The following is a 261,757-nucleotide window of genomic DNA, read 5'->3' as shown; positions in this document are numbered from 1 at the left end:
AGGATTGTTACCCCATAAACAGATGGCAATTAAGGCAGCCATTTACTGAATCATCTGAGGCTGGAAGGGATTCATCTTCTCTTTCTATCCTTTTTTTAAATAAAGGTAAAGTATGTTTAGCAGTAAAATTAAAGTAGTACAATGAGAATAAAGCAAAAAGTAGAAGTCTGCCTCCTTCCTCCTGTTAGTCCCATTTCCAGAGGTAACCACTGTTTACAGTTTCTTTGGATACCCTTCCAGAAACTGTCAATGCACACAGAAGCAAACGGTGTTTGAGATTATAGGTGGCTTCTAATCCTTGCAGCAAAATCCTTGCAAAGAAGCTCTGGTTCTCCTCTTTTACAGATGAAAAAACTCTTAAGGATGGGGGCAGCTCTCCAAGGTCACTCAGGTATGAAGTGGGGGAAGTTTGGTTGCTAATTCAGGTCTATCTGACCTGGAACCTGTGTTCTCCACCCCGTCTGTCCCCAGGCCAGTGGCCTCCTCCATCACACCCTGGCACCATGATGTCCCAAATGGGATGAGAGGCTCCATCACCCCACGAGCAGGCCAGGCCCCCGCTGCTCCATGGTCTTAGGGCAGAGTGAGGGGCTGTGCTGGAGAACAGCAACTCAGTCTCCAGGAGAGAATTTGCTGGGCTAAGCCCTGCTGAGGGCAGAGCAGGGAGAAGGCCTGGAAACATGATTGCAAGGTCCACATCACCAGAGGGATTTGTCCCAGGTGCCCCTCCAGAGTCCATATCAGGTTTCACTGAGACCTTGAGGGTTAGGGAGGGCTGCAAGCAAACAGTGCCTCCTAGGCAGGGACACAGGATTGGCGGGAGTGGGGTGGGGGGAGCAGGGTGAGTCAGGGATTCCCAAGGAGAAGAGGTACCTTTAGATGAGAACACCTGGAGTTCCTATTGTGGCTCAGCAGTAATTAACCCAACTAGTATCCATGAGGATGTGGGTTCCATCCCTGGCCCCACTCAGTGGATTAAGGATCCAGCGAGGCCTTGAGCTGTGGTGCAGGTCACAGAGTGGCTCATATCTGGTGTGGCTGTTGCTGTGGCATAGGCTGGCAGCTATAGCTCCGATTCAACCCCTAGCCTGGGAACTTCCATATGCCATGGGTGTGTCGCTAAAAAGCAAAAAGGAAAAAAAAAAAAACTCCAGCCTTCCACCTCTGACTCTGGGAGGGGCTCACCAGGGACAAGTCCTGTACTATTCCTACTCCTGTGTGCAAGGGGTGGCTCTGGAAGCCCCCTGTCCTACAGGTAAGCTTTCAGAAGGACCCCCAGACCCGTCCTCAACTCCTTTTTCATGCAGAGCCTGCAGGGGTGAGACCTGGGGAGATGTGAGCTGCCAAGGTTTGGCTACATCCCAGCTGCTGAGGCTTCTGAGACTTTCCCAAATGGCTGGGCACCTTGGGCACATTGACCCCGGGGGCCTGGGCTGTCCCTGCTGGGTCCTGCGTGTCTCAGGCCTGCAACCTGGTTCCCACATTTCCTACTTGTATACAGAATCTGAAAAATGGGCCAGGGCAGGCTGGGACCTATCCTACCCTAGTCCTCAGGGGACACTGGAACAAAATCCTCAGTGAGGTACTCCCCTTCCTATCTGAACGAGAGGGAGGGAAAGCCAAAGTGCAGTTTGAGAGGGCCAGAGGAGGAAGTGAGGCTTTACCTATTTCTCAACAATTTCTGGGCAAAGCTGACTCCATGGAACAGGGCAGGCTGCCCCAAGAGCTCCCCCTCTCCCTCCTTTGCACATGGCCAAGCCTTTCCCTGTCACTTCCAGGACCATGTCCACACGCTTTACTGTGGACTTACCACTGGTTTTGTTTTTGTTTTTGTTTTTGTTTTTGGCCACATCCACGATATACAGAAGTTCCCAGGCTAGGGATCGAACCTGTGCCACAGCAGTGACCTGAGCCACAGCAGTGGCCAAGCTGTATCTCTTAACCCCTAGGACACCAGAGAACTCCTGGACTTACTACTTTTGAAGCCCCACAGTTTCGTTGAGTTCAGGGTGGCCATTTGTGGGATACCCCATTTCTAATTGTGGTAACATTTGCACTGGACTGGGAGTCCGAGGACATGGGTCTCTTCCCAGTTTGGCTTTTAATCAGCTGAAGGATCTTGAACAGGTCACTTCCCCACTCTGTGTCTCAGTTTGCCCATGGGTAAAGCATAAGTGTTGGACTGAAGCTGGAAGCATGGGAATCTGGGAATGAGCCGGGGAGAGAGGGGTTGGCAATGGGTTCTGCTTGTTGAATTGAGCAGGATCTCCCTCCAGAGGGCTGGGGAATACTGTGGAAGGTAAGGACCCCTGAGAAGAATATTATTGGTTAAGAAGAAAGGATGCATGTGCATTTGTTATGAGTGTTTTAATGAGTGTATATGTGATATGTACACATGTACGTGGGGGCATGGATACATGTGTAGATGTGTGTGTGTGTGTATGTGTATACAGTAGCTAATTGATCCCTCCCTCCCAGCAGGGGTGGGGGAAGGGGCCGAGAAGGCAGTCACTCATTAGGAGGTAGCTAATGGGCCCAAATGGCCATGTCAGCAAAGGCTGAGCTCAGATGAGCTTCCTCCCTGAGGGGGGAGGGAGAGGCATGTGAACTAGGAAGAGGAGGGGAGAAGAGAGGGGGAGGAGGAGAGGGAAAGAATGACGCCTTCTGAGGAGAAACTCTAAGACTGGCTATGTCTTGACACTGTCCCTGTTACTAAGCCCTCCCACCCTCGAGCAGAAATGTTCCTTGACCAAGGAAGTGGAGGTGGAGAAACAGTGGGGCAGCCAAGGGAGACTCACGTGTGCTCCTGCCACAGACACAGGTGGAGCAGCCTGCACTCACAGGCCATAGAGATGCCAAGACACAATCTGCGTGTCACCCGCTCTCCACATGTATCCAAGCATATGGGAGCCATGTGCTTGCCCGAGGACATGGCCCTAGGGCACCTGTGCACAGGAGGATGTGCGTGTGCATTCATCCAAGGATGCCTGCTCTCCCTCAGGAGCAAGAGAGAGAAAAATGCAGAGTCCCTGCCCCCAGGGGAGGCTGACATTTTAACATTTTAGTGGGACTGTGCTAAGGAAACACACACACACACACCCACCCACCCATGGATGTGCCTATCAGGATCACTTAAGAATCACCTGCAGACCTGCCTGGAGCCATGCTCACACTGAGGAGGGGGAAAGGGAAGGGAGAGCCAAGGGCAGCATCCTATACTTATCTTCACTCAGCTGAGCCCTGTGAGGGGACCATTAACACACCGCCCACCTTCCTACCCTTCCTTCTCCACACCAGATAACTGCCATTGCTTACAAAGTCCTTCACTTCCAAACTGTGAAAACACTAGCAGGCAAGGCTTGATACTAGCAAATCAGATTCGTTATCCAGGCACCTAGTTATGGGGGGGGGGGTCTCCAAACTCTCCAAGTGCTTACGTATTTCTATCTTGTACCACTCACAAAGCCGATTCTAGAGGCAATAAATGACTCTACAATGTTAGAAGGCAAGTTAAAATTAAATAATTTCGGACTAAAGAAGGCTGTTTAAACTAAGACACAAACTGTAAAAGTCATAAAGAGAAGCAGTGACAAATATGCTACATCTAAATTTAAAATTGCTGTGTCGAAAGGTCAAAAATAACATAGAAAGACATGCAACCAAAGCATAACGAATACTAACACCCAGAATAAAGAGTTCTAACTCACCAAGAAAGATATTTAAAAACACATTAGGGAAATGGGCAAATTCTCAGCACAAGCAACTTATAAAGAGAAATACAAAATGTCCAACAAACAGGAAAATATGCTCAATGTTACAGGAATGCAATCCTAGTTACAGAAAGGTAAATTAAAATAAACATAGGATTCATTTTTGCTTGATCAAATAGATTAGCGAAAATTCAGAAAACTGATATGACCCAACATTGGAGAGAGCATATGTAAGTGGGTTATCTCATTAGTACTTGGAAGCGCCATAAATTGATCAAGTCTTCCTGGAGGGTAGTTTGGCAGTTTCTATTAAAATTAACAATGTCCGTCTTTGTCTTTGCAACTCTATTTCTAGATATCCATTATCCTAACAAAATATTCATGTCTATCCATAGAAACACATACAGGAGAGTTCTTTGAGCATTGTTTATAATAATGAAAAATTAGGAGTTCCCTTGTGGTGCAGGAAGTTAAGGATTCAGGGTTGTTACTGCAGTGGGTTGGGTCCCTGATGTAGCCTGGATTTGATCTCTTGCTCAGAAAACTCCACTTGCCCCAGTTGCAACCAAAAAATTTTTAAAAAGGAAAAATAGAAGCAACCTAATAGTCCTTTGGTGGGGGGTTGCTAAATAGTGATACCACATGTTATGGAATGTTTAATATGTTTTAAAATAATGAGTAGGAGCTCCTGTCGTGGCTCAGTGGTTAACAAATCCGACTAGGAACCATGAGGTTGCGGGTTCGGTCCCTGCCCTTTAACGATCCGGCGTTGCCGTGAGCTGTGGTGTAGGTTGCAGACGCGGCTCGGATCCTGAGTTGCTGTGGCTCTGGCGTAGGCCAGTGGCTACAGCTCCGATTCGACCCCTAGCCTGGGAACCTCTATGTGCCTTGGGAGCGGCCCTAGAAAAAGCAAGAAGACAAAAAAAAAAAAAAAAAAAAGAAAGAAAGAAAAGTATACTGCAGGAAAATAAAAATACTTATATGCAAAGATAAAAACACACCCCCCAAAAGGTCTGTTTCTTTATTTATAATATATACATATAGACAAATGCATAGGAAATAATCTGGAAGGATACTCAGTAAAGTGCCCACAACAGTGACATCTGGGGAGGATTCTATAATTAGAAAGAATGCTTAGGAGGTACCCATCGTGGCTCAGTGGCTGATGAACCCGACTAGCATCCATGAGGACTTGGGCTTGATCCCTCGCCTTGCTCAGTGGGTTAAGGATGTGGCGTTGCCGTCAGCTGTGGTGTAGGTTGCAGACACAGCTCAGATCCCAAGTTGCTGTGGCTGTGGTGTAGGCCAGCAGCTGCAGCTCCGATTCGACCCCTAGCCTGGGAACCTCCATATGCTGCAGGGGTGGCCCTAAAAAGACAAAAAACAAAACCAAAAAAACCAGAATCCTTCATTCCTGCTGTATAGCACTGGGAATTATATTTCATCACATATGATGGAGCATGATAATGTGAGAAAAAAAGAATGTGTATATGCATGTGTGACTGAGTCATCTTGCTGTACAGTAGAAAATTGACAGAACACTGTAAACCAGCTATAATGGAAAAAATAAAAATCATTTAAAAAAATAAATAAGGAGTTCCCGTCGTGGCACAATGGTTAACGAATCCGACTCGGAACCATGAGGTTGCGGGTTCGGTCCCTGCCCTTGCTCAGTGGGTTAACAATCCAGCGTTGCCGTGAGCTGTGGTGTAGGTTGCAGACGCGGCTCGGATCCCGTTTTGCTGTGGCTCTGGCGTAGGCTGGTGGCTACAGCTCCGATTCAACCCCTAGCCTGGGAACCTCCATATGCCGCGGGAGCGGCCCAAGAAATAGCAACAACAACAACAACAAAAAGACAAAAGACAAAAAAAAAAAAAAATAAATAAAGAAGAAGAAAAATAAATAAATAAAAAAGAAAGAATGCTTCATCTGTATTTCCTACAGCAAGAATTCATGGCTTACTTTTGAAATTTAAAATAAATTTTAATAAAGGTGCACTGAATGAATTGACAATGGGATCAGTAATGAAACTTGATATATATACACACACACATGAAGCACCAAAGTTTAAGCCATTGACTACAGAGAGGGGCCCATCTTTGGCAACAGTTCTGCTTTGGCAAATGTCGCAAAGACTTGCCTTCCTTTCTACCCCTGGAAAGTTAAAATTGGGGAGCTCTCAGACTGACTGGCTAGGGACTTCATTTTATGGAGGTAAAGAAAAGGCCATAGCTTGAGACATAGCTGCAAAAAGATGACAAAAGTAATGGAAGATGGAGAGTGACAAGTTGACCGGACCCTTGTTTGACCTGTAATTTGTCGTCTTAGAGACAGGCCCAGGCCCCAGGGGCTCCTGGCTGTACCCACAGCCCTTGAATTTTGCTCCAGCAATTCATGGCAGATATTGAGTGGCTAAGAGTCATTTCATCAGGCTGCCCTCTCAATTGACATGGTCCTGCCTTGTATATTTTCTCACTTGTTCCACATTAAAACTCTGAGTGGTAGGTTCTGCTGCTACCCTTGTGTCACTGAAGAGGAGACTGAGGCTCAGAGAGGTTAAAGACTTGACCAAATCCACTTAGATATCAAGAGATAGAGCAAGACTCAACCTCAGTCCTTTTGAATCCTGATCCCCAACTTATGCTGAAGCAAAATCCCTTCTGGGGTTACCATCTATTCCCTGCCTCAGTTTTTCTGGGCCCAATTCTCTGGGAAGAATCCAGTGCTGAGGCTGATCCCAGGTAAAGGACTTAACTAAGGCCTTGGGATGGTGATGAAGACCACAAGAGGCAGTAACCTCGCAGTGGTTAAAAGCAGACACTTCCAGGGCCTCTAGTCTCAATTTCTAGTCTAGTGACCTTGGGCAAGTTTCTTAACATCTCTGCCTGTTTCTTCATCCATAAAATAGGAATGATATGAGAGTCTCTCTTGGGGATGTGATGAGCATACCTTGAGATAACACATGTAAAGACTTTAGTGTTCAGCCTATTTTTAGCATCGCCAGTCTACTGAAGATGCTGATGGCAAATATTTATGGTAGAATGGCGCTCCCAACCTGCTCAGCATGACTTGAATCTCAGTTTTAATGCACACTTGTACCACAGAAGGAGCTATATCAGAGAAAGTTGTGACAGAGCAACCTGGATGCAGAGGAACATCTGGATCTAGGGGATGCTGATGGGGAGCTGCAAATAGGGAGCAATGAGTCCCCAAACAGGAAAACAGGTCCTTGGAGCAGATGGGCCAAGAGGCAGTCTGAACTTACTATGAGGCGATAGGGAAGGGCTACAGTCAAAAGGCAGAATGGGCCAGTGTGCCAAACAGAGATGCCAGGAGGAATGGTCTAGAGAGATCTTGGGGTAATTAGGGTCCACAGTGAGAGGCTGCCAGATACAAACCATGAGCCAGGGTGCTTCTTGGACCCGAATTTCTCTTGCTCTGGACTTCTGTTCCTAGAAGGAATCCGGAGAGGGATAAAGTAGAGGGCCAAGGTATTCAGAGGACTTCATCTCCAAAGCAGCCTCCAAGTCTTGGCAACTGCTGATAGAGAAGGCCCAGAGTTTCCCAAGGTCAAGGAGAGGGTCCCTCTGGGACATCGGTTCCCCAACATATTCCAGGATGCTTCCTGTTGCCTCTTCTCAACCCTAGTCCCACAGGAACCTAAGGCCAAACAGGTGCCAGATCATGGGGGCAGCTGGTGTGGAAGGAAGCATCCTAACTCAGCTGAGGCATGGGGTGCTCCTCTTCACCAGTTGCCACGTCGGCAGCAGACCCAGGGACAACCCTTAAGCTCTTTTACTCCCTCCCTCCCCCTACATCCAGCTAGTCACTAGGCCCTCCCCAGGATTACTAACTTCTCTCCTAGCTCCCTACCTCCTAAGCCCGGGCCAACACCTTTCACCTGGTCCAAGGTAACAGCCTCCTGGCTGGAGTCCTATTCTCTAACCCAAGCCCTCATTGGCCATAAGAATAAAACCTTTTTTTAAGTTATGTATCTGAATAAGCTGCCCCTCTGTTAAAAAAAAAAACCTCATTGGTTCCTTATTGCCTTGGCAGTTAAGTTCAAGTTCTTTGTCAGGGTTTGCAAGGTCCCCGCTCTCTTCTCTGGTCTCACCTCTTATCATTCACAATCTCATAATTTATGCTCTGGCTGGACAGAACGGCTTAAAGTTCCTCAGGCTCTCGCCTGAGAACTACTGAACCAGAATCTGCATTTTACCAAGGTCCCTGGATGAGTCTTATGCACATTAAGATTTGAGAAGCACAGCTCTAGGCTAGTTCTCCAAAATACCCTGATAATTAGAATTGCCTGGGATATTTATTAAAAATGCTAGTTTCTGGGCCCCAACCTAGCACCACTAAATGGGAGAGTTGGGGAGGGAGGTGGAAGATGGAGAGAACTCACTGGCTTTCCCAAGAATCTACAGTTGACAGATTACCAAATGCTCTCTGCCCCACAGCTGCATGCGGTCCTGACGGTTACCCTGTGAGGGATTTTCTCCACATGTGCAGGTATGGAAACTTAGAGAAGTAGCATGTCTAAGCCACAGAGCTGCTTGATAGCAGAGCAAAAATTGGACTCTGGATCTCCTGGGAATTTTCCTCTAAGATGCAGGAACTTCCTTTCCCACTCATGTTCATGCTCTCACACCCCTGCACAATCATTTTCACTCAGAAGCACCCATACCCCACATGGTTACACAGTACACATGCCTAGTTGCAGTCACTCTTTCACAGACCCGCACATTCACACTCACACTGGTGAACACACAGCCTCGCAGGCACACACCTACACGTGGTCTCAGACACACATACTCTCAGTGTCCTGCATATGTACTCCTCACACAGGCACAACACTGTGTGTTGAGGGTTGATGAGTCCAGGCCTCTGAGGAGAGTGGGAAGCAGATGTCTGGCCGGACAGCCCACCTCTCATCCTTCCACCTGCCTCATTGTGGCTCTAGCCCAAGGGCAGAGGCTGCCTATGTTTGGGTAGAAGCCAGTGTTGAATGAGCAAGAGAAGCTAGAACAGAGATCAGGAAGAGAAACCCACTGTCATCTGGGCCCTCCTCTGGCCATCCTAAGCCTGGTGCAAAAACTTTGGGCTCAGAAGTCAGACTTAATTGGGTTTGAACACAGTTCTCCCACTTCCCAGCGATGTGGCTTTGGACAAATTACTTAATCTCTCTAAGTCTCAGCTTCCTCGTCTGTAAAGCCGGGCTGCTCTATCTGCCTGCCTGGCAGAACTGACATGAAAATCAAATTGCAAAACATCGGACATAACACGTGCAAAGCGTTCAATAAATAAGGGCTGGTTTTGTTACCCTTGCTATTATCACTGTTATTAAAAATGTTCCCAGGTGTTGCAGGGATTGGCCCATGGGCAGATGGGCCGAGGTGGCCTTTCCTGGGCAGAGCAGAGGACAAAGGTGGGGGTAAAAGCAGGCTTTGGGGTGAGAAGCCGGAAAGCGCAGCAGTAATGCAGGGCTCCTCCCAGCTGGAGGCAGGCATAGCTGGATGGTGGTACTGAACATGGCCTCTGGCCTCTGCCCATCACAAAGGCAGAGGGGAGTTAGGGGTCCTTCCCTAATCTCGGCTTTCTGGCATCTCATCCCTCTGAAGCTCTAGACAGAAATCAGGAACCAGCTATCAGCAGTGCCTGCCATTTTCCTCCTTCTCTCTGCCCCCGTGCACCAGCAGGCATCACAAGGATGGTAGTGGCTCCCCAAGAATGGGGGCACCATTGCTCCCCAAGAAGCTTCACTGCATTCTCCAGGCATCCCAGGAAGGCTTGGGGTGTCAGGAATTTTCTCCCTCATGGAGAGTCCGACTGGGAAGCATTTTCTGCTAATTGATCCTGAAATGGGAAAATGAGGCACGAAGCCTCATTTTAAGTCAGAGAAGGAATCCAGCAAAGCTGGAGCTGGAATCCCTGACTGTCACTTCCATCCCCAGACACTGAGCACCAGTGAGAGGGCCGGCCTAGGTTACAGTGTCAAGATCTGCATCTTTTGGAGATGAGGCCAGATTTAGCCAGTGGCTGGAAAGAGACAAATCTTTCCCAAGGCATTCCCAGGCCTCTGTTAGATGAGAATAAAGGGAAGCTGGAGAAGGGAGGGCAGGGCACTGACACCAAGATGGCCCGCTCTGTGGCCTGGACCTAGTGGAGGAAGCCAATTACCCACGAACCCCTATTCCCCAGGGCCCCATCACTAGGAGCCGCTCTCATCATCTCCAAGCCCAAGCGGATCCCCCTTTATCAGCCCCCCTGGCACCAGCCTGTCTGAGCCTCTCCCACCTCTGTCGCCCAGGACGTTTGTTTTGGTATCTGTGGTGGCTGTGGTCAGTGCATAATTGGGGTTGAAACACCCACTTGGACCTCCTGAAGGATAAACAAGCTGGGTTGGAGCAGCCCTGGAACCAATGTGAAGACAGACATGAAGACAGCAGGTCCAGGAACAAGCTGGGTGTGTCCAGATGGCTGGGGAGGGAGGGGGACAGCAGGGAGACCAACGGGGCTTCGAGGGCAGCAGCAGCAGGGAAGTTAGCACTGACGCCAGCTAGGAAGTCCTCCCCACCCACCTGCCCTGGTCTGCAGCTGCCTTCAGAAAGCTTCTCTTCTAATAGGGCTTTCCCTGTTCCAAGGGAACTCTCTTGTGCAGACTTAGGAAGTTTGGGGACAGTTCCATCCCCCAGAACCCATCCCCACAGCCTGCTCAATAGGCCCAGGAGTCAGACATGGAGAACATGTCTTCATTGGTGGGGATGTCTTGACCTTGCCTTCAGGGAGCCTAGGAGCAGGGGACAGGGCCCTGCCCAGGGCTGAGAGCTCCCATCAGGACACAAAGGCCCTGGCAGGAGTCAGGAGGAGCACTCTGAGATCCCAGTTAACACCTGCCGAGAGCTGAAAGGAGGAGTTTACAGCAAGGACACCTAGACAAGGACTGCCAAGGAGACGGAGGTTCCAGTTGTTTTCCTAGGACTCCAGCTGAGGCTTCTGGGGCTAAAGGAGACCTGGCTGTCTTTCAGAGCCTGGTTCTGCCAGCCCCACCCTTGTGGCTCAGGACATTTAAAGGGCCAGACCCCATCATCTCCAGTTTTTGTTGGCTAGGTGGCCACGCAGTATCACACATTCTGTGTACACCATCGTGCCACAGTGTACCATGCCATTCGCTCGGCCTCAGCGATGACATAAGACTGGACCCTCAAGGTGCTTGTTGGGGCTAAAGGACTTGGAGAAGAGTCAGACTGGGGGGTTTCTGGAAAATCCAATTTTGAAGCCACAAGTCTCCTGAATCTTAAGACCCATTTGTGTCTCTGGGCAGCTCACCATTCTACTTAGAGGAGGGAGGAAGGAGTGGGTCTGTCAGGGCCAGGGGTGGACAGGGTCCAAGAAACTCACAGATCTGTGTGTTTAAATGATCGATTTGCAGGATCAGTGGGTGCCCCAGAAGCTGAGAACTAGGCTTTGCTGGGCCCTCACTGACCATCTTATGCCAGTAGCTCCTGTCTTGGTTGCTTCCAAGAGTCTCCCACCCAAGCTGAGAGAGAGAGAGTAGGAAGCAGTGGACCTGAGCCTGGGAAGGAGGGCCTTGACAAGCTGGCTGTATTTCAAGGGAGTTGGGCCAGGGCCAGTGAGGTCAGCACTTATTGAATCCTCCCTCTTGGGGGTCCCACTGTTCCCACACAATTCCTGGGCCCCCAGCTCTTTCTCCTGAGATGATTTCATTTGAGGACAGCATCATCTGTGATTTTTATGTGTGAGATGGGTCCTGTCTTTTGGTCCCACTGAAGCTAAGGGCTCTTTCCCTCACCAAAACTCTCCCTTCTCCACCTTTTCCCCATCACTGTCCTCAGGCAGGCAGAACCCACCTCTGCAAAGGCACTTCCTCACCCAAGTGCTGTTTCCCGCCTGCCGTCTGAGCTTTAGGTCTGCCATCTGGTGGACATTGCCATAACTACTGCCACCACTTCTGAGGCCTTGGCCAGAGAGAGCAGCACCCACCCCAGGGTAGCACTTGGGGGAGGCAGGTCTCCAAGCCCCATGGACACGCCCACATCCTGCTTCCTGGGACCCGGAACTCCCTGGCGCTCGGTTTGACTGGCAGCGGAGACTCAGGTGTTGAGCAGGAAACCTCCAAGTAAAATCTCACTCTGCTCCACCCAGACTAGTCTTAGGAAGCACAGAGGCCGCCAACAGGGCCCATTCTACCCCGTTACTCCTGTTCAAAACTGCAGAGGTGCCCAAGGGCTTAGCATTGTTTCCTGGAGCTGAAAAGTTCCTGTATGTGCTCTTGGGTGGGAGAGATACTAGGGAATAGGGAGCCCTCTCCCTACCATCCCCCTCAATCTCCTCGCCTGGGGCTCATGTCTGGGCCAGACCAGTGAATGGCAGGGTTGCCATGTGGACCCAGAGGTCTGAGGATCCACCTCGGAAAAGGAAGGATGGAAACCTTCATTATAGGATTCCTCCACGTGGCCTGGCAATGGTGAATAATTTATGTACAAGGCGGAGAAGACAATAAATCAGCTGCAATGATTAACATGAGCTATTTTACGTGTGAGAAAGATCTATGGCAGGAGGCTGCCAGGTTGCTGGTGATTAATGCTGCTGTTTGCACTGGCTTATGGGCCTTTATATTCAATTATGGCTCAGGAGTATGTGGGGGGTCCTGGGGATGGCATGGGGCAGACAGGGAGCCCGGGAGGGAATGGCTGATGCCTAAGACTAAGGTGAGGTGACAACAGGTGGCAGCCTAGCCCCGTGGGCACCTTTACTGATGAGAAAGTTTAGTGGGATGGCATAGTGGCTATTTCTATATTGGAAGCCACTTTGCCTCTGGGGTACCTCTAAATACTAGTCAAGGGGGTGACCTGGGAAAGGGGCACAGATGGAAGGGAGCTTCCTTAGGAAAATATGACTTGTCTAGTGTCAAATGTTGGGTTTCTGAGCCCCCTACCTGGCCCCCTTTCCTCATGCTGCCACCACCACCAACTCTAGGAGTGGAGTAAAATCAGCCACCAGCCTGGGGTGGGAGACTGGGGTAGTTACTGCTGGAAAATGTTCTCTGTCAACAACAGAGCCAGGGAGCCAGGTCATGTCTCGGCATCCCACGCAGGGACGGTGGCAGCTGAGCAGGCTGGGGAAGAAAGCTCTGGGTGCCCTCCTCCCTGCTGACCCAGGAAGCCCAGGGACGCCTCCTCCTCAGATTCCCACACTTGGGCCTCTCGTCTTCAGCCAGCTCCAGCTGGCCCCCATCAGGGCCGGGGGTTCCAAAGACCAGTGGCGGCTTTGGGGTTAAGTGATTTCCCCCTGCCCTGCCCCTCCCAGTCCTGGCTCCTATCAGCTCCTCCCTCCTCCTCCTCTTCCGTGACCTCTGTGCAGTGTGGACATGCCTCCCCTCAGAACCCAAGGGTTAGTCATGAGGCACGAGGGGGGCAGTTTCTTCTGGGAGTAGAGCAGACAGCTGGGTGCAGGGACCCTTTCGGGGACTGGAGGCTATGGAGGAAGAACTCCCCTCCCTCCCGCTGCCTGGCTGGGAGCCTGCTCTCAGTCATTCTACCCACGGGCCAACACTTCAGAATTCCAGTCCTGGGGCGGGAAGAGGTGCTGAAAGACAGGAGAAGGGAACATCATCACCCTGGTGGGGGTGGGATGGGCATCAGGGGAGGCTGGCAGGCGCAGGCCAGGCTTTCTGGCTGGAGAGAGTCTCTGGTTCATCTCCCCCAAACCCCCACCCTTGCACGGCCCGCAGCTTCATGGGAAGTGGTTCTGAGTCCCAATGGCCTGTGTCTCTGTGTGAGCCTGTGTGGGTATGAGGTCTGGGTGTCTGCCTCCACGAGTCTCTGGCGTGTATCTGGCTCCCAGGCTGTGTGTGTCTGTGTCTCTGAGCGTCTGTGTGGTGAATGCACACACGCACTTGAAGCTGACCCCCACCTCGGGCCCCGCTCCCAGCTCTGAAGAACCCATCATTCCCCGACAACAGTCTTCCTTGGCCCCTAATCCCCTGTTTGCCTGGCTCATCCCCTGGACTCCTTGGGACTCCATTAATGAGCCCCGGACGCCCGAGGACAAGCCCCAAATTAACCCCGCTGCTGACCCCGACATGGACACCTGTAATTAGGCCCGGAGTGGCTGGGGCAGAGAAGGCCCTGGGGCTCAGTGGGGTGAGGGCAAGGCTGGGCTGGGACAGGGAGCCTAATGCCCAGGAATGCTCTAAAAGCTGTGCCTGGCTCCAGGGCCCGCCGCCTGGCTCACCTCTAATACCTCACAAAGCCTCCCAGACGGGGCTCCAGGGGGATTACCCTGTGGAGGGGCCCCGGAGTCGGGCAGGGCTGCTGAGCAGGCCCACCCTGCCGGCTCTGGGCTGGGGAGGCCCTACAGAAGGGGAGCACTGCCCTGTGGCCTCAGAGCCCAGCAGATGGCCACAAGGTCCTTAGCGGCCCAGAACCCATGCCCATGACAGTGGCTGCCCAGGAAGAGCTGAGTCCAGGCTGGCTGGTGCCCCCGACCTCCTAGGCCCAGCCCCTCCCTCGTCCCAACTTGTTTTGTTTGCTCTGTGCAGTGTGTCCGGTAGCTCCATCAGCATTAACCCCTGACCCCGACTGTAACTCTTCCTCCTCTCTGACAACCATGTTTACCCAGTGACTTTCTTGGGTGCAGAAGCGGGGGGCTTGTGCCTTTCCTCTCCTGCCCACCTCTCCCGGGGAAAGCCCCACTCTCCTTGGGTCTCCCTGATCCCGGGAGTTGCCAGAGGAACCTGTCATCCATCAGCATGCTTGAGTGCAACTGCTGTGGCTGCAGCTAAGGGCCTGAGAGGCACCCTTCCCCAGTTTGGGAGAGGGGCTGGATTGGTACAACCATCTAGAGGTACAATCTGGCAATATCTGTAAAAAAAAAAAACAAAAACACCTCACTGGACATCTCACTTAACCCAGCAATTCTACTTCTAGAAATTTGTCTATACATGTCCTCACTTGTGCTCAGAGAAATGTATCAAGAGCATTTATTGTAGCATTGTAAGAGCCACAGACTAGGAACATTCTAAGTATCCACCTAGGAGGACTAGACAAATAATGAAGCCATAGCCTTGCAGTGGAATGCTATGCAGCCATTCAAAAGAACAGTCTGCATGTTCCCATTGCGCATGATCTTCAAGGTATAAAGATAGTGGGGGGGGGGGGATAAAAAGACATACAGAGAGCAAGGTGAGGAACAGCGTGTAGAAGATGCCACCACTGGGGGGAGACAGGGAAGAAGAGAACTACACAAAGAAAAGTTCACATATCTTTGAAAGTATCTTTGAAAAAATCTTCAAGCCACAGTGGTAGCTGTGGGAAGGGAATTGAGGGCAGGAGTGAGGGGGAGACAATTTTTACTGTTATACTTTTTTGTACCATATGATTTTTTTTAACTTTGTGCATATTTTACCTATCAAAAATAAATGTATTACACATAGAAATAAAAATAAAATGCATATATCCTGGGGACCAATTAATCAATTTCTAGAAATCTAGCATACGCAAATACGTGAGTACACAAAGATTATACAGGGATGGTCTATTGTTTAAATGTCATATACTGGAAACAACTTAAATGCCCATTAATAGGTAATTGTTTAAATAAATGATAGTATATCCCAACTATAGAATATTGAGTAGTCATGCAAAAATGAAGTCAGTCTAGTAGTTCCCGTCGTGGCGCAGTGGTTAATGAATCTGACTAGGAACCGTGAGGTTGCTGGTTTGATGCCTGGCCTTGCTCAGTGGGTTAAGGATCCGGCGTTGCCGTGGGCTGTGGTGTAAGTTGCAGACTCAGCTTGGATCCTGTGTTACTGTGGCACTGGCGTAGGCCGGCGGCTACAGCTCCGATTGGACCCCTAGCCTGGGAACCTCCATATGCCACAGGAGTGGCCCTAGAAAAGGCAAAAAGACCAAAAAAAAAAAATTCTTATATAATTACAAAATAAAATAAAAGCTTGTCAAAAGAAAAATGGCACCATAGTCACTCTCCTAATTTCCTCCCACCACACAGCCATGTTTCTGGAACGCTCATGGCCATGCAATTATTATTTTCATGCTACAAAGGGGCAACTGAAGCTCGGAGAGGTTATACAACTTTCCCAAAGTCACGCAGCAGACGCAAGCCACAGTCAGGCCCCAAAGCTCCTAGCTTATCCAGACTACCACTCCTCAGAGACATATTTCTTCCATACTCTGAGTGCCTTCAAGGGTGTGGACTTGGAGCCTGGATTAATAATGTCCTCTAGACTCCCACATACTACAAATAGAGAACCCCTCTCGTTCTGTGTGCCTCACCTCGTCCAGCCCCCAGAGGACTTGCTAGCGAGCCCAGCCAGGGATGGGCTCCAGATGCTGGTGCAGCTCCCTGCCTTGGCATGGCTGCCAGCTTCCTCGTCACCTGCTCCTGTTCTGGCTCCTTCTATCAGGGAGAGTTCAGTACCCATTCCTCGCCAATAACACCCCCCCCACAGAGCACCCCCTTAATTACACTTAATGGCAAAAACTATAAGAGCTTTATTAACTTTATTACGGACCCAATTAGCAGCTAATGCCCCATGACTACTGTCCCCCCCAATAATCCCATTAAACATAATGAAGCAGCCATCCTCCCTCCCCTGCTGGGTGGGGGCCGAGGGGACAGGGAAATCCATCTTCCTGGGCCTGATTCTGCCCCCTCAGGCCCATTGGACACCAGCTCAGACCCAGAGCTTCCCAGGGACCAGGGCTGGGTGTGGGAAGACAGAGATTAATCAGCAAGTATTTTGATGCCAGCCATTGAGCCTACACGCACACATACACACATACTCACATGTATACATAGCCTGGCTGATGTCCAAATAACTCCTCTCTCAAAACTGGGATGTGAAAGCACACACAGCCCTTAAGCACAAGAAACGTTCTCCCAGCCTTGTCCAAAAGCTCTTCAGAGCGGAATGTCCAAGTCGAGGGCCTCTGCCTGGGCTTGTCACAGAGTGAGGGATGGGAGAGCTGGAAAGTGAGGGAGACCAGAGCAAGGACGGAGAGTCCCCCCACCCCCACCCCGAAGCCGCACCTTCACCACACCCGGGCCCTTCCCCAGCTTTGGCTGATGGTTTCAGATATGTACTCGGCACCCACAACATGGCAGGCCCAGTCCAAGGCCCTCTCTGCCATCTCTCTTCAGCATCACTCCAACCAAGGAAGGAGGCATTAATTCTCCCACTTTACAGGTGAAGAAATTGAGGCCCAGAAAGACGACCAGGTTTTGAAACAGGTGTTCTACATGATTTACCTTAAAAGATCTCTCCTCTCTTCTTCCTCAATAACTCACCTTTCCCCATCCTAAGGCAGAAGTAGACATCATGGAGATAATTCTTTTGCCTTCAGGTGGAGACCTATGGCATAGAGAAGGTGCGAGGAACCATCTGGTGATCACAACAAGACAGCCCTTGGGGATCTGATTCCATGTCATCCTTGTTGGGGGTGAGAAAATTAGAAATCAGAAAACATCCTTTATGCCTACTGCCACAAGAAGTCCCTGGATTACTAGATTTCGGGCCTCCGATCCAGGATCTGGTATGAATGCGGAGGCTGGTGGGGTGGGGGTGGTGGGCAGTAGGGGTATTTGAAAGCAACCACAGCAGGTTAAATCCCCAACTAGCCCAGTAATCAAAACCTTAAGACTTGAGATTCCATTCCCTGAGGGTCTGTGCTAAGGCTCTCCATCCATCCCCACACCAAGCGCAAGAACCGCCTCAAGATGGGGTTGCAGTGGCACGGAAAGTCTCTGGGGCCTTAGGTCCCTCCACTGGGCCTTGGCCCCGGAAAAAGAGTAAGGAGTAAATGCCGACAAGACTGACAGGGTGGAATCAACGGCTGCCCCAAGCAAGGGGGTGGGGGCTCAGGAAGGGAGACCCTTGAACCTTTGCTTGGAAACAGGCTCACTGTTCCCGTTCCCCCTCCCCCCGGGCTGGCCTAGCCTGGAAGCAGCCACTTGAAATTGGTTCCACGGAGCCTGGGAGAGGGGCTGGCCTGACTCCAGCCTCCAACTCCTGACGCCCGAGCCAGGCCCCCTTCCCCAGCCCACCCTCGGGCCCAGCCCCAGTGGGGTCAGGAGGTGAGAGGGAGAGCTTTCTATCTAGACCGATTTGAACCAGGACCTCCTCCACCCACCACACACCCAGCATGGCATCTCTCCAATTGTTCCATCCCTGGGGAGGGTGTGTGATGCAGGCAAGTCAGCACCCTCTCCTTTCCCAAGAGGCCATGGGAACTGGGGAGGGGGCAAGTCCTCCTCCCTGGGGTTACTCCAGGGCAGGGCACTGCAGAGCCTCCCAGGGTGGGGCTCCTATTCTTCTTTTGCCCTGGATGAGTGTTCTGACACCAAGGCCCTACCCCTACCCTCTGAACAAACGGTAGCATGGCTGTCCCCACCCTCCTCACACCCAAAAGGATCTGATACCCAGGGAGCCTCAGCTGAAGACATCCAGAATCAGCCAACAGGGACACTAGGAAGCCTTGATGGAAGTAAGTGAAATTTGGGGAACTTGGGGGAAAGTTGGCATGTGCTGAGGCTCTGGGTAGGGCCAGGTCCAGGGTACTGGCTTTACAGTTTCCTGGCTGTTGAGATTTAGCAAGTCTCCCAACCTCTCTGAACCTTAATTTTCCATAAATTGAAAATGGGGCTGAAAATAGAGCCTACCTCTAAGGATCTGGCATCGTCATTGTTGTGGCTCGGGTCGCTGCTGTGGCCTGATTCAATCCCTGGCACCAGGAACTACTGCATGCCACAGGTGCAGTCAAAAAAAAAAATAATAATAATCTACTTCATACTGCTTTTTTGTGAGCATCAAAGTTGTAACATATATAAAATGTTTAGCTACTTCGAACACAGTAAATGAGAGTTGTTGTATTGCTGTGGTCAGGGATGAGGTGACACCTAGGTTGGTAATAATAATAATAGCTTTTGTTTGAGCATTACAGGGACCACAACCACCTCCACTCACCCTGTGCCTGATTCTTACAGAGAAAGGAGGAGTTGGCTCGTGTCTTTTCATCTTGGCCTCCAAGGTCTCCACTATCCATAGACCACACTGACATGACAACTTCAGAGAGCTGAGCTGGTCCTGGCTCAACTCCAGTAAGCCCTCAAGGTGCCCCCACCATCACATCTTCTTACACACACATACCCATGCGCACACGTGCGCGCGCGCGCACACACACACACACATACACACTGTTTCTTCCTTTCCCTGGAGCAAGGAGGAAGAAAGAGATATGAAGGTTTGAAGGATGAAAATTAGCTGGAGCTGAGAGAGGTGTCAACTTCAAGGCAGAGCCCCCACCCCCACCCCTTCTCTGCCCAAGGGATGGTGTTTCCACAAGTCTCTGCAGGGAGACCCCAACCCCACCCCCAGTGTCAGGTGTGGACTGACACTGTCAGGCAGGAGAGTGAGCAGGAGAGGAGGTGGCTTCCAGAGGAGCAGCTGCCCAGCTCAGGGGCCTGTGCCAGGGATGAGGCCCCCACGCATATCCCCCAGGACCCAGATTCATGACCAGGGCCAGCAGAGGCCAGGAGATAGGTCAGTCTGACCTTCCAGATCCCAGCTTCCTTGGCCAGAGCTGAAAGTGCCAGGGGCTGAGCCAGCTGCTTGGGGACAGCTCTTTTCTCAAAAGGCAAAAAGGGATCTAGGACATTGTCCTTCACCTCACAGGACCTTCCCAGCCCCAACTCTGGCCTGTCTGAAGGTCTAGTTGGAGTCCCCGCCTCTATTTCCCTACCTTTTGAAGAAGACCAAGAGCTGTTACTTCCTCTGCTTTCTGGGAGTGTTCAAACCCAGGGATGGGACATCTGGGGGAGGAGGCCCCGGCAGAGGAGCTGTCCGCTCATCCTGTCTCTGTCATCGTTAACAGCTGCAATTATTATTATTTGGAGAGACGGGCCAGAGGTGGTCAGGGACATGGCTGGGGTGAATGAAATGAAAAAGTCCTCGGTATGTGCCGTCTAGCCAGGTTAATACTCCTGCCTGTCGGCCTGACAGCTGCAAGATTGATTACCCAGGCCTCCCGCTCTTTATAACTCGATCAGTTGAATTAATCTCTGGCTGTCGGCCCATCTGATGCCTGAATCACAAATTTAATTTGGAGGTGTACAGCTCCTCCCCCATCCCCATCCGGTCTCCTCCTTCCTTCCAGCCTCCCCTTTCTCCTCTTTCTCCCACTACTCTTGCTCCGCTGTTTCCTGTTCTCCTGCTTCTGCTTCCCTCTCAAGCCCCTCGAGGGTGTGGTGGTGGAGGAGGGAGTCGGGAGTGGGTGGCCCTGAGTCAGCAGCCCCTCTGCCCAGGCCAGGGGAGGGGTCATGTTCACCCACCCACTGGGCAAGGCGCCCACCGCACCATGCTCCACCCCAAATGGAGAAAGAGGCTTAGCTGACACTAAGTAAGACATATTAATGTACTAAAGACTTAATGAAGTTGGGGGGGGTGAGGGGTGGAAAGTGCTTGCTTTATTAGTTTATGGCCGATTAATGGGGACGCCATTACTGTGATGGAGATGGATTGCTGCTGTCAGCAGCCTGGGCTGCGGGCCGGCCGGCCGCTCCTTCCTCGGGTGGTGGGTGCCCTGAACAGAGTCAGAGAGACTTCATTAGACGTGCCTATGGGGTCCCACCTGGGGAGGCCTTGAGGCCAGATTGGAGGGGTGGAGGCAGGGGCTCAGCTCTAGGCTTGGGAAGGAATTCCAAGGGGTCAGGAGCTGGGAGCTCATGTCATTTGGGAACTCCACAGGCCACAGGGCAGGGAGGTGGCCTGGCTCTGGATCTGCACACAGTAGGGGCTCCATAACATTACCTGGAGGAAAGGGAGGGGAAGAAGCTAATAAGACAGAATAACCAGGACCTACTTGATCTGCCTGAGATCCTTCCCAAGATGAAGGGGGTGAAGAGCAAGGAAAGCAAACCCTGTTCTTTCCATCCTCCCTCAGAGTGGGATGGTGCCCAGAGACCCCCCCCGCCCCCGCGATCCACCAGCCCAGAGGACTGGGTCACCCACATCACACTGCGGGCTGTCCTAATGCTAGAATGCCTAGTGTCGGAGCCAGACACCTCACCCCACACTCTGCAGACAGTGGAGGAGAAAGCCTCAACCCCCTGGCAGCTGCCAACCTCCCAGGCAACCAGTGGGGAGCAGTGGGGTGGACTTAAGGGAAAGCAGTGGGGGATGGGAGGCCGACATTCCCCAACCTCGAGGTTTCTCAGGCCAGGGAGACAGGGGGTCCTAGTCACTGGACACGTTGCCCAGGCATACCCTCAGTGGCTCCTCCTCCCCTTAGCAACTTCTCACCTCCATGACCCCAGCCCCACCTTGCTTTCTTTGAAGAGGGAGAAGTAGAGGCTAGATCTAACACAGCTCTGCTCCAAGGGGCCACTTTCTAGCAGCGTATCCCTCAGGAGTATACGACATTTTGACATGACCATTTTGATGCAGGAACATTAAATTTTCACATTTAGTTTTAATGATTATCAAGTGATATTCAAAATGGGAGTTTCACAGCCCTCCATAGCCCCCGCTTTGTCCTGAGCCTCTCCCAACTGCAACCCCAACTCCATCCTTGAGAAGAAATTGGGTGAAGAGATTCCAGGATGGGCTCAGAATCACAGTCTGTTGGCCAAATACATAGCACTAAAAAAATATTAGGACTTTGATGCAAGTTAGGCCAAACAATTATGGCAAAATGAGCCCCATATGTCCTATTTGGTCTCTTTGCCCTTCTTTTTGCCATGTGAGTGATTCTCTGTGGCTGAGCATGCCTAGCTCCATGGGCTACTGCAGGTCTGAGTGCCAGCCCTGGGTCTGAATGTGCCATGTGTCCAAGTGGTCTTTGAAGGCCTGCATCTGTGAGTGTTGGGTATCTGTCAGCCTCGCAGTGTGGACACTCCCTCCTGGGGCACTGAGCTTACAACTCACGTCTGCTCAGGCCAAGGGCCAACCATTAGTTCAGGGGTCACCACCCAGACACACTCCCCAAGGTAGAAGATACCTGCTCAGCCTAACTGGGAAATAAATACCCTGTTTCTGAGAGTAATTTAATTATTGGCTCCTGTGGACTAGTGGGTAATTAAATTCCGTAGCTCCCAAAGTAATTAATTGCTATGCAAATAGTAATGCCCTCTGCTTTGGAGAGGAGGATCTCGGCCTGGGTTTGCCCTGCAATTAGAAGCTAATAATTACCCTGTCAGTTCCTCGCTTCTGCCGGGTAATTACCTGCTGCAGCCCCACTGGTCACTGAGGATGTTCCCATCATCTGCTGCTGTGGCTCTGGCTCTGGTGGCCCCCACACCTAGGGCAGGGCATCCTGGAGTGCTGGTGATCTTGAGGTCCTCCTCATCCTGCACCACTTCCACTAACCCCAGAGCCCCAAAGAGATGCCCTTCCTTCTGACCAAAGATACCTAAGGATGGAACCTCTTTAGTCTGTCTCCCTTTGCTAAGGGAAAAGGAGCTCCATCTCCCCAGTATGTGAATTCCTGTTAGGTGGGTTTGACCAACCTACATAGAGAGACTCCTCCTAGCAGTTGGGAACTTTTCCAAAGAGTACCTAACAGTTAATCTTTATAAAAATAATTTTCATCATGTGATGGGTTTTTGATGTCTCAACTAGGATAAGTTGTGAGAATGGAAGACAGAGCAGCAGCCACCTTGTACCAAACACACACCTTCCCCCAGTTATTCGATCAAAGACTAATCTAGGTCCTACTGAAAAGGGATTTTGAAGGTGTAGTTAAGGCCCCTAATCAGTTGACATTAAACCAGAGAGATTATCCTTTGTGGACCTGACCTAATCAAGTGAGCCTTTACAAGGGACTGAGCTCTTCTTGATGAAGGAGACTGCAAACAGCAGCTGGGTCTACAATTGTACAATTGCTAGATCTCCCTTGCCTTGCTCTCTGTGGATAAAATCCATGCCAATGCCCAGGGGGGTCCAGCTTGCTCCCAATCTTTCCTTCCTGATTACCTGACCTACAGATTTGGGGCTTGCCCTCTCAGGCCCACTTCCTTAGGAAGGTGACCTAGTTTACCAACACCCACAATCACTTTGGCCAGTTCATTGTAATAAATCTCTGTCCTGGGTCCTTGGCCTGATTGACACACCTCTTTTCAGATTTTTGGGAACTGGAATCAGATAAAAAAACAGTGGCTGACCAAAGATTCAATAGCTGCCAAGTGGGGAAACAAGGTTTGGAACTAGGCCTGCAATTATGTTACCACTTCTCATTTGGCTGGACCTGGCTCCAGGTCCCAAGTGTCAGGTAGTTTGTACCCAAGTGGCAAGGTATTTATGGATCCCCACACTTCACAATTCTCATGTATCATTGTGGTTCAGGTGATTTTTCATTTCTTATCTGGACCTTATCCTCACCATCAGACTCCAAGTTCTCAGTCCTCATTTCTTTTTTTTCTTTTTTCTTTTTTTTTTTTTTTTTTTTTTTTGTCTTTTTGCTATTTCTTTGGGGCCGCTCCCGAGGCATATGGAGGTTCCCAGGCTAGGGGTCTAATCGGAGCTGTAGCCACCGGCCTACGCCAGAGCCACAGCAACGCGGGATCCGAGCCGCGTCTGTGACCTACACCACAGCTCACGGCAACGCCGGATCGTTAACCCACTAAGCAAGGGCAGGGACCGAACCTGCAACCTCATGGTTCCTAGTCGGATTCGTTAACCACTGCGCCACGACGGGAACTCCCAGTCCTCATTTCTTGATGCTCTCTCTGAGTTCTTCCTGAGCATGTGGGTCTGAGAGTGGCAGCACCCAGGTGGCTTCTAGGCTCTGGTTATTTCCCTTGAAGAATATCCAGACTTCACCCCCGGGTCCTCCTCCTCCAGGTCTGAAGTCTTTCAACTGAATCCATGGGGGATGGTGTCCTGCTGTGGTCCCAGAGTTGGGAGATCCTCGAGGAAACTGGATGTTAGGTAGAGTGTAGGTAGAGGAGGATGGATTTGGAGACGGGACTGAAGGGCACCAAGCCAAGAATGGGTCCCAGGAGTCTGGGAAGGAAGAGGTGTAAGGAGAAGAAGGGGCCAAGAGGGTTGAGAATCATTGCCCTCTCCACATCTGGGTGCCTCCTACTTCCCTTCAGGTCTCAGCTTCAGTGTACTTCCTCCCTCCATGAAGTTCTTCCTTACCTCTAGAGGAGGGTAGACCTTGTGTTCCATGTTCCTTCTCTCCCATATTTCTATCTTGGGCCAGGGAAGAAGGGCAGAGGACCTAGGCAGAAAAAAGAGGGCTTTTCAGGGGACCAAGTTTTTCAGTGCCCAGGAACATGTCTAGAACTGAAGGATAGGAAGCACTACAAGCTTTGAGACCAAAGTCTAACACTGTAAATGCCTTGCCCTTGGGTCAGAAACACCCTGGTATGAGTGTGTGCAACATAAGGCAAGACCCCCACCCCTAATACCAAGGAGGACAAGAGAAAAATGGCAGGCAGAGGGTGGCATCAGGAAAGCCAGAGGTGGTAAACCAACATGTTTCGCAAACTTCACATGGGCATGTGGGCAGGAACAACAGAGACGTGTTCGAGATTCACAATATGAGGAGGTAAAGGTCCCTTGACATCAGTGAGGGTCTCATCTATTTGGGAGAAGCTAATCTTGGAAAGGTCCCTTATCCCCTCTGCCTGGCTTTGCTTGGCCCAACCCCTCATGGCAGAAAGCAAGTAATGGTATCCCTTGGTTTGGAGTCTGTACCCTCCCTTCTGTTTCCAATTTCTGCTTCTGATTTGACATAGGAACTGGTAGGAGTTGTGTTCCTACCCATGCCTTTATGAGGAGGCAATTTCTTGCCTCTTGCTAGAGATTCTAGAACAAAGATGTATGATCACTTACATGTTAGCACTCTTCAGAGAGCTCAGAAGGCAGTCTAGAGGGTGAGAGCCATATCTCTCCCATAAGACTTGAAAGGCAGGAGTCCATGTATCTCCCCTCTAAACTGGGACTCCCAAGGGCAGTTGACATTTCTATCTTCCCCCTCAGCGCCTGGTCCCCAAGGTCTAGAAAGAGTGATTCTCTTGGTTTTTTTTGTTTGTTTGTTTTTTTGTGGGTTTTTTTTTTGTTGTTGTTGTTTTGAGGTACCTATGAAGTAGCTTGGTAGAACCAAGAGTCTCAGAACATGGCCAGGAGCTGCCAAGGACTCTCCATACAACCTGGTCTCCTGTCTCAGCTGGCACAGTTACTGCTCCACTGACAGCTCTTTAGAATCCATTCAGAGTCCTGGCCCTGCTGTAATCTCTGGGTGATGAATATTTCCCCTAATGAACTGTTGGGAATTGGATTAGGCCAGAATGCCTGTGTGCTTAGACTCTAGCTGATTAAACCCCCAGCTGTACAAGGCCTGCCTATGAACAGCTCGTTACACATAATTTTTTGAAGGAGGGAAAAAATGGTCTTGGTATTCAAGCTCTGCAAAGGAGCAGGAAAGAAAATGAAAGAAAAATATCTGTTCAGACTTTTGGCATGGTCTAGTTGCTTTTAATCTGACCAGGACAGCATTCCCTCCCCCCAGGGCACTTTCACTTACCCCCACTTAAGCCAAGGGTCCCCCAGGGCTCAAGTGCCTGCACTCTTACCCAGGGTCTCTGCCCAGGGTTCTCTGAGCCCCATCTATCTGTCCCCTGCAAGGAGCATTGACTGCACAGGGAGATGCTATGGGAAAAGGCAGAAGAAGGAGAGGGGACCAAAGGGGGAGAAATCAGACCTGTGGATTTGCTTCTCACCAGATTAGGCTCAAGTTCTTTGTTTTTACTCCACAATTATCTAGTCACCTTCAAAAGAAATTGCAGGGAGTTTGAAGCCCCATCCACGACAGGGACTCTGGGCGAGTCCTGGGCCCTTTGCCAGTCAGGACCAAGGATAGCACCTCAGCCACTTCAAGGCTCTCCAAACTTCCGGGTCCCTCCACTTACTCCACTTTATCCCTCTTTATTCTCTGCCAAGTATATTTCTCCATTTTAAAAAAATTTTTATTTATTTATTTATTTATTTTTGGTCTTTTAGTGCCACACCTGAAACATATGGAAGTTCTTGGGCCAGAGGTCAAATCGGAATCAGAACTGCAGCTGCCGGCCTATGCCACAGCCACAGCAATGCCAGATCTGTGCTGCAACCACAACCTACACTGCAGCTTGTGGCAGCACAGGATCCTTAACCCACTGAGTGAAGCCAGCAATTGAACCCACATCCTTATGGATATTAGTTGGGTTCTTAACCCGCTGAACTAACAACTTGAACTCCTGTTTCTCCATTCTTTAACATTCTCTTTCCTTTTCCTTCTCCTCCTCTTCCTCTTATCCCTTCTTCTCTTCTTCTTCCTCCTCCCCTCACTCCTTCTCCTTATTCCTCCAAGGGACAGAGCCTGGATTCTGGTTCTCACCTCAGAAGTCCCCCAAGAAGTTATTTAGGAGTTCCCGTCATGGTGCAGTGGTTAACAAATCCGACTAGGAACCATGAGGTTGCAGGTTCGGTCCCTGCCCTTGCTCAGTGGGTTAACGATCCGGCGTTGCCGTGAGCTGTGGTGTAGGTTACAGACGCGGCTCGGATCCCACGTTGCTGTGGCTCTGGCGTAGGCCGGCGGCTACAGCTCTGATTAGACCCCTAGCTGGGAACCTCCGTATGCCGCAGAAATAGCAAAAAGACAAAAAAAAAAAAAAAAAAAAAAGAGTTATTTAAGCACCTCAAGAAGCCCATTCTACTTAATATCTGTTAAAGACCTTATCCCCATGATTGATTCTCACCTACACCATCCAAGAACACACACACACATATGAGTACACACACATGCTGAAATCTAGTGTCTAGCAGAAAAGATCAGAGTGATGGTGTTCAAGAGACTGGTCAACTCTCCCCCTGCCTCTAGTGGTGCCAGAGATCAGCCCACATGACTAAGTACTCTAACTCCACAGTTCTCCCCTCCCCTCCCTTCTCTTCCACCCTTTCCCTCCCCCTCTCTTCCCCTTTGCTCCTCTCCTCTGTGTCTCTATGAAAAGTGGCAGCAGCTGCTGAAGGCATACCCTTCAATGAACATCACCAATTGTTGTGACTGAGTGTCCCAGCCTTCTTTCCCAGTTAATCTAACTTGGGAAGAGCTGAGGTGTGCTCTGGCTCCACTGCCCATGAAAGGCAGAGAATAAAAAACAAGCCAGAGGCATAAACAGATGTGCAGATATATGTAGCTGGCACTTTCCTGCCAAATTACCATGGACAGAATGCTGGCAGAGGGCCAGAATGCCTCCTCCTCTGCTTGGAGTTTAGCCACCAGGACCCATCCAAGCTCACCATCCATTTGGCAACATTTGAGTGAGGGGAGGGGATGCCAGGAAAGGGAGTGGAGAGGCTGCAGGTGCCCTTAAGTTTGGTGAAGCACTCCTGAGGTTTATCCCAAAGACTCAAGTGGGTGGAGGTTAACATGGTCCTGGAGGAAGAGGGTGTCCTGACCAGGCTCACCCAGAAGGTTCCCAAGAGTTTTTCCCCAGGGTGGCTTAAAGTGGTCTGAAGGTCAGTCCACAGCATGTGAAAGTTCCTGGGCCAGGGATCAAAGCTGTGCCACAGAAGTAACCGGAGCTGCAGCAGTGACAACACTGGATACTCTACCCACTGAGCTACCAGGGAACTCGGTGACAGCCAACTCAAACAACATCATAAATACACATCGTAAGCTTTATGTTGCCACCCTCCCTCTCACTCAAGGCCTGGAAGTTCCTTTGATCTTTGATCATATATGACACTGCTCAGAGTAGGCATGAAGTGCAGTGGACAGGCAGCAGCTGGATAAGAGCCAATGAGAAACTGCCGAACGTGAAAAGATATCTCCGCAGATTCCAGCTCTAGAACAAGAGATGGCAGGAGGAGTTCTCCTGTCGCTCAGTGGTTAAGGATCCAGCGTTGTCACTGCAGCAGCTTGGGTCACCAATGTGGCATGGGTTTGATCCCTGGCCCAGGAACTTCTGCATGCTGCAGATATAGCCAAAAAATTTTTTTCTAAAAAGAGAAATGGAGGGAAAATTGGTTGGAATTTTTGTGGCACCAGAGGACAAAGCAAATGATCAGGAAGAGAAAGTGTGCCTAAGGGGCCTCTCTCTTTGGACAACCCCAGATCTGAACTCAGAGAGACACCAACCACATCCTAGGTTTCATTCACATGACAAGGAGTCTTTTCTCTTCATCGGTTTGGAGGACATGGAACAGTTTTTCCAGTGCCCGACTGCTACACCTTCTCCAATTAAGATGATACAGATTCCTGGCCTCTGGGGATGGGAGATACATGTTCTGGTGTAATATGGCATTATGATGGATCTTGAGAGGACCCAGTCTTGTAGGCAAAGTGAAGTAAGAGAGCTCTGTGATAAAAGAAGGGGCCTAAAGAGACAAGATGGGCAGTGGAGTGGAAGGATGAGTTGAAGGGAGGAGAGATGCAGAGTGGGGAGGCTAGTTAGGAGCCTGTTTTCATTCAAGCCTGATGTTGGGATCCAGAGCTACACAATGGGAAAGGGACAGAAGGAAGAATGAAGAAAGAGTTGGTGGGACTTGGTGATGGATTGAACTGGAATCAGAGAGGAAGAGGAATAAAATGGCCATACAATTTATTGTCCAGTCTAGAACAGTTTTGAGTACAAAAGAAGTACTATCAATCATTTTGCCAGGACAGAAGATATACACTGGACAATCCCTGGCAAATGTTTATACACAGACACCTTAGTAAAAATGACTCAGGGTGTGGTGCTTAGGCTACAGCATATACAAGGCGATGCTGACCAAAGCAAGAAGGCTGGGAGGCAGAGTGATGGGATAGAAGAGGAGGGGAGCTTTGTATTAGACTTTTAGCATTTGAAGCATTTGGAGACATTCGCCTGGAAATAACCAGCAGGCCACCTCTTCCAAGGGTCTTTAGGATCTTTCTGGGAAATGTGGGTTTCAAGCTTGAAAGAGAAGTCAAAGATATATGCACTACATATCTTTTAACACAGTAATGCCACTTTACTGTGAATCTCAGAAATCCTCATTCTTGTAAAATCTGAATCTCAGAAATCCTCATTCTTGAAAAAAGGGCATATATTTAAGGAGGTTCACTGTGGCATTTTTTGTAAGAGTAAGAACTTGGAAACAACATGCCCACCACTAAGGAACTGGTTAAAATCTATTATGGAGTGCCATGTGGAATGTATCTATACATATTGAGGTATATCCTTATGTGTTGACCTGGCATATATCTCTGTGAAAGAAGCAAATAATAAAATTGTAGTGGGACATGAGGAATCTATACAATAATTGTTTTAGAATCTAATTTGTGTGTATGTAGTGAGTACATAAAAGACCTGGAAGAATACATACCATATTGTTAACTCCAGTGACTTATAGAGAAGAGAGTAGGATTAGAGAGAAAAAGGAAAGAAGGGCTCTTCTTGCTCTACACGTTTCTGGATTGGTTGAAACTGTTTGAAATTTTTATAAGCATATATTCATGTACTTTTTTTTTTTAGGGTCACACCTGCAGCATATGGAAGTTCCCAGGGCAGGGGTTGAATTGGAGCTGCAGCTGCCAGCCAACACCTCAGCCACAGCAACACCAGATCCAAGCTGCATCTGCGACCTACACCACTGCTCACGGCAAAGGCGGACTGTTAACCCACTTCGTGAGGCCAGGGATTGAACCCACATCCTCATGGATACTAGTGGGGTTCATAACGGGCTGAGCCATGATGGCAACTCCTATACATGGGCTTTTTTAAAAAAGAAATTTATTGGAGTATAACTGACTTAAAATGTTGTATAAGTTTCAAGTGTACTACTATATTTTAAAAGTAAAGAACAGGAGTTCCCATCGTGGCGCAGTGGTTAACAAATCCAACTAGGAACAATGAGGTTGCGGGTTTGGTCCCTGCCCTTGCTCAGTGGGTTAACGATCCGGCGTTGCCGTGAGCTGTGGTGTAGGTTGCAGACACGGCTCACATCCCACATTGCTGTGGCTGTAGTGTAGGCCGGCAGCTGCAGCTCCGATACGACCCCTAGCCTGGGAACCTCCATATGCCGCAGGAGCGGCCCAAAGAAATAGCAAAAAGACCAAAAAAAAAAAAAAAAGTAAAGAACAATAAAAAGGATTCTTGAAAGACAGACCAAAGAATTGTGAGGGTCATGAGCGGGGCCCTGGAAGTGGAGGAAAGTGAGGATTGGGGCTGGAACTTGAGAACTATTCCCACAGAAGGGGATCTGGAAGAAGGCAGGGCCAGAAGAGAAACCCCAGAATAATCCCAAAGAGATTGGAACTCATTTCTGACCAGCAAGGCTGAGAGATAGACTCTCCATTCTATAATACTGCCTGAACCATTCTCTCCAAACTCCAAGCCTCCCCTTCACCAGGGCTTTGTCCCAGGGGCCTCTGAGGGGTCCTAGGTGACCCACTGCTGCTCCAGACTCCATGTTGTTAGAGAAAACCCCCCTTCTTTCTTAAGTGTCATGCTTTCCTAGAAAACCAGCTCAATCCTAGGCACCACTCGGCTCTGGGTGAGGCAAAGCTACCTTAGGTGGCCCCAGCCCAGGCAGTCTGACTGCTTCCTGCTTCTCTCCTCTCCCCTGATACAGCCAAAACACACAGCCTTTCTCCAGGAGAAAATAATGGCCAGAAATGAATTCTTCCTTCTAGAGCAGGGCTGTGTGTTTACAGGGGAGGGGAGCGGAATCAAGAGGACAGACAGCAGCGTGACTCACAGGGGCTCCTCCCCTGGGGAGATGGAGCTGACAGACTAGGGTGTGGGACGCTTTGAGGTGATTTCCTGACAAGGCTGTCAGCGTTTCACTCCTCACTCTCAGCGTGAGTCCCCTGCAGCTGAACTGAGGCTTCTCTTTCCTCTCTCCACACCTCTCCAGGGCTCTCTCCCATCTCCCAATGCCCTCTCTCCCCATTTGCAAGCCCTTTCTCTGCTCCACTCTCCAGCTCTGATAGGCATTTTCCTCCTTCTTTTAACAGAAATGCATAGTGTCAGCTTTTCTGTTGGGGTGCCCTGGCCCCGGGCTTCTTCCCAACCACAGCAAATTTCATAGATGATTGGGAGTCCAGGGATGCACAGTACATGGGGCAAGGAGGCTGTGGGGGGGTGGGGGAGAGACAGAGACAGAGAGAGGGAGGGAGGTTGTGCACCTTTGGGGCTGTGTATGTGCTGCTCAGAGGTGGGAGGGGTTCAGGGCATGTGTGAGAGGCAGTGGGGAGGTGGGAGGCAACTGAGCCTGCTAAGGTTCCTCAGATCTTAGAAGATTATAGCACATGAGCATTGACAGTGTCTTAGTTTGTCTCACCAATGTCCCCCAACCCCGACCCCACCCCTGCCACTTTGTAAGTGAAAAAGCTGAGGTACAGAGAGGTTAAATGACTTATCTTCCGTCACACAGCTAGCTAGGGTGAGAACCAGGGATCCTGACTCGTGGACAATGCTGCGTGCACAACTCAATCAGTGACCTTAGAGAAAAGGTCCAATTTCTCAGACACTATGGGTGACAGACAGATTTGACTAACAACTTCTCAAAGAGATGGGAAATCTCTTGGCCTTCAGACTGCCCAGAAAATAGGCAGGGCCCTTTCCCTCTGCACTCAGCAGCCTCAGCAGTGACAGCAATACCTCCCCTTACCGTCCTGGCTGCTTCTCTCCTCTCCCCAGCAAACCCCAGTTCATAGCAGACTGGCTGGGAATACTCTGTATGCATGTATCCTTGGCTGCAGGTGATTCTTGCCTGGCCCTGAGTCCCATCTGCCTCTTCCAAGGACCTAGCCCCAGACAAATTTGTCTTTTTCCTATGCAAGCTCTGAGGCCACCACTGCCCCCCCCTCGCCCCCCACCAAGCCTTAGTTTACTTTTTAGAAGCATCATCTGCCTCCCACCCGGATCTGGAGTCCTTTTCATCTATAGCCCCTTGGTCCTGAGCTCCTCCTTGCCTTCTCCGGGAATAACACCAGACCCCTCCTCCTTCACTGATTGGGAGAATCATTAATCCTTAACACAAGCTTTAGTCATTTGCCATAAATGGGAAGCACCAGTGTGGTGTCCCCCCCAACACACACACCACCCAGCACACCCTCTTAGTTCTACATGTCCCTGTGCAAAGCTAGTATATGAAGGAATCTCCCTCACACCGCTGTTCTCCCAAATCAGCCCTTAGGCCTTCAAGAGGGCCCTGAACTCCTGAGACAGGAGGGGAAGTGGTGAGTCTGAATGCACTTGGCTTTTCCCCCTCCCATCCTCGCCATTCCCCAGGAAGAGAATGGAAAGAAGGGTGCAGAAAAGAGGTTGGCAGGGCAATAAAAACGTCAGGGCCTTTCCTCTCTGCTCCCTTCTCTGTTTCTCCTTTCACCCCTCTCCCTCACTCTATCTCCTCTCCTCCCTCCTTTCTTCTCTCGAAGACCCTGCAGTCTGCAGTCACCGAGGCCGGCCGAGGCAGCTGCATTTGAGGTATGAGGCGGGGAGAGGTTAATTATTGCTCTTCCCCCCCACCACAAGATGTATCTGACTGTCAGAAGCAGTGACAAATGAAGACAAAGTACAGGTAGGCTCCTGCGAACCGGCCCTCGACGTACCAGCCAGGGGTGGGAGTGGAGGGGGGCGCGCTCCCGCTCTGAAGCTTTAACCCCTCTGACGCTGGCCACACAGCAGGGGACGTGGGGAAGCCGAGCCCAGGAGACCTGTTAGCCTTTCCCCCCCGCTGCCTCACCGACCAGGGTGGGGAACCGGTGGGAGGCAGGAAAGACTCTCTCTCAGAGGCTGCGGAATCAAGGTCACAAATGATCTTTCCAAGAATGTTACAGGTAAAGAGAAAGAGGCTCATGGAACAGCACAAGGTAGGGTAGACTTGGAACCCCAGTGAGAGAGAGAGCTTATCTCTGGTGATGATATATCTGGACAGACTTGAAAAGGTCTAAATATGTTGCGAGAGAGTGTGTGTGTATGTGTGCCACATGCAAATGTGTGTGCATGCACACCCCCAATGCTTGGAAGGGTACCTGTGAGGGTACCTGTACTGTGGAGAGCACAATGTGATGCCGCTGTCACTGTGGTAAAGGAATGTATCTTCAGGAGGGTGTGGATGCTCTGATCTTGTAAGTACTGAGGTGTCTACATTTGGGAGCATGTGGACAAGGTGTGTCTTTCTATGGGTCCACAGTGTGTGCCGGTGTGAGGAGCTCCGTGTGTGTGAGCGTGAATGTGTATGCCTGTCTGCGTGTGCACACAGGCGTGTGCCGGTCAAAGCTGCCAACCTCTTCCTCTCACTGGTATCCCTCCCTTTCCCAACTCTCCTCTCACCGTAAGCAAACGAGGTGAAATAATTACTTTTCCATTTAAATATCCCATGTTCAAGCCAGAATGAAAACAAAGTGATTTAATAAAATTGTCTTTAAAAGGGAAAAGAGGAAAACAAATGTCTGCTCTGCTCCTCTCCCTGGCGTTCAGGGAGGCCCCAGGCCCTTCAAAGTTAATTAAAACAGGAACTAAAACCGAAGAATCACGTACTAACCTTTCTCCCATCTTTGCCTTAAAGGTTGGGTAGCCCCCAGAAGCCCTGCCTCTGTCCTAGGCCTTGAGGTCTCCCTATTCTCAGGCTCAATGTTTCCCTGGGACTAGCCCTCATCCTTGGCAGGCACCCTGGCTTTCCTGTAGCCACATCTAGGGGAGGGCGCTCTGCCCCTTCCTTCATCCCGAGGAGTCATTAAAGGCCTCCTCTGGCCATTTGAAGTCCCCATTAGAAGCTTCTGGCCCCTTCCTCCTCCCAGGAGATAGCCCACCCTCAGTCCCTGCTGCCCCTCCCGATGGGCCTCCTGAGTCCCCAGCTGCTCTGAGCTTTATCTGTCTTCACTGACCTCCTGGCCTGGTCCTCAGCTCCAGCTCAGCACAGTTCCGGCTGCTTCCGCCTGGTCTGTATCTGTTCCCCATCAGAGGCCCCATTGGAGCTCCAGCCCTTCAGCAGCCCAGATAAAGAGAGATGGATGGAGGTGAGTTTAGAGGGCGCCCCTCCCTCCAAGCCCAGAACTAGAGCCCTGGGTTCTGACAGGGGCTCCCTGAGGAGGGCTGGGGGTGAGAGTGAAGACTCCAGGCTCTCTGGAAGCCCAATCCCTACCCATCCCCACCTTGCCCTAGCCCTTCCCCTCCTCCTAAGACCCAGTGCCTAAGGCCTCCTCGAGCAGGCACGAGACTGTACTTACCCCATCCTACAACACACACACTTTGGCAGGAAGCTCTGTGCTAGGTACCCTGCCTCATCGCTGTACAACTCACCCACCCAGAAATAGCCCTGGCAAAATAGACCATCTGTTGAATACCTACTGTGTTTCAGACACATTACTTATAAGATCTCTAATCTTATCACAACCCTTACAGAAGAAGTCTCATTACTGGTTTACAAAGGAGGACCTGGAAGGGAAGCTTAGAAATTTGTCCAAGGCATACACTTAAAAAGTACCACAAAACCTCATGTCCCCTTGCCAGCCTGTCCTTGACCTCAGAGCCCTCGCTCTGCTCCCAAAGACCAGTCATTACCCTTCAGAGACCACTTCCCCTAGAGATCCTCACTACTGTCCCCAGAATTTAACCCCTTCTGATACACACAGTGGGGGAGGGGCATGGGAAGCAGGGAAGCCAGTTAGAACCTGGGTCCCTGTGACGGCCAGCTGAATCAAAGAATCTGTGGGGCCTTCTCCAGCCCTTCTCCAGTGATCTGGGGTTGGCAGAGGGGCGGGGGAGGGAGGCAGGAAGTAATTGTTCCTGGAGGCCTCAACTCTCACGCCAGAAGAGCCCATCACTTCTCATAGATACCCTGTCCTTTCTCTCAGAAGACTCTAGACCCCATTTCCGTACCCTCAAGTCTATCCTGCCTCCCATGGTGCTGCCCACCAAAGGGACAGGGTAAAACTTGTTTGTGGGGTAACATGTGTCCCCAAAACTGATTTATACAACTGTTCACCGTGTTCAGAGAGGCTTCAGTTGCCCAAATGGCAGAGAAAATATCAAAAATAAAGCCAGGGAGTTCCCTGGTGGCTCAGGAGGTTAAGAAACAACATTGTTACTGCTGTGGCCCAGATTGCTGCAGGTTTGATCCCTGGCCCAGGAACGTATACATACTGTAGGAGTGGCAAAAAAAAAAAAAAAAAAATTTAAAAACAAAGCCAGGCCAGGAACCTGTTTGTGTCTTCAGCCCCTCCCCTACACCCCTAACCAGTAGGGTCATAGCCCAGGGACCTAAGATCTCAATCGTGGGAACAAAAGAGGGACTGAAGGAAGGGAGGAGAGGCAGCGAAGGGATAGAATTGGGTTTTAGGTTTTAGGATGAAGTAGTTCAGCACAACAGGTTGAGAAGGAAGGGGACAGGATGAGGTGTTACCACAGACCCAGAGTGAGGACAGCACCTGAAGACTTCTGGCCTTGACTGTGTCTGGAGAACATCTTGCAAAAGGAAGAAAGGAAGGAAGGATTCAGAAGCACCTTTCCCAATTCAGTCCCAGGAATGTGTGTGTGGTGAGGGGAGCAGATGTTCTGTGACCTTTTCCAGGTCACCATTGTTTGCACCCCTGGGCTTAGCTAAAACTTGAGGCTGGGAATGGCTGGTGGGCAGGCTATGATCCAGGTGGCTGGGACTATGCTTCATGGGACAGTGGTGCTCTAAACTCTGCCTGACCTCGCCCACCAGTGAGTCACCTAAGCCAGGCCAAGACCTGGAGGCTAAGCATTCCTCCTCTGCCACCAGCATATTGGGCCCCAGCTTGAGGAGAGAGCACTAGAAAAGAACATTAGGGGCCTCAGCATAGAGACGGGAGGGACGGGAGAAAGGGAGAGATGATTCCATCGAGCTGGCCTCCAAACTCCATCCCAAGACTGGTTATCCCTGCCACCAGAGCCTTTACCTCCATGCCCCCCAACTCCATCCCTGATCCTATATCATACTTCCCTCAGGCTCCATTTCTATCCACCAGCTCATTCCTCCCCCAAGACTTCTCAAACTACCCCCATTATCTGCAGCGAGTCCTAGAGCTCCCATCACTACCTCCCAGACTGCATCCCTCCCAGTCTCTAAATGCTGTCATTACTGCCCTGCAAGAACCTGTTCCTACCCTGACCCTCCCAGGCGCCATTCCCACACATCCCCAACCCATCCCCAACCACCATCCTTCCTCCTCAGGTGATTTGCTTTGAGCAGAGAGGTGAGACTTGATCTTCATTAATATTCCATCACTTTAAGTGGACTTACATAGCTATTCCCTGTTTATTTTTATTTTTGGCCACCCCACAGCATATGGAGTTCCTGGGTCAGGGATCAGATCCAAGCCACAGCTGCAACCTAAGTTGCAGCTGTGGCAACAACAAATCCGTAACCCACTGTGCCAGGCCAGGGATCAAACTTGCATCCAGAGATGCCACTCCAGAGATGCCACTGATCCTGCTGTGCCACAGCAAGAACTCCTGTTCCCTGTTTAAAAGAACCTAGTCATTCAGAGGGCTGAGGAAATAACCAAAACATACCTAGGAGGTAATCAGCCTCTGTCTCCAGCCTCTTGCCCTCTTGCTCTCAGCTGCCTACATACTTAGAATAGAGTCCTAGGCTAAACTCTACAAAAAGATACATGCACCCCTATGTTCATAACAGCACAATTTACAATAGCCAAGACATGGAAAAACCTAAATGTCCATCAACAGATGAATGGATTAAGAAGATGTGGTACATATACACAATGGAATACTACTCAGCCATAAAAAAGAACAAAATAATGCCATTCACAGCAACATGGATGCAACTAGAGATTATCATACTAAATGAAGAAAGCCAGAAAGAAATGGACAAATACCAGATGATATTACTCATATGTTGAATATCAAATATGGCACAAATGAACTTACCTACAAAACAGAAACAGACTCATGGACATACAGAACAGACTTGTGGTTGCCGAAGGGGAGTGGGGAGGGAGTGGGAGTTTGGGGTTAATATACACAACCTACTACATTTAGAATGGAGCAACAACAAGGTCCTACTGTATAGCACAGGGAAGTATATCCAGTCTCCTGGGATAGACCATGATGAAAAATAATATTTAAAAAAGGAATGTCTGTGTGTGTGTATGCATGTCTGAGTCACTTTGCAGTACAGCAGAAATTGGCACAATATTGCAAAGTAACTATAATTTTTTTTTAAAAAGGTGACAGGACACAAGATTTTAAGCAAAAAAAGAGGGAATCTTCAGGCCCACCTGAGTATTTAAACCTGTCTATGCCTCACCCATACACACATAAACAGAATTACACTACATGCACATTGCATACACAGTCCTATAAACATACAAGTATATAATTATTAACTCACACGCACATCATAGAATAGATTGACAACTCCATGAGGGCAAGGACAATATGTTTTTCTGTGATGTATCTCCAGCCCCTACAAGTGTTTGTGTATAAAAAATATTTGTTTTAAGAAAAAAGGGAGGAGTTCTTGTCATGGCTCAGCAGTTAATGAACCCGACTAGCATCCATGAGGACACGGGTTCAATCCCTGGCCTCACTCAGTGGATTAAGGATCTGGCATTGCCGTGAGCTATGGCGTAGATCGATGATGCAGGTTGGATCCCACATTGCTGTGGCTGTGGTGTAGGCCAGCGGCTACAGTTCCAAATGGACCCCTAGCCTGGGAACCTCCATATGCCATGGGTGTGGCCCTAAAAAGACCAAAAAAAAAAAAAAAAAGCAGGGGAGTAGTTCCTGCTATGGTGCAGTGGGCTAAGACTCCGATTGTAGCAGGTCTGGTTGTTGTGGAGGCACAACTTCAGTCATCACAGAACTTCCATATTCTGCAGGTGTGGCCTAAATAAACACACAAATCAAAAAAAAAATTTTTTAAATAGAGGAGTTCCTTGGTGGCCTGACATTTAAGGATTTGTCACTGCTGTGGCTTGCATTCCATCCCTAGCCCGGGAACTTCCACATGCCACAGGACAGCCAAAAAAAAAAAAAAAAAAAACTTGTTGAAAGAATGGTACATAATGGAACACATATAACAAAATATCCAGGAGTTCCCGTCATGGCTCAGCGGAAACGAATCTGACTAGTATCCGTGAGGACACAGGTTCAATCCCTGGCCTTCCTCAGTGGGTTAAGGATCCAGTGTTGCTGTGGCTGTGGTGTAGGCTAGCAGCTATAGCTGCAATTTGACCCCTAGCCTGGGAACTTCCGTATGCCACAAATGCAGCCCTAAATACACACACACACACACACACACACACACACACGCAAATCCAAGCACCTCTTTACTCAAATTTTCCAGTCAATTTAACTGCACTTGGCCCAGGTATGGCTGCCACAACCATAAATATCCACCAGATGGCACTCCTTTGCCACTTCCTGCACTCCCAAGTGTTGCCAGAGATGTTGCCAGAGATGTTTCTTTCTATCAAGGCACAAAACTTGCAGAGCAGGTGAACCCCAAGGCGCTTCCCCCTCCCTTTTCTATCTACCAGCACTGTGAGTGTGTTCTTGGTCCCCAAGGTCTGCAAGTCTCGGCCCTTTCTGAAACCAGGTTCATCCTCTCCGGCCTCCCAGCTTCTGTAGGAGAAGCAGACTCCCTCTTGAGGCTCCAGTCCTGCTCACGCTTCAAACCACTCCCTGATCACCACAGAGCCAGGACTGGGCTCTCCCTCAGTTCAGACCAGCATGGTTCAAGGACCCTTTCTTGGAGCCTTCATACTAATGAGCAACCAGGTTCAGTGGCCCCATTCCCCATGACAATTCGAGGAGCGAGTCCGGATCATTTGAATTCATGCAGCATTTACACACCTGTATAAACAGCCCTCTTCAGCGTACTCCCCATATCCTGCCTGGGACGCCCAGCCTGGGTCAGCCAAAAGCTGGAAGGAGAGTGGCCAGGCCTTGGGACTTAGTGCCCTCAGCATGGGAAGGGCTAGTCCCAGTTAACCCTTCCTGCCCCGGTCCACTCTTGCCTGTGGACCTCTGGTTCACAGCGGGAAGGAAGTGCATTCGTCCATCTTAGGCAAATTACTTAAAATCGCAGAGATGGGGGAAGTAGGATGAGACAGAGCCTCTTCTGCCTCCAGACCTAGACCACTGCGAGTCATTTCTCCTGGAACTTCCCACGTGGGGTGTGAGCAACCTAGGACGAAAAAAGCGAGGAAGCCTTGGAAACCCGTTGGGAGGCGAAGCCGGGAGTTCTGGCAGCAGCTCGGCTTCTCTCTCCACCTCCCCTCTCCTCCCTCGGGAGCGACGGGAAATTATTTATTAAAACGCCGCCCGTGCTCTCATTTATTTGCGGTGAATAATCCTCGGCATTGCAGCGCGTTTATTAAACCTTTCCCGTCCCCGCATTACTTTAATAATAAATCGCGTGTCACTTTCCAGCGACGTTATTAAAGCCTGTCCGCTGGAGGAGAGGCGGGGTGGGGTGGATGGGAGGTGGGGGAAGGCGCAGCAGGGGTTCCTCCTGTTCCAGGCTGTGGGGCCTGAACCAGCAGCGCCGTGGAGGGGAAAACCGGGGCTATAAGGCAGCTGCAACTGAACATCCTATAAAGTCTGCAAAAGCGTTCGAGGAGTACGGGTTCTCGCAGACGTATGTGAGCCTCTAGGACCCCGTGGAGCCCCTGCTCTGCTTGTGGGCTCTGCAGGATCGATGCACCCGCCAGGGGGCGCCTTCGAGCCCAGCTGGCCAGGAGTCACCGGCGAAAAACCAGTCCCAGCAGTCTCAGCCTGCTGCGCGACCAGACTCCCATCTCCCCTTTCAGCGCGGAGCTGACCTTCTGGTTCGGATGCTGAACTGCGTGACTCCCCTAACCACGCCACACTGCTCACATCCCTATTCCTACTTTCGCGGTCGACTTAGAATTTGCCCCAAGTATCCAACGTGCTCCAGCTATTGAGCACAGCTCCTGGAAACGCCAGAGGCCAGCCAGGACTCAGCAGTGAGAGCTGTCCCAGACTCTGGAGGAGCCCCGAGGTTCTGCAGTAGGGGTGGCCAAACCCTTAGGCTGGGGTTCTGGACCACGCCCCTCCCAAGAGGCCAGCTCCCTGTGTTGGGCCCCAGAGGACATGCTCAGACACCGAGCCTACTGCAGTTTGTCCTGCTGTGGCGCCAGGCTCTGGGTGGAGCCCAGGCGCGTAGGAGGCTGTTGACATCCACCCACAGGGTCTTGGCCTCACAAACTTAAGCTTTCATTTTCTCCTTCAATCAGTCAATAAACACTGCGGCTCACCAGCGTCCCTGGGCTAGGTAAGGAGACTGTGGAGAGAGATTTAGGGAGTGAAAGAGTACGGCTCTGGGCAGGACCTCCAGCCAGATAGGACTTGTCACAGTTGGGGCAAATAAGAAAACAAGCTTGCCATGACTTTGTCCAGGTTCAGATGGGAAATGGGTGGATTCGCAGGGGAATCCTAGGGTGCAGCCCATTCATGTGACCAGACTTCTCTCCTCCTCTATCCAGTTTATTATTATACTTTCATACTGGGTCCTAGCCACAGAGACCTGGTTCCCCACTCTGCCTGGGGGAGGGACAGAGATGCAAGCAATCTATCTCTAGACCAGCCCCAGTGGAGTGCAGACTGGGAGGATAACCTCCTTCCAACCAGATGGCTCCAGCCTTCCTCCCTAAAGGGGGAGGGGGAGAGGTAGGCCCCAGCTCAAGCTTCCGGTACATCTGGCAGGCATGTGCTTAGAGAGCAGGACCTACAGCTTCTGGAAGCCAGAGTTCTACTACCCTGGGAGGCCTTCCAGAGAAATGCGGGCTTTCTGTGCAAATCTGTGCAAACCATCTGTGTCTCAGTTTGTCCATAAATCTTTATTGCGTGCCTACTGTGCCTAGTCCTGTGCTAGGCATTGTCCAATACAAAGTATAAGATATGGTGCTGCCCTCACAGAGTTTCCAGGACAGGAGAAATTAGACATGACTAAATGCTCATCTTACTGCACTGAACTAAACCATGCTCCATTGTGCTCCCCTGGACAGCAGAGGGCAAACAGCAAAAAGGACTGCAGTTAGTAAGTGTAATCGGGACTTAGGAGAGAGGGGACCTTTCTAGAAGGTGAGTTTTGAAGAAGGATAAACTGGGATTAGGCAAAAATTGGGGACTAGGGGGAATTCCCTTATGGTGCAGTGGGTCAAGAATCTGGCATTGTCACTGCAGTGGCTTGGGTGGCTGGGGAACTTCCACATGCCACAGGTATAGTCCAAAAAAAAAAAACAAAAACAAAAAAAAAAAATTGGGGATTTGGGAAATAACTAACAGCAGGAGCCATGCAGGAGGGCAGTCAGAAGACTGGCTAAGTAGGGCTGGAGGGAGGGCTGCAGGAAAGAAGTGGAGGATCCTGGTGACTGCACTCCTTTGTGTAGCTCTGCTCCTCCCCACCCACCACCCACTCTGCCTGGGGGAGGCAGAGACCAGGCAGGTAACTGTTGCCTTCCGCCTGGTTGGTCCACACAGGAGACTGTCCTGGCCAGAGCATCTCCTGCAAGGGCTCCTCCGCGTCCCACCTTCTCTAGTCTCTGCCTCTCTCCTTACCCACCTTCAAATTTTGTCCCTCCCAACACTGCAACATCTCCTCTACTAAGAGCATTAAAGCAATCTATGCAGGGGCCGTGCTCCCCCTTTCCAGATCTTTTTGAGAGAAGGGATGAAAACTATGCCCACTCACCCACCCCCCATGGGCCAGGCCTCTGGACCTAGTAGTAATCCTCGCCCTCTTCACTCTCAGCCTCTTCCTCAGGAAGCAGGTGCAGGGATGACAGCTGGGGGATGCCTGTGGAGTTCAGCTGGTCTGCAAACACATGTTGGCAAAGGAGAGAAAATAGGAAAGAGGGGCCGTCAGTGTCTATGTATCCCAGTCTGTGAGAAAGCCATGCCTGTGTGTGTACCCACCTGCACATACACACACAGACACACATTCAAGGGCCCCAATCCAACCCCACCCCTCAGCCCCCAGAGCTCAGGGCTCCCCCTTACCTGGTGTGAGCACTGTCAGGCTAGCTGGGGCCTCAACCTGGCCTAGGGCATTGCGGGCCAGGCAGCGGTAGGTGCCCTCATCGCTGGGACGCACAGCCTGGATCTGCAGCCAGCCTGTCACCTCAAACCTCTGGGGTCCGCCCCTAAACTGGAGCCAGGAGGAGTCAGCAGTATCCTTCTGAGGGAGCCCTGGGCTGCCCCAAGGAGGCCTCTGCTCTCTGCCCCTACCTGCACAGAGATGTGGGGGTCATCCCCCGGCAGCTGAATGTCCAAGCCGTCTTTTCTCCACTCAATGGAGGCCATGGGGTAGGCAAACACCTCACAGCCAAAGATCACATCCTGCCCAGTCACATTCCAAATGTCATATGGGCGCGACACAATCTGGGGCCCTGGGGGTGGAGGAGGGAGGCCTGAGAACAGAATAGCCCATCCAGACCAGCAAGGACCTCATATACAAACCACTTTGAACATGTTGGTGTGAAGGAATACAATGTATGCTGAGGTACACACACATTCATAAAAACAACATGGCATGTACACACAGGTATGTACAAATGTAGCTTCAGGTACACACAAGGGGAGGAACACAGACATTAAAATGTTCCTACAGACAAGATGCACAAAGCACAATGACCCCCAGCTCAGCTTGGCAGCCACACTCTGTCCCTGATTGCTCCCCTGTCCTCATTCCACCCTCTAGGCCCCTATCCTGCTGTACTTGTAACTGACACCTCCCACATCCACCCTTCCCTAAGGAGGTCCTATTGCCCCAGGTCCAAAGAGCAGCCCGTCCCCATCCCACCCGTAGGAGAGGAGGTCTATGTGGCAAAGGCAGAGACCCTGAAACCAATCTGGGCAGCAGGCAGACAGCCCGGAATTGTAGGAAAAGCAGTGGGACATCCCCCTCACTCCTGCAGGACATTTGTTTGCTCAGCAGCACCAGCCAAGCCAGACCCCCTCCAAGGAAGAGGAGGTTACTGAAGCCGCCAAAGAAAACTTGAGGCTGGAATGGCCTTAAGCCCCCTGGGATGGGAGAATGGGAGCTAGCAAAGCCCCTCCTTCACTAATCCCTAAATGCAGAGGAAGGGGGAGCATGGAAAGAAGCCAGGAGACTGGGTTAACTAAGTACTCCCTGGATGAAGCTGGCCAAATGAAACCTGATTGCATTTCACAGAAACCCAAGCCTCCCTGCCTGGATTCTAGCATCTGGGCAAAGACTGAGAGTCTCTTCACTGTCTCAATTTTGAGGCTAAGCGTTGGCTATGTGCCTGTTCCCTCAGAGGGTTGGTCTCTGCCAGCCGGGTCTGAAGCTTTTATGCACCTCAGCGCACATATCTTATCGACAAAGCGCAGGACCAGCACCTTCAGGCGGTGGTCTCTGGGGACCAGCCCAGAGAGCAGCCTCTTACAATGGACTTGAGGGCTCTCTGGCCTCCTCTTTTCGCTCTACTGGCCAGAGACCAATACCTCGAGGAACTCCCAGTGCCGGGGGTCTGGGCCCGGGGCCGTGCATACCCGATTCACAGGGCCCTGGGTGCGCCACGGTGAGGTTGGCTTCCGGCCGAGCGCGGGCCGCCTCCTGCAGGCGGCAGATCTGCGCGTAGGTGCGGCCGTCGGAACCACAGAGCGGGCGCTGCGAGCGGCAGGCACACAGCGGCTCGGGCATCTCTCCGCGGCTCAGGTCGCCGCCTGTGTCCAACCGGCACTCAAGCTGCTCACCGCAGCTTCCGTAGAAGTGGGCGCTGGGGTCCAGGTCGCAGAGCTGGCCCTCGAGGTTGGCACATTCCCAACAGCAGCCGCATGCGTCGTGCACCTGGCCGGCCAGGCAGCCCCGCGGCGTGGCGCACTCTTCTGGCCGGCAGGGAACGCAGCCCTCACCCTCCGCCAGCAGGCGCAGCCACCCGCGCCTCAGATAATCGGGGCCCGGGGACGGCCGCGCGCCAGTCTGTGGGGGCGGCCGCACCACCACCACCAGCAGCAGCAGCAGCAGGGGCAGAGCCAAGGCAGCTGCGGGCGACTGTGGCATGATTAGTGGAAGGCCTGCGAGCACTCGGGGCATCAGCGCGTGCGTGGCACCCTGCCAGGGAGGGAAGCCAGGTCAGAAGGTCAGAAGCAACCTCACTGTTCCTCGTACCATGCTGGACCCTAGCACTGATCCCTCCCCTGCTACCTCGAAGTCAAGTAGATCCCGGACACAGAGGCACAGTGACCCTTACAATGACCCACCAGTTCTGCTGAGTGGTTACTGACTGGGCTGTTCTTGGGGGTTGGGGAGAGGTGCGAGGAGGGAGTGATAAAGTCCAGGCGCGCGCGCGCACACACACACACACACACACACACACGCACCACCACCACCACCACTAACCATCTAACTCTGAAGCTTCCTGCCCTAGAGGTGGATGGCCTCAGGATCAATTAGTCCTTAATAAAGGCAGAACGTCAGGAAGGGTGCATTGTTGGGGGGAGTGTGGGGGAGTAATGCCCTAGGGCCCAGAGCGCTCACCTAGTGTCCCGGACTAAGCCCTTCAGAGCAGCTGTGAGTCCCGTCCGAAAACGCAGGCAATAGGAAGGAATCGGTGGGCCCGCCAGCCACCTCTGCTCTGACTTGAGGATCTCTGACAGAGCCCACGGACTTGCACTCAGAAAGCAGCTCCTCCGCCCCCTCTCCCCGCCCTTCAACGTCGCACACCCCACCCTCTCCCCTAGTTCTGAAGCTGCCAATTTTATGCAGCCGCACGGGACCCTCTTGGGCCACATCCTCCTAGCCTGGGCCAAAGTCACAGTAAGAACAGAGAAGTAACCGGACACCCAAGCTGGGAAACGCTAGAGACGGGGTGGAGTGAAGGTTGGTAGTGGGGGGGGGGGGTAGCTGGGAAGCTAGAGTTGGCTGAAAAGCTAGGTCCTGTCCCATCTGACTTTAGTCTCATTCTCTAGAGCAGCTGCATAATAGGGAGGCGGTAGGAACGAGAATGCCAAGTCGGGCGCTCCTGGATGGCAGGGCCAAACAACGTCGTCTCCTGGCAGCCCAGGGCCGGCTTCCCAGGGGTGACTGCAGGTTTGTCCATCCCACTTCTCCACCAAGTCGCCGACCAGAGACTCAGCGCTTACTTCTCCCTGCCCACATCCGGCAGGTGCTTCAATCCTTCAACCCACGGAGGAGCCGGGTGATTAGAGGTCCGAGCCGACTAGCGGCCGCAGAGAGAGGTGGGCGGGGCGCCTCCCCAGTGGGCAGCGCTCTGGGTCGGAATTACAGGTTATGTTTGCGAGACTGGCCGAACCAGAGGTATTCGGTCTCCCGGCCGCCACCAGCGCCACCGTGGCGCTTTGAGCTAGGGGCGGGGAGGAGAGCATTCCTGAAAGCCCGCCCGCCTTACCGGGGGTCTGTCAGACCAAGCCCCGCCCAGGCCTGCCCGAAGCGGCTTACTGAAGCCGCGCTGCAGTCCAGTTTGTAGGGGGCGGAAACTGAGATATGCAGCCAGGGAGGGGACGGTATTCAGTCAGGTTCGGTCCAGAGAGACCTGGCCCCAAGAGGAGCTGCTTGGGTATGGACCTCTTCACCAGTCCCAAAGTTGGGGGCTGGGCCTCGGCCTCTGGGACGCCCAGGCTCCGCATGCGCACCGGGTGCCCGGGTAGTCGAACTCTCAGAACCGGTCCTTTACTCTCCCTCCGCACCTGAACGCAACCAAGCCCTTTCATTTAGGGGAGCCATAATCGCGAACACTCCACTCCTAACCAGAGGGCCTCTGCTGAGAAGGGTGCGTAGGCAGATATGAAACCACCCACGTCTCTAAAACGCTGCAGAAGTTCAAGAAGCAAACTTCACGCGAGGTCTGGTAACCATCGCGAGAATCAGAACAGGAAGTCTAGGAATTCAGAACAGGAAAAGCCCGCGAGTTTTAAACCGGAAAAAGAATGGGCGGAGCCAGGTGTGACTGGTAGTTGTAATTCTTTGGCTCTGTGGGCCACTGAAGTGTTGACCCAGGGCAGAAGAGAAGTGTAACAGAACTGCGAGAAACCCTGAAAAAAAAAGTGTGCATGTGTGTGCGTGTGGGCGGGGAGTACTTGAGATCGCAGAGCTGGGAGATCCCATAGTGGCCCAGCGGAAAGTAATCTGACTAGCATCCATGAGGACGCAGGTTCGATCCCTGGCCTCGGTCAGTGGGTTAAGGATACTGGCTTTGCTGTGAGCTGTGGTGTAGGTCTCAGACGCAGCTCGGACCTGGCGGTGCTGTTGCTGTGGCGTAGGCCGGCGGCTACAGCTCGGATTCGACCCCTAGCCTGGGAACCTCCGTATGCCGCACCGGAAGGAAGGGGGAAGGAAAGGAAGGAAGGAAATAAAAGAAATTGCAGAGCTGACTAATGGAGCCACCCAAGGACAAGTCTGGCTCTGACTTACAAATTCCGGGAGGGAGATCAATGTCCGGTATCTCTTAATGAATAGTTACCAGCTTCTAAAACCAGCAGCCAATATTTAAGTAGCAAACTCTGCAGAGCTAGAAACTATTCACTTACCCCACTTTATTGTAGCCAGTTGTTTACTTTTCAGTCTTTGCTATGCTCTTAGCGTCTGTTATTAGGAATCGCGCCCAACTCACTACTCTGTTCTGTGAACCTTGGTAAATATTTGTGGATTAAGTGAAAGATTTCCTGAGTGTGAAAGTCAAGTTTAACCTGGATTTCCTAAATCGTGGACGAAGGTTGCATGGACAGGGAACGAGCGCCCTCTGGTGGTCATGCGATTGGTCACAAGAACGTGACCATACATGCAGTAGTAAGCACCAAAGATGTTGACTACAAAAGAGATTTGCTCCAAGAAAACTCCACATATTGTAAAAACACTTTTGGGGGAAATTTTTTGCATATGACATAATTTGAAAGTCTAGATACTTTCCCAGATCCTCATCATCTAACTTAATCCATTAAGGCTCCAAAACACATTCAGTAGCCTCTATTTTTATCATAAGTAGTAAAGAACTAGGAAAATATTTTGCATATTCATACTTTGAAAAAGTTGACTTAGTTTGACAGGATCATGCAAAACTGTTGGGCCCCAGATAAAGGATTCTCTTAATTCAGATGATGTGAATACTGCAAGGAGAGAAGCCAGATGGCAGCATTCTTTTAATGGACATGAGGGAGACTAGACTCAGATAAGGAGGGTGAAGTTAAAATTTGTCAAAGAACAGATAATCCTGCCTCTTTCCCTTCTCAGTCTTTCCTATAGATGCTTGTACTGAAGAAGGAATAAGATACAGAATATAATTTGCTTTCCACTGTGAATCATAGGCTGGAATTCACAGGTTACCATACCTTCACCTTCTTTCAGCCCCTGACCCATGAGATAATTGTTAAATATAATGCTAGAATGAAATGGGTCTTAGACACATGAACAACATAAGATGAAACAAGATATAAAGGATCAATGTGTAACCTGGTAAGAAATTACTTGGGAGGATCTGCACTTTGCAACCTATCACTTCTTGAACCTTATTTTGACACAACTGGTGAAAATAATAGGGCTGCAACTTTGAGGAAAAAGCAGAAATGAAATAAATGGTCTAGATTGACCCATTAGAAATGGATACAGAGAAACTGTGCCTCCTGTGAACATTATAATCAGTTAAGTCAAAAAAGCTCAAAAGATAATTAAGACAGAATACCTTGTAGCTACCTAGTATGACAAATAGGTGAACTCAGTCAAAATGAAAAATATGCATAGGAAAATAAGGTTACGTGTAAAGGAGAAGTATATGGATACTGATCACAGCTGTGTTAAGTATTTATCATATATATCATCAGTAAACATCCTAAGAGAATTTGGAATAAGGCAAATGGTTGAGTATAATGCTCACTATTCCTTTATTTTGTAAAATTATTTTTCATAATAAAAAAGTAGAAGCTATTTTCATAGGAAGCTATTTTTAAATTAGGATGTTGAGATAAATGTAGAAAGTTGGAAGAGCCAGATGGGAAGATAATTCAGCTACAAGAAATGTTATCAAATGAAAGCTGGAATGCCCAGCTGACTAGCTCTCTAGAATACTGAGGCATTAAGGCAAGTTGAATACGCTTTAAGACATGCAGAAAGAAATCAGGTGAAAATTTTCCTCAGCTTACTTTTCTTATATCACAGGAGGCAATTCCTCCTAGGGCCCCAGTTTCCCATTCACCTTTGAGATGGAAACCATAGCTCCATCTGACCTGACAACTTGGCCACATTTTGTATTGATAAACTTAGAAAAGATGTGTAAATATTTACACTATTTCTACATTTCTCTTCTCTCTCACTTGTGTTTTTTTGTTGTTGTTGTTGTTTGTTTTTTGTTTTTTGGGTTTGTTTGCTTGCTTTTTAGTACTGTACCTGAGGCATATGGAAGTTCTCAGGTGAGGGGTCAAATCAGAGCTGTAGCTGCTGGCCACAGCCACAGCAACACCAGATCCACGGAGCAAAGCCAGAGATTGAACCCAAATCCTCTTAGATACTAGTCAGGTTTGTTATCACTGAGTCACAACGGAACTCTTTGTTTTTAACTTTTTTTTTTCATTTTGAAGTATAACAGATAAGCAGAAAAGTGCACAAAATAGAGAATTTGATTAATTATTACAAAATGAACACCTCATGTGGTCATCATCCAGGTCAAGAAATACAACAGTGTTGACACACCCAGAAGCCCCCATCATGATTCCTCCCTTTTCCCCCTAGATGAACCACTTCTAAATATATGTACATATATTTAATTTGTTTGGCCCTGGCATGCAGAAGCTTGATGTGGGATCTCAGTTCCCAGATCAGGGATTGAACCTGAGCCACAGCAGTGAAAGTGCCTAATCTTAACCACTGGCTCACCAGGGAACTCCCTAACTATATTTTAATTTTAGCTGGTTTTGACTTTTATATAAGAGACACCTAGGAATGGAATTGCTGCTTCACATGATAGGCATGCATTCAACAGTAGTTACTACCAAACCATTTCTCCAAAGCAACTGCATCAATTTATAGTCATCAGCACTTCAATAGAGTTCCCATTGTGCCACATCCTTGCCAACATTAGATATAGTCAGTCTTTTTAGTTTTATCCATTACATAAATGCTTTAGCGTCTAAGATTCTAAGATGACCAGTTCTGCAAGGATTTCCTCCCCTGAATTATTTAAAAAAAACTATTTTGAAATAACATTTAGATGCATAGAAGTTGCAAAAATAGCACAGAAAATTCCCATGTACCCTTCACTCACCCTGTTCCAATGATAATATTTTATATAACCATAGTATAATTATCAAAACAAGGACATTGACATTGCTACAATACTATTAACTAATTGATGGACCTTAATTCAGATTTCACCTGCTTTTACATATATTCGTTGTGTCTATAATTGAAAATTTATCACGTGTATACATTTGTGTAACCATGAGGTGAGTAGAAAGCTGAAGCTCATGCCAAGAGAAAAGCTAGTTGAATCTACAACTCTAGATAAAATGTCATTTAACATATAAGTTGCTTTTTTCAATTATTATCCAGAGTCATTCTAGGGAAAGGAGGCTAGTTGTCAAGAAAGGAAAATCTAGTTGTTATTTTCACACTCCATCTACCCACTGGAGCAGCTGTGGGCATGGGGAGAGTCCCAGGTTCACTGGTTAAAGTCCACTTTTTATTATGGCACACTTAGAAGGAAAGATTTGGTGATGGCAAGTGATGCTCTCCAAAGCAGAAGGCTCTTCAGTATTGCCTGACTTTTTACCTGACAATTTTCCTGTGAGGCCAATAAGATAACTTCCTGCTGCCACCGCTACAGTGATTCCTCATTCCTTCCACCATTATTTTATATAATGTCCAGATGATTCCCAAACCTCTCTGGTGCAGAGATTCCCAGAATCTCTGGTGCAGACCTTTATCTTGAACATCATACCAATATATCCAAACTGATGTTTTCTTCCAGTAGAAGGGAAAAAGGCCATATGCAGCTCCAGCCTACACTGTACTTATGGCTCCCAGAAAAAAGCATCAGTACCTCACATTGCAGAAAAATTTGTTATTGACTCTGCTTTGGTAATGTGCTCAAGGGGCATCCATCACATGGCCAAGGCCTGGTCAGCCTGGAGCACGAGTCTCCCCAGAGGCAGGTGCAGTGGATGCACTGCCTCTTTACCACTGACCACCCCACTGACCACCCCAAAGGTTACCTGCAGACAGTTCCTGTATAATCTCACAAGTCTCTCTACCTGAGGGAGTCCTTTAGCCCCGAGTGTGAGCTCCGCTAGCATGGCAGGCTAAAAATGCCACAGAGTTAACACAGGAGCACGTCACATCCAATGGGAGCCAAGCGTTGAAGGATAAATACCCCTGCTTCCTTCCCTTCGCTGGGAGAGTTCTCAGCTGAATTCTGCCCAGACTTGCAGAAGGGCTTTAGCAGGATTGAGCCCAGTTGCTCAGTGGAAACCCCCTCACTGATGCACCCTTTATTTGCTTTCCTCCTTTCACTTCCCCTCTCCCTCACTGTGTTTTCTGGGATAACGTTCCAAACAATCTTTGTCCCAGATTCTGCTTTCTGGGGAATCAAAATTAAGATAACCCCTGTAGGGAGTTCCCGTTGTGGCTCAGTGGTAACAAATCCAACTAGTATCCATGAGGACTGGAGTTCAATCCCTGGCCTCGCTCAGTGGGTTAAGGATAGGCCGTTGCCATGAGTTGTGGTGTAGGTCTCAGACACAGCTCAGATCCTGCACTGCTGTGCTGTGGTGTAGGCCAGTGGCTGCAGCTCCGATTTGACCCCTAGCCCGGGAATTTCCATATGCTTTGAGTGCAGCTCTACAAAGCAAAATAAATAAAAATAAAAAATAACCCCTGTAAAGGAAGGTCATCACTCTGAAAGTCCCATTAGATCATATGGACCAGGAGTTCCCCTTGTGGATCAGTAGTAATGAATCCGACTAGCATCTGTGAGGACAGGGGTTCGATCCCTGGCCCCACTTAGTGGGTTAGGGATCTGGTGTTGCTCTGAGCTGTGAAGGAGGTGGAAGACATGGCTCAGATCCCATGCTGCTCTGGCAGCTGAAGCTCTGATTCAACCCCTAGTCTGGGAACTTCCATATGCCATGAGTGCAGCCCTAAAAAGACAAGGAAAAAAAAAAAGAGAGAGACCATATGGACCAGAAAAAGTTCTTGGACCTCAAACCACAATTGCTGGTGACAATATCCTTGCTTATATCCCACTTTGTTTTTTTTCCTTTATATGACCATATCTGTGGCATATGGCAGTTCCCCACCTAGGGGTCGAATCAGCTGCACCTGAGGCCTATGCCCCAGCCACAGCAACACCAGATCCTTAACCCACTGAGCGAGGCTGGGGATCAAACCTGCATTCTCACAGAGACTATGCCGGATTCTTAATTCTCTGAGCCACAACAGGAACTCTGCTTATATTCCACTTTCAACCTTTGCCCTTAAGACATAACAGCATAGTGTTGGCTTCCATGGAGAGTTGGGCAATAGATTAGTGTCTAAGACTTCTGAGCTGTTTCCCTGAAACCAAGGAAGAATCCAGGAAATGTATGCTAGTACTCCAAAGAAGAAATGCTGGGATGCCTTCTCAAGGGCTGATGAGAAATAGGACAGGAACTACTTGGCTTTTAGGCAACCAAACCACAGCCAGGGACTACTTGGCTTTTAAGCAACCAAACCACACAGAGAATCCTGGGTCCCAGGAGCGCATGAGAATATGGTGAGTATGATGCTGAGCAGAGAACAACTGCCATCTGTGTTGTGTGGGCAATTTGGTACTAACAGAACAAACCTGTTAGAAAGAACATGGGCTGGAAAGAAGAAACATGAAGCTCAGCATAAACCCCTGAGCATGTTCAAGAGTCCATAAACCTTAAAAAGCCCATAAAACCTTACAGCCTCACCCCCCCCAAAAAAAATTCTTTCGTGTAGTTTCCAGGGGTAAGATACAGGAAGAGAGGTACCAAGAGATGAAAATCAAGAGAACCATACCTGGCAAACCTCCTGCTGGCTCTTTCTTCTGATGGGGGGTGGGTACATCCCAGTGGGGAATTTGTTGAGTAGATTCACACTCAAGTTGACCTCAAGCAATGTGTAGAGGAGTTCCTGGGGTGGTGTGATGGGGTTGGCGGCTGCATGGGAGCACTGGGATGCAGGTTCAATCCCCAACCCGGCAGTGGGTTAAGGATTCAGCACAGCTATGGCTTAGGTCACGGCTGTGGCTCAGATCTGAACCTTGGCCCAGGAACTCCATATGCTGCAGGGCAGCCAAAATTGAAAAAAAAAAAAGTGTAGAAATATGGTGCTTTAAATTAAGGGACTGATATTTTTGGGGTCCTGGGACTTGGTTTGCTGTCACACTGCACTCTACATTTTTTTTTTTTTTTGTCTTTTTAGAACCACACCTGCAGCATATGGAGGTTCCCAGGCTAGGGGTCCAATCGGAGCTGTAGCCGCCGGCCTACACCACAGCCGCAACAACTCAGGATCAGAGCCGTGTCTGCAACCTACACCACAGCTCACGGCAACGCCAGATCCTTAACCCACTGAGCAAGGCCAGGCATCGAACCTGTGTCCTCATGGATGCTAGTCGGGTTTGTTAACCACTGAGCCACGATAGGAACTCCCTGCACTCTACATTTTTAAAGAATTTGGATTTATCACGAGAGAAGGCTAAAAAACAAACAAAAACCAAGAGAGAAGGCTGCTGAGTATGGGTCTTGTGCTTTGGGGACTGTCAAGTGCTAACACTGACCCAGCTGCTGCGTTCTCTCTGCAAAGCAGGCAGTACCTGCAGTGAGAGGCAGTTTATAAGGCCTCACAGTCTAGGGAGGGCCTCTGAGAAGTTCTTACTTTAACATAGAATCTGGGCTTCTAGTTAGCTTTGCCAGCAGCTGTGACCCATCTGAACCTCAATTTCTTCTGAGAAATGCAGGTGAATTCAGGCTTCAGACATGTTGTGCTTGGCACAGTGGGTTCTTTTTTATTTGCCAATATTTAAATAATGAGAAATTTTATATAAATATCCAGGATTAAAGGGGCAGAGTCATCAGGCCAGGATGCTCAGAGAGGCCTAAGAGAGAGCCCCCCAGCTGCTCCTAGTGCTGAGGTAGCAAAGTGAGAAAAGTTAGAGTTAATATCTAAGCTGCAAGCGCTGCCAGATTTTTTGGAGAAAGAGGGAAAGGAATAGGGAGAGAGGGAGAGGGAGAGATAGAGGGAACGAGGGAAAAAAACAAAACAAAACCCACGGAGTCTGGTCCACCCCACAACCATTGAAGATTAGCAGAGGCTGCTGCTGTTTTAGGCAGGGCTGGCCCTCTCCAGCTCACCACTGTCCTGACCAGACTCAGTTCCCTCACTTAAGATTCCTGCTGGCCCATGTGGCCTTTGAATTTATGATCCTTGAACGAGATGGTTCCTTGAGCTCTAACACGCTATAACAACAGCTACCACTTATCAAATAGTTCCAGTGTGCCAGGGACTATGACAAACAATTTATATACATGAGCTTGTTTCAGACTTACATAGGAGAGTTCTCATCGTGGCTCAGTAGAAACAAATCTGACTAATATCCATGAGGATGCAGGTTCAATTCGTACCCTAGCTCAGTGGGTTAAGGATCTGGCATTGGTGTGAGCTGTGGTGTAGGTCACAGACCTGGCTCAGATTCCACGTTGCTGTGGCTGTGGTGTTGGCCAGCAGCTACAGCTCTAATTCGACCCCTAGCCTGGAACTTCCATGTGCCACAGGTGCGGCTCTAAAAAGACACACACACAAAACACATAGGATTATTAACCTTATTTTTTATTTTTATTTATTTTAACCCTATTTCTTAAATGAGAAAACCTATAGGCAAATTTGCCCACTGTCGCACTGACCAACTGAGTGACAGAGCCAAAACTTGAACCTGTTGCCGTCCAAGGCTTGATTCTAACCATCACATTATCCTGACAGTATCACTGTATCTTTGTCAGCCTAACTCCAGTGCAGCTGGAGCCAGAACTGCAGCTGGTGTTTTATAAATTTAAGTATCTCATATTCAGGAGCCAAGCTATAGAAATGCAGGTGAGTGTACGCTCAAATGGCAGAAGATCAGGAGGGGGGAGGTGATGGGGAACCTCACTGGTCACAGCATCTGGGCACCTGAGGCCATAGTGCTTCAGGGCTGGCATCAAGAGAAAAGCGTGGAGTTTCTTAGTGGCTCGGTGGGCTAAGAATCCATGTTGTCACTGCTGCAGCTCTGGTTGCTGCTGTGGCACAAGTTCCATCCCTGGCCCCAGAGCTTCCACGCGCCTCATGGCATGACCAAAGACAAACAAACAGAACAGAAACAAAAAAAGAGAAAGAGAAGACAAAGAGATGAGCTGGGGCTTGGGAGTGGGAGGCCGTAGAGGGAAGGCAGGTCAGGGTCCTGTGAGAGGTCTTGGGAAGAACCCCAACTGCTCCTAGTGCTGAGACAGGCAGGTGGGAGGTGAGAGCAATTATGACTGATACCTGAGCTGCTGTTATTGGCAGGAACCTTCCTACCTATAGGTGGTGGGGGTGGAGGGGGTGGTGGGTGGAAATGGGATGGCTCTGGGGTGCAGAGCAGTGCGATCCCCTGGGCCGTGGGGCTTCGGGCTCCCACCTCAGCCCTCCTTGCTTGGGTGGTCGGTCTGTGGTGATCAGCCATACTTCTTTGCAGGAGGCAGCCCTGTTACCTTACCGGAAAAAATATCATCGGAGCCCTCCTTAGATGCAGAAACCACGATTTACCTCAGGCCTCGGGACCACGGCCACGTGCAGTGCATGGAAATGGCAGAGAAAGAAGGAAAGGTCCCATCCCGAAGCGCTTCAGCTCGGCCTGGGGGCGGACCCGGCGGGGAGCAGGAGGAGGAGGCGCCGTCAGGCGGCTAGGGCTTCGCGAGGTTCCGCAGCCCAGTCAGGTGGGTGGCCTGGAGCCCTGAACCCGGCGGCTTGGCGGGGGTCCCGCATCCGCGGCCCGGAGCGCCCCCCTGCGGGGGCAGAGAAGGCCGCAGGCACATGGACGAGCCCGGCGCCTAGGCGGGCGGTGGGAGCTCCAGCCTCGCGGCGGAGCTTGGTGCGCCCCCAACCCACCTGCGCGAGGGCACCTCGCCCGGGGAGGAGGGGCGGGAGTCCGAGGCGGGTCGGATTCCCAGCCAGCTCTCTCCTCACAGGAGGCGGCCCATTATCCGGCGTCGTTAAAGAGCAATTAGATGGAAATTAAGCCGAGAACAAGTATTGATTATCTCATTAAGGCCGGGGGAGCCCTCTCGGTCGGAGAGAGTTTACCGCCGCTCACCCCATTATCTGCAAGGTGAAAGCCTGCGGTCATCAGAACCTAGTGAAGTATCGATCTGGCCCCCCACCTCCAAACCCAGTCCTGCCCCTCCCCCATAGAGTAAGTGGGTTCTGGAGAGGTGACTCGAGGGCTATGATGAGGTAGAGAAAGAACACAGGCCCCCACTCTTTCTGTCAGCACTTCCCCTGTAGTTCCCTTCATTTTCTGCTCCCAAGTCCTTTCCCCTCCACCACCCCGCCCCCCTGCTGGGGTGTGGGTGGGTGGGGGATGGGAGAGGAAAATCAGAGTCAGTTCACATCCCTCCAGGCTCAGAGACATGGGCCTCCCTAGTTTTACACCTGAGGAAGAGAAACTAGAATTGGGACTTAATGGAAAGAATTTGTCCGTATTGACCCAGAGTATGGGGGGGGGGGCTGGACCCCAAGCCCTTGGAGGGAGGAGGAAGGCTTAGTTTTGGGTGACCAGCATCGCCAGAAGAAACACCTGGGACTATCCCGCAGATACCCCGAGGCTTAGAAACTCAGAATTCAGAAGGGGCTTCCTCAGAGTCTCAGATGAAGTGACCTTTGGAGAAAAATCAGTGTGTTGGAGAGAATTTTCAACCTGGCTTTGCTTCTAGCTGGTTGTGTGATCTTGAGCAAGTCATTTCCGTGCCTCTCCAGGTCACAAAATCCTCAGAAGAATGGGTTTGGAAGAGCTCTAAGGCTCTTGAGTCCTCAGGCACCAAGATCCGACCCACGAACTGCTGAGCTCCAGGATGGCGGGCACGGGGTAGGCAGCTGTGCACACAGCCTCTGCCTGCCCTCCAGGAGAAAAGACATTGAACTGGCAATCGCGGAAATAAGTAGTAAGTTACAGCTATAATGTGAATTAGAAGAAAGAGTGAAGGTGCTATGAGTGTGTTTAAGAAGAGGGGAGGGTGTTCCCTCACAGCTCAGTGGTTAGGGATCCGGCATTGTCACTGCTTTGTCTCTAGTTACACTTGTGGCTAGGGTTTGATCCCTGGCCTGGGAACTTCCCCATGCTGCAGGCTCAGCCAAAATAAAGGGGGTGGGTGGTGGTGGGGGGAGACTTTACACAGGAAACAGATGTTTCTATAAAAACACGGGGAACAAGCCTGATGCTCACTCATTCCTTCATTCACAATTACTGAAGGTGCTCCAGAGTCCATGATGAGCAAAGCGTTAGTCCCTTCCCCCCTGGAGCCCACAGTCCAGTGGGGGAGACAGACAATGATGTAACCACACTAATAAAGGTAAAAATTACACATACGATACATAAATACTGAAAAATATGAACGGGGGCAATAAACGAGAATAAGAAGAGGAAATGATTTGGGAGAGAGGGGGGGGTCAAGGACGCCTCTCCGAGAAAGCAAAGTTTTGTGTGTCATTTAAGATCATAAGTCCTTCCTTGGAACCCTTGGGGATGGTGGAGGAGACCTCACCATCCTCCCCTACTCGCGTGGCCTCAGAGCAAGCCCTGTTCGGGGACGGATCAGGGAATAGGATTCCGGTCTCTGACTCTTCCGACCCCATTGTGGGGTTCAGCTGACTGCCTTAGGGATGCCCAGGGGCGGGAACTGGAGGCGGAGGGAGGGATGGTGGCCGCGGGTGGTGCGTCCGGCCCGCACCAGGTTGGCCCGCGCGGGGCGGAGCAGCGCTGCAGCGGTAGCTGGGCTCATCTCCCTGCCCCGGAGCCGGGCAACTATTAATCTTGGTTGACGGTTTCTAATGTCCTAATTGGGAGGTGGGGAGAGCGGCCCAGTCCGCCCTAAAGGTAGAACCGGCTAATGGGCCTCTTCATCACCGCCAGGAGCGGGTCCCCGGCGGAGCTCGAGGGACGCCGCAGCAGGTGAGACGCCGAGGAGGAGGCGGCGGTTAATGAAGCTGCCCTGGCTGCGGCGGACCGAGAGGCGAGCTCGGGGAGGAAGACGGTTCCAGGGATGAGAGGACGGTTCTCCCATCCCTGCCCGACAGTCCCGCTCCAGGGCTCACCTGGGGGCGCAGTGCCGGGGGAAGGTGCTGGGTTAGACCAGGGTAGAATTGGATCTTTTCAGAGGTGACGAGAGCTGGGCGGGATACAGGGGGAGGCGGAGTTTCTGAAAGCCCTAGTCGCCCTGCAGTAAGCAAGGGCTGGGGACAAAGTGGGCGTCCCGAGGTTTGTTGACCTACGAGGCCTCTGCCCGTCGTGTGCAGGGGGTTAGGGATGTTAGAAGCAAGTGCGGATTCGCCGGCCTCTGGGACACCGTGACCCCAGAGCTCCTTGTCTTTTCAGAGCCGCGCCCTTTCTGGGTCTGTGACTCACTTTCCCTTGCGGGGGGGGTGTGTGTGTGTGTCGGTGAGCTCTCAGTCCTCCCACTCTCGAGCCGGTCCCTTCCTCCAGTATGCGCTAGCCGGACATGTCCCTAACCCAGTCGTCCCAGGGCAGTCCCCCACACCCCTGCCCCCATCCAGGCCCAAACTGCCCGAGGAAGCGGGATTGGGGCGGGGGGCTCCCACCCAGCCGGGTCGGCCTCGCTCCTCCGCCCTCCCCTGGGACCCGCCGCGTCGTGGAGCCTCGGTTTCTCTGCAGGATTCGGGTCTCTCGCTTGCTGTCAGCCTATTTCCCGCCCCCTCCTCCCCTCCAGCTGCATCAGAAATATTGTATTCTCACCTAATCCTGTTCAATTACAGCATAATAAAACACATAATAAAAACCTAATTCATTTTTCTCCAGCGCCCCCCATCTCCAGACATCTTCTTGCTCAGGATTAAAAATTTGTCTTCATGTTTGTGGCATCGCAGTCCCGGCGCCTCCTCATCTTTAATGTATGAGCGGGGAGCTAGGGACCCACCGGTTCTGCAGTCTTCTCGCCGGAAAGGCGCCCACCAGTCACCTGAAGGTGTGAGGGGGAATGAGAGAAATGCAGACCCGCGTGGGGCCTAGCGGCACCCATCCCCGTTTCCCCGTAGGGGGAGCGGGTCAAAGGCCCCAGATTTCCGGTGTCCGAGAGATTGCGCATCCATTCCGTCCAATATACACAGTGTGGCCTCCAGTCCAGGGGGCGCAGAGTGGAGCTGGTCTTCGGGGATTTTACCCAGGAGGCTGGGTTAGCTGATGCACCCCCGCAGGGCAGAGTCAGGCAAGGAGGGGCCCTACAGTCAGCCTCCATTCTCTCCTTTGCTTCTGATCTTCTGAATTAACCCGGTCAACGCAGCTCTGGCTTCCAGATTACCATCGCCATCCCCAGACCTGAGGGACGCTCCACCACCCTCTGATCACATTGCGAACAACCTGAATCACTGAAATAAGGTTAGAACTCCCCAGAAGGAATTATTAAGAACTCAGTAAGAGGAGTTCCCGTCGTGGTGCATCGGAAACGAATCCGACTAGGAACCATGAGGTTGCAGGTTCGATCCCTGGCCTTGCTCAATGGATTAAGGATCCGGTATTGCCATGAGCTGTGCCATAGGTCGCAGACTCGGCTTGGATCCAGCGTGGCTGTGGCTGTAGCATAGGCCTGCAGCTATAGCTCTGATTTGACACCTAGCCTGGAAACGTTCATATGCCTTGAGTGCAGCCCTAAAAAGCAACAACAACAACAACAAAAAAGGAACTGAGTAAGACAAAATTTCCTACAAAGGCACAGTGATGGGTACCCGGTGAGCTTACAGAGGGTAGGTCTGAGACCCAGATGCAACCCAGTGATATTCCCTTATTCCTTCATTTCTTCATTCATTCATTTAGGGAAGGGGTTCCCAAACTTTCTATTCATGGAGCCCTTGGTTTTTCAGTAATTTTTTCTAGGCCAAAAGAAATGTCTTGGAGTTCCCATTGTGGCTCAGTGGAAATGAATCAGACTAGCATCCATGAGGACACAAGTTCCATTCCTGGCCTCGCTCAGTGGGTTAAGGATCCGGCATTGCTGTGAGCTGTGGTACAGACCAGAGGCTACAGCTTGATGGGACCCCGACCCTGGGAACCTCCATATGCCACAGATGTGGCCCTAAAAAGAAAAAGAAATATCTAACAATTCCTTTTACTTAGATCCAGGAGTTCCCACTGTGGCTCAGCAGGTTAAGGACTTGATGATTGTTTCTGTGAGGATGCACATTCCATCTCTGGTCTCACTTAGTGGGTTAAGGATCCAGCGTTGTTGGGAGTTCCTGTTGTGGCACAGTGGTTAAGGAATCTGACTAGGAACCATGAGGTTGTGGGTTCGATCCCTGGCCTTGCTCAGTGGGTTAGGGATCCGGCATTGCCTTGAGCTGTGGTGTAGGTTGCAGACATGGCTCGGATCCTGCCTTGCTGTGGCTCTGGTGTAGGCCAGCAGCTACAGCTCCGTTTAGACCCCTAGCCTGGGAACCTCCATATGCCACGGGAGCAGCCCTAAAAAATGCAAAAAGACAAAAAAAAAAAAAAAAGGATCCAGCGTTGCTGTAAGCTACATAGTACACCACAGATGTGGCTGGATCCAGTGTTGTCTGTGGCTGTAGCTAAGCCCCAGCTGCAGCTCCAGTTAGACCCCTGGCTAGAGAACTTCCATATGCTGCAGGTGCAGCCGAGGAAAAAACAAAACAAAACAGGTCCAAACAGCTTAATTCCTAACTCCTTTGTTGCTGTTTGAAAAACTAACACACTTAAGTTGTAAAAAAAATAATAATAATAATTTTTTTTTTTTTTGGTCTTTTAGGGCCACACCTGCAGCATAATGGAGGTTCCCAAGCTAGGGGTTCAACTGGAGCTGTAGCTGCCGGCTTACACCAGAGCCACAGCAACTCAGGATCTGAGCCGCGTCTGCAACCTACACCACAGCTCACAGCAACACCGGATCCTTAACCCATTGAGCAACGGCAGGGATTGAACCCACAACTTCATGGTTCCTAGTCGGATTTGTTAACCACTGAGCCATGACAAGAACTCCAGGAACTCCAATATTTTTAAATTATTCATTTTTTCCCCTTTTGCTGAGGCACCCAAGGCTTATGGAAGTTCCCAGGCTAGGAATGGAACCCCAACCACAGCTGCAATCTATGCCACAGCTGCAGCAACTGTGGATTCTTAACCTGCTGCACCACATTGGGAACTCCTTTTTACATTATTCTTAACCTCGATGACTTACTAATGGAAAATGTGTGCCTTTTGGGCTCTGCCTAACTTCTCAAAACTTGGAATCAGCTTGGACACTACCATTATTTCCTCGTTCCTCACTGACTTTTGGGTAGTTCTTGCTTCCTGTCGCAGCAACCATCAAAAGCCCAGTTTTGCAAAGACATCATTGGAAGTAATATTCAGTTTTGAAACTGTGCACTACCTCCTAGTTCTCTGTGCAGTTCCAACAAATGTTGTATATTGCTGGGTTCCCCTCAAAAACTTAAAATGTTTGGCAGTCCTGTGTGTTCACTGTGGCACTCTGGGGAACCTCAGTACACACTTTGGAAACCACAGACTTTGGGAGCCTACCTGTTTTTTTAAGCAACAAGCCTCCTTAGTGGTCTTGGAAAGTTTGGTCAGATGAACAGAGGCGATCTGATTTGGCCAAAAGAAAAGAATTTGCATCCTAGCCACAACTCAGTGGTCAGATATTAGCAGGGGGTCTGACAGCCTGCATGTTCAGGTGTTGGAAGCCAGCTTGCAGAAAGAGGCTCCGAAAGAAAATCAGTAGCAGTGACAAGCGAATCGAGCATGATGAACCAAACTCAGAAGTCTTGAGTATCATAAAAAGCAATGCTTCCAGATGTGTTGTGTGGGAATGCTTAGTCTTACACCACTGCTACCCAGGACTGCCCCTCACCTCACTGTGCCTTGCTGCTCTGGAAAGGTCATGACAATAAAGTTATATCACCAGAGATCACTAAACTCTGCAGTGGGACCACTCTATAGGAATTGGACAAGAATGAGGTGAAGGAGTCTCCTTTCCACCGGACCTTACATAAGGGCAGCTGGGTGCTAGCCCCAAGAAACAGCAGACGTGGAGGGCAGCTCAGCCCCACAGGGACCTATCTGCCAAAAGAAAAAGGCACGGGTAAGTGCAAGGAAGCAGACAGACCGCAGAGCTGGAGACAGTGGTTCTGATTACATGTTAGACACGCTCTCTCTCACCTCCCTGCATTTAGGACTTCTAGAGAGACACGGAAGAGGGAGGGCTCAGCGCCTTCTCAAGCTGGCTGCCACATGTAGGGACCTATCTATGGACAAGATTCACTTTGCCTAGGTAAGTTTTCAAGCTACAGTGCCTCTGTTCCCAAGATTTGATAGGCCTCTTTGGGGGGACACGTTCTCCATCCCCCAGGCTGAAAATCACTAAAGCTGTGAGCCATTGTTTCTGTCGTGAACATGTTACCTATTCGAGGTTTGTTTACAAGTAAAACAGATTGAGAATCACTGTGTTTGTAAACTAACCTAGGACCAACATACTGGTGTGGTTTAGGGCAATTGTGGATTCCATATTCATTTATTCAGGAATCATGTATTGTGTAGCCACTGTGGATCAGGCATATTATAGGTGCTGTGGGCATATAAAAGTGAAGATATGAGTAGATGTTTATTTATTTATTTATTTATTTTTGTCTTTTTGCCATTTGTTGGGCCGCTCCTGCGGCATGTGGAGGTTCCCAGGCTAGGGGTCTAATCGGAGCTCTAGCCACCGGCCTACGCCAGAGCCACACGGGATCCGAGCTGCATCTTCGATCTACACCACAGCTCACGGCAATGCCGGATCCTTAACCCACTGAGCAAGGCCAGGGATTGAACCCACAAGCTCATGGACCCTAGTCGGATTCATTAACCACTGTGCCATGACAGGAACTCCAAGTTGTTTAATGGTACAGGATTTCAGACATGCAAGATGAAAACGTTTTGAAGAATTAATCTACAACACTACACTAACTCACACTCCAACAATGTGAATATACTTAATACCACTGAATTGTAACATTTAAACAGGGTTAAGATGGTAAGTTTTATGTTATGCGTTTTTTATCACATTGTTGTTGTTACTCCCCCCCCCCCCCCAGGGCCGAATATATGGCATATGAAAGTTCCCAGGCTGGGGTTCAAATTGGAACTGCAGCTGCCGGCCTATGCCATGGCCAGAGCAATCCCAGATTCAAGCCGTGTCTTGTGACCTATACCTGCAGCTTGCAGCAACTCTGTATCCTTAACCCACTGAGCAAGGCCAGGGATCAAACTTGCATCCTCATGGATACTAGTCAGGTCTTTAACCTGCTGAGCCACATTGGGAACTCCCTCCATCTCTCATTCTGAGAGCTAGGGCAGAATCCTTCCAATACATCCCTCTCTTTACGGACGCTAGTCACCATCATTCTCTGTTGCTTTCCACAAATAGCTTCAATTACTACCCGAACCAGTAATACTCCTTCTGGGAAATAAAAGTTGTCAAATGAGGATTTGCTCATGATAGGGGAGCGGAGGTCTTCAGTCAGAAAATAGCATAGGTGAGAGTTACCATTGTGGCACAGTGAAAGCAAATCTGACTAGGAACCATGAGGTTGCAGGTTCGATCCCTGGCCTCGCTCAGTGGGTTAAGGATCCGCCTCTGTGGTGAGCTGTGGTGTAGGTTGCAGACACGGCTCAGATCTGATGTGGCTGTGGCCATGGTGTAGGCTGGCAGCTGCAGCTCTGATTCTCCCCCTAGCCTGGGAACCTCTATATGCCGTGGATGCTGCCCTAAAAAGCAAAAAAAGAAAAAAGGAAATAGCATAAGTGGTTAACTGGTTAATTTATAGACGAACATAGCAAATTCTCATTCCATAAGCAAATTCTTTGCCCTGTGTGAACTGGAGATTGGCACTTGCCACTTGCCTCTATGAGGACTGAATCATGAGCCACCACAGCTGCAGACCCTCAACACCCCCTGAAAGGAACTCAGGAGTGAGGCATCTGTGTTCTGGGAAAACTGGCAGAACAGGTCTTCAGATAGTTAGATACTTTCAGAAGTAGATTATATGAGTCCAATTCTTTCATTTCCTCACATCTAGAAAAGCACTAAAATCCTTCATGGTGACATTTGCTGCCTGTGACCAACAGTAACCTTCACGGAACTAGCAGCAACCTTCTGTAAAATGTGTGCTTGGTTGCATGTAAAACCAAACCCCCCCCCCCAAAAAAAAAAGCATCCCTCCTTCACCAAAATCACATACATACTGACATTCCCCCCTACCATTTTCCAGAGCTATCTGAAGTGCTGCCTCCTGGGCTATAGCCCCCATTTTGCCCCAAATAAAATTTAATTCTCAACTTTTAAATTGTGCATTTTAAAAATTATTATTATTTTTTTTGTCTTTTTGCCATTTTCTTGGGCTGCTCCCGCGGCATACGGAGGTTCCCAGGCTAGGGGTCCAATCAGAGCTGTAGCCACCAGCCTATGCCAGAGCCACAGCAACCTGGGATCTGAGCCGCGTCAGCAACCTACACCACAACTCATGGCAACACCGAATCCTTAACCCACTGAGCAAGGGCAGGGATCGAACCCGCAACTCGTGGTTTCTAGTCGGATTCGTTAACCACTGAAGCTCAGGGAGGGGAAGAGGGCCACGACGGGAACTCCTGTGCGTATTTTTTTTAAGTTGAGGCCTGAAAGAGCTGTGTGTTTCTTGCTACAGGCACATTATTTTCCTACTGGATATATGCGGGTGGAGGACAGAGTTGCAGGAGCAGCCTAATTATGCAGAGTTCCTCCCTCATTCTCCCGGTGGTTATTCAGTTGCAAAATGTTGCTGGTCTGAGAAGACAGGAAGGGGGAGCCTGAGGAGGCCGTGGCCTTAAGCTAAGGCTACTGTTGTCCTTCTGTCAGCCTGTGGTGTGACTGGCAGTGAGGAAAAAAAAATGTGTACAGGAGAGAAGGGAGCGGCCCGAAAGCTCTGTTTTGGAGAATGATCCAACTGGGTCGAGGTTCCTCCGCCACAATTCCTAGCAAAGTTTTCCCGGTATCTGGACCCAAAATCACGGCAACGCGTAGGGAGAATCGAAGGCGGGACTGGGAGAGGTGCCTCCGATGCCTGCCCAGGACGGGCTGTGTCCCTGCAGATGGGAAGACACTCTTCACCCAACAGCCCATTTCTATCCAGCGCCTGGCACAGAAATACACTTAGTAGAGTTCACTGCATTGTGGGATGCAAGGGCAGAGAGGTGGAAAGACAGCGGAAGAAGCAAGAGGCAGGGCCAAGAGCCTCCGAGGTCACTGAAGAAAGTCTGGGCTTGGGATCCAGGAGGGCCCTCGCGTGACTCCTCGAAAACCTCGTAGATTTGTGGGCAGAAAGTCAAAGAGAAGACCCTGGGGCGCTCGTGGATTTCAAACTGAAAAATAGCGAAGGGATTTGGCAGATTTAACGGTTCAAGAGCGAGATCGTCAGGGAAGCGGATCTACGGCGTACGTGCCAGACTAAAGGAAGGGAGGTGAACTGTATTCCCCTCCGGCAGCTAAAGACGTTGCCCGGGGAAACGGGAAGGAGGCGGGCCAGCCGAACTTTGACAGGGGCCACAGCAGGGGCGGGACTCTGCTTCTGACTGGCTATATACCCCAAGAGGGGTGTGGCTCACCTATGACTGACAGGCCTCTGGGGCGGGGCTGGCTTGAGACAGACAAGCTTAACTGGAAGGAAAGGGGGCTTGGTTTTGACTCGCAGGGCACAGGTCAGGGCGGGACTCTAGGCCAGTCTGACTGACAGGAGTCCGCAGGGCCTCAGCTAAAGCTGGAGCAAACCATCTGTCCTTAAGATGCCGGCTTCATTAGCCCCAGTGACCCAGAAAAAGAGCAGGATATACCCTCCCTATGACCGGGGTAAGCCAGGGCTCCAGACCCAAGCCATTTTTTTCCTTAGAACTGGGCCAGGAGAGAGGGAGGATTGTAGTCTTATAATGGGCGGGGTGAGGGCTCTGGAACAAATGAAGCTCAGGGAGGGGAAGAGGGCTAGGGAAGGTCAGGGATGCCAGGGCAGTTTCCCAGAGAAAGTTCCTGGAGTCTGAGAAAGAGAGGAGGCCCAGAAAGGGGCAGATTTCTTTCCAATGAGAAAAATGCTACCTCTGCCCAAATTCTGACTTCTGAGGAAAATTCCAAGCATATGGAGGCAGTTTGGAAAATGTACCTGGCTAGCATTTCCCCTAGAGAACTTGTGAAGTTAGCCTAAAACTAACTTTTTTGCTTCAAGAAGCTGGGGTGGAAATAGGAAGGAAATATGACAGGAAATCCTTCCTTCTAGCTGGCGCTGCTGGTGCCCTGGCCAGTCTTATCTCTGACATGGTTTAGTATTATCTGCAGAGCACAGATAATTGTTATAAAATGTTCTTGGAATTCCCGTCGTGGCTCAGTGGTTAAGGAGTCCAACTAGGAACCATGAGGTTGTGGGTTAATCCCTGCCCTTGCTCAGTGGGTTAACGATCCGGCGTTGCTGTGAGCTGTGGTGTAGGTCGCAGATTCGGCTCGGATCCTGAGTTGCTGTGGCTCTGGCGTAGGCCGGTGGCTACAGCTCCGATTAGACCCCTAGCCTGGGAACCTCCATATGCCGTGGGAGCAGCCCAAGAAATGGCAAGAAAAAAAAAAAAAAGTTCTTAATGATTTCCTATTACAAAGATTACTGCACCTCTCTTCCCAAGTGGGTTTCTTTTACCTAGATTTTCCAATAAAAGTGCAAGGCCTCTTTTCAAGGGGATTTCCAAAGGCCAAAGTGGTAACTGCAAAAAGAGGTTTCAAGATTTGATCCAGGGCTCCAGTTGGACTTGGTGAGGGGAAATGGTCCCTACTGGCAGAACTGGATGGAACTGAAATTGGTTATCTAAATGTTCCATATTTAAACAAGAGTGGGAATCTTTTTGTTGTTGTTTAAATGAGAAGATAATTGCAACATTTATTTCAGGTTCTCTCTTTTTTTTGGTTCATTTGATTGGTTTTTGTGTTCTTTTTACTTTTTTGCCAGGAATCAAACCTACGCCACACAGCAGCAACCAGAGCCACGGTGGTGAGAATGCGGGAGCCTCAACCCACTAGGCCATCAGAGAACTCCCAAGAGTGGTAATCTTAAAAAAAAAAAGAAAAAAAAAATGGGAATCTTCACGTATACTCCTTCAGCTATAAAACCCTCAAGATTGGAAAGTCCTCAGTGCTTTAGTAAAAGGCCTGTGTACACTTGTGGGCCTGTAAGTGTTACTGTCCTATAAGCAAACTGGGCTCAGGGAGGAGATGCCCTGGAATGTCAAAGGGCACTAGGAAAGTGACCTCAGTTTTGGCTTGTAGCTGGCATGTGAGGAAGAAGCATAGCACAGGCTTCAGAGTCATACAAGTTGGCCTGAATCCTGGCTCCACCACCACATAGTTGTGTAGCTGTGGGCAACTTTCTTAGTAAGCCTGTGTCCTTGCTATGAATGGATATAACATGTCCAGAGAGGTGGTTGTGGGGATCAAAAGAGATTATGAACTTAAATCACTTAGCTTCATCCTGCCTGCATGACACAGAAGGACTCAATGAGCAGTAGCTGGTATCACCCCCCACTGCCCATCAAGTAAACTTTTACTTCCCAAGAGGATTGAGTGAGCCTAGGCCAGGCCATGGTAACAGATCACTTCAGCCCTAAAGATTTCTCTTGACCACCTAGTGTGAGAGCTGTGGACTGAAAAAAAAAAAGGGAGGGGGATGAGAGTTATTTTCTGCCAGGAATAGGGAATGGATTTTATTATAGATTCATTTGTATTCTTCAGAATCTTCCAATGCCAAGACTTAGGGTAATAGAGGCAACTATACACTGTTTAACAGTAGCTCTCACCATCTTCCATAGGCATGAACTTTTGGCCTTATTCCCCCCCATACACACAAAAAAAGCGAGCTGGTTTACAGCAAGGAGAAAAGAGAGGGCCCTGGGATGGTGGGAAAGGGTATTAACTAGCAAATGGTCCGTATCAGGCTTGTTTCCACGTTGCATCAGTGAGGTGTGGAGGGGTGCAGAGGTGTCAGGGCACCCTAGCAACTCTGATGGAGCCATGCAGTCCTTGTCCTCTAGCCTTCCTCTCCCAGAGGCTACCACCCCATGTCAAATGCCTGAAGGAAACCAAGAAGCCCAGAGCCTGAGTTGGTTTTTAGGTGTGTGATCAGCTCCCCTAGAAAATAAGAAAATGAAGGACTCCATCATTCCCTGCTGAGGGAATAGAAGATGGAGGGAGGCATGTGCCCACATCCCTCCTACTTTAGTACTCAGGATGCAGATGGAGGACTGATTTTCTATCTCAGAGCGCCCTCTGCTGGGGACTGAGGCTCCCTACAGAAGGGGAGGGAAGAGACTAACACCTGGACCTTGTAGGGAGAGAAGAGAAGGCAGAAGGCGGGAAGTTCTTCCCCCTCAACTCAGGACATGGAATCAAGTAAAGATCAAGAAGTAGACATGTTTTGGAGTAACCATCGTGGCGCAGTGATTAACGAATCCGACTAGGAACCATGAGGTTGCGGGTTCAATCCCTGGCCTTGCTCAGTGGGTTAAGGATCTGGAGTTGCCGTGAGTTGAGGTGTAGGCCAAGACGCAGCTTGGATCCCGCGTTGCTGTGGCTCTGGCGTAGGCCAGCGGCTACAGCTCCGATTGGACCCCTAGCCTGGGAACCTCCATATGCCACTGGAAGCGGCCCTAGAAAAGGCAAAAAAAAAGTAGACAGGTTTTCACTTTGTTGAGTAACAGTGGCACCATTGCTTTTATTACTTGTGGTCGGCTGGGGGAGCAGAAAAGTACTCTTAGAGGATCCCTGTGGGGCCTTCACCCCAATTCAGCCAGAGGTCATGGGAGTTGGAGTCAAGGCCCATCTCCGCACTCTGTGAGTTCACCAGCACAGACTCCATCCCCCAGCCCACCTCCTGTGTGGACCAACCACTGCTGCCTGGGCCCTTCATCCTCTTAGAGGTGGGAATGTTAGCAGGGCCAAGCCTCAGGAAAGAGAAGGAGCTAAAGTCAGGATTCTGCTGAATGTCTAACAAGGTCAATGGAACACAAAATTCCCTGTCTTAAGACTGTTCACTCAGGGCCTAGTGGCCCTTGAGGGTGTCCTACTTACACTCATTCAGATACCTGTGGAGTTTAAGCACCATTTCCACAGCTGTGTCCCTTTGTAAGAGGGTGCAGTGGGGGGGCTCTTAAAGGGGAATTCTTGTTCTGCTTTCATGGCTTTTTGGTTGAGGGAGGGGGTTGGGATTTTAGGTTTAGATTTGAGGTTATGATGTCAGAGCAGACCAAGAATTCCTAGGATTGTGCCCAAAGATGCCCATAGGGCAGCATGGGGAAGATGGGAAGATGGCAAGAGCAGTATAGGATAGGGACACTCCTTTGTTCTAGCAGAGGAGAGGAGAGGTGCTGACCCATTCCAGGATATGGGGGATCGGATGAGCCCCCTGCCTCCCTTATCCCGACATGTCTTCCTCCGCCGCCGGCCCAGTTCCTGAGTCAGCTTTGAGAGCCAGGAAGCAGAAGTCTGAAGGATTCAGCCCATTTTGGCCTGCTAATGTCCCTCAGTCTCTGTCCAGAAGGGGCAAGGTCCCATCAGAAATGACCTGGCTGGTGGAACAGGTTAGGCAAGAAACCTGTAGCGTGGCTGGTTGGCAGGTGGCAGGAGGTTAAAAAGGGAAGCCAGATATGAGGACATCTGGTAGAGCATGTACACGCACACGGACCGCGTATGTACATATGTAGACACGTTAGCACAGGAGAAAGGGATTATGCGACCCTGCTTTTTGAAATCAGAGGAGGGAGTTCCCATTGTGGCGCAGTGGTTAACGAATCCGACTAGGAACCATGAGGTTGCGGGTTCGGTCCCTGCCCTTGCTCAGTGGGTTAACGATCCGGCGTTGCCATGAGCTGTGGTGTAGGTTGCAGACACGGCTCGGATGCCGCGTTGCTGTGGCTCTGGCGTAGGCCAGTGGCTACAGCTCCGATTCGACCCCTAGCCCGGGAACCTCCATATGCCGCAGGAGCGGCCCAAGAAATGGCAAAAAGACAAAAAAAAAAAAAAAAAAAAAAAAAAAAAAGAAGAAATCAGAGGAGAGAAAAAGGCTTATGGGGGCACCTCTCCCAGCCTAATGGATTGCTGGTCCCAACAGCTGCTCTTCCACCAAGCCCCCTGCCCAGGACCAGGCAGATGGGAAGGTGGCAGCAATGGAAAGGTTCTGCTACAGCAGCAGCCCAAGGAGGTGGGGGCATGGGTGGGGGCTGACCCTCCCTCAAAGCCCCTTGTTGTAGTAAACCACTTTGATGCTGGGGTTTTGCTCGTGGATCTGAGCTCTCAGCTCCGGCTCCAGCCTGCTCACGTGTATGGAGCTGCAATAGAACAGCACAGGCAGGCTGAGTGTCCGGTGAAAGCACCCCACTCAGACTAAGGGATCACCACACCTCCTCCCCACCAGGCTGCTGAATCTTCTCCTTTGGAGGCCAGAAGGCCTAGATCATTGTCATCCCCTCAGCCCCCAGAATAAGCTGAGTGCCTGCCAGGCCTCCTCTGAACACACTGAAGGAACCCAAGATTGGCTGCTTCCAGAGATGTGGAGACCTGTCCAGAGCCCCCAGCCCAGCCCAGCAGCAGCACTTACCTTCTCTGGGGGAACAGGGCACAGCACAGGGGGGTGGCAAACACCAGGCTGGGGAAGAAGAGTGTTGGAAAGGCTTGTGAAGCCTTGATCTGAGGGTGTTCCTTCCCTGCACCCCACCCCATCTCTGGAGACAGCCCCTAGGGATGGAGATTGATTAAAGCCAACAGCGACATTAGGTTCTGGCTGAGGAAAAGGCCTCCAGAGCAGCGACCCAGAGCACCACAGCCAGAAACAGAATCAGGAATTAAACGTTCAAGAAGCTCTGCGATGGTACCAAAAGGTATATTTCCATGGTTTCCATGGTGGCTGAAGATTAGAACCTCTTCGCTAGACTCTCGACCTTAAAGGACAGAGATCACCCCCAACACACAGTATGCCTCACAGGTGCCCAAGGCCCCGACCAGCCGAATGTATGAATGGTGCACATAAATATTCTAAAAGCAATAACACCCACCCACATCCACCACTGAAAGGACACTCCCACACACTCTGGCTAATTCCCTGCACACTTACCAGAAGCCCACCAGCCCCACCTGCAGGGGTGCCCCTAGCCAGGGGCGGCGCTGTGGGAAGAGAGATAATATAAGGAAGGGCCTGTGTCCCCTGCCCGCCCCCGATCCCAATCCATCCACCCACCCACCTATCTGTATCCCATCAGCCCTGCCCACGAGGCTCCGATACCTGGCCCCTTTCTTTCTCCCAATCCCATAACAGGTTGGGACCTCAAGATCACCACCCTCCACTCCAACCAGGGCTGGAGGTTTGCCAATGCCCTCCCCAACATCCCACCACCCAATCTCACCTCACACTCCCTCCAGAAGCTGCTTTCTTCAGGAAGCCTCCTCTAACCCTCTACTCCCTCCCTCCCATCCCAGTGCACGAATCTGTCCCTTTCCAAACACATCTCCTGCTCTGCTCACTCTTCTCTATTTGCTCCAACCATGGAGGCCACCATTCTGTTCCTTCAATGTGCATGGTTGGTACCCGATAAATATTTGAGGATAAACGATTCAACGGATGAGCCAGAGCTTATATTCCTGTGGCTTGCTGATCTGCCCTGTTTGTGCATGTGTGAGTCTCTGTGTGTGTGTGTGTGTGTGTCAATGTTGTTTGTAGGTGAGCACATGAGCATGATGTTAAGCGTGACAGTGACAGTCCCTCCCTAGGTGTGTCAGAGGCCTCTGGAGTAACACCAGCTTCCTTCGGACAGAATCTGTCCTTCCCTTCCCTTCTCCTCCTGCGCCCTCTGTGTTCCTTTATTCCAGTCCAGTTCACTCATGCTGAATGAGTGAATGGAGGTGCAAGGGGCGGAACAGGGGTGGGGCAAACAGGTGGCAAGTCTTAGACACAGGACAGGCTGGAGAGGAGGTTGGGGACTCGTCACTTCTGCTCCTAGCCACCACTACTTCCAGAATGGGAGAGGTGAGAGTGACCTACCTTCAGGAAGTCTTTCTTCTCCAGACTGTCCATGATCACGGGGGGAATGGCTGAGGGCAAAGCAGGGCAGGGAGGGAGTTAGTGGAGTGAAAGTCAGGACCCTAAGGAAGCGGGGAATCCCCCTTCACAGCTCTTCCCTCTTCCCCTGAATCTTACAGCTCCCGTAAACCTCAAAACCCCTGGATAATGGCACCCCTGTCTCTCTGAGCCTCCCGTGCCCCACCGAGCCACCCCTGCCTCACCCATGGCAGGAATCGCCATGCAGATTCTTGATATCACCACCTGGAAAATTCCTTGTTTGGCTGCAGCCACTGAGTGGCCAAGCCTCTGACCTTCTTCATTGGTCACGGGGATGCCTACTTGCAGCTCCCTGAGAAAGGAAGGGGGTGAGAGTTAGATCACAGGCCCCACACCCGAACTGCAAGGCCCTCATGGGCAGCTAGTCCCTGGAGCCCCTCGGATGGCCTACTTTTTTTTTTTTTTTTTGCCTTTTTTGTGTGTCTTTTCTAGGGCTGCACCCGCAGCATATGGAGGTTCCCAGGCTAGGGGTCTAATCGGAGCTGCAGCCGCCAGCCTACACCACAGCCACAGCAACGCCAGATCCGAGCAGTGTCTGTGACCTACACCACGGCTCACAGCAATGCCGGATCCTTAACCCACTGAGTGAGGCCAGGGATGGAACCTGCAACCCCATGGTTCCTAGTCGGACTCATTAACCACTGGAGCCATGACGGGAATTCCGGATGGCCTAGATTTAAAGGCTGGTTCTCTGCCCCTTCCCCAGGATCCCAGCATCAGACTGAGACTGGGCCTGGCAGCTCAAGCGGCTGGCTGGTGTGCCTACATGCCCTCTGGCCATGCATGTGCCAGCAGCTGGGACCACTCACCTCTGCCTCATCAGGGGGATGTTGATGCAGTTGGCAGCTGCCACAGCTGCAAAGGGCACAAATCTGCCGACCAGCGGGGGTAGATGCTGGGGGAGGGAGGAGATGTCACTTAGCGGCCCCAAGGGCCGTGGGGTGGAGAGGAACTCTGAGGGTGGGGTGGAGGAGTGAACGGGAAGGAGGCAGGTAAAGCACGAACCAGGGAGGCAGTGCAATGGGGGAGGGCATTTACCTTGGTGAGGGATTTGAGTCCCAGGGCCGTGGCCACAGCCCCAGTGGTGGCACTCACATAGGCTGTTCCCAGCTGCCTGTGGGTGGAAGAGCCAGGGCACAAGGCAGGAGGTGAACAATGCAAATGTGGCTCTTTGCTTTAAGGATGTGCCAAATCTTCAATACATGGAGCGTGGGAGGGTGGCCTTATTGTGGAGAAACGTCTCCCCTGCTCCCGTATAGACTTGTCCGGAAGCCCCGGTCACTCCCCTTGAAGAGAACTGGGTCCCCCAAAGCATACATGAGAAGACCCCATGCCCTCAGTCAAGCCAGGACAGTGGCGGGTGGGGGCAGGCTGAGAGGAGGGCACTGAGCCACCGGCTACATGGGCCCTCAGGGAACATGAGAGAGCAACGGAGGGCGGGGAGAAGAGCCCCTGGGGATGAGCTCTCACCCCACGGTGATGGGAGCGTCTCCACTGCGGTTGGAGTAGTTAACAATGGCATTGAAGGATTGATTCACCCACTGCCAGAACACCACGGTTGGGGTCTTCCTGGGGGAACAAAAAGGCTTACTTCGACAGTGTCCCTCCTTCTTGGACCCCAATCATAAAACCCCAAAGCTTAGCCCCAAACCCTCAGGGGAGGCCCTGTTGATGACCCTAGAACCTGCTCCAGTGACCCCTGCATGGTCGTCCTTACACAAACACACCCATGGTCTCTGGGGTGGGAGGACCCCTGGACCGAGTTCAGAGGAAGGGAAGGGATTCTAACACAAGCTCTCACCCATCTACTATTTTCTGCCCAAATTGGCCCAGACCGGAAGTGCCTAGTCATCAAGTTATGCTCTAGCTTGGACAGAGCACCCAGGGAGGAGACACACAGGATAGAACCTGCCTGTAGAAGGTGAGCATGCAGCCGGTGATGGTCATGTTCATGGGCACCTGGGCTGACATGCGGCCAATCAGGACCACCTTCTCCCCTGTGTCCGGATGGAAGGCAGAGTCGTACACATACTTGGCCCGCCACAGCTGGTCCTCGGTGAGCCCTGGAGTCACCACGCCGGCCCTGCAGGGGTTGGCAAGGAGCAGACAAGCAATTCTAGGGGCAGATCCCCCCACCCAAGCCCTGCCCACGCAGCTCAGGAGAAGTCTGGGCATAGGATCAGGTACTTTGGCCCTCAACCTCGTAATAAAGAAGCTCCTTACTTCTGGGGAAGAATTAAATTGTCGCGGAAGGAAGGCTCCTATTGCTATTTCCCTTCTTAGCCACACATAGAAGGGTGCCCTTCTGACTCTGCCCAAATGCTGGGTCATGAGTAATGGTGGTTTCCAACGGGTCACAAATGGCTGGGGTGTTGCAAGAGTTTTTCCTCCTGCCCTCCTACCTCCTTGGGACCCAAATTTGAGCCCCTCTATCCTTGTATAGGGTGGCCCAGCAGTGGAACAGGTCCTTGTAAAGTATGAAGCATAGAGCAGCCCCCTGACCATAAATATTAATACTACCTTCTCAAGCCAAACACCCTGAAATTTTTTGGGTTAACGTTCTGTGCCCTACTTGTCTGTGATTCCAACAGATAGGGCTAGGGAGTAGGGGTTGGGGTGGAGGAGTGGAACAGGGGAGACAGGTGCAAAGGGTACTTTATTAATGGCAGGGAAGGAGACCCTGGGTCAGTTGGGGTTGGGAGTCACCTGTAGTTCTGCACGATGTTCCGGGAAGCTTCCAGCTGTGCCCCAGACAGCAGCAGATTTCGAGGGTCGGTCACAGTGAAGAAGTGCCGGGCTCTACCCAGGAAAGTGCTTTGGTCCCAGCGAGGTTCCTGGATATTGATATCTAAGGGCAACTCACCCATTTTCTGCAGGGGAGGGACCAGAGTCAGAGGACTCCAAGGAGAGGACCCAAGGACTCCACATGGGGCCAACTTTGGTAGCCCTACCCTGGTCCCTGGGCTTACTGCCAATCCCTTCTAGAGCTCAAGGTGATTCTGGATACGTAAGCAAGGATGTGGGGGAGGGGAGCTGTTTTCTAGGCAGTGTCCTAGCTCAGGGACCTGCAGACACAGGAGAAGGGGACAGGGGAGAACAGAGCCAGGAAAACAGATGTCCTTGTGCTCTGGCCTGGCACAGATTTCCATGAGTGAGGATTTACATGTGTGTGGTTGATGCAGCAGCAGCAACAAATCCTCTACAGCTATTCATGTGCTCTGTATGCACAAACATGCAGATTATATGCATCACACATCCATGTTCATTCAGCTTTAGGCCCTGGCTGCCCTGAGCCTACATACAAACCCCTAAGGCTGTTTGGAAGACGGTATAAGCCATCCCACACCCCAAGCCCAGACTGGAGGAGAGCAATGGCTCATTGGCAACTCTAAGGCTTATCTATTCCAGATCTCTAAAAGGTGACTCTGAAGCCTGCCAGCTAGGTATGCCCACAGGCATGCACGCACAAGTTCCCCCCTCCAGAGCCACCTTCCTCATCCCACACAGAAGGGCCCAAGGATCTCCTTGTTTCCCACCTGGGCAGGGCTGACATAGACACCCATCCCACCTCTCCCTGAGCCACTGGCCTCAAAAGAAGCAGGGTTCAGTAAGTGACCCCTCCATTCAGCCCAGAAAGGCAAGCCTGAAGCCGCCATCTGGCTGTGTTGGGCAAAATCCTACAGAATGACTAATCCTCTCCAACCACACTTCCTCCCTCGCAGGCAGACACACCCTCCGCTGCCTTGCACACTCATATTCACATACCCACACACAAAGACAGCAGCATACATGCCCTACCCAGACTTACAAATGGAGTGGACACGCCCTGCATACAAAGACCGTTACTTGCACGCACACACACACACACACAGCCCATATCTATCAGTTGCAGACACTTTATTGTGTGATCCATAGAGCCCCACCCCGACATTCCTTCCCCAACTAACCTCCCCTCCGGCCCCATGGACCTCCCTTGAGCCGAAGATACTGAATCTCACACTGCCTGGAAGTGTGCTGAAGAGAGAGCACTTCAAGGCAGCTTTCCTCTCTGACTCCCAGCCCTCAACCCGCTATTTTCCTGACCCCCGGACCCCGCCCGGCACAGCGAGCACTCACGCTCTCCTGGGCTCCCCGGCTCCCGGCCTCTGCAGCTCTTAGGCCCGCCTTCCTCTGCGCCCGTCGCCCCCGCCCTCACACCCATCAAGCACACGTCACGTGTGACGCTCACTAGCCTGAGAGGCTGGGGCTCCCTCGGCGCATTCGCCTGGCGTGGCCAGGGATTGGCAGAGCCTGGGGGCGTTGGGTATCATTAGGGGCGACGCCCCCAGCCCGGTCCACCGAGACCGGCCCTACGGTGCCTCCCAGAGCCAATCCCGACTCCAGGATCAGTTCTGGCCCTGTCCCCAGCCCGAGAGAGGAGGGGAAGAGCGGCGGGCGCTGCCCCATTTGCTCACAGTGCCTTGGTTGGCCTCGGGAGGCACCGGGTTTCTTCAGCAAGGGGTCTGGGTGCCCAGGGTGAAGGCGCGCGACGTGGAGGGGCATCCACTGATGGTGCGCTCGGAGGGACTCGGGTTACCGCCGGCTTGTTTACTCGATGGCTGCCTTGGCAGTGGCCTCTGCCTACTTGCCCCCCTGGGCGCCTCTCCTGGTTCCCACAAGCTCCTCTCGCAGCACCTCAGCACTCGCACCAGTGTGGTTCTTCTCGTGCCTGTGCCCCTTCTATGTCCCCAGTCCTTTCCTCCTTCCTAGTCCCCTCCTTACTCCCTTCTGTAACCTCTAACTCTGCTAGGGTGCCCAGTTTCTTTATGCCCGCAATTTCTACCCCTGCTTCGCAGACCCTGGCCCCAGTCCCTGCTCTGGGTGTGAAGGGGCGGAAATCTCAAGATCCCTCTGTCCTATCAAGGAAGTGGATCAAAAAGATTCTTCCTCCTAGTGTCCTGTTATCAGCTGCCTCCCCCCCCCCCCGCATACATTCCAGAACTGGGTGGCCAGAGAGACACTTTCTGATATAGAAGGAGGATGCATGTGAAGGCAGCGCTCAGACACACACACACACACACACACACACACACACACACGCACCCTCACCCAATCATCATTCAGAGCATGCGTGCCACACACCCATGCTCCTGCCCACCGCAGGCTCACACCCCGCTGTTGGGTGACATCCTCACTGAGGCCTCAGGGATCACTGCAGAGGGGTGGCAATTCCACGAGTCCTGGCAGCTGGCTTGGCCTGGAGAAGACAGGGTTCTGGGCTCCCCTGAGCTGTACAGGTAGCGGGAGCAGAGCAAGCCAAGGCCCCAGCCCTAAGTTCGTGGTACAGAGTGGGGCATCCGAACTCAATTGGAGTGTGTAGAACCCAGCGACCCCAGCCCAGGTTGCGAACTGCGTTCAGGGGCACCCAAGGGAGGCGGAGGGAGGAATGACTGGCGTCGCTCCCAGCCAATGGGAGCCCGGGGCTGCACTAGCCTGCCCCATTCCTGCCGCCTCCGCGGGGCGTGGGCGGGGATTCCGCGGCTGCTGCGGTATTGCGCGCGCCCGCGGGCGGGCGAGGCCGGCTGCGGCCGCACAAGCAAGCAGGTGAGAGGGGCCGGGAGGACCGAGCCGGGGGTGGGGTGCTGCGTTCTGGGTCCCGGAGTTTCTTTGGGGAACTTGGTTCCAGGTTTTGCGCGGTATGTTGAAGGGCTCTCGACAGCAAGTCCTTACCCCAAGCCTGGATGGGGGGTGGGGGGGTAGGGGTGGAGGGGACTGCAGCCTGGGACCTGGGGATCTCTAGGGGCCGAGGAATCTCTGGGGCCTTTGGCTGCAGCTGTGCCACGTCCTGGAGCCCCTCGAGGGCCAAGCCCTTGGGGCTAGTCCTCTACCCACATACACTTGAGAGGCGGCGCAGTGAACTATTCTGGCCCCGGTTTCTCTCACACTGCTTGAAGCCCTAGGGCTGACGATAATTCTGTCTCCTCTCTTTCCGCCTCTACTGAGGACGGGGGACTTGTGGAGGAGATGACTCAGCTGAGAGCAGGAACTAGGGGTGAAAGAGGGGTTCCCATCCACCTTGTTGTATAAATAGTTCCAAAAGCCCATGATGGTGCCGGAACTGGGCATTTCTCTGGTCATGGGTGGGAGAGGTGAGGGTCTTACGGCATGTCAGGGAGGACGCACAAACCAGGGGGAGGGAGGGAGGTTTTGGGGGCTGCAGGGGCGGCATTCTCGCCCGTTCCCCAATCCTGGCTCTCCCTGCGCAGGCCTGGAGCAGATACTCCTGGGACGCAGTGGGGTCTCCCAGTCTCTGAAGCCACAGTCTGCACAGAAGGCTCACAGAGCCAGGGCGAATGGGGCCTTCCTCTCGAGGGCTAGCAGGTTCCTTCTGAACCTGTAGGGTCCCCGCACAGTCTGGCCACCATGGCACGTGGTTTCGCAGTGGGCTTCGACCCACTGGGCCTCAGAGACCTAAGCTCCGGCTCTCTGAGCTCCCTCTCCTCCCGAGGCCACCTGGGCAGCGAGTCGGGCTCGGCAACGCGATACCTGCTGAGGAAGCAACAGCGGCTGCTGAATGGGCCCCCCCGCGGAATCCGAGCCTCATCGCCCATGGGCCGCGTCATCCTCATCAACTCCCCCATTGAAGGTGGGGGCAGGGCCCAGCCATGGGCCGGGGCACTGCTGGTGGGGGTAAGGGGCAGCGGGCGCTAAGCAGGAGGAGGCAGAGCCAATATGGGTGGGGGAACTCAACAGATAGAAGCCGTAGGGATGTGCCTCTGGTGACCTATTGACTCTTCCTCATTTACTCTTTTCTCACCTTCAGGTCAATCCTTTAGGTTTCCAGGATTGTGGAGAGATTGGAAGTGGGAGGTATGAAGGCAGGGAAGGGTGTGTGGTATGCTAGCCCCCAAGTGAGCAAGGCAAGGTATTGAATTGGCCCTTCCCTCCTGTGGACTCTGCCTTTCTCCAAACCCATTTGTGTATGACTTTGGTGTGTCGGGCAGGATCGCGAAGGACGTTCTTCATCAGCCAGCCTGTTGTGTGCCCTGCTCTGTGCTGGGCTGTGAGGGGTCAGTGCCCAGCTGGGCAGAGAGAATCAAAGGTTTCAGGTGCAGAAGGACAGAAATAGAGGTAGAGCAGCAAATGTTCTGAAGGGGGTTGGGGGGAAGAGGTGGGTCGAAGGTCTGGAGGGAGCCCCAGGCCTGGGCCCTGGAGGAAGGGGGCACTTAATCTTATGCAGTTGCTTAATGCCGTTTCATTGCACACCTATGCCAGCCATAGTTAGGTCCTGTGGGGGACCTACAGAGAAATAAGGCTCAATCTTCACCTTCCAGAAATTCACCATGTGGCAGGGCTGAGAGACAGAACAATGAGAGCAGCTGGTGCTGGAGTGGAGCTATCAGGAAGATTGCAGTGAGAAGTCTGGAGCATGGTGGGTGGGCTCTTAGGAGACAGCCTGGCTGCAGTGACAGATGTGGGGCGACAAAGAGCAGGTGGGCAAGGTGAGACCTTGAATGCCATCAGGAGAGTAGGGGCCCCCTGGGCCTAGGTTTTCTGTGGGCAGGACCAGATAAATATCTCCAGCTCCCCCCTGTCTCTCAGCCAGCGGAGTTCCCCTGGCTGGATCCCACACTGGACTTTTCAGACTCTGTTCCTCCCCTCTGACCTGTCTGAGCACTTCTTTCCCCTACCTGGTCCACCAGGGCAGGGATAGAGCATGTTGCTCAGGAGGCATAGTTTCACTGCACCTCACCCCCATCATCCGCCACACTCGGCCTCACACTCAGGTGAGCAGCAGAGCACTGCTGAGGGTCACTGCTGTCATTCTGTTATGGAGCAGAAGTTCCTAGGAGAGCCAGGAGACACAGAGGGGGAGGGGAGGCACTGCAGCATTGCCCTTGCAAGTCCCACTCATTAAAAGAACTACGCTATGGAGTTCCCTTCGTGGCTCAGTGGTCAACGAATCCGACTAGGAACCATGAGGTTGAGGGTTCGATCCCTGGCCTTGCTCAGTGGGTTAAGGATCCAGCGTTGCCATGAGCTGAGGTGTAGGTCACAGATGCGGCTCAGATCCTGCGTTGCTGTGGCTCTGGTGTAGGCCGGTGGCTACAGCTCCGATTAGACCCCTAGCCTGGGAACCTCCATATGCCGAGGGAGCGGCCCTAGAAATGGCAAAATGACTAAATAAATAAATAAATAAATAAAAGAACTACGCTATGCCTCCCCCCACACACCCGCATACACCCTACCCAGCTATGCAAGGGCTATGCCCACTGTCCCTCTAAAGATCCCCCTCCAGAAGTTCTATGATTGTTCTCTCCCTCTGTCTCACCCTTGTGCCCCAGTACAGCCAGGAAAGCAGCATCCCTTAGCAATGGAAGGATGGGGCATCGCTCCAACCAGCTGGACCCCTAGCCTGTCTGGGCTGGGAGTCTGCAGCCTGTGTCCCCTCTACCTGAGCAAAAACGTCTCCCAATTCCCCACAGCCCAGAGCCCCTCCCCTATGTTATTATTTAGATCATTCCAGAGGCCTAAAGTAGCTGATAAGGGGGACACTGTGGGAAGGAGAACATGGCCACCACATCACCCCCAAGAGTTCCCACCAGCACCTCAAACTCAGTGGGTCCCAGAGAAATGGCATTGTCTTTAATCCCAACCAGCCCTTTCTCCTCACTGCCTTAGCTCATTCATTTATTCATTGTTCTGCTTATTATTTCACTCAGTTAAAAAAACGCTTAGGGGAGTTCCTGTCATGGCTCAGTGGTTAGTGAACCCGAATATCATCCATGAGGACGAGGGTTCCATCCCTGGACACACTCAGTGGGTTAAGGATCCAGCATTGCCATGAGCTGTGGTGTAGGTCACAGAAGCAGCTCGAATCCCACATTGCTGTGGCTCTGGCATAGGCCGGCAGCTGTAGCTCTGATTGGACCCCAGCCTGGGAACCTCCGTATGCCACCAGTGCAGCCCTAAAAAGCCAAAAAAAAAAAAAAGAATTCCTAAGCCCCTACCAAGCTTGAGCTTACAGTCTAGCGCAAGAGTCTAGTGGAAGGAGAGATAATAAACAATACACAAATAAGCAAATGAATGGAGTTCTCTTGTGGCATAGCAGGTTAAGGATCTGGCATTGTCACTGCAGTGGTTGGGTTCAATCACTGGCCAGGAACTTCCATATGCTGCAGGTGCAGCCAAAACAAAATTAAAAAAAAAAAAAAAAAGCAAATAATGGGAAAGGATGGTAAGAATCTTGAAGGGACTAATTTGTATGGTAGAGTGGTGGTTCTCAAACTTTAGAACATATCAGAATTGTCTGTCGAAAAGTGCTGGGCTCTACACCCAGAACATCCGATTCAGTGGGTCTGCAGTAAAACCCCACTTTAATCAGTTTTCTGGTGCTGCTGGTCCGGAGAGCTCGCTTTGAGAACCCTTCTAACGAAACTATCTGGGAGATAGCAGGGACTCTCTTAGGTAGGGTTGTGCAGGAAGGTTTCTCTGAGAAAGTGGTGTCTGAGCCAAGAGGAACTGGAACAGGAGCTGGTTTTATGAAGGTCTGGGCAAGAGCATCACAGGCAGAGGGCACACTGAAAGGACTGGCCTGTGAGCGGAGCAGGAAGGAGGTCAGTGTGGCCAAAGATCATGAGGCTGGGAAGGGTGGCCAGGTGCGAGGGCAGAGAGTTGGCAAGAGGGAAGCCCAGGGAGGGCATTACTGGGCCTGGGAGGAATGTGAAGTTCCTCCTAGAAGCAGGGGCAGGCATTGAAGTTTTTAATCAGGTGAAAGGCATGACCTCGTATGAAAGCCGGCCCTGGCCACTGTGCAGGGAATGGATTAAAGGAGGCAGAATCGGAGTTCCCATCGTGGCTTAGTGGCAGCGAATCTGACTAGTAACCATGAGGTTGCAGGTTCGATCCCTGGCCTCGCTCAGTGGGTTACATGAGGTTGCAGGTTCGATCCCTGGCCTCGCTCAGTGGGTTAAGGATCCGGCGTTGCTGTGAACTATAGTGTAGGTTGTAGATGCGGCTTGGATCTGATGTTGCTGTTGCTGTTGCTGTGGCTGTGGTGTTGGCCAGCGGCTACAGCTCAGATTTGACCCCTAGCCTGGGAACATCATATGCCATGGGTGCAGCCCTAAAAAGCAAAAAATAAAAAAAATAAAATAAAAAAAAATAAAGGTGGCAGAAGCGGAATCGAGGAAGTGGTGAGGGAGTTCCCAGTGATGAAGGGATGCCTGGAAGCCTGGCTAGGGTGGTGGAGGTAGAGAAGCTTCCAGCCTCAGAGGCCTCAAACTCCTAGGCTCAAAACCCCAGATTTGATATCCCCCTGGCTCAAGGCCCTAGAGAAGCCCCCTGGGAGGGACTGAGGAGAAAGAGGGTGGAGGCAAAAGAGCAAAATGCTCCTTGTCTGGGTGAAGAAGGTCCTGGGACCTGTGCAGATAGAATCAGCTAGGAAGCCCCGGCATCTCCCAGGCCTCTGTCCTGCACCATCCCTGCCTACAGGCTACCCCTGGGGATTTCTCCCCGGCTGCCCTGCTCCTGCATTGTAATCTGATTTCTCTTAGATTGAATAGAACTGTGGGGTCAGGGGGAGAGGGGGACTTCCCTTCTCAAGCACCTCTGAATAAGCCTTGCCCAAGAAGACCTCTCACCTTCTCACCTGGGACCCAGCTTATCCCTCCCACCCCCTCCCTTTTCTCTAACCAAAAAAGCCCCCTCAAGGACCCACCTCTGAGCCTTTGCTCACTCCATCCCTTCATCTGTGCCTTCCCCGTCCTCTCCATCCATCCAGATCCTACCCATCTTCATCCTCCAAGAAACCTTCCCTGACAGATCCAATCCCTAAGGACCCTTCTGACTTTCCGCATCACTTATGGAGAGGGCCACTCTGGGCTTTGGGTACATACTGGAGCATGGTGGCATTTGGGGTTTCTCTCCTCATGTGGTCAGGTATCTCCTAGAGCCCTCACCTCCAGAATCACAGAGTCTACAAGATAGAAGGGGACTCAGGGATCCTTCTACAGCATCCTAGACAGGGATTTCCTAAGTATCAGCTCGTATGCCTCCAAAGATGGGGAACTCACTATCTTTCATGGAACATTCATTCCAGTGTCTGCCAGCTGGAGGTTTTAGAATGTTTTCCTTTATTAAATCTGCCTTCATATAACTCCACTCTGTGGGCTTGTTCCTGCCCTGCGGGTTACACAGACAAAAACCTCTAATGCCTTTCACAAAATAGCTCTTCAACTATTTGAAGATAGAGCCACCATGCTCGTCTCTGCTGCAAGCCGAAGAGCCCAGACTCCCTTGACTCTGCCCCATAGAATGGAACCTTGAAACTCTTTTCCATCCATTTGACTCTCAGAGTGGCAGGATTTTTTAGGAATTTGGCCTATCCTAGGCCCATAGGCATGTGACACTTAGTAAGGATTAGATACACACACACACACACACACACCTATATAATGAGGGAAAGAGAACAATGTCTTCTAGCATGGAACCCTGTCCTACCTGCTCTCACACCCTCCCTGGCTCCTGGTCTCAAAATCACCCAGAGAGGACTCTGAAATTAGCTGCCTATCCCCTCACTAAGGGCCCTGGGTGCCTGTGCCCAGCAACCCAGCCTTTGCAGGCCCCAAGTTGGGGAACCCAGAGTGGGCAGGGGGGATTCATGCCTATGTCCCCACCCCAACAGCGAACAGCGATGAAAGTGACATCATCCATGCAGTCCGAGTGGAGAAGAGTCCAGCTGGGAGACTGGGTTTCAGTGTTCGGGGTGGCTCTGAGCACGGCCTGGGCATCTTTGTCAGCAAAGTGGAGGAGGGGAGCAGTGCAGGTGAGCGGGGCCTCCAGGGGTGAGGTCCTGGGAGGAAAGGAACTTCAGCCTTGGAGGGACTGATCCAGTGGGGAGATGGAAGGGGCTAATGACGGGTCTGATGGGGGATACTCAGACCTTACCTGAGGATCCCAATCTCATCAAAGAAGTTTTACCCCAGAATTCTCTGGTGGCCTCACAGTTAATGATCCAGTGCTGTCACTGCTGAGGCTTAGGTCATTGCTCTGGTGCTATATTGATCCCTGGTCCAGGAACTTCTGCATGCCATGGGCATGGCCAAAAAAAGAAAGAAAAGAAGTTTTACCCCAGGAAACCCAGTCTGATGGGGGAGGGAGGCTCAGCCTCAGGCTAGGAGACTTCTCCCAAGTGGCCCAAGCCACCTTCCCTCCTGCAGAGCGGGCTGGCCTGTGCGTGGGGGACAAGATCACGGAGGTGAATGGGCTGAGCCTGGAGAGCACCACAATGGGCAGTGCCGTGAAGGTGCTGACGGGCAGCAGCCGCCTGCACATGATGGTGAGGCGCATGGGCCGCGTGCCGGGCATCAAGTTCTCCAAAGAGAAGACTACATGGTAAGCGGGTCTGGCCCCACCCCACCTGCCCCAGCACCACCACCCAGAGCTAGAGCTGGAGAGGCCAAGGGCACAGGGCTCAGCCTGGGGCCTGGCTAATATCCTCCCAGCCCCCGATGGCCCGACCTTGAAATGAGGAAAGGCCAGGTCTTTCCCCCAGCCCTCCTCCCAGCACTCTGCCACCCCAGACCCCAGTGGCTCTGGCCCCACCCATGCCGCTGCTGCTGTGAGCCAGCCTGGGGACAGTAACAGTGTCTATCTGTCTGGGACCTGGGGAGGATTGGAAGCAGGGCCTGGCAGCTGGAGCTGCTCAACAAAAAGCGATTCCTCTGGTTTCCTCGATTGGATGAAATCTACATCCCAGTGAAGGTCTCAGGTCTGGGAGTTCCCCCGAAGGCAGCCCTGCCTTTCCCACACAGTTGCCATGGCTGCTGGGAGGGGAAGAGTGGGTGGAGGTGGCTGGGGACCCAGGCTGAGGGCCCCGTGCTGTTGTTCAGGGTGGATGTGGTCAATCGGCGGCTGGTGGTGGAAAAGTGCAGCTCGACACCGTCCGACAGCAGCTCAGAGGACGGCGCACGGCGCATCGTCCACCTCTACACGACCTCTGATGACTTCTGCCTGGGCTTCAACATCCGAGGCGGCAAGGAGTTTGGTCTGGGCATCTACGTGTCCAAGTGAGGGCGGGGGCAGGGCATAAAACGCGGTCGGGCGGGAACCGGGGGATGGGTCAGCAGAGAGTCCTGGCCAATGACATGTCAACATGACCTACTGGGGGCGGGATCTGGAGACAGGGGCAGGGCTCACCAGGAGGAGGGTCAGGAACTAGGGCAACCCTGTACCCAAGGGAAGAGTCTGGAATCAATCAGGTGAGGGAGGGCAGCCAGGTGGCCTATCAGAATGCTCCTATCTGACCCCAGAGTGGACCACGGTGGCCTGGCAGAGGAGAATGGCATCAAGGTAGGGGACCAGGTCCTGGCGGCCAACGGTGTCAGGTTCGACGACATCAGCCACAGCCAGGCGGTGGAGGTGCTGAAGGGCCAAACGCACATCATGTTGACCATCAAGGTGGGTAGGACTGTGGGAGGGGGAGAGGGCAGACTCTAGCAAGGACGTCCCAGACCCCTCTGGCACCTAACACCGCCCATCGCCCTGCAGTTTATGACTTTCCACTGCCATGTGAGAGGTAGGGCAGGCATTATCCTCCTTCCTCTTTCACAGAAGAAGAAACTGAGGCTCAAAGAGGCAACCTAGCTCAGGAATCACAGTCAGTTACTCCGTTGATCAGTAGCAGGGCCTGGTTCCAGTCCTGCCCGCTTCCCCCCCCCCCCATGCCTCGGGCAGTGCCCTTTCACATGAGTGGTGAAGGTCCACGGTTGAAAGGAGAAAATGTCCCACCCAGAAGGAGGGGGTGGTAGCTGTGCCTGGGCAGCGCCTGGGTGGTGGGCATCCTCAGGGCACTGGGCAGGGAGGGCTGGGCTGGAGCCAGAGGTTGGATTTCAGGGGAGGCGCCTGGATTCATTATTCATGCGGGTCTCACACTTGCCTGAGGATCAGGTCCTTCTCACCCTGGCTCTCAGGGCAGGTGATGTCTCATTCTCCCCTAGCGCCCAACCCTGGCCTCTGCCCTGCTCCTCTCCCTTCTCAGCCCTCACCCATCTCACCATTCTGTGCCTCCTCTGCCACCTCCCACGTCCCATTTCTCCCTTTCCTTCCTCTCAAATTATCCCAAACATTCCTCTTCTCCCCCATCTGCCCCCATTTACTCCATCAATATTTTTGAAAGCCACTATTTTTGAGGGCCACCATGCCAGGTACGGGGGCTGTACCCTGAACAAGACAGACAAGGGCTCTACTACTAAAGGCAAACAGACTCGGAGTTCCCGTCGTCGTGGCGCAGTGGTTGACGAATCCGACTAGGAACCATGAGGCTGTGGGTTCGATCCCTGGCCTTGCTCAGTGGATTAAGGATCCGGCATTGCCATGAACTCTGGTATAGGTCACAGACGCAGCTCAGATCCCACGTGGCTGTGGCTCTGGCACAGGCCAGAGCTCTGATTAGACCCCTAGCCTGGAACCTCCATATGCCATGGGAGCTGCCCTAGAAAATACAAAAAAAAAAAAAGTTTAGACGCATGCGGAGTGTAACAACTGCCTTAAGGAAATTATCAGATAGGTGGGCTGGGGTAATTTGGGAAGGCCCTTTAATCAGGGAGGCCAGGACCTTTTAGCTCTGAGGAAGTGACACCTGTAGAGCTGGCCGTAAGCAGAAGGAAGAGAAGCCAGGCAGGAACAGCAAGTGCAAAGGCCGGGAAGTACAGAGGAACTCAGCACATTCAGAAATAAAGTGGCAAGTGTGGCTAGAGCATGATGAGCTCAGAGGAGAGTAATTGGGTTGAAAAATTGACTCCTGTCCTCTCACTCCCCCATTCTGACCCTCTCTTCTCACCCACTTCCCTGTGCCCTCTTGTGTCTACCATGCCCCCCTCAGGAGACTGGCCGGTACCCTGCCTACAAGGAGATGGTTTCTGAGTACTGTTGGCTGGACCGACGTAAGTGACCCGGCCCCCAAGTTGGGAGGGAAAGGGCTGAGGCCCAAAGATGGGGACAGAACCTCTGAAGAATAAATGGGCAGGAGCACCACGATCTCAGGACTTTCACATGCCCAGAGCCATTTCTGGGCTCCCCTCTGAGAAGGTGCAGGTTCTGTTCCAGCTCCCCTGAGGTCTGGAGTCCCAGGGGGTGGATGGAGGAGAGGTGACTTGCTTACGGTCTCTCAACTAGTCAGTGGAATGACTGCTGAGCAGCTAGACCCTGTGCTTCCAGCCTTGCTGCTGCCCAGTGTTCTCCCAGGCCCACAGGTGTTCTGCAGCCTGGCAGGGTCCCAAAGCCACCTGGTGACACCCCTGAGACGCCCCTGCCCTCCCCACTGCCTGCAGTGAGCAACGGGGTGTTGCAGCAGCTGTCGCCTGCCTCGGAGAGCAGCTCCAGCGTCTCCTCCTTCGCCTCCAGTGCCCCTTACAGCTCGGTCGAGGGCTCGGGCTCCCTGCCCTCTGAATGCATGGATGTCTGCCTGGGGCCTGAGGAGCTGGGCAGCCGGGACCCTGGCTGGGGGCGGGCGGACACGGCCATGCAGACAGAGCCCGACGTGGGGGGCCGTGTGGAGACCTGGTGCAGCGTGCGGCCCACAGTCATCCTCAGGGATACAGCCATCCGCTCTGATGGCCCCCCACCCACACGCCGCCTTGACTCCGCGCTCTCTGAGTCCCCCAAGACTGCCCTGCTGCTGGCCCTCAGCCGACCCCGGCCTCCCATCACACGCTCCCAGAGCCACCTGACTTTGTGGGGTACGTGGGGGATGGGTGGCTGCTGCTCTCCCCAAAGCCCCCCAGTCCAAAACCTATCTTGCCCCCTGTCCTGGGCCCCAAACCTTTCTTTGCCCCAGGTTTTGCCCCAGCTTCAGCCCCAGAATACACTCAGACCCAGCACTGGGCTCCATTTTAAACTAGTCCTGGGGGAGTTCCCATAGTGGTGCATGGGTAACGAACCCCACTAGGATCCATGAGGACACGGGGTCGATCCCTGGCCTCGATCAGCAGGTTAAGGGTACTATGCTGCTGTGAGCTGTAGCGTAGGTCACGGACGCGGCTCAGATCCTGTGTTGCTGTAGCTGTGATGTAGGCTGGCAGCTGAAGATCCAATTTGACCCCTAGTCTGGGAAGCTTCATGTGCCACAGGTGCGGCCCTAGTTATGGGCCCCAAACCTACCCTTAGTCCCAGCCCAGGTCAGGTCTGAGCTTCGAGCCAGCCCCTCCACCCTGGAGTTCCCAGGTCTGTCTACACACACACACACACCTCTCTGATATAGCTGCAGCTGTGGGTGGGGGAGGGGTGGAAAGTTGGAAGAGGAACCCCCAACCCTCCACCCCCATCCTCATCCCCTGTCCCCCGTAGCTGCAGATCCTGTCTGCCCTCGACTCTTCCTTCTCTCTGCCCCTCCCCACACCCCTGCCCCTCGTCCTTCCCTTCTCCCCACCCCTCCAGCCCTCCGGGTGCTTCCTCGTGTCTGCAGAGGAGAAGAAGCAGCGGAGGAAGGAGAAGTCGGGGTTCTCTGGGGAGAAGGGGGCCCTGCAGCGCTCCAAGACCCTGATGAACCTCTTCTTCAAGGGAGGGCGGCAGGGGCGGCTGGCAGGGGATGGGCACAGAGAGGCCTGGACGCTGGACAGCAGGAGCCCAGCCAAGCCCCGCCCCCGCCTGGACCTGGAGAAAGGTAAGTGCCAGGGGGTCAGGCAGGGAGGACAGAAGGGAAGTCCACTTCGGCATCCAGCAGCTCTGAGCTTAAGTCCTACACTGTCTCTTACTAGCTGTGAACCACCGCTTCACTCTGTGAGCCTCAGCTTCCTCATGAGTTAAATGGGAGTAATGATACCCACTTCCTTAGGAATAATGAGGCATGAAAGAATAGTGTATGTTGGAGTTCCCATCATGGCTCAGTAGAAACGAATCTGACTGGTATCCGTGTGGACCACAGGTTCAATCCCTGGCCTCCCTCAGTGGGTTAAAAGATCCGGCGTTGCCACGGGCTGGGGTGTAGGTCGCAGACGTGGCTCAGATCCAGCATTGCTGTGGCTGTGGTGTAGGCCAGAGGCTACAGCCCCAATTGGAGCCCTAGCCTGGGAACCTCCATATGCCATAAAAGAATTAGTGTATGTTAATCACTTAGTGCATTGTCTGACACACACAAGGTGCTCAGAAAATATAGTAGTGTCCTAGAGTATTATACTGCCTCATTGTCCCATTTTACAGAAGGGAAAACTGCTAAGAGTCACAGCATAGAAGATCTTGTGTCATCAGATACTTGCGCCCTTGGTGCTGAGGGGAGGCTGTTCACTCCTTTCCTGGAGCATTTAGCTTTACCTCTCCTGGCCAGCGCTCCACAGGCTCTCCCCAGTTCTAGAACCATCTTGAGAAAGGCCGTTTCTAGATCAGGGTCCAGGCAGAAGGGCCTATGCCGACTTCACTCACATCAAGGGCTTCCCAAGGACCCTGACGGAGGGCCTCTCATCTCTGGTGAGGCTCAGAGACTGCACCAAAAGTAGATGAGTTGAGACTCTTGAGGTTGCCTGTGACAGAAACTTAACTCAAACTAGCTTTAAAAGGCTATTGATTTAATTTGGGTCTAAAGATTTAAACAGTCTCCTCAGACATCCGGCCCCTTCATCTTTTTTTTTTTTTTTTTGTCGCCTTTTTCTAGGGCTGCACCCGAGGCATATGAAGGTTCCCAAGGCTAGAGGTCTAATTGGAGCTGCTGCCTCCAGCCTATGCCACAGCCACAGCCATGCCAGATCCAAGCCACATCTGTGACCTACACCACAGCTCGTGGCGATACCAGATCCTTAACCCACTGAGCAAGGCCAGGGATCGAACCCGCAACCTCGTGGTTCCTACTCAGATTCATTAACCACTGGGCCACGATGGAACTCCAGGGCCCCTTCATCTTTTGGTTCCTCTTTTCCCCGGGTTGGCTTCATTATCTTGCTGGCTTTGCCCACTTGGAGGTAAGAGGGCCGCTGTTGCTTAGCAACCCAGGGGAAAGAGCTTCTCCTTAAATAGGTGCAGCTGAAGTCCTAGGCTCTCATTGGCCCAGCTGGGATCAGGTACCCAATACATCATTTGTGATGTGGGAGAGAGAGAGGGTGCTTTTGGAGGTGGCTAGCCTAGGTCATGTGTCCACCCTGGAGTACAGGGACTGAAAATGGTGGTGGTGGTAGGGTCCCCAGGTGAAATCAGGGTGCTGTTTCCAAAAGGGAGGGTGGATGTCGGGTGGGCGTAAACAACCAGAGGAAGGGGAGCTGGCCCCTGCCTCTCCTCAGGGTCTCAAGCTAACAGACCCTTGGAGAGATGATCCCTTCAAATCAGGGCAGGCCAGCCCCCTTCCCAAACCTGTCTTTCTTTCCACAGCCCCCAGGGCCCAGCCCTCTCCTGGTTCTCCTCTCATCTCTCTGGCCACTCCTTTCTCTCCTTCAAAAGCTCTTCTTTATCTCTTTGTCCTCTGAAGGTAGGTGCTCCCCCAGGATTTACCCCTGGGCTTCTTTGCTCCATTCGTTTCCTTCTAAGTGAACCTCCACGAGCAGAGTGCAGACTGCACCCTCTCTTGATCCAAAGCCTTCACTGCCGGTGAATGCACTCCCCAGCCTGAACATGGCCTTCAAGACCCTCCTTAATCTCCTGGCCTCTTGCTTCCTGGGCCCACCCACTTCCAGCCTTGAACACTCCATTCCAGCCAGTGATCCAGCCAGTCCTGAACCCCCAAACCCAGATTTTCATACTGAGGAATGGGGCCTGCCACTGAGCCTATTTCTTCTTCACAGCAGGTGGAGTGGGGCCCGTGCAGAAGTTTGTCACCTGGAGACTGAGAAGAGGTAATGTATGCATCCCTCTACCAAGCCTGGTTTATAGTAGAGCTGTAGAAGGTGTGCATGTTGGGGGTAGAAGCTAAGGGTCTTTGTGCTAAACTCAGGGTCAAGCATGAGGGATCAGATAGATGGGGAGGTGCATATTAGGGGCAGCTAAAAGAATTGGGCTAAGGGAGTTCCCATTGCAGTTCAGCGGTAATGAACCCAACTAGTATCCATGAGGATACGGGTTGGATCACTGGCCCTGCTCTGTGGGTTAAGGATCTCTCGTTGCTGCAAGCTGCAGTGTAGGTTGCAGATGCAGCTAGGATCTGGCATTGCTGTGGCCGTGGCATAAGCTGGCAGCTGCAGCTCCAATTTGAACATCCATATGCCACGGGTGCAGCCCTAAAAAAAAAAAGACTGAGCTGTGGCACAGTGGGTTAAGGATCTGGCATTGCAGCAGCTGTGGCATTAGCTAAAGCTGAGTCCCTGATTCAATCCCTGGCCCCTGAATCTCCATATGCTGTGGGTGTGGCTGAAAAAGAAAAAAAAAAAGATAAGGTTGCGGACAGATATCTGGGTTCATCTTTGAGGATTGGGAGCTTGAGTTGGGACTTCCAAAGACAGATTTTTGGGGAGATGAGGGAGGCAGCCTTTCTAGAACCCCAATAGGGAAGAGACTAGTATGACAGGTGCATGTTAAGGGCACCCAGGGGGCACTGGGCTGGAATTCCACTAAGGAATAGACTGGGGCGGGGTCTGTGTTGGCAGGCTGAGGGGCCGGATCAGGCAGATTGCTGTGGGAGACCATGGCGGGGAGCATCTGGACAAGGCTGAGGCTCATCAGAGGCACCTGGGCCTCTCAGCGGGCCTGTTCTGGGGTCTGACCCCATTGAGGGGAGCCTCTGCCTCTGCCGGCTCTTGGCTCCGTCATCGTTTCCCCTTGGCTTCTGCCCTGCAGACCGGGAGAGGGGCCGGGCCCTGCTCTCTGCCAGGTCCGGAAGCCCCTCAAGCCAGCTGCCCAGTGTGGATGAGCAGGTGCAGGCCTGGGAGAGCCGACGGCCTCTGATTCAAGACCTGGCCAAGCGGCTGCTGACTGACGACGAGGTGCTGGCTGTCACCCGCCACTGCTCCCGGGTAAGCCTCCAGCCTGGCCCCAGCCCAGCACCTGGTCTCTCCGTCACCCAGAACCTCATTCATTCAGGCCACTGTCTGTTGACCAGTTATCTGGGCTCAACACTGTGAGGCTAGTGATCAGTAAAAGCAGAAGTCACCCCTGTCACCTAGGTATGTACACACACACACACACACACACACACACACACACGCTGAGCTCATAGCCAGGAATGGAGGATAGACTGTAACTAGAATCTAAGCACTCGTAGTGACAAATCATATGAAGTGCTAGGAAGAAAAAGAATATGAGAAAACCACCAAAGAGGCACAGAATTAGATGGTGTGATCTGGGAGGGCCTCCCTGAGGAGGTGACATTTAAGCTGAGGAGAAAAGAAGCCAGATAGGCAATGAGACCCTGCAGTTACCTGTTCCATTCTCTGATCTCTTTTAAACTCCAACCCTCCACACCCCCCATGCCTCTGTCCACTCCTGGGTCAGTCAACAGGCCTGGTCTCATGCCAGGCCCCCTCCTTTGTTCCCCCCATTTACCCCACCCCCCAACATCTACATTGTTGTTCTCTGTTCCTTTCTACTTCAGGCAGAAGTAGAGGGCCCCAGTGTCGGGTAGGGGGTATATTTGAGGGATCTCTGTAGCCTGAATGTTGGGGAGGCTGTGGGGGGCACAGTCACCTCCTCTAGGAGGATTGGAAGGCCCTGTCCTCTTTCTGTGTCTCAAGAACCCCTGAGTTTCCTGTGATGGGTTCCCTGTGATGCATCTGCATCAGTGCATGTGTGAGCCTGTGTACCATGGCAAGCTGGGGAGTTCCCTCCAATTCCCTCTCCTTGGTCAGGGTGGGACTGTGTTGAATGTCTCTGTGGCTGGTGCATGTCATGTCTCTGGCTGGGTTTGTGTTGACCGAACTGTGTGATTATATCTGTGTGTGTGTGTGTGTGTGTGTGTGTGTGTGTGTGTGTGTGTGTCTAAAACATGTGTGCTGCCTGGAAACCAAATTAAAATAATTAATGAGGGGAGCTCCTGTTGTGGCTCAGTGGTTAACGAATCCGACTAGGAATCATGAGGTTGTGGGTTCGGTCCCTGGCCTTGCTCAGTGGGTTAAGGATCCGGCGTTGCCGTGAGCTGTGGTGTAGGTTGCAGATGCAGCTCAGATCCCTCATTGCTGTGGCTCTGGCTTTGGCCGGTGGCTACAGCTCCAATTGGACCCCTGGCCTGGAAACTTCCATATGCCGCAGGAGCGCCCAAGAAATGGCAAAAAGACCAAAAAAAAAAAAAAAAAGAATTCTTTACCAAGTCCTTGTTTACAGCAAACCTGCATATCAGGGTGCACGTTGGGGGGGGCAACAAGGGCCATTGGGCTAAACTCTGTCGAGTGGCTCAGCTCTGAGTGCTAAGTGTGGCCGTGTGTACCAGCCTCCAACAGCCTGCGACTTTGAGCTATGGCCACTAGGTGGAGCTCTGCACATGTGTTTTTAGCCATCCCCCTTTTCCTCATCTCTGCTCTTCCCAAGCCAGGAGGCCTCTCCCGGTGCCCCATAGCTCCTCAGGAACAAAGCATACCACCCAAATCTGACTGAAGCCCCTCCCACTCCGAGAGATCAGTGGAGGGTGGAGCCTTTGCCACAATGATTAGTAAAGCTCCCCTAGTGATTTGGATGTGGGGCCCTGAACTCCAGGCCTCTCTGCTCTCTCTCCTGCCTTTTTTGTTTTTTGTCTTTTTAGGGCCGCACCCTTGTCACATGGAAGTTCCCAGGTTAGGGGTTGAATCGGAGCTGTAGCTATTGGCCTATGCCACAGCCATAACACACACAGGATCCAAGCCACGTCTATAACCTAGACCAGAGCTCATGGCAACGCCAGATCCTTAACCCAATGATCGAGGCCAGGGATTGAACCCGCATCCTCATGGACACTAGTTGGGTTCGTTATCACTGAGCTACAACGGGAACTCCACTGTCCCCACCTTAGCAATTTCCTCACTGCTGCCAATCCAGGCATTATAAACCACCTCTTTGATCAGTTTACACTCCCCAACCCCCTTGCAACCTCTTATCTTCAGCAGAATAGAGTACAAGTTCCTTATCCTCACATTCAAGGAAGACACGTCCTGATTGGATTCCCCAACCCACTGACCTCCACTTTCGGGTGGGCACCACCTCACAGCATCATCTTCCTCTGGTGTAAAGTGTTAAGATTTGATTTACACAGGTTATGAATTGCACAATTCTAGGGGCACTGCTCTCACTGTAGTCACAACCTGCACAGCCTATATGAGACCTTCGTGTACCCACCCATGGTCAAGTTAAACTTCTCTCTATCCATTTCTCCATATCACCCTTGAAACACGTTCTTCCCAATATTCATGCTGTTCCCTGTATTTCTCCTTAAGAATCCGTATAAATGCTACTGCCTCCATGAAGCCTACTCTGCTCTTCCCACCCTCCTCTGAGACTCTCTCTGTCCCATCACCAGTGGTTTGTAATTTACTGGGGCACATGGCTCTTTCCTGTTATACCTCTACTGCCCAGAACAAGATCTGGCGCATAGTGGATGCTGGACACAGTTTTGTGGACTTGAAGTGTGTGTACATATGTGATTGGTTCTATGCAATTTCATGTTCTCTCTCTCCAGACAAAATGTGGTGTATTGTCGAATGACGAGTCCTTATAATTTTGCGTGTAGTTCAGGGCCACATAGCTTTTATTTCCAGATATTCATGAATGTCTCACTCTGGCCACCAGGGTGTGCTATTTCCCTGTGTCCATGCCCACCTGGAGTGCTGTGTGTGTGTGTGTGTGTGTGTGTGTGTGTGTGTGTGTCCGTCCCAAAAATCAGTGCTTGTCTCCCTCAGGCACCAGGGGGCAGTGTGCTGTCCAAGGAACGTGGCTCCCAGTGTTCAGTTTGCCAGTCTGTCTGCGTTGGCGGGGTGTGGCTGGTGGCATCCGGGCAGTGCCAGGCAGCAAGGCCTCCACCACCCTGGATATTGACTAGAGAGGCTTTCTACAGGGCCACCCCTTCCCCAAAGTCCCCATTCCAGCCTTGAACAAAGCCTAATTTGTAGGTCTGAGTGCAGACACAAGCTGGGACAGCCAGGCACTCGGCCTAGCCTTTGGCTCAAATTCCTTCCTTCTGCCTGGGAGGTGGGGGTGGGGAGGAGAGTCCACTCCCTACGTATCCTTTTCCGGTACCAGAACAGGCAAGAGCCAGATTTCTCAGGTTCCAGTCCCTCTTCACACTTCCTCATCTGTGTGGCCTGGGCAAAGCCCTTCTCTCTGAGCCTCAATTCCCTCATCTATAAAATGGGCATAACTGATGTCGGCTCTCAGGGTAGTTGCCAAATGAGAGACCATGTGTAAAAGGCCTAGAAAAAGGGCCAAAGTTGTTACTGCTGTAGTTGCTGTTACAGCGCTGACATTCTTTTATTGTAGGCTTCCACCTGGTCACCAAGAGAAGTGTATCCTGTGGACAGCCTGGCAGTGGGGAGACCCGGCCCTAAACGTGGGGGGCCCTGCATGCCCAGGTCTTCCCCACAGCCGGCTCTGGAAAACCCACCACCTTCTGACCTGTGGTGTCTCTCTCTACAGTACGTGCATGAAGGTGGAGTGGAGGACCTGGTGAGGCCCCTGCTGGCCATTCTGGACAAGCCTGCGAAGCTCCTGCTGCTGAGGGACATCAGGTGGGGAGGGACAGCACGTGGGGAGAGCCTGGAGGCAGGAAAGGGACCCCGAGCTTGGACTCCCCCAACCTCCCCAGGGCTGAAGGCCCTTCAGGCACGTCCAGAACGGAGCCCTGCCTGCCCCTCATCTCTTACCTTCCCCAGGAGTGTGGTGGCCCCCACGGACTTGGGCCGCTTTGACAGCATGGTGATGCCTGTGGAGCTGGAGGCTTTTGAGGCCCTCAAGAGCCGGGCAGGTCAGCAGCCAGGGGGCGGGGCTGTGGCTCCGAGCCCCAGGTGGGGGTGGAGTGGGGCCTCCCGGCAGGGGTTGGGGGGGGACAGAGGTGGGGGGTGGGGGGAGCTGGGGGAGGCAGAGATTGCCTGAGCCCCTGCAGCTGTGTCCATCGGAGAGCCTTGTTCCTGACCTGGTCTCCTCTCTAACCAGTACGGCCTCCTGCCTTGCGACCGGCCCGGCAGGACACACCGCCCAAGCGTCACCTCATCACCCCTGTGCCTGGTCAGTCAAAGTCCCAGAGCCCGGGGAGGGGGCGCACCCCAGGAGGACTGGGGGAGGGAGAATGGGCCTTCCACCCCTGGCCCCACATGGGGTGTCATGGCTCAGACGTATGTGTGGTTCCCTGAAGGAAAGCCCTGGTCGACCAGAATGGTTTTTCTCACATCCACTCACCATCTGTACTATTGTTTACTTAATATTGGTTTTAAACCCACTCACTTTTGAAATCTAGTCTCATTCTGCGAAATAATCTCTGAGATATTACCAGTTTGGTGTGGGAGTCATTTTTTTTTTAGACATGTTAAAATAAAACTGTAACTGTCACAATAGATAGCATTAAATAGGAGTTGCCATTGTGGCTCAGGGTAAATAAACCGGACTAAAATCCATGAGGACGAGGGTTTGATCCCTGGCCTTGCTCAGTGGGTTAAGGATCTGGTGTTGCCATGAGCCATAGTGTAGGTGGCAGACATGGCTCAGATCCCGTGTTGCTGTAGCTGAGGTGTAGGCCGGTGGCTGTAGCTCCAATTCGACCCCAGCCTGGGAACTTCCATATACTGCAGGTGTGGCCCTAAAAAAAATATTAAAATGCTATTGCAGAAGTGGGGCAGTGTCCCTCACTGTGGGGAATGCTGCCATAAGGCCGGAGCAAACCCAGGCCTGGGTCTCCCTACACCAACAAAGGCAAAGACTGGGGTCTGGCAAGGTGGTCTGGGCTGGTGAGGAGAGGGTGGCCTGACCTTGGCCCTTTTCCCCAGATAGTCGTGGAGGTTTCTACCTGCTTCCTGTGAATGGCTTCTCAGAGGAGGAAGGTGATGGGGAGTTGAGGGAGCAACTTGGAGGCCTCCAGGTCTCCCTGGCTGGCTCTGCCCCCTGCCACCCTCATAAAGGGATCCCCCCTCTCCAAGATGTGCCAGTAGATGCCTTCGTCCCATGCCGAAGCACCTGCACACCCCCACCACAACCACCCCCTGTTGCTCCCCGGCCCCCAAGGCCTAACTGGCTGCTGACGGAACCCCTGACCCCAGAGGACCCTCAGCAAAGCCGGAGCCGTGCCCCGGCCCAGAGCCGCAGCCGCAGCCGCAGCCGGGGCAGAGGCAAGTCCCCTGGACGCAGGCGGTCCCCATCCCCGGCCCCTGTCCCCACTTCTGGCATGGCCAACGGTCGCTACCACAAGCCACGGAAGGCCAGGCCCCCTCTGCCACGACCTGTGGATGGGCAGGCAGCCGAGGCTGGGGGCAGTCAAGGGCCCTCTGAGAATGGACATAGGGGGACAGCTGAAGAGGCAGCCACGAAGATCCCTGGTGGGGAGCTGAGAACCGTCACAGTGTCCAAGCTGAAACAGTCCTTGGGTGAGTCCAGGCGAGACTGGGCCTGGTTGGGGGTGGGCGGCTCCTGGGTGTGGGTAAAGTGCATGGGGCTTGGTTTCGGGGTATAGCAAGGGGACCTGGGACTAGGAAAAGAATCTGGGTATTGGGGTAGAGTTGGGAGGGTCTAGATTTGGGAAATTTAGGGTCAAGAAGTGAGTTGAGGATCACGTAATAACAGAATCTGGGGGTTTGGGAGAAGTTGGAGGACCTCTCTTTGGAGATGGGTCCGGGGTTCTCCTGAGAGCTCCAGGTTATAGGGGTGCGGCTGTCCTCTCACCCAGTGTTTCTCTCTCTCACTAGGCATCAGCATTTCCGGGGGCATCGAGTCCAAGGTGCAGCCCATGGTGAAGATAGAAAAGATCTTCCCCGGGGGCGCCGCCTCCCTCAGTGGGGCCCTTCAGGTGGGTGAAGGGCACCCAGGCCCACTCCCTAGGCCCAGAGCTGAACTCTGGCAGGCGGCAGGGCTGGCACAGGCTCATCTTCCAGCCAGACGTGTTTAGACCAGGTCGTGGGAGGAAGATTGGCAACAGGGGGTCAGGCCTGCAGGATAAGCAGGCCTAGGGAAAAATCTGGCCCCCATGTCAGCCTGGGCCCGAGGGCGGACCATCCTGTTCCACCCTAGCCCCAAGGGACAAAGGGCCATTGTCTGTGCCCCACCCTGCCCCCAACGACTGCAGGCACAAAAGTCCCATTGTCCATCTCCTCTGCCCAGATGGGGAGAAGTGTCCTAGCTGGTGGAGGTGAGAGGTTGGGTGGTGGGGTGGGGTTGACCTAAGGAGGGAGGGCTGTGATTTTCCCACCCCCATCCCAGGCTGGCTTTGAGCTTGTAGCTGTGGATGGAGAGAGCCTGGAGCAGGTGACCCATCAGCGGGCAGTAGACACCATCCGCCGGGCTTATCGGAACAAGGCTCGGGAGCCCATGGAGCTCGTGGTCAGGGTCCCCAGGCCCGACCCACTACCCTTATTCGCAGACTCATCAGCCCTCATTGATCAGGGGCCTCCCGGTGACCGTTCCCCTGCCCGCTGACCCCCCCCTCCCCCTGCCTCACGGTATTCCAGGACCTCCCATTAATGCCCTTCCCACCCATACCCAGACCCCTCCCACTGATGCCAGGCTTCTCCAGCTGACCCTCAGCCCAGTCCCCTCTCCAGGCCTCCAGCCTCCGGATACTAGTTCCAGACTCTCCCCAGCTATCCTAGAACTCTTCCTACTGACTCCAGAGAATCCTGCCATCCCTCCACCTCACCTACCATTCTCAAGATTCAGGAACCTTCCACTCCCGCTTGCCTTGTCTACTCCCGAAGCTTCACAGTGGTGGTTCAAGATTCCCCCACTTTCTCCCTCCCCAGTTGTCACTAAAGCTCTACCCATTCCAGATAAACTTGGTGTCAAGGACAAGGTGCTACTGGGCAGCCTGTGTCACTCGCATTCCCCCAACCTTCCAAGACAGGAAGTGGGTGGAGAATCCCAAGGTCTGGAGCTTGGGATTGGTGTGCACTTTCTCGTGATCTCCCCCAAAAGTGAGGGACACAGACTCTCAGCTAGGGCCCTCAAAGGGTCCCTGCACCCAGCCCCCAGTAATGTTCTGTGCAAGGGACAAGATAGGAGGCTTTCCTATTTTCTCAAACCCTGAGGGACTGTTTCATGTTGTGGTCCACGAGAATCTCACACTTTCCGCTGGATCTGTCCTCTTCCATCGCCCTTTCTCCCTCAAGTCCTCTGAGGGGTAGGAGAACAGCCTGCAAATAAAGAGGGTGTGGGGGCCAAACAAGTTCCCATAATCTTTATCCAGCACACTCATCATTTTTTAAAAACAAAAAAAATTTTTTTTAATTTTTTCTTTGGGTTTGTACAAGAAATTTACAATGTGAAAAATATACAAGTGAAAATGACGCCATAAACCTGGGTGTGGGGCCACTTGGTCACAAACACAAATAAACAAGACATTTGTGAGTTCTTCCTTTGGTCTGACTACAGCCCCCTCACCCCAGGAGGCTGCAGAGCTAGAGTCTGGGGATCAGACCCCAGTCCCAGCCCTGTTCCCCTAACATGGGCGCGGGGGGGCAGGCACATCTGGAGCAGCTGGCGCTGTCTGGCTCTCTCTGGCTTTGCGGTGGGGGAGAATTTGGAGATGAGGGAGCCCCTTGCTCTCCCGAGCCCCCTGGCTGGGTGGGCTGGTGAGTGCCTGGGGTGAACAGGGTTGGCAGAGTGGCAATGGCAGCAGCTGGGAGTGAAACAGGTCAAGTGAGTGGGAGCCTGCGGGTGACAGTGAACACAAGGATCCTCAAGGAGTCTGATCTTGCTCATCTAACTCATAGCACAGCCCCGAGTCCTTGGCAGAGGCCCAGAGGCATGGATCCCAGGGACTGAGTGGCTCTGGGGCCCTCAGACCTGAGGCTACTGCCCCTATTCAGTAGAGCCCCCGCAGAGCTGGATGCCAAGGCCCTAGATTTCGGTGGCGGTGATCTCCTCCAGGCAGATGCAGGGAGCTGGCTCCGCCAGGCCCAGGTCGGCGAGTTCCCGGGCCTCCAGCTCCAGGCTGAGCTGCTGTAGCTCCTGCTCCAGCTGCCTGTTGCGTCGGTACATCTGGATGTAGTTGTGCTGCAGCTGCTTCTGGTAGCGGATCACCTGCTCCTTCTCCGCCTGCCAGGCCAGCCGCTCCCCCTCAAAGCTGTCCCGCTGCTCCTCGCCACGCCGCCGCTCCCGCTGCAGCTCTGCCCGGAGACGCTCCACCTGGGCCCGCAGGCTGCCCCCAACCCCAGCAGCTGCCCGCTGTGCCTTGGCTTCATCGCTCTCTGCCAGGAGGAATGGGTCGGCAGTGGCAGGTGGCACAAGGGGTTCCCGGAGTCCAGCCGCCTCGGTGTCCAACTGTCCCGCTTTCTCTCGCAGCCGCTCAGCCTCCTGGCGATGCCGCTGCAGCTCTTGGGAACAGGCCTCCAGCTCCAGCTCGCGTGTTCGGGCGGCCTCCTGGAGGCCCCGCGCCCGGCCCTCACTGACCCGCAGCGCTGCCCGGGCCTCCCGCAGCGCCACTCGCAGGGCTACCAGCTCGCTGCCCTTCTGCACCAGCTCTGCCTGAGACTCCTTCAGTTGCTGCTTCAGCAGGGAGATCTCACCTGACTTCTGGCACACCTGGGGGTGGGAGACAGGAAGGATGACGAGAAGCCTTCTCCTAGGGGGTTAGGTCCTGACACCCTGCTGGGCATTTGGGGAGAGGAGGTTTGATCATGATACCCACTTTTACAATGGAGACACGAAGACAGCTATTAAGTGGCTAAAGTGGAATCCAGACCCAGATCTTTTTCCTTCAAAGCTGGGGTCTTTAAACCATCATGAAGTACCCCAGCCCAGGGGACTGGGTGGTGGCAGGTTTAGCAGGGGTGAGAGCAACTGAGGGCTGGGCCTACAGTTCCAGTTCAGAGGCACTAGCACCTTGGTGAAAAGCAGCGACAGTGGAGCCAGACTGCCTGGGATCAGATCTCAGCTTGGCCACTGAGTAGGTGTGATGTGCGGCTCCCACCTCTCTGGCTCTCACTTTGCTCATCTATAAAATAAGGATTTAACAGCACCCATCTCCCCAGGTTGTTACGAGGATTAAGCTGATACATCTATGTGACACGCTTAGAGCAGGGCCCATCAGGAGTGAGCACTACATTCTCATTCTTATTATCGGTGGGAAGGCAGTGGACGGGAACGTCACTGGCTACGTGAGCAGAGACCAAACCAATGAAGCCACCTAACGTGGAGGCCTGAGGAGCCCCACACCCAGAAAGGGAGGTCAGAGGGGAGCCTCGTCTCACAAAGGGGAGGAAGTGGGGAGCCTTGGGGTGGCAGGCTGAGGGGGTGTGGCTGGGCCCTTCTGTCCAGGTTTGCCCCAAAGGTCTCCCTGCCCCCTTGGTCCTCCCTACCTCCCACTTGGTCTCCTCGAGCCGTGGTCCAAGCTCTCGCTGCTCCCGCTCGAAGGTAGCGCAGCGTCGCTCCAGCTGCTCGCGTTCCTGCAGCAGCTGTGCAAAGTCATCCTGCAACTGCCGCTTCTCCTGCTGCAGCTGGAATACCTGAAGCTGCAGGAGCTGCTGGGCCCGCTGTGCCCGCTGCGCCTGGGCCTGGGTGGCACCATCCTCTCGCAGGGCCTCACGCTCGCGCTGCCAGTGCCGCTGCCGTTCCTCATATGCCTGCGGGCGAGAGGGCAGGCCTGGGTCCTGGTGGCTCCCCAAGACTGAGAGCCCTGGCCACTTCGGCTACCCAGGCCCCACTGTCCTGGGCTCAGGGAGGGTGGATTCCATTCAACAGTGATGATAATTGTGATAACAATTGTAGCAACTACTTTTATGAAAAGAGAAACAACAATAGTAAGAACTTACGTGGCACTTCCTGGGTGCCAGGCATTAGTCTAAGTGCTTTACACCCTTTGCCCTATTTAATCCTCATGATAACCCCAAGGCCAGAAATGTTCCCATTTATAGATGAGGAAACTGAGGCTCAGAATGACTAAGTCACTTGCTCAAGTCCAAAGGACAGTAAATGGTGCTGGGTCAACCACCCTACAGGTCAAGCCAGGGAGCTGCGGTGCGGATGGAGTCACGGTGCAACTGCCCAACACCTGCCCCTCAGCACAGACAGAAGCGTTCCTTGTACTCCCAGGACATGCCAGGTGGATGTCTTGCCACACCACCCCCATCACTGCCACTGACCACACCTGGCACATGGTCACCTCACTCTCGTCCAGACTGTCTCGCAGCTGCTGCAGCTCTGCCTCCCGGTCACGGAGCTTTCCTTCCAGGACACAGTGCAGCAGGGCCTCGTCCGAAGGGGGCGGAGGGGGTGGGGGCGGTGGTGGGGAGCGTTCCCCACAGGAGCTGCTGTCGGGGGAGGCCCGGGGACCGCTACCCAAGAGCCCCCCAGCCACACGGCCCCCCAGGGAGGCTGTGCTCTTGCTGGAGGAAGATCGGCCACTGTCTGAGTGGGAGGGCCCGGCAGGGGCCCCTCGGGCTGGCCCAGGCAGTGCCCCCCGCCCAGGGCCATGGGAGGGCAGATGCCCGCCTGGGGAGTTGGTGGCCGGCTCGGCACCCCCGGTGCTGTAAGTGGGCAGGCTGGACAGTGAGTTTCGGCCAGAGTCGGACAGCGTCCCCGATGGGCAGCCGCTGGCCCAGCCACTCAGTGTCAGGGGTTTGTCGGCAGCTGAGGATGAGGAGGAAGAGGAGGAGGAGGCAGGGCCCCCGAACAGCTGTGTTAGGCTGCCTTGGCTCCCCGACAGTCCGGCGGCCCGAGGACCCAGGAAGCTAGGTAGGGATGGCGCCCCTCGAGGTTTGGGCAGCACTGGCTTGAAGGCTGTTGGGCGGATCAGGATTTTCTCCATGTTCTGAAATGAGGTGCCATGTGACACTGGGGATGAGCCACCCAATCTTTCAAAGCCCTTATTACACTCCCTGCCCTCCCATCTGCGGTCCCCAATCCCCACATAATAATAACAATTGCTACCACTGGCTGAGGGCCTCCTGAGTGTCGGGCTTTATCTCACACAATTTAAAAGGTTCCTCTCTAGTCATTACAACAGCCATATATATAAGCAAAATATTATCACTCTTCCCATACTACAGATGAGGAAATGGAGGCTCAGCAGAATTATGGGCAGTGCTCAAACAAACAGCTGTCGTGTCATAAAGTATTTCTGAGCAGCTATTGAGTACATATTAAGTGCCAGGCAGTAGGCTAAACAGTTTACACATGTTATTTAATTCTCGCAACAATCCTATGAGTTGACTTATTACCTCCATTTTACAGATGTGAAAACTGGGGGTCAGAAAGGTTAAGCGACTTTCCAGAGGTCATACAACCAAAATGAGGCAGAGCTGACACGAGAACCCAGATCTGGTGAATCTGGAGCCCACGCTCCTTCCTCTAAATAGGCCTCCAAACCTCAGCTTTTCCAAGAGACCCCTGATTCCACCCAGGCCCCAAAGGACGGGCTGGTCCTCACCTTCTCCAGCTTTCCAGAGACAGGGATGAGCTTTGGTGGGGGGCCACGGAGATGGGCATTTCGTGCCCGCTGCTCTCGGGCATCTTCAATGTCACTGCTTGGGCTGGGGGGTGACTCTGTCCGGAAGTCCTCATTGATGTAGGTAAAGTTGGTGCCAGGGACAGCCTTCCTGGGGGGCACAGCTGGGCACAGTGGTTCCTGGGCCTCATAGCCACCCCTCAGCAGCCCATCCTGCTGGCGGAAGAAGGTGGGTCCAGGGGGACCATGGTGGCGGGGAGGAGCCGGCCCCCCGGGGCAGGGCCGGCCTGAGATGAGGCTGCTCACGCTGCCCATGGCTGGAGCTTGTGGGGCAGTGGCGGCCTCAGGAGCGGGCTCCAGTGGCACCGGCAACGTCTGCACAATGGCCATGGCGGCAGAGGCTCAGGCCTGGCCAAGGGCCTCCAGGGAAACCTGTGAGCAGGGCAGTGGTATCAGAGTCTCTCCAGTTTGAGCTCCTCCCTAAATAAGGCCGAGTCCCTCCTGGTCCTTCGGAGGTCAAACAGCCCGCTGGCACCGGTAAGCAAGCACTGAAACCCCCCAGGGCTACTCCTCTGATCAAGGGATGGAACCTCAATTCTCCCTGGGCCCCAGACCACTGCCCAGCCCTGGTCTGAACAGAGCTGAGGCCTGAATAGACGGAGCAGGGATGAGGAGGGGATGGGAGGCCTGGTGGTTACACAGGGCCCTTGGTAGCAGAGGCCCAGGCCCCAGCCCCAAACAGCATCCCCCACAGAGGTCAGGACTCAAGTGAGGGAGGGCGCCCTCTCTACCAGCTCCTAGCACAGGCCCCTGGTCTCTTGGGGCAGGTGGCCTCATTAGAGGTGGACAACCTCTCAGGGGTACAGTCAGCAACTCAGACGGTAATTAGGGTACAAAAAGCCAAGGCCAGGCAGTGCCCAGCCTCCCCCAGCTAGGCCTCAGCTTCTCCCAGACAGAGAGGCGGGAAGGGTGGAGCTGGCCAAACGAGAACCCAGAGCTCTTAGGGAGCCCACAGGTGCCCTCTGGGGTCTCCTGCCTCCCAGAGGTGGATGCAGGTTCATGCTTGTTTCCATGACAACTCCCAGCCTTGCCACACCCAATCAGTGGGGCCTACAGAAGCCCACGCAGGCCCATTGCCAACCTCTATGAAACCTTCCAGCTTTAGACATTCCCCGGGTAACCCTGAGGAGATAAGAGAGAAGCCCTACCATCACCTCTGGCAGCTGCTCCAAGTTCTCACTTCCCTGGAGCCCAGGGAAGAGGGCTCCACCTCCCCAGCCCCTGCTCCTTCCTGGAAGAGGACAGCAAGTCTCCGCCCGGAACTCCCTCCCTAGTCCGGAGGCTGAACACCAGGACTCAGGCATCTGCTGAAGTCATCATGCAGAGCAGGGGCCAAGATGTGGACAGAGAATTGCGTAGGAGTAGGAGTGTGTGCATTTACTTATTTGTGCGTGTGAAACTGTGCACGAGAGCATGAAAATGAGCACTGTGTGTGAAAACATGAGTGAGTGTGTGTGAGTACACATATATGTTTGGACAGATGCAACGGTACGTTCAGGCACACGTGAGTATCTATGTGCACTCATACGTGCAGATCTTAAAAGAATGTTTGCAAAATAATGTATCTCTCTCAGAAAGTACATGAAAGTTACAAATGCATACATAATAAGTGAATTTGTGGTACATGAGTGTGACTATGAGAGATGTTTGGAGAGATGTCCATTCATATATACATGAGTATGTGTACCTGAGGGTGCACAAGTGTGTACAGAGTGTGCATACAGAGCAATGTGTGTGCATGGGAGCATGAGAGAGAGAGAGAGCGCACGCCTGGGTGGCATGCAGGGCCAAATGGGTGAGTGGGAGCCTGGTTTTTGTCACTTGCTGGAGTGTAGGGAGAGGAGAGACGTTATCCTTTGCTTGATCTGCTCTCCTTCATTCCCGCTTGTGTTCCATTAAGGTCCCCCCCCTCCCGCCCCGCAACCTCCCCACTAAAGTCAAAAGCCCTAGAGAACTGGGGAGGTGTCCCGACTGAGGAGGAGCGGAACTGGGGTCGGGGTGACTGGTGTCCAGGGAGCAGGGGTAGGGGCTGAGTCCACCCCACAAGTGCCAGCCCTGAGCAAAGTCGGTGGAACACGCCCTCTGCGCTCTCCCAGGCCACTCCAGAGCATGGAGACAACAGCGGGGAAGGGGCTTTTTAGGGGGCTAGGGGGACTGGCACCTCTGCGTTTTCCTACTTTTCAGTGAGCACAGAAAAAGTGGAAACTGAGGGGAGGAGACAGAGACTCCGAAGACGGGAGACAAAGACTGAAAGCGGCCCCAGGGTCAGGCGGATCCAGTGAGCCAGGGGCCCCTCAACCAGAAGAGACATCAGTCTGGGCCCTGAGATCCAGACACCCAGCGAGCCAGCGCCAGGCGTCTGGAAAGCCAGGCCCAGCCAGCCAGGCTCCCGCTCTTGGAGCCCGAGAGAGAAGGAGGGGCAAGTGGAGGCTCCATTTTGAGAAATGCGTTTGTGGCTGTGGGAAGAAAACCCCTCGCTCTCCGCAACATCCTTGAAAAACCCGGACAGCACACGCTCCCCCGCTCAGTGGGCTGGGGGCGGCTGAGGGCTGGGTCCAGCTGGGGCCCGAGGGAGGTCTGGCCAAGGTCCGAGATCCCACGGACCTGTTTTGGGGGCAGAAGAGTTGGGGAAAGTCTCCCCCTCACCAAACTCCAAGGACCATCCAGCGGGATCAAGTCTGGGATCACGAGTTCCCATTCCGAGAGACAGGAAGCCGGGAGCCCCCCCACCCATCCCCCGGAGTCCACCCCCCCACCATCCCCCGCCGCTTCCATAAAGTGGGGGCAGCTGTGGAATGCCGCCTCCCCACGGGACCTCCGCCGAGGAGAAGTTGGGGGCGCCCCCAGGCCGCCTCCCAGCCCCGGCGCCCCCTCACCTCCGCCGCGCTGCTCCATGCTCAGCCCCGGGCCGCCCCCAGCGCTCCACAGGCGCGCCGCCTGGCTTCAGCCCGCGCGCCCCACTCGGAGCGGCCCGGCCCGGCCCGGCCCGGCCCCGCCTCCGCAGCGCCCCCGGCCCGGCCCGGCCCGGCCTGGCCCGGCCCCCGCCCGGCTCGAGTGGGCGGCGCAACGCTGGGGAGGGTCTGGGGGCGACCCCGCCCCCGGGGCGCGGACACGCGCAGGCACCCCGCGTCACGCGTGTCCGGCGGGCAACACGCAGGAGCTGCGCGGCGGGACTCAGGCTCCCTCCTTCCGAGGGCCAGTGTCTGGGGTCTCGGTCGGCTCAGGATTAGGCGGCGGCGGCGGCAGGTCACCCTCTACCCCTACCCGGGCCCCGGGGCCAGCGGCAGCTGGTCATTGTTCGAGCACAAAGGGCCAGGCGCCGAGGCGGCCGCCCTTCCCCCTTCTCTCGTCTCGTCGATGCCTCTTCCCCCAGACACACTCTCCAGCTTCGGAGTCCAGAGGGGGCGGCGGAGGGTCAGTTGCCCCCGATTCGGGGCCCTGCGCCCCAGCACAAGTCGGGGGCCAAGGCTTGGTGGGTGTCTGCCCCACCCGCAGCCGGTTGGAGGAGGCACGCTTGGATTTGTGGAGGTGGCGCCACCTGGCGGCCCATTCGGAGAACACACTCGGTCACCGCCAACCTTGGGGTACCTTACCCTAGAAAGCCTAGGCCTTTCCCCAGCGCGGCTCAGTGCTCCCCAGCCTTCCCTCAGAGTCATTTCCTAAGAGAGAGGCCACTGATCCGAGAGAAGCAGCCCCTGGGCCCAACAGTCACTGAGGTGAGCCCATCCAAGCCTACAGGCCAAACCTACACAGCCGCGTAGCACACAACATCCCACTGTCTTCTCAGGGTCACGGATATTCTCAGCTCGGCAAACAAAACAGTCTTAACACCCACACGACCTTTCCCACAGTCTCACACAGCCACAATCATACAGTCTTTTTCATCACGAGGTTCCATGTCTCTTCTTCCCATAATCTTTCAGGCCAACACACAAAGACATTCGTTTCACATGCCTAGTTGTACACAGGCTTTCACAGCTCGAAGTCCTTCGCACCCAGTCACAATCTTAAATACACTTAGTCTCCTAAGCATTTTTCACACACTGACAGTCTTATTCACAGTCAAAAAACGTCTTCTTACATGTACACAACGTATTTCACAAACATTTTATCACACAGACTTTCCCGTAGGGTCTCTGTGACCCAGTCAGGTCAGCTGATGCCCACACGGCTGTACAAGGACAGCCTCCAGGCCCCTAACTCCGCCCCATCCAGGGCCAAGGCCTGCCACAGCTCCTCTACCCCAGGAAGGAGCATCTCCCCCCCTTCCAGGCCACAGCCCTGGCAGGCTCTCAGCTCTATTTTTAGCTCTATGGAAAGGATTGTTTTTCTTTCTTTTTCCCTGGAAAGGGAAACAGCTCAGCCACCCGCAGGCTCACCCTAGACCCTCTGCTCACAAGAACAGACTGAGTCCCACTCCGGTAGAGACCCCCCCCCCCTCTTCTGGCCTTGCCCTGATCCCAGCCTCCTGGGGCACTAGGAGCCGCCTCCCCTTTCTGGCAGCCAGCCCAGAAGCTCAGGCAGCAGCTGGGCTCAGCGTGCGTGTAGGGGTGGGGGGTGGGGTGAGGAAGGAGGCCGAGGGCCGATGCCCACTTTCATGCCCTGGGGGGAGGGGGCTGTCTTCCCTTCTACGGGAGGGAGACAGGCCCTCTCTGGTGTTGAGATGTGCACGCTCCTGCATTCTCTGGGGAAGGGGGACTCCCACTCTTGCATGCGTGGGCTTTCTGTTCCTACATTGCAAGGAGGAGCTCCTAGCTCTGCAGGGAGGGGTGGTAGTAGGAAGGGCACCCACAGGCGCTGCCGTAGCTGCTCCCTTGGCTGCTATACGCTGCCATCCAGAATATCGCCCCCACGCCCCCAATATCTTCAGGGATGGGGCACCATGTTGGGGAGAAGGAAGGGCGAAGAGCCCAGGTAACCCCAGGCCAGACCAACAGCCTCCTGTTCTCCTTCGCTAACCCGTCTCCAGGGGGCGTTGTGTTCTCCTTCCGGGGGAGGTGGAGAATGGACTACAGCCCGGCCAGGTACCTTGCAAGCCCGTCCTGCACCGGGGCGGGCGGTTCCCGCCCTGAGGCCCGGGTGGGGGGAGCACAGCCCACAGGTCTGCGCTACGATCACGTGCTCGGCTCCTGTTTACGTCTTAGTCTTCACCTGCGGGCTGCCGGAAAGCAGGAACCTCTGGAGTTGTCCCACCCGGCCCGCCCCCGTCGGCGGTCCCTGGGTCTTTCCTCCCACCCCTGTCAAGTACGCGGCAGCAGCGCGCCTTGCCCGCTGGGGGTCCCGCGGGCCAGTGGCGTTGTTCCAGGGACGGCAGGCACAGCTCACTGGGCGCGTCCTCTTTAGGGTGCACGTGTGTTCGTCTGTCTCAGGTGCGCGCGTGGGTCTGTGTGTACGCGTGTTTGGACCCGTGAGTGTGAGGTTCCGTGTAGGTTCCCTGTTCACACTCTTCGCTTGTGCCTCCTGCACTGGGGACTCCCCTCCTCACTCCAACCCCCAACCTTCCAAGACCGGTAAAGTTCGCTCCGGCGCGGGGCTGTGCAGGAGCTAGAGTTCCGACACCTCCGCGGCCCCACCACGCACTCACCTAGGGCCACCTGCGCCGCCGCTCCAGCTCCCCTCCCGGCTCCTGCTCCAGCGCCAGCACCTCCTCGCCGCAGATCGGCCGGCTCCCAAGCCCGCTCCGGGCTGCGGACTCCCAGCGCCCGTCCGGCCGGGCCTGGAGGAGCGGGGCGGGGCGGCTGAGGCCGCGCCCCCGACCCCGACAGGGGAGTGGTCTGCGCAGCACCCCCTCAACAACCGACCCAGTGCCCAGCCCAGATGTGGCTCGATGGTGGCCCAGGACTGCTCCTCTGGCCTCTGACTTCACACCTTACAGCATTTGTCTTTCAGCTCGGGGAAGGGGCCAGTGGCACGTGACAGCTAAGCTGGCTGGCTGTCCTAACCAAGTCGGCTGTAGGGCTTTACAGCCACCTTCCTCAGCGCTTTAGGGAGCCCATCCTGGTCCATGCTCAGCCCAGTCCCCAGATGGGGAAAACCCCTGGGAAGCAGACAAAGAAGGCTCGGGTTTCACCAAAACAGACCCCGCCTTCCTCACACACACACACCTCGGCGTTGGGGCTGCCCTTGAGGACCAGCACCTCCCCCTCCCCGAGTAGGTGTCGGCCCAGGTGAGCCGGCCTGCCGGTTTGGGCCCCCACAGAGTATGGCCACGCTTCTCCTAGACTCGTAAAAGTTCCACCCACAGGCACAAACAGGAAGTTGACCTGTACTGCAGGGAGGAACCAAGGGCTCCCTCCCTCCATGGCACCCAAAGTGGCCTTTGTGAGGGCAGACTGTGCTGTCTACAGGTATCTGGGCTGTATTTGCAGCCTGAGCCCTGGGTAGCCGGAGTCTTGTGAGTTTAGTCCCTTCTCAAATGCAAGATGGAGAACCAAAGCTGCCCCCACACAGCTAAGGGTGACAATGAGTCTGAAGACAGCAGACAGCGCTGCAGATCCAGGGACCCTGTTCTGTCAGGCTCTTCCTCAGCTCTCAGGAAGGTTCTAAATGTCCAACTGGGCACATGGAATGCTGGTTCTAGCCCAGGTGATTTGCCTCAATCCACTTTGGCTGAGTACAGGGACAGGGAGTCCCAGGGACCTTACCCAGGAACTAGGGATTACCTGCCACTTTCTAGGCTGCAGTTACTCCGGAACATACTTCTGGCTAATTCTGATGCTAGGAGCTTAAGACAGGTGTGGAATGGAATGTGCTTGTGTACGGGGTGGGGCTGGGGGAGAATTAGCTTCCCCTCCCCCGAGCTGGTTTGTGCTGTGTGGTGGTGTCTGCTAGGAGGGTGGGGCAAGCCGGGCAAGTGTGTATCTATTCCTCTATCGCCAGTTCACACAGACACCTCGCAAAAGTTCCCTAATGGAAACTCCTAAAGTATTTCCTGAGAACACACCAGGCATTCTAGGGAGACCAGACCAACACCTTTCTAGGTAGCATTGATCTGGTGGGGTGCATCTGGAAGGCATGGCTGATGTTCAGTGTTGTAGCCCCTGGATGAGGCCTAGACCAGCCAGCGGCTGGGAATGATTACTGTGGGATTAGGAGAGCTGGCTCCAGCCAGTCTGGGAGAGACCCCCAAGAAGGGAGGCCCTGGAGGATCTCCCCCCTCCCCCCCAGGGAATGGCTTTGCTCCAGGGTCTGTTTCAGAAGACAACTGCAGTCACAGTTCTCACACACCACAGACCAGAGACCCCAGACCATCCATCCCACAGGGGTCCAGAGCCTCCTCTCAGGTTACAGGGAGACCTTGATAAGGCAGCCCTGCTTCCAGGGAGCAGGAAACCTCCCCCAACCCCCTCTACAAAAGGCTTCTCCCCAGCCCCTTTAAAACAGCTTGCATTCTCACCACTTCTGCAGGCAAATCTAAAAGGAAACGGGCACTTCGGGATATCAGAGGAAATGAAATGGAAAAGTGTCATTATTTAGGAATATTTGTCAGGGTCTCTGGATAAATTATCGTCTAATTTCTTTCAGGACTTCTTACAAATGAGGAGTCCTGTACATCTCCTGAAACCTCCAGAATTAGAAATGCCTGTGCGTGTGAGGAATGGGGAGACAGCAGGGCCTAGGTTCTGCATTTTTAAACAGGAGCCCCAGTCCTGACACACATTAACATAAACGCTGAGAGGATGCAAGAAGAGGAAAATGGGGGGTAGGGGGGATAAGAATATGCTGAGCCAGAGTTCACAATGAGAGAGGCCAATGAGTGGCTCATGTCATAGAGCGCCAGCTGGTCCAGCAAGGCCTAGGCATGGGGCCCAGTGACCCACACCTCTGCCAGGGATCACACAGAGATCCTCACAGACGATAGGGATAAAGAGGCACCATCCTGTCTTCCCCAGGCCATGAAGAGGTGTAAGGGGGTGTATGCATGAAGACCCTTTAATGCCCCTGCTTTCTTGGGAGCCCATAGCTCAGATGGGGTGGGGTAGGGGACCCATCCAGTTCAAAGTGAGAAAATCCAGTTAAAAACTGGGGAGACATCTGGTGGACAAACAAAAAAATGCACAGCAACAAAGGCAATTTTTTTTTTTTTTTTTTCAATAAAACTGGAAAAGGCTCTACAAAAAGTCATGATTGCATCCACTCCAGCAATCTGAGGCAGATACCATAGACTGAGCATCAGGGTGGCAGGCACTCTGGGCTCACAGCTTCCTTCCATGGCTCTCTAGCCAAGACTTCCCTCTTTGTGGCCCTGGTAGCATAACTGCCAAGCACCTAGATCCAGTGGCAGTAAGCACCACCTCGTGGTAGGCTCCAGTCTGATACCCACCATGCAGCCCTTTGCCTCTACAAGCCCGGGCTAGAGGCTTTTTGCAGAAGTCCACTATTCCCCTGCAAGTTCAGGGGGCTGACCCCACTGTTTTTGTTTTTTTTTTCTTTTTCTTTTTAGGTTGCTTATGGAAGTTCCTGAGGTTAAATCTGAGCTACAGCTGCTGGCCTATGCCACAGCCACAGCCATGGCAACGCCAGATCCTTAACCCACTCCAGTGAGATCAGGGATTGAACCTGCATCCTCACAGACACTGTGTTAGTTTTTTGGGTTTTTTTTTTTTTTTTTGGTCTCTTTAGGGCTGCACCCATGGCATATGGAGTTTCCCAGGCTAGGGGTCCAACTGGAGCTGCAGCCGCCCTCCTACACCACAGCCACAGCAATGCCAGATCCTTAGCCCACTGAGCAAGGCCAGGGATTAAACCTTCATTCTCATGGATAACAGTCAGGTTCATTAACCACTGTGCCATAACAGGAACTCCTACATCAGGTTCTTAACCCACTGAGTCACAATGGGGACTCCCTGACCCCACTGCTTTGAACTCAACTAGCTCATTCCCACTTTAGGGTCTTTGTATTTGCTTTTCCCTCTGCTAGGATTCCTCTTTCTCCAGATGTTCATATGGCTCAATCCTAGTTCTTCATAGTCCCCAGCTACAACATCCTATGCTCAGAGAGATTTTAGATCTTAATCTAAACCAGCCTATAAGCACTATCACATTACTGTATTTTTTCCTTTAAAACATTTTTCACTATCTAAGATTATGTTTCAGATATATTTGTTCACTGCTTGTCTTGTCTCTTCTACCACACTACAGGTCCCACAGAAGCAGGGACCTCCTATGTCTTATCAGTGCTATAGTCCCAGGACCTAGAATAAAGCCCAGCACGAAGTAGGTTCTCAAAATTTGCTAAACTGAATTCTCTTGCCATGGAACCTTGCCCGAGGCTATACCCCTCAGACTGAGAAGGGCCTATAGTTCTGACTCTAGGACAGAGGCAGCCTTAGCAGAGGACCAAGAGTCTCTACTCAAGCCCGTCCTGCCAGACTTGTTTCAGTGTCCAGCTCTGCAATGCCTTCACCTTGAAGGCTTGGTGAGGTCTGGCTGGTAGGGTTTGGGAGCCTGGTCTGAGCAAGTCTCAGAGATCTGGGGCATAGCCCCCTTTTTGCCAGAAGAGGGCTTTTTTGCCGCTAAACCATTGTCATCCTTGATCTTCTTGAGCCGAGCCTTGCTCTTTGGTGGTATGGAGAAGGTAAGAGAGCTTTTGTTGAATTCAAGTGGGAAAACGCCTACATCTCCATCAAAGCGGTTCTTGGATACCTGCAGATACCGTTTCCCTGGTCCAGTTACCAGCTTTCTGTCTTGCAGGATCAGAACGTTATCTGCTTCCTGGCTTGCCTGTTGGATAAGAGGCAGAGGGGGGAAGGAGCAGTGAGAAGACATATGAGAGAAGCACAAAGGAAGGTTGAGGGAGCAGGGAGGAACAGCAAGAATGGGGGAAGGGGGAGTTCCCATTGTGGCTCAGTGGAAATGAATCTGACTAGCATCCATGGGGATGCAGGCTCAATCCCTCGCTCAGTGGGTTAAGGATCCAGCGTTGCCATCCGTTGGGTTGTGGTGCAGGTTGCAGATGGAGCTTGGATCTGGTGTCACTGTGTCTGTGGTGTAGGCTGGTGGCTACAGCTCCGATTCAAACCTGTAGCCTAGGAACCTCCATATGCTGTGGGTATGGCCCTAAAAAGACAAAAAAAAAAAAAAAAAAAAAAAGAAAAAAAAGAATGGGGGAAGGGAAAACTACTTCCCCCATCACCAAAGCTCTCTGAACTACTGACCGCAATGCCGGGGCCACTGGAGTATTTTGGTTCCTTGACAACTCTGCTGCTGTCCCGGATATTATACATGCTTTTCCCTCTGCTGCTAATACTTCTGGCTCCACAGCTCACCACCTTACTCAATCCAAGTTTCTTATCATTTGGGTGCTGGTCTAAATGTCATACGTCATCAGAGAGACCATTCTTGAGCCTTGTAAATAAAGAAGGCACTGCCACCCTTCCACTTTTGTGCTATTCTCTTCCCCTGTTCCATCATGGCACATAGTTTGTGCTCCGTGCCCTGTACTCCCTGTGCCCAGCCCAGGCCTGGCATGTGATAGGCACCCAGTGTACCACTGGAAGCTCCAGGATCAGGGTGATCCTGCTGCTCAGAAGGCCTCCCGTTTATTTGCTTATTTAACACCTACTGTCTGCCAAAACCCAACCCAATTTTTGTTGACAGCTCCTCTAAAGTCTCTCCAGATGTTTCTGGGTGACTCAGATGCCTTCTCTCTTTTCTCCCTAGAACACCTGTGCTGCCTATCATAGCCCTTATCAGACTGAGTTGTAATCACTGTCTCATTCTTTTTCCTGATAGAGGATGTGAATTCTTGGAGGGCAAGGAAGGCAAAGGACCAACTATCATCAGCCTTTGTATTCCTAGTACATGTATTCCTCCTGTCATGAGCCGAGGCTGCTGCTTCCGGCCATTCCAGATGGACAGTCAAGATAATTTAAGACCAATGAGGGCTGTCCCTGGTCACACATGCCCCCTCTACTCGTCATAGCTTGAGCTTCTCCAAAGGAGACTTACTTTGGCTGAGCCAAAAATGGATGCTGTCTGTAGCTCCTTATCATCATCCTCCTTCCGGGGGTGAATGACCAGCGTCACATGGCAGCTACTGTCTGTTGCAAACTTCCGAAAGGCCCCGACAATATAGTCTTGAGCTGCAATCCTGCCCGACCCCAACAAAGCAAAGAGGTTACCAGTCACAGAAAGACAAGAAGAATAAATACCTACTCCTGGTTCGTTCACATCTCCCCACAAACCACTGCAGCCTCACTCTACTTCCCTCTACCCAAAGACTCACACTTAAATCCCTGTCCACACTGCCCACTGCCATACGCCACCCCTCTATAGAGACAGAAATACACACGGGTGGTATGTGCCTCCACATGTGCGAGGAAATAAGAATACAGTGTGTACGCCTAGAGGCCAGCTGCCTGAGAAGACATGTGTGTTCAAGTGGGTTACAGCCGGACAAGAGGAGGTTACCTGTCTGTTGACAGCTGCTCATGACCCATCATGAACTGCAGGTTGTCGATGACCACATGGCAGATATCATAAACGTAGACGGCGTGTTGCATTGTGTCTATTACAGTTCTGGGAAGAGGACGAGGCAATGAATTCAAGAGTCAGTTACGAGGAGTCTCCAAACTACTCTAGTCAGAAAACTCTGTTAGGAGCTTGTTCTCTCATGTTCCCATTCTTTGAAAACCCCCAGCCTGGGAAACTCACCTGATGCTCTGTTGCCCATGGAAGGTCATGAAATAGAGGGGCAGGTCCTCAAATCGGTCAGCCCACTCATCGTATTTGTCCAGTTGCTCTTCCAGCCGTCCCACAGCGAACTGTGTCAGCATGACCCGGGCCAGTCTCACGTTGCTGATCTCAAAGCTACCCCATAGTGTGTTCACCCCCTGGGTACACAAATCCAGGGCATACTCACTGATGAAGGTTGTCTTTCCACTGCCTGTTGGCCCTGCAGGGGGTGTTGAACAGACCTGGGTGAGGGAAGAAGCTCTACACTTGAAATGAAGACATGCACAGAGCTTCACAGCTGGGAGGGGAAGACCCCTCTCCAGCATTTACTGTGGCCCAAACACGCAAGCTTTAGTCATCTGATCCTCTGTCCCCAACCCTATCCAAGCAGTGATTTCCCAAAGAATCACCTGTGAAGACCGTCAGCTCTCCCTTCCGATGTCCCTTCAAGAGACGATTGAGATCTGGGAAGCGGCTCCAGCGAACTCCAGCTGCCTGCTCGACATTTGACAGTTCTCCTAGCACCTCCTCCCGAAGCTGCCGAAAAGACACAATAGACTTGTGCCAGGCAGGCAGGGCAGTACGCAGAATACGAGAAAGATTTAAGCCTTGGTTCAGAGCCTCCAGGGGAGAAGGCTGCTGGTCCCCAGGCCGCACCAAGGAGCATCGCTTGGGGTTCAGTTTTCGGGCAAACAACTTGGCAGCTTCCCAGGACCGAAGATCATCCCCCAGCCAGAGAACAACGCGTCGGAACTGTTCCAGGTAAGGAAGCAAGGCAGGGGGTAAGCAGGCTGTTCCTCGGGGCAGGGCAAGGGTGGGCAACCCTGTGGACTGGTTCAAGGCCAGGCTGTCCAGCTCACGACTCGTCAGTACCAACTCAACATCTCGACGACTGATCAGTGGTAACCCAAACAGGTTGTGGTAGGCACCAGGCCGGGGAATGGTGGTCTCCACATAATGTACTCCATCACCCTGGCCTTCAGCCCCCAGCAGCTTCAGGCCTCGTAATCCCAAACCTCCAGGGGAGAACCAAGGGAAGACGAGGCTGCGAGCAGCCCGCAGATAGCGCACACTGAAACGCTTGAGTGTGTCGTCTGTCACTTTGGTGAGGCCAAACATCACACGAACCAGCTGGGCCTCCTCCGGTTCAGGCAGCTCCCAGAGAGGTATGGCTCGGTCCCAGATCCTCCGGACCTCCTCAGTGTCCTCAGCGTCTGAGGCCTCACCAAGCAGGACTCCTTCTCTGGCCCCATCCCCTCGCCCCTCCACGCTGGCCTGGAAGTCTTCCCAGCTCCCCTCTGCTAGGCTGGTCATGCAGAGAAAGCGGCCTGTGGTCTTATCAATGAAGAGGCTGAAGGAAGTGGCAGCACCACTCTGGTCCTTGAGTTTTGAGGCCCCCACAAAGGGGCTGGGTGCCCGCAGACAGCTGTGCCCATCCTGGAAGGGGATTCCACGTGCCCGCAAATATTGGCGGATTTCAGCTGCAGTTACAGGCAACACTGGTACCTCCAAGGCAGGGAGAGCCTCCTTCCTGTACCGTCTTCGAGGAGGGCCTGGGGCCAAGCTTCGGGGCAGGCCCCTCCGACCCATCCACGCCCCACGCAGGGGCAGCAGGATACGGAGCGGGTACCCACTTCGGAGGAGGACCCACATTCCTAGTCAAACGTAGATAGTAACTGAAATGCCTCAGGTGCCCTCACTAGGTCAGATTCTAGGTATTCTCCACTCAGTTCTCTTTTCCCTCTAAATTCTCTTCAGTTCCTCTACATTGCCACTTCACATCTATCCTCGAGCACGCGACCCTTTCACGTCCGTGTCGCTCTGGTCGGCTCCCTACCTTTTCGGTCCGCCACAGTTTCTCCCCGCCCCCGTCGCCTCACCTCCGAAACTCTCCGCGCGGGCCCTCGCCAAGACGGTTTCTCTAGATCACCTCCTCGCCACTACCACCCCTCTGCGGCCTCTCCTCCTCGTCCTCATCTCTGCGGCCACCTGTGTCCCTTCTGTAGTCCCTCTGCTCTGGGCCCCCTACGAGCCTATGGTAAAGGCTCCTTTCCTCAAGGGGACTCCAGGCGACCTGAGCACCACTCCACCGCTCTCGCCGAGCTCCGCGCGCAGAGGGACGCCCGCCTCGCTTCCGCCGGGTGGGTTTCCCCAGCTCCACTGCTAGGAGATCCACCACTCCGGACGCCGGTTCCGCGTCACCATTCTCTTCTAGCCCCTATCGCCCTCAACGTGGGTCGGTCGTGCGCGCCACTCGCTATGACCTCGGAAGCAAAACTGCCGTGGCACACGTGTTCCCGGAAGCGGAAGCCTCGTGTTAGTCCCGCCCCCACTCCGCGATAGCCCGGCCGGCTGCCCGGGAGCTACGGCCATGACGGCGCGAGGGACCGCGAGCCGCTTCTTGACCAGTGTCCTGCACAACGGGCTGGGTCGTTACGTGCAGCAGCTGCAGCGTCTCAGCTTTAGCCTTAGCCGTGACGCGCCCTCTTCCCGCGGTGCCAGGTGAGCCAGGAAGGGCGCGGGGGTGCGACTCCCGGCAGAGGTCGTCCCGGGTCGGGGGTTACCTTGCTCACCCTTTTCGGGTTCCCCAGGGAGTTTGTGGAACGGGAGGTGACCGACTTCGCCCGCCGGAACCCGGGGGTCGTAATATACGTGAATCCGCGGCCGTGCTGTGTGCCCAGAGTAGTGGCCGAGTACCGTGAGTGGGGCCGGGCTAGGGTTGGAGGGCGGTATCGGGGGGTTCGGCCCGCTCGCATGCAGTTCGTCTCACCCCTGACCCGCTTCCTCTTACCCCACCTCCCTTCGGCCAGTTAACGGGGCTGTGCGCGAGGAGAGCATCCATTGCAAGTCGGTCGAGGAGATCGCCGCACTGGTGCAGAAACTGGCGGACCAGTCGGGATTGGACGTGATCCGCATCCGCAAGCCCTTCCACACGGACAGCCCTAGCATCCAGGGCCAGTGGCACCCCTTCACCAACAAACCGACAACGTTGGGCGGCCTGCGCCCTCGAGAGGTTCAGGATCCTGCTCCAGCCCAGGTGCAAGCACAATGAAGAGTTGCCCCATTAACTCCAGTTCCAGTCTTGATTCTCATCTCAGTAGAGGTGGTTCTTCCTCCTCGTTTGGTTCACAGGAGACACATGGAGCCCACCAAAAGGGAAGCTGAGCCAAAACTTCTGCTTGGGATACAGAAGAGTTGCCTGTTTCTTTTTTTGGTGTTCACTGTGCGGGGCAGTGGCTGTGAGCCTTCTAGTTTTTATCTGGTTGACATCTCTAAAATCTGAGAGTGTTAAAGGATTTTACTGGGTCCTTATTTCTCAAATCCATAATAGTGATCTGAAATCACATTGAGAGGTTTCAAGGCTGGCATCTGAAGAATCTCTTATGTCCTGTTTCTGCATTCGTTGACCTAGAGAGAAGTAGCACCTTATATTCTGCTGTGTATACACTGGGCAAGGCCTTTTATATGTGTATGAATGTTTTGTGTACAGATTAGAAAACTGAAGTTAATAAACTTGCCAAGATCACACTGTAAGTCTACTATAAACTATGTGCATATTTAACCTATAACACCATTTTTTATTATTCTAAAACCACAGAGGAGGATGGTGTAGTATTGAAGGCCAAGATTAATCTAGGCTTGACCCTTGGAAAGAGTGGTTCTCAGGTCAGCATTGAAAAAAAAGGAGGAAAAAAAAAGGCAGCATCTTCTAGGCTTCACTAAAAATGGGGTGGGGGGTGGGGGAAGGATGGTGAGGAAAAGAGCCAGGAGGTAAAAAACCTAGAAACTTTTTGAACTGTTGTAATTTTGTCATGTTCATATCACCATGATCAATAAATAGTGAGAGCCTGTAAAAAGGCCTTTTTGGAGTTCCTGTTGTGGCTCAGTGGTTAATGAATCTGACTAGGAACCACGAGGTTTCGGGTTTGATCCCTGGCCTCGCTCAGTGGGTTAAGGATCCTGCGTTGCTGTGAGCTGTGGTGTAGGATGCAGATTCAGCTCAGATCACGCATTGCTGTGGTTCTGGCACAGGCTGGTGGCTACAGCTCCGATTAGACCCCTAGCCTGGGAACCTCCATATGCCGCGGGAGCGGCTCTAGAAAAGACAGAAAATAAATAAATAAAAAGGCCTTTTTTTTTGGCAGTCAGGATGGAAGCTGAGGATCCCATTTTCCTCTGCAAATGGTTTTATAGGAAGCAAAGCCAGCCCTGCAGCACCTTTACCATAGGCTGAGAAACCTATCCCTTGATGATCAGGAGAAGCCGGTCTAGACCAAGCAGACCACTCATAGCTGTGGGGAAAGAGGGTATTTATTAACCAACAGTGGGAGAAGGAGCTGAGCCCAGGCTCCCCACTCTGTCACATGCCCGTCCCGCCTGCCTGGGTGGTGAGCAGGGGCATTCTTAAAGAAGTGCAGCCGCCTCACAATAAATACATTCATTGTGGGGTGGAAGGGGGAGAGGTTGAAGGGCAGTAAAAATCCGTGGGATTCCACGTTCTCAGCTACAAAAATAACAGTCGTCCTCACCCAAGGGGAATGGGGGAGCTCAGTCAGATTTTGATTGTCCCATATGCGCCTGGAGACCTCAGAGGCTCCTGGACCCTGAAAGTGTCCCGGTGAGGTAGGACAGGGGTGGGAGCCAAGCATCCAAACTCCCAGCCTCTGCCCTTTGCATAGTTCCAAGAACGGGCTTCATGTGCCAGGTGCAGATCCCATCAGATCTCTCCTCCCCCTGCTCTGGTCTAGGGGTAGCAAATGCTTGGTCCCCAAAAGGGAGGCTGGCTCATTGAGTGCAGTGTCGGTCACCCGTCCTAAGGAAGTGTCTGCGAAGACAGCTAAGTGGGAGAAAGCTCTCCCCTGAAATGTTCATGGACCAAACCTGACAGACACATGTCCGAGGCTGCAAGGGGAGGCTCAGAATGTGCATGTGACTAGAAATGTGAGCACATATGCCTGAGGAAGGGACATGCCTGGAACTGCCACTTTTGAAAGTGACCAAGGGGGTGGGGAGGCTGACTCAACAAGGGCTACACAGTAAGGGAGAAAAGGGAATGATGCAGTAGTCTTACCTCCCCAGGCTGGCCTGTTCCCAAGCTCTTGCCAAAGAGGTCATCACACAGGGCTGGGACTACAGGAGAGGACTAAATAGGGTGGGATGTGGCAGTTGGGAGGGTACCCAAAGTCCAGAAGAAGGGATGAAACACAAGAATGCACCAGAAAGGGGGGGGGCCTGCAGCCCAGCTGATCGACATTCTTCCACGCGCGCGTGTGAATACACGCAGGGCTCGGGTGGCTCTGGTGGCTGGCAGAGGTCTTGTCTGTTTTCAGGACCATCCAGCACATAGGGCCTTGCAGAGTGGTGACATTGAGGCCATCTGGACCTGCAGAGCCCTGCCTGGAAGAAAGAGGAAGGGTTTAAGCAGACAGGAGGGGCAGGCGTGTTGTGTCCTCTCCTGCCAAGTGCTTGGATTAAAAGGAGATAGGACTTGGCTGGGTCTGTGGAGCCTGAGGGAGCACCTACCTCTGAGAAGCACCGGTTGGCTTGGGCTGCTCACAGATGGGTCTATGGAGGCTGAGAATGGGGCTTTGGCTGGGCTTGTCTTGTCCCCTTGATTATAGGAACATCAAAAAGTTGGGAGAAGGGCCTGGAGTTGGAATGGGGGGTAAGGTAGGGTGTCTGTGTTGGGGAGGCAGCGACCCAGCCTGGGGCAGACAGGCTGGCTTGGAAGAGCATCTTTCCTGGGAGGCTGGGCTCAGACAGAGCTCTCGTCCAGGTGCTCGACGAGCTGCGTGTGCTTCCGCTTCTCCAGGATGCGGCTGAGCTCCTCTGCAAAGGAGCAGGGCCCTGCTGGCATTCCATTGTTGCTCTGCCTCAGGAGCACGTAGCTGTTACCATTCATCCTGCGCAGTCGGCTGGGCAGTGCCACTAGCCCATTGGTCAGCTCAGCCGGGGGTGGTGGAGGTGGCGGGGGTGGTGGGGCTGGGGCTCCCTCCCCAGGGATGATCTGGAGGCAGCCCCCCTCCAGGCCTCCAGCCCCCTCCCCATCATCACCCTCATCTTCCTCTCCAGGACATTGGCCTGAAACTGTCTGCAGCTGCACAGCGGAGCCCCCTGCCCGGCCGGCCCGACCCAGTGAGTATTTCCGTCGGTGTCCTCTTCCACCTCCCCGAAAACAGGCCACATAGAAGAGAGAGGAAGCCAGGATGAGGCAGAGGCCACCAAGGGCAGCAATGGCTAATACATAGAGCAGCCTTACATCAGGTGCCAGTTGTGCCCCAGGCATTGCAGGGGCTTGTGGGGCAGGGGCAGGAGTAGCTGGCCGCACCGTGAGGCTGTAGGAGGCCAGCAGGGTTCGGAGGCCGTTCTCTTCAGCATAGCAGCTGTAGTTGCCACTGTGGTCAGGCTGGGTGTCTGTTACCAGTAGCCCATCCACGCCCACGCGGTAGCCCTCCTGCCCATCGCTCAGGCCTGTGCTCCCGTTGAGCAGCCACAAGGCCCGGGCAAGGTTGGATGGCTGGTCACAGGGCAGTAGGACATCATCACCGCGGAGCACAGAACGGGTCTTCAGTGGTGGTGGTGGCCCTGGAAGGAGCGGGGGATAGGAGAATGGTCAGTACCTACCTGTCCTGGGAGGTTCCCTGTTATGTCCCCAGCACCAAGCATGGAATCTGAAATTAGGGTGGCAACTGACTAAGCTCTCTGCTCACGTGGGCCTTCTCAGTGGCCATCTGCCAATGATTCCTCATCCCTGCCTCAGCACAGAGTTCTCTACCAAGCGTCAGACCTCAGTATCTTCCACATACTAGGCATCTCTATGTGAGGGCTCTTGAACATGCCACAGGAAGGAAGGCCAAGGTCTCCCTCCCAGACTACACCAGGTCTTTTTCTTGAATCGTCATCACCATATGCAGTACCACCAGCCATGTCCCCGAAACCTGAGTTTCCCTTGCCTCTCTCTCCTCCCATCACCTTTGTATCTAACCCTCAGTAACATTATGCCTCAGAATTTATCTCAGACCTGTTCACATCACGTCTCTTCTTCCCCAGCGACAATGCCTGGCCCCCATCTAATCCATTCTCCATACAGAAATGGGGTGATCTTTTAAAAACACTAAGCTGATCATGCCACTCCCAGCCTCAGCACAGTCCATGCCCACTACTCCAGCTTCTTCTGTTCTTTTTTTTTCTTTTTCTTTTTTCTTTTTATGGCCGCACCCATGGCATACGGAGGTTCCCAGAGTAGGGGTTGAAATGGAGCTACAGCTGCTGGCCTACACCACAGCCACAGCAACACCAGATCCTTAATCCACTGAGCAAGGCCAGGGATCGAACCTGCAACCTCACAGTTCCTAGTTGGATTCGTTTCCGCTGCACCAGGATGGGAACTCCTCCAGCCTCTTCTCTTGTTGCCCCAACACCAAGCATGGTCTGCCTGCTCTTCCCTCTGCTTGGGTGTCACCCCCCCACCCCATACTCTGTACTTGTACAGTTAATCTGTGGGAGAGAGCGTATAGTGATCAAAAGTATAGGCTCCAGTCAGCCTGCTTGGGGTCAGGTTCAAATTCTGATCCTACTACTTGACGGTTGACTTTGGGCAGTTTACTTATTCTCCCTGTCCCTCAGAGAGACTGCCCCTCATGGAGATGGTAATAATGGCCCCTTTCTCATAGGAATGCTGTGAGAATAAATGAGACCCTGCATGTGAGTGAGTGGTCAGTGCTTGGCTCATGGTAAGTACTCACTACATATTAGCTCTGATGAGTAACTTTTGCTCTTGCTTCAGATATCAGGAGAAGTATCTATTTTTGTTTTTCTTTCTTTTAAAAATTTTTTTTTTTTTTTTTTGCTTTTTAGGGCCGCCCCTGTGGCATATGGAGGTTCCCAGGCTAGGGTCAAATCGGAGCTGCAGTTGCTGGCCTACACCACTGCTGGCAGCAACACAGGATCTTTAACCCACTGAGTGAGGCCAGGATCCGAGCCGTGTCTGTGACCTACACCACAGCTCATAGCAACGCCGGATCTTTAACCTGCTGAGCGAGGCCCGGGATCAAACCTGAGTCCTCATGGATGCTAGTCAGATTCCTTTCTGCTGAGCCACGATGGGAACTCCCCTATAATCTTTCAAACCCTTGTCATAGTTGTAACAAAAACCAATGAAAATAATTATAATTAACTGTTTGTGTGATCATTTGATTGCCTGCCCACATAGTTGGCTGTAAGTTCCAGAGGTGACAAGAAACTTCACATCTTGAGCCTGTATCCTTATTTATAATTTTTTTGGTAAACAAATGTTTATTGAGCACTTACTCTGTGCTGGGTCATTTTCACTCAAAGCACAGATAGAGTGATTCAGATGCGTACATGCACATACAAATGACAACAAATGGTAAAGAGGACAGGCTGTGCAGCCAGACCCACACACATCCATGATGTCACTTACCTATGTCCCCGTTGCCCTCACAGCCTCGGTTTCCTTTCTCTATGTCTTGTATAAGCACTGTCCTGGAGACAGAAGATCAGGATTCATGAACAAGGGGAACTGGGCTTCAGTTTCCCTAGTGGAAGGGTCAATGAGACTGCTACAAATGACTAGCCCCCACTCCTTGCAGCTGGCAGGCCTTCCTCCCCTCTCAGCCTTGATACCCTCGGTAACTGGGACCCTCACACCCCACCCTTTCCTCCCACCTGCCACCCTGGGACCTGTTGGCTATGGTGGTGGTCATCATGCAGGCATGGGTGCTGGGATCCCAGCCACAGTAGGGGTCCCGGGCCAGGATGCAGTCGTAGCAGGAACGGTAGCGTGAGCAGCTGGACAGTGGTAGCTGGATGACGCCACTAGGGGCTCCCACATAGAGGCTATGCTAGGAGCCAGAGAGGACAGCTGGTTGGCAACACCCCAACTTACAGACACGCACAGCCACTGCCCAACCTCCCCACTCCCTCCATCTATGCTGGCAAGGCCAGAATATTGAGGGGATGAATCAGGTTCTACCTGCATCGGAGAGATGACCAGATTTTCCACAGACTGGGGCTCCTTGAACACCTGTGTCTCTTCAATAATGTGCATCCCAGAACCCAGGACCACAGCCTTGTGGATCCAGCCATCAGCTGGTATGGGAAGGGCAGAGGGTCAGACTCTAACAGTGGAATCTGTTCTTAGCCCCCTGCAATAGCCTAATAAGAGCAGCTCAGAGTCATGAGGGCAGGGACGAGGATTTAGCCAGCAGCAGTGGGCCTTCAGGACATTGGGAATTCCAAGCTAGTCATAGCAAGAATGGATTCAGAAGCATTAGTGACCAGGGTTAAATGTCATAGTGGTTGGTGACAGACGTCAGCGGTCACCAAGAGCTAGTGGTCATTGGGGGCCAGTAGTGAGTGTTCATTGAAGAATCCACATCAGTGGTCACCGGGCTTTGTGATCAAGGGTCATCCAGGGGCTAGAGGTCAACCGGGATCAAAGACTCAGGCCAGCAGTCACCAAAGGGCTCAGGCCAGGGGTCAGAAGCACCTGTGCCCAGAAAGAGCAGATCATAGGTGGGTCCAGCGGGCGTGGTGACAGGTGTCCCTGTGAGGTGTGTGTATCGCACACTGCGCTTGAGCAGCAGGGGCCGTCCTCGTGTGGGCACCACAGGCCGAGCCATGAGTGGGTGCAACTTCACAAAGTCCAGGACCAGGGATGGCAGGTCCTGGGATGAATTGTAGCCTTGGCTGCGCAGCAAATCTGTAATGCACTGTGGTGGGGGACAGGGTGGTGAACCTCAGAACTCTACCTCTTACCTCTCCTCCCCGCAAGGCTAGACTCGCCTGCCCCTCTCAGGGGTCCTCTCCATTTAGTACTGACCCCAGGCCTGGGCACTCACCGAGCCAGGCCGGGGCTCTGGCACCCCTCCCTCGTAGCGGCCCCAGCGCCGGACACCATCCTGGTATTCCATGTAGGGGCCTGCAAAGACAGCCTGCACCTCGGCCAGGTCATAGCGGCAGATGGCCGAGGCCCCAAGGGTCTTCCTAGGGATGGGACATAGGGGAGGGGCTGAGTCACACTGAGAGGAGCCTGCCCACCTGCCTGGCCTGGAGCCCACTGTTACCCTAACCGACCCCAGGTCCAGGCCCACATGTCTCCTGAGGGTCAGCAGGCGCTGGATGTGCCTGAAGTTCTGTGCAGCCAGCCTCCCCGCAGTAGGTCCCATCTTATCCTCGCTGACCTCTGCTCCAGCCCCTGTGCTGTCCCCATTCCTTGCCTCCCACCAGCCCGCACTGACCACTGTGTGGTCAGCGTGAAGGCTGTATAGAAGTGCGTGCGGGCTGAGGTATCGGTTTCCAGGCTGCAGACACCACGTAGTGTCTCATATTGTGGGATGTGGCAGATGAGACGCGCCTTTAAGAAGGATGTCCACTTCTTCTGCAGGATCTTCTTCCCTCCCAGGTCCCCCTGGGGAAGTAGGCGAGTAGGGTCAGGGGCCAGGGTCAGAGGTTCAGCCTCTACCCCTTGCCCTGACCTCCGTCCTACTCACCTTGCACACACGGGCCACACGGGCCACACGGTGGCTGCTGCGGCTCTGAGCAAAGCTGCCAGAGCCCTCCTCAGCGGCACGCTCCGTGAAGAAGTAGTAAACCTTGTCATCGTCACCCACTGCACTGGCTTTGCTCTCTCGCACCAGGACGGAGAACACAAACTCAGCATCTGTGGGTCAGGCAGTTCAGGCGTCTTCTGGGATAGTTTGGGGATCGTCCCCCACCCCCCTCACTCAACAATGCACAGGACTATATGGGAGCCCCTGAGGGCTGGGAGATGGGATGGTCAACTGCCCAAGGGAGTAAAGATGAAGAAAGGGTCCCCTGCTCCCCATCCTCCTGCGCCTCATCCTCCTAACCATTGAGCCAGTGCATCGGTGCCTCCTCAGTCCTCAGGGAGTGTGGGTGGCGGCTCCGGCGGATGTCAGGAATGCTCCGGAATTCATACCGCGTGGCTGTGTAGAGGCCTCCATCTGAGGCAGGGACATGCCAGACATGAGAGACATGTCACTTATAACAAGACACATAACACATGTGGGAAGCAAGTCCTAGCAACGAGATCCACGCCCACAAACAGCATGCTTGTGGAGGAGGGGAGGAGGGCGTGCTCACCAATGATGAGGCCTGTGAAGCCTCGGGCTGGGTCATAAGGACACTTCTCCTTCCCCTCCTCAAAGCTGCTTGGCAAAGTGAAGGCCTCGGCATCCTGGGGGAATGAAGAGCCAGAAGTCAGTGATCGTGGGGATAGGCAGGCAGGGGTTGTCGCCAAGGCCAGACCAGTCTGGGGTCAGGGACTAGCAGTCAGGCCGGGGGCAGGCATTCTCACAATGGCTGCGCAGAGGGGCTGGAAGGCGTGGGTCCCGCACGCGTAGAGGTGGGTGGCGTTGAGCCGCTGCAGGAGCCGCACGTGGTTGAAGCACTCGGTCTGTGGGGGAGGTGGGGAGGGCTGTGAGCGCTGGGCCTTCTTAGAGACCTCTTCCATTAGTCCAGCTTTCCAGTGGGGCTCTTGCCCCACCCACCGGACAAACAACTTGGCAGCTTCCCTGGGGGGCCCTTCTCACTGCCCAGAACACAGAGTGTTCCCTGGAACTCACTCTGCTTTGGTCTCCCAGGCACATGACCCCTCTTTTCTCTGCTATCTCTCTGCTTCTTGACACACTTAGCCAGCTTCTCCTGCATCTTCTACAGTCCTCTGCACCCCCAGTTCAGAGGCTCCAAGGGATCGCACCACCCTAAGATGCTTCTCTCTTGCATCTCCTTCTCAGCAATGTCCCCCAGTCACCCTTTTGCAGTGGTACCACCAAATCTACCCCAGGTTCCAGCCATCTGTCCACCTGATATCCCAGAACATCAAACTCATGCTGTCAGAAACCAAACTCATCCCCTCCTCCCTCACCTGCATCTTCCCTTTGAAACCTGTTCATCCAGTCTTTCCCACCTCACTTCATCCATCCATCAGTCCAGAAACTGGGTGTCATCTGTGCTTCTTCCTATTCCCTCACTCCCACATTCAGCTTCTCTCCATGATGAAGTCTTTGTCCTGCATGTCTCATGACTTGGTCAACTTCCCCTCCATTGCCACCACCCTAGTCCAAATTACCATCCTCACCTCTTCCCTAGACAAGTACAGCGAATACCTGACAGCCCTCCCAACCCCCTGCCACTCTTTACAAAAACTATTTGATGAATGAGGGATACATGCACATACTGTAAAATTCAAAAGGTACAAAGGGATATGTTGTAAATAGTCTTTTTATCCTTATTGCCTTCAAAGGAGACTGCTGTTACCATTGTTTGGAGTTTCCTTCCCCAGAGAGTCTACCAGTCAGCACCCTCTTGCAACCCACTTTCCAAGGTATATTTTAAAAATGTAAACCAGATCATGTCACTGCAGTATTTAAAAACCCTTCAGTGACTCACCACAGTTCTGAACATAGGGTCTCATATGCTTCTAGCCCTGCATGATAGAGCCCTGCCCCTTCCCCTGGCCTCATTCACTCTGCTTCAGCCACACTGGCCTTCTCTGCCCATTAAATGCCCTAGGCTGCCAGCCTCTTGACATCCTTGCCTTGTTAATGATTCCTCCTGCCTGTTCCCCAGGGTTTGAGTCCATGCAGCCTTCTTTGTCTCACCCCACTCCCTCAGCAGGTGCGGTGTTTTGGCATCCATCTCTCCTCTCCCCCAGCCCACTCAGGCCTCCCTCCTCTGACCCGCACACGATGCCTCCAACCTCCCTACTACCTTTCTTGCCTCCAGATTCGCTCTGTTTTAATCCATCTAGTGCCTAGGAGCAGATGGATATTCTTATGATACTGTCCCCCGTATGTTTACATTTAAAAGGGGGGAAGCTGGCACAACATTGTCAATCAACTACACTTTTTTTTTTTTTTTTTTTTTTTTTGGTCTTCGTAGAGCGGCACCTGCAGCATATGGAAATTCCCAGCCAGGCTAGGGGTCAAATCAGAGCTGTAGCTGCCAGCCTACACCACAGCCACAGCAATGCTAGATCTAAGCTGCGTCTGTGACCTACATACACCACAGCTCATGGCAACACTGGATCCTTAGCCCACTAAGCAAGGCCAGGGATTGAACCCACATCCTCATGGATCCTGGTCAGTTTAGTTACCGCTGAGCCATGACAGGAACTCCTAACTACACTTTATTAAACAAACAACCCCCCAAACCTCACAACATTGTAAATTAACTATACTTTAATTAAAAAGCAGACAAAAAATTGGGGGAAGCTAGGAGAGGGAATTCTGTGGTCAAATAAGGAGGAAACCACAGGTAAAACCGACCTTTACTGGGGACTTCCAAAGCCTTAAGAGCATTTGGGACTGAGCCTGCAGAATTTCCCAAACTTATCTGTTAAAAATCTCTTTTGAAAATTAATGCCCCTCAGAACGTGCTTTAAGGACATGTTCTCCTAAGGCCTTGCTACCCAAAGAGTGGCTCAGGACCAGCATTATCAAGCTTCGTCTGGGAGCTTGTTAAAACTACAGAATCTCATGCCCTTCCCCAGACCTACTGCATTAGCATCTGCATTTATAATATATCCAGGTGGAATTCCTATTGTGGTGCAGTGGAAACAAATCTGACTAGGAACCATGTGGGTTTGATCCCTGGCCTTGCTCAGTGGGTTAAGGATCCCACATTGCCGTGAGCTGTGGTGTAGGTCGCAGACTCGGCTCAGATCTGGTGTTGCTGTGGCTGTGGTGTAGACCAGCAGCTATAGCTCTGATTCGACCCCTAGCCTGGGAACCTCCATATGCCACAGGTGCGGTTCTAAAAAAAAAAAAAATACACACACACACACAACACACACACACACACCCAGGTGATTGATGTGCACATTACAGTTTGAGAGTCTCTTAAAAAAATGAAATGGTGAGGGTGCCCCATGATCATAGAATAAAATCCAAAGTCCCAGCTGGGAATTTACAGCCCTTCATGAACTGGGCTCCATTTGCCTCGCCAGCCTCATTTTTTACCCACATTGCGCTAAGAGGAACCCTTTGATGGAATCTCTTGGAGACACTTTATTTTTATTGTTTCACTTTTTTTTTTTTTTTTTTTTTTAAGGCTGCACCCATGGGATATAGAAGTGCCCAGGCTAGGAGTTGAACTGGAGCTGCAGCTGCCAGCCTACACCACAGCCATGGCAATGAGGGATCCTTAACTCACTGAGTGAGACCAGGGATTGAACTCTGGTCACCAAATGTTTTGATTTAAAGTATATTCCCAGGGCAGAGTTCCCATCGTGGCTCAGTGGAAATGATTCTGCCTAGTATCCATGAGGACACTGGTTCAACCCCTGGCCTCGCTAAGTGGGTTAAAGATCCAGCGTCACCCTGAGCTGTAGTTTAGGTTGAACACTCAGCTTGGATCTGGCTTTGCTATGGCTGTGGGGTAGGCCAGTAGCTATAGCTCGGATTGGACCCCAAGCCTGGGAACTTCGTATGCCGTGGGTGTGGCCCTAAAAAGACCAAAAAAAAAAAAAAAAGTCTACTCCCAGGGCCTGCTACTTTGGTGGCACTTACAATGCAACTTACTGGCTGATTTGTACTCCTCCATCTATGTCCTCACCAACTCTGATATATCCCCAACTAAGGAGGAAGAGGTAAGGAGCTGGGGACAGGGCAGACCACATACCTGGTTGTTTTTCCCTTTTTGATGACATTTGCTTTGCATCTCTGGGGAGGCCTCCCAGCGAATCTGGTGGGGCAGGAAAGGGAATGCGCTGAGCCACTGACCCCAGAACCTTTGCCTTTCCCCATTACCCGTGGGACAAGGTGATAGGACTCAGGGTCGGGGTGAGTTTCAGGAGGAGCACTGAAAGGGAGACCTGGGCCAGGAAGGGCAGTGCTGTCTGACAAGGGGGCTATGGAAGACTGTCAGGGTTTCCAGGAACCTGAGGTCCCAAGGAGGTGGATGAATCTGGACACCCTCTGGGTGGTCCTGGTTCCAGGGGCTGACCTCTTTGTGGGTGCCGTCTCCTATGTTGTAGGCGTTGAGAGAGAACAGGGCGCCTCGGGCTCCCACCAGCAGCCTTGCTGAGGCCTCCTCCAGCAGCAGCGTTGAGTAGTTCTGGGCTCGGCCCTTGAAGTGCCGGGTCCCAGTGAGCTCTGGGGGGGAGCAGGAGCTGTGAGCCCAGCTCTGGGGCTGCCTCCCCACTCCCAGCCCTGGCTCTCCTGTTGCCTTTTTAGGCTGGGGACATCTAACCTTCATAAAGGATCGTCATCCGCGGGGTGGCATCTAGTTCTCTGGATGGTCTCCGCAGCGAGGGTCCAGGAACGGCGGTTACTGTGAGGAAGCTCAGGAGAAGGGGCCAGAGCCTCCCCCACATCTTCCTGGGGAGGCCCAGACCAACAAGACCCCCAAGGGGAGCCAGGGCCAGAGTTAAGGGGATGATGGGAAGAACAGTCACAGGGGTCAAGGTCTAGGTAGGTCACTTAGAAGGTCAGGAGTCGTGGGGCCAGGGAGGGTCTTGGAATTGGGGAGACATGGAATCACAGAGTTGTGTGGCCATGGAGTCCCAGTAAGAGTCCGGAGAGGGGATGGATGACACGCTGCCTGTCAGCATCAGATACAAACTCCATAGTGAGAAGGAGTTGTGCGGTCACAGAGGGGTTGTAGGTCACTGAAGGAGTCACCCTGCCCCGACAGCAGGGCTAGTCCTGGTTTTCTGAGGTCCGTTTTCTGAAGAAAAAAAAAACAGAAAAAAAAAAAAAAACCCTTTTGTCTGTGTGTGGGTGGAAGGTAGAGAGTGTTGTCCCCAGATTTCAGGTAGTACCGTGGCATCTGCAGAACTCCCATGAGAGGATGGCTTCACAGTCATTCTGACCACCTTGCTGCTCTGATGCAGGAAGTTGGGGAGAACTCGTCTACTTTACAAGACCCCAAACTCCCTTCACGCCAAAGCCAAGGTAACAGCCCTCCTCTGACCCAGTCAGAAGCTTAGCTTGGCCCCCATCTGGGTGGAGCTCGAGTTCTCAGGGAGAATGCCTCCTCCTGCAGCAGCTGCCCTGCCGCCTGGCCTGCGGGGGTGCCTTATGCAGGAAGGCCTGGGCACAGATGCTTAATGGGCCTTTGTTTATTTTGTCCTCTTTTCCCTTTGTTTTTTCTTTTCCCTGGCCTGAGAGCTCCCTCTGGAATTTCTCTTTAATTAGATACTTCTCCTCCTCAGCATTCCTCTCCAAGGGGGTGCACATCTCTGCCCTGCCCATGCGAGTCTGTACTGCACCCTCTGGCCTGGCATCCACGCGTGCCCCTACCTGCAAGCAGACACTCACATGCACTGGGGATGGGGTAGGGTGGTGCAGGGGTAACATCTCTATAGGAGGCTCTAGTGCGCAAGGTCACTTGACTGAGACATGAGCGAGGTGGAAAGGTGAATGACAGGATCCCTGAGCACATCTTGGAGACTAGTCTCACACCTGGACCCTCCCTCAAGCCAAGCAGCGGGGGATGGGGTCAGGATAGGTGGCAGACCACTATAATAGGCCTGATCTCTGAAGTTTCCTGGAGAAAGCCTGACCCACCCAATCTCATAAAATGCCCAGAGACAAGGCTAGAGAGGCCACTGGCCTCTCCTCTTCCTTGCAGGTCAAATATTAACTATGTGGCCTTGAAGCGAGAGGAGGGGCCAGGAGTTGGCCAGAGGGAGAGTTTGGAGTGTTTCTTCAAGAGGTAAAAGGTCACCACTGAGTGGGCAGAGCCCAGAGGGAGTATGGGTAGACTTAAGAGGGTCCCTAGACCACAGAAGGGGCATCAGCTCCTGGTTTGGGGGCTGGGGCAGCAAGAGGCTGCAGGCAAACAGCCTGTGCCCCACCTCTCACGAGGGCGGCACACCTGTTTACCTTTGGGGCCTCGTATTTGCTTAGTGCAAAAATGGGGGGAACCCTATGGCTGGGAGAGATCAATCTCCAGGATTGGGCAAGAGGAACACGCCCCAGGTCAGAGGAACCACACTTACACAGGTTTACACAAGAGACACAAATGTGCATGCACATTACAGGTACACACATGTACATATTCATAGGAGGGCTGTGAGGACATGTCCTCACCAGAGAGTAATGCACACACGTGTTCACCTAAAGAGCTTGCCACACGTGTTTTTACATATTCACATGTAGGGTTGTATTCACACTGCCATTTATTTAGGTCACTCAGCCTCAGGGGTTAACAAGGAGAGTTATAAACCCACACTTGTGCCTATGAGGGACTGTGCACCTATTCACAAGAGGGTCCTGCACAAACACACGTATGTGTAGAGACATGCACACAAATGCACTGACAGAGTGAGTGGGTCAGGCACTGTCATGTTCACAAAAGAATCAAGTACATGTGTATGCACACAGTCCTCAAACACACACTTACATCTGCTCAGAGACAAGCATAGGTACATACAAGGGTCCAGTTCTCACTGCAGACCTGAAAGCTGCCAGTGTCCACTGGGGGTGAGATGCAGAGCAGAACCTTACCTCCTTTCATGAAAGTCCTGATTCTAAGGCCAGAATCCGAGTGTGTGTGTGGGGGGGGGAAATGGGGGAAGCTGCTGATTCACAAAAGGGTTGAGTGCATGGGTCAAGGCCACTCTGCAAGGCAGGGAGGGGCTACTTAACCCAAGCAGGAGGAGTGCCCTGATTCTGGCAAAGGAAAAATAGACTGGAACGTGTAATTTAGCCCTCCTCCACTCCCATGCCCACTGCAGTTCTAGATAATGGGAGTTGGGTGAGGAGCCCTCAGCTCCCTTTTAACCTGTTGGGAGGGGGCGGGGCTAAATGGGGGCGGAGCTGCTACCCCTCTCTCCCCCAGTGCCAACGAAGCTTCAAGGTCTCCGGTCCATATCCCACACTCCACCCCCAGTTCCACAGCTAGGGTTCTTCCCCCCGGCCAGCCCCGTGAACTCTGACCATCTTCCCACTATGAGATCTTAGGGCAGAGGGAACTGAGGAGGGTAGCCACCTCCCAAAGAGGATCAATGTAGGATGGGCAGGCTCTCGACCTTCATCCCAGATGTCCACTTGCCTAGTGTAGGCAGTATCGCCCTCCGCCCGGTAGGATGGCGGTCCCTCCTGGCCTGAGAGCCCCTCCCCCGCTACCCCTTCCTCCTCCATCCTGGACACTCCGCGGTTCTCTCCTCTCCTCAGGTCTAACCTCAGTTTCTACTGCTGCAGCTCGAGGACAAGCTCTCCTCCGATCCCGCCAGACACCGAGAGACGTGACCCAGATCCCAAGAAACACTGTTCGCCACGCGGGCCCCCGCCCCACGCCAGTTGCCGACTCTGCGGTGGCGGGTCTGCGCCCAGCGCAGCCCGAGGCCTAGCCCGCGCCCCTTTACAACCTTTATGCGGGACCAGGGGACTTGGCAGTGAGAAAGGCCTGGCCCAGCTGGGAGGGTGGAACAGACACGGGGAAGGCCTGGCCTGGCCCCCGCCCCCCGGCCCAGGCCCTGCCGCCGCCCGCACTCCACGGCTCTCTCACCTTTGCGCTCAGATCCCAGGCCATAGAGACTGCGATGCGCGGCTCCGCGGCCCCACAGCACCACAGCACCAGCTGCGGGAGGAAGGGGCCGCGGCCGGAGGCGGAGCCGGGGGTGGGGCGGGGGCCTGGAAGGCGGGACCAGGGAGGCGGGGCCAACAGGATCTGGTGCCGGTAAGGGCGCTGTTTGCTTTCGTGCCCCTACCCTACACACTACAGGTCAAGGCTGACACACTGCCCGAGGGCATCTGACGTGCCCCGCCCCCAAGGGCCGCCGCCCTAGTATCGCCCCCTGGTGGTGGCTTCACCACCCCGTGCGCCCTGGAACGGTTTATCTCGCCTTCCCTCCTCTCGGCCCTGGGACTCCTCGGACTTGCCCCTTCCTGGGGATGTGCACACCTGTCCTCTGGGAATTTAACTCTCCGAAGGCCCTCTGGCCAGTCCTCTATCGTGGACCTCACTTCCTGCGCTCCTGCCACCTCCTTCTGCTCTCTGCCTAGGGCAGAGGGCCAGCGTAGGTGGAGACCAAGCGTTGGCGCAGCTCTCAACAGGGAACAGGGTCTTGATTCCTAGCTCAAGGGACTCCAGCCACTTGGTCTTTCAGCTTGAGGTCTGAGGGGGTTGAGGGAGTCAGGCTTGGAGGAAAGAAGTAACAGCCTGACCAGAAGTGTATACAGGAAATGCTGTTTTTCTGATTAAATAAGCCACAATCATTTGCACCTGTCCACTCAACCAAACCTTAACTGGGGTTCACTTCCTCAGGGACTGGGTCACTTGGATACCTGCCTCCACTTCCAGTTCATCTTGAACATAATTCGTAGGCCAGATCTTACAGTGAGCTCCTCCTGGGCTATCAAATATCCTGCCCTTCCTAGGTTTAATCACCTTGCCCAGCAGCAATCTAGGAAGCATCTCAGAATCAACTCCCCCAACTCCTGAGAACTCAACTAGTGTGATCCTCCTATGTGATCTGGCCTTGCAATGTCCCCTCAACTCAGTTCATACTTCCTTCCTACCACCTATTAAATTCTCCTCTAGGGTTTGAATCAAACCTGAACTCTCATGACTGGGACTGATCCTCCTCCTCTCATTTGTGACAATATTGACATGGGCCCATGAATAAGACCAAAACGATGAGGGCCACAGGGTCACTGGTGACTGAGTTTCACATGCGCCTAGGGGTCTGAGCTCTGGAGCAGCAGGGGGTGGGGGAACAGGCAGATGAGCATTGGCCTGAGAGGTGGTGAACAGGATTACAGTAGCCATCATTATTTAACTGAAGGAACCCTAGGAAAGACATGTCATCCCTCTTCTGAGTTCCACGAAGCTCAGTTTGGCACTTCCTCACAGACAGTCTCGTAGTTAGGGCTGCTGTGTGTGACTGTAGACTGCTAGACTGCAGGGCCCACGCCACACTTCTGCCACCCCCAGCACTCTAAATAGGATGTGTGTGTATGTGGAGGGGGAGGTAGCTGGGGAGGAATGCTTCAAGTGTACACTCACTTTTACAAAGAGTGTCCAAATTCATTTTTTCTTTGTACCTTTATTCCATCCTGAGGAATTAATAGCCCTATCTTATAGATGGGGAAACAGGCTCTAAGAGGTTAAGTGACTTGCCTTGAAATCAAGACTGGAAAAGCCTAAGAGGGAAGGAGCAGGGTAAACCTGAAAGGGAGTTGTCAGAGCAAAGGCAGAAATGTGCATGTCTGTGCACAGATGAGTGTTAGGGGTAGTAGGCAGAGGGGAAGGGGCAAGGATGAGGAGAGCCGAGTTTGATTCGATGGGAATAGAATAGAAAGTAGGAAACAGAAAGGAAAAGTCAACAAGTATGTCGGAGAAGACCACAGAAAAAATCCTGAAAGCGCTGATGGGCTGAGTGAGGAAGTCCAAGCTGGGAAGGCCAGGAGAGACACGACTATGTACAGTAAATCTGCAGTCCTCGTGGGAACGTGGGCTGGGGGTGACAGGGGAGGGAAGGCAGTAAGACTGCGAGACTTATAGTACCAGACAGGAGAGAAAGTAAACCGCAGAGGCCCAGCAGGCTAAGGGACACAGGAACTCAGTGCCGACTTCAGATACCTCAGGAGGCAGCAAGTAGGCCAAAGTGATTTATCAGTTCACCTACACTCTCTGAAGCAAGTCTTGCTCCTCTAAGGTGCTCTGCTGGCAGACTCAGAATCTCACACATTTTCAAATGAACAGAATGTGTAAATGACAATACTGAGTTCCAGCATAGCACTTGCCCAACTGTAGTTAGGGAGTTACTTCACTACCTCTGATAACATATTCAGACCACAGTCCATTTCTCTCGGCTGTCCTCCCACTTCAATCTCTGAACTTAATGAAAATATCAGATGTGACTGCAATTAATAGAACTTTTCTATAGGAAGCCTCTTTGGTTGACAGCACTCCTCTCTGAAAATCAGGCTGATAAAATATGAATGAGAGGAATAGTGCCAGTGGAAGAGACTCAAAATCAAAGCTAGAAATTAATCCTAACCTAGCCATAAGTTTGTATCCTGGGACACAGGAAGGTCATTCTTTGAGTGGGCTGCTTCTTAAAGTTGCTACCCTGATGGCTTCACAGGATGGCTATGAGAGGATCCCATCTGAAAACCTTCCCAAACACAGAACACAAATATGGGTTTTGTTTTTGCTAGGCTATTCTCAACTCCACTCCAGGGAAATGGCAGAGGGCAGTGCTGGTTGTCCTTAGCCACCTACATATGGGCATTTGGCTCCAGGTTTTGCACAGAGCAGTTACTCACTGTAGCAGGGATCCTAGGTGAAGGGGGTAGGTGAACGTGAGCAGAGGTTCCCTGAGGCAAGAGAACGTTGGCTTGGTCAGGTTGTCCTGCTTTCTGTTCACTTGCGGCAGCATCTCTGTTCCTGCTTTCCCACCTCCCCTTCTGGTTTGCCCAGCACTCCCTTTAGGTGTAGTGACCTTTATTTTGGCCATACATACAGCTGAGGTGCTTCTTCAGTAGGGACTGCCACCAGTGCAACAATGCCGTAGTCTCACTGTTCCACTGTGCCTCAGAAGCCTGTTCTGCCTGTAAAGTTTTCCTCCCAGCCAGTCGTCTTGGAGTCAGACCCAAAGCCGGGCCTTCTGGTTTGCCCTCTCTTGACTCCAGCCTGGGGAATAGTTAGCAAGGAAAAGGGAGTGTCAGGACATGTCCATAAATGATTGAAAATCACCACCCACCACCCCTTTCTCAGCTTTAGCATGCTGAAGTAAAAAAAGAAAAAAAAAAATCACAAATTTTTTTGCCAGTAGAGATAGAGCTGGAAAGAAAAACTTCTGGAGCTCCCTGTATCAGAAGGAATAGAGCATACATACATACACTCTTAATTTTGAGACGTGGTTTGCTCATGTTAGTGAATTGCAAACTGCCAAGATGAATTTTATTTTATTTTAGGGCCATACCCGCTGCGTATGGAAGTTCCCCGGCTAAGGGGTGAATTGGAGCTGCAGCCGCTGGCCTACACCACAGCCACAGCAACGCCAGATCCGAGCGAGCCATGTCTGTGACCTACACCACAGCCCCCAGCAACGCTGGAATCTGAGCCCACTGAGTGAGGCCAGGGATTGAACACACCTCCTCATGGATCCTAATCAGGTTCGTTTCCCCTGCGCCACAACAGGAACTCTCCAAGATCAATTTTAACTGTCATCTGAGAAGAGCCTCAAATTAGAGCTCACAGCATTTATTGTTCTTGTTATATGCCAGGCACTTTGCTAAGCACTTTTTAACTATTAGCTTATTTAGTCCTTACTAATCTTGAGGCAGACACTGTTATTATTCCTTTTAACAGATGAAGAAACTAAGGCTCAGAGAAGCCAAGTAACTTGTCAAAGAACAAATGGCTGGTATGGCAAATCTGGGATCTGAGGTCAGGCCTAAGGAAAAGGGCAAGGCTCTTAACTTGTACAAAGCTGTGCTGCCTGCCTCCCAGTAGGTACTTAAGGCCACGTCTCTGTTTTTGCCCAGGCTGTCACTCTCTACTCCTCTATCCCACAGTTGCAGAAAAGGGCTCACAGGCAGGCAGTCTCCTCCTAGCCAGCCAGTCAGAAGGGAGAAATACTGGCATGGTTCTGGAACCCGAGGCCTCTGGCAACCATTCCTACCCCTTCTATGAGCTCATGAGAACAGTATCTCCTGTGAGGAGGTATCAACCTATGTCTCCTCTCAGCTGGCGGATCCAGAGCCATTATCTTCTGCTTGGCAGGCTGGAGGTGGTCCTGAGTTCTGCCTTGTTTTCCCTTTCTTTGTCCAGAGCTCTGCCTCTGCATGGTTTCCCCTTTCTTTGTCCTGAGCTCTAGAATAATGGAGCCAGGCCAAAGGTATTCTTTCCAGTCCTCTTTGCCTAATAACAGAAAATATTTTCACCTGGATTTCAGAAGGTCCGATTCGTGAGGGTTGTGTGTGATGTTCACCACTGAATCCTAGAGTGTTTAGCATACAGTTGCTGAATGGACATAGTGAATGAGGTAATGTGAGAATGAGATTACTTGAATTTCTGACTGCAAAGTATAGAGCAAATTATGAATTGGGTTCTATAAAAGTGAACTGTGTACACCTACGGCTTCATGTGTTCCAGAAAAAGGAAACATCAAGCTAAAAAAACTATTGGAGAATCCAATGCAAGAGGAAGAAAGGAAGGTATCAGTATAAAAACTAGGTGAGGCAGGGGAAGAAACAGGATGTTCCAGATACTTAAACAATGCTACTCCCAAACAAATATTCAAACACATGTTCAAACTGAGAAAAAGCCGTTTTAATAACAGGCACATACATTCATAGGACTTTAAACAAGATGTAGTATAAAATCTTAAAAAAAAAAAAAGGAAAGAAAAAGAAAATCTGCATTTACTTGTAAACTTCCTAAAAGCTGGTGGATTAACTGGCTGACATGACTGCCCAGAGAAAACAAATGCACAGGTAAGGAGGTGCCGCAGCACTGTTAATGAGTAAGAACTAATCTCGGCTCATGCTCTACATGCCCAGTCGCCTGCAGCCTAAGCTTGCTTTCTTAAGACAAACCAAGACAGTCTTCCCCTAATTCTCCAACTAGGTCATTTGTTAATGGGTCGTCTCTTCAGTTTTACTTTTTTTTAAAAAAATTTCACAATTACTCTTGTTTAAAGACTCCACACATTATTACTGGCCAATCCCCACCAACCTACACATGTTTTGACAAAGAGGAAAATGCAAATGCTCCAACTAAACCTGGATGACAACACGCCATTTTCTATCTTTTACATCTGGGGAGATTTCTGTGAAGTCAAAAGCAAGATAGTACTTGTCCTTCAAAACAAAACCAAAATGTCAACCTTCCAAAAGGTGACAAAGGCACCACTGCCATCGGGAGACAGACAGAAAATGTACAAATGCTGTTGCCTTACTGCTACATAGACGTGTTTTGTGCACGGAGAGCCTCTTCACTTAACATGATATAACCAACAGAATTATATTTTAGGATAACAAGAAGAACAGTTTAGAAAAGGCAAACAGTTACACAAAAGCATAAACACAAGTACCTTAATTTTCAGCTTGCTATAAGGGTAATAAGTTTGACATACATATCCAGAAAATTAGACAAAGTGATTTTTGGCACAGAAATACTGCCAAACACACCACCACTCAAGGCAAGCTTTGTTTGCCAAGTCCAAAAAGTGGCCTGACATTCTCTGTGCAATGAACATATTCTCCCGCACTACCATCCCATTTCCTGGGCAACAGCAGCAAGAGGGAGAGAAAGCATGGGGACTCAAGAGGGAGAAGGAGAATACTTGATTTGGGAGAAAAATCATGACTATTTGTGCTAAGGAGAATCACAAAATTTTATGAGAACCCCAATGCAAATACTGGCTGGAATATGACCTGGAGACTAAAGACATCTACCACAGTCATAAATAAAAAGGGTCCAAACTGATGTTTGGCCATTTATTTTAAAGGGACAGATGAAGTATTTTCCTATAATGGAGAAAGACAATTAAAAATAGACTTTTCTTATTGGAACTGCTAAATAAAAATGTATCAAAGTGGTTTTAAATTTGATGGGCAGTTATCTGTTGAAACTGCAATACAAAAGGGTCACTTAAAAAAAAAAACCTGAATATCCCACTTGTCCCCCCGTCAATGTACACGATTAGAAAATATTTACACACTGTAATTACAAGCAATATAAGCAGTATTTTATACTTTGAGATATTGTACACTTTACACAATGCAAAATGAGAAAAATATGAACACTTATAAAATTACACACAAATAATGTATCTACAAAGTATTAAATTACAGCGAGTGAAAGCCCCCATTGTTGGGCAGATAGATGCCAGAGTTTCAAGCTTCTGTCAAATATAACTATTTGTATCTATCTCGTTAACCATAAGTGGCATTTTCTAATAATACCCTTGAGAGGTAGTATCAAGATAATATTCTTACCAGTAAACACAGAATAAAACTTTTGTTGGTCTGACTCTTGAAGCCTCATTCAGCTGGTGTTCTTGGGAACTGGATTAACTTAGTCTTCCCTATAAAATCTCTAACTGCTCAATGCCTGACATGGGCTCGAAAATTACTGATACTATTTTAAATGATAAATTTAGGATACAATGCTTTTTACTCCTAAGCCTCAGTTTAGAGGTAGAAAACTACTTTTCAAAATTAATTTCCTCCCCTCTCATACCATAAAGTCCAATTCCCTTCCCCTCCATCATCTTTCCTCCCACCACTGGAGGCAGTAGAGTGCTCAGGAGAGCAGTGTCATCTAAGTCAATGTCGAAAGAAAGAAAAACAAAGCTGGCCTTATCCTTCAAGAAACAAATCCTCCTAAAAGGGACACTCAGTCAACAAAAGAATTTTTCAGTTACCTAGTAAACATCTATTATTCCCAAAGGCTTCAGAGGGCCCTGGGCCTAAGACCAGCATGTGCGCTTCTACTAACCCTCTACTATATAAACCAAAGGATGGCTTTCCAGTGTTTAGGAATTTAGAGCAGCTGTGGTTTTCAAGTGCAACAAATTTAAAAAACAAGCACACACCCGCACACACACACACACATACACACGCGTGCGTAGTGTAGCAAAGAATAAACACCATTCGGGTCTCTGCCAAGGTTATATACTCATGAAAGTACGATTTTTGGAAACTTGTCCAGATCTTTAAGCTTTTACAATATAGACTTCTGTAATATGGCTACCAAGGGCCAGAGTTCTAAGATTTAGCCAGTATTTCAAAAATATATATACATATATGCACTTAAATCCAAAACAAACTGCATATATATGTTTTGGAATAAAAACAGAGCCACCATTTTAGAGCTTAACCTCTTCCCCTTAAGGTGATCTGACAATACACCAAATTTCTGTTTTGCAACTGTTTGTTTAAACGTATTTTTAAAACCTAATATATTTCTAAACCTTGAATATCGAAAAAAACTGCATGGACTGAAACCTCCCAGTGGTTTATAGGACTTATAGAAGAGATTTACCCTTTCTGCTACTAAACTTGGTTTTAAGCTTTCCCTTTGAGTCATAAAATAACGAACAGGAAAATTAAACCAAACTGACACTTGATCTTGGTTTCCATGTCCAGCTTCTCAAGTTGGTTCAAACCCTTTCTTACATATTTCCTGTGATTATCCAAGTGCTGCGAATACCCCCCGCCCCCCCCAAAAAAAAGATAACTGGCCTACGATTTAATGAGAGTTAAAAGGGGAAGGTTAGACATGCAGCTATTAGATGATTCTATCCTCCCCTCTTAGGGATTCTGCTCTTTTAAAAGGCCAGTTGTCTTAATTAAGCAGATCACATCTCATATCTGCTTCAGAAATGACAATTTCTTCATTACCAGCTTCATACTATACATTCAAGTAGCACATTTTCTTAGCCTTCCACTAGATGTTGCAGTAATCTTTTCTACTCCTTTAGGAAAGGCTCTTATTGAATTTCTCTTGGTTCATAATTTTGCTGCTGCAACTCCTGTTAAGAATCTGGTTCCCAGAAGTCATGGAGCTGCCCCTAGAAAAAGGAAGGGGGAAAAAAACAGGATATAGGAAAATCAGACTATGAATTAATCCTTATAAAACCAGTGATCATCAATAGGCTTTGATAATGAAAGTAATCTTGATATTGTACATTTCTCTGAAAATTTATGGTAATCAAAGAGTCAAGTTTCACATTTTATAACAATTTTTAAAAAGTACTTATGTTTTCCTCACCAACACACACAGGTAGAGGGATATATTCAAAAAGATTAAGTAAAATGTTAAGCTGATCAATATATAAAGTTTTAGTATTAAATTGTTTTAATGTTCACATCAGCAAAGATGGCCAGCCTAAAAAAAAGGTCTATAGAGGTTAGAAACTAAAATAAGAACAACGAAACACCAGCTTAAGATTTCTCAAAGCCTTCTCTAAAAGGGCATGAGTAACTTTTTTTTGGCTGCATCCACAGCATGCACAAATTCCCTGGCCAGGGATCAAACCCGCACTATGGCAGCAACTCAAGCTGATGCAGTGACAACGTGGAATCCTTAACCTGCACTGAGGCACAAGAGAACGCCAGGGCATGAATATCTTATGAAGAACACCAAGAGCAAAAGAGTCAACATGTTATAAAACAGTGAGACTATTTTTCCTAACTAATCTTCAGTGTTCCTATTACTTTGATATAAAATCAAACAACTTTTAGTCCCTATCTAATCAAAATGTGGTCCCTGAGCCAGTAGCACTGGCATCAATCGGAGAACCTGTTAGAAATGTAGAATATCCAGATCTAAGAAACCAAAACCTGCATTTCGACAAGTTCCTAGTTGAAGCCTATGTATGTTAAAATTGAGAAGCGTTGTTTTTTTTTTTTTTTTTTTTTTCGTTTTGGCTACATCCACAGCATGCAGACGTTCCTAGGCCAGGGATCAAACATATACCACAGCAGCGACCTGAGCCACAGCAGTGACAGTGCTGGATCTTTTAACCCACTGAACCACCAGGGAAATCTGGAGAAGCATTTTAGACAATCTATGGTAGTTGATCTGTAAATAAGCAAGATGGCAAATTTAATTAACAAGTGTTTAAATAATTCCCGTTAGATATAGCACCAAAACCCTAAGTGACAAAAGAACAAAAAAATAGATAAAGCTGGACTTCGTCACAATGAAAAATTCTGTTCTATGAATAATATCATCAAAACAATGAAAAGACAACACACTGAATGGGAGGAAGTATTTGCAAATTATATACCTAATGAGAGACATATTTAGAACATAAGGAAAATTCTTATAATTCCTAAAAGGAAAAAAAAAAATTTAAGATGGGCAAGAGGAGTTCCCACTGTGGCTAAGATGTAACGAACCCGACAAGTACCCATGAAGAAGCACGTTTAATCTGTAACACTTTAAGGATCCAGTGTTGCTGTGACCTGTGGTGTAGGTCAGTTGCGCCTCGGATCTGCTGTTGCTATGGCTGTGGCGCAGGCCAGCAGCTACAGCTCTGATTCCACCCCTGGCCTGGGAACTTCCATATGCCGTGAGTGTAACCCTTAAAAAAAAAAAAGAAAGACTCTTAACATCATTAGTCATTAGGGAAATGCACATTAAAATCACAATGACAGACAATGGCATTTGTGGCAACATGGATAGACCTAGAAATTATTATGCTAAGTGAAGTCAGTCAGACAATGAGACACCAACATCAAATGCTATCACTTATATGTGGAATCTGAAAAAAGGACACAATGAACTTCTTTGCAGAACAGATACTGACTCATAGACTTTGAAAAACTTACGGTTTCCAAAGGAGAGAGGCTGGGGGGTGGGGGAATGTTGGGGGTTTGGGATGGAAATGTTATAAAATTGGGTTGTGATGATCATTGTACAACTATAAATGTAATACATTCATTGAGTACTAAAAAAAAAAATCACAATGACAGGAGTTGCCCTTGTGGCTCAGTGGTTAACCAATCTGACTAGCATCCATGAGGACGGAGGTTCAATCCCTGGCCTTGCTCAGTGGGTTAAGAATCTGGTGTTGCCATGAGCTGTGGTGTAGGTTGGAGACTTGGCTCAGATCCCACGTTGCTGTGGCTGTGGTGTAGGCCAGCAGCTGCAGCTCTAATCTAACCCCTAGCCTGGAACCTCCATATGCTGAAAGGGCGATCCTAAAAAGCAAAATCACAATGACATTCCATATCTAACCCCCTACCTATGGCTGTATTTGAAAAGACAGATAATAAGTGTTGGCAAGACTATGGAGCAACTTGGAGTGCCCGTCGTGGCTCAGATCCCTGGCCTTGCGGGGATCCGGCGTTTCCGTGAACTGTGGTATGGGTTGCAGACCCAGCTTGGATCTGGCGTTGCTGTGGTTCTGGTGTAGGCCGGTGGTTACAGCTCCGATTAGACCCCCTAGCCTGGGAACCTCCATATGCCAAGGGAACAGACCTAGAAAAGGCAGAAAGACAAAAAAAGAATATGGAGCAATTAAAAACTTCAAACATTCTGGTGGTGAGAATATAAAACAGTGCAGCCACTCTGGAAAATAGTCTGGCAGTTCCTTAAAACATTTAAAACTGAATTACCATATGACCCAACAATCCTCCTCCCAGATATATGCCCAAAATGTTTTCATCTGAAAACATATTCATACCAAAACCTGTACATAAATGTTCATATAAGCATTATTCATAACAGCCAGGGAGTGGAAACAACACAAATGTCCATCTAATAAATAGATATATAAAATGTGATATATCCATACAATGGAATATTATTTGGCAAGAGAAAGGACATACAACATGCTATAACACAGATTAACTTTATAATATGTAAAAGAAGCCAATCATAAAAGACTATATCATATATAATTCCATTTGTATGAAATATCCAGAAGAGGCAAATCTATACAGAAAGAAAGTGGATTAGTGGTTGCCTAGGGCTTGAGGGGAGTGGGGATAGGATTGCAGGTAGTTGGGGAATGAGGACTCACTGCTAACAGGTATAGGATTTCTTTGTGGAGTGACAAACTGTTCTAAAGTTAAGACTGGTGATGATGGCACAACTGTGCCTATACTAAAAACTACCGTACACTTTAGGTGAAATGTATGTGAATTTTATCTGAATAAAGATATTAGAAAAATGCTTTGCATGAAATAACCTCCATTTGATGCAATGTAACATTTTAAAATGGAATCAACCACATTTGGAAATAAATTAGTGAGTGTAATAGCAAACAAAAATTTAAAAACATAAAGTATTATACTGGAATTTCCAGTTTATATTAAGATACCTAGAAACAAGTGCTGTCATGCTTTTTTCAAAGAGTATGAAGAGTTCTCACGGTGGCTCAGTGGTTAACAAATCCGACTAGGAACCATGAGGTTGCGGGTTTGATCCCTGGCCTTGCTCAGTGGGTTAACGATCCGGCATTGCTGTGAGCTGTGTAGTAGGTCGCAGACTCAGCTTGGATCCTGAGTTGCTGTGGCTCTGGCGTAGGCTGGTGGCTACAGCTCTGATTAGACCCCTAGCCTGGAAACCTCCATATGCTGCAGGTGCGGCTCTAGAAAACACACAAAGACAAAAACAAAACAAAACAAAACAAGCCAAAGAGTATGAAGAAATAACATTTAGCAAAACTATTAAGAATAAATAAAACTGTTTAATAAAATGACACCTGTGTAGGCCGGCAATTCTGGATTATTTCCTGCCATTTTCCATGTATTCTGGCAACCAAGTCTTTTACCTTAAAAATATCAAGAAGGGGAAAAGGGATCAGATCAAACCATTCTCAAATAAAATCAATTTAATGCTTGATACAAAAGACCTGATAGCTGTGACAAACCCACACCTAACAACTCATTTTAATTTTTGTCAAGAAAAAGAAACTATTCAACTTCTGGAGGGGCCTTCAAGTCATAGTGATTACTAAGACCTTTCTTCATCACCAGATCTAAATACTGAATGCTTAGGACCTCCACTTTCCCATTAGTTACTGAAAATCATCCTGAAAAACATATTCCCTGTCTTGAAGACATTTATACATCCAAAATTCACTGTTAAATTTCCCTAGGTTTTTGAAAGTACAGCTGACTTTCTTTTTTTTTTTTTTTTTTTTGTCTTTTTGCCATTTGTTGGGCCGCTCCGGCAGCATATGGAGATTCCCAGGCTAGGGGTCGAATCGGAGCTATAGCCACCGGCCTACACCAGAACCACAGCAACACGGGATCCGAGCCGAATCTGCAACCTACACTACAGCTCACGGCAACGCCGGATCCTTAACCAGCTGAGCAAGGCCAGGGATCAAACCCGCAACCTCACGGTTCTTATATTCGTTAACTACTGCGCCACGACGGGTAACTCCTTTTTTTTTTTGAAGTACAGCTGACTCTTGAACAATGTGGTGGTTAGTGGTGCCAAGCCCCCTGCACAGTAGAAAATCCTCACATTGCTCTATCTGCCTCAAAAACAAAGGAAGTGATACATGACTCACTTAAGGACAGGAAGCTGAAGCAGTCTGGATATAATCAGAACTCGAAATTGTGTTGTTCAGGAGCTCCTGCTGTGGCACAATGGGATGAGTGGTGTCTTGGGAGCACTGGGACGCAGGTTTGATCCCAGGGCCACAACGGTGGGTTAAGGTGGATTAAGGAACTGGTGGTTTTTTTTTTTTTTTTTTTTTTGGTCTTTTGTCTTTTTAGGGCCACACCCGCGGCATATGGAGGTTCCCAGGCTAGGGGTCTAATTGGAGCTACAGCTGCTGGCCTACACCGCAGCCACAGCAACGAGGGATCTGAGCCGCGTCTGCAACCTGCACCACAGCTCAAGGCAACGCCGGATCCTTAACCCAATGAGCAAGGCCAGGGATCGAACCCGCAACCTCATGGTTCCTAGTCTCTGCTGTGCCACGATGGGAACTCCAAGGGTCTGGTGTTTCTGTGGCTGTGGCTTAGGTCAAGATTGCTGCTCGGATCTGATCCCTAGACTGGGAATTCCTATGTCGTGGGGTGGCCAAAAAAGGGGGGAAAGAGAAAGAAAAAAACATAGTGTTGTTCAAAGGTGGACTGTATTATCAATCCTCTTTATTTTTTTATTTTAATTTTTTTACCTTTCTGTCTTTTCTAGGGCCGCACCCGTGGCATATGGAGGTTCCCAGGCCAGGGGTCTAATCGGAGCTGCAGCTGCCAGCCTACACCACAGCCACAGCAACTCAAGATCTGAGCCACGTCTGTGACCTACACCACAGCTCACGGCAACGCCGGATCCCCAACCCACCGAGCAAGGCCAGGGTTTGAACCTGCACCCTCACAGTTCCTAATCAGATTCGCCAACCACTGAGCTACGATGGGAACGCCAATCCTCTTTAAACACCTGATCTATTCCTCCATTTGGAGGGTTAGCTAGTCTTTATGTGAAAGTCAACTTACTACCACCCTAGAGAGTTTCAGTTGGTTCTTAGACATAACTTATTGACAAAATGTTTTAAATGAGTCAGCAATTACATAGCTGCTTTAAGTTTATAAAATAAACTGAAAGGTCAGTTTTCTCCATTTAGAGTTCAGCAGACTCAGTTTCTTCAAAACAATCATCATCTTTTCTCCTAGAGGCTTGTGGAGAGGCACACGATTTATTTATTTCAGCAGGACCATCCTCTGAAGCAATTTCCATAGACCTCTGTGTCATTCTCCACTTTAAGTAAGGGGAGCCTTGGCACCAGTCTACGCCTGTTCCTTGGCTTTAAGAAACAAAAACCTTGGGTGGTCCTTCTGAACATGTCTGTCAGCAGTAGCCACTACTACCAAGTTCTACGGGCCAGTAACTCTAGACAATGTTCAAAAGAATGTGCTTCTGAAACTATGGTTTCCACTCTAAGGCAAAGAGCTATCCCCTACATGTATTTGAAAATCTGCAATCTGATACAATTTCATTAGTGGCTCATTTTTGTATTTAACTTAAACCTATTAGATAAATATAGATACGAAATCCAAATGGGCATTGATGAAATGACCAACCTTTACAGCTAATTAATGTAAACTAGAAAGTTACAAAGCTGAAACTTCACATTCAATAACTATCTAAACAAAAATGGCAAGGAAGAATCAGCTTTACATTGCAAAAGTTAAAAGATGATTTAGAAAAAAAAAATCAGAGAAACCTGTTATCTCAAGAAAAATCATAAAATTGTTTTATTAATACTAAAGTTGCTTTCCTAACTCCATACTCATATATTCATCTTTTCTATCAACTTGTCCTTGAATATACTAAACCTTTACGAAAAAAAAGCTTATTATCAAGCTTACTGTTGAATCATTTCCATCCTAGAGCTCAGAGTGGGTAATGTAAGACTCAGATTTGAAGAGTCCTTCCTCTAAAACATTCTCTAATGGAACAAAGAATAACAGAAAACCTATTTCTTTTTGAAGAATGAAACAAATTTATACCATCACAAGATTGTATAGCTACTGTTATAAACTGTTACAAAGTTTATTTATTTATACAATGTTTTAATTCTTGAAGCTAACAAGTATAAAAGTCTTCATTTGTGCAATTAGAAAAAAACTGAGGAGTTTCATTAGTACTGGAAGTTTTCTATTTAGTATCAGGAGTTTTAGGACAGAAAGTGAAAAATATATTTGTTTTGAGATTTTTTTTTCCCTTTCCCTTTCAACCTAGCTAGAAGTACTTAGTAGAAACTAATCTGTTATTAAAGGAAAGTCATAGCTCTAATCTTACATGCTCTTTTTTAAAGAGGCTTATGCTTTTCTTGCTCAAATATTAATGAAACCAGGGTTAAACAAATAAACAAAAAACCTAACAATAAGAAAAATGCATACTTACCTTAGTTCTATAAAACAGTCTTGCATCTTCCCTAATATCACACTTAACATGCTTTTCCAAAGCCCCACAGAGGAGCACAAAGTGCTTCTGTGTAAAACAAATGCAAGGGATGAGAATAACTCTGAAGCATTACAGATTTACAAAGAAGAGATTATGTAGCTAGAACAACTAAAAATCATTTAAAAAATATACCTTAGCAATTTCTGATGTTAACCATCCAACGTAATAGCAGTCATATCAGTAAAAAAGTAGTAACTGCCATAACAGTAAAGACTATTATGGTTTATTGCTAGTTAATGCAAAAAAACACACAAAAATAAAGGCTGTACATTAATAAAAATTAACCCTAGAGTTCAGACTGTGATGTAGTGCCCCCAAATTTCTGTTAACACATTCTCTAATGAAATATTTAAGTAACAGCTAACCTATCTCTATGAACAAAACAAGGTTTAACAGTAGTTCCCTGAAAAATTGTCTTCTAAGTTTTAGAAGGATAAGTCCAACATAGTCTCTCATATATGTGTATGTGTGTGTGTGTGTGTATATAAATATACACACAATATACATATACATATATAAAACAAAGGTTGAAAATGCTCAAGTGAGAATGTAAATGGACATTTTTCGTGGTGAAATGTGATAACAACCACTTTAAAATAAATTTGAAAAATTTATGACCTTTGATATAGCATTTCTACTTCTAGGAATTTACTCTATAGAGATACTACTTCCATAGGTTCATGTTAGCACTCTGTGTCATCACAAAAAAAATGTAATGTTCTTCAATAAAGTTTTTTCTGTTTGTTTTTTTAGAGCCACACCTGTGGCATATGGATATTCCTATGCTAGGGGCTGAATCAGAGCTACAGCTGTTGGCCTATGCCACAGCAACACCAGATCCCAGCCGTATCTGGGACCTACACCACAGCTCATAGCAATGCCGCATTCTTAACCCACTGAGCAAGGCTAGGGATTGAACCCGCATCCTCATCAATACTAGTCGCGTTTGTTACCACTGAGCCACAACAGGAACTCTGAGATTTTGAAATACTATAGTTATTAAACAGAAGTGCTAATAATTTAAAGTGGGGCAAAAAGGATAAGTTACAAATAATATGAATAGTATGACTCCATTTCTGTGAAAATAATTACGTTAGTATGTGCATAAATTATGGAGAAATTTAAAGGAGGGCACCAGATTACAGAATCTCACTTTCTAGCTTATACGGTTTTATAATAATTGAATTTTAAAGAAATAATCATTGATTGTCTTCTAATCAGGAAAAAATAATTTAAAAAAGTAAAGACCATATGTAAGAACACTACAGATGATTATATTAGCTTCCAATCAGGAGGGAAAACACAGTTCTATGTACAATAGTGTTTATACAAACACATGAATCAGTCTTGTGTCTTTTTGATCATGCCTATAAAGTTTAAATAGGGGCTGGATTGCCTAAGGTGTGAAACATGAAGAATTAAAAGGAGAACGGTAGTACAGAAAGAATAAAATAATTCAAAAATAAATGGAGAGAGAATTTAGAAATGCTTATCTGAAGTAGCCTGATTTACCATCAGTTTAATTTTGAAGGCGAACATTATTTGCAAAGGAAAAACAAGTGGAGTAGGAACAGAAATGGGAAGAGACCAGCTAAGAGCTAGCCTATTTGGTATTTGGTGATCCTGATATCTTATTAATATATTACATGTTGCCAAGTTATGACAGCTAAGTTCCACTCCAATACACAGAACTAACATTTGTGGACAAGTAATTCTTGTCAATGACATGGCTGCAAGGTCACTATTACTTCTCTTTTCAGAGCACGCTGGGATTTCTATAGTGAATCCAAAGTTAACTAGATAAAAGTTATTAAGTTTTCTCCTATAAAAAGAATGTTCACTTGTTCCATCAATAGTGATATTTATTAAAAACAAAAACCACTAAAAAATACCTACCCGTTGTCCAGAAGAAAAAGAATGAGAACAACTAACTTCGCCGACTAAATGAAGAAGAATATAGGTCAGGTAATATGCCTGGTAGAAAAATGAATAAAATGAACACCCAAATTAGTTATTATACATGTCATCTTTTCACACGTTAGAAAAGTTGCCTAGGAAGGATTAACAATTTGCTGAAGTTAACTGAACTGATAAGAAAAAGCCAAGCATTTAACTGAGGATTCCTGATGTCTAACTCAAGTGCATTCCTTTTACCACTTCACAAATGCCCTAGTAAAGGGCTACAAAAGATATTCCCACTATTAAATTACCAACAACTGTTCTTTTACCTCAATTCTCAAGTTAACTGAAGAATTTCATGACAGCAATAAATAAAAATACCATTCACTATATAATTATGTTTGGTAGGGTGTATCTTTAATTACAGAAATATCTATGGATAGGAAGTTGTCATTAGTTATGCTCATATACACTCCTTGGAAATGATCTAGCCATGATACCTGCTTTTCAAGTTCCAAATGAAGACTATCATCAATAGTGCCATTTGGTTGTTCATTCCTTTTCTTCCGGACCATTTTCTTCAACAAATCTGAAGGCTTCATTTGCACAAGGTAGCGATGTAAGACTGATATCTATCAAAAGAAAGAGAAGAAACTGAATATTAAGCAATATGGTTGCTTTTCCTGAGGATCTTTTTTTTGCATGTCCTCTGTTTATTCTGCCTTCTCAAATTTTGCCCCTTTAGTTTCTTTTTTTAGGCTATGCCCATGGCATGTGGACGTTTCTGCAGCCAGGGTTCGAACCCATGGCAATCTAAGACACTACAGCAGCAATCTAAGACACTACAGTGACAACGCCAGGTCCTTACCACAAGAGAACTCCTCCCTTTCACTTCTTATAGTCCAGTGATACCCTTTTTATTCTTTACTTAAAAGTCCTCAATTGCTTAAAGGGGATTTTATTTATTTATTTATTTGTCTTTTCTAGGGCTGCACCCGCAGCATATGGAGGTTCCCAGGCTAGGGGTTTAATTGGAGCTGTAGCTGCCGGCCTACACCACAGCCACAGCCACACGGGATCCGAGCCGCATCTGCAACCTACACCACAGCTCACGGCAACACCAGATCTTTAACCCACTGAGCAAGGCCAGGGATCGAACCTGCAACCTCATGGTTCCTAGTTGGATTCGTTAACCACTGAGCCATGACGGGAATTCATTAAAAGGGATTTTAAATGAAAGATTAGGACCTGTAACTCAGGATTAAAAACTTGAGGAGACCAAATGGCATTATAATAGAGGTCAAAGGGAGTATTTCTCTGAGAAATTATTTGAAAATCAGCAAAGCTGAATCTTCTTCCCTGTGACTAAAAGTCATTGAATTCTGAAAAGAATTCTCTTTTGATGGCAGTAAATATCACTGAGAGGATTGAAAGCTATCTGCTAATTACTCTGGTGGTTCAGGTGTGGTCCCCCCATAAATCTAGAATCAAATCTTCCTCAATTCTACTAATGTAGAAACCAACTGTCTCTAATCTCCTTGTCCCATAACACCTTGTGAATACTTCCATCACCGTTCTTGCTACAATGTACCACAATGGTTGGTTAATTGTTTCAACCATTAGATTATGTTTTCAAGGTTAGAGTCTTTAATTTATTCATTAAAAAAAAAATCCCTAGGACCTAGCAGATTTTTACTGAAATACAATTCAAACAAGAACACCACAGCTAGATCACGTTCTATGTTTTCATTTTTTTTTCTTTCTTTTGACAGCCATATCTATGGCATATGGAAGTTCCCAGGCTAGGGGTCAAATCAGAGCTGCAGCTGCTGGCCTATGCCACAGCCACGGCAACACTGGATCCAAGCTGCACCTGTGACCTACACTGCAGCTTGTGGCAATGCTGGATCCTTAACCCACTGTGTGAGACCAGGGATTGAACCTGTATCCTCACAGACACTATGTTGGGTCCTTAACTGGCTGAGCCACAATGGGAACTCCGAGTTTTCAAATACAACTATAATTGCCTCATTAGTGCTATTAATGTTTGTAAAAAGCCCTCAAGACTTCTCAGAGTGGGATCTCCACAGGACATGTTTATATACACTCATACATACGTGACATATGCACTACTGAACAAATACTAACCACATTCAAGCCCTGTAATTTAAACTGTTTGATATTAAAACAGGTGCAAGATACAAGTAATGTATAATAGTTCTGCAATTTCTAATCTTGTGATAAACTAATGTTGATAAAGTGAACTAATTAGATGCCATATTGATATAGAACATTACGATTTTCCCAGTACTTCTTATACATTAATTCATCTAATTGGCCACAACCATCCTGTGTGGTAGAGGGCTTGATACTATCTCCATTTTGCAGATGAAGAAACTGGGTCTCATTAATTAAGTAATGATTACATGAATTATGCCTGAGAGTTAAGTTCTAAATCTAGGACTTTTGATATAGATCCATGAATTTTCTCTACATGTCACTAATTCATCCATCCATCCCACTATCCTTTTTCAGCTGTGCTCATGCCATATGGAAGTTCCCGTGACAGGGATCAAATAGGAGCTACAGTTGTGACCTATGCTGCAGCTACACCAGATCTTTAACCCACTGTGCTGAGCTGGGGATAGAATTGGCACAGTCAAAGAGACAAGCTAGATCACTGACCCACTGTGCCACAGCAGGAGCTCTCCTGTCCCATTTATTAAAAGAAAACAAAAATGTTATTTATACCTGCAGATTATTCGCATTAGGGATATCTTCATGTTTCTCATCCAAAAGCTTTGAAATAATCACTAGGCTGAGGCACTGTCTCAGCTGCCTGGAATTAGAATTTTAAAGTATTTAGAATGTGTTTAATCAACACTGCTTAAGAAGCAAATGAATGAGACAAAAGAAGTTCTCATTCAAAACATAGCTAATGTTTCAAGAAAAGGCTATATAAGAATATATAAGCTTTTACTAGAAGAGTAAAACTTTCATGTAAAATATTTTCACACCAAGTTGGAGTTGCTTTAAGCTCAAGCAAATCATTAACAGCCTTTATTTTTTGACAATTTTCATTTACTTTTTTTTTTAGACTGCACCCAGGGCACACGGAAGTTCCCAGGCCAGGGATCGAACCTGCACCACAGCAGCGATCTAAGCCGCCTCAGTGACAATGCTGGATCCTTAACTTGCTGTTCCACAAGAGAACTCCCAACAGCCTTTATTATTTTATTTTTTTAGGGCCGAACCCATGGCATATGGAAGTTCCTGGGTTAGGAGTTGAATTGGAGCTGTAGCTGTTAGCCTACACCACAGCCACAGCAACGCCAAATCTGAGCCACATCTGCAACCTACACCACAGCTTACTGCAATGCTGGATCCTTAACCCACTGAGTGAGGTCAGGGATTGAACCTGTGTTTTCATGGATACTAGTCAGATTTGTTTCCACTAATCACGACAAGAATTCCCCAACAGCCTTTACTTTTTACTCTGTTATTTACTGTTAGAAAACCTATTTTATTGTTGGAATTTCTTTTTATTAAAGGAAAAAAATGCTAATTGATTCATTTTCATGGGATATGCCATCTATATTAAGTTACCAGATAAGCTAAAATTAAAAATGAAGAAAGCGATCTTTGTTACATATCAGAATCAGGCCTGTCCATGTCTCTTCCCACAGCTGAATATGAAATAAAAGACTCTGGTCTAACACTCAAGGAATGATGAAAGAAAACAAAGGATCTAAAAGCATTTCACGGGAGTTCCTGTTGTGGTGCAGCAGAAACGAATCTGGCTAGGAACCATGGGGTTTTGGGTTCGATCCCTGGCCTCACTCAGTGGGTTAAGGATCCAGCATTGCTATAAGCCATGGTGTAGGTCACAGACATGGCTCAGATCTGGCGTTGCTGTGGCTGTGGTGTAGGCTGGCAGCTGTAGCTCCGATCAGACCCCTAGCCTGGGAACCTCCATATGCCCTGGGTGCGGCCCTTGAAAAGACAAGAAATAAATAAACGCATTTCACTAATATAAACATTTTTTTCTTAGTGTCTAATTCTCACTTTTCTTTCTTTCTTTTTTTTTTTTTTTTGTCTTGTGTTGTTGTTGCTATTTCTTGGGCCGCTCCTGCGGCATATGGAGGTTCCCAGGCTAGGGGTTGAAACGGAGCTGTAGCTACCGGCCTACGTCAGAGCCACAGCAACGCGGGATCCGAGCCGCGTCTGCAACCTACACCACAGCTCACGGCAACGCCGGATCCTTAACCCACTGAGCAAGGGCAGGGACCGAACCCGCAACCTCATGGTTCCTAGTCAGATTCGTTAACCACTGCGCCACGACGGGAACTCCTAATTCTCACTTTTCAATACCTTCCACGTGATGTCCAGTTAGGGACCAGCTGTACCAACCATAGAAGGTTGTGGGGATGATTAGAGAGTTCATTTATGGCCAAACAGAGTTCAGGCACCTGAAAACAAACAGAAAGCAATATTTTTCAAACCGGTCAGTGGAATCAAACTCTAACAGATCATCCACATCTCCTCATGACCTAACGGAAGCATTATTACAAAAAAAGCACTCATTTTTAGAAACAGCATGGAGTACACAGACTCAGTTTTATCTTGACTTCTGTACCAGACTGAATAGATACCTTTATCAGAATTTCATTTGGCTGTCATGTTTTATGCTACATCATCTCTCTTTCTCTGTCTTTTTAGGGCTGCACTTGCGGCATATGGAGTTTCCCAGGACAGAGATGGAATCGGAGCTACAGCCACTGCCTACGCCACAGCCACAGTAATGGCATATCAGAACCGCAACTTTGACCAAGACCACAGCTCACGGCAATGCCAGGTCCTTAACCCACTGAAGAAGGCCAGGGATGGAACCTGTGTCCTCATGGATACTAGTCAGATTCCTTTCTGCTGAGCTATGATGAGAACTCCTTTATCATCTCTGTATCTATATTTAAACAATCCTTGGAAGAATAAAGTAATCTAAATAGGTTCCAAAGGTATAAAACAAGAGCTGCATAAGATAATACATATTCATGATCTTGGATTTCTTGAATTTCAGGAATTCTCAACCATTCTGGTATTTAAAATCTAACAGAATTTCTTCAAAATAATCCCTGAGCAGGGAAAGGAAGTATGAGATAAGGGTAACAGATGAGATAATTGGTAATTGTTGGAGCTGGGTGGTAAGTACTGAATAGTTCATTAAACCCTTTTACTTTTTTTTTTTTTGTCTTTTTAGGACCACACCTGCAGCATATGGAGGTTCCCAGGCTAGGGGTCTAATCAAAGCTGCCGGCCTATGCCACAGCCATAGCAATGCCAGATCCAAGCTGCATCTGCGACCTACACCACAGCTCACGGCAACACCGGATCCTCAACCCACTGAGGGAGGCCAGGGATCAAAACCACAACCTCATGGTTCCTAGTCAGATTCGCTTCCACTGAGCCACCATGGGAATGCCAACCCTTTTACTTTTGCATGTTTGACATTTTCCATCAAAAAAGGTTGAAAAATATAAAGAAAAAAAATTAGGCACAATGGGATCAGTGGCATCTCTGCAGTGCTGGGATACATGTTTGACCCCTGGCCCAGCACAGTGGGTTAAGGATCCAGCATTGCTGCAACTGAGGTGTAGGTTGCAACTGTAGCTTATATCTGATTCCTAGCCTTCTCAAGAACTCCATATGCTGTGAGGTGGCCAAAAGAGAAAAAAACAAACAAAACAAAAAACAAAAAAAAACTAACAAAAATTATGCATGTTTACCCTCAATGGCTATAGAAGCCCAACTCAAATTCTTCTATGTGTGACTCACTCTATCATTTCATTTAGGTCTCTGTTCAAAGGTCACTATAGAAAGGCTCTAACTGCCTCATATGAAATAGCAGAGCATCCCTGCCTTGTCCTGCTTTATTGTAATTTGTAGCACTTATTACAACTTAACATGATATTATAATTTACACTGTTTATAACCTTACCCTTTGAATTAGAATAAAAGTGCTGGGAGGCAAAGGCTTTGTCTTTTCACAGCTGAATCTCTAGTACCTGCATTAATGCTTGGCCCACAGAAAATCCTCAATAAACACAGCACATTTTTTGTTGAGTGAATAGCTGCATATTTAGAAAAGATTCAGTTTCACGAATTTAAATATATTTCCAGCAAAGAGTTCCTGCCTCAGTTTATTTTTCATCTGTTGAAAATCTTAACTGAACTCAGAAACTTCCAATTCTACACGTACTATGAAAGTCAAATTACGATGCTATACAAAAAACAATACTAAAGTTATAAGTAATGTTACCTTTGTGTTCCAATCTCTGATGTTTTTCATCAAGTTTATCAGGAGGCTTTGAAAGTCCACTAGAGGAATCTGTTTCAGTTGTTTCTCCAAACTCATTTTAAACAACATTAAAATCAGTAACATTATTTCACGATCCTGGTAACCTTCTGGATGTATAGACGTACATAAGCCTAGAAACTATGACACACATCAGAGACAAAACAACTTAAGGAAATATATTTTGCTTGAAAAGTTCGTTACAAAAACTTTTGGACAAAAAAAATGAAAGAAAACTATATAGAAATTGAAATATCAATTGTCTAGGGAAAAGGTAAGAAACACGCATGTTAGTAATTGATAAATATTTCTCCTTTTTTTTTGGTCTTTTTAGGGCCACGCCCCCAGCACGTGGAAGTTCCCAGGCTACAGGTCAAATCAGAGCTGCAGCTGCTGGGCTACACCACAGCAATGCTGGATCGGAGCTGCATCTTCGAGCTACACCACAGCTCATGGCAACGCTGTATCCTTAACCCACTGAGTGAGGCCAGAGATTAAACCCAAGTCCTCATGGATAGTAGTTGGGTTCGTTAACTGCTGAGCCACAATGGGAACTCCTGATAAGTATTTCTCTATTTTTCATTTTCAAGATTTCCTTCCTTCCTCCCTCCCTTCCTTTTTTGGTCTTTTTCGGGCCCTACCCACAGCATATGGAGGTTTCTAGACTAGAGGTCAAATTGGAGCTGTAGCTGCCAGCCTACACCACAGCCACAGCAATGCAAAATCCAAGCCACACCTGTGACCTACACCAGAGCTCACGGCAACGCCGGATCCTTAACCCACTGAGTGAGGCCAGGGATTGAACCTGCATCCTCACAGATACTAGTCAGGTTTGTTAACTGCTGAGCCACAATGGGAACTTCTCAAGATTTTCTTTATAGTTCAGTATCACTGATTTGATTCAGACACTAAAAATGTTTCAACATTGTTATTAATTCTTGGTCACTAAGTTAATATTGTAAATAACAATCATTTTCCTCATAAATTCTAATTCTAAAAAATTACTTGTTTCAAAAATGTTAGTGTTGAAAATCTTCTTGATAAAGGTATTTCTAGAACCATTTTCTGGGGGGCTTTTTTTTTTTTTTAGGGCCGAACTCTCGGAATATGGAAGTTCCCCTGGTAGGGGTCCGATTGGAGCTGCAGTTGCCAGCCTATGCCACAGCCACAGCAACTTAGGATGCCCAACTTACTGAGTGAAGCCAGGGACTGAACCTGCATCCTCATGGATACTTGTCAGATTCATTTCCACTGCACCATGACAGGAACTCTCCTAGAACTATTTTAATTGCATAACTCTGTTTTAAAGTTCCCCTGGAGTTCCTGTCTTGGCGCAGTGGAAGTGAATCCGACTAGGAACTATGAGGTTGTGGGTTCGATCCCTGGCCTTGCTCAGTGGGTTAAAGATCCAGCGTTGCCATGAGCTGTGGTGTAGGTTGCAGACACAGCTTGGATCTGGTGTCACTGTGGCTTTGGCGTAGGCTGGAGGCTACAGCTCTGATTAGACCCCTAGCCTGGGAACCTCCATATGCTGCGGATGTGGCCCTAAAAAGATAGAAGACAAAAAAAAAAAAAAAAAAAAAAAAAAAAAAAAGTTCCCCTTCCCTCCCAATATTAATACAAAAAATATAAAGATTATTGCTAAAAAATTTCAGAGACTAGATAGCCTGTGATAAAACACTAGTAATTTTTCTTTAAAACCATTAAGCAAAAACCAAATGGTTCCAGCTCTGTGCTAAAGATATTCCAAAGAATTTTTTCCTACCTTAACCACATTTAAAATGTTGGTTTCAGGAAGAGATGAAAAAATTGGCTCATAAGATGACTCTTCACTTCCTTTCACTGCCAATGTCATCTGTGTTTCAGAACTATGGAAAAGTGAATAAAGCAATATAAAATTAGGCACAAAATTCTAAGAAATATTTAACAAACAATAAGTTTTATTGATGTTTAATTTGCATGCAATAAAAAGAACATACTCATTTAAAATTTTGATAAACACATATACTAGTGTAACCATTATCCAAATCAAGAATTAGAATCTTTTTTTGGCTGTACCTGTGGCATGTGGAAGTTCCCAGGGCCAGGGATTAAACCCGCACCATAGCAGTGACAACAGGCGATCCTTAACCCACTGAGCCACTAGAGAACTTCGGGAAATAGAACATTTCTATTACTCCCCAAAGTCCATTCATGTCAGGTCTGAGTCAATCCACTATCTCCCACTCCAGGTAAATCTGATTTCTATCTTTATGCATTAATTTTCCTTTGAACAGCTATTTTTTATAAGGCACTCTCCCTGTTGCTCTTCATGTCAGAGAGCTAGCAACATAGAAGGTGGCTCTGATTACAAAGAACTCATGATATTTAAAAGTCTCATGAGTGGCCTAAAGAAACTGCCACAGCAATATAAACAATTCCAAGCACCCCAATTTTGGTAGAGGAATTCAGTGAAGGTTCATGGAAGAGGAGGCATGAAATTGGCTTTCAAAAGAAAAATATTTTATTTGGTTTTTCGAATAAATAACACCTTTCTATGTAAAAAATATTAAAAGATAGTAAGGCACAACATGCTGTAGAGAATTGTCTTCCCAGTCTAGGCCTTCAGCCATTCATTTCCCCTCCGCACAATCACTGTCAGTTTTAGTCCTTCCTCCCACAGGCATTATATATATACATAATGAATATATAGTCTTACCGCTCCCCACCTCTTCTTTCTATGGCTGCACCTGCGGCCTACACCACAGCCACAGCAATACCAGATCCGAGCCACACGTGCCACCTACACCACATCCTTAACTCACTGAGCGAGGCCAGGGATTGAACCTGAATCCTCAAAGAGACAACACTGGGTCCTTAACCCACTGAGCCACAATGGGAATTCCACTCTCTTCACTGCTTTAATACCAATGGTAGCATATTATACGCTCTGCTGTGCACCTCATTTTTTTGGGGCAGTGCCCTCAGCATGCAGAAGTTCCTAGGCCAGGGATCAAACCCGTGTCAAGGCAGTGACCCAAACTACAGCAGTGAAAATGTCATATCCTTAGCCACTAGGCCACCAGAGAACTCTACACCTCTCTTCTTTCACTTACTGTATCTTGGAGATACTCCCTTAACTATATGTGAAGAACCTGCACTTCCCCAATAACCTGAACCACTGCTCTTGGATTCTTAACCCATTGCACCGCAACAGGAACTCCAGTGTTGGTGGTTTTGATGATTACTGTTAATGTACCATTCCCCTACAGATGGACTGTCTTATAAACAGCGCTTCAACAAGTGAGATAGATAACATTTTGGTGAGTACACACCTGAGGATGGAGGTGAGGGTCTAGCATGAGAAAGATCCAGTGCAACAAATGGCTAATGTGGAAGAACAGCAAGTGGATCAATTTGGTTATAACAAAAAAAAGGAGAGAAGTTCCTGTCATGGCTCAGAGGTAATGAACCCAACTAGGATTCATGAGGATTCGGGCTAGACCCCTGGCCTCGTTCAACGGATTAAGAGACCTGGCGTTGCCATGAGCTGGGATGTAGGTTGCCTACATGGCTCAGACCCTGAGTTGCTATGGCTGTGGTATAGGCCTGCAACTGCAGCTCCGATCTGACCCCTAGCTTTGGGTCAAACCTCCATATAGCACAGGTGCGGCCCTAAAAAGACAAAAAAAAAAAAAAAAAAAAAAAAAAAAGGGTGAACAAAATATAAAACAGGTCAGAGTCAAATTTCAGAGTCTTAAATAAAAGCGTAAAGGTTTAATAGTGGAGAAAGAAGCATTCTTTGGAGGCGGAAAGCCTCCAGGAGAAGGAGATTTTTGCCAGGCTAGGCATGAAACAATGATGTGAATTATATGGACACTGGGAATGAAACAGAAAGAAGAGCTGTGAGGTAGGTAGAGGAAGAGGAACACACGATGTGATAATTGATGGGATATAGAATAGAAAGAGGTTACGACTAAGTCTATATATCTCGCAGAATAATGGTAAAGAAAAGAACTGTACTAGTATCCTTTAGTATCTTATTTTAAATATTCTTCACTCTAAATCTATTTGGATAGAAATTATGAATATGCATATATACCAGCAAAAACAGATAAGCTGCATGTGAGTTCTAGTGGGAAGACAGTGAGTTGTGGTCATACCTCAACAGGATTCAGTTTCGTGCTTATGTTGTTTAAACAGGTATTTCATTATGTTTCACTCATTCCTTCACCAGCTCACTCTTGCTTACCTGTGTTCTTCTTTGCCCATCACTATAGAGCAATGTTGACTTACAGGCACCACCTCCCTGCTCTAGTCACCAAACCTGACTGAGGCAACTCCTCAGTTGGTAAATAACCAAACTGAACCAAACTAAAAAACTATTCTAATTATTTGCATTTTTATGTACTAATGCAATAATTATATATCTTTATTTCACTATTTCCACTACAGAACCTGCTTACTACAGTGAAGAATGAAAAATTCAAATGTGTTGCATACAACATACAGAATCACCACACACTATTCAGTTCATTAAATGTTAAATAATAAAATAGTGTTTTAACTTCCTAAACACAAGTGTTTGAGTAATTTGGTCCTACCTAGGGGAAAAGCTTGGTGTTTTTGGTTGGCCTAGGAAAGCATTATTTTTTTCTATTCAGAGTGATGGAATACAATGTTCATGTGAAAACTTGCTATCCAGATTGTATTTTCAGATATAGATTATAATTTAGCAAAAAAGAGGGACTCTGTATGGGGTAGAAAGAGATGGAGAGGTGAAGAGTTTGGTTCTGGATATACCAAGTAACAAAAATTTGCATTTATTATTATTATTATTATTTTGGTCTTTTTGTCTTTTTAGGGCCACACCTGTGGCACATGGAGGTTCCCAGGCTAGGGGTCTGATTGCAGCCTTAGCCTATACCACAGCCACAGCAACCTGGGAGCTGAGCCACGCTTGAGACCTACATGACTGCTCACGGCAATACCAGATCCTTAACCCACTGAGTGAGGCCAGGGATCGAACCTGCGTCCTCATGGATGCTAATAGGGTTCTTTAACTGCTGAGCCAGGATGGGAACTCCCCCAAAACTTGCATTTTTTAAAAAGTGAAGAAGAATTATATTCTCATGAAGTTTAAAAACTGTTTCAATCTGCATTTCTGTGATCAGTCTATTTCCTTTGTCAATTTTTCTAATAGGTTATGTATCTTTTTCTTTTTCTGTCATTTTTTTTTTTTGCTATTTCTAGGGCGCTTCTATGGCATATGGAGGTTCCCAGGCTAGGGGTCTAATTGGCGCTATAGCTGCTGGCCTACACCAGAGCCACAGCAACACTGGATCCGAGCCGTGTCTGTAACCTACACCACAGCTCAAGCAATGCCGGATCCTTAACCCACTGAGCAAGGCCAGGGATCGAACCTGCAACCTCATGGTTCCTAGTCAGATTCGTTAACCACTGAGCCATGACAGGAACGCCCTCTTTTTCTTATTAATTTGGAATTAAGTCTTATTGTTGCAGCTGCTACATAGGTCAGAGCTGTGGCTCGGATTCAGTCCATGGTCCTGGAACTTTCATATGCCACGGATGTGGCCATTAAGAAAAAGAAATTAAGTCTTTGTCTCTGACCAGAATTCTATTCATATATAGCTAACCCTTGAACAACGCAAGGGGTAGGGGCACCCACCCACTGCAAAGTAGGTCTAGTCAGCCCTCCACACATGTGGTTCCTCCATATCTGCAGATTCAATCAACGGAGATATACTGTAGTACAGCAGACCCTTGAACAACCTGGGTTTGAACTGTGCAGGTCCATTTACACATAAATGTTATTTATTTATTTATTTATTTGGGCTGTGCCATGGCATAGAGAAGTTCCCAAGCTAGGGGTGGAACTGGAGTTGCAGCTGCCAGCCTATGCCACAGCCACAGCAGATCCAAGCCATGTCTGCAATCTACAGCACAGCTCATGGCAACACTAGATCCCTAACCCGCTGAGCAGGGCCAGGGAGTGAACCCACGTCCTCATAGATACTAGCCACGTTTTTTTTTTCTTTTTCTTTTTAGGGCCACATCTGCAGCATATGGAAGTTCCCAGGCTAAGGGTTCAATCTGAGCTACAGCTGCCAGATCCCTAGCTGCGTCTGCAACCTATACCATAGCTCACACCAACACAGGATCCTTAATCCACTGAGTGAGGCCAGGGATTGAACCCACACCCTCTTGGATCCTAGTCAGGTTCGTTAACTGCTGAGTCACAATGGGATCTCTTATGTGGATTTTTAAAAAAATAGTAAATATTATATTACTATGTGATATAATAGATATAATCTTTCTGCCTTGACCCCCTCTCTCCCCATTTTGAGGTTTTTCTTTTGACTTTGTTTATGGTGATTACTGTTATGGACACTTCTTTTTTTAAAAATAAAAATATGGTCAGATATGTTCATCTTTCCTTTAACGGCTTTTGCATGTTAGTTCATACATAAAATCTTCTTCATCTCGTCTATGATTATAAAATAAAAACCTGTATAAGTTCTTCTATTACTTTGCAGTTTCATCTTATACATTTAAATCTTTGCTCTATCAGCTTGAGGTATGGATACAATTGTTTTTCCCAGATAGCCGCCCAGATTTCCAAATACTAGGTAATAAAAGACATTAAACATCTAACTCTCTCCTTATTTTCTGAAATACTACCTTTAGCATTTACTAAGTATTTGTTTCTATCTTGGACTTATTTTATTCCACTGATGGAGCTTTGAATCCTTGCAGCTGTCCCACACTATTATCTGCTAAGGTCAGTTCTGCCTCTTAACTCTTCTTTCTCAAAACTTTCCTGGGTATTATTTTCTCCATATGACTTTAGAGTCACTTGTAGAGTTCCAACTTCCCACAAAAATCTGACTGGCATTTCTTATTAGGACCTCATCAAGTTCACGGTTTACCTTAGGGGGAGTGCTAATGCATTTCCTTTTTCTTTTCAAGGCCACACCTGCAGCATATTTAAGTTCCGGGACAAGAGGATAGATCAGAGCTGTGGCTGCTGGCCTATGCCACAGCCACAGCAATGGTGGATCCAAGCCGCATCCGTGACCTACATCACACCCTGTGGCAATGCCGAATCCTTAACCCACTGAATGAGGCCAGGGATCGAAACTGCATCTTCACAAGAGACCATGTCAGGTTCTTAACCTGATGAGCCACCTACGGGAACTCCTCTAATGCATTTCTTTCTTTCTTTTTTTTTTTTTTTTTGGTCTTTTTGTCTTTTGTTGTTGTTGTTGTTGTTGCTATTTCTTGGGCCGCTTCCGCGGCATATGGAGGTTCCCAGGCTAGGGGTTGAATCGGAGCTGTAGCTACCGGCCTACGCCAGAGCCACAGCAACGCGGGATCCGAGCCGCGTCTGCAACCTACACCACAGCTCACGGCAACGCCGGATCCTTAACCCACTGAGCAAGGGCAGGGACCGAACCCGCAACCTCATGGTTCCTAGTCGGATTCGTTAACCACTGCGCCACGACGGGAACTCCCTCTAATGCATTTCTGATGTTGAATTTTCCTATATGGTTGTCTTTGTGTCCCTTAATAATGTTTACATACACACACACACACCCCTGCCCCACACACCTATTTATGTTTATTCCCAGATATTTAACATATTTTTCTTACTATTGTAAATAAAGTGTATCTTTTAACTAGCTGGAGTTCATATATCTGAAGGTTACTAATTTCTTTTTATTAACATTGTGACCCTGGCATCATTACCAAATTCTCTGTTTGTCAGAGCCCTTCACTTGACTCAGGCTTCTATATATACATTAAATCACTTTTTCTACAAATAATGAATCTTTCACCAACTCACTTCCAGTCTTTGCATCTCCCCCCCCCTTGTCTAAGTACCTTGGTCAGTAGCTCCAAAATAACGGTAAATAATAATGGGCAGTCTCATTATTATTACTTTTTTTGCTTTTTAGGGCTGCACCTGTGGCATATGGAACTTCCCAGGCTAGGGGTCTAATCGGAGCTATGCCTGCCAGCCTATGCCACAGCCACAGCAACGCAGGATCCGAGCAAGGTCAGGGACCGAACCTGCAACCTCATGGTTACTAGTTGGATTCATTTCCACTAAGCCACAATGGGAACTCCAGGGCAGTCTTAAATTTTTATTTATTTATTTATTTATTATTATTATTGGTCTTTTTTGCCTTTTCTAGGGGTGCTGCCACAGCATATGGAGGTTCCCAGGCTAGGGGTCTAATTGGAGCTGTAGCTGCCGGCCTACACCAGAGCCACAGCAATGCCAGATCCTTAACCCACTGAGCAAGGCCAGGGATCAAACCCGCAACCTCATAGTTCCTAGTCAGATTTGTTAACCATTGAGCCAGGATGGGAACTCCGGGGCAGTCTTATTTTTAAAAAAAATTTTTGGGAGTGCCCGTCGTGGTGCAGTGGTTAACGAATCCAACTAGGAACCATGAGGTTGCGGGTTCGGTCCCTGCCCTTGCTCAGTGGGTTAACGATCCGGTGTTGCCGTGAGCTGTGGTGTAGGTTGCAGACGCGGCTCGGATCCCACGTTGCTGTGGCTCTGACGTAGGCCGGTGGCTACAGCTCCAATTCGACCCCTAGCCTGGGAACCTCCATATGCCGTGGGAGTGGCCCAAGAAATAGCTAAAAAGACAAAAAAAAAAAAAATTTTTTTTTTGTGGAGATCCCATTGTGGCTCAGTGGAAACACATCTGACTAGTGTCCATAGGATGCAGGTTCAATCCCTGACCTCACTCAGTAGATTAAGGATCTGGAGTTGCTGTGAGCTGTGGTGTAGGTTGCAGATGGGGCTCGGATCCTGTGTTGCTCTGGCTGTGACTGTGGCCAGCAGTCCAACTGAACCCCTAGCCCGGGAACCTCCATATGCTGTGGATGCGGCCCTAAAAAGACAAAAAAAAATTTTTTTTGAATTTAAAAATGTTTCAAAAATAAACCAATAAATAATTTTTAAAAAGTTTCCATTTTTCTCCCTGTTAAACATGATGATGGCATTTAGATTAAGACAGATGTTAAGAATGTACCTAATTCAAGATCCAGTTCAACTTTGAGAGATGAAAAAAAAATCAAGAATGGATGCTGAAAATTATCAAATGGAAATTAACCGTTGTTTATGTATATATACATATATATATAAATATACAAAAATTGTTTAAAAGGATATTTTTGGACATTTCAGAATGTTAATTTTGGAAAGAACACTTACACTAGATTGTCTTCATTAAAGTCTGGCTGAAGATTCTCCAGAGGAAACAAAAATCTAAAATCAATCCCCATATTGAAAAACACAGCAGCTATATCAGACAATGATGGGATCCAGGGCCAAATTGGAGAATCACTGAAGGTATCTAGTTAACAGAAAAAAACGTTTTATCCTAAATCCCAGGTTCACAAACTCATTTTTGCAAGAGTGAAACATACATTATTACCATGAGTTTATAGAAATGACAGCTGGTAATGATACATTAACAATTATTTAAAAATGATCAAATAGGAATTACAGATTTTCAAATAAATGTAAAGGAAATGACTTTTATGAACAAAATATCTATGAGTGATGGATAAAAGGGTGTAACTCAGGAGGAAATGACACCTTGTGAAAAGACTGGAAATAACAATGGCAAAAAAAACCACTATTGCTAATACTGAAAGATTTGACCATGTTCAGTGCCTATGAAGTCCCAAGTCTTAAAACAAGCGAAACAGGTAAATCACAATGACTGTTTCATTATAAGGGATCTCAAAGGTGAGAACACAACTATCACACTTTTGCAGTGGATACTTTCAATCTTCTCAGTGCACAATCAGTATAATACTGATGCTTACCAAAAAGCCATCAAAGTTAACTGGCTAAATAAATAAATAAACTTGCCAACTATTTCTACTTACCCAGAATAGTAAGCCATGACTTGGTAAAAATTAAGTAAGGGCTGACACTTGAAAGATCTTATACCTTTTCTCTCAATGCAACTAGAAAAAATACTCATTTTTAATTCTATATTTCTAAATATCCTAGTGTTTAACAATATGAAAGAGATCATGTACAAAGTAACTAATGATTCACACTGTTAACAACAGTCAATTTATATACTCACCATTTCTAATTGTTATTTCCATTAATGTACTCAAAATCTGCACAGAAACAATACAGTCTGTATGAACTGACATCATCTGTCAAAGAGTAAATAACAGAATATTAAGAAAGGGCAGAGACTCAAAGAGATTAACATACTCTACCCAATGTAATACATGAGTTGAAATTTTTGAACCACATCTTATAAGTCAGAGTCCTTTCCATTCTAACATGTTTTTTTTTTTAAAAAAACTTTCATTTATAACTAAATATAACATTTAAAATAGCTGTCTAGTTTATATCATGCCATGAAACCCAAAGACCATAAAGGATAAGGCTACTAAGTTGATCACATCACAGGGAAAAATCAAACCACAATCTAGTAAAAATACTTAAAACATACAAATATACCAATGTACTCTCTATTTATAATTTTTATTTTTTAAATTCTTTGGCCACATTCGTGGCACGTAGAAGTTCTTGGGCCAGGGATCAGACCTATGCCACAGCAGTGACCACGCTAGATCCTTAACCCACTGTGCCACCAGGAAACTCTAGCCAATGTAGTTTTTAAAAGTTATTCAAAATCACCAGTAATCTGGAGTTCCCCAGTGGCACAATGGGTTAAGAATGTGGCCTGGTCACTGCTTTGGTGCAAGTTTGATCCCTGGCCCAAGAACTTTCGTATGCCATGGGTACCGCCAAAACCAAACAGAAAACAAAGAAACAAACAAACAAAAACAAGTGTGAAAAACCAAACTAGTTTCAATCAGGCTTGTGTTATTTCAAAATCAACCCATGTGAAAGTCTTTGAGTTGTTAATCTCTGCCACTTGAGGGCAGCACCATTCAAAGGCATGTTGGATAAGGACAAGTTCTGGATAAACAATCTTTTTGTGGGGGGGTAATGAATTCTAAGGTGGGCAACACAGTCCTTTGAGATAAATAAATATGTAAAGATAAATACATACATATATATACACACACAGTCTACTTATCCATTGAGATTGGGTTAAATAAATCACGGGATGACACTACAAAGGAATACCACGAAGCGATTAAAAAGGAGGATGACGTATCTATACTGAGATAAAAAAACTCAAAAATTTATTTATTTATTTGGAGTCACACCCACGGCACATGGAAGTTCCTAGGTCAAAATGGACCTGCAGCTGCCGGCCTATACCACTGCTCATGGCGATGCCAGATCCCTGACCCACACTGAGTGAGGTCAGGGATAGAACTTGAAATCTCATGGATGTTAGTCGGATTTGTTTCTGCTGCACCACAATGGGAACTTCAAAAATACTCAAAAATTTTTTGTTACCTGAAAAGTTATAAAACATCACAGCACATACTCTGTTCAGATTGTCTTGTCTACTATGTTTAGTCAAAAAAATAAAATCATGAAGATGCAGGAGTTTCTGCCCATGCAGTGGGCCAAGAATGCGACTGCAGTGGCTCAGCTGTTCTGGAGGTGAGGTTCAATCACTGGCCTGGTGCAGTGGGTTAAAGAATCTGATGTTGCCACAGCTTGGGTATACAGGTCTCAGCTGCAGTTCAGATTCAACCTCTGGGAACTTCTCTCTTGGGAACTTCCATATGCCTCGGGTGTGACCATTAAAATTAACAAAACAAACCAAACGTGAAGATGTGAATGTTTTAATTACATTTTAACAAATAAATTTCAAACCACCAGTTCATAACATTAAAATGAATTCTGACATACTTTCTTAAAAAAATACTTATAAGTTGCTAAGTCTCTTCATCATGAAAAAATGGACTTGGAATTGAAAAGGAGAAATAAGACAGTATCTTACACAGAAACAGCACTTAACAAATGATTAGTTTAGTTTTCAAAGAATAAACATGAAAAGTATTAAAAACTGCTTAAATGAAGCTATGCTTATATGTCTTAGGGCATTTAAAGGCTATACTGATGGACCCACAGCAATAAGATGAAAACACAAATAAATGCAAAGTCTTTCTTGTAAGTTTAAGAAAAGATGTATTACATAATCAGAGAATCATGAAGTCCTAGTGTGACAGCAAATGAAGTTTTGAATTGTAATAAATACATGGGGCAGGGATAAATGGGTAAGAATCTTGCTGGAAACTGCTGGTAAGAAAGACTTTCTATGGAGCATATGTTCATTTATTGGGGGGAAGGGGGAACACTTTAGGAGTGATGCTGACAAGCTAAAAGTCATTCAGAAAAGTGATCAGTAAAGGGACTGGATATTTAGTGACTGGAGAATGTTTAGTGTGGGGAGTGGTGAAGGTCATGATAGTTCATTAAAATAACTGAAGGACTTTTAGACAGATGAAGCATACTGTGGGATGCTACAGAAAAGATCATTAGTACTATGAGATTAAAAAAAGACCATCCAGAGGCAATTTTTGATCTAATTAGGACTGTTAAAAAAAAAAAAAGTAGTGAGCTCCTAACCACTGGAACAAATGCTTCTGCCCCATAACACCTGTTATTCAGCCTAGAACGCTCTTCTCCCATTTACCATCTGAAATAACGTATCTATAAATATACATATTGTCTGTCTCCTCCATACTAGAATGTGTGTTTCATGAGATCAGAAACACTTATTTTTTTTATTGTTGTTATCTCCAGTACCTGGCACAGCTGGCACTCAAACATGCCAGCTATATGAAAAGGGAATGAAATATTATATTAGAATATCTAGTTGTTTCCAAATATGAGATTCTTTGAAATGCTATCTTAAAGTCCAGAATAGAAACTGTGTATATTTTCCCTTCTCATTTCACAAATAATATAGTTCTCTGATACCACTGATATTTATAAGTTCCCATGTAGATAATTCAAAATTTTAAGATACTTATTTAAATGGATTTCAAAGTTAGGAGTTCCTGTCATGGCACAGTGGAAACAAACCCAACTAGGAACCATGAGGTTGTGGGTTCGATCCCTGGCCTCGCTCAGTGGGTTAAGGATCCAGCATTGCCATCAGCTGTGGTGTAGGTTGCAGATGCGGTTCGGATCCCCTGTTGCTGTGGCTGTGGCTCCAATTAGACCCCTAGCCTGGGAACCTTCATATGCCACATGTGCAGCCCTATAAAGACAAAAAAAAGAGACAAAAAAGAAAAAAGAAAAAAGAATTTAAAAAATTAAAAATTAAAAAAAAAAACGAACATGATGAGATCTGCTGTGTAGCACTGGGAACTATGTCTAGTCACTTATGATGGAGCATGATAATGTGAGAAAATAGAATGTGTACATGTACGCGTAACTGGGTCATCATGCTGTACAGTAGGAAAAAAAATCGTATTGGGGAAATAATTTAAAAAAATAAATTAAATGGATTTAAAAGTTAAATATGAATGTCCATAAAAATAGAGGAGAAAAGGTTAACAAACCAAAAAAACAGGGGTAAGCATTAGAAGACTTCTAAAGTGAACTCTAATAATGATTTACCAATACGATGAAATGTCTTAGACACAATTAGCATTACTGACTATGCTGTACACTATCTGCATAAGCATTTATTTTGTAACCTCTGTTTTTTTTTTTGTCTTTTTAGGGCTGCACCCACAGCATATGGAAGTTCCCAGGCTAGAGACTGAATGAGAGCTATAGCTGCAGGCCAAAGCCACAGCCACAGCAACACGGGATCCAAGCTTCGTCTGTAACCTACAATATAACTCATGGCAACACAGGATCTTTAACCCACAGAGCAATGGCCAGGGATTGAACCCACGTCTTCATGGATACTAGTCAGGTTGTTGCCACTAAGCCACAGAGGAACTCCTCTTTTGTAACCTCTTTATAATGACTCTTTTTGCCTCATTCTAACCCACTAACATCATGGGTTTGATGTGCTAGATTAATTTTTTCTCTAGTAATGTACAAATAAGATTATATTTTGTAAGTCTGTTTTTGACTGGGAAATACAGAGAGTGGTAACTATATCTCCCAACATTTCTCTTACCCGAAACAGCCACTTTAACACAGGTACCGGACACTGGACATAGTGATAAGCAGAGGTAAGGAAGCCTTGTGTTGTCAAAAAAATCTGATCTGTTTTTCCTGATCTGGAAAAATACAGTGAAAGCAATATGACTGTTATCTTCATGGCAAGAAACTTCTACCACCACCACGTGTGACATAATTAGGGAAATGGGAAAACATACCATCTCAGTCCATCGAGGTGGACTCTACCCTAATATCTATTGGATACTCATTAAAAAAATTCAATCATGGGCCTAAAGCTGAGCCAATCTGTTGGCTTGGCTCCAGACTTATTAGCTGGCAATGTTGAAGAACCTATGGAGTCTCAGAACATTGTCTGCTTTTGCCAGCTTGGGTTTGTACTTCCATAAAACTCAGCACAAGAAAATCTCTCTGGATCTGAGCTATCATGCACTGAAAGAAATTAGACCAGTTTGGGCTTCATGGTAGAGACTGTTAGTTGCCTACCCCAGCATCTATTCTTGTCTTTCCTCTTGGTAACTGAACCCTGGGGTTTTTAGCCGGGCACAGTGGCTGCATGCAATAAAAATCACTTCCCAGCCTTCCTTGCAACTAGGGGTGGCCATACTGACTAAGTTCTACCCAGCTAACCATAAAAAGAAATGCTGTGTGGGATTTCTGGGAATTTAAATGTAAAGGCTGGAGCTCCAGTAGCACCTGAAGCAACAAGGTGCCAAGGATGGTGGGGAAGAAAGATTTTATGATGAAACACAAGCATTGGACTTTCTACCTCTGACCTTCTTCAACGTCAGAAAGAAATATACTTCTAGTTTAAGCCCCTGTTATTTTAAAAGTCACTGTCATTAGATATGGGTCTTAATCCTAACTAATGAAGGCATACGATAGGCCAAACAACTATCTTACAGTGCTTCCTATAATTAAATAATATAATACAAAGAACAATAGTAATAAGTAAGAGAACTAGAAAACTGGATAGGTCAAAATAGAAATCAACCTTTCAGAAGATTACATAAGTCAGAAATCCTTTAATTTTTAAACAGGAAAAAGTAAAATGTCTATTTTCCTACTTACTTGAGAATAAGCTTTTCTACAGCACTTTGTCCGATAAAACCAGAGTCTCTTAAATCCAAGGTATACTGATTGAAAATTTTCCCAGAATTAAGGAAATTAAATATTTCTTCGCCTGGATGGTGATCAGGAATAGCATCAATTGTAACTGAAAATTTCTTTAGAAATTCTCTGAAAAAAAGAAGTTATTGAATACTAAACAGTTGATACTGCGTATAGTTTTCTATTTAAGGGATGGGTGCAAAATACCCCCTTTCTTAGAACCACTATTGATCCCAGATTAGAAGTCTAGCATGAGAACAGAACTCATGTTCTACTCCTCCCACTTTTTGCTAGTAGTTATAGTCCAAAGCCACCGAATGTGTCTGTGTGAAAAGAATAAAAGACACAAAATGTTAACTTGGCCTTAACACCTGCTCTTCAAATCCATCACAGATGGATTAAAAACCTACCATAAATAATTCACAAAGTAAATAACCATCAATGCCTCATTCATTTTACAAAACCAAAAATTTAAATTTTTTTTTTTATTTTTTGTCTTTTTAGGGCTGTACCCATGGCATATGGAAGTTCCCAGGTTAGGGGTCAAATTGGAGCTGCAGCTGCCCTGCCTACACCACAGCCACAGCAATGCTGGATCTGAGCTGTGTCTGTGATCTATACCACAGCTCATAGCAACACTGGATCCTTAACCCACTGAGCAAGGCCAGGAACTGAACTCACATCCTCATGGACACTAGTTGGGTTCATTACTGCTGAGCCACAACAGGAACTCCTAAAATGTATTTTTAATAGGATATACATTATGAAAAATGCTCTACCTGTGCCCCTTTTTCTTTCTGAATGATTGTATTTATCCAGTTTTATTGAGATACGATTGATACACAGCACTGTATAAAATATACAGCATAAAGATTGACTTACACCATGAAATGATTATCACAAGTTTAGCGAAAACCCATCATCTCACAATGATACAAAATAAATAAGAAAACCTTTTTCTTGTGATGAGAACTCCTAGGATTTACTCTCTTAACAACTTTCATATACAACAGTGTTAATCATATTTATCATGTTGTACATTATATCCCTAGTACTTACTTACCTTATAACTGGCAGTCTATACACCCTTTGACTGCTTACATTCAATCTCTCCCTCTGCCCAACCCTCTACCTCTGGTAACCACAAATCTGATCTGTTTCTATGAGCTTGTTTTTGAAGTATAATATAAGTGACCTACAACACAAATATAGTGATTTTGAAGTATAATGATTTGGTACTTTTATACATTTCAAAATGATCACCACGATAAGACTAGTTATGATGTCACCATTTACAAAGATATTACATAGTTATTTACTATATTCCCCATGTACCTGTGCTCTTCTAAAAGGCCATCTTCATCATCTGTACTGTCTTGATCACCAAATCTGATTGGGGATTTAATGCCCCGGCCCTGCCTTATGTCTTCCTGCAGTTGCTTCTGCAGTTCATCTAGCCTGAGAATTGAAAAAAGGTTAAAATAAATGGCTTACTCTAAAAATTAAAGAAAAAAAATCTTTATGTCTAAAAGCAGCATCAAGTTAAACTCTTAAAAACTCAAATATTTCTTTATAATTAGGACTTCAGGAATGATGTCCAAATCATTTAGAGAAAGGGAAAGGAAGAATGGCAAAGAATAAATTTATCTCATTTTCCCCACCCTTTTTGGCCAAGCCCATGGCATGTGTAAGTTCCCAGGCCAGGGATCAAACCTGACAATGCCAGATCCTCAACCTACTGCACCACAAAGGAACACCAAGATTAAGTTATTTCAATCAAGATCCTTATTCCTAGCTTCAGCCCCATAGTAGATGAGTAAAATATAACAGTTAATGACCAGTAAATGCACTGCTCTATCATTAAAGGAAGGAGTCAATCATCAGATCAAACTAGAACCTCTGCTTTAGGTCTGCGCAATGTTCAATTTTAAATAAGCATCTTCAGATTTGACATCACAACTCACATAAATTTATGAAACTTTTAAAGAATTTTATAACAGAGGTAAATTTCTCTAGCAAAATTCAATAAGGGGAATACTTCTCGCTGTCTGTAATTCCTGTGCTTTGCTACTTGGTTATCTATGGTTATCAACTTTAAGACACATGTATACCAACTTCAAGCCTGTTGAGTTTTAGTGAAATTGTCTGGGTTAGTTTCAAGGATAATCTTTGAACAAATAAGGAGTATTATTTTTCCCCTCTCATAAGCAAAAGCACTTTGCTACCAGTCATATAAATTTCATTAGGATTATTATAATTCCAAACTTTTTGATGTCTGTATGTGTACAGGTAGGGGAGTTTAGGTTTATGACTGACACAACTATAAACTTCTTACTCAGAAGAGTAATTTGATGTAGAAATACCATGTCTGGTTATACTGGTTTCAAAATTCAGGCGAGGAGTTCCCGTTGTGGCGCAGTGGTTAACGAATCCGACTGGGAACCATGAGGTTGCAGGTTTGATCCCTGGCCTTGCTCAGTGGGTTAACGATCCAGTGTTGCTGTGAGCTGTGGTGTAGGTCGCAGACGCGGCTTGGATCCTGCGTTCCTGTGGCTGTGCTGTAGGCCGGTGGCTACAGCTCCTGCTAGACCCCTAGCCTGGAAACCTCCATATGCTGTGGAGCGGCCCTAGAAAAGGCAAAAAGACAAAAAAAAAAAAAAAAAAAAACCCCAAAAAAACCTCAGGCGAGGTGGGCTTACAAATGTTTAAAAAAATTCTACCTCTACAAATAATAACAAAATGGGCAAAGGATCTGAATAAACATTTCTACAAAGAAGCCATACAAATGACCAATAAGGACATAAAAAGATGCTCAACATTATTAGTCATTAGGAAAATGCAAATCAAAACCATAATGAGATGCTGTTTCAGAACTTGTTAGGATGGCTGTCACTAAAAGACCAGAACATGAAGTATTTGGTGAGGATGTGGAGAAACTGGAACCCACGGGCACGACTGGTGAGAATACAAAATGGCACAGCCACTTGGGAAAACAGTACAGCAATCCCTCAAAAAATTATGCATAGGAGTTCCCATCGTGGCTCAGTGGTTAACGAACCTGACTAGGAACCATGAGATTGCGGGTTCGATCCCTGGCCTCACTCAGTGGATTGAGGATCTGGCACTGCCGTGAGCTGTGGTGTAGTTGTAGACACAGCTTGGATCCCGTGTTGCTGTGGCTCTGGCATAGGCTGGCAGCTACAGCTCTGATTGGACCGCTAGCCTGGGAACCTCCATATGTCACGGGTGTGGCCCTAAAAAGACAAAAAAAAAAAAAAAAAAAAGCATAGAGTTACCATGGATCCAGCTACTCCATTTCTGAGTATATACTCAAAAGAACTTAAAGTGGTAATTTGAAGAGATAATTTGTACACCATGTTTATAGCAACAAAATCTATAATAGTCAAAAAATAGAAGCAATTCATCCATCAATAGATGAATGGATAAACAAAAAAAATATGAGGTAGAGGAGTTCCTGTCGTAGCTCAACGATAAGGAACCTGACTAGTATCCATGAGGACACGGGTTCCAGCCCTGGCCTCACTCAGTGGGTTGAGGATCCTGCATTGCCCTGAGCTGTGGTATAGGTCACAGACTGGGCTCAGATTCTGTGTTGCTGTGGCTGTGGCATAAGCCAGCAGCTGCAGCTCTGTTTAGACCCCTAGCCTGGGAACTTCCATATGCTGCAGGTACTGCCCTAGCATGTGCACACACACACAAAGAGGTAAACACATACAATGGAATATTATTTGGCCTTAAAACAGGAGGCAATTCTGGAATTTCTGTGTCTCAGCAGGTTAAGGATCTGGTGCTGTCACTACTGTGGCTCAGGCTGCAGTTATGGTAAAGGTTTGACCCCTGGCCTGGAAAATTCCATGTGCCACAAGCGTGGCCAAAAAAAACCTACCAAAAAACCCAACAACAAAAATTCTGACACAAGCTATAGCATGGATGAACCTTGAAGACAGTAAGCTATGTGTAATGAGCCAGTCATAAAAGGATAAATACTCTATGATCCCATTTATATGAGGTACCTAGAAAGATCAAATTCACAGTGACAAAAAGAGTGGCAATTGCCAGGGGCTGAAGGGAAGGAGAATAGGGAATAATTGTTGGTGATTGGTGATGGCTGCACAACAACTCGATTGTATGGTAATGTCAGTGAACTATACATTTAAAAATCACTGACTGGGGAGTTCCCATCGTGGCGCAGTGGTTAACGAATCCGACTAGGAACCAAGAGGTTGTGGGTTCCATCCCTGCCGTTGCTCAGTGGGTTAACGATCCAGCGTTGCCGTGAGCTGTGGTGTAGGTCACAGACGCGGCTCGGATACTCATTGCTGTGGCTCTGGCGTAGGCTGGCGGCTACAGGCTCTGATTAGACCCCTAGCCTGGGAATCTCCATATGCTGCGGGAGCGGCCCAAGAAATGGCAAAAAGACAAAAAAAAAAAAAAAACCCAAAAAGCCAAATCATTGGCGTTCCCATTGTGGTGCAGCAGAAACGAATCTGACTAGGAACTATGAGGTTGTGGGTTTGATCACTGGCCTCACTCAGGAGGTTAAGGATCTGGAGTTGTTGTGAGCTGGAGTGTGTAGGCTGCAGATGCGGCTTGGATCATGCATTACTGTGGCGTAGGCCGGCAGCTGCAGCTCCGATTGGACCCCTAGCCTGGGAATCTCCATATGCCAAGGGTGCAGCCCTAAAAAGCAAAGCAAAGCAAAAAAAATCATTGAAATGTTGTGTGTGTATGTTTATGGCTACACCCAGGGCATATGGAAGTTCCCTGGCCAGGGACTGAATCTGAGCTGCAGCTGTGACCGATGTGTCAGCTGCGGCAATACTGGATCCTTTAAACCACTGCACCAAGCCAAGGATTGAACCAGCAATGCCACAGACAATGCCAGATTGTTATACCACTGCACCACAGCGGGAACTCTGAAATGGTAAATTTTATGTTATCAAGAATTTCAGCTGTTAGATACTAGTTGTGGTATGCAGAAAGGAATTCATACTAATGAATTAATGCAGTATACCATTAGAATACAGATCTTCTGATTTAGCCTCTGAATAACAATACCTTAATTCTCTCTCTCTTTTTTTTTTCCCCTTTTAGGGCCGTATCTGTGGCATATTAAAGTTCCCAGGCTAGGGGTCAAATCAGAGCCACAGCTGCTGGCTTACGCCACAGCCACAACAAAACTGGATCAGGGCGGAATCTGCAATCTATGCTTCAGCTTGTGGTAATAACGCCAGATCCTTAACCTGCTGAGCGAGGACAGGGATCAAACCTGAAACCTCACAGGGACTATGTCAGGTTCTTAAACCATTAAGCCACAACGGGAACTCCAAGAACACCTTATTTCTAACATAACTACAGCAAAACTGTTATAACAGCAGTAGCACATACCAATGTCTCACTTTTCTAAAAGATAAAAGCCAGCCATACAAACAATGTTAAATTTAGCAAGGTGGTCATGATGCTAACCTACCTTTGTGTGTCTTCCATCTCCTTCACTAGACGCTCTAAAGTGTTTGTGTAAGTTCCACTATGAACACGTTCCTAAAACAAGAAGACAATTTAGGAATGCTTCATAACATATCTTAGTAGAAGAATTGGGATATTTTAAAAGTTATGCAGAGCCCTAAAAACTATTTTCTATTTCAATAACCTGGGCCAGGAGGATATCTTTCACAAAAAAGAGAATTTTCACTATCATGCTTTAAATCTAGAATTTTGTACTGCAAGCAATTTGATTTTATCATTTATTAGGGAAGGCACTACTTATAAAAACCCTGCCAGCTTTAGGAACTGACTGCCACACCCAAGGGCTCCAAGGCTACCTCGTTTTTATTTTTATATTCTATTTTAGTGGAATTAAACTGCTAATTTTTAGGTGTTACCATGAAACATTAACACCTTCCCCACCAAATTTTACAGACATATGAGAATTTAATTCAGCTTATGCCCGAGACAGAATGAAGCATTTTATAAATAAAATTGCACACCACAATTAACAACATTTCTACACTCTACCTTCATTTACAGCAGTGGTCTCCAAAGCAGGGGGTGTGCAAGGTGATCCATTGGGGTGCAGGAAGAAAATAATAGAACTTCTATTTATATGGAACTTCTATAGAAACTCCAGTAGAACTTACTCTATAGTAACTTCTATATAACTTATATAGAAAAATGCTTTTTTCTTTTCAAATTCTATTTTTTTCATATGCTTTAGAAAGTACACAGTAGTATAGTGGTACATGTATATAATCTATAAGAATACATATATACTGGGGTACATGCTCAAAATTTGTTTTACTAATAAAAGTGTACATGATCAAAAAAGTTTGGAGACCACTGATTTACAGTTATAAAGCTAAAGATATGGGAAACCCATTAACCAAACAAGAACTACACACTTTCAGTCTAATTATGAGTTGTAACAAATACTAAATTTTAAAATACGTTTTAACAGTCTATCCCTCTTTCACTAGTCAATCCATCTCTCTTCAAGTAAAGATAAATATCACAGAAGTACTTACTGTATAGTCTGATGACTGAGATCTAAGCTCCTTAGAAAGAGCAGGAGGCTTTCCTGTAGTTGCAGGAGTCTGATTGAAGTTCAAAGCCATTATTTCTTCCAGTGATTTTAATGTTTCCTCTTCCTCATCACTGTCTAGGTTGTAACCTAAACTTTCTTCATCACTATCAAAATCACCCCTTAGTTTTCTTTTCAGTGCATTGCTACCTGCATTGGAATTTCCTGAACTCTCATCTGAAGGGGCTTTATCTGAAGGTGCTGTTGGGCTTGGAACACATGGCACAACTTCCAAAGCAGCCGGGGGAGACTTTGTAGGAGTGCCATATTCTGCATGCAAAGATCCCCCAGAAATTTTCCCTGAAGATATGTTAGAATCAGCCTTATTAGTCTTTGCCTTGTGTTCCTTGTGTTTGGAGGACTCTGTAGAATGCCCAGAACCTTCTTTAGATGAGGAACGCTCTTTATCTTTTTTAGGAACCGTAGGAGTTAAATTTTTAACACTTAATGGAACCCCAGAGGAACCAGCACTTGGAACATGCGAAAGTAAATGTGATGTCACAGAGCTAGCAGTTTTATTTTTATGAAGGTTGCTAGTTTTTTTAACCGCAGACTGTTCCTGAGGTAAAGGTAAATGGGGTTTCTGCATCTTAGTCTCTTTGGTACTTGCCAAACGGATTTGGTCACTATTCCTGGAAGAATGGTGCCCGGAATTTGAAGGTGCCAAGCCTGAAGAGGAGTAATCAGCTTCTTCATATGGTTCCTTGGGTATATCTTCCAAGCACAATACATTACCAGGTGTTTTGAGTGCAACAGGTTTTACAAACTCTTCTCTCTGATGTGGTCTGTCAGGACGCTTCTCAAGGGGGGCTTTTACTTTTGGCATTATAGATTCTCTTGAGCTTTTCAGATCTGAGTCCACAGAGTTCCTTTTTCTTTTGTCAGGAAATTTATTCTGCTTAGAGCCTGCTAAAATTTAATTTTTGCCAGATTAGTGAAAAGCATATTTTTTTTATCTTATTCTAAGTTTATTCAATGAGCGTCTAGAACACTCTGACAAAATGTTTAAATTCTAAAAGTTTAGGCTGAGATTATTCATCATATATGAAATAAGGAAAAAAGTTAACATTAACTTATTAACTAAAATACTTGGGTCCAAGAAATTTAAAGCTCATTTTCATTCAAAGCTATTAAAAGTTTATTACCTAATAGAATTAAAAGGGTTACTCCTCAAAACACTAAAAAATTGCCTATTTGTATCAAGGGAAGGATTCTAAAGGCACTTTCCTTCAAAGTGCATACACTCTTTCTTGGTCTAAAGCCTACCTGATTCTAGAAATGATAAACACTTTTCACATCTGAATTTATAGAACCTCAAAATACATACACAATAACTAGTTGAAGACAAATTTTAATTTCTCAATTAAAAAAAATTCCCCTAAGTCTTTCCCCCTACCATATAAGTGTTCATTCTTTCTCATGTATCCTTCTAGTCTTCAGCTGTGTTATAGGTTCAGGTGTAGCTCCCAAGATGATATGTTGAAGTGTTAACTCCCAGAACCTCAGACTATGACCTTAATTAGATACAGGGCTTTTACAGGGGTAATCAAATTAAAATGAGGCCAATAGGGTGCATCTTAATCCAATACAAATGGTGTCCTTATAAAAAGGGGAAATGTGGACATGAAGAAAGACATGCAGAGGGAAGATAATGTGAAGACACATATAGGAGGAAGATGCCACATGACTAAAGTACATCTACAAGTCAAGGAATATCATGGATTGTAGACAATACCAGAAGCTAGAAGAGGCAAGGAAGGATTCTCCTCCATTGTTAGAGAGAGAATGGTCCTGCTGATAACCTTGTTTGGGAATTCTAGCTTCCAGAATCATGAGACTATAAGTTTCTATTGTTTTAAGCCATCTAGGTTTAGGTTCTTTGTCATGGAGGCCCTAGGAAATCTTTCTCTGTGTTAGGCGCTCCATCTAGAAGTACTTTATTTATTTATTTATTTAGTCTTTTTTGCCCTTTCTAGGGCCGCTCCCGCAGCATATGGAGGTTCCCAGGCTAGGGGTCTAATTGAAACCGTAACCACAGTCCTACACCAGAGCCACAGCAACATCGGATCCGAGCCACATCTACAACCTACACCACAGCTCATGGCAGGAAATGCCCGATCCTTAACCCACTGAGCAAGGCCAGGGATCAAACCTGCAACCTCATGGTTCCTAGCTGGATTCGTTAACCACTGCGCCATGACAGGTAACCACTGCGCCATGACAGGAACTCCTAGAAGTTCTTTAATACCACATATATTTAAGTTAGTTTTTAAGAATTTCTTGTGTTTTAAAAAAATGTGATGTTTTGTAGTTCCCATTGCGGCTCAGTGGTTAACGAACCCGACTAGTATCCATGAGGCCTGGGGTTTGATCCCTGGCCTTGCTCAGTGGGTTAAGGATCCAGTGTCGCTGTGAGCTGTGGGGTAGGTTGCAGATGCAATTCATTTCTGGAGTTGCTGTGGCTGTGGCATAGGCCTGCAGCTACAGCTCCAATTCGACCCCTAGCCTGGGAACCTTCATATGCCACGGGTGTTGCCCTAAAAAGACCAAAAAAAAAAAAAAAAGTGATGTTTCATTAATTCACTAAACTTCACTAATCATTTAAAATTCAGTATTTATATAATCAGTATTCTAAAATCAAATTTCCCTAAATCAAGCTTCTTTCTGCACATGGACAGACGTCTCCAAATCCTCAACAGTTTCATTAAAATCAAACCAAACAAAAAAAACCCCCATAACCTCAAGAGTTAAGCAATTATTTGGATAGCTTGATCAATATATAGTCTGAAAAATTCAATTTATAAAAATGAAAACTCAGGATTCCCGTTGTGGCTCAGTGGTTAACGAACCCGACTAGGATCCATGAGCATGCAGGATCCCTGGCCTCGCTCAGTGGCTTAAGAATTCCACGTTGTCGTGAGCTGTGGTGTAGGTCACAAATGTGGTTTGGATCTGGCACTGCTGTGGCTGTGGTGTAGGCTGGCAGCTGTAGCTCCAATTGGACCCCTAGCCTGGAAACCTCCCTATGCCATGGATGCAGCCCTGAAAAACAACAATAACAACAACAAAAAACCATAAATAAAAATGAAAACTCAATTAATAAACCAATTCTCCTATCTTCATTCTTCTATAGATATCTCCTATGACCTAAGAAATCATTCCATGCCCACTGAGGTTTCTGGGGTTAGATGTCTTAAAAAAAAAAAAAAAAAAAAAAGGACAGAGGTCCCCGATAGGGCAGGATGAGAAATCAAATAACTAAGAAAAAGAGAAAACTTACATGGGCTATCACAAGTTTGGGGGTTACAAAAAAGGTAGCTACAGAGCTGGTAGTTTGAGTTTTGCTCCATTTCCCTAGAGAAGTAAGACAATTTATACATTGCTAGTAATGAGAAATTCCTGCTTTGTTTAGGAATTAAAGACTTATCTAGGAAGAAAGAAAAACTGTTGGCAAAGTTTAGGAAAAAAATCAGCTTATTAAGACCTTTTAATATCTAGCATTAAGAGGAGGCTGAATTGGTACTACAGGTCCCCTTTTGAAAGCTCTCTACAGCAATGAGTAACTATTTCTTTCTGTACCCCTTGTACAACCTGTAGGCTGAATGTCTTTACAACACTTCAAATATCTACTAATACATAAAATATTCAGATAAGACAGGGACTGAATTTGCAAAAAGAGAAGAAAGAAAAATCCAAATGTTCAATAGGGGAGTTAACTAGGGATGGATTAAGATGGTTCTCAGAATTCAGCCAAAGGACAAGCCTCTGGGAGACCAAAGAACTAAATGCCTACCCTGCCAACATTTCTAAAATCCTTAAACTTGTGTGATTAATGACTGTGTGATTATGTATACCACCACAACTGTTTGGTTTTTTTTTTTTTTGTCTTTTTGCCATTTCTTGGGCTGCTCCTGCGGCATATGGAGGTTGCCAGGCTAGGGGTCGAATCGGAACTGTAGCCGCCGGCCTGCACCACAGCCACAGCAACACGGGATCTGAGCCACGTCTGTGACCTACACCTCAGCTCACGGCAACGCCGGATCCTTAACCCAATGAGCAAGGCCAGGGATTGAACCCTCAACCTCACTGTTCCTAGTTGGATTCGTTAACCGCTGAGCCATGACGGGAACTCCAGCCACCACAACTGTTATGTGTAACAGCATATATGCTACATGAATATAACATTTGGATTAGGATCTATTCACTATCTAATTATCAGATAAACATTCATGTTATCTAGAGTGAAAAATTCCCTTACGGCTATTACATTACATTGACAGTCAACTCAAGTATAAATGTGTATTTACTAAGAGTCCAATACCATAATTATTAATGAAGACTATGAAACATATGGAAAAATGTTGCAAATAAAAATATTTAAGTAAAGGCAATTATCTTAAGCCTGCCTCTGAAAATACACAGACAACATCTTTTTCAAGCAGTGTTCAAGAACTTCAGTATGTGAGTTTGTATAAAGGAAACTACTTCAGTCACCATTGATGAAATCTGCCAATCCATGAACTGAAAAAAATTTAGATGTCACTACCAGAGAAAAAGAATGCGGAACAGTTTGGTGGCAAACACCACCACTAGTGGCCGCCTATAGCAGCAGAGCTAGCCTAAAGACATGTTTTTCCATTCACCTCAGTGCAGTGATAATTTATTGTTTCAAATACGTAACACAGTGAGTACAGGAGTAATCTCATGGCTAAGAAATTATTGTTCTTATACTATAACGTCAAAATTCACTAAAATTTGATCACTAAAACCAACACTGTAAAAATTTTTTAAATTAAAAAAAGCACATAAACTTCAAATTTACTATTGTATCCTAGGAGCTCCTTTTATAATAGTAAAATATGATTTCATCTTTGGCTTAAAATTGATTTTTAACTTGAGATCACTTGGTCAAAATGCAATACAACTCTAGAATGTATAAGAAAACAAGAGTTTTAAGACCCACAGACATAGAGGACAGATTTGTGGTTGACAAAGGGGTGGGGGGGGGAAGGACTGAGAGTTTGGGGTTAGTAGATGGAAACTATTACATTTAGAATAGATAAGCAATGAAGTCCTACTGTATAGCACAGGGAACTATAGCCAGTCTCTTGGGATAGACCTTAGTGGAAGATAATATAAGAAAGGAAATGTCCATATATGTATGACTGGGTCACTATGCTGTATAGCAGAAGTTGGCACAACACTGTAAATCAACTATGCTTTAATAAAAAACAAAAATCTCTAAAACATGTTGGCTATTATCAGCATGTCCAAAGTTATTTTACTGATTGTGGGAATTTGTAAAGTCCATTTTTCAAAGTCTGTGGTCATAGCAGAAAAAAAAATTTGATGCACCAGACTATTATTAACAGCTGGTATTTCTTGCGGCCTTCCATTTCTGTGTTACAATTTCTGCAATGTTTGAATTTTACAATGTTCTATTTTCTAGTTAAAAATAATACTTTTAAGAATTACTGAATTAACAGTAGCTGTTTGTTATTACGTACTTTCTCAACCAATAGACACTAAAGTACAAACTGATATCATATAGCTATCCTTGAAATTCGGTATTAAAAAGGGATCTTTGTATTTGAAATGGTCAGAAACACTATTTTAAACCATGATAAAAGTTTCAAATTTTCACAAAGCATCTACAATATCAAAACCTCAGCCCACAATTCCAAGAATATAAGATTATGCCTTTTTTTTTTTTTTTTTTTTTTTTTTTTTTGTCTTTTGTCGTTTTAGGGCTGCACCTGCAGCATATGGAGGTTCCCAGGCTAGGGGTCCAATCAGAGCTGTAGCTGCTGGCCTATGCCAGAGCCACAGCAACACCAGATCTGAGCCACATCTGTGACCTGATCGCAGCTCATGGCAATGCCGGATCCTTGACCCACTGAGCAAGGCCAGGGACCGAACCTGCAACCTCATGGTTCCTAGTCGGATTCGTTTCTGCTGTACCAGGATGGGACCTCCCAGATTATGCTTCTTAATGTGGCCAAGGATTCAAAAGTAAAACAATGAATACCAATATGAGAAACACATTGTTAGGAACTTTTGAAGGCGGCAAAGAAGAGTCAAGACAAACCACTATTTATGGATACTAAATTCAAGAACTATTCCTTTTGAATATAACTTTACCAAACTCTTTAACTAATCTGAGACACACAATTTACCTCTAGGAAGGAAACTGCATATTCAAACAAATATAAGTAAAAGCAGTGCCATTTAAGATGGCAAATTAATTAATTAATTTTGGGTTTTTTTCGGGGTTTTTTTGGTTTTTTTTTTTGTCTTTTTAGGGCTGCACCCATGGCATATAGAAGTTCCCAGGCTAAGGACTGAATCAGAGCTGTAGCTGCCGGGCTACAGCACAGCCACAGCAACATGGGATCCAAGCCACATCTGTGACCTACACCACAGCTCACAGCAACACCGGATTCTTAACCCACTGAGCTAGGCCAGGGATTGAACCTGCATCCTCATGGATACTAGTGGATTTCGCTACCACTGGGTCATGACGGGAACTCCAAAGATGGCAAAATTTAAAATCCTTAAATTTAATTGTGATTCTACCTGAAGTAGGTTCCCATGAATCAGAAGAGGATCTTTTTCTTGAGAGATGTCCATTTTCCTATTAGCAAAATGAAAAAAACAAAACCAAAAAAAACTAATTAGGAGTTAGGATCAGTCAAGAATGTGAACTTTTCTTCATAATATTTAAACACAGATTTCTAGACTGAATAAAATAAGCACCAAATTTGGAGGTAAATCCTAACTTCTATAATAGAGTATTTAATTTTAATATTTTTTTTTTGCCTTTTAGGGCCACACTAGTGGCATGTGGAGGTTCCCAGGCTAGGGGTCAAATTGGAGCTATAGCCGCCGGCCTACGTCACAGCCACAGCAACACAGGATCCAAGCTGTGTCTGCAACCTACACCACAATTTTGGTAAAGGCACCAAATTCCTTGCAAAGGAACCCTAGAGTTTACAAATATATTTTGCAGCAATATAAAATGCAACAATCTCTATTCACTTGTAAAATGTCATAGTTTGGTTTATTTTTGGTCCATCTGGTTTTAAAATCTCATTGCATTTTATTAATAAAACACTTTCTCAATATCACATCTTCCTTTAGTTGCTCTGTATCTAGAGAAGCTCTCTGAAACAGATGTATTTAACACCTTCACTTTCCAGGGGAGAGGAATAGCTTTTATACTAGTATGTTTGTTCTATTTTCAAAAGAGAAATTTGATGAGCTTAAGATGTATTTGGATAGTTTTCTAACACCCATACTCGATTATTTAAGATTTATATATACCTCAATCAGTGATTCTCAAACTTTAAAGTACGTCAGAATAACCTGGAAGGCTTGTTAACTACAAGTTGCTAGACTCTACCTCCACAATTTCTGGTTCAGTCAGTTTGGAGTAGGACCTGAGAATCTGCATTTGTAACATGTTCCCAGGTGATGCTGATGTTGCTAGTCTAAGGACCACATTTTGAGAACCTCTGTTCTAAACCATTTCCTATTGTTTCAGATTTTACATTCCCTTAAGAATCTCCCTTCAGCACATCTTAATTAAGAAAGATCTTTGTTCCTGGTCTGAAAAAATTAAGGGCAAGAACACTGCATTACTAAATTCAACGGACAGTTGGAGGACACTTAGTGAACTAGCTTCTACACAAACTGTGTAGCAGTATCTCCTTAACAAAAGGTATGGAGATTATGTTAATGATTATAATTTTTAGCTTTAGTATTCTAAATTTGATAAAGCAGCAGCCAAGCTCATCCAGCAATTATTGCACCTACCAGGTTTGAAAGATTGCTGTTTCGAGATGTGACATCATTCCGTTTACTCTGTTCCTGCCTTGGTTTTCTTCCTATACTAGAGGATTTTAAGGAAGGACTGCTTGCTGAGAAAGAATTTTCTGAATTGATTCTCTGCTCCATTTGTTCCCTTCTCAACCTCTTTAGTTCTCTTTCTTTTCGGTAAGAAGCTAGACTCAACTGGAACTTAGCTCCCAGTGGGCTTTCTCCTGGGTGGTGCCTAGATAGGCTGCTCCTGCTGCTAAGACTTCTGGAGCTGTTCTTGAAGTTGTCAGCTTCTGTCACTGTGGCCTGCTTTTTAGAATCAGCACTGATCTTGCCTCGATCTCCATCATTCTTCTCCCTGCTATTTTCATGAATGAAATGTGACTTCCTTCCCTCTGGAGATTGATGTTTTTTCTTCGTTTCTCCTGACAAGAGATATGAAGGAGTAACATATTTTGTAACTGCCTTTGGACATTTGGTGGCGAGTGACACATAAGGCTGATGTGACTCATGTACACCACGATCTCTATGGTGCTCTTTAACACCTTTCATGAACGCCTCCAAGACAGGGCTTTTTTCTGATGACACCCTTTTAGGTTTAGATCTTTTTGGTGAGGACAGTTTCTTTTCAAACTGCTCTCTTCCAGTGATGGACAATCCACTTCCTCCATATCTGATGTTCGATTTTTGTGGAGAATCCAACATATGTTTGTCTAAACAGCCAATTAAAACACATACACATTGTATGTTACTAAAAATAGCACAACGATTACATTTATATATTTACTATATATTATTAACACTTAAAATATTAAGCTATCACAAAAGTTTTAAAATTGATATTTAGTTGATGATATACATTTTACAGGGCGGGGGGGGGTCGGGGAGACGATTTATGTAGCCTTATTTTCATAAAGCTCCCTTTTGCTACACATGTAAGAAGCTCCTTACGGCTCTATTTATGAAATAAAGTAACTTTACTACAGAATTAAAATAGTATACATTATAGGGCCTTCCCATTGTGGCTCAGTAGTAACAAACCCGACTAGTATCCATGAGGATGACTAGTATCCATGAGGATGCAGGTTTGATACCTGGCCTCACTCAGTGGGTTAAGGATGCGGCATTGCGGTGAGCTGTGGTGTAGGTCACAGACGGCGGCTCAGATCCTGCATTGCCGTGGCTGTCACATAGGCTGGCAGCTGCAGCTTGGATTCGACCCTTAGCTGGGAACTTCCAGATGCCGTGGGTTCGGCCCTAAAAAAAGCAAGGGAAAAAAAACAAAACAGTATTATTAACATTATTGATGGGAATATTTTAAATGTTAAGAAAGTATAACAGCAGTTTCTTCATGATGTTTATAACTTGTTTATCTTTGGGAACAACACTGTATCTACTTTACAGTAGTGTTGAAGTTCCCTGGCCAGGGACTGAACCCGTGCCACTGCAGCAATCCAGGACACTGCAGTGAAAATTCCGGATCCTTAACCTACTGTGCCACAAGAGAACTCCGGCATCTTCTTTATATTTTCAATTTTGGACGCCATGTTTAATCAAATTAATGAGAGTTTAGAGTAGATTTAAAAACTGAATCCATCTCCCTCCCCAAAAGATCCCGCAAAAAAATGCATTAACAGTATACATACCTTGTTTTGAAGCTGGTTTGAAGAAATCTATAATTGACCGCTTCCTGAAAATAAAAGCATAACTAATATGGGATCACATTAGCAAATATTAAAAACCTCAACAATTCAGATTAAGTGGCGAATGACACTCACAAACTGAATTTCACTATGTGGTTTAATCAAGTTCTGACAATGACAACAATGCTTTGCTAAGCAATTATAAACAATTTTTAAAATATAATTCACCACTATCTGTAGGAGTAAATTTATAAAAGCAAAACTAAGGTTTATATAATCTATTTCACTAAAATAGTAAGACTGGAATGTGGATTCAAGGAAGTGGTAGAATGCCTCCTAGGGCTGAAAAATCTGCTGCTATGTGGTAAAGAACTTGAGGGACTCTGATTCTATTCCTTGACATCTTCAGTGACAGGTACAAAATAATGCTCAATAAACGTTTGCTGAACAAAATAATGGCAGTTATAAAAACTAAGTAAAACCTGAACAGACTCCTATCAAGAACAGATGATACAATGGCAAATATGGGTGATTTGTCTGGTCTGGAGAGGCAGCTGAAGAGTGTGCTAGGCAAAAGGCAGAAAAGACCAAGTTCTAAGCTTCTACTATACTCTTTATATACTGCAGTTAGATGTTAATCTAAGTGACAGCAAAAATTGGAATGAGTAGTGTTTCAAAATTTTACTAAGAACTCATTTAAAAAACAAAGCATTGCATAGGAAAAACACAAAACACATAAAAGGAAGAAAATTAACAATAACAAAAACCAAATTGCTTTAATATTTAAGGACTGCTGCACCCTACAATAGACACAGTGAAACAGTACCATATTACCCAAATTTGTATCGTGATTTGTTTATGTATTTAAGAAGCTGTCAACTGCATAAAGAGGGATATTGTATGTAGAGCAAAATACCTTTCTGGCAAGTTTTGCTACAGTGTATTCATTTTACTGAAATAAAATAAGTGGTAGATGGGTTTCTCTAAACATTTAAACACTATGAGGTTGGAATGCTCAGAGAAAACTTGAACAATCCAAGTCCCTTGAAGGTTAAGCTTCTGCATCTTGTACACTTTACTGACCACATTAGTACAGCAATGCCCATCTTTAATGGTTTACCGAGAGTCCACAATGTTTGAGATGTAGGCAGAAAATCTAAGTAGCCATGAAATGAATGAGTGACCATCTAAGGAAGAATCTATGCATTTGTTTTCATAAAATGAATTCTATCAGACAAATTTAACTCTACCAGAGAGTAAAAGAAGAAATACTAGAGGTTCTGCAAAGGTGAGAAGGATGATGCCTTCAGCTATTGGTTGAGAAAAGAGATGAGAAAGGATTAAAAAACAGTTAATTAACTCGAAACAAGGTAATACTAAATGTTTTTACATTAACTACCAAAAGGAACACTGTACCTCTTCTTTTCAAGTAATACACCTGAGAGAAAACTGGCTTTGGGTAAAACATACAAGAAATCTGTAAAGTAACCATGAATGTATCTTTCAAGACAGAACAATCCCTTAAATTCATAGGCACAGAAAGATCCATTACTTACTTATAACTAGTTTAAAAAGTACTTGTTAACAGCACACAAACCCTTATCTGAAACTCTAGGGACCAAATGTGTTTAAAAATTTTGAATTTACTGGATTTTAGAAAGGTGGTGGATAGTATTATGTAAAGCCCCCAGGGGGGTCTGAGACTGTACCCTGTAAGCACACACATTAATACTTCCCCAGCAAGACTTAAGAATACTCACACTTAATAGGAAAAAGACCATCTCTAGCTTTCCATTAGTTCTGGTCAGGTTTGGCTGCCAAGTTAGATGTGGCGCCAAACTTATCGAAAACTTTCGGTTTTCACGGTTTTCTGGCTTTTGGACTTAAGATAAGGGGTTGTGGACCTATACCACAATTATTATAAGATATATTTGTTGTTAAACTTACGCTACAAGCTTTTAAACTTAAAATAAAAAAGACAGTACCAAGTGCGTAGAGAATTTAAACACGTTTTATTGTCAGAGGATGTCATTTGATGAAACTCTCCATCTCATTACATAGCTCCCACAAAATCTTTACAAAAAAACCTGGCCTCTTGGAAAGGCGTAAAGTTCCTGAAGAAGAAAATATATCACATTCCAAATCTGCATGTTCTTTTAATTAAAACTTATCGTGTATACTAGACTATAAAGCAATTCGTGGAAGGGTTTCCCTCATCACATCTTACATAAGTTTACCCACAACGTAGAAAAGGCTTAAACGATTCAACCACTAGAAGCATTAGAACGGACAACGTACAGAAAACCACTTAAATATGCATTTAGCAGTCAGGGCCCCGGGTCCAGCTAAAGTAAAGGGCAAAAATCACGTTCTACCTAAGGCGGGTTGTCCATCGCCAGCCAGGCTGTGGTCACTAGACCGAGAACAGCGTCCCAACTACAGAAAAGGAGACTCGAACTCCCAGCAGCCACCGCGCGGAGGCGGGGCGAGGGGGTTGCCAGGCCCCGGACGCGGAGGCCTGAGCTCGCGGAGGATGGCGGGAACTGGAAGAGTGGCCGTCCGCAGTCCTCCCTCATACCCTTGCCCCCGCGACCCGGCCCCTTCTCAAGCCCTCTGCACAGTACCTGTCCCCAGGACTCTCTGTTCTCTTTCCCGCTGCAGCAGGGACGGTACTACCGGGTCTCAGATGGCAGCGCGGGGGCGACGACCCTGGGGCTGGGGATGAGGGGAAACCTGGCCTAGCGGGCATGCAGCGCCTTGTCATGTCGGCGCCGCTGGCGACGGCGGCATGAGCTGTGGCTGGAGCAGCTGGGTGCGTGGTTGCCGTCTTGCTGCTGGGTCTCGGGGAGGCTGTCGGAGCAGAGGTGGGCGGCACCCCCTTCTCTCTTCATGGCGGTTCTCTCTCTTCGGAAGTGACTCCGGTGTGAGCGGGAAGGAACCTGAGGACCAACAAGGGGCGGGTTTTACTTGAAGCGTCATATTCTGATTGGCTGGCACGGCGGTCAGTCCAGTAGTGGCGCAATAGAAAGCCTCAGCCTCTCAGGAGAAGGCGGGGCCTCAGGGAGGGGGTGGGGAGAAGAAAAACTGCCCCCCGTCACGTGCATGGGGGTAGTGGTGGGGGCGCCGCGGCGTCCGGGCTGCGTCCGCCCTGGCGGGCGCGCGGGGGCGGGAAGGCGCGGGCTGTCAAGGGCGCTGCGGCAGCTGGCGACACCCGTCTTGAGGAGAGCGAGGGACGAGGTTTGCAGACGTAAAGTGGAGCCCAGCAGCTGCCCTCGATCAGGATGGCCAACAGTTGGGCTTCCTGTGTCGTACAATTGTGCCTCAGAAATCCCCAGCTGTTCATTACATCGTCTAACATCTTAGGCCAAGTACCCTTATGCCGTCACCATTTCCTTGGTGGTCTGCACAGCCCAATCTGAAGACTTGCTCATTGTGTGAGGGTTCTTGTTAAGTGCTGGGGTGGCTCCTTTTCCTCTTTTTTTTTTTAAGAAGGAAAACAAACAAACAAATAAAAACCCACCTCATTGAAATAAAGACTGTTTTTATTCCACAAACGCATTTTGTTTCTCAGTTGCTGAAATGAGTTATCCGTAAAGTCTCTGGAGCCAAATTCTTGAAGATTTTTGAAAGGAATACAGAGCCATCTTTCAATCACCCATGTTAAGTGATTGGTGAAAACTGTCAGCAATCTCCAATCCTCCTTTGTAAAGGGCTTGTGCTTTGGAGGCTCTTAGCCAGAGTTTTCCCTACAAACTGAGAGGCTGATCAAAGTATCTCTGAGCCTCAGTTTCCATGTCTATAAAGTGGGCATTCTGCTTTTCTGGGTAATTGTAAACCATAAAAATGATAAGCAATGCAAACTGCACAGCCCAGGGTCTCTCATGTAATAAGTATGGGGCAAATTAGTATTCCTTTTCCTTTGTTCTTTAGACACACTCTCACACTTTGAACTTACTACAAAAATCTTCCAGATAGGTCAGATAGTGTTATAATAACTATTAACCAAAATATCAGTCTCAAGGTTGTTCAAGTCTTAATTGTCAGGCCTGTTCAATCAGTTGGATGGAACACAATCTTAAATGACACAAAAGAATTTAGACACGTCTTTAAAGTTTATTGTACTGAGATTTAACTGCTTTGGTAGCTAAGCATGCTTGAATGACTGGCAGTTCACCTCCTCTCCTTCCCTGTTAGCCCTCAGGAGGAAGAATTAATGAGAAACAAAGTGGCTAACAGGGTGGCAAAGTGGTGGGAGGGAAGAAGGTAAAAGTGAACGGACAGGTTTCTCATTCACCCCCAAAGCATACATACAGACCTATATCCTGGGTTGTGGGGATGCAAAAAAGGAAGTACTGAAATAAGGGACATTTTTTTGCTCCTAATAACAGGTTTCTATACCTAGCATTGTTCCTTACATAAAAAAGAAAATAATAGAATATGTGTTGAATGAACAGTGACTTTTATATTTGTTTATTAAGGGCTTTTTACATGTAGTATTTCCAATCTTTTGTATTATTGCTTTCTGTCGGATGTTACTACACTAGCAAGTTCCTGTTTCTATAGCAGCACATCTACAAAACATTTACTCTGATTCGTTTCATTGCAAGTCCAGTCCATAAAAAAGAGTTATGCATAAAAACACGTTCTGCATGATCAATTAGTTGCTTTTCTTGGATTATAGTATTTGAATCATCCAGCCTCCAAGGTATTGCTTTAAAGTCTGTACGCATGCTACCAAACAATAGTTTTCAAATTTTCTTAATCTGAGCAACAGATTATGAAGTTAAGTGAGGCAAGAAATCCCTTGATCAATAAATGGAGATGGAGTCATAATGAAAACACAATTTAAAAAAATCTCTTCTTAACAGGGAAGTAGTTATCTAAATCCTTAATAAGCATTAAGGCTCTTCTTTGTTTAACTGTGTTTGAAAACAATACAGATTTGAATTGCAGGGCGAAATATGCTTAACATACCGACCAAAACTGCTGGGAGCTGCTAAGGCTCTTCCCCTACCCCCCAAATAGTGTTGGACAGTCTATTATGTGTTTATATCCTTTCTCTCACTTTGAATTTGTGTATACATATATACTGTGTGCACACACATGGTTAATGTAAAGGTTTTTCACACATTACTTGGTAGTGGGCTGGAAATAGATGGCTTGGAAATTGTACACTAGGTGGAAGATATTAACGAGCCCAGGTATTTGCGTGTGAGGAGATGAAGGGAGAGAAAAATCAGGGTGGGGCTGGGGGGAGAGGTTGATGAATAAAGTAGAAAAGACTGATTAGAAACTGAAGGGGGAGTTCCCGTCGTGGCTCAGTGGTTAACGAATCCAACTAGGAACCATGAGGTTGCAGGTTTGATCCCTGGCCTTGCTCAGTGGGTTAAGGATCCGGCGTTGAGGTGAGCTGTGGTGTAGGTGGCAGATGTGGCTTGGATCCTGCATTGCTGTGGCTCTGGCGTAGGCCGGTGGCTACAGTTCCAATTCGACCCCTAGCCTGGGAACCTCCATATGCCGCGGGAGCGGCCCAAGAAATGGCAAAGAGAGAAAAAAAAAAAAAAAAAGAAAAAAAAGAAAAAGCAACTGAAGGCAAAACTTTAGCCAGGATTGGAAAAGTAATTTGGAGAAATGAAGGCCAGATGACCATGAAAGTGTAATTTGAGAATGTTTCTGGGCATGAGGGTAGGGAAGCAAAGACCATAGGAGCGGAGTGACTTCTGATATGGTGCTTTTATGGGGTACTCATTAGCTAGGGTTAGCACCCTGAGTTGTTAAAGACAATAGGAGGAGCACAGACTCTGACCTTGATGGGAAAGAATGGGGTAGCAGCAGAAACAATGTTACATGCACAACAGATCAGGTTTGTTGGGGGGCTCAAGCTGACTTCAGAGTCCTGAGAGGAGTGACAGTATAGCTGATGCCAGAGATACAAGCAGACACAAAGACAGAAAACAATTTGGGGAGATTGGCTCACACAGTACCTTAGCAGGCAGGGACTAAGAGAACAAAAGGTCAGTAAATTATGCAGAATGTTACAAACAGGGAACTCTAAGTTTTGATTCTACAGTAATGACATACTTTTGTTCTGAGATTGCTGCACTCCGGAATAAACCCCAAGGCTCTTGGAGGGTGCTCTGGAGCAGGCAGAGAGACAAAGATGGGTTTGCTGAAGAGCTGCCCACAAGTGGCCAAGAATGTGTGTGTGGAGGAGAGGGTAGAGAGTGACCTGGGAAGGAGAAGGAACAAACGCAGAAAATAGGAAATAATTAACTTGAAAGCCTGACAAAGAAAGACCACGTGATGATCCGAAGAAGGGAAAGCAAGCCCCAGTGTCTTAAGAGCGGCACAAATCACCTTGCAAATGGATGCAGATCTCTAAACTGCCCAGCAAGTGCTTGGAAAATCTCTAGCTATGTTTTAAGGGGCTGCTGGGGAAAACCCAAATGTGATATAATATAATGTGATGTCATGAAACCTAAACTTCCTGGGAGTAATTAGTAAAACTCTGTAGAAGCAGATCTAATGTTAAGAAAAATTTCTTGTTATTTCATTATGGAATGGGGCAAGATAGTGTTCCTCACACTGTAGAACATGAGTAACATATTTGTAATTTTTGACATACTTGAATGTTTCCTATATTAATATTTAATATTATTTTGCAAATCACTTTTTAAACAAATATATTTGTTTAATTTTTTTATATAATGATTTTTATTTTTTATTAATGGCCGCGTGTGAGGCATATGGAAGTTCCTTGGTCAGAGATTGAATCTGAGCTGCAGCTGTGACCTACACCACAACTGCGGCAATGCTGGAATCTTAACCCACCGCACTGGGCCTGGGATTGAACCTGCACCTCTGTAGCTGCCCAAGCCACTACAGTCGGATTCTTAACCCACTGAACCACAGAGGGAATTTCAAATACATTTATTTTACTTTATTTTATTTTATTTATTTTTTGGTCTTTTGTCCTTTTTAGGGCCACACCCACGGCATATGGAGATTCCCAAGCTAGGGTCTACTCAGAGCTGTAGCTGCTGACCTACACCACAGCCACAGCAAGACCAGTTCGGAGCTGCGTCTGCGACCTACACCACGGCTCGTGGCAACGCTGCTTCCTTAACCCACTGAGCAAGGCCCGAAAACTCATGGTTCCAAGTCGGATTCATTTCCACTGCGCCACGACAGGAACTCCAATACGTTTATTTTAGAAGAGAACTTAAGATCATTTCCACAGTATCTCTTGGAAAAGGATAACTTTCCAAATGGATGCTAACTATAAAAATTAAAAAATTGCTAGGGAGAAAAACTCCTTTTTTTGTTTAATCTGTGCCCACAGCATGTGGCAGTTCCTGGGCCAGGGATTGAATCCGGACCACCACAGACACAACACTGGATCCTTAACCAGCTGTGCGCCATAGCAGGAACTCCAGAAATAAAATTTCCACATGCTTCTTCTAGAGCCATCTTGTTTACTAGTGGTGGTTGGCATAGATAATTATACATCTGAAATATAAGATACTCTTTGGGAAATACTGATTTTTGGGTACTTCAGCCTGGAATCAGGTGTTTTTCACACCGGATTAGCATCCCATTAAGGGTTTAGAAATTGACATAATGGGTCACAGAACACATGAAAGGAACTGAGAATGAGAGTGACAATGGACTAGAGAGTATCAGTGTACTTCGGTATAGTGTGTGTGCGGTTTTGCAATACTTTTACTTATTCAGTTGTACATGTATATTTTATATGGCAGTGAAGATATTTCTGTGCCCCCTACTGTGGGTGGTGGTGGTAATGTTTGAAAATTGTTGCTGTAGTCTGTATTTGTACTTCAGGCTTCTGGGTATTGGTGGCATTGAACAGCAGAAGCTGTTTAGAGAAGAAAGATGGACTTCCTTTGGTCACTCCTGCTGGTGGGGAGGGTTGTCGAGACATAACTCAGGCTTTCCTTATGCCCCCCCCCTTTTTTTCTTTTTCTTTTTGGCCACGCTTGTGGCATGAGGAAGTTTCTGGACCAAAGATCAAACCCACAACACTGCAGGGACAATGCTGGATCCTTAACCCACTGTGCCACCAGGGAACTCTTCCTCCTGCCCCCCCGTTTTTTTTAGGGCCGCATATGTGGTATATGGAAATTCCTAGACTGGGGCTCGAATTGGAGCTATAGCTGCCATGCTGGATCTGAGCTGCGCTGTGACCTACACTGCAGCTCTTGCAACACTGGATCCTTAACCAACTGAGCAAGGCCAGGGATTGAGCCCGAATCCTCATGGATACTAGTTGGGTTCTTAACCTGCTGAGCCACAGCAGGAACTCCCTTATACCCTCTTTAGATCATACCCTCTAGGACTGGGGGAGACTTGTAGAGGGCAGACTGGCTTTACCCCTCCTGGGCTGTAGTAACTTCGAGATGGGGAGGAGTGTCTGAGGTGGCCCTCTGGGATCCCTCCCTGTTCTCAGGAATCTAGGCACTGTGGAGGAGAAAAGAGAGAGAAGGGAGAATGACGCAAAAGAGGTGGAACGACCTTATCTCCCTCGTCCAACCTGCCCCTTACATAAAACCCCACTACCCTGGAAAAGAGAGCGTCTGTTGAGAATAATATGTTTGATCTCACATCTTTGCAATGCTCTTCCCAGAATTCAACACACCTGTCATGACCCAGAAGGCCTTTATCGGGCTCTGACCTGCCTTTTCTGAATCATTCTGCAACCACTGTCCTTTAGCTGTAAACTCCCACAGCACCAAAATACTGAACCCTCTATGCCAAGCATGATAAGCTAGTCTCCGGAAGGAGCCATCCTTTGGCTCTTTCTTTTAGCTCCCAAAGAGGTGTTTTCTGCTTTTTTTTTTTGAAGACATGAGGCAACATTGAAAAAAATCAACAGATTTCACACAAAATTCCTGATTTCTAGCTTCAAAAAGTACAAAGAGAGGTCTCACAATTTTATCTACAGGGGCTGTAGGTAGATAACATAAGCACAGAAATCAGGTCCCTTCAAGCCCCCCCACCCCCGCAGGCTGCTTGGCTACACACAGCGGGTGCTGAGGTGGCAAAATTATGGAGTAGTTTAGCCAAACTCTCAACGCTTGTAAACAGTATAAACTGTATGGAATAATCTCTAAAATATATTAAGTGAAAAATAAAGTTTCAGAACAGTGTATGCTACAGTGTATAAATATAGCATATTGTTGCTTGTGTAAATAAAAGCGTTATTTGCATGTTGACTATCTCTGGAAGGATGTTGTGCTTTCCAAATAACTTCCTAACTGCAACATAGTATTCTACTTCTATAGAGGCACCATAATTTGCCAGGTTAGTTAGTTCCTTTTCAGCTTTTTGCTACTGATAGTAATGCAATGACTACCTTTTTACAGCCACCTTTGTGAACATAGGACCAAATCTCTAAAATAGATACATTGGGAAAGGACTTACTGGGTCAAAGGACATGTACATTTTATGTATTTTTATTAATGTTGTTTTTTTTTTTTTTTTGCTCTATCTGTGGTATATGGAAGTTCCTGGACCAAGGACTGACCCTGTGCCACAGCTGCATCCTGCACCACAGCTGCAGCAATGCTGGATCCTTCACCTATGGGAAATTCTGTACGTTTTATATTTTTGATAGACATCAGCCATTGGTCCTTTTAAGTGTCTAAACCGAGTATAGGTAAAGAAGCTCATAATATCCTGCATTTGTGAAATGTATATTTTACTAGGTACATATATTACTTTTCCAAAGAAACACGTATCCCTGTATCTATCTATCTTTCTTTTTATTCTTTTTTTGGCCGTGGCATGCAGCAGCTTGATGTGGGATCTCAATTTCGAGACCAGGGATTGAACCCAGGGCCACAATGGGGAAAGCATGAAATTCTAACCACAAACAACCAGGGAATTTCTAACTATCTGTCTGTCTATCCGTCTATCTAGCCATCTATCTACCTATCTATTATCTATCATAAAATAAAAGGATCAATGGTTTTAGGTGAAAAGTTACACCATGTTACATTAATTGCTTTCCATGAAGACTTTGCCAGATTTCTCACCTATTTCTGTTAGTCTCTGCTCATTTCTCCTTCATCTCCCTTCCTTAGGGCCTTGCCACTGACACCCCTATTCCTACCTGCCTCTTGCCGGCAGTGTGGAGGCCATTAAGCTATGTTGCCTGACCAGGGATTTGGTGGTACAAACGTTTATTGCTGGGTTCCCAAACGGAATGTGTCTTAAAATGAATTTATTATCTTCCCCCCCCGACCTCCAGATTTGATGTTCTCTCCTCCCGTATTTCTTATCTCAGTGAATGGTGTCATTGTCTTCTCTCATCTGTCAATCGAGCCAGAAACCTAGGAGTCCTACTAATGTCCCCCATCCCCCTCAGTCCCCACCTATTACATGTTAGTGATTTTGCACCCGAAATATCACGTGTGTCCATTCTTTTCTCTTAAAAATACATGTACACCACACATTCACACCCACATCTGATTCTTTTTAGAAATGTAAAAGATATAGACACATATGAAGAATAATACTGCAAATACATGCTCATCACTCTGAACTCACAACTCTTAAAATTTTAACCAGTTACTTCTCTTTTTTGGTTTTCTTTATTTTTATATTAAAACATTACAGGAGTAGCTAAGTCTCTTTTCACTGACACCCCTATTTAATTCTCTTCTCCCCTACTCCTGTGCTTTCAAGTCCACAAGTTCTTCAAGCCTCAGATGCTTAATTTTTTACATACATCTATATCTAGTCATAAATAATGTATAAGATTATTTTGTGTGTGTGTGTATATATATATGTACATATGTGCATGTATATATATTTTTTAGCACTGCATCTGCAGCATATGGAAGTTCCCAGGCTAGGGGTTGAACTGGAGCTGGCATTGCCGACCTATGCCACAGCCACAGCAATGCCAGATCTGAGCTGCATCTGCGACATACACCACAACTCACGGCGATGCCGGATCTTTGACCCACTGAGCAAGGCCAGGGATTGAACCCACATCTTCATGGATACTAGTCAGGTTCTTAACCTGCTGAGCCACAACAGGAACTCCACATACCACATGTTATTTGTCCATTACAAACAATGTTGTCACAGACATCTTTTACATGTTTCTTTTTGCCCATGTGCAAGAATTTTTATGTGTTATGTAATCAAAAGGGAAATTGCTGGGTCATAGGGTATTTGCATTATTAAGTTTATTGTATGCTCCTAAATTGCTTTCCATAAATGGCTGAATTAATTTACAGTCCCACTAGCAATACATGAGAGCACTGTTTTCCTCGTATCTGCTCAAATATTTGATATTGTCATCTTTTTTTTTTTTTTGTCTTTTTAGGGCTGCACCTGTGGCATATGGAGGTTCCCATGCTAGGGGTCGAATTGGAGCTGTAGCTGCCAGCCACAGCCACAGCCACAGCCACGTCAGATCCAAGCCATATCTGCCACTGACACCAGACCTCACAGCAATGCTGGATCCTTAACCCACTGAGCGAGGCCAGGGATCAAACCTACATCTTCATGGATGCTAGTCAGATTTGTTTCTGCTAAGCCACGATGGGAACTCCTGTCATCGTTTTTCATATTTGCTAATCTGAAGGGTGAAGATAGTATCTCATTGTTTTATTTTGCGTTCCCTTAGTTATTAGGTTGGGTATCTCATTATGTATTTGGGGATGGGGCATTTGGATTTTTCTTTTGCTATGTGCTTATTTCTGTATTTCACCCATTTTACAAGCTCTTGTATTTTTCTTACTGGTTTGTAGAATTTAAAAATCCTTATTTCAAATACTCAAAAAATCCTTTCCATCCCCCTGCTGAACCCCGATACAGGTCCTAATCATCCCTTGCAAAGTGTCTAGCAACAGCTTCCAAATTGGTCTCTTTGACTTCAGTTTGCCCTTCTTTACTCCATCTTCTGCACTGCAGCCTGAGTGATCTTTCTAACAAGCAAAGCTGAGCATACTACCAAATTCATCACTGACAGAGGAACAAAGAAAAACAAAAACATTATCATCAACAAAAACAGAATCATCAAGTACATTCATTTTATTTTTTATTGTATTTTATTTTATTTTTTGTCTTTTAGGGCCACACCTGCAGCACATGGAGTTTCCCAGGCTAGGGGTTGAATTGGAGCTGCAGCTGCCAGCCACAGCCACAGCCACAGCAACGTCAGATCCAAGCCACGTCTGCCACCAACACCAGACCTCACGGCAATGCATGATCCTTAAAACACTGAGCAGGAGCAGGGATCAAACCCGTGTCCTCATGGATCCTATTTGGGTTCGTTACCGCTGAACCATGACAGAAACTCCAAGTAAACCCATTTTAAAGCTCTAAATCTACTCCTGAACTCTCTGGTACGCCATACCAAGTACTCCATGATCTGACCCCTCTCTACCTTTGCGAGGCCATCATGCTGTTCCTCCCCATACATATTATATCCACCCATTCAGAACCCTGGAAATGGCTATTCTTTGAACACATCAGCAGCACTCATGCTTCTGGGATTTTGTGCACCCCATTTGTACTGCTATCTTGTCCTCCTTGATAAAATTTCCCTGACATCCCTAAAGAGACCTGGTTGTTCCTTGTCCAATTCTTTTTTTTTTTTTTTTTTTTTTGTCTTTTGTCTTTTTTGTCTGTTGTTGTTGTTGTTGCTATTGTTGCTATTTCTTGGGCCGCTCCCGCGGCATATGGAGGTTCCCAGGCTAGGGGTTGAATCGGAGCTGCAGCCACCAGCCTACGCCAGAGCCACAGCAACGCAGGATCCGAGCCGCGTCTGCAACCTACACCACAGCTCACGGCAACGCCGGATTGTTAACCCACTGAGCAAGGGCAGGGACCGAACCCGCAACCTCATGGTTCCTAGTCGGATTCGTTAACCACTGCGCCACGACGGGAACTCCCCCTTGTCCAATTCTTAAATGCACTATAACTCCACTATAATCTTTATGACTTTGCATGGAAATGATTTATTGTATATATGTCTTCTTTCTAGATTGGAAGCTTCGATAGGACAAGGTTCTGTCTCTTGGTCTCAAGAGGCAGTATAGCGGGGTGATAAGGAGAGTGGGCTCTGAAGCCAGACTGCCTGGGTTTGAATCTTAGCTCCGTTACTGTTTGGGAAGTTGCTTAGCTTCTCCGTGTCTCAGATTCCTCATTTGTAAAGTGGGGATAATAATAGTACCTATCTCATTGGTTTGTGTTAAATCAGTTTGTTAAGTGCTTCTCAATAGCCGAAAGGTGGAAGTAACTCAAGCGTTGATTGATCAGTGAGTCGATAAAATGTGGTATGTATACATGCAATGGAATGTTATTTAGGCTTAAATAGGAAGGAAATTTCTGACACGTGCTGCAATGTGGATTAACCTTGAGGACATGCTAAGTCAAATAAACCAGTCACGAAAAAGACAAATACTGTATGAGTCCACTTATAAGAAACACCTAAAATAGTCAAATTCATAAAGTTATAAAGTCAAATGGTGGTTTCCAGGGGCTGCAAGAAGGGGAGAATGGAGTGTTAGTGATTAATGGGTACAGAATTTCAGTTTGGGAAAGATGAAAAAGTCTAGAGATGGATGGTAGGGATGGTTATACAATAATGTGAATATAATTCATGCTATAGTGCTATACACTTAAAAATGGTTAAATTGTAAATCTAACGTATACTTTATCAGAATAAAAAAAAAGTGCTTATAATGGTGTTCAATATCCAGTAGGTACGCAATAAAAGTTAATTCTGATGACCCCTGTTTATTAACAACCCGTTATTAATAACCATTATTTATTCATGGTAAGTACCTGGTATCTTTGCATGAATGCCTTGCTGATCTGCTCTGTATGTCTTAATGCTATTTGCAGAATTAGGCCTGAGATTTTTTTTTTTTTTTTTTTTTTGTCTTTTTGCTATTTCTTGGGCCGCTCCCGCGGCATATGGAGGTTCCCAGGCTAGGGATCGAATCGGAGCTGTAGCTGCCAGCCTATGCCAGAGCCACAGCAATTCGGGACCCGAGCCGCGTCTGCAACCTACGTCACAGCTCACGGCAACGCCAGATCGTTAACCCACTGAGCAAGGGCAGGGATCGAACCCGCAACCTCATGGCTCCTAGTCGGATTCATTAACCACTGCGCCACGACGGGAACTCCAGGCCTGAGATTGTTGAAACACCTATCCACTGTTCTTGAGGTCTTACATCCTCTGTGGGGGCTAGCTCCTACGGCAGCGTCAGTTCCTCCAGTCTGTCTCCTGCCCAGTCCTAACTCCCCCTGATTTCCTGACACAAGGCCGATTCCTTGGAAGGAGATTCCTAGCGCAAGAGGATATACTTGGTGTAGAGGCAGTGCTAGCCTAGGTGACACTTGGGCATCCCCCAACTAAAATTTCAGGAGTAGCCCTCACTGTTCCCTTAATCCTGGCTTGAGTCTTGGTCAGTCGGGACCCTCTCTTTTTCCCTTCTTCCCCCAGCTCATCTGTCCCAGGCACTTAGCTCCCATACCAGAAATAACTGGAGGCGTTAGAAAAGTAAATTAGATTAAATTACTCTGAAAACATTCTTTGCACTTTAAAAACCCATGCTGCTTGCCCTCCAGTCCTTTTTGAGCCACTCACCAAATCCTTACTTTCCCTCTTCTCTTCACCCTTGAAGCAGGCTTCAGTCTGAGGTCTCAACGTGCGGTAAACCCAAACCATCCATTCCAAGATTCCTCCAGAATCCAGTTTCCCATGCTGGGGCCTCAAATGGTCTTTGCCATAGTGTTCTCTTTCTGAACTCTTTCAAGCACAAACTTCTCACTTTGTGTTCTTATGACTAGAACAGAAACAAACCTTTCTGGGTAGTTGGGAGCAGGAAACTATGCTTTATTTTTGTTTTGTAGAGCACAGCCTAGAAATGCCATGCCTGATTTTTCTAGAGGCCCTTGGTGTGCTGCTGGCTTAGATCACAAATGAAAAATTCAGATGTGGACAGGTGTGAAAGTCAAGGGCTCAGCCTTGGGGATTCTGGGTGTCTCCAATTCAGCAGAACAAATGGCAAAACAACAGGTGTCCACAGATGTATCGACCCATGAGGCGCTCATACCCAAAGCTCGTTTTGGGATTGAATTCTCTCATTGAAATCTGCCCCCTCTTTGTGCAGCCCCCATCACCAAATCTCTGCAGGGCTCTGGAAATTATGCATTCTGCTGGCCTTATGTTACAGGTACCAGGAGGTTATGTGTGACTCATCCAGGATTAGCAGGCTTTAGAACTCAAAGTTCTGACATTTTCAAGCTGTTTATTAGTCATAGAATGTTGCAGCCTACCTACAGATGTTGCATAATAATTAAAAACTATGATTGGAGCAAACCCCGGGGTGACCACAACTGACAAGACAGAGACCTGTTATATTGGAACCCAGTCTAGGGTCCTCAAACCCATAAAATATTATATCGAAATAAGACATTTGCAGGCTGAAGAAGGCAGAATACTAGGGACAAAAGAATCAATGTGACTCCCTAATTTGGGAATCAGAAGTAGGGTTGGTAAACATTGGAAATTTAGGCATTCCAAATTACTGTTTCTTCATGTAGCCAGAAACCAGAGTTAGAAACTCTTAAAGTAAAAACTTTATAAGCTTTGTACCACTCCACATTTGTTCTTCTTGTTATTCTGTGTTTCTTAGAATGATGTCACAGAACACTTAAAACCAAAAAAAAAAAGCCCTGTGTTTCTAGTCATCAAGAGCATCAGCAAAACAGGGAGCTCCTTAGCCAGCTCTAGGATGGGTGGGTGGAATGACAGCCTCCAAAGGAGAGAGAAGCAGGTTGAATACCTGGGTCTGCAGCAAAGAAAAAAGAGGAGTGCTTTGGGTGAGCTACACAGTTGGGGGAGGGGAGCAGTTGGCCTGAGCTGAGCAGCAGCAATGTCATGTGTGAACAAAAGTTGCTGAAAGCAACATTATCTGTAATCAAAACCTGGAGACAACCCAAGTGTCCATCAGCGGAGGGTTACTAAATAAATCGTGGATCAGTTTTACTATGGAATACCATTCAGCCTTTTATTTTTATTTATTTATTTATTTATTTTTTTGTCTTTTTGTTTTTGTTGTTGTTATTGTTGCTATTTCTTGGGCCGCTCCCTCGGCATATGGAGGTTCCCAGGCTAGGGGTCCAATCGGAGCTGTAGCCACCGGCCTACGCCAGAGCCACAGCAACGCGGGATCCGAGCCGCGTCTGCAACCTACACCACAGCTCATGGCAACGCCGGATCGTTAACCCACTGAGCAAGGGCAGGGACCGAACCCGCAACCTCATGGTTCCTAGTTGGATTCGTTAACCACTGCGCCACGACGGGAACTCCCCCCATTCAGCATTTTAAAAGAGTAGAAAGGATGTAAACATGCCGATACAAAAAGATGCTTTACATATACACACTACTATACTTTGAAGAGATAACTAACAAGGACCCACTCTACTGCACAGGGAGGTCTGCTTAATGTTCTGTAATAACTTATATGGGAAAAGAGTGGGTGTATGTATATGTATAGCTGATTCACTTTGCTGTAAACTCGAAACTGATACAGCATCGTAAATCAACTATACCCCAATAAAATGAAAAACAAAGCCACCAAACATAAAAGATGCCTGAGATATGTTAACTGAAAAAAGCAAAGTGCATAGCAGTACACATAAATAAAATCCCATTTCTACATGACATTTCCTTTTAGGGTGAGGCGTGTACTACGTATTTGCCTTTCCCTATGTGGATATAGACAACGTCTGGAAGGAAATACATAAAAAAAGTAATAGTGCCCCACTTCCCTCCTCTGGGATTGAGGCTCAAAGGAGGTATCAGGGAATTATTATATTCAACTTTATAAATTTTTATGTTGTTTGAAACTTTTAAAAAATTTGTAATTAAAAAAAAAATTCTTTCTTGGTAAAGATTTTGAGGATTTCAGCCAGGCAAATTTGAGGATTTACAATTTTCAGAAACCTGTTCCTCAAATCTTATTTCATTTATAATTATTATTATTATTTTGTGTGTCTTTTTGCCTTTTCTAGGGCTGCTCCTGCGGCATATGGAGGTTCCCAGGGTAGGGATCGAATCGGAGCTGTAACCACTGGCCAGAGCCAGAGCCCCAGCCACGCGGTGTCTGAGCCACGTCTGCAACCTACACCACAGCTCATGGCAATGCCAGATCCTTAACCCACTGAGCAAGGCCAGGGATTGAACCCGCAACCTCATGGTTCCTAGTCAGATTAGTTAACCACTGTGCCACGACGGGAACTCCTCAATTCTTATTTCAAATAGGAATATGGACTTCAGTTTCCTGATTTCTTCCCTCATCCAGGATGGTAGACAAAACTGCAGGGTTTTTTTTTTTTTTTTTTTTTTCTTTTTAGGGCCACACCTGTGGCATATGGAAGTTCCCAGGCTAGGGGGTGAATCAGAGCTGTAGCTGCCAGCCTATGCCAGCGCCACAGCAATGTGGGCTCTAAGCTGCATCTGTCACCTACACCACAGCTCACGGCAATACTGGCTCCTTAACCCACTGAGCAAGGCCAGGGATCAAACCTGCATCCTCATGGATACTAGTCGGGTTTGTTTCCTCTGAGCCACAACAGGAACTCCCAAAACTGTAGTTTTAATAAATGTTCTTTTCATGCACACATGGAATATTTACAATGACCGTATTCTAAGTCACAGCAGGATTCAAGAGATGCTAAAACCTAATAGCATATAAATAACATTCTCCGTCCACAACACGATCAAATTAGAAATCACTAATGAACCAGCTATAATGGAAAAAATAAAAATCATTTAAAATAAAAAAAATCACTAATGAAAGTCTCATGCTTGAGTAATAGTCAAATAACCAAATCAAGATGTAGTCCAATTCTGAATTTTTTCTCTAACAGTGATAATATAAAGGAAAGCTTCTATTAATAAATCTCCTTTGATTTTTACCTTCACCCTTAATTATGATGAGGACAGTCAGTGCTCCTAAACTGAACTATGCTGTGACCAAATGAACAAGCAGGTTTATTTATTTATATCTAATCTCTTTCCATAAAGGTTTGAAGGTGCTTCAGTTGCTTGTGAACTCAATTTTGAATCTGGAGGAATCTTCCTTGTTGCTAGTTATAACCCTAGTGTATTAAAGCCATGAAATTCCTCCAAGATCCTAACCCTCGGCTATAGGTAACAGCAGTTGAAGGGTCTTATTTTTCTCTGGAGAGGAGCCCACACCTGCCAGTCACAGTAATGTTTAGATACTGACATGGACAGATGCCCAAGATCTATCTTATGTGAAAAAGAAAAACAAGTTACAAGACAGTGTATTAAATGCAGTACTAGATGACCTCATGTGCAAACCAGGCATGTGCTTGGAGTGATCAGAAAGCAACAAAAAACAAAAAACAAACAAACAAAAACAACAAAAAACAAAAACAGTTTTGAAAGAATATATGTTTTTTTAAGGTACTGAAATAATAGAGGAAAAATTAAAACTTTAACCCCCATATATGCTTGTTTTTCTGGTTAGTATTTTTATTTTGAATGAAATACAGGTGGGGTAAAGGACATCATAACCATTTTCAGGCTTAGGATTGTCTAAGTTCTTTTTTTTTTTTTTTTTTTTTTTTTTTGTTATTGTTGTTGTTGCTATTTCTTGGGCCGCTCCCGCGGCATATGGAGGTTCCTAGGCTAGGGGTTGAATCGGAGCTGTAGCCACCGGCCTACACCAGAGCCACAGCAACGCGGGATCCGAGCCGCGTCTGCAACCTACACCACAGCTCACGGCAACGCCGGATCGTTAACCCACTGAGCAAGGGCAGGGACCGAACCCGCAACCTCATGGTTCCTAGTCGGATTCGTTAACCACTGCCGGTCTACACCACAGCCACGGCAATGCCAGATCCTTAACCCACTGAGCAAGGTCAGGGATCAAACCCACATCCTCATGGATATTAGTCATATTTGTTACCACTGAGCCACAACAGGAACTCCCTATTTGTGCCATGATTTAGATTGCACATATAAGTGATAGTGTATGGCATTTGTCTTTTTCTGACGTCCTTCACTTGGTATGGCTATCTCTAGTTCCATCCATGTTGCTGCAAATGGCATTATTTTGTTCTTTTGATGGCTGAGCAGCATTCCATCATGTATATGTACCATATCTTCTTAATTCATTCATCTGTCAGTGGACATTTAGGTTGTTTCCATGACTTGGTTATTGTGAATAGTGCTGCAGTGAAATAGGGGTGCATGTATCTTTTTGAATCAAAGTTTCGTCTGGATGCATGCCCAGGAATAGGATTGTGGGATCATATGGTAGTTCTATATTTAATTTTCTTTCCTTTCTTTCTTTCTTTCTTTCTTTCTTTCTTTCTTTTTTTCTTTCTTTCTTTCTTTCTTTCTTTCTTTTCTTTCTTTCTTTCTTTCTTTCTTTCTTTCTTTCTTTCTTTCTTTCTTTCTTTCTTCCTTTCTTTCTTTCTTTCTTTCTTTCTTTCTTTCTTTCTTTCTTTCTTTCTTTCTTTCTTTCTTTCTTTCTTTCTTTTTTTGTCTTTTTGCCTTTTCTAGGGCCGCTTCCTGTGGCATGTGGAGGTTTCCAGGCTAGGGGTCTAATCAGAACTATAGCCGCCAGCCTATGCCACAGCCACAGCAATGCTGGATCCTTAACCCACTGAGCAAGGCCAGGGATCGAACCCGCAACCTCATGGTTCCTAGTCGGATTCGTCAACCACTGCGCCATGACGGGAACTCCAACATTTAATTTTCTGAGGTACCTCCACGCTATTTTCCATGGTGGTTGTACCAATTTACATTCCCACCAACAGCATAGGAGGGTTCTGTTTTTGCCCCTCCCTCTCCAGCATTTGTTATTTGTAGAGTTCTTAATGACAGTCATATTGACCAGTGTGAGGTGGTACCTCACTGTACTTTTGATTTGCATTTCTCTGATAATTAGTGATGTTGAGCATTTTTTCATGTGCCTCCTGGCCATGAAGGACATAATTTTAATTTCTACATTATATATTTTTGTAACTTTTGAGTTTTTTTTTAACAGCGAGTATGAGTTCTTTTGTAATTAGGAAAACAACAAAGATTAAAACCAAGAGAAAAAAAACAAATTTATTTTAGGTGGCAGGCAGTCAGGCCTTGCCTGGCCATATCACTTATCAGATGTGTGGTTGTGCAACCTGACTACCAGGTTTCAACTCCTGAGATATTGCTGTTAAACTCAGGTACAAAATCTTTCCCACAAGCCCAGCCTGAGGGCTCATCCTTATTCACTGCAGTTTCTCTTGATTTCTTTTTGACCCTCTACTGCCACTGCTGATCTCTGGCCATCCTCTTCCTGTCTCCTTGTCCAGCTGGGCCAGGTGGGCATCTCTGTAACTATTAAGATTCCTAATTCTGTTTTTCTCTTCTCTAGCTTGGCTTGACCCCCTGGGATTGACATTACATCAGACTTTCTAATAAAACTCCACTCCTTTTTCCTAGATAAACAGACTTCTGGCATTTTCATGCATGATTCATAACTTTATGTAAATGCTCTGGCAAGCTGGATGAATGGACATGATCCAATAAAGATATTGAGCCTGGTAAGTTCTTAAAGCTGTGCTCGAATGGGAGGTGGCTGACACCAGGCAGGGGATGCTCACTAGCATCTTGATAGTCTAGGGATGAAGGCTAAACCACTGGAAGAGAAGAGAAAGATAAGAGGTGGCTAGTTGGCAGTGAAGAGATAGCAGAGTTTGGGGAGGTGGAGGTATCAGGTGGTGGTGAGGGGTTTTGACAGATGAGAGACTACAGGTGAAACTTTCATCAGGGTCTGGAGCTTCCTGAAGACAAAGGCTATTGGGGCCAACTGGGATTTACTGAGCTTTAGCTAATCCTGGGCTTGGAGATACTCGGATTACCTGTCTGGCCTATTTGTTTGTGTGTTATACAGAGAATAAAACGCAGTAAAAGAGTGTTGAGAGCACAGAACTCCTCTGAAGTGGAAGGATCCTTCTCACAGGTAAAGCTGATGGCCAAGTCAGAGTAGGCCTTTTTTTTTTTTTTAAATCTTTTTAGAGCTGCATTCAAGGCATTTGGAGGTTTCCAGGCTAGGAGTTGAATCAGAGCTACAACTGCTGGCCTATGCCACAGCCACAGCAACACTGGATCTGAGCTGTGTCTGCGAACTACACCACAGCTCATGGCAATCCCGGATCCTTAATCCACTGAGTGAGGCCATGGATTGAACCTGAAACTTCATGGTTCCTAGTCGGATTCGTTTCCACCGCACCACAATGGGAACTCCCCCAGAGCAGGTCTTGCTTGGTGAATAGTTGGCTGCCCCAAGAGAGGCTTTGGGGTTGAAGGACTGGGAGAAGGAATGAAAGAGGACAATGGCAGCCCACTGAGCACTTCCAGTTACCAAATTAGAAAGGAGTCAAGAGCCAGGCCCAGGAACCAAACCTGGTGACACCTGAATGATCGTTAATTGTGGATGGCTTCCCCAGTTGTAGCATACATGTTTTTCTATGTCTGTTTCCATGGCAATTAGCAGTAAACCAGTAGCAGTAAAGTAGCAAAAGCTTTAAAATGAAATGAATTTGGAGTTCCCTTGTGGCACAGTGGGTTAAGGATCTGGTGGTGTCACTGCAGTGGCTTGGGTTGCTGCTGAGGTGTGGGCTTGATCTCTGGCCCGGGAACTTCCATATGCCGTGGGTTTGGCCAAAAAATGAAATGGGTTAGTCTTTGGGGGCAGCATGGATGGGGGAGCTGGGGGGAGCTGGCAAAGGCACCTCTCCAAAGAGAAAAAAACCTGCCTGTCCCTAGAGCCCACTGCAAGAGGTAGAAGAGACCCAGACTTAGCAACAAGTTTGTACCAAGGAGGGCCTTAATTTAAAAAAAAAAAGCTCTCCCTGTGGGATGTTCTTGTCCCTACCCTCATTTTGCTTATCCCTCTATTGTGGCACTTATTTTGTATCTAATAGGAGAAAATAAATTGCCTGTGACTCTTTGCTTTTATATTTCCACCTAGGATGAAACCATGTCTCACATACTCCAGTATTCTCAAAAGCCTAATATAGAACTGAGCATGTACCAGAGCCTCAATATATCTTTATTTTTGTAAATTAAAAATTTATACCGATATATAATGCATAAGTGTGCCTTTTTTTTTCTTTTGCCTTTTCTAGAGCCGCTCCGCGGCACATGGAGGTTCCCAGGCTAGGGGTCTAATTGGAGCTGTAACCGCCGGCCTATGCCACAGCCACAGCAACGCAGTATCCGAGCCACGTCTGCAACCTACACCACAGCTCACGGCAACACCGGATCCTCAACCCACTGAGCAAGGGCAGGGACGGAAGCCGCAACCTCGTGGTTCCTAGTCAGATTCGTTAACCACTGTGCCACGACGGGAACTCCAAGTGTGCCCTTTTTGTTTACTCTTTTTCCTTGCCTCTGCCCTCCCCCTTCTCATACTCTTTTTCTCTTTTTTCTTTCTTTCTTTTTTTTTAAAAATAGAGCTGTAGGAGTTCCCATCGTGGTGCGGCGGAAACGAATCTGACTAGGAACCATGCAGGTTTTATCCCCGGCCTTGCTCAGTGGGTTAAGGATCCCACATTGCCTTGAGTTGTGGTGTAGGTCGCAGATGCGGCTTGGATCCTGTGTTGCTGTGGCTGTAGTGTTGGCCAGCAGCTACAGCTCCGATTTGACCCCTAGCCTGGGAACCTACATGTGCCATGAGTGCAGCCCTAAAAAGCAAAATAAATAAATAAATAAATAAGAGCTGCAATGTTTATTTCAGGTTTTCTCTTTCTCTCTCTTTCTCCTCTTTCTTTTTTTGCCACACTTGCAGCATGTGGAAGTTCCTGGGCCAGGGATCAAACCTGTGCCACAGGAGTGACCCAAGCCACAGCAGTGAAAATGTAGGAGCCTTCACCCACTAGGACATCAGAGAACTCCTTTTCTCATATTTATATATAAATAGAACACACACATACACACCCATTTTTTTTTTTTGTCAATAGATGTTTTACAAAAATATAATATGTCATCCTAAACACTTTTCTGCCCCTTGCTTTTCTTCCTCAACAATACTTCTTGGCAATCCACTAAGTAAACTTCTGTAGGACGATCTTATTCTTTCTATGAGACTGACACGCTTACCTAGTGCTCTAACAAGGCACCTGATCTGATTCTTTTTAATGGCTGTGTAATAGTCCAGGGTGTGGCTGTGCTATAATTCATTCAAGGTAGGGTTGTGCTGGAGCCCCCATCTTTCTAGAGCTGATTGCTCACATCTCTTCCTAGCCTGGTGTTCAGTGACAGCAGGCTGGTAACTTGAAACTGGGCAGGGTGGGAATCTGCAAAAATCTGATAGGAATCGGCAAAAGTGACAAATGAGGGTTTTTCCTGATTTTAACTAGCAAACCACTAATCTCTATTAGTGAGTTTTAGTTTGTTTATAATTTCTTTTCTGGGGTGGAGTTGTGGGGGAGAAAGGCTGGTGCAAATAAACAATACTGACACACACACACACATACATACACATACATACATATTTATTGCCTTATGTACTGATGTTTTCATTTCTACGGGATATAAGAGTAGGATTGATGGGTCAAAGGGAATATATATTTTCAATTTCAAAAGATGTTGCCAGATTATAAAGGATTGTGGAAATTGGCATTTCTACCAGCAATGTAAAAACTTTTTTTCTGGGCATCCCTGCCAACAATGGAAATCAGCTTCATTTTAATTTTTGCTAGTTTGAAAGGTATAAAAGAATATCTCATTGTACTTTAATTTACACCTCTTCAAATACTAGTAATTTTGAGCTTTTTCTCCTAAACATGTCAACCACTTAAATATGCTCTTTTGTGGGTGCTTTCTAATGGAGCTTGCTCATTTTTCTATTAGGTTATTTATCTCCTTCCTGTCCATTTAGAAGAGCTTTTTATTTGTTGTTTTAAATGATCTGTCTGTCCTGTGCATTAGGAATGTTTTCCCCAAAATCTATTGGTTTTTAAAAAATTTTTTGTTTATTATGTTGTCTAATGCTATACAAAGAATTTTTAAAAATAGTTACAGGGTCAAATATATCTGTATTTTATTTTATGGCTTCTGGATTCCAGTTTTGGTTTCCAAAGCACCATCCCCCCAACACTGCCCCTATACTGAACATTTGCCTCCTAAATTTTTGAGGTTGTTATTGTTTTATTTTTTGCATTTGTCTTTAATCTATATGGAATTTATATTTGTATGTGGTATAAAATAGGAGTCCAGTTTTATTTTCTTCCAGATAGAAGTTGTTTGGGCATCATTTATTAAATAATCCATCCATTTTTTGTGGAATTGAAATACCAACTATGTCAGATAGTAAATTCTCACATATACACACTTGGTCTATTTCTGTGTTCTCTATTTTATTCCAATGATACATTTATCTATTCCCATGCCAATAATGAATTGATTTAATTACAGTGGTTTTATAGTACATGGTGATAACTGGTAAGACAAGTATCATCCTTTTTCTTTTTCATGTTTTTATTTGCCATTATAAAGCATTTATTCTTCTATGTAACTTTGAGGTAAAATTTTATTCAATCCCCCCCAAATCAAACCTTTCTTGTTATCTAATTACAACTGCAATGTGTACATCAGTTTTGGAAAAAAAGATATTTTTATCAATACTCTTTTCCAAGATACTTACCAAGTACCTACTTTGTGTCAATCTCTGCAGACACAGCAGTAAAGAAGACAGACGTGGTCTCTGCCCTCTTGAGTATGTACCCAACAGAAATGAGTGCGAACATCTACCAAAAGACATGTGTAAGAATACTCATGGCAGCTTATGCATAATAGAAGAAAAACTGGAAGGAACCCAAATGCTCTTTCAGGAGAAAGGATAAATAAAAGCAATGTAGATGAAGCTCACAGGCATTATTATTGTTGTGCATAAGGAGATGGCCACAAAAGGGCTCTACCATCCCATTTACGTGAAGTTCAAAAATAGGCAACATTATCCAGAGATAGGGTGGCAGAGTGGCTGTGTTGAGGGGGTGGATGCATGCTGACGATGAGGGGGCACGAGGGAAACTTCTGGGTTGATGGTAATGCTTTGCATTTCATCTGACTAGTGGTACAGCAATATAGACATACTTCCATCAAGACACGTTATACATACACCATCCACTTTCTTGTTTGTAAGTCATACTTCACTTCAAACAGGAAAGAATGAAAAGGAAATTCGTCCTCATACAACTTTCCTCCTCCCCTTCGGGCGCCTAGGATGAGCAGTCATCTGCCTACTTCTGCCTTCTTCCTTCTCCATCCCTGAAAAACTGAGTTTCTGGTGCTTTCCAGGCTAGGTTACTGCAGTCTTGAAGTGCCTGCAAGTGCTATTCGCTTTGTTTTTTTTTTTTTTTTTTTCCAGTTCCCTCTTCCCTTTTTCAAAATTATATTTAAAAAACAAAATCCCTTGATGAAATACAGTACACTATTGTGGAAAAGCAGCAGACCCGGACCAGCCGGCTCAAACTCCCTCTCCCCCACTGGTCAATAAGAAACCCTGAATTTTTGTGCCTTACCCCCAGAAGAGTTATAAAGTTCAGTGAGTGCCTGGAAAGCAGGCAAGACTCTGCGATGCAATCTGGATCACCCATTACCAATTTGCTTTGCTCACCCACCGTAGTGGCTGGGCCTTATGCTTCCTAGGGGAAAATGAGCAGTTTGAATGCCTGCCCCCTCCTCCCTCTCCCATCTCACCCCCTCTCCTCCTTTTGTTCTCAGTGAATGGTTCCTCGATGTGGGGGTGCCTGTATTTGTGGCTCTTTGGGGAGAAAACTTTGAGCCCAACTTGGGGTTTCACATGTAACCCCAAGATTGTAAGCATCAGATGCAGCCTGCAGCGATTACAAAAGGCAGATTACCATGCAGCGCTGCTGAGTTGCAGTTCATGCCATTTTGTATTTCCGCCCTCTGGGGTAGTGACTCACTGCTTTCCAGTTCAATGTGGGGACATGTCGCATGGAGTTGACTGCCTGATGCTCCTGGAGGACATTCCTAACCCACCACTCACCAAGTTATTAGAAATCTAACTCCGAAATCACTAATCCCCAAATAGCCTCTATTCACTCAACACGCTGGCTTCCTTGCTTTGATTTTATGCACAGTAGTTCTAAACTCAAGGCCAAAAATTCTACCCCATGCTGGGCCACTTTCAAAGGAGAACCAATATGCTAAGACTCGAGGGGGATTTGAATAGCGGCTAATTGTCAGTTTGTCTAGTGAAAAAAGCTTCCTCTCTCCCCTGAGCGGGCTGGTTATTTGTTAAAGTTTGCTGGGGGTTTGGAGCACCTCGCTGTTAGGGGCAGCTCAGACTCAGCAGTTTTAATTATTCATCAGGTCAAAGGCTGATGACAATTCTTCTTCTCTTCAGGGGAGGGTCTGGAAAGTTCACAGGAGGGGCTGTCCAAGCCCTTGTCCTGAGATGGGTGGAAAGGAGGGAAGGAGGAAGTGATTCATGTCAGAACAGGCCTGAGTTCTTAATGGTTCTGTGCCCTAGACTGTGTTGGGAAGTTGTTTCATCTGCCTCTGGATTGATTTTAAGTGAATATAGGCCTTTATCCTTTCTGGGCAGGTGGTGGCTTTTTCTGAGTTGAACAAATTCCAGACTTGACAGCACGTGTGATAGCATATCCCGCTGTACCCTTGCAAATTGGAGCACAGGAAGGGTGCTGTCCTCTTCAAACGTGTCTATTTGGGGGCATCGGCTCACTCGGGGAGTGTGTGTGTGTGTGTGTGTGTGTGTGTGTGTGTGTGTGTGTGTGTTTGTATGGTGGTTGGGGGGCTCTTCTTTGCCTTGGGAAAGGTATGAGGCTTTTTCCATTTTCGATTTGTAATGTTGTCAAACGCGCTGCTTCTGCCCCTGCCCTGCCTCCCCCGCTTCTCCCTGGTCTCTGCGGCTCTGCTTTCTTTGTCGGGTCTGAGACCTCAGCTTGACAAGATCCAGAAAGGCCTTTCGGTCTGCCTTCCCGTCAGCCATTCTACACGATTACAGCAGGCTCCGCCCCCCGCCCCTGTTGCTAGGCAGATTCCCCTGTTGCTAGGCCACCACTGCTTCTTCCTTGCCTCAAAAAGAGGCACAAATTCCCAGGGACCCATTCAACCGTCCACCTACCCAGCCACACGCTGACAAAACAAGTAGGTTCTAAACACCTATTAGACGGGAACCCCCATGTAGAAGAGCTCCTAGAGACGGGAAGAAGGGACGGCAAATTGGGATGTCCGACACAGGGGTGACCAGTGGTCCTAGGGTGGTCATCAGACTGTCTTCTGGGAGGTTTCTCAGGGGATCGCCATGAATGTGAAGACTTTCCTCTCGTGCAAGGTCTGACCCTCAGTGTTTTGGGTTCAGAAAACTCATTTTTTGTGCAACTAGAAGCAGATTCTTGTCCGGGTAGCCAAAGCATATTAATTAGGCTCGAAAGCTTGATGCCTAAACCAGAATGTGAATTTATTAATTTATAATAAGAAGTCTGTCACATGGAACTAAGATACTCCTGTCGGCATCACTGTCTCTCAGAGGAGGCAGACTTTTCTGGAAATGATGCCTCACTGAAGGATACTGGAGAGTTAATACAGAGCACTGGTTTGCCCAAGAGAGTGTATTTACATATCAATATCTATATCTCTTCTTAAAATTCTTTTTTTTTTTTTTTTTTTTTTTTTTTTTTTTTTTTTTGCTTTTTAGGGCCACAAGTGCAACATATGGAAGTTCCCAGGCTAGGGGTTGAATAGGAGCTACAGCTGTTGGCCTATACAGCAGCCATGACAAAGCAGGATTGAACCATCTCTGAGACCTACCCCACAGCTCATGGCAATGCCGGATCCTTGACCCGCTGAGCAAGGCCAGGGATTGAACCTGCATTCTCATGGATACTAGTCGCGTTCATTTCTGCTGAGCCACAGCAGGAACTCCCTATTTTTAAATGCCAGGCAAAATGCTGGATGTTTCACAGATGTAATTCCATTATTTCCTCCCATCAGCCGTGAGAGGGAGCTACAAACACTCATCCCCATTTCACAGAAAGCAGTTCAGGCTTAATTGCTTAACTAAGGTCCTCCAGCTAATAGGTGACAAAAGCGGGGTTGGAACCCAAAGCTCATAGCTGGACTAATAGATCTCAGCTTCCTAGCAATGTTGAGATGACAAATTAGGTTGGAGGCTAGTAAGATAATGGATACTGATGTGCTGATAAATCAGCCAGATGGAAATTTCCTTTCAGTGATGGGACTTTTGGAAGTGGAGCTCTGCTGAGCCTAGATCTTGAGATGGAAATTAAAGGCACCATCCAACATATGCTTCAGCTCTTCTCGAAGTGTTCTGCGAGAACAGCTTCTAAATTCTTATCGATGCAGATAAGTATTTGTGCTTTTAAACCCCACTGTAGTGATAGGATGCAGGAAGAGCCCCTGGGCTGGGTAGGGATGTGAACGGGGTAGGACAGGGCACCTGAGGGAGTTGCCAGGGTTAGAAGCTCAGAAGAGAAAGGCTTCTGGGATAGTGGCTTCATCACCATCTATCCAGTTGGTCATAAACCTGAGAGTCCCAGCACCTGAGCAGACCAAAGATCTTATCTCTAAGGGCAGGTAGAAGCAGCCTTGGGGAGAAGGAGGTATTCACTGAGCTCCCTGGAAGGGTCAACCTGAAGCCTTTGCAAGAAGAAGGGTCAGAGAAGCTGCCTTCCTTGTCCAGGGGCCTGGTCAGGAGCCTCTAACCAAGGGCAGAGCACATGTGCAGTTAGCCCAAATCTGGGGGCTGGATCAAGACAGGAGCCTGGGTGGCAGTTTCTGAAAGCAACTAAGAGCTGCATCAAGCATGGCCTTCACCTCTACCTCTGGCTAAAGTGTCAGTGTGTTTGTCCTGTATCCAGGCCTTAAAGAACCGAGGAGGAAGGAGGGGCAAGGTGGTATGGGTGTCCAATAAGCTGTAGCTTTTCTTCCCTCCCTTCTCCCCTGTCTTTCTTATTCATATATTCTTGCAACAAACTTTCCTGAGTCTAGACTTGCGTCATTCTGGGAGAAAGAATCTGTGCTCTATAAGCTGTCTGTTTCTCTGCTCTTGTAATTTACTTTTTTGGCTCCCCCTCTCCCCCAGTTTCCTAGTGAAGTACTTTTTTGAACAATCTCAGCCTTGTCTGGACGCCTGAGCTTTGCCCACATTTGGGCCAAGAGAGTCAGGGGGTTCCAGGGCCCCTGGAAATTTAGCATGGTGGGCCAGCAGCTGTCTCAGCTGGATTTGCAGGAAACAGCTGGTGGAGCCAGGGCAGAGAGAGGTGAAACCTCGAGAGAAGAAGAGATTGAGTGAGGGAGAGAGATGGGAGCAGCTGCAGTCGCTAAGCCTTCCCGCCTGGGCTCCTCCATCACGGCGGCCAGCCCGGCTCTCACGCTCCCCACCCTGGCTTTACTCAGAAAGAAACAAACAAGTTAAAGTGATGCCCTGGGGACTAGAAACAGTGGGTATGGCTGGTGTCTGACAGGGAATCCAACTAGAGCTCTCACCTTAAAGCATGGGGTGTGCTCACCTGCAAAGCTTAATGGCACCTGGGATGTGAGTCAGCTAGAGGGGGATTATGCCCCAGACACTAGGCCAGGACTGTTTGGGGATGAGATCCAATCAGGGAGCTTGGCCTTCGATGGAAATAGCAGAGAACTGGAGGAATTTGGGCCTCTTCTGTTAGTTTAGTAAACTGAGAGTCTCTTAGAGATTTGTATACAGCGCTGGTCTGGGCCTGATTGAGGCCCTCCCCCAACCCCCGTCTCCCTGATTTAGGTGAGTGCTGATTTCTGTTTTTCCCTTAAAGACTCAGAATTATGTGATAACCAGGGAAAGGCAATTGTTTCCTTGGTTTATTGCTGGATGGCCTTTGGGAAGGAGTGGCTGGAGTTGGGAAGATGTCACGCTGAAAGTTTGCGGGGGTACCTTCTCCTGACCCACTAATACGCTGCAGACTCAGGCTTGGTTCCTGGGCAGCAGCAGTTAAATTGAAATCTTGATGCTCTTGGTAACTTGATGGCTTAGTTTAGGCCTCAGGTTGCTGTTCCATGAACTGCCTTGAAATTTAATCACCCAAATTTATTTCCTAGAGTGTTTTTCAGCATCTCCTCCTCTAGGCCCATTAGTCACCATCCCGTGACCTGACAGAGTGATTATTAAAGACCCTGTGGTTCCCTTTCACTAGATTTAGGGGTGTTGGTGACTCTGGAGGCAAGTTCTCACTTGAGTCACAGTTGAGTGGATTTTCCCTCGACTGGTGGTGACTCTCCTCTCAGGGCCTCCATCCTCTTGAGACCTGGGAGGATAAGGCTGTGGACCTTCTGTTCTTTCTTCAAAACCAAGGCGATGGTTTGGGGCTTTTCCAGGCCTGATGTTCTCGGGCTGAGGGTATATTATCCTTTGCCCCTGGGCACATCACAGACATTTTCCAGCTTTGACCTCCCTTTGGATGAAATGGGGATGATGCACATAAAAAATCGGAGTGCTAAGCCTGGCACAGAAGCCTGCAGCACCGTCGCTCTCTCCCTGTCCAGCTGGGACAAGGCCCCGCCCGGCCTTCCTTTGGGGATCCTGGAAGAGATGTTTTATCAATCTGATTTGGAAGCATTCTTAGAGCATTTTTTTTTCAGGAGTAGGTCCATAAATGAAATGTTCAGCTGGCTCCCCCTCCGATCTGATCCTTTAAAGTAGGAGTTGCCACCATTACCGGTGTCAGGCGGGTGATGTGAATACACAGCCATCTGACTGAGCATAGTGGGTGATGGAGGGCAGGAGCCCTGTGAAGACAGGACACTGTGTCTCTGCTGGAAACAGAGGCCCAGTATGACCTCTCCCCGCCCACCTTCTTTTTTATTTTATTTTTTCCCTTGGCCATGCCCATGGCATGCAGAAGTCCCTGGGCCAGGGATTGAACCTACCCCACAGCAGTGACAATGTTGAGTCCTTAACCGTTTGGCCACCAGGGAACTCTTTTTTCTTTTTAAAAATATCTTTCCATTTTTATTTTTTTAATTTTTATTTATTTATTTATTTTTTTTGTCTTTTTGCTATTTCTTTGGGCCGCTCCTGCGGCATATGGAGGTTCCCAGGCTAGGGGTCGAATCGGAGCTGTAGCCGCTGGCCTACGCTAGAGCCACAGCAACGTGGGATCCGAGCTGTGTCCATAACCTACACCACAACTCATGGCAACGCCGGATCGTTAACCCACTGAGCAAGGGCAGGGACCGAACCCGCAACCTCATGGTTCCTAGTCGGATTCATTAACCACTGCACCATGACGGGAACTCCCCATATCTTCCCATTTTTAAAGAGAAGCCAGAAGGGTTCCCATCGTGGCACAGTGGAAATGAATCTGACTAGGAACCACGTGGTTGAGGGTTTGATCCCTGGCCTCGCTCAGTGGGTTAAGGATCTGGCGTTGCTGTGAGCCGTGGTATAGGTCACAGACGTGGCTCGAATCCTTAGTTGCTGTGGCTCTGGCGTAGGCCGATAGGCTGTACCTCCGATGAGACCCCTGGCCTGGGAACCTCCATATGCTGTGGATGTGGCCCTAAAAAATAAATAAAGAGAAGACAGATATAGCCTATTTGGTGAAAAATCTCACATTTTACATGCTTTCAACCAATGAAAACATTTTAAATGTGGGGTAAATGAAACACTGTGTAGCTCTCCACTGGTTAGAGTTCCACTCTGCTCCTGGCATGTTCTGGGCGGGGGCCGGGGCTGGGCGGGTGCTCTCCCCTCCTCCCAGGACTGGGCGTTCCTACTCACTGCTTGGTTGACTTCTGGAGGCATCTACCCGGGCAGCTCCTCTCCAGCAGACATGTTGGACCAGTTAAAGGTTATTCCGTAGAAACCTTCACCAACAAGTCAAAAGATGAGTTTCCTGCTCTTAATAGATAATTTTTATTGGTTTTGCAATAAACGTATGAAATAGAAACAATAGCAATAAACCAGCTCAACAAGAAATCGAAAGGCACAGGCCCCCAAAGCCCTTCCTGCCTCTTCTTAATGAGTCTCTAATTTATAGACCAACTAGCAGGCCCACTTTTCTTTTTCCAAGCTTTGCAAACTTTTCCATCTCGGAGGCCGGTGTGCTCTGGGGGCTTGTGTGCTTGTTTTCACAGAGCTGCTGTAATGGAAGCCGGGACACAGTGGAGCCAGACAGGAGTGGATGGCACAGCTTTGGGGCTTAGGGCTCTGAACCCAGCCCTGTTTCCTGTGTCTTTGAGGAAGACATTTCCTATTTATCAGTGGAGGGCAGAAAGGGAGAGCAACCAGGATAAAAACTCATGCCGAAATGGCCAAAGTTCACCATCGAACTTTTGGAGAGCCAAATGCCTCTGCGGTGGGCACCAAAAGCAGCCAGAGGCTGGACTAGGGAGTTGTCATCCCTTAAACCTCTGACCTTTATCTTGGGGAATGTGCAGCCTATTTTGCGTCCATGGTGCTGGGCCTTTTCTGAGGACCCACATCTGCATGGCCCCCGTCTGCCCAAGGGCCGAGGGCAGTGAACTTGGTGTCTTTGTGCCTAACGAGACCTCCTGGCTCTTGTTCTCAGTGAGACCCTGCCAGCGGGCGTTGACTTGCAGGGTTACTGGCAGTATCAGATGAGCGATAGCTGACATCACAAGGAACGTTTCCCCCAAGGCTTGCAGCCCAAAGAATGGGTTATCTGTGTCCCGATCATGCCTCAAAGAAAGCGCCGGCCTCCTCGGGGCTCACGCCTCCACAGTGAGAGTGGGAAAAGGCAAGACCAAGGGGGTTTTCCATACCTAGCCCTTCAGGGATGGGATGACCCAGGGTCTGCATGGCCAAGACCCTGGCAGCCGGTGGCAGGAGGGCACAGAGGGCTTTCCCCGGGGACGTTTGTGCTCTCGTGCCCCCCGCCAGCTTGGAGCTCCAGCACCAACCCCACGTTCCCTCCCTGCAGTGCCCCGCGTGAGGAAGGCGCTCCGGGCACCGCTCCTAGGCATCCGCAGCCCTTTCTGCCGAAGTCTCCGGAGCCTCATCTCTTCCTGCTCACACGGTTTTCCCCTCCTTGGTGACTTGGGGAAAAAGACCGCTGACTTTGCAACCCTCAGCCCCCGAAAATCCCCATCTACGGCGGGCTGTTATGCTTCGAGGACACAGGACTGTGAACTCGAAATTGTCTCGCCTTTGTCACCTCCTGGCAGGTCTTTAGAGCTCGGGGAAACAGCCGAGCGGTACAAATGGCAGCGGCGGCGTGGTGAAGCCCCCCTCACTCCTGATGGGCTGCCTGACTCATATCCGTTTCCCTGGCAAAAAATAAGTTTTTGTTATTGCTGGCTTGGCAGAAGCACGGAAGAGTGCGCGAGGATCTACTGCCCCATGCATCACTGGCCAAATTGCCTGAGAAATCCCAGCTCTAGAACTTTTCATCGTTGGCTGTGATGTACGGAGCAGAACGGCAGCTCCATTTCCCCCGCGTGGGGCTCAGCGACGCCGGCACTTAGCAGACCTGCTCTGCTTGCATCTCCCAGCGAATGTGGCCTCTCCGTTCCTCTTCCCTCCTCCTGGGCCCGTATCCCACCCCACCCCCCTTCATCTTTCTCATCCCCTGGTCTGCTCATCAACCCCCTCCCTGCCTCTACCCAGCAGAGCCATAGCTGGAGAATCAGGAGGAGGCCCACAGTGTCATTTCCCCATCACTCTGCAGACGATTCCACACTAATGTTCTTTTAATGCTGTGATGCTGCACTAATTAATAAGCATCCTGCACAGAGGCCTCGCATCTCCTCCCCTCTCCTCCTCTTCCCTCCCCGCCCCTCCCCACCAGCCCTCGAGAAGGCCTCGTGACATCCTGGCATCTGGCAGCAGAGAAAGGATTTCACTCCTCTACCTGGGCTGCCTGATATTGCTATGAGAGATAACTGTATACGAACCAATAATCTAGCCTGACAATCCAATTTACTGACCAATAGCGCACAATCCACCATGTCATCGGCTGTGGGGAGGCCCATAAATTAGTTCCTAGTAATTTATTCTGATCAATAGAATGGGCAAAGTCACTTGTCTCTTTAATCAAAGGCCCTCTCAGAGATGTCAGGACAGGCGGCTGCGTGGGAGGGAGCAAGGCTCTGGGAGCAACTGAGCAGTGGGTGCTCGGCCCTACACCCGGAGCCCTGGCTTCCAGAATCCTGCAGACGCTTCCCCCAAATGGAGCTGGTGCCAGTGGTGTGGGTCCAGGCTGCCTACAGGTCCTTTGGCCACCCCAATCATAAAATGTTGGCTGTAACATAAGCTAAGGGCGGAGGTGGCCAGGGTGGTGGTTAACAAAAGTCAGACCTGAGGAGACACCGCGTGGGCTCCAAGGATGCCTTATCCCTTCTGAAGGTTCAGACCCTTCCTTCCCAGGTCACAGGAGACTTGCCAGCTCTTGGACTAGGGCTTCTGTGAAGAGAGGGTACATAGAGTGGTGGACAGGAGCCAGATTGCCTGGCTAGGAAGGGTGATGCCACCACTTTTTTTTTTCTTTTTTTTTGCTATTTTGGGGCCACACCCACACCACATGGAGGTTCCCAGGCTAGGAGTTGAATTGGAGCTGTAGCCGCCAGCCTACACCACAGCCACAGCCATGCCAGATCTGAGCCGTGTCTGCGATCTACACACAGCTCCCGGCAATGCCAGATCCTTAACCTACCGAGCAAGGCCAGGGATCGAACCTGCATCCTCATGGATCCTAGTTGGGTTTGTTAACTACTGAGCCACAAAGGGAACTCCAGATGCCACCAGTTTCTAGGTGTGAGGCCTTGGGCAAGCTGCTTACCGCTCTTGTGACTTGGTTTCTTCTTTTGTAAACTGAGACTAATAACAGCACATGCCTCAAAGTGTTTTTAAGATGATTCAATAAATATGTAATATATAAATGTATATTAAATGGAGTTCCCATTGTGGCCCAGTGGGTTGAGAACCCGACTCGCGTATGCACAAGGATGTGGGTTTGAGCCCTGGTCTCCATCAGTGGGTTAAGAATCTGGCATTGTTGCAAGCTTCAGCATAGGTCACAGATGCGGCTGGGGTCCCGCGTTGCTGTGGCTGTGGTATAGGCTGGCAGCTACAGCTCAGATTCGACCCCTAGCCTGGGAACCTCCATATGCCATGAGTGTGGCCCTAAAAAGACATGTCTATATCTATATCTATGTCTATATCTGTAGAGAGAGAGAAAGAATATAAAATTAAATCAATAAATTAATATGTAAAATACTTAGGACAGGGCCTGACATGTAGTAAGTGCTATATGGAGTGTTTGTTTATTTATTTATTTGTCTTTTGTCTTTTTAGGGCCAAACCTGCAGCATATGGAGGTTCCCAGGCTAGGGGTCTAATTGGGGCTACAGCTGCTGGCCTATGCCACAGCCACAGCAACACCAGATTTCCTTTTTTTTTTTTTTGCAGGCATGCGTATTTTAATATATCTGTATCTAAATCTATGACATTTATCATAAGAGTAGAATCATATAACCACCATCACAGTTACCATACAGCGTTGTTCCATCACCACAAAGGAACTTCTTCATGCTGCCTCCTTTTAGTCACACGCCTCTTCCACCTTCTCTTAACTCTGGACAGCCACTGGTATGTTCTCTATCTCTATAATTTTGTCATTTTGAGAATTTTATATAAATGGAATTGTACAGTTTGTAATCCTTTGAGACTGTTTTTTTTCCCACTCAGTAGAATGTCTTTGCAATCCATCCAAATTGTTATATATATCAAAATTTATTTAGCAAACTCTTTATTCCAGATACAAGTTCCTTGATAGATATGCGATGTACAAATATTTTTACCTCCAACAATTTTTAGCTTTTGAGCAATGCCAGATCTGAGCCGCATCTGCAACCGACACCACAGCTCACGGCAACACCGGATCCTTAACCCACTGAGCGAGGCCAGGGATGGAACCTGCAACCTCATGGTTCCTAGTCAGATTCGTTTCCACTGCGCCACAACGGGAACTCCAATGGAGTGTTTGTTGAAATAAAAAAGCAGAGAGAGAGACCAAGGGAAAATGTTGATGTGATTCTCTCTGAAGATGTGCCAAGTCCTCGAGATGCTCTACTTCTTGAAGACTTTTGCTCTTTTCTACCCACCTTCACCTCTTGTCCTCCTCGTCCAAGATAAACAGAAGAAGAGTCCACTGATGCCATCACTAGGAAATGTCAGAGAAACTATAAAGGCCTCTGTGTCGGGTTCGTCCCCTCCTCTGGGCCCTTGGGCAGAGCCAGGGCAGCGGCCTTGAGGAAAGACACTGGTTTTGCTTTAGAGAAAACGAGCCTGTGAGGCAGGAAGGAGGAAAAGGAAGCCCAGGTACTGTGTGGGCTGTGGGGCCTGACGCCAAGGCAGCGCTCTGACATGAGCAAGATCCACAAGCGAAGACACAGAGCAAAGGTACAAAGACCTGTCCGTTTGGGTTCCAGGCCCAGCTCTGTCAGTCCCTAGCTGTGGAGCTTGGGGAAAGTCCCTCTCATGCCTCTGACTCTAATTCTGCATCTGAGCCCTGAAAATATTGGACAGCGTCATGTCAGAAGTTTCCCCCAGGCCTGACACTCTGAAATTCTCTACGGTCAGTGAAGGAGTCTGTAGGCTTCTGACTCCCCTCAACCCTGTACTCCCCACAGTAATCAGCTGAAAGGCTCTAAAACCAAAAGCCAGAACTGTGAGAAAATCCATGATGTCTCAGGAATAGTACAGGCACTAACTAGACTGATGTTATTGGGGCAACAGGATTGGAGATGAGAACTGACTCACCAAGGAGAGGGGTTATTGGGCCCTTGACCCCAATTGTGACTAAGGTTCCTGGATGTGCAAGAGGCCAGGGGCCTCTCTTCTGTCATCAAGGTCAAATCCAGGACTTCTGATTCTGGGGAACCTCTGGGGCCTCCTTTGCCTTATCTATCAACCCTCAGGGCTACCTCAGAGTAGGGAACCCCAGGCTAAGAGCATAGCCTTACTGAGGCACAAAGAAGGAACCCGGAGCCAAATCCACCTGAAATTCCAGGCTCCAGTGACTGTCCCTGGATCCCCATCCTGGCCTCCCATTTCCTCCTAACTTAGCCCTGATATGTGCTCAGCTCAGACCCAGTGTGTCCATCAGAGGTGAGCTGGAGGGCTGGAGTACAGCGGTCATTGGGGTGATGGGGCCAGGTTGGAGGCCTGAGGCCAGCCCAGGGTGGCTGCATGGCAGGTGCACACAGTTTCTGGTGAGCAGGAATCTGGCACCCTCTGCTGACCCCGCGGCAGGAGACAGCTGGTCAACCAGGCTGGGGCTGCAGCCACCCGGAGGGGTTGGGGTGGGGTCCAGAACCAAGCGGCAGCTTACCAGTCAAAAGAGCAGCCCTTCTCTCTGAATAGATCATTTTTATTGGTTTTGCAATAAGCTTATGAGACAGGAACAATCGCAATAAACAAACCGAACAAGAAATCGAAAAGATGGGCCCCGAAAGCTGTTACCGAGCCCTCCTCACCTTCTCTTAATGAGTCTCTAATTTATAACAAACTCATCAGTCTAACACCTCTAGGGTTCCCTGGCTCCAGGCTGGGAACCCACGGCCTCTGCCTTGTGTGTGTGTGTGATCTTCTACCTCCAGGTGCCAGAAGTGGCAGGAGGCTCCAGAAGGAGGAATTGGTCTGGGAAAGTCCTGGGACAGGCCTGGGACTTCAGTCATGGTGACCATGACTTCAGTCATGGAAGATCTGGAAGGTTTAGTCCTCCCTGTCCACTCACCAAACCTCTTCAGAGTGGACAGGGCTGGTTCACGGGGGCTCGCCAATGCCAGACTTCTTCCCCAGCCGTCTTCCCAGCCCTAGGCTGTGAATTCAGACACAGAAATCACATTTCTTTCAGAATTCCAGACCAAGGCTTAGCAAGGGAGGCTGGGATACCTGGGGACTTCAGAACTCCCAAATTGCATGCTCCTCAGATAGGACTGGGGTCCCTAATGGGGGCTGAGTTTTTTCCCTCCTTGAAATTAGAGGATAACTTAGGGCAGAGCTGTGTCTCACCCCTTCCCTACATGCAGGTGCTCTGTGAGGGGGCCTAATAGTCCCCATCAGATTGTGCTTCTGTGAGGTTGGGGCAGAGGGCAACCTCCCCCAGGAAAGCTTGCATCTCCTCCCTGACACTCCAGCCCAGGGTCAGGTCTTGTTTCCCTACCTCGTACTGGGGCTGCAGGAGAACAAGCCATAGGCTAGAGCTCCTTTAAAGCATTTATTTTTCTCTAGTCCCCTTTGTCACCAAGTGACCCTGAAGCCTTTTCCCAAAGCAGCCTCTGTCCCTGCTTGAGGTACATGTTATCCCTCTGTGTACCTCCTGACTGCTGAGCATGGGACAGGGCACCCAAGCAACAGACCTATTTTCTGTTCAGAATGGTCCCCATTAGGTAGAGCTGTGTGCTGCCCTGAGGTACCTGCAATCCTAGAAATGGCCACAAGGTGTCAGTGTGAGGCCATGGAAATGGCATCTTTTCCAGGGCTAAGCTCAAAAGGAAGGAAATTAGAGAGCAGCCCAAGGATGTGTGTATGAGTGTGTGTGTGTGGGGGGGGGGGGAGCAGTCACCCCTGTGAATCTTCACTTCAGGTCCCAACTCTTGCGCTACCATTCCATATACTCTCTCAAACATATAGCAATGCTCCGTCTTTGCTCTGTCCCCAATTCTCTGCTCCCAGAAGAGTGAGCTCTGCAGCTCCCTGGCTTCCTGCTCTAGGGAAGATGAAGAGCTGCTCTCCCTGCTGCAGGCACCCTTGTTGGGAAGAACAGCTCACACATGTGTGGTCCACCCTGCCAGTGTGGGTGTGGCTTCAGGCCACCAGGGGCTCAAAAGCCAAGTTGTGCTTGCTTTGGGTTGCCTATGAATGTGTGTGTTTGTATGTGTGTGACTCCACAAGGATTTCTATCTGCCACAAGCAGAAATTCAGAATGGGAAGGGAACCTTAGATATCTCCCAGTCCAACCTCCTGTTTTATAGATGAGGAAACAGAGACCCAGAGAAATCAGTCTCTTGCCCAAGACCATGAGGTGATCTGGCTAGGCTGTGCCTGGAGCCGGCCTTCCAGCTGTGTGTGTGTGTGTGTGTGTGTGTGTGTGTGTGTGCTGTCTGGGTGTGCATCCAGGGCTGTGTGTCTGGTCCACTTCTGTCTTAGTGATTTACTTCCAACAGGTCCTGGAAAGCTCCTGACTGGCAGCCGGGAAGTTCTAACCAGACTCAGAAGGCAGTGGGAGGAAGGATGGAAAGGAGAGAAGAAGGAAAGGCAGGGAAGATGCCTGTGCAGTTCGGGTACCTTTATGCTTCACTGGGGCAGGGTGTGGGTGCCAGGGGGTGGGCGTGTCTGTATCTCAGTCTGTCAGTGTGGGTGTCTGTGTCACAGACTCTGATTCTGGTGTGTAGGTTTGAGTTCATGGGCGCGTGTGTGCACGTGCATGCTAGGACCTGTGTGAGTGGCTGCTCAGAGGCAAGGCCTCTTAGGGAGGAGTTGGAGCTGAGGGCTGGGTAGCGTGTGAGTGATGGCGTGTGCCAGCCATGGGTGTGTGAGTGTCGGTGACTCTGGCGCGTGCATCCGTCAGTGGCTGTGTGAGCGACTGTGGGTGTCAGCGAGGACATGAGTGTGTGCATGAAAGAGAGGCTGCTCCCTCTTCCCCAGTTCCTTGCCCCCACCTGACTGTCTGCATGGCCCCGAGGGCTTCTGTGTCCCCGCCCCAGCAGCAGCAAAATCCTTTATCGGTTGAGGCACCAGCCCCCGTGTCGGGATTTCAAGGTTCCTGTCGGTTCCATCCATCTTCCGGGGCCTCCTGGTATTAGCATTGATCTACAGGGGAAATGGAGAGCGCGGCTGGGTTATTACGCACCCGCCCGCCTTCCCGGGCCGTGATTGAGTGCACACAGAGAATTTTTGAAACATGGCCACCCTAACTTATTCTGTCTTCCTGCCAATAGCGTGGCGTGGGTCCAAATGACGGGTCGATACCAGCTGATCTTTTTATGTTAAACTGTGATGAAGTCGCTTCTGTGTGGAGATGGGATGGGGCCCTGGGCCCTCTTTTAACGGAGAACTTTTGGGGTGGAAAAGGAGCCATCGGAGAGGGGACAAGGGGAGTGGTTCGCAGGCATAAGGGAGGTGCCACGCCGAGGGCAGGCAGTGTGCTTGCAGGGCGGTCAGAGCTGCCTACACTGGCTCCTGGCCTCCCATTCTGGCCTGATTTCTCCCCTTGTGACCCTCACGGCACTGGGGACCTCAAGGCCCCCCCATCAGACTTTCCAGGGTCAGCCAGTCTGGCCCTGGTGGAGCCCCTCCCTGCTCCCCTCCAAGGATAGAATTCCATTTCCCTCCAGCCCCCTCCACCCCGGCTCCCTCGCTCCCCCCTCCACACACCTGCACCATCAAACGGGTTTGTCTTTAACCTCCAAACAGGGAACTTTAATTAAAGAGACAGTGACCCCTTTTATGAGTTTGGTCGAGTTGGGTTTCAGGGCCCTTGTCACTAGCGGCTCACATAACGCTAACAAAAGCTTGCAGGCCCCAGGAGGAGCCGGGTCTCCCTCGTAGACATTACAGCAGGGGCACAAGGTGGGATGGGGGCGGGCACCGAGAAGGGGGAGGCCCCTTAGTGATAGCCTTGGTGAGGTGGTCATTGAGTGGGAGATGGGGGAGGGGCCAGGCCTGGGCCTGGGCTGGAGGTACAGACCCTCTGAAGGACTTTGGGGCATGACCTCCATCCCCGCCAACACCTCCCCCCCGCCCCAATCTGGACCCAGCAGTGCAACTGGGCTGGTGGCAGCTCTCTGTGTGGGGTGGAAATGTTTCCAACAGGGGTGCATGCAAACATCCGGGGTTCCCATCCTGTTTGCCTGTTGGCTTGTGCTGCAGAACTGGAAGTCATTTCCAGGAGGAAGAGATAGGATAGAACTCACTCTAAGAACAGTCAGGGAGTTCCCGTCGTGGCGCAGTGGTTAACGAATCCGACTAGGAACCATGAGGTTGCGGGTTCGGTCCCTGCCCTTGCTCAGTGGGTTAACGATCCGGCGTTGCCGTGAGCTGTGGCGTAGGTTGCAGACGTGGCTCGGATCCCGCGTTGCTGTGGCTCTGGCGTAGGCCGGTGGCTACAGCTTGGATTCGACCCCTAGCCTGGGAACCTCCATATGCCGCGGGAGCGGCCCAAGAAATAGCAAAAAGACAAAAAAAAAAAAAAAAAAAAAAGAACAGTCAGATTTTTTTACTCACATGTTCAAAGGCAAAGGGATTTTATGATAAAACATAATTGCTAATAACTGTAATAACGCCACTCAACATATGGCATGAAACAAAAATTCGGTCCTGAATCTGGAGGTGAAAGCGTCATAACATACACTGCTCAGAAGCGAGCCGTCCCCCACCACCACCCACGTGCAAGAGCTAAATCCACGCTTCCTGGGTCTGTGCCTCCTGCTCTCCCTCCCCCACCTCTACCTCCCTTAAAGATCCCAAATGTGAGACAGCTATTGGGTTAGTGTTAGGGGTTTGAAGGGCCCTTATCTGACATCTAATCGCCTCTTAACTGTTGATTTTTAACTAAAGGCTTCCCTAGGTCCTATAAGAGATGTTTGCTTGCCCTTTGATCTAGTTCTTTGATATCCTCTGTGAATTCTTTCAGCTGGAGAGGGCTGCCCAATCTGCCACATGTATTCATTCAACAAACATCAGGGGGCTGTTAAAAGGGACCTGTGGGTAATTGATAATTTCCGAAAGCGTGGGTTTTCCCTGAGTGGGGTATACGCCCATTAACCAGGGCCTGATAAATCATCAATGATCTGTACGGGGAATTAGCCACCTATATGGTAACTCAGGGTTACCTCTACCAGAAACTAGGGTTGAGCCCAAATTAGCCAATTTGTGAGGGTGGCATTTCAGGCCAAAATTGAATAAAGGGGAGCCTCAGCACCCGCTTCACTTCTGCTGCCACTCAAGGGCCCCTGACTCCTCCTGGTGACACATGTGCTTGTCATGTGGGGACACTTAGGTGGGACTCGGGGACATCTGTGAGGAGACCCACACCCGAGGGGCAGAGGACGTGACCCAACACGAGAAACGTGATTGCACCCTGGTCTCGTCACTCCCACACGTGGGCCTTCCCCTGTGCAGACACACACCTGCCCACACGAGCGGCCCGTCTGTGTGTGCGCCTGGAGTGCATGTACCCACCGAGAGAGGTCACAGCCCCTTCCCTCCTCCCTGGGGGAGGGATCTGGAGGCCGAGGGCTTGGGCAGTAATTGGTTTTGGCGTTCCCTACCTCTGCTGCCTGGGAAGCTTTCTCTGTTTCATCTTCAGCCTGATCAATCCCCAGTCATGTGCCTTTCCACATGGGCGCCCCTGACCCCCCAACTCACCACGCTCTCGGAAACTTCGTTACTGCCATTAATCTGCTGACCCAGGCAAATCACCACCTTTTCCTACAACCTAGCCTCTCAACCCATCCCTGCAAGACCACCCCCCAGGATCTGCTAAGCACCCCCTGGAGCCAGCTCACTCTCCCTTCCTCCTCCTCGCCCCGCTTACCCCTTTCTGTTTGTTGGCTTCCCCAAACCCATCACTCCCAACGTGGGATCCGCCTCACTCCTCCTTCCTGTCCCCTTACTCACTGGTTTCCAAGGTGGCCCATGTGCCTGCAACCTCGTGGTGCAGGGTGTGGGGTCAGGCTCTGGCCCCTGCAAGGAACTGCCTGAAGGGCTCACTGTGCTCCTGGCACAGCACCAAACACCTCACACGGGCAAGTGATTTCATCCTCAGACCCCCAGGGGCAGGTATTATTTGCTTTTATTTATTTATGTATTGGTCCTTCTTTTGGGGGCCCGCACCTGTGGCATATGGAAATTCCCAGGCTAGGGGTTGAATTGGAGTTGCAGCCGCCAGCCTACCCCGCAGCCACGGCGACAGGGGATCGAAGCCACCTGTCCGACCTACACCACGGCTTGCAGCAATGCCAGATGCTTAACCCACTGAGCAAGGCCAGGGATCAAACCTGCGTCCTCCTGGATATTAGTGGGGTTTGTTTCCGCTAAGCCACAAAGGGAACTCCCTAGTTCCTCCCTTATAAAGAAGAGGGAAAGTGAGGCTTGAGGTGTTAATACTTGGTGATGAGGAGCAGAGGGTTGGGACCCAGATGTGTCTGCCTCTGAACCACATCCTTTCAGCTCTTGAGGAAGGAAGAGGATCCCCCCCTTTCTTGAGCTAGGTTCGAGGTATCCCCCTAGAAAATTCCTCTGATAGGAAACCCTGACATCAGGTCCGTGCCTCCTTTTTCCTCTGTGGGAGCTGGGTCTTGAGGTTGGGGGAAGTGTGTCTCCCTTCTTCCTCTCGGCCCAGAAAGGGCCCACGGTGCCCAGGCCTCTATCTGAAGCCCCAGGCTGCACCCCATGCTGGGGCGCGCCCCTCTCAGCTGGCTCCGGCCTCAGAGAAGAAGGCTTGGCTCCTTCCGTGGCCTCCGTGGCTGATGCGCTGGGCCCATTGTCCAGGCGGGAACAAAGACTGCGGATTTAAGCTGAGTGACCAGGCGGCTCTGCCAAGCAGAAAAGACCGCCCCCCTCGAAGCTGGGCCCAGCCGGGGGCAGGAGGAGGACCCGAGAGAAAGGGGACAGGGAACCTTTGAAAGTAACTAATTAAAGGGCCTTTGCTTGCCCCCTCCCCCTGGGCGCCTAATCTCTCTGGGGCAGCAGCCAGACAATGTGCCCCTCCACCCCGCCCCCCTCACCCGAGTTTTAAAACAAGAGACAACTTGAAGTTAATGAGCGCCACCTGATGGGGGTCCCCTAATGAGAGGGGGCTGCGGGGCGGCTCACACATTCTCTGGTTCCATGAATAGCTCCCTCCACCCCCTGAGTTTTATTCATCTCGGGCCAGGGGCAGGGGGCAGAAAGAAAGGGGGCTGCTCGGCTGGAGCACGTGGACGGTGGTGCGATGAGGGAGGGGACCCCCCACCCCCACGGCTGTGCCAGCTCCGGAGGCTGAGCCCCACCAGGCTATGGCCTGAGACCTGGGAGGCCCAAAGCCCGGGTGGTGGCTCAGGGCCAGCCTGCTCTACGGGCGCTTGGTCCCTGGTGTTGGCCGCTGACTTCTCCCAACAGGACATAGAGGCAGAGGAGGGCTGCTTAGGGTGGTGGGGACTGGGGTCAGGGGTCCTTTGGAAGTGCGACCGAAAGGCTTTTTTCCATAATGGGCAGGGTCCACCATCTCTGCCTCGTCTATGCACACTCCGGGCCTGGCCTTGTCTCTGATTCCTCCATCTCGGGCTTCTGTCTGGTTGCCACCCCCGATGCTCCTCTCTGGGCCCCATATCCTACTCCGGCAGGTCTGACGCTGATCTCTAGCTTTTTCTTGTCATCGACAGGGGCTCCTCTCTCACACTCAGCATCTTCTGTTCCTAGAACGAGTGGGCAGCTTGTTGGTCTCAGGAGAGAGGCCCGGCCCCCCGAGATTTCAGCTGGGTTGTGCCTCTGTGAGTGTGTCGCAGCGCACAAGCGTGTAACAGTCTAGGGAATTGGTGAGTGTGAAAGCCCACTTGGGAGACTGGGGGAAATGGCAAGTGGTCTCTCTTGGCACCATGCTGTCCCCCTGCTCCCAGTATGGCTCCTTAAACCCACTGCTCTTGCTGGAACGTTAACCCTACCTGCACTGGAGCCTGCGCTGGGACCTAGAGCGTGAAAGATGAGGCGTCTGGGAAACAGGGACCCAGAGCAGCCTGGTTCTGGCTCTCAGACCCAGAGCTGACCAGCATGGGTGCCTCATAGCAATGCCATCGATTCTTCCCTATCCCCCCCAAAAGGTGGGAACTGAGGGGGTAGCAGTGGAAGGGCCCAGAATGGCCTGAGGTGGAGGGGAGGAAGGGAGCAGACAGAGTGGGGGTCTCCAGCCAGCAGAGAGCCATGGACAGAGGTGACTAATTTCCCAACTACTCATGGTGAAAATATCACATTTCATGCTTTGTTGCCGATTCATAGAAAAAATCCTATTAAAACCGGGTGGATTATTTATACAGTTTAAACAAATGGTGATCAAAGATTGTACGCGTTTTGAAAAGAACCCAGAGTCATGCCGCCCGACTGTGGGCTTATGCAGAGCGTGGTGGACAAGTGCAAGCTCTGGGGATATGTGTCTCTGTTGGGGTCTGGTGCGGGTGAGGGGTGGGGCAGGCTTGGACGACTTGGTGGGCGGAGGGGGTAGTTACAGATCTGTCCAGCAGGGGGCACCCTCCCCCCAGAGTTGATACCCCCTCCCATTCCCATCAAAGCCCAACAGATGGGTGAAGATTTCCCGTCCCTTTTGGGGACCTGGTTTTGCATCTAGACATGCATAACGCAAGTGCTGTTGTGTGAACTGCACCACAGGATCTGTGTATGGGTCAGGGTGTGCATGTGTGCATGTGGTAGATATTCTGTGTGAGTGTGTGTGTGCGTGTGTGTGTGTGTGTGTGTGTTGGTTTCCGCTACTATTTACCTTCCTCTTAGTCCTGTGCCAAAAGTCTCACCATCTTTCAAAAAGCATGGCTTGCTCCTCTCGCACACACGGACACACACACACGCACACACACACATCACACTTGTGCAAGGGGCACTTTTTGAGAGGCAGTTTCCAGTGGCTTAGCTTGGGGTGGTAGACAGTGGTAGGTGGCTGGCAGAGGTATAAGCCTCTCTTTCTGGCAGATTTCGGGGGACCCTAGCTAGGAAGGCATTAGATATTAGATATGACTCCCGGCTTCAACTTTAAAGGATGCGCAGGAAACCCTTGAATCTTCCAGACCCCAGCTCCCTTGGGGGTATAACCCCCATACCAAGCACCCCTCCCGTCCCCCCCAAGAAGGGCATGCTAAGTGCTTGAGATCCCTGGTTGGAGGTGGGCCTAGAGCCCTGTGGTGAGAACTTGGAGCCCAGCTCAGCCCCAGGAGTCTGGGGAGGGGGGTCTGAGGGAGAGGCGGATGTCGCCTGAGGCAGGGACAGAACAGCCCTGCATCCCGTGCCCCGCGTGCTGCCTGTCCCTGCCCACCAGGCCGTCCTGCCTCAGCAGTTTTATTACCCACAGGGAGATAACGCCCTGGGGGGAGGCAGCCTGTTCTGAAGGGGAACGTACACCCCCAGCCCGCCATCCAGCCTCAGGGAAAGGCTGTGAACAGTCCTAGAGGTCCCTGCATAGGAAGGGGGAGGGGAAGCAACAGAGGGAGAAGAGGCGTCAAGGGAGAAAGGGGGTCTTCACTTGGCAGAAGGAAGGGCAGGGGCGAAAACAGCAGGAAATGAGGGGCATCTGCCTCCCCGCAGATCCCCTGAATGGGGTCGGGGAGAGTGGAGTGGCTGGGGGCACCCAGCCTGGAGCAAGTGCTCAGTGCTGCTGCAGGGTTCTTTGTGGCTTGGTTTGCTTACTTTTTTTTTTTTTTCTTGCTTCGTTATGCTATGCATAATTTTTTTTTTTTTGGTCTTTTTAGGGCCGCACCCATGGCATATGGAGGTTCCCAGGCTAGGGGTCCAATAATCGGAGCTGTAGCTGCCGGCCTACACCACAGCCACAGCAACACCAGATCCTTAACCCATTTAATGAGGTCAGGGATCGAGCCCACATCCTCATGGTTCCTAGTCCAGTTTGTTTCTACTGAACCACAACAGGAACTCCTGCTTATGTATTTATTTTTCCTTCCTCGAAGCTGGTTGCAGCAGTGATGTACCCACGCAGGGCCTGCACAGCTGGCTAAGGAGCAAGACCTGGCCTAGGGGTATTTAATCATCTCATCCTGGAGACCCTGGCCTATTTGTTTTCCTCCTCAACTCTCCCCTTTCTTTTCTTTGCTTTTTTTTTAAGAAAGAAAACTGGCCACACTGGGGAGCCTACGACAGCAAGGAGAACAATCGCTTGTGACTGGAGCATCCATCACAGGCTGAGGTCCTAGAGCGGCCTGGCCCGAGGAGCCGCCACCATCACCACTGCCTTCACCACAGTCTGCACTTTATTAGAATTTATACGTTGCCCCGATTGAGGGGGAAAATAATTAACACCCCTACAAATATATCGTAAACAAAATATTTATTAGAAATAAATAACTCATTTATTTTACATATTTCATTTCAACAATAACATTACCCAATTTATCATTTAACATTTTTGCAAGACAACTTAACGACTACTTATTAGCATCTCCATTTTTCACCCGCGCACCATAAAGCACGGGCGCTCCCCAAATGGCCTGGCACAGGCCGAGCCAGTCGCTCAGAAGACCCCGGGGAGGGCTGGGAACCCCCTGAATCTCACACTCTCTTATACACACGAACATGCCCAGGGCACACAGCCCATAACACATGTTTGTAGTCACTTTAAACATAGACGCTTTCTTCTCACGTAAACCCACAGAGCTGTCCCCACCCCCAGAGCAGACACCATCAGAAAACACACACACACACACACACACACACACACACACACACACATGGATGCCCTACCTGATTCCAAATATAGGACCCAGTATCCACGCACAGCCATGTCCACACCGCTGCACCCGGCCGCTGCCACTGGCTTGGCACTTAGGCTTCCGCAGATCTCACCTTCGGGCACAATGGAGGGAAATCACCACTTCTTCCCTCTTCTTTACACGGGGCAGGGAGGGTCTTGGGTGTGGGACAGAAGCCCGTGAGTGAGATCCGAGGCCCCTCTAGCCCCTCTCTTGGCCCTCCGGCCTCCCTCTCTGCTTCTTTTCCGTGCTGCCCTGCTCTGCGAGGACTCCCTGGGATGAAGGACCTGTTTTCATCCAGGCTTTTGCCTTCGGGGTATTCTCCTGAAGAGCCTGGCCTGAGTCTGTCCAAGTCCCAACCCCACATGTGTTCTCTGGGAAGGCAGTGGGTGAGGACCAGGCCTCGGAGACGTGGGCTCTGGATCTGTGTGAAGAGTGCACCTGGGAGAAGTGGATGAAACTTGGTGCGGATGTTCAGGGCATTGGAGAGGCTTCTCTGCAGCCAGGGCCAAGGCCCATCGGGCCCCTTCCCCGCAGCGCTCTCTCCAGCTTACAGGAAAGAAGGGAGTGGGGAGCCAGTACCCCAGGTGACAGTGGGCTGGAAGACCCTTCCCCATCCTCCCAACCTCTAGTGTAACCAGGTACCTGGTAGGGGCAGAGGGGGTCCCTAATTGCTAAAGGAATCAAACTGTAGCGTCCCCCCATCTCGATCCCTCAACAGTACACATTCCTAGAGCATCTGTGTGTGTCTGTGTGCGGAGACGAGCCGAGGGAACAGATGGGTGCACACCCCTCAAGGACACACACGTGTGCACATATATGTGCACACGTGTGTGCCATTCTGTATGAATTCTGCCCAGGCTGACTCACGGCCCCACCCCCTGGCACCAGTCACAACATCTGGGAGATTAGGGTCTGTTTGGGTGCCGAGGGCCAAGATATTCTCCTTCGAGCGCATAGCCTCTCTGCCCTCTCACTGGGAGGTGGAGGTGGGAGGCAGTGGCTGGGGGGCCTGGGGCCCAGGAGACAGGGCAAGGGGGCCCTTCAGAGTCAACCTAGCCAGAGGCTGGGGGCAGGGCCCTGGGGGAGCACACACAATGGCTGGAGGTTGGAGGGTCTGAAACAGGAGACTTTAATAAAAGCCACTGACAGCAAATAAAGCTGCCAGGGGAGTCCCATTACCCACAACAAGGACCCTTTGTGAGCTCAGCAGGGCTGAACTGACCCTTCTCCACCAGGCTGGCCCCATACACCCATCCCTGGCCCCATTGCCCTGCTTGCAGGCTCCATAGCCCCCTCCCCGCCCAGCATGATCCAGCTCAGGGGCTCCCCAATGCCCAGAGAGCTCAGCTTCATGTTCCCATAGACTGAAAGTCCTGCTCCTTGTCTAACCCTAGTTTCTCTAGTTTCTCATGCTACTAGCTTTTAGTGGTTTTGTCCTCTGAGCAAAGTCCAGGAGCTCCAGGACATGCGCATCTCCTGTTAGATGAGTGGGGAAGCTGAGCCGTGTTGCAGGCTCCACCCACCCTGGTCCAGTGGTGGGGCTGGGGGAGCAACTTCACGGCTGTCCTAATCCCAGTACAGACCCTGCTATGATCCTTAACTCTGAGACTGCCCTGCCCCTCTTGGGACCCTGGTGCTGACACCTGCAGTGCTATGTGGATCAGAAAGTCTGTGCGAGGGGTCAGGAAGTCCAGGGTTGAGTCCTGGGGCTGACACCTACCAGCTGTTTGGCTTTGAGCAAGTCCTGAGCCTCAGTTTCCTCATCTTAAAAGTGAGACTGATTTAAAAGTGTTCTTATGAGGATTAATGAACTGATGGGTATAACACATAAAAGCTTTAAAGCCCCCTACAAATCAGGGTCGTTATAACCACTTGCCCCACCCTCAGTGTGAAACCAAATTGTACCTTGAAGCTCACACTTCACACAGCATCTGGATCCTGCCCTGATTCCCATCCCAGCAAGAATATCGTTAAGGACATAGAAAGCTTGATGAAGAGCTGTTAAATGAAAAATTGAAGGGATGGAACACAGTCTAATCTCTGGTCTCTGTGAAGAGGCCATACTGGTGGAGGGTTTGGGGGAGCAACGTAGGGAAGAGAGAAAACTGGAGTCAGAACACTGGCCAGGAGTTTGGGGAGGCTTTGGGGGAGTGGGAAAAAGTGGGTTCAGGGCATCTGGGGGTCTCTGAAGCAGAGTTTGTGGTGCACAGAGGGAAAGTTTGAGGTTGGGTGCTGAGGCAAGATGTGGAAAAGGGGGTGACCCTGGGATTTGGGGTTGCTGCTTGAAGGGAGAGTTGGGGCCTGAGCTGGCAGGTGGAAGATGGGGGTCCGGCCAACCCAAGTCTCTCTCTGTCCGGCAGGAGGGGACTCTGGTGCAGGGCGAGGAGGGAGATTAGGAGGCGCTCTCAATTGCCTTAATGGGCTCTAAGAGGCGGGATCCTATTACAGCTCGGGGTGCCCCGGGGTGCCTTGCTGGGAAGACAAGCTAATCTGCCATGCAAATTAAATCCTGCCTCAAGACGCAAGGCCTGCTTAATGTGATCCATTACACAGTTTACTTGTTTATATCTAATATTGGAACAGGCAGCCCGGGCGGGCGGCAGCGGCAGGCGGAGCGGCCCAAAAGCAGGAGAGTAAATTACCAGCAAAATGAGCTTTTCCATCCTCAGCCGCCGCCACCCGCGCCTTGGTGGCTCTCTGTGTCCTGGGCGCCCCCGCCCGCCCGCCCTCCCGCAGCGTCCCCTCGCTCTCTGGGCTGTCCCGCTCTCTCCTGTGGGGTCTTCAAGGCTCTTTCTTCTCTTTGTCTTTCTCTTTCTGTCCTTTGATGGGCGTCTCTGCCTCTCTCTGGGTCCCTGTCTTCTGCCTCAGGCTTCAGTCTTTCTGGTTCTTTCTTTCTCCTCAGCTTGGGTTTCTGTTGCTCACCGTGGCATTTCACTGTGTGGCTCCATCTCCTCCTGCATTTCCTCCTGGAGTGCCGCCAGGTGGCTGTGGCATGTCGCGGGGGGGTAGCGGATGGTGAACCTAGCCTGTGGGTACCCCCTTTGCGCACACACACCCCTAAAAGAGACCCGGTGTTGGATGCCTGGCTTGGGGTTCGGTGGGCTGCAGAGTTACTGTTTTGCTAACAACACTGTCTCTGGTGGTGAGAGCGCTGAGATTGTGTGAGAATCACCTTGAGATGTTTATCTAGGAAGGGTCACTGTGAACCTGTGTGTGTGCGTGTGTGTGGCCATGTGTGTCTGTGAGCAGGTGTGGAAGGGACCTGCGTCTGTGTGTACGCGAGTGTGGATATGGGGGGAGTGTTTGAATGGTCCCCCAGAGAGGTCCCCCACACTCTGCCCAACGCACCCTTCAGTGGGGCCTCCCTCTGGTTCAGCTTTGTCGGGGACATGAGGCTTCCCTTGCCCTCCTCACTCTTACTGGCTCGCGGGCCACTCCTTCCAGCTCCCTGAACTGCCATGAGGCTTTCAGTGCCCCAGGACCACCCCACTGTCCACCATGGGAGCTCCTGGGGTCTAATGTTTTGTCCTGCTCTGTCTCTGTCCAGCTCCTCACCCCCACTCTGGCCTGCACCCTTCTGTGGGGCCACCAAGCCTCAGGGTGGACATGGCTGAGGCCCAAACCTGAACTTCCAAGAGAGTCAGAGGCCAAAACTGAGCCAGAACAGACTAAGAGATGAGAGAGACACAAACTCTCAGAGAGGTGACGGGGACACACAGAGCACCATGGCACAGGCAAGCAGAGAAGGTGGACAGGGAGGGCCCCAGACAGACAGAGGCCGGGGGCCAGGCAGCAGGGCAGCAGATGGGGCTAGGAGGGCTGAAGGTCTGTAACCAGGAGCTCACATTTATGCCCGCAGAGGCCTCAGGCCTCAGTATTAAGGAGCCATTCCGGACTCTGAAGCTGTTTGGGGCAGGAGAGGGAGGAGGAGGGGAGCTCCGCATGGGCTTGATAGGGCACCTGCCCTGTGGCCTCATGCTCAGGAGGAGACAGCAATAACTTGAGCCTAAACTTCTGGACCTCCTGGTCTGTGCCTGTGGTCCCAGGAGGAGCCAGCCCTCCACCAAGGCCCTGACAGCCTGAGGCCCCAGGACAGACGGGGGCAGAGGGGGACGACGTGCCCATGGCTGCCCATGTGCACAGCTGCCGCTCTCGTGCCTTCCCCTGCACACACGCTCGCTCACACATGCCACGTGCCAGGCTGGAGGCTTGCCAGTGAGGCTCCCCTGGCCCTGGTCCATGGCTCCCGTTCTGGGACCCCTGGGACCCCAGTCACATTCTTTATGCCCGGGACTCCTGATGTGCTAACCTCCTGCTCCCCGAGGACCTTGCCGCTTCCCAGGCCCGAGGGCGATCCTGACCCGTCGTCTCCCTGCCCTCTAATTCCTTCTCATCCCCAAGAAGCCTGGAGTCCCCAGCATTCCGACTTCCAGGCACATGTCTTCTCATGCTTGACCCTTGGCTCTGCTTGGGGGTGGTGGGGCTCCTGACGGTTGGGGGGGTAGGAGAGAAGGTGTGAGTCTGTATGTCTGTGTGGAACGGGGGCTGTTTAGATAAACAGATGGCAACAAATGGCATAAAATTATATACCCATAATGTCAGTTCATAACATTTTGTTCGACATACTTGATTTAATCGCTTAGCTGACGATTTGGCTTTTGGGCCCATATGGTGGGGAATGAAGCTGCGTGGCACCCGCTCCAATCTGGCTCTTTTATCACCGAGGCTGGGGGGGCGGGGATGGGGGGGGAGACGGGGGGAGAAGAAGGGATGCAGATGGAAAGAGAATGAGCTGACAGGAGGGGGGCCAGGGAGGGGGTGACTGGGGACTGGAGAGGGCCGGACCTGGCAGAGTAGGGGAGGCTGTCTGGAGAGTGTGGGCTGGGCCTGAGGCCGCTGGGACAGACAGGACTGGCCCCGCATGACCTGGACCCCATGGCTGACCTCACTGGACTCTCTAGGGCTGTGGCTGCAGATCTTCCTCCACGACCAGGAGCCCGTGACTGTGTTTTCTTCTCTTTGAAACCAAGACCCAGATACCCAGCTCCCAATTGCTGGGGATGTTCCCATTGCTTTGGCCAAACAGAGTGATTTGTGTGTGTGTGCGTGTGTGTGTGCACGCGTGTGTGCAAGCCTGCTTATGGGTGTGTGCGAGAGGTCCGGGAGACAGTGAGATCCCTCGTATGATGAATTTTGTCTGCGGACTGCCTGACTTTCACTCTGAGCCACTGGGAGAGGGTGAGTGAGTGTTGGTGGTGGTCAGAGTAAGGGTATCAGAGTGCAGGGGGTGTGTCACGTTTCCCGTCGGCCTGGGACTTGTGACTTGTGGACGTGGGAGTGACTGGGCCTGAGTTTGTGTGGCGATACAGGTGTGTAGGAGGGGTGGCAGGTGATGGTAGGGGGATGATGGTGGTTGTGGGGTGGATCGTGGGGCTGTGGCACTGAGAGTTGTGTGGGTATGACTGAGGGTGGGAATGGCTCAGATGGGCTGTGCCACAAAGCGGGCGTTCAAACTGTGTGGCTGAGTTTGTCCATTCAGCCACCTCTCAGTGGTTGGTTCTGAGCGTGAATGCTGGGCTAGGGAATGATGTGTGTGTGTGTATGTGTGTGTGCCCGTGCACCACACAGGGGGCTACCAACATGCACAGCTACTTCCCGCTCTGCTATGACTATGCTTTCAGGGGACCCACGGTGCACTGTCTGCCCACGGAAGTCTGGCCCTGCATAGAGTGCCCCTCTAGAGTCTCCGGTCACTGGACACCAGCTGGGCACTGAGAGAAGAGAGCCAGACACTCCCCAGACTGATATGGCTGGTCAGGCCCAGGAATGCCCAGTCCGCCCCGCTCGTGGTCTCGGAGCCCAGCCAGGCCCCCTCAAGCACTGCGAATCTGGGCCCAAATTGGCGCCCATCACTCATGTCGTCGTCGCAGCCTCATCTGCCCCCTGCTGGGTGCCGCCCGCTGGCTCAGTAATGGGGGTGGGAGTCTGCTTAGGATGGGGCGGCACCTGTGGGGGGTGTTGGGAGCCCTCTCTCCTCTCCCTCTTCCCTGGGACTCTGTCCCCCAACTCTACCCTGGGCTTTGTGTGCCCAGAGCCCCTGGGCTGTTCTTGGGGTCTTACTATCTGCCCTTCCTGTGTGTCGGCTGCTGTTTTTGTACCTCCCCCCGTGTCTTCATAAGAACCACCCTCCCTCGGCCACTTTCCCTGCCTTTCTTCTCCATTCCTGCTCCCCTCTGCTCTCTGCTTTTCTCTCCTTGTGCCTCTGGCCATGCCTCTGGGGATCTCTGAAGATGGAGATCAGGCTGGGCTGGGGCTGGGGCCCCCAGGATGGTGCTCTCCATTTGGGAAGTTCTATTAGCATCCTTCCCCTCCATGGCAAGCAGACAGGAGTCCTGGCCGGTTGTAGTGGTGGGTGCTGAGGTCTGCGACAGGGCCCTAAGGCCGGTGGGGGTATGCTGGCTGCTCTTCATGTCTCTGAGATCAAGTGCCTCCAACACCCTTGTGCCCCACAGAATGTTGTGGCTGGACCCAACCCTCAACTGCTTCTCAGGCCATTTGCTCGTTCATTCATTCAACAAGCAGAGGGCACATTTGATCTGCCAGGCATCGTGCTAGCCAACATGAGCAGGACGCTCATAGACCCTTGAGGGAGGGAGGCCCTGGTGGGAGACAGGTGCGCAGACAGGTCAGGATGCTGGTAGTCCAGTGGGGGGTGGGGGGAGAGGACCCAGTAAGGCCCGAAGAAGGCTGAAAATTCTATGGGTAGGGTGGGGAAGCCTGGAGAGAAGCATTATAGAGAAGGCAGTTCTTGGCTGCACTCGAAACATTTTTTTCTCCTTACAAAAATAAATAGTTGCTCTATGCAGAATGCTGAGAAAGCACAGAAAAGCTCAAAGGAAGACAGAAACAAAGTGGAGGCTCTAAAGAAAATGGTGGGGAATCTTAAGCAATGAGTGGAGTTTGACCAAGTGAATGATGGGTGGTGATGGGGAAACTGGGGGTGATGTTGGAGAAGGGCATTCCAAGCAGGGGTGGGGGGCCTGAGTCAAGGCACCTTGGCATAAATTCGTGAAGTTTGGTAGCTGGAAGAGGTAGGGGTCTGTAGCTTGGCTGAGGTGTTTGGCCCCGGTTCGATAGGCAATGAGGAGCCACCGTGGAGAGGAGGGAGCAGGTGACAGGTGTGATCCCATTGTCCACGTTAGGACAATTATTCTGGAGGATGGCTTGAAAGTGGTTGAGACTTGAAGCAAGGAGCCTTGTTGGGAAATCAGCGCAGTGGTCCATGAGAGATGATGAGAAGTCACGACTGGGATATTATAGCAGAAGAGGAAAGAGGGGAAACCATTGAGAAGGCAGAATGGGTAGGACCGGAGACTGGTTCAGTGGAGGTGGGTAGGGACAGAAGGCAGAGAGGAGCCAAGAATGAGGCCCAGGCCTTTGGCTTGGCCCCTGTGGCACACTTAGTGTGGGTGGTGTGCCATTCGCTAAGACAGGAAACTCAGAAGAGGAGCAGGATTGGGGTAGGGGAAGGGCTGAGTGTGAGGTGGAAATACCTATTTTTATTTTTATTTTTTCCCTTTTGAGGGCTGCACATGGCATATGGAGGTAACCAGGCTAGGGGGTTGAATCGGAGTTGCAGCTGCTGGCCTACACCGTAGCCACAGCAATGCCAGATCTGAGCCACATCTGTGATCTACACCACAGCTCATGGCAATGCCAGATCCTTAACTCACTGAGCAAGGCCAGGGATCAAACCCCCAACCTCATGGCTACTAGTGGGATTCGTTTCCACTGTGCCACAACAGGAACCCCAGGGATGGAAATACCTAAATGGAAATGTCCAGTTTATAGAGGACTATGAGCTTGGGGGTATAAGTTTGGAAGTCACTGTTCATTTCTATACATTAATCAACAAGTATTTATTGAGTGAGTGTGATAGATTGGGCTGGAGAACCTAGTGGTGAATGAGTCAGGCAGTGCCCTTTCCTTGGGGGGCTTACAGCCATCAATGGGGAGGTGGTATTTGAGCCATGAGAGCAGATGAACTTCCCAAAGGGAGAAGGGAGGAAGGTGCTAGTGGACCAGCATCTCAGGGGAGGAAGATTGGCAGCCACGGAACCAGGGTCTGTTGTCTTCCTCAAATCCTGAAAGGCTACACTTGCTCCGTTTTCTTCTTAGGTAGGCCTTGACTGAATGTCACCTGTGGTCCCTAATCTCCAGGCCTGCTCCCTGCCAGTGCACCCACGGACGCGTGTGTGCGAAGTGCCCAGGCTCCCTGCCTGTGCCCTGCTTCCTCAGGTCGGGTAGCGGACAACAAGTCCAACAGACTCCAGTTTTAGCTGACATGCCAGCCGTCCTTCACTCCTGATATTGTTTGAAAGACAGCGAGACTCCAAAGCCCTTCATGATCTGGCCTCTGCCCGGGGACTCAGCCTTATCGCCAGCCCAGTCTCCCAGATGCCCCAGACGATCTTCCCAAACTATCTCCCAGGCTCTGGTCAGCCCTTGCTCTCCCCCGCCTGCAAGCCTTGAAGAAGCTCTTCCTCCCAACACACACCGTCTCCCTCTTCCAGCCAGCCCGCCCAGCTAACTCTTAGTGACCCAGCTCAGGTGTCTCCCAGCTGGGAGCTTTCCCCCTCTGCCAGAGCCCCTTAAGGACCCCTTTTCTGGTCTTCTCTTTAGGAAGGTCTTATTAGCTCCTATGGTGATGGTCCCTTTGCTTGTCTGTCTCTACCTCTAGGTAAGGAGGAGGTACTTTAAGGTAGGGTTTTGTTGTTATTTGTTGTTCACCTTTATAGCCCCGGTGCCTATCATAGATGCTCAAAATTATAGGCTATGTGTATGGGAGGCAGACCGGTGTTGAGATGGGGCCGGAGCTGGAGGTGGGGCTGGGTATTGAGTAGGGCTGGTATTAAAGGCAGGACTGTTGTTGGGAAGGGCTGAAATGCAGGGAAGGCTGGGTGCCGGCCTAGGGCTGGGAGTGGGGTGGGGCTGGGTGTTAGAGGTGGAACGGGTGGGCTCTAGAGATGGGTGGCTATGGAGGTAGGGCTGGTGTTGGAAGCAGGGCTAGGTGCTGGAGGTTGGGATGGTGTAGTCTGCAGTGTTTGGGGTCCAGGTGGACAGTAGAAATGCAACGTTGAGAGCTGAGTAGATAACTGGGTGGTGGAGAAAGACAGCTGGGTATTGAGGGAGCTGGCTGTGGGAGCCCAGGAAAGAGCCCCTGAGACCTCCCCAGAGTTCTGACTTTTAATGCTGCTGATCCAGCTCTTCCTCAGTAACCAGCTACTCCCCAGAAGGAGAGAAGAAGAAGAGAGGAGACCCGGGGAGAAGAGCCTAAAAGGGTGAAGAAGGATTTTCATTATGAAGTTAATTAGCTTCAGAGCCGCTGCACCTTTCAGGACGAGGAATTAGAGGGATTTAATTGCTTTATCAGCCTTCCCTTTGATTTTCAGCAATCAGGCCGATTCCATTTAATTTAACTGCCACAGACGAGGAGAAAATTGATGCGCTCACCTGCCTCCGAGCAGAAAGAGAGAGAGTGGGGAAGAGGGAGAGGGGGAGCCAGAGAGACTGGCAAACACAGAGTCTGCAGATTAATGAAAACCAACAGCATTTGCTCACAATTGGAGATGAAGTGTGCCCTCGAGGTGTTTGGAACTGTGTGTGGGGCTGTGTATGTGCGGCTCTGTATGATTTTGTATGTGCGTCTGTGTGTATTTGGGACTCTGAGTGAGTGGGTTGACGCGGAGGTGGGTATGTGGGTGAAAGTTGGTGTTTGGCTGTAGGTAAGTGATGGCAGAGGTGTGTGACTGACTGTTGAAGACTCCTCCATGTGAAAACAGCAGTGTGAGTGAGGATGACTGTGTCTGCCTGTATAACCATGGATACAGTGACTACTTGGGTGTCTACTGTTGCTGCCAGCCTATAGGTAAGAATTTCGTGATGTGCGAACTGCCTATCTATGGGTTCATTTCTTTAGCAAGCACTGAGGTTCCCAGGCTAGGGGTCGAATCAGCGCTGTAGCTGCCGGCCTATGCTACAGCCGCAGCAATGCCAGATCCAAGCCACATCTGCGACCTACACCACAGCTCACAGCAACGCTGGCTCCTTAACCCACTGAGCAAGGCCAGGGATTGAACTCACGACCTCACAGTTCCCAGTCGGATTCATTTCTGCTGCGCCACAACGGGAACTCCCGTGGTGGAATTTGTATGGCTGATATATAGGATGAATGGCTGGATGTAGAAGATGATGAGATTGGAGAAGTGGGTTGGAGTATATAGGGTTTTGAATATCAACTTCAGGGTTAGTACTTTAATCTGAGGGCAGGAGTTTTTGACCATCTTTATTTTTGTTTTTGTTTTTGTTTGTTTTATTTCCCCAATACATTATTTTTTTTTCTACTGTACAGCATGGTGACCCAGTTACACACACACGCATACATTCTTTTTTCTCACTTGACTGTCTTTAATAAGGAAGATAACTTGATCTTATTTTCACTTTGAAGCTATGACTCTAAAGATTGTTCCCCAAATCAGAGCTGAAGACAGTTTATTTGGGAGCTGATCTCCAGCAGCAGTGGTGAGAGAGTGGGGAGGGTGAAGCAGAAAAAAGCTGGTGGTCACTGTGGGCAACTAGTGCCCAATCCTTGCCGGCCCTCTCAGTAATCATGTAGACCGTACCTCTGAATTGTCCCTCTAAAGGACGAGAAGCTGGGGGCATTTCGCTACTAACTGATTGGTAGAAGGTTGCCCCCTGGACCATTGCATTCCCTTTCTGAGGCAAGCTGCACTGAAATCGGAAGTGGGCTGAGGGGAGGAGATGCTCAGAACAATAAAAGCATCTGCTACAGTCTGACAGTCACTTGGGAGATGGATTGAAGAAGGAGAGGTTAGGAGTTCCCGTCGTGGCTCAGTGGTTAATGAATCTGACTAGGAACCATGAGGTTGAGGGTTCGATCCCTGGCCTTGCTCAGTGGGTTAAGGATCCAGCGTTGCGGTGAACTGTGGTGTAGGTTGCAGACGCAGCTCAGATCCTGAGTTGCTGTGGCTCTGGCGTAGGCCGGCGGCTACAGCTCGGATTAGACCCCTAGCCTGGGAACCTCCATATGCTGTGGGAGCAGCCCTAAAAATGGCAAAAAGACAAAAAAAAAAAAAAGAGGGAGCGGTTAGAGGTAGAGATACCAGTGAGATGATTGCAATGTCTAGATGATCCAAGATGAAGATTGTAGGTAGGAACCCTTAGAAGGAAGGATCATCTTAGAGGCATAAAATTAATAAGATTTGAAGAGCAATGGGGCATTTGGGGTTTGTGGTAGGCAGACTAATGGCCCTTCGATATCCATACCCTAATCCCAAGAACTGGCCAATACAGCAAGGGGTCAGAGTAAGGTTGCAGATGGCATTGATTAAACGTGCTACTCAGGTCCAGGAGATCATGCTGGATTAGCTGGGTGGCCCAATGCACTCACGAGGGCCTTTATGAGTGAAAGAGGAGGCGGGAAGGCTGGAGTCAGAGAGTAGCTGGTTTTGAAGATGGAGAAAGGAGCCATGAGCCAAGGAATGCAGGCAGCCTCCAGAAGCTGGAAGAGGCCAGCAAGCAGATTCTCCCCTGTGGCCTCCAGGAAGGAATGTAGCCTTGCCAACACCTTGATTCGGGTGCAGCGAGACCCGTTTTAGAGTTCTGACCTCCATAATGGAAAGATAATGCATCTGTGTTGTTTTTAGCTGAGTTTGTGGTAATTTGTAACAGCAGCAATAGAAAACTAATAAAAAAAGATCCAAGCAAGAGGATTCTCAAATGATTTCTAAGATTTCTAGTTTGGGCCAGATAGGGAGGAATTCTTTGAAAAAAGGAAAAGCGGATTTGAGAGAGAAACTTCTGAGCTATTTTAACTATGTTCTTTGTGTGGCTGGCGGGACTTTCATGTGAGGCTCCCCATACGGGATATGAAGCCAGGGTGGGAAAGACCGAGGTTAGGGGCTCTTCATCAGTGTGGTAATGGTTGAAGCTGTGGAAGCTGATGAGGTTACCTAGCAGAGGATGAGGACAGAAGCTTGGGTACATGCCCATGAGGTGGTGTTGATGAAATTGTTGCTGCTGGTGGAGGTCTGTTGATCTCTGTTTCCTTTCAATGAGCTCTTTGAGTTCCAATGTTGGCCCTGTGGCCTCTACTCTTCCTCCTCCACTGTCCCCTACCTTCCCTAGTCCCCTGGTTCCTCAGGAAGTGGCCTGCAGGGCTGCTCTGTACTCTTGTTCAGGTTGTATACTGTACAATTCTAAGGGCATCATTTGAGTAGATTTCAGTATGAATATGAGGCCCTCCTAGATTTTGTCAGTGTACAACCTTGCCAACAGTCCATGAAGGCATAGTTGTCCTGTTCAGAGAGACACGGAAAGAGATTCTTCCTAGCCTCGAACTATGTATCCAGAGCCTTAGCCCTGGCTTGGATCCAGGATGCAAAAGATGTCTCAGGAGCCAGGCCCAGATGCAGAGTGGGAGTAGCCCCTGGAAGAGATGGGGCCCTGGAGGCAGGCTGTCAGGTGTCCAGGCCTGGGCCTCCTGTCAACCCTTGGGAAGACCGCTCTTCCCTCTTCTCCCGGCACCCCACCCCTGTTGACTGCCTTTTGATTAGAATGTGGGCTCTAACTTGGAATTAACCTGATTAATGTAATGAAGGCAGGGCCGGCTCAGCACCGCCTGGTGATGAGGGGAGATGGATTGGGAGCGAAGGCGCTCGGATGGAGGCGCGGCCGTAATTGCTGCGTTTACTGCTACCTGCCTCGCTGACCCTGCTGTTTAGTCCATTAATGATGATGCACAAGCCTCACTTTCCAGAGATAATGACAGAGGATCTCGGGGGAGGATACAGGAGGAGGGAGAGGGAACTGGGGGGTCTGGGGTCTGGGGTCTGAGGGAGACATGGGACTGAGGATGGGGCTCTGATGAGGGTGAGAGGATGAGGGGTCAGAGGTGCAGAAGCACGCAGGGAGACAGGGGGTGCAAAAGTACAAGATGGGGGCTTTCTCTGGGTCCCTGTCCCCGTAGGATATTTGGGATAACTGCCTTGAGCAAGGGTTGCTACACCTGGTAGGGCTCCCTGGCTGGGTGGGAGGCTAGCACAACTGCCTCCCCAATTCAAGTGGGCTTCCTGAAGAAGGGGTCTTGGAAAGAGGACAGAAAGCCCAGGAGTTGGGCAAGAGTTGAAAAGTGCCTTTCCGCTTGCCTCTAACACTGGCCCAGAGCAGGGAAGACAGCATGAGGGGAGGTCAAAAGGCAGAATCTTTGGGGGCACGAAGAGGGCACATAGACACATGCACTCATGTATCAGCACCAAGAATCCGTGTCTAAGTCAATGGGAAGACTTATCACTTTGATTAATTCTTTCTTCTCTAATGCCCCAAAGAAGATGAAATGGATGTTCCTGATCTCATCTGATGCCCCTCCATGTACTTTATCCTCATTATTTTATGTCATTCATTCATTTATTCAAGATAGTCAAGGGTAGAGTTCCCGATGTGGCTCAGTGGGTTAAGAACCCAACATAGTATCTGCCAGGAAGCAGGTTCAGTCCCTGGTCCTGCTCAGTGGATTAAGGATCTGGTGTTGCTGCAAGCTGCGGTATAGGTCGCAGACGTGGCTTGGATCTGGCATTGCTGTGGCTGCGGTATAGGCTGGCAGCCGCAGCTCCGACTCAACCCCTGGGAACTTCCATATGTCGCAGGTGCGGCCCTAAAAAAAAAAAAAAAAAAAGAGAATCTATTAAAAAAAAAAAAAAAGATAGTCAAGGGTTGTCCTAGTTCTATGGCAAACTTGCTGTCTCCCCTGGGCCTCTTCTGCCTCCGGGCCTCCACTGGCTACTCTGTAAGTGGTGGTGGGAGGAGCGGGTAGTCAGCCTGGACACATGACGATGCAGGGGTGCAGCCTGTCTTTACTGACACCTGCAGCCTTCCCCGGAGCCTGGGTGGGTGGAGGGCCCCTTCAGAACAGCACCGAGGACAGCAGGAGTGACTTTCCAGCCTCTGCTGCACTTTGCAGGGGCTGCCCACACCTACGGCCTAGCTTTTTAGTAGTTGGTTGGCTTTGAGGACCCGCATTTAGCTCAGGGCAACAAAGACTCTCTGCTTTTTCTGACATGAACCCCTGACAAGCCTGGACTATTTCTGTGGACAGGGGCAATCAATTCGTTATACAAACCCAGGACTTCCCATTTATCCCTTAAATTACATTATGGTAATTTTGACCCATTATTCCAAACTGTCTGTGAGGCCCTCATTTTTTCCTCCACCATGTAACAAGTTTTATATCTTCTGATAAGCTGATGAGGTGGGAGGTCATTAACAGAAACAGAGAATAGAAGGGCCAAGAATGAAGTCACAGAACCAAGCTCTAGAAATTTCTTTCCATCCTTACACCCATCTGCTTTTTGCTTTTCTTTCTCCATTTTGACTGCTGGTTCTCGATGAACCTGCGCTGCTTATTATCAGGCATGAATGTTCTCTGTTCTGGGCCCATGCGCTGTTAATGATGCATTTTCCAGCCAGAACGTACACTCCATGAGGGCAAGAGCCACATTTGCCCAGTTCATCACAGAATTGCCAGTGCCTCGATCTTTCTGTGACTTAGGAGTTGCTTAGTATAGAGTTGTTGAGAGAATAAACCGCTGCTCTGACAGAAATAAGGCTGGTAGCTGTGTCAGGATAGGACAGTTATGGTGCCATGATGTAAAATGTTAGGAACATTTGTGTGTGTTACTGCCTCCAGGCGCCCACCAGGCCTCTGCCACCAGGCCTTTGATGTGAAGAGGTGGAGAGGAGAGGGAGATTTGATGAAATTTTTTTTTTTGTCTTTTTGCCATTTTTTGGGCCGCTCCCATGGCATATGGAGGTTCCCAGGCTAGAGGTCAAATCAGAGCTGTAGCCACCAGCCTACACCAGAGCCACAGCAACACGGGATCTGAGCCGCGTCTGCAACCTACACCACAGCTCACGGCAACACCGGATCCTTAACCCATTGAGCAAGGTCAGGGATCAAACCCGCAACCTCATGGTTCCTAGTCGGATTTGTTAACCACTGAGCCATGACGGGAACTCCTTGATGGAAAATTTTAAGCAAGAACTCTGAGGTACTTACTTTTTTTAAAATTTATTTTATTGAAGTACAGTTGATTTACAAATGTGTTAATTTCTTTTGTAGAGCAAAGTGATTTTGTTATACATATATACATACGTTTTCATATTTGTTTCCAATATGGTTTATCACAGAATACAGAATATAGTTCCCTGTGCTCTGCGGGTGGACCTTGTTGTTTATCTATCTGGTTCATAATAGTTTGCATCTACTAATCCCAAACTCTCCATCCCTCCCCTCCACCCCCTCGGGGATACTTCTAAAGAGAGAAAATAAGTGTGGGGGAGGTGGGGAGAGAGAGTGGACATGCTTTGGTGTCAGGCGGATTAGACTTTGAATTTTGCTTTAGTAATGTTTTAGCTGCGTAATTGAAGGCAATTTCTTATCATATCAGAGAGTTTTTCATCTGTAAAATGGGCCTAATACTATCTACCCCTTCGAGAATTGTTGTGAGCATTAAATACTTTTTTCCTTTTCTTTTTTCTTTCTTTCTTTCTTTTTCTTTTCTTTTTTCTTTTTCTTTTTTTGTCTTTTTAGGGCCGCACCCACAGCATATGGAAGTTCCCAGACTAGGGATCAAATCTGAGCTGTAGCCGCTGACCTATACCACAGCCACAGCAATACCAGATCGGAGCTGTGTCTGCAGCCTACACCACAGCTCACAGCAATGCCAGATCCTTGACCCACTGAGCAAGGCCGGGGATGGAACCTGCATCCTTATGGATACTAGTCAGATTCCTTTCCACTGCGCCACAACGGGAACTCTGTGAGGATTTAAATACAATGACAAAGACAAAACCCGAGGCTGAGGGTTTTGCCCCCCTCCTATTACTTAGAGTGGAGACTGGGACTCTCAGGGAGAAAGAGAGAAGGGAGAGGAAGGTTGTTTGTGCTCTAAGATAGCTCCGTACAGTTACCAGAGTCTGGGACATCAACCTTCACTATTTTTTTTTAAAGCTTTTTTTCCCCATTACGTAAGTTATGAATGTTACTTGAAGAAAAACTAGGAAATTCGGATATGCAAAATAAAATATCATCTGTCATCCTATCACTCAGATTACCACGGTTAATATTTTGGTGTATATCCTTGCAGACTTTATTTGTATGCATATAATCAATTTTGTTTGTATTATATAAAAATCATATTGTATAATACATATTTCTTGGAAACATTTTTTCACTTAATATATACTCATGCCAATAACTATAATTCTGTTATCTATACCAACCTCATTAATGGTTGCATGGTAATCTACTATAAAGGAAACTTTATTTTTAATTAATTAATTAATTGAGTTTATGGCTGCACCTGTGGCATATGGAAGTTCCTGGGCTAGGGGTTGAATCAGAGCTGCAGCTGAGCTTCATGCCACAGTTACTGAAACACTGAATCCAAGCCACATCTGTGACCTATGCTGCAGCTTATGGCAACACCAGCTCCTTAACCCACTGAGCTATGCCAGGAATCGAACCTGCATCCTCACAGAGACAAGGTTGGGTCCTTAACATGCTGAGCCACAATGAGAACTCATATTTTTTAGTTTTTAATTTTATTGGAGTGCAGTTGACTACAACATCATGTTAGTTTCAGGTGCAGAGCAGAGTGAATCATTTATACACATACAGCTATTCATTCCTTTTCAGATTCTTTTCCCATATAGGTTATTACACAGTATAGAGTAGATTTCCCCGTGCTGTACTGTAGGTTCTTGTTACTTCCTATATTATAGATAGTAGTGTGTAAAGGACAACTTTATTGAATAGTCTGTTGTTGATGGACACTTGTATGCTTTCTGCTTTTATAAACAATAATGCAAGGACTATCCCTGAGCATGAATCCAAGAGAGGCAAGGGAGAATACCAGCGTGACTACCTGGGAAGGTCTCTAATGAGGTTAGACCGACATGGCCTTGCGTAAAGCCTGGAAGGAAAGAAGGGTGACCAGGCAGAGAGACACCAGGTTAGCAACACACTGTGAGAAGCACCAGAAAGGTTAGAGCTTGAATAGAGTGGAGGTTGATAAAAATTTGTCCTGGTCAAATAAGCTCCTGTGCATCTATCCCATAGCCAGTCATGGAAGGAGGCACTTCCAGGTACTGACACAGGGGGCGCACCAAGGCATACTGTTGAAGGAGAGCAGCAAGTTACAGAAAACAGTTGTCATTTGTATGTATAAGGGCATTGTCCCTCTTTTTTTTCTTTTTCCTTTTTGTCTTTTTAGGCCCGCACCCATGGCATATAGAAGTTCCCAGACTAGGGGTTGAATCTGAGCTATAGCCACTGGCCTACACCACAGCCACAGCAACATCAGATTGGAGCTGTGTCTGCAACCTACACCACAGCTCACAACAACGCTGGATCCTTAAACCACTGAGCGAAGCCGGGGATGGGACCTATATCCTCATGGATGCTAGTCAGTTTTGCTTCCACTAAGCCACAATGAGAACTCTGTACCTTTTTTTTTTTCAAGGAAACGAAAAAGTTTAAGGTAAAAACAAGATTCTTCCTGAATTTCTCCATATGTTGTAGGACTCAATGTAAATAAGAATCTCAGTGCTAAAAAGTTTTAAAAATAGATAGTACTTTTCCTTTTTTGGGGTAAAAACTGTACAACATCAAAGTCACTATTTTAACTATTTTAAAGTCTAGAATTCAGTGGCATTGATTATACACACAATGTTGTGCAGCCCTCACCTCTATCCAGTTCCAAGATTTTCTCATCATTCCAAACAGAAACTTTGTACCCATTAAGCAACAACTCCCCATCCCCCCTCTCATCAGCTCCTGGTAACCTTTAATCTACTTTCTGTCTCTATGAATTTGCCTATATTTCCTATAAATGAAATCACAGAAAATTTGTCTTTTTGTGTCTGGCTTCTTTCGTTTAGCATCATGATTTGAAGATTCATGCGTGTGGTAGCAGGTATCAGAACTTCATTCCTCTTTATGACAGAGTGATATTCCATTGTATGGATATACTGCATTATGTTTATCCTTTTGTCTGTTGATGGACAGGTATTTTTCTCTCCTAATATCAAAATCCATTCATTCAGATCAAACACTCTTTGTGAAAATACTAACAAAGAGCCTATTATCCATTATGGTAAATGGGAAAAATGGTAACAAGTTATGTGTCAACTTGAATTTCTCAACAGATTTCCTAAAATGTAACTAAATCCCAGTAAGTGCCTATATAGAATAATAATAATAGAATTAACAAATTATTATGTTAGGATGTAAAATGCTCAGAATAGTGCTTCCTGGTTACCAAATAATGCGTATGGTTGTAATGAACGTTTGCTTTGTTGGGGATAATAAGGCCTCTCAGCGTCAACCACACTCTAGACTCACTTCCCCTTTGTTGACACTTTTCAAAATACCTATACATGATTCTGACACCATTCCAATTTCATTTGAAATGTAACTTGGGATTTTTCCTGCCCATCGTTGTTTAGAATGCCATATCAAACTTCGGCGATACAAATGCTGTGTATATCTTCCCTATATAAACAACAATTGAAAAACATTATTGTGAAATACATGTGTTCTATAAAGTTTGGGTACTAAAAATCTAGAGATAGTCTCCTAGGAAAATGTTAATTGTGAAATATGTTCTACAGGATGTGCAACATAAACAAAAAACCAAAGCATACATTTTTTGTGTATATACATGTCTGTAAATGCATAGAAGAATATACACCAAGCTAGTATCAATAAACAATGGTCTAGGGAGTTTCCTGGTGGTCTAGTGGTTAGGACTCAGGGCTTTCATCACTGTGACTGGGTTCAATCCCTGGTCTGGAAACTGAGATCCCACATCAAAATCCTGCTCCCTACAGCACCCCCCGCAAAAAGGATTAGAATTAGGACTGATCAATGAGAGCTTTAGCTCTGTCAATAATACTTGAATTTTAATAAGTATGTGCTATTTTAGTGATTAAACATAAGTGAATGGATGGACGGATGGATGGATGGATGAGTGAATGAATGAATGAATGAATGCATGAACTAATAAAAATGTGCTTAATATCCAGAACAACCTTTGGGATAGAAGGTCATGGTATGATATTAAATAAAGACAGAAAGAAGAGCTACTGCCTTTCCTTTTTCCTTTTTCCAGAGTGTTGAGAATTATTTCAAATCAAAAATAGTAGGAAAAATATTGTTAAAACCATCCAAGTCTGGATAGGTGTCAAAAATCACAGGTGGTCAGGAATCTGCTTTCAGCGACCTCCAGGGAATCAGGGAGGATTAGAGGGGCACTATGGGATGCAGATGGATAAGTACTATTATTATGGTCATCAGAAAGCCGACAATGGATTTAGAACTTAAAGATTATCAAGATCGATATTGATTCCTGGCAAAATTTTAGAAATGATTATTATACATGGGATCTGGCGATGCCTAATAAGGGTGAACATACCTACATTTTGGCAGAGTTCGTTAAGAACACATACCACGGAGCAGAATACCGTGCTTCTTTTATTGATAAGGGCACTGAATGAGGAGGTTAGGGGAATGCTGAAGATACTGTTTTTTTGCTTTCAACAGGGCATAAACAGTTTGTCATATTACACTTGTGGATACAATGAAGAAATGCGGGCTACATGATGGCCCTGCTTGTATGACTCATAACTTGTGACTCACTGTCCCCAAAGAAGTGTGATGATGGTAGGGCTTATGTCTTTTCAGTAGGAAATCTTTGAACCTGTGACTCAGCCCTGGTTAAGTGGTGTTTCTATAACTCATCACAAATGGCTCAAATGAAGATGTAGGTATTCAGCTTCCAGAAGACACAAAGAGGAACAGGATCGTTAATAGGTTGGATGACAGAATTGCAAAGAGAAATGATCTTGACAGGCTGGAACAATGATCTTACATGAACAAATGACATTTGTAGGAAGGTGGAGTCCTGCAGGCAGGTTAATATCTATCAGAGGTGCAAATATAGGGCTGGGGCCCTGGTTGAAATCACTTGAAAAAGATCAAGTTTATGTGACACCTAATGCATGGTGAATCAATTGTGTGGCACTCCCAGGAGTATGATGACTCTCAGGCTCCCAACTGCTTTAGGAGATGCAGAAAGCTTGGGATAAGGAAGGTCAATGGTTCCACCTAGGGTGGCATATTTTGCTAGGTTCAGGGCTGAGGACACTTCTTAAGAATGATATCAGCAGGGGGATAGGGGGCAACCCTTATCGTAAAGGATCTAAACACTAAGTCCGATGACGAGAATGACCATAAAGTATTACTGGACTGGGATACATTAGAGAGTGACAGTGTTGTCAACTGCAGTGTATGTCTACATTGGAAGAACTGGGATTTTTAATACTGGAGAAGAAAAGAATTCTAATAGCCAAATGGTTGTCATATGAGAAAGGGAATAGGTTTCTATGGCCCATTTTTTTTTTTTCTTTTACAACCACACCTGTGGCATGTGGAAGTTCCCGGGTTAGCTGCACCTTTGGTCTGTACCATAACTTGCCGCAATGCTGGATCCTTAACCCACTGAGGGAGGCCAGGGAGTAAAATCTGCATCCTCACAGAGACAACATTGGGTCCTTAACCCACTGAGCCACAATGGGAACTCCTATTTTTAAAAATTATTATTTAAAAAGGAACACCTGCTCACTAAAAAAAGACGTAAAATGATAGCAGCTCTTTTCTGTCCAGTGGAGATGATACCAGTATCCACTTCAAACTATTATGAGGATTAAATTAATCTTTATTAATCTTATTAGTGCATGGCATAAGAATTTGTAAGATAAAAATATAGCTGTTTAAGAGAAAAAAATTTCTCTCTTTCCCCACTACCTCCCATCCCCTATATCAGTCACGTGCCTCAGGGGTAGCCATGTTATTAATTTGTTGTGTGTATTTCTAAACATTTTTAATTAAAAAATTTAAAACTAATATGCTTACATGAAGCAAGCATGGAAAAATCTTGATATTGACTAACTCTGAGTGATTAAAATATGGGCATTTATTGTACTAATCTATTTTCATATATCTTTGAAGTTTTCATTAAAAATTGTTGTTTACTGGTCACTGGTGGCTCGGAGAGTTAAAGATCTGGTGTTGTCACTGCTGTGGCGTGGATTTGATCCCTGGCCCCACAAGTTCTACATGCCATGGGCGTGGCCAAAAAATTGTTTATGTGACTCAAAAACTATTATACCTATCTCTTATTAGCTCTCCACAGGAGGTAACCCATAGGTTACCATTTTTTAATTGTTTAGCTACATCTTCTGATATTTGCTTCCCTATTTCTATTGAAATATCATGTTTATCTTGCTTTTTTGACTTTTCATTTTGAGATATTATTTATTGACTATCAATTTTGGAAGATAAGAATTGGCCTTTCTTATACCACCATCTATATTTGTTTTATCGTTGTTCATTCTCTTAATATACTTATATCATAATTTGGAGTAGGATCAATATTTGGCATTTATGCATATAAATGTGTGACTCTCTTTCTCTCTCTTTCTTTCTACAGCTGAGTCATGTTGTGACTTTCACCATATTTTATTTATTGCATAACTTTTTGTTTTTCCTGGAGTTAATAATTGCCTCAGTTCCTCCTCACCAGTTGTTTGCTAAATTTTCTAGTTACTTATTCACATCCAAATTCCCATCAGAAATATGAAACATTTTATTTTTGTCAAGAATGTTTTGTAATCTGTTATTACTATATTTTAATTTGTGTCATCCTTTTTGGATCTATAATTTTTCTTTTTTTTTAAATTCTTTTCTCCTTTTGTTGTTAGGTCTAATTATATTTCACGAAACACAATTTTTTTTTTTTGTCTTTTTGTCATTTCTTGGGCCGCTTGCATGGCATATGGAGGTTCCCAGGCTAGGGGTTGAATCTGAGTTGTAGCTGCCAGCCTATGCCAGAGCCACAGCAATGCAGGATCCGAGCACAGCAACATAGGATCCCAGCCGCGTCTGTAACCTACACCACAGCTCACGGCAACGCCGGATCGTTAACCCACTGAGCAAGGGCAGGGATCGAACCCGCAACCTCATGGTTTCTAGTCGGATTTGTTAACCACTGCGCCACGACGGGAACTCCTGGATCTATAATTTTTCCATTCAGGGCCATCACTAACACAAATGTCCCCTTCAAGTAAATATATTTTTTTAAAGAGCACCCCCTCTGCACAGATGGATTGTAAAAAGGAGCTTCCTGGATGGCAAATTATAGAATAGTGCTCTCTTCGGAAAAATAGTTTAGTAAGATTGTCTTCTTCCTCTAGGTTTGATGCAATCTTTCATCAGGAATGTGGCTTGAGTGCAAGATGAATTTTAGTTTTCATTTTTGGCCCCCGAACTAAACACATTTGATTAGTGAACAATTTACACAACTGTGGTGTAACTGTTCTAGTTCCTATGTGTATTTGTTACTCCATGGATATGTTACACAACTATCATCATGGAATTTTCCTTTGCCATCAGTTTGGGAATTCCCCTCACCTTTCTCCTGTGTTAGATCTTTTCCTTACTAGGTTCCAATTATTCCTCTTTCTTGGTTTATTCATTCTTTTTTCTTTTCTTTCTTTCTTTCTCTCTCTCTCTCTCTGGCCACACTTGCGGCATATGGAAATTCTCACGCTAGGGGTAGAATCAGAGCTGCAGCTGCTGGCCTGCACCACAGCCACAGCAATGCAGGATCCAAACCACTTCTGCAACCACAGCTCAATGCTGGATCCTTAACCCACTGAGCAAGGCCAGGGATTGAACCTGCATCCTCACAGACACTGGTCGGATTCTTAACCCGCTGAGCCACAATGGGACCAACCTATTCTTTCATTTTTGATGAAGAGCATTAACCAGTAGTTTTTAAAGAAAGAATGCAAAGGAATTTGGGAGAACTTTGGAAGTGCAAAAAATATTTTAGTCTCACATTTGATTGATATTTTGGTTGCATATAGAACTCTAAACTTGAAATTATTTCCTAAGAATTTTTAAAGTTATTTTTCCTTTATCCAATAATTCCATTGTAGTTGTTGAGAGGTTTCCTGTCATTGTCAAACTTTTGTATGTCCCCTTTTTCTCTCAATCTGGAAGTTTTTCTTATCCTTTGGTGTTCCAAAATTTTAATTTTTTTGGTATTTATTTATTTATTTTTGTCTGTTTAGGGCTGCACCCGTGATGCTTGGATGTTCCCAGGCTAGGGGTCCAATCAGCGCTACAGCTGCTGGCCTACGCCACAGCCACAGCAATGCTGGATCTGAGCTGCGTCTGCGACCTACACCACAGCTCATGGCAACACCAGATCCCCAACCCACTGAGCAAGTCCAGGGATAGAACCCTTATGGTTACTAGTCGGGTTTGTTAACCACTGAGCCATGATGAAACTCCTGGTGTTCTAAAATTTTATAATTATATGCTTTGATGTGAGAATTTGTAAATCCTTTGTGCTTGGTATTTGATAGTCCCTTTCAATCTAGAAATTAATGTCCTTCAATTTGGGAAAATTTATGGAATTATTCCAAAATAATTTGCTTACCTCTGCTTTGTTTGTGCTTCTTTTTTGAGACTCCCGTTAGTCAGATGTTTATACTTTCTGTATTTATCCTCAGTTTTTCTTATTTTTTTCCTTTTCTAATTTCATCTCTGTGGCTACACAGTCTACTTTCTGGATATTTTCTCAACTTTACTTTGAAAACATTCTATTAAATATTTTTAATTCCATTATATTTATACATAAACACATGTTCATATATACACATATACATGTATTAATTTCTAGGAGTTACAAATTGTTTTTTTGTTTTGTTTTGTTTTGCCTTTTTGCCTTTTCTAGGGCCACTTCCTGAGGCATATGGAGGTTCCCAGGCTAGGGGTTCAATCGGAGCTGTAGCCCTCGGCCTACACCACAGCCACAGCAACATGGGATCTGAGCCGCCTCTGCGACCTACACCACACACAGCTCACGGCAACGCCAGATCCTTAACCCACTGAGCAAGGCCGGGGATTGAACCCATAACCTCATGGTTCCTACTTGGATTCATTAACCACTGCGCCTCGACGGGAACTCCACAAATTGTTATTATTTTCTGAATGCACCTTAAAAGTACATCATTTTTATTTCATAGATGTGAGTTTCGCTTCCTCTCTGAGGTTATTAATTATAGGTAGTTCTTTGGGAGGATCGTTTTTAGTTTTCTCCTCTTCCATGAATTGGCTTTGATTCTTTCAAGATTTTTTTTTTCTTCTTGTGGTAGTTATTTCTGGTCTTTATTTTGCATGTTGTAAGCTTATTTTAAAACATTAGTATCCTTTCCTCTCCATCAATACACCAATGTAAGGCAGTAAAAGACTGCTTGGAAACCCTGTGTGCATGTTTGGGATTTGTTGAATAATAAACTTCACTGAAAAGTGATAAAGTGGGTACCCAGGTGTTTTGTGGGAGACCCCAGTTGCCAGAATTTAGAGGTATTCTCTTTCGGGCTGGTCAGATTCTTTAGACTCTCCATCCTGGACAGCTAAGCCATTGAATTTCTGAAAGTCAAGATGGGAGAGATTACAATTCCCAATTTTAACTAATTTAATCTAACAGTGGTTTAACATTATATTACTGTTTTTATTGGCCACACCCATGGCACGTGGCAGTTCCTGGGTCAGGGATCAAAATGGTGCCACAGCAGCATCCCAGGCCACTGCAGTGACAACACTGGATCCTTAACGTGCTGCGTCACAAGATAACTCTGACATTTTTATTATTGAAAATTTCAAACACATACAAAAGTAGAGAGGGTAGTATAACAAACACAACTCTAACAATTATCAACTACTAGTCTCCAACCATTCCACCCCCTAGATTATTTTATAGTGAATTCCAGACATTATATCATAAAATCTATAAATATTTATTTGTATTTCTAATATAAAATGACTTTCAAAAATGACCCTAGTATCACTAGCACATCTAAAAAAACCCTCATAATGTGCAATTAGTGCAGTATTTACATTTCCCTGATTACTTTGTCAAATTTCCTCTTCCTGCTCCTCCTCCTCTTTTTAACTAATTGCAGGATTCAAGTGTATTGCAGTTAGTGCTATGTTTCTTAGGTCTCTCATATTTCCCTCTTTATTGACAAAGTCAGATTATTTGTACTAAAAGTTTCTCACAATCTGTGGAAATTATACAAGCAAGAGCCTAGATTAGATTGCATGCTTGTGGTTTCTTTGTTTATAGTATTTTCTGTAAAATGGTAGTTACATCTAGAGGCATGATTGGATTCACGTTTGATTTTTTTGGGAAGTACTGCTTTTAAGGATTTTTTGTTTTTTGTTTCTTTGTATTTTCATCAAGAGGCAAATAAGATTCTATTGTTTCTCTTTTTGTGAAATTAAAAGCCATCAATGATCATTATTCCATAAGGGGTTGCAAAATGATGATATTCCAGTTCTATCCATTCCTTCCTCATTTATTAGTTAGAGGACTTCTATAAAGAGAAACTTCCCCTTACCAACAATTTTATTTTCCTGAGGTATAGTTTTTTTTTTAAATGAAATCAACATTTTCAGGTGCAATTCTTTTAAGAAATGCAATAGAAATGCCTGATCCTTTCTCTTTATTTTTCAGTTTCCTAAACTGTTAGTTCCCTCCCTCCTCTCCCCTCCTCTAAAGAAGATCAACAAGGTTTTTCCTTTAAGTATAATTATGTATTCATGGATTTACATCTGTTTGAGGAGTTTCAATCGGTTGTAGCTATTGTTCTCATTGATGCTCAGTTGTCTAGTTGTTGGTCAATGGGAGCATCTAGTTAGCACCTCAGTCCTTTTGACATGACCCTACTTGTCTTTATTAGCTTCCTTACTTTCTGTTATGACAAGATATCCAGGATCGTGTTGTACAATTCTTGTTTCAGACTTGACATCTTTCATTTTCCCCAAAGAATCCACATTGCTTTTAGTACAACCAGGTGGTATTTAAAGACCACAGTTTGGAACCAGAGGTGTTTACTGCTACTAAGTTGGTCAGTTTCTTGTCTTTTTCAGCATAGAAAGCCAGGACATGACTTTTTTTTTTTTTTTTTTTTTTTTTACTATTTTAGGGCTGCACCTATGGCATATGGAGGTTCCCAGGCAAGGGGTTGAATCAGCTACAGCTGCCAGCCTACACCACAGCCACAGCAATGCCAGGTCGGAGCCGCAACCTACACCACAGCTCATGGCGATGCCAAGGATCAGACTGGCATCCTCCTGGATACTAGTCAGCTTTATAACCTGCTGAGCCACAAAGGGAACCCCTGGAAATGCCTTTTTTAAAAAGGTAAAATGCATCAAGAGTTATTACTAATACATCCAATTAAATCTAGGAACACAAGGCTTTTACTTATCTTTATTGATCTTCCATCTGGTTTTGTTTGTTTTTCCCACACCAAAAAACTCCAAGAATATAATTATCATTATTATTTGCCTTATTGGTGTATAGCCCACTAGGGAATGTGTATATATATCCAATTACTAGGTTTAAATTATGTGGAATAGTTTCTCTCTATGTGGTTATGATACCAACTCAGTAGACAGTAAGGTTCATTTGCTTCATTTTGCTCTTGTTTTTCAGGGATTGCTTATTTGTTTACTTAATTTTGTTGTGACATTATGTGAAATATTTACGTGGTTCAAAAGTTGAATGTACAGTACAAGATATAATCAGTGATGTCAGCCTTCTACCCTGTCTTCTCCGTTTTGTTTCCCCCCTTCAGTAAATGAACGTTAGAGAAAACTTTTTGGTTTATCATTCCATTTTGTCAAATAACAGGTAAAAAAGTCTATGTATTCAATTCCTCCTTTATTTCTTAGATAAATGCTTGCCTATTATATACATTTTTGTCCACCTTAAAACTGGTCTTTTGATGAAATTTATGTCTAGGAATATGTTACATGTTTTTGCTGTGCCTCAACCTGCTCCCTGGTTTGCT

At 48.4% G+C, this 261,757-nt stretch overlaps 8 protein-coding genes, 2 long non-coding RNA genes and 1 other non-coding gene across 70 annotated transcripts; 3 read left to right on the top strand and 8 right to left on the bottom strand.

The window, feature by feature from the left end:
• Nucleotides 1-21,200: 21,200 nt before the first annotated feature.
• LOC146397025 (uncharacterized) lies at nucleotides 21,201-23,971 on the bottom strand. Its single transcript, XR_014826817.1, has 2 exons — nucleotides 23,890-23,971; nucleotides 21,201-23,751 (listed from the first exon to the last, which is right to left on the bottom strand). It is a non-coding gene; the product is annotated as an uncharacterized LOC146397025 (long non-coding RNA).
• Nucleotides 23,972-40,542: 16,571 nt separating this feature from the next.
• On the bottom strand, nucleotides 40,543-44,339 carry KAZALD1 (Kazal type serine peptidase inhibitor domain 1). Its single transcript, NM_001244551.1, is given in 5 exon segments — nucleotides 40,543-41,538; nucleotides 41,724-41,871; nucleotides 41,952-42,112; nucleotides 43,239-43,800; nucleotides 44,227-44,339. Coding segments are annotated over 4 exon segments (948 nt in total). The 5' UTR covers nucleotides 43,783-43,800; nucleotides 44,227-44,339; the 3' UTR covers nucleotides 40,543-41,443.
• Nucleotides 44,340-67,672: 23,333 nt separating this feature from the next.
• SFXN3 (sideroflexin 3) lies at nucleotides 67,673-75,244 on the bottom strand. Of its 2 annotated transcripts, none has more exons than XM_084995189.1 (11): nucleotides 75,214-75,244; nucleotides 73,804-73,967; nucleotides 73,006-73,180; nucleotides 72,568-72,662; nucleotides 72,136-72,211; nucleotides 71,907-71,992; nucleotides 71,262-71,389; nucleotides 71,020-71,069; nucleotides 70,096-70,145; nucleotides 69,583-69,630; nucleotides 67,673-69,313 (listed from the first exon to the last, which is right to left on the bottom strand). In XM_084995189.1, exons 2-11 carry the CDS (start codon nucleotides 73,962-73,964, stop codon nucleotides 69,217-69,219), a joined length of 966 nt encoding a protein of 321 aa, XP_084851315.1. In that variant the 5' UTR covers nucleotides 73,965-73,967; nucleotides 75,214-75,244; the 3' UTR covers nucleotides 67,673-69,216. The 2 variants fall into 2 exon arrangements, with proteins under 2 accessions (XP_084851315.1, XP_020928338.1); XM_021072679.2 differs by having other exon boundaries at nucleotides 72,568-72,666; nucleotides 73,010-73,180.
• Nucleotides 75,245-76,595: 1,351 nt separating this feature from the next.
• Nucleotides 76,596-98,497, top strand: PDZD7 (PDZ domain containing 7). Of its 47 annotated transcripts, none has more exons than XR_014826787.1 (18): nucleotides 76,596-76,680; nucleotides 77,477-77,722; nucleotides 82,763-82,903; nucleotides 83,298-83,472; nucleotides 83,970-84,146; nucleotides 84,390-84,537; nucleotides 85,961-86,021; nucleotides 86,409-86,816; nucleotides 87,542-87,739; nucleotides 89,431-89,527; nucleotides 89,841-89,891; nucleotides 90,829-91,004; nucleotides 94,585-94,676; nucleotides 94,821-94,912; nucleotides 95,101-95,172; nucleotides 95,928-96,521; nucleotides 96,840-96,940; nucleotides 97,634-98,497. XR_014826787.1 is itself a non-coding variant. In XM_084995185.1 (17 exons), the coding sequence occupies exons 8-17, from the start codon at nucleotides 87,665-87,667 to the stop codon at nucleotides 97,564-97,566; spliced, it is 1,566 nt and encodes a 521-aa protein (XP_084851311.1). In that variant the 5' UTR covers nucleotides 76,596-76,680; nucleotides 77,477-77,722; nucleotides 82,763-82,903; nucleotides 83,298-83,472; nucleotides 83,970-84,146; nucleotides 85,961-86,021; nucleotides 86,409-86,816; nucleotides 87,542-87,664; the 3' UTR covers nucleotides 97,567-98,497. The 47 variants fall into 47 exon arrangements, 19 of the variants coding, with proteins under 19 accessions (XP_084851311.1, XP_084851310.1, XP_084851307.1 ...); XR_014826785.1 differs by having other exon boundaries at nucleotides 97,351-98,497; XR_014826775.1 differs by having other exon boundaries at nucleotides 87,514-87,739; nucleotides 95,932-96,521; nucleotides 97,351-98,497.
• Nucleotides 98,344-108,310, bottom strand: LZTS2 (leucine zipper tumor suppressor 2). Of its 10 annotated transcripts, none has more exons than XM_021072672.2 (5): nucleotides 108,177-108,310; nucleotides 102,515-102,964; nucleotides 101,234-101,896; nucleotides 100,446-100,709; nucleotides 98,344-99,669 (listed from the first exon to the last, which is right to left on the bottom strand). In XM_021072672.2, exons 2-5 carry the CDS (start codon nucleotides 102,920-102,922, stop codon nucleotides 98,986-98,988), a joined length of 2,019 nt encoding a protein of 672 aa, XP_020928331.1. In that variant the 5' UTR covers nucleotides 102,923-102,964; nucleotides 108,177-108,310; the 3' UTR covers nucleotides 98,344-98,985. The 10 variants fall into 10 exon arrangements, with proteins under 10 accessions (XP_020928331.1, XP_020928335.1, XP_020928333.1 ...); XM_021072676.2 differs by having other exon boundaries at nucleotides 101,249-101,896; XM_021072674.2 differs by lacking the exon at nucleotides 108,177-108,310 and adding an exon at nucleotides 105,857-106,100.
• Nucleotides 108,311-111,660: 3,350 nt separating this feature from the next.
• TWNK (twinkle mtDNA helicase) lies at nucleotides 111,661-116,547 on the bottom strand. Its single transcript, XM_003483540.5, has 5 exons — nucleotides 114,679-116,547; nucleotides 114,248-114,488; nucleotides 114,005-114,112; nucleotides 113,543-113,684; nucleotides 111,661-112,315 (listed from the first exon to the last, which is right to left on the bottom strand). Exons 1-5 carry the CDS (start codon nucleotides 115,919-115,921, stop codon nucleotides 111,995-111,997), a joined length of 2,055 nt encoding a protein of 684 aa, XP_003483588.2. The 5' UTR covers nucleotides 115,922-116,547; the 3' UTR covers nucleotides 111,661-111,994.
• A 52-nt stretch (nucleotides 116,548-116,599) lies between these two features.
• On the top strand, nucleotides 116,600-117,802 carry MRPL43 (mitochondrial ribosomal protein L43). Its single transcript, XM_003483541.5, has 3 exons — nucleotides 116,600-116,770; nucleotides 116,860-116,966; nucleotides 117,079-117,802. Exons 1-3 carry the CDS (start codon nucleotides 116,640-116,642, stop codon nucleotides 117,318-117,320), a joined length of 480 nt encoding a protein of 159 aa, XP_003483589.1. The 5' UTR covers nucleotides 116,600-116,639; the 3' UTR covers nucleotides 117,321-117,802.
• Nucleotides 117,803-118,561: 759 nt separating this feature from the next.
• Nucleotides 118,562-132,825, bottom strand: SEMA4G (semaphorin 4G). Its single transcript, XM_084995186.1, has 16 exons — nucleotides 132,770-132,825; nucleotides 129,506-129,982; nucleotides 129,260-129,408; nucleotides 128,936-128,998; nucleotides 125,610-125,708; nucleotides 125,396-125,489; nucleotides 125,143-125,256; nucleotides 124,783-124,952; nucleotides 124,531-124,700; nucleotides 124,132-124,276; nucleotides 123,780-124,002; nucleotides 123,264-123,379; nucleotides 122,972-123,132; nucleotides 122,712-122,773; nucleotides 119,792-120,853; nucleotides 118,562-119,665 (listed from the first exon to the last, which is right to left on the bottom strand). The coding sequence occupies exons 2-15, from the start codon at nucleotides 129,627-129,629 to the stop codon at nucleotides 120,024-120,026; spliced, it is 2,520 nt and encodes an 839-aa protein (XP_084851312.1). The 5' UTR covers nucleotides 129,630-129,982; nucleotides 132,770-132,825; the 3' UTR covers nucleotides 118,562-119,665; nucleotides 119,792-120,023.
• MIR10382 (microRNA mir-10382) lies at nucleotides 124,711-124,784 on the bottom strand. Its single transcript, NR_162162.1, has one exon. It is a non-coding gene; the product is annotated as a microRNA mir-10382 (primary transcript).
• Nucleotides 132,826-137,523: 4,698 nt separating the features above from the next.
• Nucleotides 137,524-190,057, bottom strand: SLF2 (SMC5-SMC6 complex localization factor 2). Of its 4 annotated transcripts, none has more exons than XM_084995164.1 (20): nucleotides 189,765-190,057; nucleotides 187,144-187,187; nucleotides 185,495-186,210; nucleotides 184,256-184,313; nucleotides 177,624-178,588; nucleotides 176,573-176,643; nucleotides 172,417-172,539; nucleotides 171,043-171,210; nucleotides 169,970-170,072; nucleotides 166,031-166,106; nucleotides 165,142-165,283; nucleotides 157,675-157,777; nucleotides 155,874-156,050; nucleotides 153,929-154,026; nucleotides 152,309-152,396; nucleotides 150,058-150,189; nucleotides 149,555-149,632; nucleotides 147,599-147,685; nucleotides 144,438-144,506; nucleotides 137,524-140,792 (listed from the first exon to the last, which is right to left on the bottom strand). In XM_084995164.1, the coding sequence occupies exons 1-20, from the start codon at nucleotides 189,902-189,904 to the stop codon at nucleotides 140,757-140,759; spliced, it is 3,474 nt and encodes a 1,157-aa protein (XP_084851290.1). In that variant the 5' UTR covers nucleotides 189,905-190,057; the 3' UTR covers nucleotides 137,524-140,756. The 4 variants fall into 4 exon arrangements, with proteins under 4 accessions (XP_084851290.1, XP_020928325.2, XP_020928324.2 ...); XM_021072666.2 differs by having other exon boundaries at nucleotides 177,624-178,585; XM_021072665.2 differs by having other exon boundaries at nucleotides 185,495-185,922.
• A 17,560-nt stretch (nucleotides 190,058-207,617) lies between these two features.
• LOC106506111 (uncharacterized) lies at nucleotides 207,618-212,068 on the top strand. The gene is made up of 3 exons (XR_002338352.2): nucleotides 207,618-207,753; nucleotides 208,104-208,172; nucleotides 211,890-212,068. It is a non-coding gene; the product is annotated as an uncharacterized LOC106506111 (long non-coding RNA).
• The last annotated feature ends 49,689 nt before the right edge of the window (nucleotides 212,069-261,757 follow it).

The sequence above is a fragment of the Sus scrofa genome, chromosome 14 (genome assembly GCF_054392235.1).
Source record: "Sus scrofa isolate SSC_HxYL_T2T_F1_AM1 chromosome 14, Sscrofa_HxYL_maternal_Yorkshire_Landrace_v2.0, whole genome shotgun sequence".
In the NCBI taxonomy this organism is placed as follows: domain Eukaryota; kingdom Metazoa; phylum Chordata; class Mammalia; order Artiodactyla; family Suidae; genus Sus; species Sus scrofa.
This window is presented reverse-complemented; position numbering and strand designations above follow the sequence as displayed.

Excerpts from the sequence above, each read along its gene's own strand:
- SFXN3 (XM_084995189.1), bottom strand. The coding sequence starts at position 73,964 with ATGGGTGAGTTGCCCTTAGATATCAATATCCAGGAACCTCGCTGGGAC. Across the intron at positions 73,181-73,803 it reads AACATCGTGCAGAACTACAG|GGCCGGCGTGGTGACTCCAG; the intron begins GTGACTCCCAAC and ends CAACCCCTGCAG. Across the intron at positions 69,314-69,582 it reads GCCCTGTTCCCCCAGAGAAG|CTCCATACACGTGAGCAGGC; the intron begins GTAAGTGCTGCT and ends GTTCTATTGCAG.
- PDZD7 (XM_084995166.1), top strand. The coding sequence starts at position 77,500 with ATGGCACGTGGTTTCGCAGTGGGCTTCGACCCACTGGGCCTCAGAGAC. Across the intron at positions 91,005-94,584 it reads TCACCCGCCACTGCTCCCGG|TACGTGCATGAAGGTGGAGT; the intron begins GTAAGCCTCCAG and ends CTCTCTCTACAG. Across the intron at positions 94,913-95,100 it reads GGCCCTCAAGAGCCGGGCAG|TACGGCCTCCTGCCTTGCGA; the intron begins GTCAGCAGCCAG and ends CTCTCTAACCAG.
- LZTS2 (XM_021072672.2), bottom strand. The coding sequence starts at position 102,922 with ATGGCCATTGTGCAGACGTTGCCGGTGCCACTGGAGCCCGCTCCTGAG. Across the intron at positions 101,897-102,514 it reads TCTCTGGAAAGCTGGAGAAG|AACATGGAGAAAATCCTGAT; the intron begins GTGAGGACCAGC and ends ACCTCATTTCAG. Across the intron at positions 99,670-100,445 it reads TCGAGGAGACCAAGTGGGAG|GTGTGCCAGAAGTCAGGTGA; the intron begins GTAGGGAGGACC and ends TCCCACCCCCAG.
- TWNK (XM_003483540.5), bottom strand. The coding sequence starts at position 115,921 with ATGTGGGTCCTCCTCCGAAGTGGGTACCCGCTCCGTATCCTGCTGCCC. Across the intron at positions 114,489-114,678 it reads AGAGCTGACGGTCTTCACAG|GGCCAACAGGCAGTGGAAAG; the intron begins GTGATTCTTTGG and ends CACCCCCTGCAG. Across the intron at positions 113,685-114,004 it reads GAGCAGCTGTCAACAGACAG|GATTGCAGCTCAAGACTATA; the intron begins GTAACCTCCTCT and ends GGGGTCGGGCAG.
- MRPL43 (XM_003483541.5), top strand. The coding sequence starts at position 116,640 with ATGACGGCGCGAGGGACCGCGAGCCGCTTCTTGACCAGTGTCCTGCAC. Across the intron at positions 116,771-116,859 it reads CCCTCTTCCCGCGGTGCCAG|GGAGTTTGTGGAACGGGAGG; the intron begins GTGAGCCAGGAA and ends CGGGTTCCCCAG. Across the intron at positions 116,967-117,078 it reads CAGAGTAGTGGCCGAGTACC|TTAACGGGGCTGTGCGCGAG; the intron begins GTGAGTGGGGCC and ends CCCTTCGGCCAG.
- SEMA4G (XM_084995186.1), bottom strand. The coding sequence starts at position 129,629 with ATGTGGGGGAGGCTCTGGCCCCTTCTCCTGAGCTTCCTCACAGTAACC. Across the intron at positions 129,409-129,505 it reads GATGACGATCCTTTATGAAG|AGCTCACTGGGACCCGGCAC; the intron begins GTTAGATGTCCC and ends GCTCCCCCCCAG. Across the intron at positions 120,854-122,711 it reads TGAGGGCAACGGGGACATAG|GGCCACCACCACCACTGAAG; the intron begins GTAAGTGACATC and ends CGCTCCTTCCAG.
- SLF2 (XM_084995164.1), bottom strand. The coding sequence starts at position 189,904 with ATGACAAGGCGCTGCATGCCCGCTAGGCCAGGTTTCCCCTCATCCCCA. Across the intron at positions 187,188-189,764 it reads ACAGAGAGTCCTGGGGACAG|GAAGCGGTCAATTATAGATT; the intron begins GTACTGTGCAGA and ends TTTTATTTTCAG. Across the intron at positions 154,027-155,873 it reads TCAGAGATTGGAACACAAAG|GTGCCTGAACTCTGTTTGGC; the intron begins GTAACATTACTT and ends GTTTGTTTTCAG.